This window comes from Emys orbicularis, chromosome 11, assembly GCF_028017835.1.
Source record: "Emys orbicularis isolate rEmyOrb1 chromosome 11, rEmyOrb1.hap1, whole genome shotgun sequence".
Taxonomy (NCBI): Eukaryota; Metazoa; Chordata; order Testudines; family Emydidae; genus Emys; species Emys orbicularis.
In genome coordinates this window covers 67,710,342-67,919,814 of record NC_088693.1, presented here as the reverse complement: position 1 = coordinate 67,919,814, position 209,473 = coordinate 67,710,342, and the positions used below count along the sequence as shown (strand labels likewise).

At 44.4% G+C, this 209,473-nt stretch overlaps 1 protein-coding gene across 1 annotated transcript; it reads left to right on the top strand.

Moving 5' to 3' along the window:
• Positions 1-49,777: 49,777 nt before the first annotated feature.
• On the top strand, positions 49,778-176,548 carry ABCA12 (ATP binding cassette subfamily A member 12). Its single transcript, XM_065413187.1, has 54 exons — positions 49,778-49,846; positions 52,642-52,735; positions 65,946-66,093; positions 68,958-69,046; positions 72,718-72,827; positions 73,653-73,838; positions 75,897-76,075; positions 80,668-80,780; positions 81,906-82,002; positions 82,136-86,149; positions 88,680-88,795; positions 89,866-89,972; positions 91,851-92,104; positions 92,207-92,319; positions 93,269-93,393; positions 94,244-94,417; positions 95,760-95,924; positions 97,259-97,460; positions 99,076-99,215; positions 101,187-101,306; positions 103,028-103,118; positions 108,885-109,064; positions 110,550-110,865; positions 118,282-118,396; positions 120,087-120,416; positions 121,586-121,655; positions 121,752-121,886; positions 122,714-122,869; positions 125,913-126,099; positions 128,423-128,641; positions 129,302-129,498; positions 130,521-130,681; positions 134,339-134,575; positions 136,951-137,089; positions 138,058-138,310; positions 139,721-139,807; positions 140,856-140,949; positions 142,492-142,619; positions 143,363-143,450; positions 146,377-146,482; positions 153,503-153,557; positions 154,045-154,222; positions 156,938-157,053; positions 158,366-158,525; positions 160,298-160,566; positions 161,385-161,595; positions 163,022-163,131; positions 164,436-164,580; positions 165,323-165,457; positions 169,467-169,570; positions 170,483-170,575; positions 171,469-171,574; positions 172,947-173,084; positions 176,429-176,548. The coding sequence occupies exons 1-54, from the start codon at positions 49,778-49,780 to the stop codon at positions 176,546-176,548; spliced, it is 11,844 nt and encodes a 3,947-aa protein (XP_065269259.1).
• Positions 176,549-209,473: the final 32,925 nt, after the last annotated feature.

Genomic DNA, 209,473 nt, shown 5'->3' with positions numbered 1-209,473 from the left:
GGCAAAACTTTCTAGCATAGACCTGCCCTAAAACCCCAGGTCTTCCCCAACCAGCCCCCCACAAAAGGTCCAGAGCTGGTAGAAATTTTCCAAATTTCAATTAAAAATGTCAAAAATAGTTTGAATTTCAATTAAAGGACAGGCTGGGTCTAAAATAACAAAATTTGTGCAAAACCTGGTTCTTGAGTAAAAGGATCATTGCAGTTTCGTCTCAAAACAAGCATCCCTCCCCCACCCCTGCAATGAGCCATGAGCAGATGTGGTTCTCAACCAGGGGTACAGGTGCTCCTGGGGGTACACAGAGGTCTTTAAGGGGGTACATCAACTCGTGCAGATATTTGTCTAGTTTAACAGCAGGCTACATAAAAAGCACCACCGAAGTCAGTACAAATTAAAATTTCATACAGACAATGACTTATACAGCTCCACGTACTGTACACTGAAATGTAAGTACCATATTTATATTCCAATGGATTTATTTTATAATTATATGGTAAAAAATGAGAAAGTCAGCAATTTTTCAGTAATAGTGTGCTGGGATGCTTTTATTTATGTTTGATTTGGTAAGCAAGTAGTTTTTAAGTGAGGTGAAACTTGGGGGTATGCAAGACAAATCAGACTCCTGAAAGGGGTACAGTAGTCTGGAAAAGTTGAGAGCAACTGAAAAATTAAACCTGTAAGAAAGATGATGCATTTCCCCATTTGGTCCTATAGGGGAAGCCAGAGAGCTTCGGTTCCTTGCAGTCCACCTCAGTCTGAAGCTTAACATCAGAATATAAAATTCTGGGCATGCTAACTGAAAATGGATTTTTAAAAAAAATAGCCAGTTTAAAAAAATTAAGTTGACAGCTTAAATGTAGCTAAAGTGCAACAGCAGAGCTACAGTGAAAAATATTGTGTGCTGGCTCTGGCCTATATAATAATACCAAGCTCTTATATTGCACTTCTCATCAGCAGATCTCAAAGTACTTTTCAAACAGGAAATCAGTATCATTATCCCCATTTTACAGATGGGGAAACTATGAAGGGGTTTGCAGTTAAATTATAATGTGGACTCTCTCGGTAACTATCTACACATCGTAAAAAGCAACAGAGAGTCCTGTGGCACCTTTAAGACTAACAGATGTATTGGCGCATAAGCTTTCGTGGGTGAAGTGGGCATTCACCCACGAAAGCTTATGCTCCAATACATCTGTTAGTCTTAAAGGTGCCACAGGACTCTCTGTTGCTTTTTACAGATCCAGACTAACACGGCTACCCCTCTGATACTATCTACACATCAACTTGACACCCACAGCTGGCCTTATCGGAAATTCTGGGAGGCGCCCGCCCGCTTCTAAGGGCCCCTCTCCGAGCCTTGCGGGAGGAACCATTGGACCCGGGACCCAGCTGAATTCGGGGGACAACTAAGGAATAGCAGGGCAGGGAGTGGCGGTCACAGGTGCAGAACTAGGGATCCAGTGGGGGACACCAAGCAGAGAACCCCGGACAGCACCCACTGCTCCTCAAAGCTGTCTAGGGAACTCTGCCCGGAGGCGTGAGACCAGGGAGGAGCAGAAATAGGCCCCACAGTCGCAGAACACCCCCTGGTCCAGCATCCTCCTCCTGGTATTGTAGATGGCCACTTTGTCTAGGGCCAGGAGGAGGTTGACGACTTTGTGGGGCCATGGACAGGGTGTGAATATATGAAGGGGTGTGGGGGAAAGTGCAGCCAGAACCTGATCAGGAGGTTCTGGAGGAGCCGGAATAGGGGCTAAAACCTGGCGCATTCTAGATAAGCGTGCACCAAGGTCTCCTTCATGCTGCAAAAGGGGCAGACGCCCGTGCTCATGGCTCCATGAAGGAGCCGCCAACCAATCTCCCCAGCGAGCCGCAGGACCAGGGTGGAATAGAGGCTGGCCCACCGGGTTCCTCCGCCCCTACAGGTGGTAGAAAGTCCCACAACTTGGTATCGGGGCAGGATACCAGGGTGAGGAAGTGAAACGTGTGGAGCACGAGCGTGTAAAGTTGTTCCCTTGGCGCATTTCAGAAGCAAACCGGTTGCAGGGCGCGCAGCCAGCTCGGATTACGGCGGGGAGAGGCCCGGGGGGCTCGCGGGACAGGGGCCTGATTTAAAGGTCTGGAGGACCTGGGATGAGCGGGGAGCACCCTCTCACAGGACCCTCTCAAAGAAAACCTGAGAGGTGGGTGACAAGGCTGCCCCCACCACATCCTGGAGTACGTGCAGGGGGGTCTGAAGGGTGGAGAGCCCCTTGCGCTGACCGAGCGCTCAGGGATTCACCTACTGCGCTCGGGGATTCACCTACTGCACTCGCAGCTGGCCCGTGCCAGCTGACTCGGGCTCATGGGGCTCGGGCTGCGGGGCTGTTTCATTGCTGTGTAGACTTCCGGGCTTGGGCTCTCGGACCCTGTGAGGTGGGAGTGTCACAGAGCTTGGGCTCCAGTCTGCACATCAATGAAACAGCCCCACAGCCTGAGCCTCACAAGCCCGAGTCGACTAGCATAGGCCAGCCATGGGTTTTTCTTTGCTGTGCAGAGAGACTCAAAATGGCCAAGATCCAGTTGTGCTGGGCCTTTGGAACAAATAATGTATGAAAAATGAAAAATTGTAGGGTGCTATGCGGTTATTCAAGGACATAACGTAAATTGTATAATATTATAGTGCATTATCTGAGAAACCGTAGAGAGAGACAGCATATGTTGTTTGAGCAATAAGTTATTGTATTATTACAGAATTCATATGTGATCATATAATTCATTCCTTTAGGCATTTGAAGAGTACTTTTGACTTCACGGACTACTTGTACATTAGGTTAAGCGTGTACTTTGTTTGCGGGATCAAGGCCTAAGAAGCTATCAGTTGTGCGCTACAAATACACATATCACTGTAAATATACTGTACCTATTTAATACGGTTATCTCCATAGTACTAAGAAACACACAGGACCTGATTCTCCATTGTCCGTACTTTGTGCAGTCATTTACACCAGTGCAAAGCCACTTCTGGTTTGTAGCATTTGACATCCATATAGCAGACATTTTGCAGTAGTGTGATTGATTGCACGTTAGAAGGCAAGAAACAGACGGGCCCAACGTTTATGGTGGGGGAAAAAACTGTTTTCAGCTTTCCTGTACAATTACAAATGCAGAATTTTCAAATCAGTAGTGAACAGTGCTGTGTACACAAATTTTTTTCTGAAATTAAAGAAACGGTTTGACAGTGTGCAGAAAGCACATACAATAAACTGAAAAGTAATATTTGCACTTTATGAAGGCAGTTTGAGGACAGGTCACATAAAAAACCCACAAGTTCATAGAGTCCAAGGTCAGAATGGACCATTGCAATCATCCAGTCTGACCTTCTGTATAACACAGGCCATAGGACTACCCCAAAATAATTGCTAGATACAATATTTTAGAAAAGTATCCAAATCTTGATATTAAAAGTGTCAGTGGTGATGGAGAATCCACCACGATCCTTGGTAAATTGTTCCAATAGTCAACTCCCCTCACTGTTAAAAATGTATGCCTTATTTCCTGTGTGAATTTGTCTAGCTTCAACTTCCAGCCATTGGATCATGTTAAATAAATAAACATATGGAGATATACCTATGTCATAGAACTGGAAGGGACCCTGAAAAGTCATCAAGTCCAGCCCCCTGCCTTCACTAGCAGGACCAAGTACTGATTTTGCCCCAGATCCCTAAGTGGCCCCCTCAAGGATTAAACTCACAACCCTGGGTTTAGCTGGCCAATGCTCAAACCTCAGATTGAAGAGCCCACTATTAAATATTTGTTCCCCATGTAGATATTTAGACACAATATTGCCAACCCATGATTTTATCACAAGTCTTACAATAGTTGAAATTTATTTTAAAACCCGACCTGCTAGAATCAAGAGACTGCATGAAAATTTCAGCTTTTCATTTAAAAAAAACAAAGTAAGTTTCTAGGCATCATGGTTGCCAAGAAAAGCTGGAAAACATGAAGTGAGTAGAACCTAAAGGCTCAGACACTGGAAGGCAAATAAAAACATCCCCAAATTTGGGGGGCCTTATCTCTTGATATTTGAACTCTTAGGTTAATACTGTGAGAGACAAACAAGAAATAGTAAATAGACAAAACTTTGTACATGTATTACTCTTAGGCTAGGTCTACACTACTGAGGGGGGGGTCGACCTAAGATACGTAACTTCAACTACGTGAATAGCGTAGCTGAAGTTGCGTATTTTAGGTCGACTTACCTGGCTGTGAGGACGGCGGCGAGTCGACCGCTGCCACGCCGCCGTCAACTCCGCTTCCGCCTCTTGCCGCGGTGGATTTCCGGAGTCGATGGCAGAGCCATCGGGGATCGATTTCATCGCGTCTTCACTAGACGCGATAAGTCGATCCCCAATAGAACGATTGCTACCCGCCGATCCGGCGGGTAGTGAAGACGTGCCCTTAGAAGCAGCTTGTGACATACAGTAATAAATCTGTTCCAAAGGGTATCTGTGGCCAAATGAAAAATACTGTTAAATAGTACAAGTGCCATCATTATTATAATTTACACCTCAGAGAGAATAAAACTTCCATAAAGAGTACAAATTTAGAAAGTTGTGCTGGGCCTTTGGGACAATTAATGTATGAAAAATGAAAAACTGTGAGGTGTTATGCACGGCTTGTGACAGATATGGGAATTTCCTGCAATAATCCTGGACAGACCTTATTGAATTAAGTTAAACCAGACTGAATTAAATTTAAGTATCTTAGGAGTTCACTGTATTAAAAATGCAAATATGTATGTATTATTGTGGGATTGTATGTAACTTCTTTAAGGAGGAGACATGGCTAATATAGACCCTAGAAAGCTTTATGAGCTCCAACAAACTCTTTGAAACAATGTGCTAGACACACAAATTAAATGACATTCCTAGGAAATACTGGGGAAAAAGGGAAGGCAATGTCTTCTTTCGGGACCCATACTTTTGAAGCTGCGCCCTGAGGAGAGCCCCAGTGTCACCTGGTACATGAGCAGAAGATCAGAGGCTCCAAATGGATAAAAGAGTAATTCACAGATTTATGGGGGTGGGTGCTCTGTGCTAAGGCAAGATGCTAAGGCAGTTACAAACTTGTGACCACAGAAAAATCTCTTGGTGGGATTTGAAGGTTGACCTGCCAGAGCCCTTGTTGGAATTGGGGTGATTTTTGGGAAGCTTTTTAGCATGCGTGTAGATTCTTTGATTGTTTCCAGTGTTTTCTCTGTAATGCTTTTATCCTTAGAATAAATATGCTTGCTGAGACAGAGTAGTATGGTAAATTAACTGTGGGTAATTACACTGTTGGTAGCCTCTCAGGGGAAAAGCAAAGCAGGCCTGCTTAGGCAGTTGGATTTGCTCGTGAATTCACAGTATAGGTAGGGAACTGTTTCGCTTGGAAATACCCTGGTCCGGAGGGAGAGAGATGCATGTCTCTGCCCAAGAGAAGTGATGGCTGGGAGCCAGAAGCCTACGGATGAGGGCCCTTAATTGGAGTATAAGAGGGAAATACAGTTGCAGTTGCCCTGAACTGCGACACAGTTATCCAAGGATGTAAAATAAATTGTAGGATATTGTAGTGCACTATCTGAGAAACAATAAAGAGTGAGACTGTGTATGTTGTTTGAGAAATAGGGTATATTGTACTATTACAGAACAAGTATTTGATCATGCAGCCATTCCTGTGCCATAATGCTTACACACACAAAAGCGCAGAGGAGACACAGCATCCAAAAAAATAGTTAAAGGGACACTGTCAAAGTAAATGATGGAATTTGCTTTCCCAGCTGATCCAACCGTTTGTTGTCTTTCAGGGCACGTTGCAAGGTCTCTGTCATTTCAGGGTTTGCCTGGTGGGGTAGTTGGAGCCGGGGCTGAGTTTGTTCTCTGGCTCAGGATGCTTCTTGTGAATTGACATTTTAGTTGATTTTATTGAGCTGACAGTTTAGTTGTGCTTTAGTCACCCATGTGGGTTTATATGTGACATGTATGTTCCTCAATTCACGACAGACGTTTAAAAAATAGAAAACAAAGAAATAAGAGCAAAGCCTTCCTGGGTTTTAGTTTGCTTTTTAAAATTATTAAGTACTAATTTGCTTTTTAAAATGAATAATTATTACTAATTGCTGCTAATATATTTTTTGGTGATGATCACAAGCTTAGGGAAAGCTGAAATACCCCACACTCCCGCCCCTTCAGCAGGCAGAAAGGAGCTCACTACAGTTTTGCCTTGTGCTTTGAGCCACCACCGGGGGCTCATTTGGTCCAAGAATGCTATAGAATCGTACTGAAAATTGTAAGGAGAGACTAGGGTAAGACAAACAGTAATAATAGGATCACAGACATCATATAAACGTGTTACTTTGTTCGTACCAAGCTCTGCATCCGTGCACAGACAATCGGACTTAATTAACTGTGCATTCTGCTGCTTTAATGAAGAAAAGTGAAAAGCAGGTCAACACTGAATAGGGATATACAAAGAACACAGTTCCAGTGTTTGCAGTTGTCAAGGCGATACCCCAGATTCCCCTCTCTGGAGAGGGTAAGAAACTAATGGCAATGCTCTTTATCTCCCTTGGCTTCAAATCACTATTGTAATGCTCAGTTTTTGTATGCAGCACACTAACTAGATTATAGGAAAAAAAGAGGTTGATTTAATCACTTATTAATTTTGGTATGTTAAAAGGACCTCTGGGTGGCCTAAATATTTTTTTTAGGTCCTTCTCAATAACTAATTGTTTTGCTAATTGTTCATGCAAATCAAAAGCAATTCAGAGAATATACCTTTTGAGTCAATTATGTTCGCAAAATCATTTGTCTTCCTTTATTCTCTTTATGTGACTCAACTAAAAACATCACGGTTCTAACAGCATCCAGACACAGATATTTTGTATAATTTAAGGAGAGCCAATATGCAACATCTGTTCCATATGAACTGTTTTTCATACTAATGGTCATTTAATACATCAGAAAATGAGAATCCAACGTACAATTCAGGAAGAGAACTAAATTTTAAAAGGTGATTGCTATTATTTGCATTACAGTAGCACCTAATGTCCTCATTCTGATATAAGGACCCCATTGTGCTAGCCACACACAAAAAATGGTCACTGCCCCAAACATCTTACAGGGTAAGACACCAATTCTGCAAACACTTATGCATGTGCTTAACGTTACTATCAACTATCCACCGAGAGGATAGTAGGGTTATAAGGAAGAGCCAACGAACATTTGTCAAGAACAGATCATGTCAAACCAACCTAATTTCCTTCTTGAACAGGGTTATTGGCCTTGTGGGTGGGGGTGAAACTGTAGATGTGATGTATCTTGAATTTAGGAAGGTTTTTGAAAGGGTCCCACATGACATTCTCATGTGCTAATTAGGGAAATATGGTCTAGATTAAATTACTATAAAGTGTGTGCAAAATTGATTGAAAGACCTCACTCAAAGAGTAGATCTCAATGGTTCACTGTCCAACTGGTAGACTGTATCTAGTGGGGTCCCATGGGGTCTGGTACTAATCAATGTTTTCATTAATGACTTGGATAATGGAGTGGAGAGTATACTGATAAAACCCGAGGATGACTCTAAACTGGGAGGGGTCGCTAACATTTGGAGGACAGGATTAGAATTCAAAATGACCTTGATAAATTGGAAAACAGGTCTGAAAGCAACATGATGAAATGCAATAAAGAAAAGTGCAAAGTGCTACACTTAGGAAGGAAAAATCAAATGCACAACTACAAAATGAAGAACAACTGGCTAGGCAGCAGTACTGCTCAAAAGGATCTGGGGGTTAGAGTGGGTAAAAAACAGAATATGAACCAACAATGTGATGCAGTTGCAAAAAAGGCGAATATCATTCTGGGGTGTATTGACAGGAGTGTCGGTTGTAAGACCTGGGCGGTAATTGTCCCGCTCTACTCAGCACTGATGAGGCCTCAGCTGGAGTGGTGTGTCCAGTTTTGAGCATCACACTTTAGGAAAGATGTGGATAAGCTGGAGAGAGTTCAGAGGAGAGCAACAAAAATGATGATAGGTTTAGAAAACCAGAACTATGAGGAAAGATTTAAAAAGCTGGGTATGTTTAGTCTTGAGAAAAGCAGACTGAGTGAGGACCTGATAGCAGTGATCAAATATGTTAAGGGCCGTTATTAAGACGACTGTTCAGTTGTTCTCCAGGTCCATTGAAGGTAGGACAAATACTAATGGGCTTAATCTGCTGCAAGGGAGATTTAGGTTAGATATTAGGAAAAGCTTTCTAATTGTAAGGATAGTTAAACTCTGGAATGAGCTTGCAAGGGAGGCTGTGGAATCTCCATTGTTGGAGGTTTTTAAGAACAGGTTGGACAAACACCTGTCAGGGATGGTCTAGGAGGTGTACTTGGTCCTGCTTCAGTGTAGGGGGCTGTACGAGATGACCTATCGGGATCCCTTTCAGTCCTACGTTTCTATGGCTAGGTCTACACTACAGCGGGGGGTCGACCTAAGATACACAACTTCAGCTACGTGAATAGCGTAGCTGAAGTTGCATATTTTAGGTCGACTTACCTGGCTGTGAGGACGGCGGCAAGTCGACCGCTGCCGCGCCGCCGTCGACTCCGCTGCCGCCTCTTGCCGTGGTGGATTTCCGGAGTCGACGGCAGAGCGATCAGGGATCGATTTTATCGCGTCTTCACTAGACGCGATAAGTCGATCCCCAATACACCAATTGCTACCCGCCGATCCGGCGGGTAGTGAAGACGTGCCCTATGATTAGGGGATGACTCTCAAAAGTGAAGATAAGCATATGCTTAAGTGTTCAAAGGGGTTAGGCTTAAATAGACAAGTTAGAGGCACCGAGAAATGACGTGATTTACCCAGCGTCACACAGGAGTTCAGAAGATTAGAACCCAGCTTTCCTGATTCTCAATCCAGCATCCTACCCTTGGGATCAACTGCCTCTCAGATTTATGGTGACTTCAGAAAAGATCGTTACTACTGCAGGATGAAGCATCGCCTGTTGGGTTATAACATGGAGTGCTAGAGTTAAGCTAAGCATCGCTTGACTGTATGTTGTTCAAAAGCTGCTCCACACTAAACAGGCCACCAGCCTTCGGTAGCTAATTAACAGAGGTTTATTTAGCAGCTGTGCTGAGGAAAAGACTAGCTAAGCGTAGTCCATAGTAACCAGAGAGACCCGAGAGCTGTAATTATTGTATAGTTCCCCTATCCATTGTCTATCCCTGCGCAAGCAATTCTTGTGATTCTACATTCAGTTAATCCTCAGCAGTTGATACTGTCTCCACTCCTCTTTCATTCAGCAGCATGGGCTGACCATTCTGCTGGCTGTCCTTGGCACCTCTGGCAGCAGGATCACAAATACAACTATGGTGACTAGCTTGTCAACAGCTGACTGTTGCTCTTCAAAGCAATTTAGGCCAGAATTTTCAAAAGCGCTCAGTACCCACAACTGGGACCAGATTTTCCCAAGTTCAGCTTCTGAGGGGGGGAGGGATAGCTTAGTGGTTTGAGCATTGGCCTGCTAAACCCAGGGTTGTGAGTTCAATCCTTGAGGGGGCCATTTGGGGATTTAGTTGGGGATTGGTCCTGCTTTGAGCAGGGGGTTGGACTAGATGACCTCCTGAGGTCCCTTCCAACCCTGATAGTCTATGACTTCTGTTTATGCACCAAAATAAGCACAGAGGAGCTGAGCATCCAAAGTGCAGAGCTGTTTGGAAAATATGGCGGATACTTTTGTAGAAAACGGTACAGACTAGGTAACATCTACACTCGCTGTTGGAGGAACTGCTACTCACAAGACAGGCAAAGCAAGTAAAGGACACGAGCATGTGCTAAGCAACAGTGCCACCTGTGGGCATACTGTTATCCGATATTTTTTATGACACGTTCATCATTGGTGCAGTTTGATTTCTGGGTCTGCTTCCGAGAAGAAAGCCATTTCTATTTTCAATTGTGCTAGTGCACTTTATGATCAGCAGTGCATTCCTTACCGCATAGTCCTATAACATCCGATCCCCTAAAGAGGTGGTGGTGGGGAGAACGGGACAAGGCAGGATGTACTAAACCAAACTAGTGGTCTTTTTTTCCCCCTCACCCAAAAATGGGCTAAAAAATTGTATTAGAAAAACAACAATTCAGTCATCTGAAGCACCAGCAGGTTAGTTATAAAAACCAGCCACATTAGAAAAGGGTAGGTGGTTTAAATGGCCAAATTGAAAAAGGCACAGTTGAAAGTAATTTGGTTCCACCACCTTTAGTTTTGCAACAAAGAAAAAGCACCTTCCCCAGAATTCTTTTTTGGGAGCTCAAAAACAAACAAAAAGGCAGTTTTGTGATTATATTTGTCCACTAAGTGCGGGGACCTCAAACACCACCCCTCATTAAACAGAGCTCAGGAAGGTGCTAATTATTTCCAACCTGCAGAGTTTTGATGCTTATGGTTCTCGTCAGCACCCAAGCTGTGTCCTAACTTGTTTGTTGCATCCCACAGATTAGCGAAGTAGAAGAATTGTAGCTCAAATCCCTCCAGGGTGATTTGTTAGCTTGGCTTTCATGTTACCTTCCTACACACTCCTTTATTTTATATTAAATTCCATGAGCGGGAATCATGGCTATACACCAATTTGCGTGCAGTGGTTGGGAGGGTTCTTGTTCTGAAGTCATTTGATGCTAACGATAAAGCTGGCTATAATTTGGGGGTTTTTTTCTTTTAAACATAAATTTTTTTTTCTTTTAAAGATAAATAATTACAAACAATTACATTACAAATTATTTGTTAGGGTTCAACCTTTACTGTTCTAATGCCCTCTCTCTATAGGGACCTTCACCCAGTGCAAATAATTGCTGATGTAATTTTGAATGCAAATTGTAAGCACAAAAAGGAAAGCGCTAAGCGGGGTTTAAAAATAAGAGCCATTATCTCTTGTTTTCCTTCAAAATGGAGCAAATGGCCATGGCTGAATAACCAGGCCACAAGTATCTTCTCGCAACCTGCATCACAGGACAGCTATGGAGCTACTCGGCAGAAGCTGGAGGAGTCTCCATGAGCAATGATGTGCCCCACCTGTGGGCAGAGAGCATGGAAGGACTGTCCCCTCGGTGCGGTGGCTGATGTTTCCTAGGACCAGAGAGCCATAAGCAGCAGTAGGGAACAGGAAATAAAGTGGGGCCAAACTACAGGGTCTGATGAGCTATGTTTGTTTTCCAGAATGAAATTAATACATTCAAGGGGTAAAATTCTGGCTCCTTTGAAGTTAATGGCAAACCCTTCCATTGACTTCACTGAGGCCAGGAATTCATCCAGAGAGGTTCAGACCAGAAGAGATCATTGTGATGATCTAGTCCAGGGGTGGGCAACCTTTCAGAAGTGGTGTGCCGAGTCTTCATTTATTCACTCTGATTTAAGGTTTCGCGTGCCAGTAATACATTTTAATGTATTAAAAGAAGGTCTCTTTCTATAAGTCTATAATATAAAACTAAACTATTGTTGTATGTAAACTAAATAAGGTTTTTAAAATGTTTAAGAAGCTTCATTTAAAATTAAATTAAAATGCAGAGCCCCCCGGACCGGTGGCCAGGACCCGGACAGTGTGAGTGCCACTGAAAATCAGCTCGTGTGCCGTCTTTGGCACGCATGCCATAGGTTGCCTACCCCTGATCTAGTTTGACCTCCTGTATACCACAGGCCATAGAATTTCACCCAGACTGTTCAGTGTATTGTAGTATTGATTATTTTCTTCTCAGTTTTTGTTGTACTGAAGAAATGAAGAAAGTTGTTGGATATTAGCCAGCAAATTGTGCCCTTGGATAAATGTCCAATGACTTGGTAGAGCAGAGTGGACTTATCAAAGGGCAGAATGTGGCTATATTCCATTGACTAGTTTAATGGAGTTAAAATTTGACATTCTAAGGACAGAATCCTGTACATTTTTATTGATGGTATGTAGCGTTTAGCTAGGGAGTCTGATAGCAGCAGGATTTTTTCACCCAATGCTTAAAAGCAAAGTAAACTTTGGCAGAATCTGCAAAATGATGGTTTGGTTCCGGCTATAGTTAGTTGACGCAGGCTGAGCACCCTGGTACCAAAAAACACAATTAAAGAAGACATTGGAAAAAAATAGGCCTTAACCCAACTAAGAACAGATTAATCACAATAAGTCCGATAAGCATCTTTTAAAGGTAACCTGGGGAGTTTCTCTATTCCAAGTCTATTCCTAAAGTGCTAAAATCCTGCAGCTAAGCACCAGCAACAACTATTGGACACACAGGATTAGGTGGCTAGTGACTACTTGTTGCTTATAGTCTTAAATTTAGATTGTAAGCCCTTCACGACGGGGACTGCCCTTTTTATAGTATTGTACGGTGCCTAGCACAATGGGGATTGGGCGTTTATACAGTAACAATGACAATAGCCATGGCTGGAAGTTAGAAGTCCTGGGTTCTATTTCCAGATTAGGCACAGACTTCCTGTATGAATCCTGGGCTAAATTCTACCCTGGTGCAAGTGCACTGAAATTGCTAGTATTACAGCAGGGATAAGCTTAACCTTCTGCATTTTTTGTTGTTGTCATAGTTTCGATTTTCTCCTCATTTTTCCAGAGCATCACCCAATACCTTCGCTGTTTTATCCATGTTTTTCTAAACAGGGCTCAGTCTCATTACAAAAAAAACCCCATACCAATTGCCCAGCTTCTTACAGACAGGTAAATGCTTCTGTTCTCTGCAGAGATTTGCATAGGCTTTCCAGGGAAGCCTCTCCTTTCCTTACTAAAACACATAGTTCCTATGTGCTGGCTTTGCAAACAGAGCCTCAGCTACAGCTCATTGAAATCAATGGAAAGACTCCTATTAACTTCAGTGGGGTTTGGATCAGCTCACAGAGCGCCTCCATCAACCCCATATCTGGATGATGGGGAATCACGTTTAGCCAGACAGTCCCTAAGGGTATGGTAACATAGGCAGACCATGGAAGCAAGCAATACTGGTCATGCTTTGCCTCTAGTTCCCAGAGCAAAGGGGAATCCCCAAGGGAAGCTATCAGACAAGAAGTGGCAGCAGCAACCTACAAAACCAGTAGCAGCAATGGGAGGTGATAAGGAAAATCTAACCTGCAATAAAAGGGAAAGAACCTGCTCTACCTGCTGTCACTCAGCACCATGTGCCTGCACCCTGCTCTTTCTGGAGTTTTCCCTATCGGGAGTAGTTGTCTAAGCAATTGCCTATGAAATTACCAGACACTGAAAGGGTTGTCAATGGCTTTAACAGTTTCCAAACTCTGCTAGACCAGTTTTCTTACCCGCTGGCATTTAGAGTGAATCACAACCCTGAAATTCACATTGTTAAAGGAGACTGAACTAAACAGGATTCCAGTGACTCAACAGAATGCCTGATGTCATCTGATACAGCAGCTACGGGATAGAGGAGAAATTATCTTCTCTCTGCCCACTCTCTCCAATCCTCTCCTTGCCTTTCCAACTAACAGCATGATCAGTTTTCTTATCTCCACTGCCAGAAATCTAGCTGTCATTTTTGATCAGCAACTCTTTTTTTTGTTTTTTAATCCACTCCCAGTGTTGCCAAACCTTGTGGTTCTGCTGCCAATCTCATGATATTTGGTGTTTTTTTTTCTTAAAGTCTCAGCTTTTAGAGTCATATGAATACATGAGAATCTTAGGTTCCCTTTTTAGAAGAGTATATTTCTAGCCCTTATGGCTGCAAAAAGAAGTTTGAAAACATAACCCCAAAAGGTTCAATAACCAGTAGACAAATACAAAGAATGTAACATTATTTGAAAACCCATCTCATGATTTTCAAGGCCCGACCGTTGATTTTTGAAGCATACCAGTACCACTCCTCCCATGCACATATCTCACGAATGTTGAATATATCCTCAAGCTTCTTATTCTTGTCAGTGCTAAAAGGTTAGTATTCTGCCCTCAGCTTTTGCAGCACTATCCGTGCTAGTCAATTCCATGCGCCAGCTTGCTCTGAATTATGCAGCACACTTAACTTTGTGATCTGCCTTCCTGCTCACTGACTTACTGCCCTGTGTTGTTGCTTTCAGGTTTGTACCTTTATTTTCACTTCATCCTACTTCTCAAACTGACACATACTGTACTTCCCTTAGCTCTCCTCACCCTCTTCCTTCCTTCAGCTTTTCAGAACCTGATCAGAGTTCAGACACAGAGGGCTGTCCCTAACCCTCATGCTCCCACTCTGCTTATTGTTTGTCTCATTTTCAGTTGAAATCCCCTCTTAACCCCTCACTCCTTTGCATTTGATATTCTACATTTAATTTCTGTCACTTCCACCTAACGATACTGACTTTCCACCTCTTCCCATTCCGCAGGCTGGGATGGAATTTGGATGGGGCGCTACCAGTTTGTTGGTTTTGGCCGTTCTTTCAATTGCGTTATTCATTGTGTATGTCATTGTTTCCTCTGCAGTCCCTGCCCAGCGAGGTGGTAGTAAAGGCATTACGCAGATAAATATAAGGTAAGGCCATGCAGTGCTAACTATTAGAAATGGACAAAACTGAGATGGTTTTGCGAAAGTCTTGTCAGTCAGGTTTTGGTTTGGTTTCAGGCCTCGTTATTATTTGTTTATGGTAGCACCCGCTATATGCTAGGAGCTTTCTACGTGTTCAGTTCTCCCACTCCAAGACTGGGCCCTGGGCTACAGTATCCTGCGTACCAGGGCTGGTCGACACTTACAGCGCTGCACTGCGGTAGTGCTTAGTGAAGATAGTATCTACGCTGAAGGGAAAGCTTCTCCTGTATGTGTAGGTACTCCATCTCCCCAAGAGGCAGTAGCTATGTCCATGGGAGAAGCTCTCCTGTCAACATAGCGCTAGGAGTTCAGTCAGTATACCAGGGTTGTTGATTTCCACACCCCGAGCAACATAGTTATACTGACATAAGTTTGTAGTATAGACCAGGGCTTAGTCATTCTTATCCTGGACTTCTTCCCTTTGGTAGTCTTAAATCAATGGTGAATTGAGTGACCAAACAGCCTTCTTAAAACCAGAGTATTGTTTATAGTAATAGTAGAAACAAAGCTTTAAAAAGGGTTTTTTAAAGCACAGTCTACATGCATGTCTATTTTACCTAGTCTTTCTTACCATCCCTTCATGGTAACCTCAGCCAGCCTAATTTCTTCAGACACCTCCAACAGATGTCATCTGTCTCCGTCTGGTTTCTTCAACAACTCCCCTCCCCTCCACCGCTTGAGACAGAGTCCTTTCAAAGGCCATTATAGTTATTTTGATCTGTTGTGTTCCTGTCCGGACTTTGGCTCTTAACAACTCTCAAATGTTTGCTCCTTTCCTGCTCATGTTTCCTGATCGCCCCCATTAAACTAAATCAATATATTCAAACCGTAACCATCCCAGGAACCAATCAACCTACCGTATTCATCAATTATTACAGAGCAGCTCCAAACCCATCACAGATGGTCCCTGCCCTGAGTGGCTCACAGTTTAAGGCAGACAGACAACAGACAGGTAGGCTGAGGTTATGGGGAAGAGAACAGGGAATGATGGCTGTAATTTGCCTAAGCCAAAAAAATTGTTCAAGAAATGCAACTATTCTTATAGCTGGTTAAGCAAAATAATGAAAAAATTCAAAATATTTGAGGCAGCTCTTGAAGGCTAGAGGATTCCCTGTAGACAGTATGGAGAAAGTGAGCTTGTCAGAGGGCTCTACCTGCGGAGAGGGCAGGGGCTTTTGGGATGAGCTCTGGGAAGTCTTACCATGCACATGGGACTGTGTCTAAGAAGGCACAGAGGTGATGGTGGGAGAAGCTGGCATATAGGGAGAGAAGGCTGGGGAGCAACACAACGCAACAAGGGCAAGTAAGCAATAAGGGTGACGTATACGATGGATGGACAGTACTGTGTAGTAACTACTTACATGGAATTTATATATGGAAGCCTCACTTGTAATGTCACTACTCCAAATCTCTGTTTTACTCATGTCCATAGCACTGTGGGATGCACTGTAATAAGGCCTATCCCAGTTTTTCAAAATAAATCGATCATCCAAAGTGAGCTCCATTATCAGGATGAAGTTGAAACTTACCTACCAGGTTTTAACATGCATATTAATCCACCCACTTTAAATTTAAAAACAGTACTAGCCAAAAAAGACACAGACATTATTCAAGTTAGCAATGACATGCACAAGGTAAAACAAGACTTAAGTAACCTTATCCATGATGAGGTTTGAAATACTGATTTCCCCCACTTTGATAGAAATTGCACTTAAGGCTTTGCTTGTGTTACAAGGTGTATTGGTTTTGGTTGCGTTAATTATGTATTGCCACTTACAGAGTTTGTTAGAACTCTTTAAATCACATATAAAGGCTCTCACCACTGCTCGATATATTAATTTGGCAAAGGTGTCTCCTTGACTATTACAATCATCAAGGCGACAAGCAGGGGCCTGTTGACCAATGTGTGCTGGCAAGCATATATATAATTATATTAATAATGTGTAATATCTGCACCATATATGTATTAGTTTGCATTAAGAACAAATAGCATTAAGCACAAATATTACAGCAGTTATATAGGCTAAATTGGCCTATACATGTCCTATAATCCTATTCACTTATGCTAAGTATCCTATAACACCTTGCATTAGCTGAAGTAAGCTTTGGCTTAAGTAGATGGGAAAGTCAGGACCAGGATATATGAGTATTTTACTATGGCAGCAGGTAGGGAGTTATTCTCACAGGCCTGTCCTGGAATGTCCCAAAAGAAGAGGACGAGACATATGAATGTCTTTGCCAAGATGGTCAGGGACACAACCCTATGCTCTGGGTGTTCCTAAACCTCTGACTGCTAGAGGCTGGGACGGAATGGATTACTCGATAAATTAGGGGACTGGGGATGGATTACTTGATAAATTGCCCTGTTTTGTTCACTCCCTCTGAAGCATCTGGCGCTGTCCACTGTCGGAAGACAGGATACTTGGGTAGATGGCCCATTGATCTGACCCAGTATGTCCCCTCTTATGTTCTTATAAACCCCAGTTTTACCCTAGTACAAACTTAGGAGGTATCTTCACGCCCACTGGTATCTAGAATGGATGTGTTCAGAAAAACAAGGTAGAAAGTCGATTGGTTAAATCTAGTTTCTGATGATGTACGTGGTACCTTTTACTTCTAAACGAGTAGGTTATAAAAAGATGACTTAAGAAGTGTAAGATAAATCGATCCCCGATACATCGAACACTACCCGCCGATCCGGCGGGCAATATAGACATACCCTTTGTGTTAGGCCATTCTCCTTCAGTGAGAACTGGCTGGGCAGAGCCCCATTGCCAGATCAGAACCAAGAGTGTAAAGCATTCTGGGATCCTTCAGAGTGAAAGGTGACCTAAGTCACAGTATGTTTTGCAGCATGGAAGAATATTAAGGGAACAGAGGAAGTGAGGGGAGACCATTTGTGGTGCATGGTGCTGTGAGACAGCATGCAGACCAGATACTTAACACAATTCATATTATCAACCAGGGGAACGAAATACAATCCAGAATACAGAACGAACAAATTAAAGAATTTTTTGATAATTAGATGTATTCAAGTCAGCAGGGCCTAATGAAATTCCTCCTACGGTATTTAAGGAACTAGCTGAAGCACTGTCAGAAGAGCTAGCGATTTTCTTTGAGAACTCATGGAAGAGGGGTGAGGTTCCTGTTAACTAGAGAAGGGCAAACACAGTACCTATCTTTAAAAAGTGGAACAAAGAGAATTTAGAGGATTATAAACCAGTCAGCCTAATTTCAATACCTGGAAAACTACAAGAACAAATAAACAAACAATCAATTTGTAAACACCTAGAGGAAGGTAGGGTAATAGGTAGTGGCCAACATGGACTTGTCAAGAACAAATTATGCCAAACCAACCTAATTTCCTTCTCTGACAGGTTATTGGCCTACTGAATTGGGAGAAACATTAGACGTGATATATCTTGATTTTAGTAAGGCTTTTGACACAGTCCCACATGACATTCTCATCAGCAAACTAGAGAAACGTGTTCTAGATGAAAATACTAGAAGGTGGGTGTATAAATGGTTGAGAAACCATACTCAAAGATCAGAGGGGTAGCCATGTTAGTCTGTATCCACAAAAACAACAAGGAGTCTGGTGGCACCTTAAAGACTAACAGATTTATTTGGGCATAAGCTTTTGTGGGTACCAACTCTGCACAAGACGGCATCCCGGAGACTGGTATCATATAGAACCATTTTCCTGTACTATATTATTACTGTCTAACTGAGGTTGGTTATTTGGTCTCTTGGGTATATTTCATAATGTAATAGCGCATGAGGGATTCAAAGAGGGGAGTTACATGGTCAAACTGATGCACAATTCACATCCACAAAGTGCAGGGTTGTTGTTGTTTTTATTAAGGAACTGTGTTTTGTCCACCTGTATTATTTAAAGTAGGGCCTGATGTTGTTCCACTTAGAGTCAATGACAAAACATCCACTGACTCACTGAGAGGTGGGATCCAGTCCTTAGAGTTCTCAGAAATCAAGGAAAATCTGATACCACTACCAGCTAATTAAATAAGTGCATTGATTTCCCCAGTTAGGCAATTAAAAACATGAAATGCTGCGTTGCTAATTTCTTTCTTAAAATTAATTTTACAAATGATGGTTGACTCAAATTAAAGGAAAACTGTATTGCTCAAAAGGAAAAGGCTTTATTTGGTAAAAATGCTCCAAAATTTGAGAATATGTTCTTGCAGTCTGCAGATACTGGTTAGTTTAAATCCAGTGCAAATAATTTAATTCTGTTTCTCTACCTATTTTTCACACCTTCCCAGAATAATTCATTCTACATGGGGAAGATATTAAGGGGGATGATGACACATCCTCCTCATAGGCGCTGACTCCATGGGTGCTCCAGTGATCTTTTTTCCACAAGGAATATGAAGGAGACTCATCACCATTCCTGGAGAGAAACGTCTGCTAATCCACCCATGGTGGATAACAGGTTTAACCCCTTTCCTGCCCAAACCATTGTGCCCTCTTGCTTCATTGCAGATAATTGGGGGGGGAGCACTATGGGAGCAGCTAATATAGTGCCATTTCCAGCTGACTGACAACATTAGGAGGAGTAAGCAGAGTCGATGGGGGAGCCGCGGCAGTCGACTCACTGTTGTGAGGACGGCCAGGTAAGTTGAACTAAGATACTTCGACTCGTGTAGCTGAAGTTGCGTGTCTTAGTTCGAACCCCCCCGCTAGTGTAGCCCAGGCCAAAGCATCACTGAAAAGTATCTGCCCCTTGGTTGGCAAGCTACAGCTAAGTGGAAAAGCAGCAAGCACCATAGTGAAGAACAGTGGTGAGAGGATGACTTTGGTCACAGTCATCAGGGTAAAAGCTGAGTTGGTTAAAAACATAACCTAAAGGCTTGTCTTCACTACCCGCCCAGGTTGGTGGGTAGAAATCGATCTCTCGGGGATTGATTGATCGCGTCTCGTTGGGACGCGATAATCGATCCCCGAATCGATGCGCGTACTCCACCAGCCCAGGTAGGAGTAAGCGCCGTCGACGGGGGAGCCGCAGCGGTCGATTTGCCGCCGTCCTCACAGCGGGGTAAGTCAGATCAGATAGGTCGAATTCAGCTACGCTATTCCCGTAGCTGAATTTGCGTATCTGAAATCGATCCCCCCCCCCCCCCGTAGTGTAGACGTAGCCTGATACAAAGAGGCTATGAAGAAAGTGGGCTTCCTAAAAGAGCTGGTATGGACTCACATTTTGCATTGACACTTGTAGAGAGCTGGGTGAGTCATACGTAAATAATTTGTTGGTTCATTATGCCTATTTTTTTTATCATGAATAGACCATTATAAGTAGGCTTAGAAGGATTAGATTTTTATTGGTAAATGTCAGTATACGCGCACATACACAAACTGAAAACAAATATTTCCATCCATAATTGAAATGTACAAATAGGCAAAGTAAGAAAAATGCTGCTTCAGAACTTCTTAGAGTTTGTTTTAAGGATATTTACTTCGTATAATTTGACGTGATGCTGACAATTTGTGTTTTAACAGTTGTAGGGCTTTTACTTTTTGAATCTCAACATCTAATGTAATTAAATAATTGTCTGCCCCCACACCATTTCCCACACCTATGAAAATTTAAATAGATAAAAATAGAAAAAATGCTTAAAATAAATATTGGTATTATCCGTCAAAATTATAAAAATAAAAATAAAATTCTGCTAAGCCTAATTATAAGACCATGATTTTTGCAAATTTACTTTGTTCAAAATTATTGGTTAAATTATTCCTACAAGTAATTCTGGATCTGCAACTTCTTTGAGAGCAGTTCATTACAAGTGTCTGATAGTCGGGCGTTTTGCACATAGGTCACATGGTATGTTTCTGCTCCCTGTTGTGTAAGGGTAACTCTTAGAATCAGGTTTCTGTTGCAAATGCTGGTGATCATGAGTTTAGTATTTCCAGCTCCAAACATTTAAAAATCAGGCCACCAAAACCATGAGATTGGCCTAAATATCATGAGATTTTAAAAATATCTTATTTTTATTTGGTTTCTGGTATTTGAGTCTTTAGGATTCACATTTTCAAACTTTTCTCTGCAACCATTAGGACTAGAACAGGGGTGAGCAAAATTTTTGGCCCAAGGGCCACATCTGAGTGGGGAAATTGCATGCAGGGCCATTAATGTAGAGCTGGGGAGGGGGTTGGGGTGCAGGAAGGGGCTCAGGGCAGGGATTTGGGGTGCAGGAGAGGTGCGGGGTGTACAAGGGGGCTCAGGGAAGGGGGTTGGGGTGCAGGAGGGGGTGGGGAGTGCAGGAGAGGGCTCAGGACAGGGGTGCAGGGAGGAGTGCGGGAGGGGTCTCAGGGCAGGGGGTTGGGGTGCAGGAGGGGTGCGGCAGGGGGCTCAGGGCAGGGGATGCAGGAGGAATGCGGGGTGTGGCAGGGGGCTCAGGGCAGGAGGTTGGGGTGCGGGGTGCGGCAGAGGCCTCAGGGCAGGGAGTTGGGGTGCAGGAGGGGTTTGGGGTGCAGGCTCCGGCCCGGCGTCGCTTACCTGGAGCGGCTCCGGGGTGGCAGCAGCGCGCACTGGGTCTGCCCTGGCCCTGCCTGCCCTGGCCCTGCGCCGCTCCCGGAAGCAGCCGGCACCACGTCCCTGCAGCCGTTGGGGCAGGGTGGGGGGGCAGAGGGCTCCGCACGCTGCCCTCACCTGTGGGTACCTCCCGCAAAGCTCCCATTGGCTGTGGTTCCCTGTTCCCGGCCAATGGGAGCTGCGGGGGAGGTACCCACAGGCGAGGGCAGCTTGTGGAGCCCTCTGCCTCCCCCAGGGGCCACAGGGACTTGGTGCCGGCTGCTTCCGGGAGTGGCGCGGGGCCCGCAGCGCCATGGGGGTGGCAATCCCGCGGGTTGGATCCAAAGCCCTGACGGGCCAGATCCAGCCCGCGAGCCATAGTTTGCCCACCCCTGGGCTAGAAACTTGCTTTTTCTTTTAATGAAAGCTGAGGTTCTCACTTAATTAAATGATTCCAGGAGTTGGGGCTTTAAGAAGAACATCAAATATTGTGAGAGTGGGCAACAGTGCAGATTCAGAATTCGTTTTATCAGAATATTGTGCACTAGTCGCTTGATGTTCCTCTTTTCAGTGAGCTTTTCTGCCAGTACACTCATTGGAAGAGCATTTGCTGACAGGGAACACTTCAAGAAGTGCAAAGTAAACTTGGTTAAAAATTCAGATGCCTACTTGGAGCTGTTTTGTTTTCAATATTCATCCTTCTACAGCTGCTAGAATATTCCTGATGCTCTCTACAAATCCGACAACTCACAGCTTCCTTACTAAGAGTTATTTTTCTTAAAAGGAACAGTACTGCACTTAACAGAGCTTTAAAACTGGATACTCAAAATCACTTTTTTCACTCCCTCTCAGAACATCGCAGGGCCTCCTGGTTTTGCGGATATTCTGTCTGATGGAATAATTTCTACCGGTATAGAACAGTCCCATAGACAGCTCGGATACTCTTCTTTGGCTTTTTCCATAATATCTTCCACAGGCACCTGCACTGAGCAGTTGGAACGAGATGTCACCAGCAGTATTTTCTTTGTAATCCATATTGATTTTGATCATTGACAATAGAGTCCAGGACAATGGAAATAGGATGAATAGGATGCTGCTTTTACAAGACCTGCCTAGTCTCACTCTCCTATATCGGATCTCTCTATCTATCATAGAGTAGCAGACTCAGCTGATGGCAAGATATCTGCAGCTCCCTCCCAGTAATAATTAACTTGGGTGGCGTGTGCAGGTACTCAAGAAACAGCTTGAATCTGTAAAGGAAAAGCTTAGAGGTGGGATTGCATTTATTTTTTTTAAGCAGATGCTGAATGCAATATTTTTAACTGAATCTCCACTACATTCTCAGTGGGCATTGGAATGTAGGTACTTTAAGTCGACATACTACTCATTAGCCATGCCTGTTCTGGAATAACATCTGGCATCAAAAGAGAACACAAAAAGAAATCTGTCAGTTCAGCAATAAAACACAAGGCGTGCCATGCTGAGGATCGCTAGGCCAGGTAGATCGTTTAGGTACAAAGCTGTAGGCTGATTTATGCAATCGTTTGAAGGTGGTGATGTCCCGTGACACACTCCCTGTCATACATAATTGCCTTTGAAGATATTTTTGAATGGCAAACATATTATTACATACAAAAATACAATTCCATAGTCCAGGATAAATTAAATTAAATTATGCACATAGTAAGAATTAAGCCTTTTAAAACTAAGTTTTCTTGCGCTAGACAGAAGCTGGCCTTAGAACTGATTTTCTTTTTGGTTTGTTGTTTATTTATTTGATATCTGCTGGTTTTCCAGTATGGCATAGAAATGAGCAACACACACAAAGGAGTGAAGACAAGAATACAAGCTGGCCCAAGCATCCCAGTGCACATCATGTGATTAGGTGACCTCTGGCTTTCAAGGTCGTGTATGAGATTCTTTTACTCTGGACTGGAGTGTATGGGGCCAGAGAGACTTTTGAATATGATCGGTGTTTTAAAAGTAAAGGAAGCTAGATTCTGTGGTTTTACAAGAAACCTTCCCTAGTTGGAACTACAGCTTTTAAAGATGTTTTATGCTGCGCCAACCCTTTTACCTGATGTATAGGGGCTACAGCATGGACAAGGGTCTCACTCCAGAAATTTAAGACTTGGTTCATCACTGTGTTACTCCAGTTTTACCCTGCCCTTACACTGGTCTCCAAATAGCTCGCTATTGCTAGGGTGATTTGAAACTATTCAAGCAGAAGAGAGCCACTGGGAATATCCTGCCCCCAGAGCATTTTTTCAGTATTTCCAGATCCATCATGATTTAACTGAACTTAGGGCAAGATTAAGACAGACTGATAGTTACTGCTCTAGAAAAGATACACTGGATAGGACAGTCCTTATGCAAGCCCATTTCTAAAATTTTCCAACTACGTCTCAATATCAGGGGTTCTTAAATTTGGAAGAAGAACTAAACCTTAATTATAGGGGAGATGGTTGGTATGTTGCATTCAAACAGGTTTAATCTATTTTGTATTATTTATAACACTTATGTACATCTAGATTTCTTCATACTGTATATCTCATGCCAGTGCAATGGCCTTCTTTCGTAAGAAGTAACTCCACTCGGTGTCAGATGACTGTAGAGAAGAAATATCTCCATACCGTATGCTCTGGTTATGCAGTAACTTCTGGGACGATGCCATTTCCCAGATCTGGGGCGTAAAAGAATTGGGATCCCTGTTTCCCCTGAAATATCTTCACTTTAAGTATCTCGTCAGTCTCAGGGCAGCACAAATTGAAGTTGCTGCTTTTACTGTCTATTTGGTAATATGCTTGCACATAGCACACGGGCACATGGTGAAAGCACAGGCGTGAGGGCCCCATCCTGAAACCGGTTCAACATATGAGTAACTTCACTGTCACAGATTGTTCCATTGACTTCTATCGCACTAGTCACATGAGTCACATTACTCATGTGCTTAAGTGTTTTCAGCACCGGGCCCCACAATTGGAATTCAGCCGCAGATGGTGCCATTTAAAGGATAGATTACTCGTTAGGCACAACTCTGAGCAAAAAGTGGTACATAAACTGCACCTCCCCAGAAGCAGCTCCTGGAGGGGTGCCACAAAAGTCTTCAATTAAAAAATTCATTTTCATTTACTTTTTCCACTGAAATTTCGATTTTCAGTGGAAATTTGAAAACCAAAATATTTCGATTTGGAAATGCCGCGCTAGTGCCTCATGGGAGTTGTAGTGTGTATACCTTAAACTCCCATTCTTCTCTAGAGGCTGGGGCCACGGTTCCTTGGTTGGACAACATCTCCCATGATGCACCATAGTCTCCCCCCTCTTGGAGAGCAGAGGCAATGCATCATGGGAGTCACTGGCCATGGTGCACAATGGGAGAGGTAGTCGAGCTAGGGAGCCCAGCTCATAGGGAGAATGGAGATATCAGGCAATTGAACTACAGTACCCATGAAGCACTGTGGCAGCATTTCCAAATAGAAATATTTTGGTTTGGGGGCATTCCATTTTTGACCAAAAAAAAAGTCAAAATTTTCCAGAGAAAGCGGATGATTTCACAGAAAATTTTACTGTGTCAAAACCCCAATTTTCTATTGAAAAAGGTTCTATCCAGGAGTCATTGTTCCTCAGAGGCACTATTCCTCCCAGCTTCCCGTTTGTACTGGGAAGGGGGACTGGGCTGTAATTTGCTGTTGGCCATTACCAGGAGCAAAACACACCCCATACATGACTCAGTCATCCTGGCTGGTTCACTGGGGAGGTAAGGGGGTTGAAGTCAAGGGTCCTGCCACTCCCCGACTACCTGCCCTTGGAGTGTGGAGGAAACAGTGAGTGCCCTGTGCTCACCCCCACATGCTCTGATGCAAAGTCCAGGTGTCTCACAGAGGTGCTCAAGGGGGATTCTTACTCCCCTGCACAAGTGCATAGTCTAGTCACATCTTTCCAGGGATCAAGAAGATTACACAGGTGTTAGCCTTAGAAAATTAGGCCTCAGCTAACTCGTGCCAAGGGATCCAATATCCTGGATGAATTCTCCTCTTGCATCGATTCCGACACCAGAAGGGCCTCCGATTCCTTGTGGATCATGACACAGACTTTGAATGTTTGGCTTAATATAAAATAAAAAAAGTGGCATTAGCAAGGCCTGCATGTGGCAAAAAACTGGGACATTGGTCTCATGCTGGGCCCTCTGCTGAGGGGTGAATTTTATCCATGCTAATAACCAGTGATTTTCTCAGGTCATACAGCTGGTCAGAGACAGGGCTAGAACAGAATCTGGGTCACCTGCTGACTCCAAGGGCATGTCTGCACTGTAGCTGCGGGGTGTGACTGCCGCACGTGTAGACAGACCGATCTAGCTAGCTCAAGTAACCATAGCCGTGCAGCCGTGGCAGCACGGGGAACAGCCAGGGCTAGCCACTAGAGTCGGTACCCAGGATCCCGGCTAGGACTGCATTCGGGAGGCTAGCCTGCACTGCCGCCTCTGCTGTCGCAGCCACGCTGCTATTGTGACTCAGAGCTGCAGTCACACCTCCCGAGTGCGTTTCCAACCCTTTCATGGGTGAACATGCTTCTCTCTGGGAAGGATCGGGTGAGTCCCTGGAGAAGTATTTTATCTGATTTCACCAGATGAGGCGCTCTTTCCTGTGCCAGTAAACCGACCCCCAAATTTACCCTTGTAACTCCCACTTTGAAACCTTCCCTTCACACCACACCACAGACCTCTATGACCTGAGTCAGAAGATGGATTCCAATGTCTTGTTGGAGCGGTAGCAGGCAGCTCTCCTCTGTAGATGAATTAAAGAGGGGAGATGCATACCACTTGATGAATAGTGGATGACATTAGCATTGCTTATCTATAGCTTAGAGACCTGCTTGAAACACCCTCTGAATGGGAGCAAATCTTCCAACCACAGGTTTCAAAGTAGCAGCCGTGTTAGTCTGTATCCGCAAAAAGAACAGGAGTACTTGTGGCACCTTAGAGACTAACAAATTTATTTCAGCATAAGCTTTCGTGGGCTACAGCTCACTTCTTCAGATGCATAGAGTGGAACACACAGACAGTCTGCTTATGCTGAAATAAATTTGTTAGTCTCTAAGGTGCCACAAGTACTCCTGTTCTTCTTCCAACCACAAGCATTTATATTCATGCTCCCCATTCACCTACAGGGCCTAAAGGCCTTTGTGAAATGATTTGCATACACACATTCTCTTGCAGTGGGTGAGTTCAAGCTTTGGGAAGTTGTCATGCAGCTTAAACTTGTGCAATTTGCACTTACTCATCAGTACACCCCATTGCAGCTTGCAAATAAGGGTGTGTTTTTAGATAGCTAATTTTGTAATAGCACCCAGCTACCATGGTGCTGGACACCTAAGAAATCATTCTAATAACAACAACTTATAAATGCCACATATCTGCACGCAGTGTTGTTGTAGCTGTGTGGGTTATTACAACAATCTGTAACCCACTAACAGCCCTCTCCAGCTGCTTCTCCCCCAACCCTCTTCCTCCCTATAACTGGAGGGGTGTTAACGGGCCACTTCACCATGAACGGTCCCTTGAAATGTGTTAACTACTTATGCTAAACAATCCGTTCCACCTGGTATTTAGCAGTGACACTCCTGAGTTAGTTTCCCAGACCTGAAGAAGAGCTCCCTGTAAGCTGGAAAGCTCGTCTCTATCACCACCAGAGGTTGGTCCAATAAAAGATGTGACCTCACCCACCTTGTTTCTCTACATATCTGCACCACATTTTGACATATCACTTTTTTGAAATACAGTTTGATCTATAAGAGGGTCAAATGGCTTCATGAGCAATATCATGTTCACTAGTTCTTTTGGTAATTATTTTAATATCTGGGAGTTTTTTCCACAGATCTCAGTCCTTCACTCTAGGAAATAGCCTCTAGAAAGTTCCACCTCCAAGCAAACTAGAAGATAAAAAGAGGTTTTATTATCCAGTAAAAAGTGAAATGTGTCCATATATATATAAAATGTATTCACTTTGATCTACACAAATCCATATTTTGTTTGGCTTTATTACAGTAACCACACTCTTAACCTAATCAGATGGTTTCTGTATTAGCTCCATAACATCTCATTTTACCATCCATTCAATTCTGCTTTTACTTGTGCAAGACTCTTGGGACCAAGAAATGAGCTTTGTGGTGATTTTTCTATTCTAGCAGCTTGGACATAACGTAACTTAATCTTCTGATCGCTTTTCCTCTCTGCTTATGTGCTTGATTAAGCTATATGGGCTTTTCCAGTAATTTGACTGTAGCAGCACTATACCAGAAATACCAATGTGGTTGGTTACAGATGCCATTAAGTTACTCTTTGTTATATCAACATCCTGCTGAATGGAATTGGCTTCTAATTCACTGGACCATGGTAACAAGACAGTAAAGTTCTTTTCATTTTAAAAGGTTCTTAGAGAAAAAAAACATTTTTACTTTGGCTGGTAATTTGATTTGCCTGATGTATGTATTTTTGGTGGCACACTGGGATTAATAATAATGTACTGTATTCTATCACTGATGCAGTCACATCCATTGAATACCTAATCAATTTCTTTAAGAATACTTTTCTGGAGGCAAGTTACGCTTGCTGACCCGTTTGATCATCAATAAGGCATAAGTTTTGACAGTGAGAGTAATTAACTATTGGAACAATTTGCCAAGGGTTGTGGTGGATTCTCCATCACTGACCTTTTTTAAATCAAGAGTGGACATTTTCTAAAAGTTCTGCCCTAGGAATTATTTTGGGGCAATTCTCTGGCCTATGGTATACTGGAGGTCAGATGAGATGATCACAATGATCCCTTCTGGCCTTGGAATTTATGAATCTGCAACTCACGCCCCTCTTCTACCCGGCTACATACACCTCTACCCCGATATAACACAAATTCGGATATAACGCGGGAAAGCAGCGTTCCACGGGGGTGGGGCTGTGCACTCCGGCATATCAAAGCAAGTTCGATATAACGCGGTTTCACCTATAACGCAGTAAGATTTTTTGGCTCCCGAGGACAGCGTTATATCGAGGTAGAGGTGTACATCGGACTTCCTAAACCACTATCTCAAGCTCTGTTGATGGGCTTCTGCCCTTATGTAGATGTGTGCGCTACCTGGGCTGATTTTGTGCCCAGTATACGAAGCAAGGTTAAGTTTCTGTTTAACAGTGGATCATCCCTAATTATTTTGTACTGAATACACTTTCTGTGATTACGTTACACTAGCTCCAGTATCTGTTGTGGAATACACTCTTTGTTCATTTATTTCCAATGCCCCAAACCAATCTCTTGCAGAGTCTTGCCTAGCACATTTGTTAAAAGACCCCATAAAGAACTCTATCTGTGAAGCAACACTATCAGATCTTTGTCCTCCACCCCTATCTTGCCGGATGTATTTTATATTTGTGTGTTTTTGCAATTTGTGCTGAGGGGAACACATTTTAATAAGAGGCTTTTAGTGTAGGCATGAAACCACACGCCTGATAGGGAAGAAGACCTTCGGGTGATGTTGGAAACACCTCCACATTTCTCACAAGCAAATGTGGCTTTTGCCACTTAAGCCGTGTACTAAGGGTTGTGGTAAAATCTCCATGACTGGCAACTTTTAAATAAAGATTGGGTGTTTCCGTAAAAGATATATGCTCTAATTCAAACAGGAATTATTTGGGGGAAGTCCTATGGCTTGTGTTACACAGTGATCCCCTCTGGCTTTAGAGTAGATGAAACTATGAATTTCTTTACCCTTGTAGTCTGTCTAAATGCTTTTTAATTAGTTGCAGTTCAGTTTTTTGATTGCTTACTGACACTTTTATTTGGGAAGTATCATTCTATGCAATAAGGAGAAAGATAGTCCGGAAGAGGATCTTGATAAATGGAGAGATGAGAGACATGGCCTCAAAATCAGCAGAGAAAAAAATAGAGTATATGGTCTGTAATTTGAATAATGTGAACACTGAAGAATTAGCCCCGATAGGCAGACAATACCAAAAAATGCAAAGTTTCAAGTGTCTGGGTTCCAGAATCTGGGGAAATGTGGAAACCGAGGACGAAATTAGGATATGAAGTGCCTGGCACAAATGGAGAGAGATAAATGGTGTAGAATGTGATTGGAAGATACCAGTAAGATTAAAAGGGAAAGTCCATAACCACTGGTCCATCCCATTTTAATGTATGGTACTAAACGTTGGGCAAAAAAGAAGAAACATGAGGAAATCCACAGAGATGCAAATGTTGAGATGGATGAGGGGTGTCCGAAAGAAAGACCATGTGAGGAATGTGCATGTTAGAATCACTCTAAAAAAGAGCAGCTAGCCAAGTGCTTGATCCCACCACCAATGGTACAGCTCCCATTGACTCAATGGGACTATGTACTTGTATTTCTTTGGGGTTGTGTAGCTGCCTAAATGTATGGCACCAGCTCTCCTGTGTGATGGCTGCTTAATGGGGGAACTCTTACAACTTCCTTTTAACAGAGAGAATTAAAAGGAACCCATTATTTTGCCCCTAAAACATAGGAAAACACCTGGTCCAGTGGCAGCGTGCTGCCATTGCGGACCAAGCTGTTCCAAAGTGACTGGTGATTTTGGTGGCCTCCGTTCATGGGTGCCTAAGGTGAGACATTTTTAAGGGGCCTGACTTCAGAAAGTGCTGAGCACCTGTCCTCAGATAATCAGGTTCCCTTGCAGCTGTCTCAGTTGGACACCTAAGGCCCCAAAGCCACTAGTCACTGTGGGGAAAATCTCAGCCCCTGACTCCCATAGGGGAGACTTACATTGCCAGACACAAGGAGCTTGGAGTGGCGCATCAGGCCCCTTTAATCGCTCTCGGAGGGTTCTCTGCCTTGGGTTGCCCCACAAAGCCTTTTATGCAGCATTCCTGCTCGGGTAGCATAAAACTCACACGCCTCTTCAGCATCAACTAAGGCTAGGTCTACACTACAGCGGGGGGTCGACCTAAGATACGCAACTTCAGCTACGTGAATAGCGTAGCTGAAGTGGCGTATTTTAGGTCGACTTACCTGGCTGTGAGGACGGCGGCAAGTCGACCGCTGCCGCGCCGCCGTCGACTCTGCTACCGCCTCTTGCCGCGGTGGATTTCCGGAGTCGACGGCAGAGCCATCAGGGATCGATTTTATCGCGTCTTCACTAGACGCGATAAGTCGATCCCCGATAGACCGATTGCTACCCGCCGATCCGGCGGGTAGTGAAGACGTGCCCTATGTGATGATGTATCACATTGCCCAGCGAGATCAAATACTCCTGCAGAAACCTACCCTGCATAGGAGGAAGATAGCAGACTGAAGGTGGCTGTGGGTCCCTTAACTTTGATTTTCCTCATTGCTGCAAGGGCATTTTAATACTAATGAATTAACTCTTTCATTGCTGTGCTCTGCTCCATCCTCTCTGCTGGGGTAGAAATGATGTTGGTGCTGTGCTGTCTGGCACATGGGATACTTTCTGAGTGCAGTCCTGCAGGCACTCCTAGAATCACAGGATTCAAAGGGACCTCAGGAGGTCATCTAGTTCAACCCCCTGTCTCAAAGCAGGACCAATCCCCAGACAGATTTTTACCCCAGTTCCCTAAATGGCCCCCTTAAGGACTGAACTCACAACCCTGGGTTTAATAGGCCATTGCTCAAACCACTGAGCTATCCCTCCTGCCCCAAGCTAGTACAGCCCTTAAGCAAGTGCTTAACTTTAAGGATGTGAGTTGACCCAGAGCACTTAGCACCTTGTAGCGTTGAGCACTACCTGAATCTTTCCCTACGTCGCTGGTAGATTATGCAGCAGTCAGAGGGTTAATGCTTTTTGCAAAGAATGTAAGAATGCAGGGAGATTTTTATTGTGCAAATAAGATGTCTGCCATTGTATCATGCTGCAATCTGATCGAAGACGGTGTCGAATCCAAGTGACATTCTCACCAATGGAATATAAATTAGGACTCCAGAATGTGGCCTGTTTGCCAATCAGACCGTTACACAACGCACCCCTGCAGATATCTTGCAAATCCTTCTGCATTCGGTATGGTTTTTTGGAATGGTGGCTAATCTGAGTATGCTCCAATGACCGCCTTCAGAGCTCACCCCTCTCCTCCTCAAGGCCTCTGCTGGCACCTAACTACTGCTCACCTTCTGCTTCTTAGGTTTTTTCATGGTTTAGTCTCTGCATGCATACAGCAGCACAACACATTTTTCCATGGTAGGTGGAGGGCAGCTCTTTCAATGCTGGTTCCCTTGCCTGCCCGCTGAAGTCTTTGCATGTGCAGGACTGTTCTACCTTCCTTCTGCAAGGGAAAGCTAACGGTGACACCAGCCAGTTTAGTGCCTTTGCACACTTGGTAGAACATCACTCACCAGGCCCGACAGCTTCTCAAAGATTATAGCCCTGATTCAGCCATGGATTTAAGCCTGTGCTTAAGTTTAAGCACACAAGTAGGCCCATTTGGTGTTGCTATGCATGTGTATATATTTGTGACTCAAGAGTTTTTCCTTGCTTACAGTGCCGTTTCCTCCTTGCTGCTTTTGGATGTTTCAATTCCCTATCAAACTGGCTCTCGGAACTGCTCTGTCTGGGCAACCCCCCTGCAGAAGCCATGCTGCAAAGGGGCTCAGAGAACTGAAGTAGCATCTGGACTCCCTGCATTGGAACTGGGGAAAATAGACCAGAGAGCATTTAAAAAGCCTAGTCTCTTCACATCAGTGATGTACACACCCATTATAGGTGGGGCTTGGCCTCACCAGCTGTAGGGGACAGCTTGCGGAAGCTTGGCGAGGAGCTAAGTGGCGGACTGAGTATGTGACTGAATGTGAGCGGAAGATGCAGGCTGTGTAGTTGAAGGCCATGCAATGAACTTTGTTCGGCAGACCCTGCCAAAATGTAGTTTAGTATAGTTCAGCATGTTTTTGGCTGTAAACAAGTTAGCTTATATAATAAGTACAATTTATGAATGAAATAAATGTAGCCAGCTGTTGACCCCATGTAACCTTAAGAAAAGCGCGGGGGAATATAGCATTGCAGCGGACTCCCTTCAGTGGAGTCCTGCCTGGCCAGCTGTCCCGGACGGTCAGAATCCCCCGCAGCCCCTCCGCACGCCTCAGGAACTCCCCGCGCTGCTTGAAGTGTAAGTTCTTCCTTCAGTAAAGCCTTGCTTTTTACTCTCAGGCACTGAGTGTCATTCTTTCGCCAGTATCATGGCCCCCCTTGCGGGCACAATTGGCGTCACGAACAGGATACCGGCGTGAGAATGCCTCTTTGGGGGAGGAAGGATAAGGGGGAGGGAGAGAGCCGCATCCCCGGGTGGCCCGCCATGGGACGGTGGGCTCCGGTGGCTCGTAAGCTGGTGGGGATGGTTGCCCCCGCCGCATGGCCGGAGCTTGAGCAGGAGCCGGGGGTTACCCCAGTTAGGCTAGAGGAGCTGATATCCAAGCTCTGGCTGGATAAAGCAAGACCCGCAGAGCGTAAAGCAGCGGGAGACCTGGGATGGGTTTTCCTGACTGCGCTCCGCGCGGTGGACGAGGTGCTGCTGGTTCAGCGCCAGAGGATAGGACGGTTAGAGGCTGATTTGCAGCAAGCAAATGAGGCACGTTCACTGACCCAGGAGGTCATCACTGGTACAGCTGAACGGGCCGAGCGGTTGGAGCACTGATGCACGGTCATGGCGGCTCACATTGCGAACCGCCGGCGGCGAAAGGGAGGGCGGTGGGATGTGCGCCCCCTCGCCGTACGTGCACTGGTGCGCAAAACCGATTGGGACCCAGAGATCTGGGATGGGGACATCTGGGAGACAAGTGAAGATGAGTCCCCTGAGGAGGGGGATGGCGGGAAGATGGGGCTCTACCCGCAACTGCGGCCCGTTGTCGAGACGTGGTATGAGGGGCCGCACGGGGATAATGATAATATGGTGGGAAGGGATACTATCCGGGAATTTAAATCCTCTGAGACACAGGACTTCGTGCAGCGTTTCAAGCAGCGCCCCAAAGAATCGCTGCTGGCGTGGCTGCTCCAATTGTGGGATGAGGGGGTGGATGCGATTACCCTTACCCCTGCTGAGCTAGGCAGGATGGGCTTGCTGACCACAGACCCACTCCTTCATAGGAGCCTTAAGGCAGGGGCTGCCACAACGACGGACTTTCCATATCCTTCCCTTATGTCATGGTTAACCATGGCTATTAAGACCATTTGGAGTTGGCCCGCAGACATGGATGATGGGCTAGAGCAGTGGGCTTCCATCCCAGAGGGGTTAGCCAGCTCCAACAGCTGGGAATGCTCACCGGCATATTTGCCAAGGACTTTGAAGGGCCTGACGCTGTGGAGCTGACCCGCACCATTCGTACCCGACTCCTGCGGAACGCCCCCCCCCCCCACCTGAAGGCAATGATCCTCCCGATGGTTGGAGGGGCCATAGGGTCGGTGGGTGATGCGGCACAGCTCATGATGCAATTGACAGAGATTGATGGTATGATGAAAACTACCAAGCCGCGGCAGGGGAACGTAAAGCAAAAGGAGAGGGTTAGCCGCAACACTATGTTCAAAGACTTACTGAAAGTGGGGACCCCCTTAGAGGAGGTAGATGGGAAAACCAATGCTGAGCTGTTAAGGTGCTGGTTACAGCTCAAGCCGGAACAGCGCACCAAGGACAAAGGGGGGCCCCAACACAAGGCAGATGGCACCCCTCAGCGGGCACAACCGTCTGCCCCGCCCGCAGACTATGCTGAGTGGAAGCTGCCCGCCCAATACTGACGGGGTGGCGGGTCTCCCCCGCCCCCCCCCATTGGAAGTGAGGCGGTTTGTAGTGGGGGACCACCGCCCTTATGTCCCAGTGGAGATCTACTGGCCTAGCAGGGGGCGGCAACAAGTAATGGCCCTCGTGGATACAGGCGCGGAGGTGACTATACTGCATGGCACTCTGCCCCGTCGGGGCCGGTCAGTAATGGTGAGCGGCCTCGGAGGGGCGGATGTTTGGGCCGCGCCAATGCAGTTAAGGCTGGCCATTGGAAAAGCCCCTCCCATGCGGGTCACCGTTCTGATTGCCCCCATTCATGAGTACATATTGGGCATAAATCTCTGAGGGCAAACCCTAGATACTCAGTGGGGACCCTTTTCCTTTGGGCGCCCACTGTATGTCCGAGCGGTCGTAACCATGCTGCGAGGGCATCCGCGGTGGGACCCCGTGGTGCTTCCGACCCCTACCACGGTAGTCAATACCAAACAGTATCCAATACCTGGTGGGCACGAGGAAATAACCGCCACCGTTAAAGGATTGCTCCAGGCGGACATCATCCATCCCATCATGAGCGCGTTCAACAGCCCAATTTGGCCAGTCTGCAAAAAGGACGGAACCTGGCGCATGACGGTCGACTACCGCAATTTGAACAGGGTCACCCCAACCCTAACGGCGGCAGTTCCCGATATGGTCTCCATCATGGAGCGACTCACAACGCAAGTAGGGCAGTGGCATGTGGTAGTGGACTTGGTGAATGCCTTCTTTTCCATCGCCATTGCCCCGCAGAGCCAAGATCAATTCGCCTTTTTGTGGGAGGATCGGTAGTACACATTCACTGTACTGCCCCAGGGGTACAAACATAGTCCTACCATCTGTGACCAGTTGGTTAGCCGAGACCTGGAGCAGGTGGCTCTCCCAGAGGGGGTGGTTTTGGAACACTACATTGATGATGTCCTACTGAGCGGGCCCCACGAGACGGCACTTTCCGAGGCTAAGAACAATGTTTTGCAGGTCCTGGAGGCCAGGGGGTGGGCTGTCAACCCCAGTAAAATCCAGGGACCCAGCCAGGAGGTGATCTTCCGGGTATACTTTGGTCAGGGCCTCAGCGTAAAATCCCACAGAAGGCCATTGAAACGATTACCCACTTCCCAGAGCCCACTAACGTAAGCCAAGCCCAAACTTTCTTGGGCCTTTTAGGATACTGGCGCACATTTATTCCCCATCTAGGGTATATCCTGCAGCCCATACAAGCAGTAGTCTGGAAGAAAGCCACATTTAGTTGGGGAGCCAAACAGCATGCCGCATTCCAACAGGCTAAAGAGGCGCTCAGCCAGCATGCAGTACTGAGCCCAGGTAAACGGGGCACCCCCTTTGAACTTGAGGTAACGGTGGTTGACCACGTGGCCTTGTGGGGGCTATGGCAGCAAGCCTCATCTCGGAAAGAGCCCATAGGGTATTGGTCGCGATCCCTATGAGGCTCAGCTGAATGATATACGCCCCTTGAACAGCAGCTGCTTGCAATAGTATGGGCCCTCCAGCAAACTGAGCCCATAACAGGCACGGAGCCTGTGAAGGTGCGTACTCCGCTTCCAATTATGGGTTGGGTCCGGGATGAGAGCCCGCTTACGCGGACTGGAGTAGCCCAGGCCCAAACCCTATGAAAGTGAAAACACTACCTGCAGCTCCGTATGCAAATGACCCAGGCGAACATTACCGATACGCACACACGGCTCCTCGGTGCTGTCACTTTTGAGGAACTGCCCTCTAAAGGGCAGCATGCCTACGCCCCCCCAGTCGAGGTACTTCAGCCGCCCTGTGTGGAGGCCCCTCCCTATGCCTCCTTAACCGAACAACAACAAGAAGCCGCGTGGTTTACTGATGGATCGGCTTCATATAGGGGAGCAGAACGCAGGTGGCGAGTGGCCGCGTACAACCCCTGCCTCAAGGAAATACTGTTTAAGACCGGCCCTGGCCTATCTAGCCAGTGGGCCGAGCTACGGGCAGCGTTTATAACCATCACCGAAAACCCAAGGCCCCTCTTTATGTATACAGATAGCTGGGCAGTCTACAAAGGCATAACGCAATGAATGGCTGTCTGGCATGCGGCTAGCTAAAAGGTACATGCCAGACCCCTTTGGGGGTACAACATGTGGCCTGCAATCTGGGATGCCTGTAGTCAGAGGCCCGTTGCTGTTCGTCATGTAGACGCCCAGCTGATAGGGGAAGCAGACGAGGCCCGGTTCAACAAAAAGGTAGATGACATGGTCACAGTCTACGCAGTAGCTGCCCCCGGCCTGGCCAAGCGGATACACCAAAAAAGTGGTCACCTGGGGGGGGGGGGAAGGCAATGCAATGGGCCACGGATCGTGGGTTGCAGACTAGGATCGGTGCGCAGCGGGACGCCCGTCAGCACTGCCCACAGTGTACTAGGCTCTCCCACCAGCGCTTAAAAACAAAAAAGGGGTACCTGAAGCGAGGCCAAAGACCTGGGGAGGTATGGCAGGTGGACTACATTGGCCCGCTGCCTAAAAGTCAGCGGCATAAGTACTCGCTGACTGCAGTAGACACGTATTCTGGCCTGCTCTTCGTATACCCGTGCGCAAGTGCTACACAGAAGCAAACTATAAAGGGGTTAAAAGAACTTATCTGCTATTACGGATCCCCCCTTAAAGTGCAGAGTGATCAGGGAACCCATTTCCCAGGGATGGAAGTAAGAGAATGGTCTAGGAGGCAAGAAATCGTGTGGGTGTTTCACATCGCATACCACCCGCAGGGCGCCGGGCTCATTGAGCGCATGAACGGTTTGCTTAAACAGCAGCTACGCAAACTGTCCCCCACTGAATCCCTGGCCGGATGGAGTTGTAACATCCGCCAGGCTGCAGCCGCGCTCAATGACCGTCCGCTGTATGGCTCTACCCCATATGCCAGGTTTAAGGGGGAGGTCATCGAGCGGCTCCTTGTGTTGCGAGTGCAGCGTCTGCACCCGCAAGCCCACCTCCCCATTCGGGCCACCCTGGAAAGCGCTGGTCTTGATCTACGGGTCCCTCAAAAGAGTCTCACTCTGCAGCCTAATAGCCGAAACCTCGTGAGTATTGGCTTAGCCATTGGGCTCCCACAAGGCTATTATGGGCGCATTGCCCCACGCAGTAGCCTGGCCCTCAAGGGCATAGATGTGGCGGCGGGAGTGATCGACGCTGACTACACGGGGGAGGTTAAGGTGCTGTTGGTGCACAATGGCCCGCAGGCAATAACCCTCTCCCAAGGCGAGCGGGTTGCCCAGCTGATTTGCGAGCGCATTAAATTGCCTGACGTGCAGGAAGTGGAGGCGCTTACGCCCACCACTCGAGCAGGGGGGTTTGGCTTGACTGGGCGTGCAGTTTGGGTCCATGACCCCACCAAGCATAACCCGCTTGAAGAAAAAATCCTAGCCGATGGCCCCGGGGATACTCACCTCGTGTTGCTAAAAGGGGAAGACGCCCCAATTTATGTGCCCTCTAAGCGTCTTTCTTCCAGGCGACCATGACCGCTGCATTGCAGTTTGCACAACCCCGTGGAGCACCCCGGGCGCGCCACCCGAAGACCAAAACCTGTATGATGTCCCTGCGATATGCTCTCTACAGCCTAATCCTTGGACTAGGTTTGATTGCGACTGGTGCCCAAGCCACATGGCACCACAATTCCGCTGTCCAGTGAATGCAGTCAGTGGCACTAGCAGGTAACAAGTCGAACTGCTGGTACTGCGCACACGTCCCCCAATTGGCAAGCACTGGCATCCCGTGGGCTGCAGTACCGTGGAATGAATCCTGGGCCCTTAACGATACCACCTTTCTCACCAAGTATAATAAAACACCCCCCTACTGGCGCCAAGGGACACCGGTGGCGGTACTGGGAAATGCGCATTGGTGTGTGCAGCAATTTCCAGCAATGGACGCTGTTCGTCCTGTTGGAGAACTTAACCTGTCCTCGTGTGCAGTAGTAGTAAAATACCTGCCAGGCACCGGGCAATTTAATGTCACCGCCTGCCTACCGGAATTGCACAGTAAGTGAATGGCTGGGGAGACGTGGGTCTCAAGTGACAATTGTTCCGGTTCTTCTGGAACTAATTTGACCTATTCAAATGGCACCACCCTCTGCCATCGGTGGTGGTGTTGGGGCGAGTGGGGACTACATACCCGTGGGTTTTTGTACTATTTCAACACCAGCACACCCGTATGGAAAACACCCCTCAATATGATTAGACGTGGGCATATCCAGCGCACCCATTATTGGCCTCAGTGTAACCAGAGCTCCGACAGCTGGTGTCGCAACACCTCAAGCAGCATATGGCTCCCCACAGCAGGGCTGCGAGGGTTGTACTGGCTATGTGGCCGCTGAGCATATAAAACCCTACCCAACCAATGGTACGGACGGTGCACACTGGGACGGCTTCTCCCCTATTCGTATGGAATGCACACTATGCACGCTCGTGCAGTGCACAATTATATATTGGTGACACGTTCACGACGGAGCACAAACCCCATTGTGCAGAAACCCACAGGTTTTCATCAATTCGTCCGCGCTTTCCTCCCCTGGCTAGGGGTGGCCGAATTAGAGCGTGCCATTGTAAATATTTCAGCCACGTTAAAAATTATAAAAAATAATACCATAGATGCGATTTACGCTTTGCAATTAAAGGTAACTTCTCTATCGCAAGTAGTATTGCAAAATCGCATGGCATTAAATTATTTATTGGCTGCCCAAGGTGGTGTTTGTGCCTTAATTAATAAAAGTTATTGTTTTTATTCAAATCAGAATAAGCTCATTAAAACTGATGTTCACAATATAATGGACCACTTAAAAGTGTTACATAATGTAGGCTCTAAGGCCTCTGCATGGGATAACTCTTGGCAATGGCTAACCTCCTGGCTTCCGAATCTCGGCGCCTGGGGGAGGCACATTGGACTCCTGTTATTAATGGGACTACTGAAATTTGTATGTGTATTTGTCCTCCTACAATGCTGCATAAACTGCTTCTCCACCCTCCTGGCCCGGCTGGTAACACCCAAACCGGTGCGCGCGCTCACCGTGCGCTGGTGGCAGTAACTAGACTAATACACCTCAGTCCGCCAAGGGGTGGAGTGTAGGGGACAGGTTGCGGAAGCTTGGCGAGGAGCTAAGTGGCGGACTGAGTATGTGACTGAATGTGAGCGGAAGATGCAGGCTGTGTAGTTGAAGGCCATGCAATGAACTTTGTTTGGCAGACCCTGCCAAAATGTAGTTTAGTATAGTTCAGCATGTTTTTGTCTGTAAACAAGTTAGCTTATATAATAAGTACGATTTATGAATGAAATAAATGTAGCCAGCTGTTAACCCCATGTAACCTTAAAATAAGCGCAGGGGAATATAGCATTGCAGCGGACTCCCTTCAGTGGAGTCCTGCCTGGCCAGCTGTCCCGGATGGTCAAAATCCCCCGCAGCCCCTCCGCGCGCCTCAGGAACTCCCCGCGCTGCTTGAAGTGTAAGTTCTTCCTTCAGTAAAGCCTTGCTTTTTACTCTCAGGCACTAAGTGTCATTCTTTCGCCAGTATCACGGCCCCCCTTGCGGGCACACCAGCCCATAATAACCAGCCACTATTGCAATTCCTTTTCTCACATTCATATCGGGTAATATCTCTGGCTATTCTCATGAAACTGGATCCCCTCCCTCAGTCCCTTTCTCTCTGCTTGGCTCTGCTGCACTCTGCTTTCTATCTCCCTGATGGTGGGAGGGCTAACATCACCTCTTTGATGTGATCCTCAAGGGTGATTATGGGTCATATGTACAGCCCCTGGGTAGTGTAAAGAGGTGGTTCTAGAGAGCAGTTGTCTCCAGGCACTGATTCCCTTGCTTCAGTAGTTGACCACTGTCACAGGGTTTGGGGTGGAATCCAGACCAGTGAGAGACTGAGTCACCCCTGCCCTGTAACCCTGGTTGCCTCATATGCTTTACTACTGTAACTCCCTGCCTGGGACGTTCAGTCAGCAGCAAGCATGCATGCCACCACCTGAGTGTCTGTATATAGCTGCAACCCTGATCCAGCAACTTCGACCCCATCCGCCTGTCAGCCACACACCAGTCACGCTCGCTGGTCTCGACCAGCCTGGGTTACTACTTGTAGGGTGACTCCAACATACTCCCAGTTCTGAATTTTCCCAAAACCATGTGCTCTGCAAGGGCCAGCCCTCTCCTGGACAGTTCAGAAAAAAGTTTGGTTTGTTCCTCTACAGGCACAAAAGCACACCACAGTTTATTAATTTAAGTGGGGGGTAAATATACCCTTTTATTTAAACACAGCATTGAGTTGGTTTATAGTGAAAATAAAACAAATTTGTTAACAATTAGACATAGGTTAAGTGATGCCAAGTAAAGAATAAAAGTAAAGGTGGTTGCAAGCAAATCAAAGTGAAAACAGGTATCTAAAAGTCTAAAACTTAATCTAGCAAGGTACTGGTTTTGCTCAAGATGGTTTCTCTCACCAGTCATTCTGCTTCCCAGCCATGGAGGACTTTCTCTCAGTCAGGCCCTTCCACAGAAGGTGCTGGGTTCCCTTGTCTTCCTAGGTGAAAGATCTTTGCCTAAGCAGGTTTCTCACCTATATTCAGTTTCCAGACACTTCAACCCCCCCTTGGCTGAAGGACCCATCTTTCTCAGCTTTCAAGAGCTCTGGCCCCTTGTGTCTGTCTAGTGATGGGTGCCAAAGATGACTTCTGTCTTCTCTTATATCTTCCAAAGTTCAATGCCTTTGTTTCAAGAGACAGGATGCTGTTTTCCCCTTCCTGTGTGCTTCCATTCACCTATCTGTAAATGGGGCTTCTGTTATTTTGATTCAACCATGCTTCATTTACATAGGAGACAGGTAAATAGCTGCCTTCTCTCCTGTTCCACCCTGTTTGGCCACAGACTTCAAAGTATACATCCAGTATCCATATTTCCTAATATAGGCATTGTACAATGATATTAATCACCATGGTGCCAGTAGCTTTCAGAAAAGACCTCACTCTATATACTTTTGTAATATTGTATATGGTCAGTGAATTCAATTGCTTATCACGTGCCCTGCATCTTTATAGACCCGTAAACCTTTGCAATGTATTCTTTGAAGAGTAAAACCGAGACCCAGCTTCTCTCTCCTGCTGGGCATAGATGCCATGCTGTCTCCTCCCCCACTTGTTAGCTTGATCGCTTTGTTTACCAGATATGTAACTGGACCTTCATTGTCTCTGCCTGACAACTAGTCAGAGAAGCAAATACACATTCCTTTGGGTAGGACAGATCTGTTTACCAATGCCCCCTGACATACCTGGCTTACACACATTTTAGTCATCATTCCAGCATGTATCCATAACTCTTAATACTACATACGTGCATCATGCCGGTATATTAACCATCACTGAGTTATTAATTTTCCGATGATACCTCACAAGGCATATTTTGTACAAAGAACATTACAATAGTGTGTAGGCTGTGAATTTAGGGATAGTTAGGGTCACTACCACACAACAGACACCTTACTACATGCTCTCATGCTGTGACACGTGTAGTGTTGGCTCGATGCTGAACATTCTGCTGCTGCTCCAACAGAGAGCTTCAGAACATGCTCGGCCTTTGGCATGAACACCAGTGAAGCCCACTCAGTAGTTTGTTTCATTCTCTCCTATTTGCGCTTGCTAGCTCTCTAGGGTCTGCCTACCGTGCAAGTGGCGGTGTGATTGTAGCACAGGTAGGCAACCAGTGCTAGATTTAATCTAGTTAGCACAGGCAACACTAGTAGTGTAGATGTGGCGGCATGGGTTAGCAACCTGGGTACACACTCTCTGGGAATCCTGGGGACCCTTAGTTTCTCACTCCTTTCCAGAGCTCTCAGTCCCAAACACATAAAGCTACATTATATAGGGCAAAGATATGGAACATGAAGATGCTCATTTGCATTTACTAGTTTATGCTCAGACACCCGTAATTGCATGAATAAAAACTTCCCAAACAAAATCCAGATGTGTGAATGTTTGTGGGAAAGCAAACTAAGATAATAAACTGTTTGGGGGAGGAACCATCTTTTTGTTCTGTTTGTAGTGCCTGGCACAATTGGGTCTTGATCCATGACTGGGGCTCCTAGGTGTTACTATTATTTATATTACATAATAACTAAAAAAAGTGCACACGTGGATTATACCGAATCATGCTTCAGAACTCACAAATGTGTTTGCAAATCATTTTCCCCACTCTTTGTGCATCTCCACGTTCACAGGAACAGATTCTGCTTTTCACTCCTGTGATCAGAACTGGCAACTTGCACCTGAACCCAGAATGGTGGAAACGTCATTCTCTTCTACTCTTCAACAAGTTACCCTCTGGCTACCTCCCACAGGGAGTGTTTGCTGACTCAATTCAAAAAAGGAAGTAAGGATATAAATTTGCTTGAGACAATTATTATCCCAATCACAATGTTCTTTTTAAATAAGTGTTTGAGCGAATACCAAAAGGGAGCAATTAAGGGTACGTCTACACTTACCGGAGGGTCCAGCGGCAGGCAATCGATGTTCTGGGATCGATTTATCGCGTCTGGTTTAGACGCGATAAATCGATCCCGGATCGATCCCGGAAGTGCTCGCCGTCGACGCCGGTACTCCAGCTCGGCGAGAGGAGTACGCGGCATCGACGGGGGAGCCTGCCTGCCGCGTCTGGACCCGCGGTAAGTTCGGACTAAGGTACTTCGAATTCAGCTACGAATTTGCTTACCTTAGTCCGAAGTGGGGGCTTAGTGGGGACCAGGCCTAAGACTCTTGCCTCATAAGAACTTGGCAAAGCGCTGAATGGTGAAGCCATAAATCCGTTCCCTTTCTACCTTGCCCCCCAGAGCAAATGTGTCTATTTCTGCAATTTATTCAGCTCAAGAGAGTAATGGAGTCAGATTTGTAAATGGCAATCGGACAAGAAGAAGTTCGCCCTGCTGGAGCCTCATTCACATAGTTAAAATTAGAGTTGTGTTCCCAGCATTAGAAAATGCTGTTGACACAGACACAAATCACACTTTTCTACTCACAGCATAGAGTAGTGGGCAGCTGTGCACAGCTTTGGGAAGTGGGGACTAGAGCTGGATGGGTCACATCGTTTGGACAAAACGTTGTTTTTTGGTGTGAAAAATGTGGATTCCCATTGCCCAGAACATTTCACGAATTTGTGTTGAATTCATCAAAATTGTTTCAGTCGGGAAAAAAAATCCCCCAAAATCTAAGAGTTTCATTTTGACATTTTTGTTTGGATTTTTGTATTTGAAATGACATTTGGTTTTGAATTTTGTTTTAATTTAATTTAAAAAGGTTTAAAAAAAATCTCAAAGAGGGAAAGAAAATGTTTCATATCAGTTCAAACCAAACATTTTGTTTGCCCCGAAACAATTTTTTTTTTACTTTTTCAGGTCGTCACAAAATTTTCATTTCAGGTTGACCCAAAATAAATGTTTTCCACAATTTTTCAGTTTGAGCAGAGAACCAAAAAAATCAGTTATTTGCCCGGTTCTAATGGGGACTTTTGATCCTCTTCCTAGTTGCTATATGAGTGGCCAGAGTATGTTCTTTAAGTTGTCTGTGCCTCTGTTTCCCCTTCCCATCCTTTGCCCTGTCTGTTTACATTCTGAGCTCTCCTGGGCTGTGGTCCCTTCAAAGTCTTTGGAGTATTTCCTTCACAGTTCCTGAACCCACACACTCCCCCTCACAGCCTTCCGAACCTATGCAGGGAAGATGCATCTCTTCTGCAGGCAACAGCTCCGTCTTTGTTATTTCAATGCCATTGGCTTGTAGTTGCTCTGCCATCTCTTCAAGTTGTTTCTGGCCATTAGGACTGGCTCCAAGGTACGGAGAGGGGAGGGCCTTTTTAATTGTCATTTTGGCTTTGCAAGTCACAAAGCTGGCTCAAGTGTGGCAGAACTATCTTGCCATCGGCACAGGAATTGTTGAGTCTTTTTCACCTCACATGAGTTCCCAAATTTTCTAGTGAGAGGAGAAAAGACCCATTCGCCCAATGATAAAATAAATGGCGGGGGACAGGAAGTGAGGATCAAGGCAGGCTTTGCTTGTTGAATTCACCTCTTCTCTTCATCCCCCCGTTCCACGCCATTATTATAAAGTTCCCTTTAATTTCAGCAAGTGTGAAATTTGGGTGTCTCAGCAACAATTAAACCAGCTAATTAAGCAATGCTAATAACTCGGGGGCCAGGCTAATTTGTCCCTTCTGTTGCCCGATCCCATCCTAAAAAGATCCTTCCATTTTGCCAGCTAGCCCAGAAGAACCTGGGCAGACTGTCTGAGTTAGGTAGGGGGTGACTCATGGTGAAAGAGATTCAAGGAGAGAAGTAGTAACCAAAATTGCATGTACATTGCCTTGGAACAGGCAGTCAGGATTGTATTGTGATTATTGTTAGAGGAAAAAAGAAAGAAAATAAAAATCCTGCAGCTTATTCCACAGTGTTTAACTCTGCTTCCTTCCCCAGACCTGAAGAAGAGCTCTGTGTAGCGCGAAAGCTTGTACCTTCCACCAACAGAAGTTGGTCCAATAAAAGCTATTACCCCACCTACCTAGTGTCTGTCATATCCTGGGACCTACATAGCTCAACAACACTGCAAACCGTGTTTAACTTCTCCACTGAGTATCTGTGGTTCTCTCCCCATTTATATATGCCAAAGTTCATAGAGGTCAAGTCCACAATAGCGTTCGTATGTGTTGTCGTTATGTATTATATGTGTAGAGTTGGATGTAGGCGGTTGGAGGTTCTGTTCTCTTTTTAGGGTGTGTTTGACAATGTTGCCTTGTCTGATCAAATCCAGTTTCATGTATTGTTTTGTTAAGGTCACCACAGAGCTTTGTGCTTGGACCCCCAGGAATTTAGCTCCTCAGCGGGTGTTAACCAGCTGAGCATCTGGCCTGTTATTTTGAATATTCTTCTGCAGGAGGATTCAATGGAACACTGCCAAGTGCCTGGCTACGACTCAACGGGATGGAAAAATGGGTCAGACTTTTTGTCAGCCCACGTACCACTTTCCTTTAAGGGCAATGAAAACACCGGGGAGCAGCTAATGCATTCAGACACTGATCAAGGGCAATCAGGCTATTTCTAATCACACCTATGACCAGGCTCTAATCCCTGCAGTGACGATGTTTTGTTCAACCCTGAACAGCAGAGAAATGAGATATTATACACAGGATCTCAGAGTTGGCCTGGTAATCCAGTGCCATCGCAATGCAGAGGACATGTCCTAGCTCGGCTGGGGAATGCACAGTGGCAGCCCATTCAGCCCTTTGCACTTACATAGCATCTTCCACCCCAGCACCTCAGCTCTCTTCACAAGCATTAATTAGTTAAGCAACACAGGACAGGGATGTAGACATTACTACTCACAATTTATAAATGGGGAAATGGAGGTACAGACGGAGTAAATGACTTCCCTAAGGTCAGATGGGAAGTGTTGTGACAGAGACAGGATTAGACTTCTGTATCTTCTGACTCTTAGGGTGGGGTGGGGGAATGGGGAGCCTAATAATCATAGTGGGTTTATAACCATATTTGGTAAATCAGCGGAGCTGGTTGGAAAATGTTTTTTTTCTCCCATGGAAAATTATGATTTTTTTTTAAATAAACAGGAAGAGTCCCCAAAACTGAAAAAAAAAAAAAGTCCAAAAACTGTTGGGAAAAAAAATCCTCAAACTACTGAATACCGGGGGGAAATTGACCAATTTAATTTTTTTCAGTTTTTGGCTGCAAACTTTCTGGGTTGGGGTTTTCCAGTAACAGGTTGAAAATTTTCAAGGAAAGCTGTTACTTTCTGCAAAACTTCTCATCTAGTCAAACAATTTTTCAACAACAAAGAAGTTTCAGGAGAAAATTTTCAGCCAGCTCTATGGAAGATCTAAAGAGTAGGCTCTCCAATCCGAATGTGACTGTCACCTGGAGACGAACGCTGGCCTGCTGACTGGTTCAAGAATGCTGATAGACATCAGCACAGTGCCTGGGGAAGGCTAAGCTTATGAAGAGTAATAATTTTACATGTAAATAGAGCCTTTCCTAGGGAAAGACCGCAAGCTGGTTTTTGTATTTGCCCTCATATAGGAACCGTTCTTGCAGCTCCATGCGGAGTAGAACAAAGGGTACATCCAGGGCCGGTGCAACCATTTAGGCGACCTAGGTGGTTGCCTAAGGCACTAGGATTTGGGGGGCCCCATTTTCTTCGGCAGCGACCACGGCGGTCGGATCTTCGGCCACCTCAGTCGCCGCTGGCATTTAGGCGGAGGGAGCTGGGGCAGTGGAGCACGGGGAGGACTGCCTGCAGCAAGGGGGGGGGGGGCAGCACGCAGGGGAACTCCCCGCCCCAGTTCACCCCTGCCCCGCCTCCTCCCCGAGCACGCCGTGGATACTTCACTTCTCCCGCCTCCCAGGCTTGCGGCGCCAATCAGCTTAGGCGCCGCAAGCCTGGGAGGCGGGAGAAGTGAAGCAGCGACAGCGTGCTCGGGGAGGAGGCGGGGCAGGGGTGAGCTGGGGCGGTGGGGTGCCTCAAGGTGGGGAGCTGCCGTGGGGGGGGGGGCGCCTCAGGGCGGGGGGGGGAGCTGCCGCGGGGGGGGGGTGCCTCAGGGCAGAGGGGGGGAGCTGCCGTGGGGGGGGCGCCTCAGGGCAGAGGGGGGGAGCTGCCGCGGGGGGGGGGGGGGGGCGCCTCAGGGCAGGGGCTCGGGGATGGGGGGGCGCAAGGTGGAAGTTTCGCCTAGGGCGTGAAACATCCTTCCACCGGCCCTGGGTACATCTGCACTGCGAAAAAACAACAACCCTGGGTCAGCAAATCTCAGAGCCTCTGAGCGTGGCTGGCATGTATTTTTTTGTTTTTGTTTTTGTTTTTTGGTAGACATAACCTTACGCACCAGGCATCCTGCACTAGTGACACAACACAACAGTTTTTAGGAGGGGAAATGAAAAAAACCCATTGATTTTCCAAGGGGCGCAGCCAGTTGAATTAGGAGACGTCTCTTGGAGTATGGCTACTGCAGAATTACTACTTATCATAGCCACAGTGTAGCATAAAGCTTTGATAAGCGTAGTGCTCTACTGACCTGGGAGAGCACTCCATGCTTAAATGCAGTAAAGGCAGGAATTTAGACAATTGTTATCGCATTGTCACACCTGATAGCGAGTCTGTAGTACTCATTATGTGAGGAGAAGAGTCCTCTTGGAAGTGGAAGGACTTGGCTGAGCTCTTGAGCTGCAAATTGTCTTCCTCTTGGGAAGGGGCAGGTCCAGATTAGCTGTAGCATGGAGGTAGTTTTGATTGGCACCAACACCGGTGGGGGGAGAGAGGGGCGTGAGTGATACTGAATGACACCTGCATATAACAAGGAATAAACAAGCAGAATCTTACAGCAACTAGACACACAAACCATCTGACTGGAAATATGCATTATAAAATGTGCTTTTATAAAGTGGTATATCTAAAATTTATCCCCAGAAGTGTACACATTTTAAAGCAATACAGATTAGGATTAAGTATCCTGTGTCAACTCATTTCTCTCTTGGCAAGGAAATGGCCCACTCCTGGAGCCAAATCCAGTCTAATCTACCTATTTACCAATCCATTTCTACTGCACTCATCACCGTGATGAGTGACAGTGGAAGTAATTAACCATTGGAACAATTTACCAGGGGTCATGGTGGATTCTCCATCAATGACAATTTTCAAATCAAGATTGGATGTTTTTTTTAAAAAGCTCTGCTCTAGGAATTATTTGGGGGCAGTTCTCTGGCCTGTGCTGTACAGGAGAACAGACTAGCTGATCACAATGGTCCTTTCTGGCCTTAGAATCTGTGAATTTATTAAACTTCCTGACTGCTTAGAAGCTCAGACAATACTGCGTCACAGTTCTGAGTGTGTATCCATTTGGAACTGTACAGCTGTCTAGTGGCTGACTAGAAAGATAGATAGATGTCATACTTTAATGTGCTTGCAGTGTTCTTTTCGCCATGTTGGTCCCAGGATATGAGAGAGACAAGGTGGGTTAAGTAATATCTTTTATTGAACTGGTGAAAGAAACAAGCTTTTGAACTCTTGGAAACTTGAAAGCTTGTGTCTTCCACCACCAAAAGAGACAAACTCTCTCATACTTCTAATCTAACAGATATGGAAGACTATCTTTTAATTCAAGAGCTAGAAGCCTGTGGTTTTGGTAAGAAGGGACTTTCATGATTATGAACACTGTGTGAGGTATCCAGATCATGTGGTGATCGGCGTAGTATAAAAATGTCGATAGATAGATGGGTCCTATTCCCAAATCCACATTTATTCAAGTCGCTAACAATCGTAGTGACTTATATGTAAATGTGGAGATGAGCAAAACTGGATGTGGTCTTGGTTTACATAGACTTGCTGTTGACATATAGACTTTGCAAAACTAAAACAAGGGGTATTTCAAATCCAGCTCCTATGCTATCCCAAGCCCCAGACTTTAGGAGAATTCAGATAACTGATTCTGATTATGGCCCAACTTTATTTCCAAACCTCACTGACTAGGTTATGGTTTTGATTGAGTGAGAGGGTAGGTGTGTGTCCCATTTTACCTGAATCCTCAAGATTCTGTAGTAAGAGAGATTTCAGGTCAAAGATTTTACTCCCAACTTTTCTCTAGTAGTGGCCTTAGACTATAATAGATAAATCCCACTCACTGTTTAACTGCACTGCTGTTCTCCCAACTCCTGACTATGGGATTGAGTCACACCTAAGTTAAATTGAATTTGAGAATGAACTCAGCCTTACCAGGCAAGGTGCCCATGTACGTGTGTGTGCAGCTGCCCTCTTCTACATAGAATCAGAGCTGCCCAGATCCTCCCACCTGGCTGAGTTGTTGAGCTATTCCATAGCGAATTGCATATCAGTTCCACAATTCATAGTTGTTCATACATGCTAGATGTCTTGTATGAGGTGATGCTGTCCACTGTGCTGTCTATCTTTACTTTTCCAGCTATCCAGCTGTCTAGCTATCTGTCTAATTTTCCTAGTTAGCTAGCTACTAGCATGAAAATTCACTAACAAAAATGATATTTAAATCACACCAGTGATCTGAATTAACCTCACAAAAGGCTCAGTCCTGCAGCAAAATTCCCATTACATTGCATCTGTCACATGGAGTTCAATGAGAGTTTTGCCTGAGTGAAGACTGCATGATTGAGCCTACAGGAAGGAAGCCCAAGTTAGAAATTTGGGCCTTTGGATCAGTCCATGATGGTTGAATTTTACATGCAATTAATGTATTTTTCCATCCTTAACATTCTTATAATAATTTCCTTTAAGTTTAGATTTAATAGAACCTCCATGTAGATACGGCTAATTTGACTTTAGCTAAGCAAAGAATGCACATGTTGCTGCTGCTGATTTTGACTTCCAGTCATTGTGTGTGAGTTAAAGGAGGGCAGAGAAATATGACCAGTCATACAGGCCTGGCAAGCAGCCTACTGATGCATTTTTTATGACACCTCTTCCTCAGGTGCAATGTGTGGGCAGATAGGTAGTTTCATCAAGGCGTGTAGCAACTTCAGCAGATGCATCTTGGAATGCCACCCATTTTATCACTCCGGGATTGAACAAAGCACAGTTAAGAGAGACTGGATATTATAATTAACACAAGCCACTACAGGCTGCTGCGTCTGTCACCATTAGAAGAATAACCTGTTGAATTTGCTAGGAGCTATTGCAGTAGAGAAAGGAGCTCGATTTACTGGGAATACAGCAGCTACGAGTGGCTCAGGTAGCCGCTCCAAAGCTATGCTGTGGGGAGGAGGAAGGGGCTCGTATGCTGGATGTAGCAAATCTGGTTGGGTCAGAGCATAAATTTTTGCTTTCTGAGACTGGGGGGAGAGAGAGGAAGCTGCTCGTCTGCTTTTGCTTGGGCTCTCCCAAGGATGGCTTCACTCTTTCAGCACTTGCGGATCCTGCTGTGGAAGAATTGGCTGAGCGTCAAGAGGCAGCCTGTGAGTATGAAAATGAAGCTGCTGGAGGGGTGAGGAGAGAGTCTGAGGCAACGGAATGGAGGGAAGGGAAGTTCGGTGGTTTTTAAAGCCTTTGGGAGCAAGTGACAGGTGTAGAGAGAGGAGGAGAGGCTGGAAGTGAAAACTTGTATTTTTGCGTCAGCTGAAGTCAGGGAGGGATAGCTCAGTGGTTTGAGCATTGGCCTGCTAAACCCAGGTTGTGAGTTTAATCCTTGAGGGGGCCATTTAGGGATCTGGGGCAAAAATCTGTCTGGGGATTGGTCCTGCTTTGAGCAGGGGGTTGGACTAGATGACCTCCTGAGGTCCCTTCCAACTCTGACATTCTATGGTTCTATGAAAGGCTCTGGTCCTGCATCAGGATCCACCAGTATGGACCCTGGGCACCCAGGTGAAGCTCCACGGAAGTCAATGGGGCTCTACAGGGGTCCAGAGGTCCATGCTGGCAGGACCCGATGCAGGAACATGGCCATATCTGATATGTTCATTGTCTGAACTAAGGACCTGATCCTGCTGCTAGCTCCAGGTGGGCAGAGTGCAAGGTACAGAAAAGGGCAACAAAATGATTAGGGGTCTGGAACAGCTTCCATATGAGGTGAGATTAATAAGATTTGGACTTTTCAGCTTGGAAAAGAGACACCTAAGGGTGGATATGATTGAGGTCTCTAAAATCATGACTGGTGTGGAGAAAGTAAATAAGGAAGTGTTATTTACTCCTTCTCAGAACACAAGAACTAGGGGTCACCAAATAAAATTAATAGGCAGCAGGTCTAAAACAAACAAAAGGAAGTATTTCTTCACACAACATACAGTCAACCCGTGGAACTCCTTGCCAGAGGATATTGTGAAGTCCAAGACTATAACAGGGTTAAAAAAAGAACTAGATAAATTCATGGAGATTAGGTCCATCAGTGGCTATTAGCCAGGATGGGTATGGATGGTGTCTCTAGCCGCTGTTTGCCAGAAGCTGGGAATGGGCGACAGCAGATGGATCACTTGATGATTACCTGTTCTGTTCATTCCTTTGGGGGCACCTGGCACTGGCCATTGTCATTAGACAGGATACTGAGCTAGATGGACCTTTGGTCTGACCCAGTATGGCTGTTCTTATGTCTGCAGCTAAATCTAATTCTGTCAAGAGAGTGCTGCTAAGGGGAGACTTCTCACAGATGGTGACCCTGGGGCCATTTTGGCCCCAAACTGTAAGGAACAAGGACTTGTCTATAGAGAGAAACTCAGAATTCATTTCCTCCCATGGTGCACCCAGCAGCCCTGCAGATCTTCCTAGCCTCCTCATAAGCAGCAGTGTCTATTTGTCTATCATTGATTCTTGTGCTGCTCCCAACACCCTGGCCTGCAATTACGTTGCAGGAGTTTACATTAGTAATAATGCGAGTGTGTGTGTGTACGTGCTCAAGGTATTCTTAATTAAACAACATGCATCAGAGATTTGATTGTAGGGGAGGAGGAGAAAGTGGGTAATAATGTAAAAGAATGATAAAGGTACTATTTTCAGTGACATACTGGTATTCTAAATAGCACAGAGAAGAAAAGGCATGTAAATCAGTTGTCTCTAAAGGCTAAAATGTTGCTAAATGCTGAAACTGTGCAAATAGCCGCTGAATGGGAAGGAGCATTTTCCTGTGTCTGATTTGGTGGAGTTGTTTCCCTCATTGGACAATGCAAAGACTCTCTGTCCCACTCCTAGAAATCAGCTCTGCTGTCAGTTACACGGGCGTAAGTCCACATGAGCCCCATTGGCCTTGCTGGAGTTCCTCTGATTCATCCTCCCTCTGATGGTGTATCTCAGAGATGAATCAAGCTCCTAGGCAATGGGCCTACCTCTGGGTTTTCAGTAAAGAGAACATTTCATCACCTTTTGGAAAACTGTGTGGATAATAGCTTTTTTCAAAAAGTATGAATATTGTTGAAAAATACATTTAAAATGGGTCGGCTTTGGGCACAATTGACAGTAAACCAATCCTCTCACGCTTTGACTTCTGGCATAATAACCACCATCCCAGGAACTTTGACACTACTGCCATTACTATTGTCTAGCATTATCTCCATCTAAGAGATGAACCTTCCTGTGTTTTGGTATTTCCAAGTGAATCACCTTAAGGTCATTTTGCAATTTTATTGCCCTTATAAATACTACCTGGTTTTTAATAGTGTACATATAATAGTAATACCCAGTTTTTATCATCAGTAGATGTCAAAGCGCTTGGAGGTCACTATCCTCATCTCCACTTTACAAGTGATTTGCCCAAGCTCACCCAGTAGCAGAGACGAGAGTAGAACCCTACTTTTCCATATCCCTGTTCTAGCCACTAAGGGCTTGTCTTCACTACAGTTGCTGGTTAATCTAAGCTACGCAATTTGAGTGACGTTAGTAGTGTAACACAAGTCGACGTAGCTTAGATCTACTTACCGTGGGGTCCACACTATGTTATGTCGACGGGAGACGCTCTCCCGCCGACATTGCTTCTGCCTCTCGTTGAGGTGGAGTACAGAAATCGGTGGGAGAGTGCTCTCTCATCGATTGAGCATGGCTTCACTAGACTCGCAAAATTGATGCCACTGCATCGATTGCAGAGGCGCCAGTTTAGCTCCGTAGTGAAGACAAACCCGAAGCGACACTGCCTCTCAAAACAAGACAACCACTATTTACAGCATACTAATTATGATACATACATATTGGTAATTGTACTTTCTAACCAAGTTCTGGTGCTCACCAATACAACCAATATAACAAATATGCCTTTATTACTGTTTTATAGCTTTGGTCGTTCACCTTAATTTCCTGGCCTTTGATTGTTTTTATAATCCTGGCTATTGTCCGAATCAAATTCCCTCCGGAGCCTCAACCAAACTGTAAGTAACTGGAACATTTCTATTTCTTTGGGATTTAATTCCCATTTCAGTGACTGAAGTATTACTTTGAAGTATTTGGTTCCTTTACATGTACAATTCTCTATCGTTTCCAGCTGAAATTTCCTTAGGTACAGAATGCTGCATACAAAACGTCTATGCTCTCCTGAGGTTATTTTTATTTACAGGTCTTTCATATTACCTTCATAGTTAGAAAGGGGGTTTACACATATTCCGCATTGAGATCTGCTCAGATACTACTGTAATGGGGGGCAATATAAACCCCTAGATAAACAAAGGGAGAGAGGGCAGTATGAGACACTCCTATTCAGCAAAGAAAGTAAGTACAAAGCTAATGGCCCGCGCCCAGATCCACGAGGGTATTTAGGCTTCTAACTTCCATTGTATTCAGAAGTTAGGAGCCTAAATACTTCTATGGATTTGGGCCCATATCCTTAGCTGGTGTAAATCATAGAATCATAGAATATCAGGATTGGAAGGGACCTCAGCAGGTCATCTAGTCCAACCCCCTACTCAAAGCAGGACCAATCCCCAACTAAATCATCCCAGCCAGGGCTTCGTCAAGCCTGACCTTAAAAACCTCTAAGGAAGGAGATTCCACCACCTCCCTAGGTAACCCATTCCAGTGCTTCACCAATGGATGAAAGAGATCTGCCTCTTTATGTCAGCTGAAGATCTGGTGCTAAACGCATTCCATTTTGTTTGCATATAACCAGTGTTGCCAACTCTTGGGATTTTATCATAAGATGAGCAATATTTGCTGTTTTGTTGGAGTCATGTGACTACATGCTCGGCTTTCATTTTTGTAAAAAAGTAGGTTTTTAGCTCTCGTAGTTACAGAGGAACACTTGGAAATGTGGGGTGAAATCCTTCTCCCTGCTGTGGCCCTGTTACAGCACGGAAAAGGACTGTAGCACTGTAAAGGGCCCTAAAAGCCCTGTATCTGTCCAAAGCAGGATTCCCCTGGTGCAGCCACCACAGAAACAGCCATAAATCTGCCTTCTAAGGACTCCCTTGCAAGTGCTGATGTAGGGTGCGTGGCGGGAGTGGGACAGGGGATAGGAGAGAAGGGGCAGGGGCAGGGCTATAGCACCCAGTGCTTCCTGACCGGCTCCAGTGCATATTTTTAAGGATGCAATCACTGAGCATAAGGAATTGTTTACACTCATGTAGCAATGGACAGATTATTACATGTAGCTAGCACAGTCAGGAAAGAGAATAAGCTGCAGAGAGATAGAACGAGCTTCTCAGACACCGACTTTTCTCATCTAATCAGGGAACCTAAAAGTACCATGAGGTCTGCAACTATGTCCAGTCAAGACTAACACAGCTCAAATCTTAATATCAAATTCTCCATAGGACTGGCTCCTAGGCAATCGACCGGTCTGGAATAATTCACTGACTAATGTTCAATAATGATTAAATAGATTGGGAGGTTTTTGGGGTAGGGAGTATCTTTTTATTGCACACCCGTACAGCACCTAGCACAGACTGATGCCTCTAGCTGCAACAACAGTACAGATAATAATAATAATAATATGCTGTTTGCAGATAATTCAGGAACAGAAAAAGAGCCGAAATGGGTCAGGTACATTATTTGCTATGCCTAGTAAAATATTCACTCTCGGAGTAGAAAAATTAACTAGTCTGCATAGTAACTATGGAAAAAACATCACCCCGCACCACACAGGCAACCCAGATGGTCTTACGGGTCATGGGAATGTGTACAAGATAGAATCTATCCCTAAGGGCTCAACCCACTCAGTCTGCCGAGGAACATAAATTAAACTCCTAGCCCTGACTGGCACTTGCTCTACCCCACCACATCTTCCTATCCCGCTCCTCCACCTTTTTATTCTACTCCTTTGCTTTCCTTTCTGTTGCCGCCTCACATCTTTCTATTCTCGGTATATGCTCTCCTTAGGAAACTGATCCCCATCCTCCATTCATTGCATGATGTCTTGAAAACAACAACCAGATTCAGACAACTGTTTGATATTCTTGCTTAGCTGCCCAGTTACAATGCACCCATCACTGAATTGCCAAGTACAAGTACATTGCTCTCCAGTTAGACCATAATCTCCGCTCTTCCAGTGACATGGACTTTCTGAGGAATCGTGCTCGATACAGTTTACAAAGAAGATGTCACTGGGTTGATTCACAGCCTGCTTTGCATAGGAAGGGCCAGTGCACAGAGCAGAACTATGCACTGTGTGCTCTTAATGTGATAGGAATGTACATCATTTCTGCCCTGAAAGGGTCCCTCATCTGAGGGCCCTCCATGAAAAATGCTCTCCTCCCTGCCCATGAAGTCTTTCCCCTACTTTCCATCATCCAGCATGTCCCTGTTTTTGGCACTAGTAATCTTGGGGGTAGGGAGTAGTGCAGAGAGAAAGATGATCCTTGTGCTGAAAGCCAGTCTTGAGTCTAACCTCGGCCCCTACACATTTGTATTGTAACGTACAAAGTGGGAGGGATGTTCTGCCATGAGCAAGGACTGGCGTGGATGCTGAAAGCCCGCCGAGTGTGGAACTCCCATTGGCCTCAGAGGGGAGTTCTGCTTGCCGGATTGGGCTCTAAGTTAGTAACTCAAGAGTGAGATCCTGAGGTACGAGATAATCATTATTGAGATTAATACTGGGAAATGCCACGCCGCAGTTTAAAAGTAGAGGTTACACAATTTGTCTGTGGCATGTGAGCCAGGATTTACACAGGGTCCTACCTGTGTAGCAGAAGCAGACAGATACATATAGTACATTTTTTTTTAATAATAGAAATTTTAAAAGCCCTGAACAGTTTCACTTTGGGGCTAAGGAGAGAGAAAGAAAGAACCCCAGGTGACAGATGCGAGTCACAAAGGCGCATCTGGAAAGCGCTCAGGTACTACAGAGAGGATGATCACAGCTGAACATGAATAGAATGGTTCCTGCACTGTGCTGAGCGTCCTCAACTCCCATTGACTTCATGGGTGGTACAGGGGAAACCTGCACTTCCAGTTCAGCATCAGTCATGGGGTGAAATCCTGGCCCCACTGAAGTCAATGGAAGTTTTGCTGCTGATTTCAATGAGTGAGGATTTCACTCATGACCCCTAAATTAGCTTGTAAAATCAGCTTCCAGACACCAAGGGCATGACCTTGTGTTCAATGTTAAGCTCATTAAAGGCAATAGGACTAAACGTGTTTAAAATTAAGCATGTGCTTGAATTTTCCTGGGTTGGGGCCTTGCTATCAGGAGCTGCAGTGCTTCATGTTCTCCTCCGTATTGGAAAGCTTTGATAAAAGGTGACATTTCTGATCATTTTGAAGTTTTTCTTTTAACAAATGATACTTTAAAAAAACTTGTTGTGACACAGGAGGGAAGAACCTTTGCCCCAGGGCAAAGCAGATCACAAGCACCCTGAAGGACAGCATGCAGACAAGTCTCTAGCAGCTACCTAAGCAGCCCAGGTGGCTATAAGTTGCACCAAGGGATGAGTCTGCCTCAGGATCAGCTGGCTAGATTGGTTCTTTAAGGCCACCTTCGCTCCCTGCCCTGGTTCCTTGCCAAGGCACAGTTCAGCCGAACCTGAGAATTGGAATCTGTATAGTTTAGAAAACTTGTTTTGAGTTTTCAGACTGTTATACTTTGTTCTCCCTCTAAAGAATGTGGCAACCCCCATCACAAATGTTTAGGGAGCTAGTTCAGGGCTCATTGATGTTGCAGGTTTCCTTCTCTCCTTGCTGATACAAACCTGTCGTGCAGGGACAGCCAATAGAGCTGAGCCCTGGCCTCTCTGTGGGACAGACTGCCAGTTCGTATCGGTTGTGATGGTGATTGTTGCTATGTGGAGACCTGCCCATTAGGCACTGGATTGAGATCACCACAACGAATGGTTTGTATGAGGCTACCAGCAGACTGTATGCTCAGGCAGAAGACCACGTGGGAGCCAGCTGGCCACAGAGGGCACTGATATCATGACTGTGAAAATGAAGGGGAAAAGCCTTGGTTAGAGTGGAATTACCAAAAGCAGTCGGTACCAACCTCACTCTGCTCCCATTGAAGTCAATGGTAAAACTCTTATCAGTAGGTGATGCCTGCTCATTTCTCCTGGGCCAAGTTCAGTCTTGACTTTTGGAGAGATGCCAACAACTCTTGTCAGTATGTCACAATCAGGGGCGGCTCCAGGCACCAGCGCACCAAGCGCATGCCTGGGGCGGCAAGCCGCGGGGGGCGGCCTGCCAGTCGCTGTGAGGGCGGCAGGCAGGTGGCTTTCGGCGGCATGCCTGCAGGAGGTCCGCCGGTCCCGCAGCTTTGGCGGCAATTCGGCGGCGGGGACGCTGATGGCGCGGCACTGGCGGACCCCCTGCAGGCATGCCGCCGAAAGCCGCCTGCCTGCCGTGCTTGGGGCGTCAAAAAACATAGAGCCGCCCCTGGTCACAATAAACCATACTGCTGGCAGCAGAGACGAGCTGCTAACCATTTTTGATGAGATCCTTTTCCCTGCATTCATGTGTAATATCTTACTACCAGATTCATAAAGCTAGGGATGGACCCGCCAGTTATTGGGTCAGTCAGCAGATAATTCTGAAGTTGTTTGATTTTTTAATATGTATATTTGGTGTCAGAGCTATGTTTTGAAGAGATGCCCAGAGCTCTCATGTCAGTAGTCCTTAAAGGTCACAGAGTTGTTGCTAGGGCAGAACTGGTCAATATTTTAACAAGACTCTTTACCCCATATTGATAGTGTGGGGTAATGCCTCATCACTCGATGTAAATAAAGGAGGGATAAGCAAATGAGTTTTGGTAAAATAGGAACAACCTTAGTCTTCTATCCAGAGCGAGATTCAGATATTTTTCTAAGGATTGAAGGAGTGCATTTAACTTCCTTCCCATTTTTGTGCACTTCAATATTTTTTCATTCAGCCTGCGAGAGGCCTGCTCCAAGGCCCTGGATATGAAACCCCCAAACTTTAGGGAATTCTGGATCTGGACCTTATTAAGTGTCTGGCCCTCATGCTTATAATGGAGCAAATCGAAACCTCATATTCATACAGGTGCTTTTAGCTGAATAGTTGCCTTTAATTTGGGAAGGTTCAGATTTTGACTCATCTGGATCAGTTGATGCTACCTGGTTGATACCAGAAATGGGTGTATAGGTTCAGATAAAATAAGGATTTTGATCCCATTCAACTACCATTGAAAACCTCACACCAAATCTTTTTATGAATATTCTACTTTTCTTTCACTATATTTCACGTCTCCCACTGCTCTGCATTTCTGGGTTTCACCTGGATGTGGAAGTGCCAAAATAAAATGAGATAGGCTATTCTTGTACAACGTCCAGCCCAGCTGGAAGTAGAAGAGTCTTGTTTCTGTAGATCCAACATGTCAGGATTTCCTGGATAAGGTTGGGAGAAGCATCCACATTGATGGGCAAATATTTGAACAAAACTTCCAAATTTTTCTTTAGCTTTGCCAATTGCAGTCTAATAAACAATCAGATGCCAGGCCTGGAGGTTAATAGTTGCATTCTGTACAGAGTTTTATCAAATTATTCTTCACAATAAAGTTTTAGTCACCAATTAAAGAGATAAACATGGACTTGGGGAAAGACTGGGAAGTTCTGAGCAGCTTTCAGGTAACACAATGAAATCTTCTAAGGAAGATGGCAGAAGTTCCACTGGAACTATATATCCTTTAAAAAGCAAGCAGACAGTAACTACAGCCCTGGTAGGGGGAAGGAAGAAGTTGAACAAGGAGCAATAATTCAGTAGCATAAGAAGAAGCACATAATGCAGCAGTCTGAATTAAAAGCTACACGTTCTCATATAGCCCATGAGAAGGCAAATAAGCAAAAATGGACTAGCTGGAACACTGGTATTAGGTTAGCGGTTTCTAACCTCTCATCACTCCATAGCCCCCTTTTATCACCTCATGACATGCCCTGGGGCAAATTCTGAATAAGACCTGAATATAATTGGTAATTTTAAAAGAGGGTGAGATGGGAATTATTAATGGGTTACCACAATTCCTGGTTATAAATTAAATAGAAGAGATGATTTAGGTTGCAAAGCCAAGAGAGCAACTATATACCTAGAAGTAGCCATAGCCTGTATCAAATGAATATTTCTTGGTGGAGGAACATGAGGTAGAATCTGTGCTTGTGAAAACATGGTGGAGTGCGTACTACCAGCGTCCTGATCCAAACACGGATGGTGCATATGAAACACTGAGAGAGCTTAGAGAGGCTACAACAGCAAAAATGGGTGACAGGAATGTAACCACCAAGTTATGAACTGACTGAATGTCAGATTGGGGTGTGGCTTATGGGAACAGTGCAATGAACATCTGAAGCTGGGAACAATGAATTCTGGAGCTTCACCAAGCAGCATTGGGCTGGAGGCAGGGAGTTGATGTTTTTCACAACGGGTGTAACAGTAGCCACTGGAGTCATGTGTCATGAGACGGGGTGTTGATCTTTATCTTCCTGACCATGGTCATATGACTGGGCCAGGAAATAAAGTCACAGTTCCTTGCCAACATAAGGGAGGGACATGATGGGGATGGGAGTAGAGAGTGAGAGGCGGAACTGTGCATGGGGAAAGGGAGAAGATCGCATGCACAGCAGATTTAAACATTTTGTGTGGAAAAGTCCAAGAAGGTCAATTTTCATGTAAATATTTTTACTATACATTTTGTAAAATTTTAGTAAATATAAATGACAATAGACATCTAATGAGTTCCAAATGACAAAACAGCATTCAGATTAAACACAGTGCTTTTTAATGAACAAATTTATCCACAAATACGTTCAATGCACTATTTGACAGGTTGAGTGTTCTATGGAGTCCATGTGTCTTATGTATGGAGCATGGGAGGACTTGATAAGGTTTATAATATGATGGCATGGTATGGCAAATTTGAGAGTAAGAGAAGTTTCTCACCTCAAGAAAGTGGTAGTTCTGTGAGGAAAGGAGGGAGGGAGGGTGGACGAAAAGATCATAAAAGTTGCCTGAAACAAATAAAGAATGAACAGGGAGGGAGGAAAAATATTCTTAAATGTCAAGGAACAAACATTTTTAAGGCCCGAGAAGTAACCATTCAGACCCCATCCATCTTGTAGGACAGAATATTAACTTTGGCAGGTGCTGCAAGGCAGAAGATGAATACAGAGAACGCGAAGAGGAAAAGTGAACCACTAAGAGCCAGAAATACAGGGTGTAGACACATAAGAAGAAAGAAATTAATTAAGGACAGCAGTAGTAGGAAGCCAATGAGTGAGTCAGCAGAGCAGATTCAGTCCTGGTATAAATCAGTGTAACTTCCAAATGGGAGTTGCATATTCTTATACCAAGACTGCATTTTAACCAGGGTTGGAGAGTGGCCAATCAAAGAGAATAAGGAAAAGGTAGAGAAGTGTATTGGTCGATAGATTACATGCCAGATCCTCAGCTGGTGTAAATCAGCTTCTCTCTGTGAGTTTACAACCAACTGAGCATCTGGCTCTATGTTTGTCATTAGCATTTACCATTATCTCATGCTCCTGTGCTGGTTTTTCCTGTCCCTAAATTAATAAGTAAAAGAGACAAACCTCTGGAAGTTTAAAGTAGAAAATGCAAGATATGTAAGTTTGATTTCCTTTGCCTGGTGTTGGTAATGATGGCCCTGATCCTACAAACACTTAAGTGCATGCTTACCTTCCCTCGCATGAGCAGTCTCATTGACTTCAATGAACATTCTCGCATGAATATAGTTAAGCATGTCATGTTTGCATGGCTGTATTCCTCTGGGCCCCAATCCTGCAAGAGGACCCCTGTGCTCATGGGAAGCGCCTATGAAATCAGCAGACCAAATCCTCCTCTTGTGCAAATCCGTGTAGCTTTAGTGGCTTCAGTTGAGTAGAACGGGTTGAAAAATTTTTGATGGAACAGTTTTTCCATCAGTAAATGCAGTTTTGTCAAAACCAAAACATTTCATGGGAACATATTGATTTTGACAGAATTTGAGGTGGAAAAGTGTCAAAATGAACCATTTTGACTTTACGGTTTTAATAACGTCAAAACATTTCATTTTGATACAGTAGAAAAGTTTCTTTTTAGACTTGGTTGTTTCAAGATATTTTGATTAAACTTTTATATCCTATTCAAATATTAATGCTAATGTTTTATATATAATCAATAATAATTTATAATGTTTCAGCATAATCAAAGCAAAGTGTTTTTATTCTATCAAAATGAAACATTTTGATGGTTTCAAATCAATTTTTTCTTTTGGAATTTCCATTCTGCAGGACATTTCAAATGTTTTGACTTTTTGTTCCAATTTGGAACTAAAACAACTGTCAAAATGTTGGGATTTCCTGGGGAATAGGCATTCCGGTGCTATGATTTCCAGCAGCTGCAGATGTGGCCTAATATGTCTCTCCATGGGTGCGGACACCGACCAGCTGGATCCAGGTGTAGGTTTGCAGCTCATTGTGGTGTGAGTTTTGTTTGGTTGGGATTTTGTACTTTTCTTTAAGAGTTAGTAAAGAATTAAGAAACCTAAAGTGTTTTTAGAGAGGGAACATGATTTTGACCGAGAGGGGTGTGAATGCACTGTGTTTCATTGCTAGCAAAGGCAGAGTTCCATTGGATGTCTTATTAAAAAGATAAAACTCTGGGTTCTGAATCATATTGTCATGGTGGGTGAAACCACTTTGATAAAAAGATGCTGCTGTGAAGTGTCGTTATTGCTGCTGCAGGGGAAAGACTAGGGCAGGCATTTCCTTGGATGTGTTGCCACATGCTTTTAGTGACAGAAAGACATACTGTGCACAGGGGAGAATTATATGACTTACAGGGCTTTGAGTATTTCTGGGATCCCCCGCCCCCAAGGTCTGCTGAGCTATTGCATAGCAGTAGAAATAATGCAAAATTCAGTGTTGATGATGATAATGAATGTTACATTTAAAGGTTGCAAAGCAGTTCCAATTTCTCCGCCGTGGATGGGCCAGTGCAGCTGAGCTGATGTGAGTGGGGGAATTAGCTGCACTCAGTAAAGGGCTGCCGCTGCTGTAAATTGTTTCCTCCACAAAGCAAGGGATTCTTGAGTTACAACTCCTGCCCTGGATGCCCCTTGGGGCTGGGGCTTACCAAAGGCCATATAGCCAGCCAGAGACAGAGTTGAGGTGAAAGCTCAGAACTTCCTGGTTTCTGCTCTGTGATGGGTGTGGTGATGCTTTGTAATCACAGAAGAATACTGATATGGAGCCTGGTTACTAAGGGCATGCCTACACTATACATTTAAGTCAACCTATGTTAGGCTGATTTACAGCCACCGCAGTAATTACTGCGGTGATTCATGTCCACACTGCCCTTCTTCTGTCGGTGATTCGTGTCCTCACCAGAACCTCTTCCACTGACTTAAGAGGGGCAGTGTGGGGGGCTCAGAGCCCGGGCTCTCAGCTCTGTGTGCAGCTCCCTGCCAGTAGCCCAACTTCCTGCTCCCCACCGGGAACCTGGCTGCCCCACCTCGGCTCCCTGCGCCCCACATATCGTCTGTTGTTTTAAGATCTGTTTTCTCTGAAATAAAAAGAACAGGAGTACTTGTGCCATCTTAGAGACTAACAAATTTATTTGAGCATAAGCTTTCGTGGGCTAAAATCCACTTCATCGGATGCATGCAGTGGAAAATACAGTAGGAAGATATATGTACACAGAGAACATGAAACAATGGGTGTTGCCATACCCACTGTAACGGTTTGTACAGTACATGGCAGTACGTGTACATTGGCCAAACCGGACAGTCTCTACGCAAGAGAATAAATAGACACAAATCAGATGTCAAGAATTATAACATTCAAAAATCAGCCAGAGAACACTTCAACCTCCCTGGTCACTCAATTACAGACCTCAAAGTCACAATATTCCAACAAAAAAATTTCAAAAACAGACGCCAACGAGAAACTGCAGAATTGGAATTAATTTGCAAACTGGACACCATTAAATTGGGGGGAGGGATAGCTCAGTGGTTTGAGCATTAGCCTGCTTAAACCCTGGGTTGTGAGTTCCCTTAAGGGGGCCATTTAGGGAATTGTGGTAAAAATCTGTCTGGGGCATGGTCCTGCTTTGAGCAGGGGGTTGGCCTAGATGACCTCTTGAGGTCCCTTCTAACCCTGATATTCTACAAAATTAGGCTTAAATAAAGACTGGGAGTGGATGGGTCATTATACAAAGTAAAACCTATTTCCCCATGCTAATTTTTTCCCCCTACTGTTACTCACGCCTTCTTGTCAACTGTTGGAAATGGGCCATCCTGATTATCACTACAAAAGTTTTTTTCCCCTCCTGCTGATAATTGCTCACCTTAATTGATTACTCTCATTAGAGTTGGTATGGCAAACCCCATTTTTTCATGTTCTCTGTGTATATATATCTTCCTACTGTATTTTCCACTGCATGCATCCGATGAAGTGGGTTTTAGCCCACGAAAGCTTATGCTCAAATGAATTTGTTAGTCTTTAAGGTGCCACAAGTACTCCTTGTTCTTTTTGCTGATATAGAGTAACACGGCTACCACTCTGAAACCTTTCTCAGAAATGCTTTTGTCCCAGATAAATAATACTTGCCTTTAAGAAGGCCGTCGGGTCGCTGGTTACCACAGTCATTGCCCCAGAGGGAAATGAACTGCGGGTACTGAACAGAAGTCAGATCTGCTGGGAATCACGGTTGATCACAGGGGTTGGTGGCCTGGTCTAAGAGTGGGAAAATGGCATGATTCCATCTTGAGAAAGGTGACAGCTAGAGGGGTGCTTTCAGAGAGACCAGGAGTGGTCAGAGGTGAATTAGCCCAGTAACATGCTCCACTGGCATAAAGAGGCTGTAAAGATGGTAGGGAATGCCCCCAGTGCCAGGGGCTCTCTGTTACCAACCCTTGCAGCCCCAGCATAGAAGACCTGCCAGAGGCGAGCTGGAGGAATGAGTGGGCATGGCAGCTGCACATCACATTCCAGCTGTTCTGGGCCACAGTACATCCCTTAGTTACCCCTAGCCTTGTGGCTGCTGTACCTTACCTGGTGGGGGGTGGGGGGCTGCAAGTCCAGGAGGTGCAAAAACAGCTTCAAGGCACTTTTGCTGTCCTCTCCTCATTTCTACACCAAGGTACAGTGTAGTGGACTGTGCCTTTAAGGGACCAGACCAGCAATGGCACACATCAGGAAAAACAAGCGGCTGGATCCAGGGCAGGTGCAACAAGGATCTGTTTGTCGGAGCCTCCAGCAATGGCATAAAGTAGGTGGAATACAGCCCACAGCTGGTGCCTTTGAGACATTGATATGAAGGCATCAGCCTCTCAGGGTGTTGATGTGCCAGTCACCATCATGGCTGAAACACTGTAGATTGACCTGGGAACCTGCACAGCTAAATGCACGTGCCACTACAGCTTGAGCTAAAGGGCCCAGGCTCTATAGTTGGGGGCAGCACAACAAGTATCCTCTCTGGATTGTCACAGCACACTCACCCAAGGGTTACCCTTGCAGATGAAAACCTGGGTTCTGGAATGCAAGGAAAACGTTCTCTTTAGATTCCCTAGATTTCAATGTATTTATCCCATTGACTCAGAGCCGTATGTTCCGAGTGTTCGGTATGTTGCTAACACTGATGTTACCACTGGGACCATTCAGGCTGTCGTTTCAGCTTTACAGGCATTGCTGACCGCTAATACACGTAATAGATCTAATGCTAGGGCCCATAAAAGAGATGGAGAGAAAGCGGTGACCAGATCAGGGAAAGGCGTGACTGGTCGTCTGTTGTGGTTAAAGGGCAAGCTAATAAATTGCCATTACAGGCCGCACAGAGCTTTCAGGTGGGTGACTCATTTCCGTGTAAGAAATAAGAGCAGCCTTCTTTGCCAGGTGTTTTTTATTATTTGTGCATCTCTTCTTATATGCTGTGATTAAGTGAAAGAGCTTCAGGATTTACTAGAGATGCCGTCATTGAAAATAAGGGCCTTTAATGAGCTGTGTTGGCTGGCAAAGGGCAGGGCAGGGCAAACTGTATTTAAAATGCTGGCCTCTCTAATCATGTAGACCCCATTGAAATCAACCAGAGTTAGGTACCTAAACACCGTTGAGGATCCGGGTCTTTGGATATGCCTACACTGCAATAAAACACCCGCGGCTGGTCTGGGTCAGCTGACTTGGGCGTGTGGGGCTATAAAATGTCAATGTCGATGTTCAAGCTTGGGCTGGAGCCTGGCTCTGGGACCCTCCTGCCTCACGGAGTCCCAGAGCCCAGGACCCAGACCGACCCCAAATGTCTACATGGCAGATTTACAGCCCTGCAGCCCGAGCCCTGTGAGCCTGTCAGCTGACATGGGCCAGCCACAGGTGTTTTATTGCAATACCCTTAGTCTCAATTCTGGCCCCGGCTATGGCATTGCACAAGGGAGGAAGGGGACATAAAGGCACCCACTTACTCCCCTGGGCTGGCTATATGGATCATGGATCACTGAACACGGGATGTGGGGGAGCAGGGGGAATGCAGCCACTGTGAGGCTGATACTGCCTTTCCCACGCATGTTGAGGCCGGAGGACAGGCACTGGTAGCTCCATCCCCCTTTGTGCACAGATCAGCACAGACGAGCCCGCACACTAGGGGCAGCCATCTGGTTCCAGATCTGCTCCTGCACTGCCCCATCTATGAAACTTGTGGCGAAAGCCACAATGGAGCCATTACTTCAGTGGGGACTGGATACAGAAGCCAGTGGTCCTGCAAAGAGGCTGTCCCAAGCAAACCCTGAAGATCCACCCTGTGATTATGGATGTTTAGCCGTTATGCTGGAGCTAAGTCCTGCCTTTCAAAAGCAGGAACTAGCCATCGCAATTCTAAGGCTTTTCTCATCTTTTACATAGTCATCTTTTTTCCCACTTCTCAAAATCTTGCATTGTGTGTGTATTGACAAAAACCTTAGTAAAAATAAGGAACACTGGTTCCCATTTACACTAAGGCCCCTTGCCATGGTTCTGGCAGGCTAAAGGAGCTTTAACATAGGCAGAAATGTCCTTCACAAGTACCATACGTCCCCTTTGCATTGCCAGAGTGGTGTGAAGGGGCCTTAGCATAAATGAGACTCAAGCCAAAGCTCCTGAACTTAGAAAAACATTATAGATTCAAATGAAGAAAACACCATGTCACAGGAATTAGATTTTTTTTTTAATTTATTTTTTCCAGGTTACCTAGCCCCTCGGAACCTCCCCAGTGCCGGTTTCTTCCCATTCCTACAAACCGTGCTCTGTGATTCAGATGCCAAGTGCAAGGACACACCGTACACACCAGAAGATCTGTTACCAAGACTTCCTGGCAACTCCCCTCTCAGGCGGTAAGGGAATATGAAACTGTTTTGTCGTTATAGGCTAGGGAGCCAGCCATTCAGTGACGTATGGGGGCCGTCATGATTGCAATCTCTGGGCATCACCCTCAGTGAGTTGTAGACCAGTCCTAGGCACTACAGTGCTTTAGAAACATGTGTAATAATGGGCAAATTGTCCACTGGGCACTAAAAATGTTTGTATTAAAATAATTATAGAAGGAGCTGGTACTAACATTATAATTGCCTGATGCTTGCCACTATAAGAAAATCTTCCGACACTCAATGCACACACGAGGGCTGAAGTAAGGTTGCCAGAGAAATGCAGGGGTGGCGTAGATCCTCACTGCATGGGTTAATATTTTACTAGCAGGACCTCTGTGCACTCATCTTTTGTCAATATTCCCTAAAGCAGCGGTTCTCAACCGGGAGCCCCCTGGCGGGCCGTGGGCGGGTTTCCGGGGATCCACCAAGCATGGGTGGCATTAGACCCACTAGGGGCCAGGGCAGAAAGCCAAATCCCTGCTGTGCAGGACTGCAGCCCAGGGCCCCAAGCCCCAACCCCCAGAGCTGAAGCCGAAGCCTGAGCAACCTAGCTTTGTGGTGCCCCCTGTGGCGTGGGGCCCTGGACAATTGCCCTGTTTGCTACCCTCTACTGGTCCTGGCTTTTATATGCAGAAAAACAGTTGCTGTGGCACAGCTGAGCCGTGGAGTTTTTATAGCATGTTAAGGGGGCCTCAGAAAGAAAAAGGTTGAGAACCCTGGCCCTACTTTGAGCCCTAAAAGATGCTCTTGGTAAATCAGCTCTCCCAGCTTGGAACTATGACCTCTCACCCGAGGTGGGTGGGCCGGATGCTCAGCTGGTGTAGATGATCTGTCATTCCATTGAAATCAGCAGAACTTTGCTGACTTACACACACGATGATCTGGCCCAGTACCTCTGGGGTGACACTGGGAAACTTGTGTTAGAGGGACTGCTATCGTTTCTATTGGACTAGTGTCTAGAGGCCCCAACCAAGAGCAGGGAACCATTGTGCTCAGCATTATAATAATATATGGAGATATACCTATCTCATAGAACTGGAAGGGACCTTGAAAGGTCATCAAGTCCAGCCCCCTGCCTTCACTAGCAGGATCAAGTACTGATTTTTGCCCCAGATCCCTAAGTGGCCCCCTCAAGGATTGAACTCACAACCCTGGGTTTAACAGGCCAATGCTCAAACCACTGAGCATTCAAATGGGAATGACACCAAATCTGAAAATATTGAAATCCTGCATGAAACAGAATTCCCTTTCTTCTCACAGCTCTACTAAATAGACCAAGGGCTGAACTTGCCCACGGTCACATAGCAGCTGAGTAGCACAGCAATGAATAGAGGCCTGGTCTCTCGATTCCCAGCCCACTGCTCTACCCACTAGACCAGGCTGCCCCTGCTGTTTTGGCAGTCATTATTTTCTTTCTGCTTCTTAAAGAAAGTCGTTAATTAGGGATCAAGAAATTATAGCTCTCAGGCCCAAAGTTATTTCAAATGTTGCCATTCCTTCTGATTTGTCTTTTATTGTGTTGTGTAAAGAGGACCAGATAAGGTTTTATTTTCCCAGCAGAAAATTTGGACAAATGTGGAAAAACCCTGAAAACCGATTTAAAAAAATATAATTTGGCAACTGAAAAACAAAATATTTTGGCCAATTTGTAGCCCCCCCCCTTCCCAGGTCATTTGGATTGTTAATCAGCTTTCCTGTCACTGGTAATGTTTGTACATTGCTTTATACAATATAAAGCAAATCTATGTGTGTGTGTACATGCGTGTGTGTATACATGCCCACATGCTCACTGATTAGATGCTTAATTTATGCGATTTTACAGGCTGCGAAAGCCTAGCTGAAAACTGTAGGGTCTGTGATATCAGCAAAAGGAGCAAAACAACACCTGGAGATCTCTGATTTCAGTCATGTCTCTGGGGTAGGATCAGCCAATGGGAATTTGTTTTTGATTACGTAACACTTCTATTCTGGTGTTTCATTGGCTGGATGTGTTGCCACTAGACATTTTTCTGGAGGATTTTAGGGAAGACACATTGAGAAAACTAAGAATTTGTCTCCTATTATGCAGCTTGGTTAAACTTGTCATTTTGCTAACTGACCTCTGAACTGTTCATTTCTATTGCTCAAAACGCAGTAAATAAGCCAGTTTCTCAGCTTCAGTTCCTGAGCAATGGAATGTCGTCTGGCTGCAGCTAGCCAGCGGAGATTTCCCCCAGTGAAGTGAAACTGTTTCCCATGCCAACACCTTTCTCTCCTCATTCCCACCCCCCAGTTTAGGAGATGATTCACGGGATGGAGGTACCACTCTGGTACCCGATGGTGATTCTCAAGAGGAGTACAGTCCCTTAGTGAGCACAGCCTGTTGTCTTAATTTAGAGTAGCCCCTAGGTTGCTCTAACTTGCAGTAAAGCCTGGGCAACTGTAAAATCAGGGAAACATAATCAACTCCTTGGTGTCCCATCCCGGTCTTGTGCCGAGCATGTCTTGGCAAAGGACAGAATCTGGCCTGATTATGTTTAGCCCTTCATTCAAATACAGGAAATTAAATAGAGATTGGACCAAATTAATGTCAGATGTAATTCAGATGTAGTCAGTGGGGCTACATAAGGGGCGAATTTGGCCTTCTTATAGTCAGTACCTGGGCCTCTCCCTGGAGTGAATGGTACTGAACCAGAACTTCAGTGCAGAGGGAGCATGAATCAAAACCCCTCATCCAGCCAGCCCTGAAAGTCAGCTCCAGCTCTAACCTGAGCCCATCTCTAGTTTAGCATAAGTTCAGTTTTAAGCAACCGTATGTGGAGTTACAGGTCTCGTCTCTTCCTTTATATCAGAAAGCAGAAAAGGTCACCTAACCTGGGGAAGACCATCCATCCATCACCACAGAGTGCTGAGGTTCCAAAAAGCAGGAACGCTCCACCGGGTATGTTATTCAATTCTATTCGTGTTTAGAGAGTTCTCGGCGTGCGGCATGGAAAGGTCTAATCTTTTAAAGGTTCATCTTTTAAAGCTCTCCTGGCAGAGATGTAATGCCTAGAAGAGTGCTGTTGAAATGATTGATATGTTCTCTGTGGCTGCTTGAGTGTAGTAGTGCTATTATTTTAAACTCGTGGGAATAATCACAAATAAATTTCTTGACAAAGCTGAAAAATTTCTTAACCCCTTAGGGATCAGAGCTTAGGCCCTCTAAGAGCTGAATCCAATGTTGGAATGTGGCCAGAAGACTAGGGTTTTCTTCTAAGGAGTTCCATGAGATCTTTGATGCCCACTAGGGCCATCCAAATATTTCATAAATAAAAATGCATGTAACTAATATTGCCTTTTTTCCTGTTCATAACTCATCCACAAACTGACTATGATTTTTGCAAATTTCTTATTCAAAATTCTTCAGCAGATAATTTCTGTGAAAAATCCTTTCCCTGTAGCTCATTTGTGGCAATGTGAATATTTAATCTTCGAGATGTTTTCATTGGTCAGAAGTTTCTCTTTCACTGAAGGAGTACTGCATATCTTTTGGACTTAGGTTTCAAGTATAAATAGTCATAATTATTATTATACAGTATGTGCTAGGAGTTTCCCAAACATTCAAGATGGACATCTCTGTTCCAAGGAGCTCTCAATTAAATTATGAATTCACAATTCACATTCTGTAATATCTATTAAGTATTCATAATGACCAGAGGTGGTCGGGAAGGCTTAAATCTTACATCTCATTCAAAAGATTACAGGTCAGATGTAAACTGGCATAACTGCATTGATTTCAATGAACTATATAGTTGTGAACATGTGAATGTATACAAATTAGGGCTGTCAAGCAACTAAAAAAATTAATTGTGATTAATCGCACTGTTAAACAATAACATACTACCATTTATTTAAATATTTTTGGATGTTTTCTACATTTTCAAATATATTGATTTCAATTACAACACAGAATACAATGTGTACAGTGTTCACTTTATATTTATTTTTTATTACAAGTATTTGCACTGTAAAAAAACAAAAGAAATAGTATTTTTCAATTCACCTAATACAAGTACTGTAGTGCAATCTCTTTATCATGAAAGTTGAACTTGTAAATGTAGAATTATGTACAAAAATAACTGCATTCAAAAATAAAACAATGTAAAACTTTAGAGCCTACAAGTCCACTCAGTCCTACTTCTTGTTCAGCCAATCACTCAGACAAACAAGTATGTTCACATTTGCAGGAGATAATGCTGTCTGCTTCTTGTTTACAATGTCACCTGAAAGTGAGAACAGGCGTTCTCAGGGCACTGTTGTAGCCGGCATCGCAAGATATTTACGTGCCAGATGCGCTAAAGATTCATATGTCCCTTCATGCTTCAACAACCATTCCAGGGGACATGCGTCCATGCTGATGATGGGTTCTGCTCGATAACAAACCAAAGCAGTGCGGACCGACACATGTTCATTTTCATTATCTGAGTCAGATACCACCAGCAGACGGTTGATTTTCTTTTCTAGTGGTTTGGGTTCTGTAGTTTCTACATTGGAGTGTTGCTCTTTTAAGACTTATAATTAATGGAGATATCCCATCTCCTAGAACTGGAAGCGACCTTGAAAGGTCATCGAGTCCAGCCCCCTGCCTTCATTAGCAGGACCAAGTACTGATTTTGCCCCAGATCCCCAAGTGGCCCCCTCAAGGATTGAACTCACAACCCTGGGTTTAGCAGGCCAATGCTCAAACCACTGAACTATCCCTCACATGCTCCACACCTCGTCCCTGCCAGATTTTGGATGGCACTTCCGATTCTTAAACCTTGGGTCGAGTGCTGTAGCTATCTTTAGAAATCTCACATTGGTACCTTCTCTGTGTTTTGTCAAATCTGCAGTGAAAGTGTTCTTAAAATGAACAACATGTACTGGATCATCATTCGAGACTGCTATAACGTGAAATATATGGCAGAATGCGGGTAAAACAGCAGGGGACATACAATTCTCCCCCAAGGAGTTCAGTCACAAATTTAATTCACGGATTTTTTTAACGAGCGTCATCAGCATGGAAACATGTCCTCTGGAATGGTGGCCGAAGCATGAAGAGGCATATGAATGTTTAGCATATCTGGCACGGAAATACCTTGCAACGCCGGCTACAAAAGTGCCATGCAAATGCCTGTTCTCACTTTCAGGTGACATTGTAAATAATTAAGAGGGCAGCATTATCTCCTGTAAATGTAAACAAACTTGTTTGTCTTAGCGATTGGCTGAAGAAGTAGGACTGAGTGGATTTGTAGGCTCTGAAGTTTTACATTGTTTTGTTTTTGAGTGCAGTTCTGTAACAAAAAAAAATCTACATTTGTAAGTTGCACTTTCACGACAAAGAGATTGCACTACCGTACTTGCATGAGGTGAATTGAAAAATACTATTTCTTTTATCATTTTTACAGTGCAAATATTTGTAATAAAAATAATATACACTTTGATTTCAGTTACAATATATATGAAAATGTAGAAAAACATCCAACATGTTTAATACATTTTAATTGGTATTCTATTGTTTAACAGTGTGATTAAAACTGCGATTAATCGCAATTAATTTTTTTAATCATGATTAATTTTTTTGAGTTAATCGCGTGATTAACTGTGATTAATCGATAGCCCTAATACAAATAGTTCTAAGAATGTTGACTTCAGTGCAGCCATGCCGATTTACATCAGTTGAGGATGTGCAATATACCTCAAGTAGGATAATAAACAGTGCCACCCAGTGAATCACTGAGATCACTTCTTGCAGTGCTTTGGTGTTCCTTAGAGATGTCCCATCCAACCACAGGCCCAGCCTGACCTTTGTTACCTTGTAAGACCTTGTAAGATGACTCCACGAAGTATGATGGCTGCAAGACTGAAGACCCAGCATTAAAGTAAATGTGAAGACCCAATGAAACATTCAAATTGATGAGTTTTAAAATGTTACTAAAGGAAAATGTGACCTTTAGGATTTCATTAGATCAGATAAATCCCTTAAATATTTGATATTGACATACATCTTTGAAGATGGAGTAGTGACTAGAACTTTTTGGGAAACAGTTTTCATGAGAAAATGCCAATGTTGAAACCAAAACTTGGGTTGGTTTTGACCAGTTTTTCAAGTTGAAATTTGGGGAGGGGGGAAAGGAATGAGACTGTCAACATGTTTTGTTTCGACATTTTTGAAACAAAAAATTCAGCTTTTTTGGTTTGAAATTAATTTTTGTTTTAAAATTTGAGCTAATTATTGTAAAAACGATTTGTAATGGTCAAAATCAAAAGAAAACATTCTGAAATGATCAAAATGAAGTGTTTTGAGAGTGACCAAACCTGATTTTTTTTTAAAATTTGGTTCACAACAAATGTCAAGCTTCTTACTTTTTGTCCCAATTTGGGAGGAGAAATGTTTTGATAGCTCTACAATTTTTGTGCAATGGGAAAACTGTTTCCACCTTGCACTAGTGCGAATCACACAAGCAAAGGTGTAGCGTTGCTAGCTGTGCTATTGCATGAGGTGGTTTACTCAAGAGGTTAAGAGTTATGGGTTTATTTGTGTCAGAACATTATATTAAGTATAATATTTGAAAATTCTCATTATTACAGCATTATCAGATTCAACAGCTAACCTGAAAAGCACCTTGGAGAATATTTCATCACCATTCAACTTGACTTCCAGAATAAACGTGCTCAACAAAATTCTAAGTTTGGGGAAGGTAATTTTTGCACCCGTGGTGCAGTGACATGGAATTAATTTGTTTTTGTTTAAATAACAGAGTTTTAAGCAGAATGGGGCCGACTCACAGCTGGTGTGAATTGATTTTAATGGAGTTACGACAATCGCGACGCCAGCTGATAAGCTGCCCCCATCATTTGAACGTGTATTTTATTTTAGGAAAGGGAAGATAGTTGCGGAGGGTGGGTTGTTAAGTGACTATGGTAAATTTCGTTTTCCTCTAAGCATGCCACTTCACAGCTTACCAAATACCAACAGACCATACCTCTGATATTCGAGCACAGGATTTCTCTAGTTTATTCAAATCAAGGGCACTCCATGAGGCAAAATGTATATCCTCTTTCACATTCAACTAAAATACCATGTCATAGTCATTGCTATCATAGTCTGCATTTGCCGACAGCTACCATACAGTGGTTTCAGAGATGCCACAGTATCCGTCTGTGATAAGAATTGTTTAGGGTTGTGAGCTTTTTGTCAGTTAATGTACAACACTATGCCCTGGACTTTGTCTACCTTTAATTGATAAATTATAAAATATATTGAATATATTAATGTTTTTATGTTATGGCCCCAATCATGCAAACACCTACCCATGTGCTTAACTACATGCATGTGAATAGACTCAGAGGAGTCAGTGGCACCATTCACATGCATACAATTAAGTTGTGCATAAATGTTTGTGGGCTCAGGGCTAAATTGTTTAACGTAATTACCGCCAGTCATAATTCCTTACTGCTTTGATTAAAGTCACTGTCAGGAAAACCCTGTTTTTATCACCACTAATGTTAAATTTTCCTTTTAGGCGCAGACGCAGGATTCATCTGCGGCGAACCTCAAAATTGTTATCTGTGAGATCATGTCACCATATATACCCTCTTCCGATCTCCCTTGGGAAAGCATGGGAGCAAACGTTCACAGGACGTTTTGTTTTACCAACGCGTCTTTTTTAGAATCATTTTTCCAAGCATTCAGAAGTCAGATATCTCAGGTGAATAGCCCACCTCCTCTTGTCTCCACTGAGAATATTAAGAACGGCTATTATTATTCTGACTGTTGTATTGGGGTAGTGCCTGGGAGCCCTACGAATGGACTAGGATCCCATGTGCAAGGTGCTGTACAAACACATAACCAAAAGATGGCCCCTGCCCTAAAGAATTTGCATTCTAATTCCTTAGGAGCAAGGATAATGTAATTGTTTATGGGTGGCATTTTTTCAAAGCATCTACTGTAATGAAGCACTCATGCCCATTGAAAAGCAATGAGACTTAGGCATCTAACTTACTCTGATTGGTGTTTTGAAAATTCCCATAATAAAGATGGTTTGTTTCTGCCCATTTCTAGTCTGTCCGCTTTAGTAAATATAGGGATCTGCTGAGAATATTAGTAGATTTTTAGAGATCATCATGACCATCTAACCTGACCTCTTTCATAGGAGCCATATAATTTCACCCAGTAATTCCTGTGTCAATCCCAATAACCAGTGAAAGTGCATATCTTTCAAATGGCCATGTAATTTATCACTCAAAACAATTATATCTTAAATAAGGTGCATGCTCCCTTTTTATCGGGATGACGGCTGTCTCGCATTCTCATACAGAGTATTCTCAGACTCATACAGAAAGCTAATTAGGTGACACCCATGAGCAGGGTTCTCCGAACGTATTGCCTGATGGAGTCACAGCCAGCGCTGCACAGATGCAAAGTCTTTAAAACTAGTTAGACCACAGGGATCTTATGCTTTGACGCATTCGTACTCCAACACTGAGATGCGTCTAATATAGGAATCCTGGTCATGGCACTCTGCCACTTAGAGCCAAATGCTCGGCTGATGTAAAGGTGCTGCTTCATTGACTTACATGGATTTCTCCCTGTTTGCACCAGCAGAGAATTGGGCCCGTGTTCTTTTCTCACCCCTCCCCTAGGTTCTAGTTTTACCACCTGTCATCTCCCTTACGTCTGTTGCTTTATGATCTCTGCTGTAGAATCTTGTTGTTCTGGGTCCACGAGTGGGAATCTGTAGAGGGGATTTCATGAAGGAGAACAAGTTATTCCACCACGCCATGCTCATCAGTTACTCACCATGAAAAGACTAGCTAGAGCTGGACCCATCCCAAGTCCTGTATCAGCTGAAACAATCGCTTGAAATGGAATTTAGATAGGCGGGCCAAATTCATCCCTGGGGTAAACCCGTTCATTTCAGCAGAGTTACACTTGGGAGGAATAGGTTCCACTGACACAACTGTAGGCACAATGTGCAGAATCACCCAGATATGAGCCCTGCTGAATGCCTGCACTGGACTGGGGCCTCCTTGCCTTCACAGTGTACCTGAATTGCCAGATCCTAAGTGGAGGGAAATCAGTTGCCAACGGGCTGCTACCTTTTGTCCCTGACCCCCGCTAGGGTGACCAGATGTCCTGATTTTATAGGGACAGTCCCAATATTTGGAGCTTTTTCTTATATAGAAGTGTATTACCCCCCACCCTCTGTCCCGATTTTTCACACTTGCTATCGGGTCACCCTAGGCCCCGCACAGGTTGGTGAGAAGTGGCTTGTCGGGGGTGCGGTATAAGCAGAACCCCATAAAGCACCAGGCAGCACAACTAAGCTGGCTTAGAGGAGGTCGTAAGCTGTGTTAGAAAAAGGGCGGGGGCATCTTCTGTCCCTACAGAGCAGGGATTGAATTGTGACTCCAAGAGACCCCAATTTGGTTCCTTTTCGTGCTCTTGGGTCATTGCAGTTGTGTGTTATCCCTTGCTGAGGCTGGATTGCAAGGGTGCAGCCTCGCTCAGAATAAATAGCGTACTCAGCCCACAATTGTATTGCATTCAAAAATATTTTCCAATTTTAATTTTCATGCAACTGGTAAACACCTTCCAAAAGTGTCCTGGGGTTACCAGAGTTTAAAACACTCTGCTACGAATTCCAGAGAGCTGTACCCCTTTGAATGCGCAATGTGAATATTTTGGTTATGTGGTGCAGCTAGTTAACAAATATTAAATGTCCTCTTAACCTGTAAATAATTGTATCTCATTTTTATGGTTTAAGTTGCAGCAGGACCCTCAGTACCAGGTGACATTTGTCAAAGAAACCATCTCGTTCCTGTCACTCATCTCACGAGTGCAGAATGACACCTCTTTGTGGCATTTCCTCTTGATGGCCCCCGATGTGGTCCAAGGCAGTCTGAGAATGAAGGATATATTTGCTTTTCTTCAGAACACAAGCAGGTAGGACAACAGAAAGGATGGGAAGGGCACTGACGGTATGGTGGTTATGCCTGTTATTGAGCAGGCAATCGTGATGTGGCAACTCAAAGCAACAAACAGGGAGTTAGTTTTGTTGGTGCAGGGCTATCTTACTGTATATCTGAAGGTCTCTAAGGATGGTGGGTAACACTTCGACTTTCAGTGAGACTCGCGCCCTTATGGGCATGTCTACACAGCCCGCAGAAGGGAGCCTTTCAGCCTGGAGTTAACAGATTTATGTTAGTGGGGCTCGCACTAATGTACTAAAAACATCACTGCAGATATTCCAGCTTGGGCTGGAGCTCGCGCTCTGAAGCCCACCTAACTTCAAAGTGGTGTCTACACAGCTAATTTTAGAGCACTGGCACAAGCCCTGCTAGCCCAACCTGGGTTGGAGGGCTTGCTCCTAGGGGCTGTGTAGACATGTAGACATACCCTGTGTTGCTGAGTCAGTTGTGAAAGTGACTCCTGTGTCACTCAAGTACTTTTGCAAATTTTACCCAGTGTCAGCTGGCGATAAACCTGTTCTGAGGCATAGTCGGTAAGCAGCTATCATTACCACGTGGAAGTTGAAAGGCTAGGTAAGTGACTGTCCAAAATGTCAGATGAAGACAAATCCTTTCTTCCGTGCTCCTCGATAGGTTTTTGATGATGATATTAGCTAACCAGCTCCTTCCAGAAGATCTCAGGGCCAGATGCACTGGTATACTCTAGCTGCTTTGTACCACTCTATGAATTCGGCTTAGAAGAAATATTAAACTAGGTTTATGGTTACTTTGCATTGCTACATTGGCATCAAGCTGCCAGACCAGAGTGGTGAATCTGGCTTTTAGAATTTTGTGGCTTTGAAACTATAGCTCTAGGTAGGAAGAAGTATCTTTGGCATGATATTTGTTGCTCGACAGTTACAGGGAAAATGGAGGGGACAAAACAGAGACTCATACATAATCTTTATTGCCTGGACTGAAACCTTTGACACTCTCTCCAACTAGGATTGTGAGAACTTTCCTCAGTGGGCTCAGTCCTGAAGTCCTTTCCCAGTTCTTACTCAGACAAAACTCCCATCTAAAGCAAAAGGACTTCAGGATTGTGCCCCAAATTGGGGTATCGGGAGAAATTTGTGCAACTCATCCACTGGCTGCATGACTGAAAGCTGGATAGTGTATCTGTGGAGATCATTGTGTCTGGTCCACTTCATAATATCCAATGGAGTCAAACCAAGTGTCTCTTTGTCAAGTCTCTTTCCAACAATGATTGATGGAGATGATGCTGGCAAGCTGTATTTAATATCAAACACCTGGTAATTAACACCTTAACTTGAGCAGTTTGAAGACCCTTACAGAAGTTGCCAAGGGGGTTGGTTGTGAACTTTTTTATGGAGCTGATTGTGATCTTGGTAGACTTGGGACTCACTCTTGCTCATCATTAACAAGAAGCAGAGGAAACTAAAAACAATCGATGTGCCATTAGTCTGGAGAAAACTGAGATCATGTCCTAACCTGCACTTGGGGAAGCACATGTAAGATGTAGTTATCACGATCCTCAGTGGAGCCACTCTCAATGTGATAACAGATTTCACTTCCTTCGAAGGAGTTTTGTCAATGCTACTTTTCTTAATCAAGGAGCTACCTGTGAGTGTCTACATTCATTAGACTGCTGCTTCCAGATCTGTAATCAGGACTGTATCACACCGGAAGACTTAACATTCACTGTGCTATTCCATCTCACAGGGACATGTTATCACCTCTACATCAAAGAGCTGTGCAGAATTTCATCAGTGGCAACTTGGAGCTGGTATACGTAGAAAGCGGCATGATAAATGCAACAATAAAGGGTTTGTGCAAAGAGGTTGCACAAATACAATTTGAAATTATGATTATGGAAGTACATCTTAGCCAGACTGGGCATGTCCTCTACATGAAAAAACAGGTTCTCAAGAAAATATTGCACAGTGATTTTTATAGGTGAATGATCAAGAGGCACACAAAGAACCTCCACCCACGGTGACATTGATATTAATATATGGGAAGCTGCCTCACCAGAGCAGAGCAGTGAAGTAACATCTTGTGCAGAAAGTTTTGGAGCAAATTTTATTACCCTGTAGGAGAAACTGAGGCCTTGCAAGCAAAGAAGACAGGAATTATGGATAAGGTTGCCAATTTTGATTGGACATATTCCTGAAGGTTTCATCACATGACATAATAATCAATTAAAGATTAATCTTTAATCCCCGAAGACTCCAGGACAGTCCTGGGGGGTTGGCAACCCTTATTGTGAACACACCTAGTAAACATTCCTGGTTTTTAAATTTTCCTGCCCAGCCAGGGAATTAATAATTGGACTCTTCAGCGACCTTCAAGACCACAAAAGTTCTTGCAAAACTATTCAACTTTGAAATAAAGGACAAACAGCAACACCAGTTTCTATTTCTACCACCTGCTCCTTTACATAATTTGTGCTCACTTTGGGCAATCCATAGCATCTAGTGCCCTCACGATTCCTTTCCTGATGCTTTTGGCACCGTGAGACAGGTGCAATTTTTATGCATATCCCAGCAGCAACTTCCCCTTTTGAGGCTCTTGCTGCTTACTCTTCCTAATGTGCACCTGGGCAGAATGAAAACATTCAGGTTAACATTGAGGGGAGAAAACCTATCCAAGAACATTACAATAAATATGGAGACGCAATAACCACCATACTTTGTCCTTGCTCTGGGCCCATTCTTGCAAGGCAGCATGTGTTCATCCCCACAGTACGAATCAGCTCTGCTATGCCGTTTGCATATCTCTTGCAGTATGTAAACAGGGCAGCCGTTGTAACTCCACATGCAATGCTGCACTGTACAATGACTCTGCACCTACCATAAATGTTATACATGCAGAACCTAGAGCGGCTGATCCAATGCCCATTGAAGTCAATGGAAAGAGTCCTAAAGATGTCAATAGTCTTTGATATATGCAGTGGTGTTGTAACCGTGCTGGTCCCAGGTTATTAGAGAGACAAGGTGGGTGGGATGCTATCTTTTATGGGATCAACTTCTGTTGGTGAGAGAGAGACAAGCATTTGAGCTTACGCAGAGCTCTTCTTCAGGTCAGGTTCTTCAGGTTTTTCAGGCCTGTGTAAGCTTGAAAGCTTATTTCTCTCTCCAACAGAAATTGGTTCAGTAAAAGATATTACCTCATCCACCTTGTCTCTCTAATGGTCTTTGATTCAGATCCATAACACTGTGAATATTGAATAGATATTTTAATGGCTACCACTGCAATACAATCAACCTGACAGCTTTTTCTTTTCTAAAAGATCCCTTGTTTCCCTTCAGTCTGAATGTTTTAGAGAGAAAATGAATCCTCTGAAATGGCCACCCATTTCCCATCCATTTATCTTGTCTTCTGTGGATTCCCACTTTATCTTGATCCTTACCTGCTCTATTTCTTAGTTTCTTTCAGGAGAAAATTCACCCGGCACTGTGCACCGCCAGGACGGTGTGTCACTTTCATCCTGCGTACGCCCTATTTTGTGAATTTAAGTAGTGTATAGGTTTTGCTTGAGCTTCTTGATAGGAGTGAATTTTATGAGTATAAGGTGTGTGACAAAGCTCTGAGCCTGTATTGGTGGGTCCCGCACTTCCAGGGGGATTCAGTGGCTTCAGAAGCTCGCTAAGGCCCTCAATGTGACCTCCCTTTCTCAGTATAGCGGCAAAGGTCACAGCTTATTGAGTTACTTTCATCACAGGCCAGTATGGGAGGTGGGAAGGTGGAATACCCACAGTCTCTGTTGCTCCTTAGAGCTCAGTAGGTGCAGTTCGGCCTCCTGCCTGGACCAAAGTCTGCTTCCCCTCTCAAGGGGATCTCTGTAGAGCATGGCGGGGAGGGAGGGAACCCGGGCCTACCCTCTACTCCGGGTTCCAGCCCAGGGACCCTAATGGTAGCAGCTGTTGGCGGCTTCCCCTTCACCACTGACGCTGCTTTGAGTCCCTGGGCCACTTCCCCATGATCCCCTTTTCCCAGCTTCACCCTTACCTCAGGGTACAGTAATGCTTCCTCTTCTCCAGCTCCTTTCACCTGGGCTTTCTTGAGTAACTGGAAGGAGAGCTTTTAAGCAGTAGGAGTAGGACCTTGATTAGTTCCAGCTGTCTCCATTAGCCTAACTGCCTTAACTGACCCTTTGCCTGTTAATTGGAGTCAGGTGCCGGCATTAGCCCAATGACCTTAACTGGTTTAATTGGCGTCAGGTGACTTGATTGGCCTGCAGTAGCCTTTGTTTGGCTACCCAGGGAACAGGGACCTGCTCATCCTGAGGCTGATATATTTGCCTTCCACGACTCTTTTATAGCCTTCTGGTCTGAGTCCGTCACAGGTGTCATACATTTCTGCTAATATACTGCTATGGCTTTCCTTCAAAGCACTTTGTTAGCATTTTGTGCATGATCAAACACATAATTAAACATAAGGGCAGCGTCTTTTTTGTCATGCATTTTAAGAATGGTAAACCGCACTCCGTCTATTTCCCACGCTCTTTTGTTTCTCCCTGTAAATCTTGAGCCACAATTTGTTTTCATTGTTTTTTCCCCTCAGTGCTCTGATGCCATCTCAACAGGTTTCTCCTCCAGTCATGAGTAATGATGGAATCAAAACTATCCACAACAGGGTTTTGCGTCTTTTGTCTTCCCTGAACTGTTCAGAACAAGGTAAGATCCTTCAAACTAGCTGTATCTTTGTTGAAAAACTGCATTACCAAGGAGAAACATACTGTGAGCTTGTAGGCAACCAGCCCAGCCCTGTGCCATTCAGGGCTTGTCATAATGAATTGTCCCTTCAACTTTTAACAAATCTAAATAAATAAATAAAATGTTTCATCACCAATGGAAACTTAAAACTCTTCCTCAATTAATCTGCTGCTACCAAAAAAGATATGTTTTTACAGCATGATAATTAACATGAATTAGCTTTCTTAGTGTAATATCTTAGTGGAGACAAAGTGTCGTAGTTTTTACCTCAGTGTAACTAGGCACGGTCAACCCCAGGTGGAGAGTGTGGTATTGAACTCAGGTAACTACGTAGAGGTGAAAACTGCAGTGCCTTGTCTCCAGTTGGACTTTACAGTGAGATAGCTATCTCACGGTAGTTGTCTTGCTGTTAAAACACACTTATTGACAGTGAAGGCATAGCCTTTGAAACTTGTAGGGTATACATGAGGGGTCAGGAGAGAGATAAAACATATTTTATATATACATATACAAAATATGCTATTCTCCATATGCTCCTTTACCTAGTCATAATCAGTTTTCTGTTGTCTTGTTCAGTATGAGTCATGGATGGTAGACATTGGCATTGATAAGGAGGTTGTGGGATTAGTAAAGGGTGGAATTCCATGCCTAAGGTGTGGTGTGGAAAAAAGCATGAAGTCAACTGGTGGGAGAAACAGACAGGGGAAGGGGTTCGAGGTGGCAATGTTTGCAGAGCAGAGGATATGGAGGGGGGTTCCAAACAGAGATAAGAACAGATAATTGAGGGAATTGTGAAGGGCCTTGAAGATGAGCACAGGAAGCTGAACAAGCAGGCAACATCAAGTTGTGTTACTGGAAGCAAGATGCTGGTAGTGCTAATGGAGTACCTCTGCTAGCAGCCCAGATGTTCATGATCCCAAGGTGTTCCTCAGATGGGGAAAACATAGATGGGGAAACCATCTTATTTAGCTGCCTAAATATAGATTTAGGTGCCTAACTTTAGACATCCAAGTTTGCAAATATAACCATAATTTTCTGTTCAGTTTCCAAACCAACATATGCATCTTCTTTATGCTTCCATTGTAGGCAAAAATAACAGCTCAACAGTGGCTGATATTTGCAATCTCTCCATTACCTGGAAAGACAACCAAAGTTCGGTATCTCAGATGGAAGAAGTTTGGAGGTAAAAAAGGACTTACAGAACCATGGACAATGACAAAAATATCATTGAAATTTGTGCTCTTTCCTACAAACTGCTTTTATGTTTTCACTTAAACTGATTTCATATTTTCTAAAACACGTTTCTTTCTTTTTAGAAAAATCAAATTACCAGAGTTTGTTGGAGAAGACTTCAGAAGAGCTATTTTCTCAAAGGATTTAGAAACTGTACAAAAGTCCCTATATCTTTTAAAGGGCTTCCAACAACATTTGAATAGAAACAAATCAGAAAACTTAAATCCATTCACAGAATCTGTTGGGAATGAAACCATTCAGCGATTGTATGAAATTCTGAAGTTGGGAATGAATATCCTCTATGACTATAAATTAAGGAAACCATTAAGTAAAGAAACAATTGATGAAGTCTATAACTTCACATCTCTTGTACTTCAGAAAGACTTCAACGGGACTTCTATTTTCAATACAGCAGCCCATTGGAAAGAAATTCAAAGTGCTTTTAAATTAGCTAGTGTGATTTGGGATCTAGCATTTTTAAATAAGACTAATTTTAATACAGTGAAGACATGGGATATTATCAAAATGAAGATATCTCATAGGATTTCATCATTCCCTGAAGACATTAAAAACTATCTCTATGCAATGCAAAAAATCCCATCTTTGTTTTCAGATTCTCTTCTTAAACCTATCAGTGAAGTCTTTCAGGAGCAGCTCTTTACTTTCCACAAAATCTTTGCTCATGTGATGAATGTGAATATGATGAGTCGGTACTATCTATTGAGAAACGTGTTTGAACTTATGGAGACAATCCAAAATTCCACTGATAAAGATCTGTGGAAGGAGCTGGATGGCGATTGGCATACTGTTGAAAAACTAAGTTCCACAAAATGGAACAACACTGACATCATTGCATATCAGCAGTTTTTAGATATATTGCACAACCGTTTATACACATTGAAAAATGGTTCAGATGTTCTTTTCAATAAAGAATTGGATCAACTGACAGAATTTGCTACCTGCATGTTACGAGAGTATGGTGGAGAAGCCTCCAGAGTGGCCAATATCTCAATGACCATAGAAGACATACAAAAAACCCTGTACATATTAAAAGATTTGCAGAAAAAAATTAATATTAGTACATTAGAAACTATTGATCTAGTCTTTAATTTTGACAATAAAAACACTGGTAGATTGTTGGAAATATTGAGGGTAGGAATGAAAATCCTTTATGACAACAGATTGGGCGAAGCATCCGACAAAGAAAAAATTGATGCTGTCTATAATTTCTCGCATCTGCTACTTCAAAAAGAGTTTAACAAGACTTTCTTACAGCACAATACTTCACTGGAAACAAAAGTGTTGGATCTCTTGCATTTAGTCTTGAGTCCCTTCCTCGTGGAAAATAACAATCGTAATGAAAAGCCACAGAATTGCTCCGTCCAAGACATTCTTCACATAATTCTTCAGATGTTGCTTAAAAATATCACACTAAGTGAGTCCTTACCGGGAAGCCATTGCAAATTCCTGTTTACTTCCATGGATATTCAGACCAGAACAATGGAAAATCAAACATTTACTGAATTGTTTCAGCTTGCAATAAGAAACCTAGAGCAGACTCCAGAATTTGCTAGCATCTTCAAAAACAATAATGAATATTTTTCAAGGGAGCTGTCGTGTATCATCCAGTCATTACAATTTTCTTCTAGTTTTCTTTCAAACTTAAATACTGTCTCTAACTTTAAGAATCTTTGGATAGAAGAAAAGTATCAAACTCTGACAGCAATCTCTAAGGAGCTTCCCCAGAGTAATGCAACGTGCCTAATACCAGGCTTTCAGAATATGGATAGTGTATTTAAATCTTATCCCTTAAACATTTTGATTCCTATTATTTCGAATGAAACAGACTTGAAGTCACAAAATTTCTCTGGCAGTTCATTGGACTGGAATAGGTTGCCTTTGTCTACTGCCAGTCTACTGCCAACTGTTCCCCAGTGGAATGCCAGTATATATGAATTGGTACAGATGGTCCAAAATGCCTCCAACCAGCCTGAATGGAGACGTTTCTCAAGAGTCTGGAAGAGCATTGGCAATCTGATGATTACCAAATGGAACCTGACAGAAGTGGATTCCAGTGTGAAACTATTGGAAATGTTGAAAAAAGCTCTCAATGTTGTTGACATTGGATTAGCTCCCAGAAAAGCAAAAGCACATCAGTTCCTTCATAACTCTAGCTTGGGAATGAAACCCTCCGATTTGGAAGGTATATTTAGTTTGTTAAAACTCTTCCTCAACTCAACTTCTGCCACAAACAACAAACCTGACTTGGAGAGGATGTTTAAAAGATTTGCCTCACCAAATGAGATCCCCGCTGAAAGACTTTTCTATACTAATCCCTATTCAGAGGAAACACATTTTTTAAATTTAACTAGAGTACTTTGGTATAAACTCATTTTAAATAAAGAGCTTTTATCCCTCCAAAAATACCTTGCTACCATGGCAAAGGTGAACATAACTCAGCATTACCTATTGATCTCTTCCCTGCCTAAACTAATGCAGCGTATCCAAAATTCCACTGATGGAGCTCAGTGGAATGATTTCAACAGCTACTGGCATATCGCTGAAATACTGCAGTCCATGAAATGGAGCAGCACCGATGTGATTGCCTACAAGTCACTGTTAGATGCATTGCAAAAACATTTACGTACAGTGCAAAATGGCTCAGGTCTTTTTAGTAACGAATTGGAGCAGTTGATAAAACTTGCATCCCAAGAGTATGGCGGAGAAGATGCCAGAGAAGCCAATGTCTCAGGATATTTGCAAGCAGTAGAAAGGAGTATATTCATTATAAACGACTTGCAACAAAAGTTTAATATCAGTGAATTGGAAACTATTAATCGGTGGATGAATTTTGACAATAACTCCACCCAGAGATTGCTTGAAATATTGAGGGTGGGAATGAAAATCCTTTCTGATGCCAGATTGGGCGAAGCATCCAATAAAGAAAAAATTGATGCTGTCTATAATTTCTCACACCTGCTACTTCAAAAGGAATTTAACAAGACTTCCTTACAGCACAATACTTCCTTAGAAGCAAAAGTGTTGGATCTCTTGCATTTAGCCTTGAGTCCCTTCCTGGAGGAAGGTAACAATGACAACGAAAAGCCACAGAACTGCTTTGTCCATGACATTTTTTACATAACACTTCAGATGCTATTTAAAAATGCCACGCTAAGCGAGTCCTTACCGGGAAGCCATTGCAAATTCCTGTTTACTTCCATGGACATTCAGACCAGAACAATGGAAAATAAATCATTTACTGAATTGTTTCAGCTTGCAATAAGAAACCTAGAGCAGACTCCGGAATTTGCTAGCATCTTCAAGAACAATAGTGAATATTTTTCAAGGGAGCTGTCGTGTATCATCCAGTCATTACAGTTTTCTTCTAGTTTTCTTTCAAACTTAAATACTGTCTCTCACTTTAAGAATCCTTGGATAGAAGGCAAGTCTCAAACCCTGACAGCAATCTCTAAGGAGCTGCCCCAGAGTAATACAACATGCCTACCACCAGCTTTTCAGAGTATGAATAGAGTATTTAATTCTCATCCTTTAAGCAGTTTGATTGTTTTTATTTTGAATGAGATGGACATGAATTCACAAAATTTCTCTAGCAGCTCAGTGGATTGGAAGAACTTGTTCATTCTCTTCAGTGATGTGCAGGCTGATGTCCAGCGGAACTCCAGAGTATATGAACTGCTACAGATGGTGCAAAGTGCCCCCCGCCTCTCTGAATGGAATAATTTCTCCAGAGTCTGGGAAGCAGTTGACAACTTGCTAAGCACCAAATGGAACCTGACCGAAGCGGCAGGATATGTGAAGCTGCTGGAAGTGATGAAGAGGGATCTGGCTGACAGTGAATTAGCTTCAGGAATAATAGAAACTGCTCATTATGTTCTTAAGAAACTGAATTCTTCTGATCTACCAACCTTATTGAAAATGGACCTCAACCCAGAGTCTGCCCCTAACAGAGCTGACTTCGATACTGTATTGGACAGTGTTTTTCATCCTTTCAGTGTTATGGCAGAAACCCTTTTCAATAAGACCCTGACTTGGAATGAAGGAGAACAAACCCTGTCTCCTAACAGTTTGGTTGCACAGTAAGTTCATTTATTTCCAATTTCATAACTGTCTCAATTTCTTGTAGAATCTACAATGACTTCCGGCTTCCAGTTTATTTTACTTGTCTATTAAAGGAGCAACATTAAACTGTAGTTACATGAGCTACACCTAGCTAGGGACATAAGATACAATAAGAAAAGGTTCTATGAATATATTAGGAGCAAGAGACATAGGAAGAAAAATGTAGGTCTCCTACTTAGTAGGGAAGGATAGCTAATAATGGATGACATCAAGAAGGCTATTGTGTTTAATATGCCTGTTTTGCTTCAGTTTTCATAAAGAGGTAAATTGTGACCAGATACTCAACACAATTAATATTAACAAGGGGGAAGGAATGCAAGCCAAAATAGGGGAAGAACTGGTTAAATAAAATATTTAGATAAGTTAGGTGTATTCAAGTTGGCTGAGGCTGATGAAATCACCCAAGGGTACTTAAGCTACTAGCTGGAGCAGTCTCAGAATGATTAGTAATTAACTTTGAGAACTCCTGGAGGACAGATGAGGTCTCAGGGGACTGGAGAAGGATAAACCTATCTTTAAAAACGGGACCAAAGAGGATCTGGGGAATTATAGACCAGTCAGCCTAATTTTGATACTTGGAAAGATACTGGAACCAATTGTATTAAATTGTCTGTAAACCCAAAGAGGATAATAGTAGCCTACAGAGATTTGCAAGTACAAATCATGCCAAACCAACCTAATTTGCTTCTTTGTCCCTAGTGGATAGTAAACACAATATATCTTGATTTTAGTAAGGCTTTTGTCACAGTTCCACATGACATTCTCATGAGAAAACAAGGGAAACATAGTCTAGATTAAATTGCTACAAGGTGGGTGCAAAATTGTCAGAAAGACTGGACACAAAGAGAAGTTATCAATGGTTCACTGTCAGACTTGGGGAATGTGTCTAGTGGAGTCCCTCAGCGGGCTGTTCTGGGTCTAGTACTATTCAATATTTTCATTTATGACTTGGATAATGGAATAGAAAGTATTCTTTCTATACAATTTGTGGATGACCACAGGTTTGGAGGGATTGCTAGTGCTTTGAAGGAGAGGATTAAAATTCAAAACAACCTTGACAAATTGGAGAATTTGTCTGAAATCAACAAGATGAAATTCAATAAAAACAGGTGCAAAGTACTACAGTTAGGAAGGAAAAATCAAATGCACAACTACAAAATGAGGAATAACTGGCTAGGCAGTAGTGCTGTTGGAAAGGATGTGGGGGTTACAGTAGGTAAATAATTGAATATGAGCCAGCAATGTGATACAGTTGCAAAAAAGGCTACCATCATTCTGGGTGTATTAACAGGAGTGTCGTATGTTAGAAATGTGAGGTAACTTTCCCACTCGACTGGGTACTGGCGAGGCCTCAGCTGCAGCAAAGTGTCCATTTCGGGGTGGCAGATGTGGAGAAATTGGAGAGAATCCAGTGGACATCTACAAAAATGATGAAAGGATTAGAAACCCTGACCTATAAGGAAAGGTTTAAAAAAAATGGGCAAGTTTAGTGTTGAAAAAGAAGACCGAGAGAAGGACCTGGTAACAGTCTTCACATATGTTAAGGGCTGTTATAAAGAGGATGGTGATCTATTTTTCTTCATGTCCACTGAAGGTACAAGAAACAATCAGCTAAATCTGCAGCAGGGAAGATTTAAGTCAGATATTAAGAAAAACGTTCCAACTATAAGGGTAGTTAAGCTCTGGAATAGGCTTCTAAGGGAGCTTGTGGAATCCCTGTCATTGGTGGTTTTTAAGAACAGGTTGGACAAACACTTGTGAGGTTGGTCAAGGGTTATTTGACCCTTCCTCAGCGCAGGGGGCTGGACTAGATGACCTCTTGAGGCCTTCCAACCCTCCATTTCTCTGATTCTGTCTCAGACCTACCACCCTTATTTATGGATCCAAACCACACAGACATTGAGAACACAGGGGTGAGGAAGATTTCATAGTCACTAAACCATACAAACACTGGGAGAGATTTTCAAAAGTGCTCAGTGTTGGCCTATCTCTCTTCCCATTGAAGTCAATGGGAGCTTTAACCATTGGCTATGGAGGGAGGACAGCTAGACCAATGCTAAATGCTTTTGATAAATCTCACCCTAGGAAAACTAAACTCCTTAGCCTCTTCCCCCTAGTTAAATGACTTCCACCGGCTTCTCAGTTTTCCCCACTGTGCCTTTAAGATCAGTCACTTTCATTCAAATGAGTGACCATTTAATATACATTTTCTTTTGCTCATTGTCTCAGAGTGAATTTCCACAGAGGACTTTTCCTATTGTTTGTGAGATAATAGCAAAAGAGATCAACGCAATAATAATCAGGAGCAGCTTCAATGTTTAAATATCACAGACTAGATCCTCAGATGATGTAAATCAATTGACTTCAATGAAATGATGCTGGTTTACACCATCTGAGGATCTAGCCCTAATGCTGCTGACAGGTTACACAGTAATGCTCCTTGTTTCTTTTCAGCAGAACAGGATTTATTCCAGTCTTATTTTTCAGGTTTCTGTTTTTAGAATTGGAAAACGCCATCTTACAGGTGTCAGCCGATAACATTTACAAACCTTACTTGATCTGTTTAATGAATGTGAGTGGAAGTCAAGACAATGAGTTGACAGGTAATATTTATTTCATTAACTCTGTGGGAGTTATCTGGTAATGTCTTAAGCCTATCTTTTTAAAATGACATGTGTAATGACATGAAGAAATGGTGCTGCGTGTTTTCAGTGTCCTTGAAAGTCCATTGGAGCTCTTGAGAGCTCAGAACTTCTGAAAATGAGGCCCCTTTTGATTTGTCTCGTGTATTTTTATTTTTTTGGTGTTTAGATGCGTCACGTTATCAGTGTAATTTGTCCACTCCAGTAATCATAAAAACACGGAACACTCTTCCCTTTGTGGTTGCATGGCTAGTAAAATGTATGCTGCTGACTCCTAAATAGTGAGTCCGTAGTAAAATGAATCTGGTGTTTCCTCCTCTGCTGTGTACTGCTGCAGCTTCTACGTTCCTTTAAAGAGGCAGCCATTATTCTGAGAGAGAAGCTTCCGTTGGTATAATGGTGTTTCATATGGACAGGCTCGGTACATACTTACAGCAGCACCGGAGTTGCTTATTTGCCTCACATACGAGGTGTTACCGACTCACTAGGTCTCGTATGCTTTCATGAGTGTTGTTTCCCTGATGGGGTGGGTTTCAGGAGCAGGGGGTTGTTATCTTGAAGGTCATCTCTGAAAACTCTTGGTATACTCATTAAGGATGTTAGTAAAAGGGCTGGTGCCGGTTACTTCCCCCAGAGCAAGAAGGAAGCAAAGACCAGACTGTGACTCTTGGTTCCTGCCCTGCTCTTGGGCAATGCTGCTATGTGAGGGCTTCTCGGGAGGTAGCTTTATGGCTGTCTCCTGACATGCCTGTCCTGGGGGAACGCTCTGGCTGCAACAGGGGCTCTTAGAACCCCTTTATACCACTCTGGCCCGAGTGGGGGTGAGGCGCTCACAGGCTGGATCATAGGGGTATAATCCAGGCCTGAGAGCATGACTGCAGAGGTGCTAAGCACCATTTGAACTCAATGGGAACTGCGTGCACTCAGCACCTGCGGAAAGCAGGCCCTTGCAGAGGAAGTTCAGTTTTCCAATGTGCAGGGTTTCTGTAGGATCTTGTGTATCATCTAAAGTAACTTATTTTCCCTTGCAGACAACATAACACTTCTTCTGAACCATGCTCAGCTAAAAGAAGCTCCTTTCACTCAAAACGACACCTCTGAGAAACATGCATCTATTCCAGAGATCCTGCAGTTAAAAGTAAGTCTGCTTAAAATGCTGACTCAGAGGAACCCCGCACTGATACATCAGTGTGCAATGGAGCGTTCAGGAAACCAGCACGTGGAAAACAGGTTTAAAAACACCTCAAGTGAGCTAGAACTGGACTGGATCTTACTGCTGCTGCCTGTTCTTTGGGGTTGCCATTACCCGGGGCAGAGAACACTCTTTCCCACATGGTCAGTGCAAATGCACATACATGTTTGGGAGAAAAGGGAGGTGCTCAGAGTCTGTCTGGGCTGACTCCGAACTACAGTGGTTTTCATCACCCCTCTGGAAGTGGCAATCAGTGCTGCGTGGCTTGTGACTGGCAGTTCATTTCCTTGTTGAACGGATTGAAGGTTTATCCCTATTTTTAAGGCTCAAGCCACTCGTGAGACGTTCATAAGTGCTTAATGGAGTTAGGGGCACCATTCCCAGGAGACTTGTGCTCCTAACTCCCACAGGTGCAGTGGAAAAAACATGTACGGGGAGATTTTTCAAAGGCACAAATGACAGTTCCGCACCTAAGTCCCACTGAAAGTCAATGGGAGTTTGGCGTCTCAACCTGCCACTGGAAAATCTAACAAGACATGCACCTTTGACAGTCTGCTGGCATATTCCTGTCTATGATTGCTTCTCTCATTAGATTGTAAGCTCTTCCGGGGAGGGACTCTCTCTAAATATGTTTACACAGTACCTAGCAAGGCAAGTCCTTATGCTGATTGGGGTCCCTCGACACGACTGGAATAATAATAACATCCACCATAATCATCATCATAATTAATAATTGATAAATAAGAGTTTTCATTGCTGGAGATCCTGTCCCAGGAATTAGCTAGTGCCAGGGTTGGCTTTGTAATGCCAGTGTATCATCTTTTATTGGGCTAATATGTCTTTCATGAAAATAAAAATAGTCCCCAAACCACAGCAGAAACAGGGGTTTCAGAGCCTGAGCTCCAGCCTGAGTGGGGATGTCTATGCTGCTATTTTTAGCCTTGTACTGCTAGCCACGTGAGCCCGAGTCCATTGACCCAGGCTCCGAAACCTGCTGCCACAGGGTGGTGGTGGTGGTGGTGGGGGGGGGGGTTGGTTTTTTTTTTTTTGCAGAGTAGATTGACCCAGAACTTGCAGACCAAGAGGAGAGAGGGCTAGAGTAGCTGTCTACCACCATGCCTACAACAAGGGAATCCTCCGTGGCTGCAACCAGGGCCCCTTTATGCCACCCTAGCTCTTTAAAACAGCACCAAGGAACCAGAGCAGGTGTGAGGCTTTCACCATAGGTACCTGCAGTTCGTATCCTATATTTAAGTTTAAGCACCTAAATAATATTGAAGGATCACAGAGGGCACACTCGCAATTGTTTACAAGGCTTAACTTTTATTAAAAATAGATCAGAGAAGTCAAATATGACTGTGCAAAATCACAAAAGTGGTGTAATGGATGTCACGATGTAATGTTGTTGTTAATTGCTTGAATTACAACAGCATCTATACGCCCCAGTGAGCTAGGCACTGTACAAACACATAGTAAAAGATAATCCCTCCCCTAAGGATTTTACAATCAAAATAGACAAGGCAGATAAAGGGTGGGAGGGGAAGCAGAGGCATGAAGAGAAGTGACTTGCTCAAGGTCACATAAGACAGCAGCAGAGTGAGGAGCTGAGAATTCCAGGCCAGGTCCCTGGACCTTTCTGCCTCTCCAGGGCTGGGAACAGTCACGGTGAATTTTAGTTCATTTGAACTAAAGGGCTTGAAAGCTGAATCCTGAATAAAAGCAATGCAATAAAAGCAAAGCAATGTCGGTATCCTTTAGCCTAAAGCCCACTTTTGATAACCCTTTTCTTTAACTTGTGTGTCTCTCTCTTTTTTTAATTTAAAGACATCTCGCTTCCGAAGCATGATAAAACTTCTTTGTGACTACAAGAGCTTTAAATCACTGCAGCGTATCTGTCAGCTCCCTACTGTTAGCTTTGAAGCACTGTGTGAACAAAGTCAATTTCATGAGCAGCTCCTTCACAGCGCTGAGTTAAGCAATCACCTTGTGACAGATGTAGTTAATCACAACAGGGTCTTTCGAGAACTTCGAGATATACTGATTGGGGATCCCACCAAAATCCAGTCACAAATGAATTGGTAAGGACTTGTCTAAGCTCTTCTACACCAGTGTTTCTTCCTGAAATTATTTGTGTGGACCCTTTACTTTCTTTTAATATTGTCCATTTTTTAAAATTTAAGGATTCAAGAAAATGTGCCGCAAATGGATTATTTTCAAGATATCCCTCAGTATATGGCTATAATGAGTTCCATGATGAATACCACTGAGAATTTTACAGTTTCTAAAAAGCAAGGTAGTTTTGCCTGTTTACTTTAAAACCTTGGTTTATAAGAATGGTCACTAATTTACTCGTTGCTGTTGGCCTTTCCGAGGCAAATTTCACTGATTGTCTTATGTAAGCTATATGATGACTGAAGTAAGCATGTGCTATGTCCATTGGCTTCTTTTCTAGGCCAGGTCGTAGGCCTATTGAAGTCAGTTACAAAACTCCTGAACTTGAATTAATATGCAAACTAGATACTATCAATTTAGGCTTAAATAGAGACTGGGAATGGCTGAGCCATTACACACATTGAATCTATTTCCCCATGTTAAGTATCCTCACACCTTCTTGTCAAACTGTCTTAAATGGGCCATCTTGATTAGCACTACAAAAGTTTTTTTCTCCTGCTGACAATAGCTCATCTTAATTAATTAGCCTCTTAGAGTTGGTATGGCAACTTCCACCTTTTCATGTTCTCTGTATGTATATATATCTCCTCACTATATGTTCCATTCTATGCATCCGGTGAAGTGGGCTGTAGCCCACGAAAGCTTATGCTCAAATAAATTTGTTAGTCTCTAAGGTGCCACAAGTACTCCTGTTCTTTCTGCGGATACAGACTAACACGGATGCTACTCTGAAAACTCCTGTTGAGTCAGAGTTGCTGGCTCAAGCCATCAGAGGTCTGAAACTTATGTACAGGCAAACTGTGCTCGATGCAGGACCCAAAAGGCATGGCTCCAACAATCTCCAGGTCTGCCAGAAGCTTACAGATTGACAAATGGTCCATCCAAATTCAGTCATGTTTGAGCATGACACACTGTAGTGCTCCTCTCAGCCAACATGCACAACATCTTCAGTCTGGGCAAAAATGTTTCTCTTCCGCTGTCGTAACATAGGTGCTCTGTGCATAGATATATAATAGTTCTGTAAGTATGGAGAAAACGATTATATCATTTTTTGTTTTTTTATTTTAAAGAAATGTTAATGGCGGTGTTTAAAAATGTCGACCAGCTCAAAGAGGAGCTCAGAAATGAAGCAGGAATGTCCACAGCAAGTATCAAAGCCCTGATGGAAATGCCTCTCCCAGAAAACACAACTCAGGTAAGTTTACCGTAATTCTAGCTGAAGATCCTTTTAAATTCGGCACTCAGATAATTAAATCCAGGGGCTATTAGTGAAAGCCGCTCAGCAGATCTCTGCTCCCGTGGGGACGCAGAGGGAGATACATGATGTTTAAGGGACACAAACTCTATAGTGCTTTATAGATCAAAATAGAAACCCTGAATTGCAACTGAAAGAACTTTGTAAGCCCGAGCAGCCTCTGGAGACCAAGAGCGGCATGTTCTTTGACGGACACCACGAGCGGGTGGGTAGCCACATATTGGGTGCTGGCTGAAATATTTAGCTAGTGCATCGTGCATTACAGTAATCCAGTCCAGTGGTCACAAATGCGTGGGTATTTTTGGTGAGGTCCACACTGCGGAGAAACCGTCGCAATGCAGATGGAAAAGGGCATTTCTGGCCAGTGATGCCACCAATAATTACAAGAGCTACCCCTGGGATCCAAAATATCTTTGCAGACAATGAATCTCAGCCAAGGATGGACACGCTGTACTCAATGGTTTGGCTCCAAAGACTTCTTCCCCCAGCCCTGCCTCAGAGCCTCACCATCATCTTGTCTGGATTCAGTCTCAAACAGCTCATTTTTACCCACCCCCCAGCTCTGTCAATCACCGGGAAAGTTAAACTGCTGGATCATTTCAGCCCGTGCAAAGTGTGCTAAAGCACTACCATTCTGCTTTGGTTCTCCATGCAGGAATAATGGGGAGGTGAAAGTATGTTTCTTAGTCTACGGCATTGGAAGATGATGTTGGGGAAGCGGTAGTTTAACCCACGCATGTTGGAGTAACCTAATAATGTACAAATCTCCTGCTTTTTTTTGCAAATACAGCTCGTATCTCAGATTCTCCAGCTGGAGTCGTGTGACGTCCATTCCATCGACCCAAAACTAGACGCAGTAGTAAAGGAGTTCTGCCACCTGTCACTCCCAGAAAGGACCCGCCAATCTTACATCCTGGGGGTCATATTCTTACGTCACTTAGACATTTACAACTTTCTGTACAAGGTTTGTGTTGGATTTTTAGAGCACTTGTGTGGCTTTTGTTAGCTCCTGTGGCTAAGATCCTCATCTGGTATACCTGTACTGGTATGGAGCTAGGCCGCTTCCCACCAGCTGAGGATCTGGCCTTGTGCATGAAATAACGAATAATGTTATATGGCATACCCATGCCAACATATACATTAAGACAATTGTCCATTATAGAGCCAGCTGGTATAAACTGGCACGCCTCAGTTATAACCATTGGGACTACACTGATTTACAGCAACTTAGGATATGGCTCACAAGCTGCTCTGGCCTGGTACATCATCCAACCATCCTAGCCTAGGTCAGGATGTGAACCCAGGTTCCAGTGGATACAAGACACTGGGCTAAGGCTCACTGTACCAATTAGCTATCCCACCAAATCCCAAACTGTAAAAGGTGCTGTGATATTTATTTGCCCAATCCATAATAGTGTTGCAATTGCTGTTATGACCAATCAAATATTCAATATGTGTCATTACGGTTGGAGAAAACGACATGCTAAAATAGGTATAATTCATCAACAAGTATGTTTTCGATACACCTTTAACAATGATGAAATAATTGTCCTGCTGAACGATGCAATCAAATGAGAATGCCAATGAACTTGGCTCTGTAGTGATGGAAATAAGAACAGCCATACTGGGTCAGACCAATGGTCCATCTAGTCCAGTATCCTGTCTCCGACTGTGGCCAATACCTGAGCTTCAGAGGGAGCATACAGAACAGGGCAATTTTGGAGAGACCCCCCTCTTCTTCCCCTCCCAGCTTCTGGCAGTCAGGGTTTCCCTGAGCATGGGGTTGCATCCCTGTCCATCTTGGCTAGTAGCCACTGGTGGATCTATGCTCCATGGACGCATCTAGTTCCTTTTTGAACCTGTTATACTTTTGGCCATCACAACACCCCATGGCAATGAGTTCCACAGGTTAATTGTGCACTGTATGAGAAAGAACTTCCTCTTGTTTGTATTAAATCTGCTGCCTAGTCATTTCATTGGGTGGCCCCTGGTTTTTGCATCAATGGTGCTGAAGGACTTCTACTGTATTCCAGCCATCCTCAAAACAAACATCCTCCAGCCATCCTTTCCCACATTTTAACTGTTTAGAGCCAGGTTCTTTAGAGCTATACCTAAAGTTTCAAGGTGGAATTTTCAACAAGTGGGTAAGTGACTTGGGCGTACAAGTCCCATTGATTTCCTATGGGATTTGTGCTCCTAAGTCACTTAACCACTTTTGTAAATCCCACCGCTGACTCCAAAGAATTAGTACCAGATATGTGTGTGTATATGCTGACAGTTATTTTCTTCCTTCCTCTCTCTTCTAGATGTTTTTCCCCAAAGAACTGCAGAAATCAATGGACAAGATGTTAGGCCTCCTCAAAGAGATGGAACATTTCAGGAACCAGGTGGCGTCTGGCATGCGTCCACTGTTAGAAGCAATTAATTCATTCAAAAAGCTACGGCAGTCTAGAAATGTGCCCCTCTCCAAGGTGTGTATTAGTGTGGGAATGGTCCTGAGCTAAAATGCCTTTGGAGTAGTTACACAGTGTGGTCCGTAGAATCTCTAAGTGCATCAAGGGAAGTAGGCAATGGTCAGCAAGTCTCTGTCGGGATACTGAGAATGTTCTTGTTTGGAATGACATAGGTAGCAGAGGGACAGTCACATGGTCAGTCTGGGTGAGGAGAGGAATGAAAACACAGAAGACTTACAGCTATGTTGAAGTGGGGTAACTAGGAAGGAGATTAAAGGAGACCTACAGCCACATTGAAAAGACCCAGCAAGAGGATAGTAAAAACAGCATGAGCGCAGGGGTGCTGGAACAATTCGTATGGGGTGTGGGTGCTGAGAGTCCTTGAACCAAACCGTAAACCCTGTATATGACAGAAACCACTTCAAGCCAGGGGGTGCGGTAGCACCCCTAGTTCCAGCACCTAAGCATGAGAGTGACACAGCAAGGGCCTGATATGGGCTCCTTCCCCGAGACCCCCGCTGCTTCCTCCATTCCACACCCCAGATCCCCGCTGCTCGCCGCGTCCCTCCTCCTCAGGGTGGGCGGCGGCTCGGCCCGATGTGGCTGGGGTGGGCGGGCAGGAGCTCCTCTGGTCGCAGGGGGCCCTCAGGTCTTCTCCTTTTAATGGGGGGGGGTTGGGGCTCCGGCATGCGGGGAGGCATGGCCTTGGGCAGAAGAGGCAGGTCCGGCGGGCTAGCCTCTCCAAAGTGGGGGTTCACCGGCTGCCCATGGGCCTGATCCAAAGCCAACAGAAGTCAATGGAAAGTCTCCCATCAACTTCAGTGAGCTTTGGCTCAGGCGATCATCACACTTACCATGATGATTACACTTATCAGCCAACTGGCTGGTCATGGTACCTTACGCTATCCCTAGGGCTGGGTACCATCCTTCTGCAGCTCATCTCTTGTCCTGTCATTATGCATCGTTTGCATGATGGGAGTAAATCTTGCTCTACATACTCCAGGGAATAAATCACCTTGAAATCAATGAGAGTTGAGGATGCTCTGCACCTTACAGGAGACATCCAGCATGTCTCATGATTGGATTCTCAACACCTTTATCTAAATTTGCCAACTGCTATCACATATCAGCACAAATTATCCTTCAATATTGATGCTTTTCATTCATATTTATAAATAAGCATGCAAAGGACCAAGCCAGATAGTTTCAGGTTTTCCAAGTAAAGTCCCTTGTTTTGTACACAGATAAACTCTTATCCAAAAGCCGGCATAAATGTGGTTTACTTCTCCCACTGAAATAAGGCGCTTTAAACATGCAGGTGTTTTTGTTTGCTTTTGTTTTTTGTCCCATAGGCATTGTTTAAAACAACCAACATAACAGTAACTCATGGATCGTTTAAGTCCATTTCGAAAGCTCTCTGCAATGAGGAAATCACACCCTTGTTTTTTGAATCTTTGCTGCCTGATTTTGGAGATCCAAAAAGACCTAGTTCTTCTACCCAGGATGAAAATGTACAGAAAATAATGAGGAAATATGGCATTCCCCAGGATCCCAGTGAGTTTGCTGCAAAAGACGCGCCACAAGAGAAAACACTGAAACTATTTGTTTTCTCAGAGAATATAGTTAGACTTAAATAGAAGGGTCAGTTAAAAAAATTGCGTGGGCTAGATTCTGTTCTCTTTTGCACTAATTATAAACTGGTGTAACTCCGTTAACTTCAATGGAGCTTCCCTGATTCATAATGAGAATCTTCCCCCTCCCCCCCGAGCTGGTTGAAATTTTTCAGACATTTGAACAATTGCTTTCATTTTAAATGAAAATTTTGTTGAAAACTATGTTGACATTTTAAAAATTGTTCATTACTTTTTTCCTTACATCTTTCTGATGCCATTATCTTAATGGGGTGACAATTTTTTGGTTATTGAAAACTCTGGGTTTTGGTAAAGCAAATGTTCTTTTCATGGGTTCATTTCTAACCTTGAGAAACAATCGGAAAAAAATCTTGACATTTTTTGCAATTTAAAAAAAAAAAGTTTTGAACAGCTCTAGCCCCTACAGGTTTAGCGGCACACAAACGCATCAGACCAAATCCTCAGCTGGTTTAAAGTGGCAAAGCTGCATTGAAATCAACGGTGTTATGCCGACTTCCACCAGCTGGTTATTGTATCAGTTCTTTGTGGAGCACTGACTGATTGATTGATGGAACTTTAATGTTTCCGGATGTAGCAGTTTGTGTGGAAGGTGATGTGTTGTTTTGTGCAAGATGCTGTATTATATGACAGCTTGGGTCAGGGTATCCCTGCCGCTTCCACAAGTGGAGACGACTCGGAGCTGGCAGATCCTGGTGGAGAAGTGGGGAATGCAGCCTTCATGGCATTGTCCCTCTCTTCCCCCCAAACTTGCAGTAGCCCATCTGTGGGAATCGGGCTCCAGAGGCCAGGTGGGAGTCGATGTGGCTGGGGGGACACAGCTGCCTTCCACAGCTCTATGGGAACTCATGAAGTCCCTTTTCTCGACATAGGTCTTTCTCCCCTAGGCATCTGTCTCTTCCATTTTATGTAACAAAAAAGAGCTGTACATTTGCTTTGAACACTGGGGACAGAAACATTTTGGAGCTGACCCAAGCATTTCTGATTAGATCCAGCACTCAAGCTGTTCTGGGCCAAACCCTCAATTGGTGCAAATCTGCATAGCTCTGTTCAGTGGAGCTGTGCTGATTTACACCCGCTGAGGATCTGGCTCACTATGCTTATGGGTGACTTATTTTCGTAAAGCTTAAAAAGGAAAACGCAGGCTTCTGAGAGGAGTAGGGCAGCGGCTTAATGCTTCCTCATCTCCCAATTCCCGCTGTGGTCTGGTTTTAGGACTTGACAGGTCAGTGCTTTTATCCTGATGTGTCGTTTTTCCAGCTGCACTGACATTATTAGCTCCTCCTAGTTCACAAAACTCCATTTAACCTTAAAGCAGAAAAGGCTCTGCTAGAACAATGAGAATCTTGTCTTGATTTCAGCAACAGGAGACCTTGGGGTGGATTCGTTCTGTCAAGAGGTATTACATCAGTCAGTGCAGAGAGGGTTATGCAGACATTAATCGGACACAGCAACAAAAATACTCGTGGGAACTTTTGTGCATCTACTCTATTTGTGCTATTTGTTTTTTTGCCTTGCAGCGCCATTCTGCTTATCATTTTATCTGGATTTGGTTAGTACCTCTACTGGAGCTTTAATATGGTCTTTCCTCAAACCTATGCTGTTTGGGAAGATTCTGTATACACCAGACACCCCAGAAACTCGAGCAATCATGGAAAAGGTATGATGTTGTGAATACTAAGAGGAGCTCTGGTCAAGCAAATCCCAATGACAGGGCTTCTTGTTGGGTCTCCAGTGCAGGGTGGTTTTTTGGAGGAGCAGCAGAATTCTGCTTTCTGCCTGCACTGGAAGTATTAGACTTGGTTGATAACCCCCTGGGAGAAAACTGAATCTTGACGCATTACTATAGAACATAGCTGATGTGGTCTCAAACTGGGAGTAATCTAAGGCTTCTAAGATGCTCTGAGATGAAAGAAGAATGTAGATCAGTCATCAGCAAAGAATTGTTTAATGCATTTAAATTCAAAATGGGAGTGAGGTACTGACTGTGGGGTGTTGGTTGGGACCAGTTGGAATTACGGAAGCTGGATCATAATTTTGCGAGTATTCAGAGCTGGGGGTTTGCTTTGGACCCATCGCTGATTGGGTCATCCCTAAAAATAATGAGGTTAGATAAGCCTGCAAATCCTTCGGAACTTGTTTCCAGTGCCCCGTAGCTTTGTATTTCTGTTTGTGGGAAGGCACTGCAGAGAGAATCCCGATCTCCAAGAAACGAAAATACAAATGAAAGTGAAAGGCAGCAAATTTAAACTGAGGAAAGGGATGCATGATTTCACGCAATGCACAGCCTCTGGGGCTCTTCGAGACAAGCTGTCACTGAGGCCAAGAGCTTAGCAAGATTACAAAAGGGACTGGACATTTAGACAGATAACAAGAATATCCAGAATTATAACAGAAAGAATGTAAAAAACAACAACGGTGAAACCCTGTGTCCATTGAAATCAATGACATAACTTCCATTGGGCCAGGATTTAACCCCACGAGTTTTGGAAGTGATGTAGACACTCACTCTTCAAGGCATAAACCAACCTCTAATGAATGGGGGTAGGAAAAATATTTCCCTGTGCTCAGGTTATCCCATAACTATCTACTGCATGGGGTTTCTTGCCCCTTAATCTGAAGCAGTTGATGCTGGCCACAGTCAGAGACAGAATGTGGGACTGGGCGGACCCCAGGTCTCATACAGTCTGGTGATTCCTATGGTCTACAGGTCCATTGAAAAAGAAGATTGTTAAAGAGGCAGCGACAATTTGAAATCTACCACTTTGTGAATGTGGCAGGCAAATAGTTTCATTTGCATGAAACATCCAAGCAGCACTGGAAATGTAAGGGGCATTACAGGGTTTGGAAGGATTTCTCTGCAAAAGGCCTTAGACCCAAATCAGTCCTGGCATAAGCAAAGGAATATCTTCCATTAATGTCAGTGGCAGTTGCTCTCCCTTCATCAGGACTGACTTAGGTCCTTCATCACAGCAAAGCGCTGTATAACCCAACAGGAAAACATAGAGAGTTTTGTGACTGCACCAAATTACTGCTCTGTGCTTACTAGGAGCTGAGGTCAATAACCTTTAGTAGCTTCTAAAGTTTTGAGGGAGGAAAATGGTTGATTCTTGATTAACAGAACTGGACTTTTATTCTTAGTCATAGAGCAAGTCTACTCTTAAAATGCTGTAAGCTTCTCCCGCCAACATAGGACTGTCTATGCAGGGGGTTAGGTTGGTATAAACTACGTCGTTCAGGAGTGTGGACTTTTCAGATCTCTGAGTGACGTAGTTATACTGATATAGGTCTGATGTTTAGACCAGACCTTAGTCATAATACTTAAGGCCCCAATCAGGCAAAGCATTTAAGCAGGTGCTGAAGTCCAGCCCTGTTTAGCAAAGCACTGAAACATAGGCTAGACGTTAAGCACCTACATGTGACAGAAGCATGTATTGAAGTTAAAGACATGTTAAAGTTAAGCATGTGCTTAAGCACTCAGCAGAATAGGGATGGACTGCTGAATCGGGGCCTAAAGAAGGAAAAACGTGTTCAATGTCATGTTCAAGCATCATGGAAATATGAATTTAGCTTTTTCGTAAACAGGTCAAATGGATTTATTTTATGTGTTTGTTTTTATTTGTTTTTTAAGTCTAATGCAACCCTGAAGCAAATGGCTGATCTAATGCAAAAGTCCCAGGAATGGCTGGACAAGTCACCATTGATCATGAATTCACTGACTACGTTAAACCAAACAATTCCAGTTGTCAAGGTATTATCATCTCACAGCTAACAGGGTCCCTTTGTCGCTCAAGTAAACAAAAGGCTGGGGGCAGATCCTATCTGATATAAATTGTTATAGTTCCATTAACATCCACCAACAATACAAGCACCAAGAGATTTTAAAGGGGCACCTTTTCAGAGCTAAACCCTCCTTCTGAAATGCTTACAATACGTCCTCTAAAACTTCCAACACACTGAGGAGAGATGGTTGGCTATACAAAGGGGAGAATTCTCTTAGGCTTGTAAATGCAATTGCCTTCTGCTTGAAATAGCAATCAAAGCTGGGTGCAGGGCCGCCTCGGGGGGGGGGGGGGCGGCAAATGGGGCAATTTGCCCTGGGCCCCACAGGGGCCCCGCGAGCCCTGGCCCGGCAGCGGTCCAGGTCTTCGGCGATGGGGAGCCCTTCAGTGCTGCCGAAGACGTGGAGCGACTGAAGGGCCCCCCGCCGCCGAAATGCCGCCGAAGACCCGGACCACCGCTGGGTGAGTACAAGCGCCGCAGCTCCCCCGCTTTGCCCCAGGACCCCTGAATACTCTGGGCGGCCCTGGCTGGGTGACTCATTACAAGGCCCATCCCAGCCTGAGATACCAAAGAAGTGGTTCTCCTCAGGAAGCAGAAAAGCTTGGATAATACCTAGTTCTCCTCATTAGAAAAGTGCCTGAGAGCCTAGGGGATGAACAGATGCCATTCTGCCTTTGTAGCTCAACCAGGAAAAATATTTAAATATCAAGGTAAAACTTCAGACTCTCTCCATGAGGAACAAGTCACTGCTCAAACCTGGAAAGCTGTAATGCCTCCTCTTTCTACTCACTCTCCATGCTCAAGTTACTTTGAGGCCTTAGCAGCAATGACTGGCTTCTTTTTGGTTAAGAAACAGAACACAGCCTGTTATAGAAATGATACCTGGGGAACACAGAGTCATTATTAACTGGTCCCGGTGGGGGAAAATCACCACAGCGTACATGGCATAGCTAGACTCCTGGAAAATCCAGGACGGCGCACGGGAGAGTCAGAGGTGAAACATTCTCCACTGAGCGGACTCATTTGTGGAATGAGCTATTAGAGATTTAGGTAAACTAAAACCTGAAGGCCTGAGGCTCATTTACACTCAGGCCCCTGTGCGCTGTGCTCTGACCGCGTACGGTGCCCTTATGGGGTAGGTCTGCACAGCGTTTTGGAGCCCGCGGGCACGAGCCTCCCAGGAGGGTCGTCAGACTCAGTCTAGCACGGCTCATGCGAATGTTCTATAGACAGGGCTGGACCTTGGGCTCTAAGCCTAGGGAGAGGGTGGGTTGGAGATCCCAAGCCACAACATCAAAGCATTGGCTGTACAGCTATTTTTAGAGCACTAGGGCAAACCTCACCAACCCCAGCCTGCTGACCCGGGCTGGGACGCTTGCTCCTACAGGCTCCAAAACCGTAGATACACCAAAAGTGGGTAGAAATGACATGTGCACATACTTTAACATCTCCGTGTCACTAAGGATTCAGGCCTAAGTACTGTCCAGAACCAATCCGATGCCTGGTGACATCAATGTGAGTGTTTTCCATTGGATCAGGCCCTTAGAGGGCTGTAAGACACCGTCATTGGCTAAAGTTTTCTCACCGTAACGGAAATCAAGTGAAGAGAGGAGGCTCAAGAAGGGCGTAAGAAACATGGAGGGGCTCCAAAGGGGATGAATGTCACTCTCGCTCTCTCTCATTTGATAGGATACCCTGCAGAATCCATTCGTGCAAGTTTTTATCAAACTCATGGTGAAGCTGGATGCTATCGAACTGCTGAGCCAAATAAATGAACTGGGTAAGTCGCTATTCATACACCTCCTATTTATATAACAGTGCTTGGAACATCACAACTGCTGCACTGCCTTAGCCCATTGGTGTAATGATTCCTGCTAGCCAGTAGCTGATGCTTTAGTGCCAATCAAACTCATCCATAGTGTATATTTGCAATGCTTCATGCTTTGTGGGGCTGGAAAGATTCCTCCTTCACCCTCTTGAAATATCAGCATATGTCCTGAGCAATGTGGTTTGAGTGCCCACATTATGAATGGATAAGACAGATGGGGGGAGAAAGGGAGCATTATGATCCTTGTTTTACAGATGGGAAACTGAGGCATAGAGAGATTAAATGATTTTGCCAAGGGCACACAGGATTTTGCCTTGAAGTGCAGTCTCCTGAGTCCCAATCTTGTACCTTAGCCCAATGCCACTCATCCTCTCCATAAATATGTCTTATGTGGCATCCAGTGTGTAACACAAAACACATTATCAGATGCATAAGCCAGTCTTTTAGCTGTGGGATTGTAACCTGTTACTATGTATTTTTTTTTTAAAGAAGCTAATGTCATACCAATATTTTTTTAAAAGGTAAACAGGATGACGCAGATAACTATAGGTCAGTTAGCCTGATAGTGATCCCAGGAAAAATCTCAGAAAGGCTGATATGGGATATGATCAGTAAAGAATTAAAGAATGGTAGCATAACTAATGCCAATCAACGTGGTTTTATGAAAAACGAGCTTGTCAAACAAATGTATCTCATCATAAACTGATCACTAGTTTGGTCGAGAAAGGTCACTATGTCAAGATAATAGATTTCTGTAAGTCATTTGAGTTAATTCTGCATGACATTCTGATAAAAAAAATTAACACTCTACAAAATTACTGTTTTCCATATTAAATGGATTAAAACCCGGTTAAATAATAGATCTCAAAAATAATTATAAATGGGGAATCATAGAACCCTAGAAGTATAGGACTGGAAGGGACCTCGAGAAGTCATCTAGTCCAGTCCCCGGCACTCAAGGCAGGACTATGTAAAAACAACACCATCCCTGGCAGGTGTTTGTCTAACCTGTTGTTAAAAACCTCCAGGGATGGCGATTCCACAACCTCCCTAGATAATTTATTCCAGGGCTTAACCACCCTGACAGTGAGGAAATTTTTCCTAATATGCAACCTAACCCTCCCTTGCTGCAATTGCTTCTTGTCCTATCCTCAGAAGTGAACAAGAACAATTTTTCTCCCTCCTCCTTGTAACAACCTTTTATATACTTGAAAACTGTTATCATGTCCCCCCTCAGTGGTCTCTTCTCCAGACTAAACAAACCCATTTTTTTCAATCTTCCCTCATAGGTCATGTTTTCTAGACCTTTAATCATTTTTGTTGCTCTTCTCTGGACTTTCTCCAATTTGTCCACTTCTGTGCTGAAATGTTTCACCCAGATCTGGACACAATACACCAGCTGAGGCGTGGAGTAGAGCGGAATAATTACTTCTCGTGTCTTGCTTACAACACTCCTGCTGATACATCCCAGAATAGCGTTCACTTTTTTTGCAACAGTGTTACACTGTTGATTCATACTTAGCTTGTGATCCACTATGACCCCCAGATCCCTATCCACAGTACTCATTCCTAGGCAGTCATTTCCCATTTTGTATGTGTGCAATTGATTGTTCCTTCCTAAATGGAGTACTTTGCATTTGTGCTTATGAATTTCATCCTATTTACTTCAGACCGTTTCTCCAGTTTGTCCAGATCATTTTTAATTTTAATTCTATCCTCCAAAGCACTTGCAACGCCTCCCGCCTTGGTATCGTCCACAAACTTTATAAGTGTACTCTCTTACGCCATTATCTAAATCAGTGATGAAGATCTTGAACAGAACCGGACTCAGAACTGATCCCTGTGGGACCCCACTCGTGATGCCTTTCCAGCAGGACTGTGAACCACTGATACCTCCTCTCTGGGAACAGTTTTCCAACCAGTTACACACCCACCTTAGAGTAGCTCCATCTAGGTTGTATTCTCCTAGTTTGTTTATGAGAAGGTCATCAAGTACCTATGTGGGGAAGAGACTTCTGATACCAGAAGACTCTTTAATTGATCAGAAAAAGGCATTAAAAGCGCCAATGATTGGAAGCTGAAGCTAGACAAATTCAGATTAGAAATAGGGTGCAAATTTTTAACAGTGAGGGTAATTAACCATTGGAACAACGTGCCTAAGGACATGATGGATTCTCCATCACTTGACGTCTTTAAATCAAGACTGGATGTCTTTCTCAAAGATAAGCTAGGGCTCAAACAGAAGTTATGGGCTTGATGCAGGGTTTACTGGATGAGGTTCTATGACCTGGGCTATGCAGGAGGTCAGACTAGATGATGATAATTGTCATGTTCCAGTACCAGATATGGACTGGCTCCAGAGCTTGCATATACACGTCCAACGTGTTCATCATAAGATCCTTTAATGCTCTGCCAGGTCTGGCTGAGGTTCCTTTAAATCAATGGTCACTAACTCGTCGATCGTGATCGACTGGTCAGTCCTGGAGCCTCAGCCATTCGATCGCGATCTCCGGGCCGCTACAAGTCCGGCAGTGCAGGGGCTCAGGCAGGCTGCCTGCCTGCCACGGCCCCACGCTGCTCCCATAAGCTGCTGGCTGCTGGCTTGTCTCTGTGACCCCTGGGGGAAGGGGTGGGGTGAGGTGGCTCCGTGCGCTGCCCCAGCGACCAATGGGAGCTGCGGGGGTGGCACTTGCAGGTGCGGGCAGCGCACGGAGACCCACTGCCACTCTTCCTCCAGGGGCCGCACGCAGAGATGTGCCAGCAGCCAGTCGCTTCTGGGAGCGGCGTGGGGCCACAGCAGGCAGGCAGCCTGCCTGAGCTCTGCTGCGCTGCCAACTGGGAGCCGCCTGTGGTAAGCACCTCCCGGCTGGAGCCTGCACCTCGCACCCCCTTCTGGACCCTCACCCCCAACCCAGAACTCCCTCCCAGACCCCGCACCCTCTCCCACACCCCAACCTCCTGCCCCAGCCCAGAGCCCTCTCCTGCACCCAAACTTCCTCCCAGAGCCTGCATCCCTCACCCTCTCCTGCATCCCAACACTCTGCACCAGCCTGGAACTCCCTCCTGCAAACAAACTCCGCCCCAGAATCCACGCTCCTCACCTTCTCTGCACCCCAAGCCTGGAACCCCCTCTGCACCAAACTCCCCCCCCCCAGAACCCACGCTCCTCACCTTCTCCTGCACCCGAAGCCTGGAGCCCCCTCCTGCAAATAAACTCCGCCCCAGAACCCACGCTCCTCACCTTCTCTGCACCCCAAGCCTGGAACCCCCTCCTGCAAACAAACTCCCCCCCCCCAGAGCCCATGCTCCTCACCTTCTCTGCACCCCAAGCCTGGAGCCCCCTCTGCACCAAACTCCCCCCCAGAACCCACACCCCTCACCCCTCCTGCCACCCAATCCCCTGCCCCAACCTTAGCCAGTGCACACCCCACAGTTGAGAATGTGACACTGATTTGTGACCATCCCTAAAGGATTTTGGATTTATAAACCGCAAATGACACTAATAAAAAGTAAAACTCATGAAATGTCCAGTGGCTTCTATGAGATTAGGTGCAGTGTGACCACATGATGCCTGCACCCTAACTCCCTCCCTGAGCTTGCACCCCAACCCCCTGCCCCAGGCTCAGCCTGCAGCCCCCTCCCATACTCTGAACCCCTCAGCCCCAGCACCCCAACCCCCTCCCCCAGCCCGGTGAAAGTGAGTGAGGATAGGGGAGAGCGAGCGACAGAGGGAGGAGGGAATGGAGTGAGCGAGGTGGGAAGGGGCAGGGCCTTGGGGAAGGGGCAAGGTAGATCCTGGGTTGATTTTAAGTTCAAAATGTGATCTTGTGCGTAAAAAGGTTGGGGACCACTGCTTTAAATGAACACAGTGCCACCTAATGGCTGAACCGTGTAATACAGTTTAGCATTCCGTTATAATAATAGTCCCTTCCGGCCTCAAAAGCTATGAAAAATAGTCTTAAAAATCAAAGGACCTAGTTTAAATGACTCCGATCCTGAATGTTAGTCAAATAGACATTGCAAGGGAATCTCTGCAGTAAATTGTATTAATCCCCTCTGGCCACCAGAGGACACTGTTCAGACATAATTATCCATCCAAATAGTGAATTGGAAGTCTGATGGGAAGTGGTTTTAATAGTTCACTCATATCAGAACTGGAGTTTTGCTTTAAAGTTTTCAGGTCTCTCAGGCTCCCCACTCCCACCCCCCCGCCTCCCTACTCCCTCAGTGGAGTAATGTAGCAGCCACTTTAAGAACATAAGAACGGCCATACTGGGTCAGACCAAAGGTCCATCTAGCCCAGCATCCTGTCTTCCAACAGTGGCCAATGCCAGGTGCCCCAGAGGGAATGAACAGAACAGGTAATCATCAAGTGATCCATCCCTTGTTGCCCATTCTCAGCTTCTGACAAACAGAGGCTAGGGACACCATCCCTGCACATCATGGCTAATAACCATTGATGGACCTATCCTCCATGAACTTATCTAGCTCTTTTTTGAACCCTGTTATAGTCTTGGCCTTCACAACATCCTCTGGCAAGGAAATCCACAGGTGGACTGTGCGTTGTGTGAAAAAATTCTTCCTTTTGTTAGTTTTAAACCCGCCGCTTATTAATTTTATTTGGTGGCCGCTAGTTCTTGTGTTATGAGAAGGAGTAAATAACACTTCCTTATTTACTTTCTCCACACCGGTCATGATTTTATAGACCTCTATCATATCTCCACCCCCCTACCTTAGTCATCTCTTTTTTCAAGCTGAAAAGTACCAGTCTTACTAATCTCTCCTCATATGGAAGCCGTTCCATACCCTTAATCATTTTTGTTGCCCTTTTTTGAACCTTTTCCAATTTCAATATATCTTTTTTGAGATGGAGCGACCACATCAGCACGCAGTATTCAAGATGTGGGCATACATGGATTTATATAGAGGCAAAATGATATTTTCTGTCTTATTTCCTATCCCTTTCTTAATGATTCCCAACATTCTGTTCGCTTTTTTGACCACCACTGCACATTGAGTGGATGTTTTCAAAGAACAATCCACAATGACTCCAACACAGCCCTTGTTTATGCCAGTGGAAGATGATGTAGATCAGGTGTGAGTCTAGCTCATTGCAACCCATATCAGCATGCTGTGTAGAATGAAATCTGTGAACATAGTCACCTATTGAGTGCAATCACCTGTCCTAACTGCAGCATAACCATCATCCTCGTGGCCGCTGTTCCACATTAGTTACACTGCATTATGTAGTCACCGTGTACAACAGCCAGAAGACAGCAGTACCTTTATTGTCTGCATTAACAGGTCTAATACACACAGCACCATGGCAGACCTACCTCTTACTTGATGGGCTTGGATAAAATTGATTGCTTTCTCTACTGAGCTAAAACAGACATGGTGATTACACTGAAAATCACTGGACGTGGAATGAATGGAGAACATCATACACAGTGTAAAAAACCAGCAGATTAGCAGTAACCTCTGGTTTGAAACGGCTGTCACATTCCATAGTTGGCATTCTCCCAAAGACAAACGGATGAATGTGTTAAGAATGATTAACCTAAAAATTGGGTCAACCACATGCATTCATTGCCCTGATAAATGCAGAATAATATTTTACGATTAATGTTTAGTGTGATTGTTTTTTCCATCGTTATTAGCATTAACGGCATAATGAAGTGATGGTTCTTTTGCTTCATTCCCTTCCCCCTCCCCTAGATGATATAAGGTTGGAATTGCAGAACAACGCCGACATCATCAATCAGCTGAACACATTATCTACCCTGGCAGTAAATGTATCCTCCTGTGTGTCGTTTGATCGCATTCAGGTGGCAAAAAACAGAGAGGAGCTGGAAATGGTAGCTAAAGAACTTTTTTTGAGGAACGAACTTTTTGGAAGTAAGTGCCGTGTTCAGTTACAGAAATGCCCATGTAATTAATGAATCAACCCTTTTTACCCTGCTCTCATGTGCAGTAGCCAAAGTGCAGTTCATGAGTCAAGTGCTATACATAGAGTTCTATATTAGGAAGACAATAGGTCCCAGCAAACAATGCTCAGCCTGCAGTCTTCAGCCATGACCTATTGCATGGCCATGCCTCCTTATCACAGACGAGAGTGGGCTACAATCTGCTCCTTGTCATGCAGACTAGGTGTAGGTAGCCCTTGGTATCCTGGCAAGGTGCCAGTATGGTCTTCTGTTGAGCACCTTGGGAACCCTTGGTGAATCTCCAGGATAGAGAGCTGTCCTCCAGATAGGCCTGTAGAGGAAAAGGGATATGTAAAGCAAGTACTATGAAGAGACCACACCTTTCTGTAGCAGATCATAATGTTCTTGAAATGCTTTAATGAAACCAAATAGCCCATTATTGTAGGAGACGTATATTGGCAGATGAGAACTACATTCATAAAAGTCAGATGAATTTGGCCCATTAACTTTTGGCTATCATATCAAGTAGGGAAAAAGAAAGGATCTTATGTGTGTCCTTGGTTTAGTTTTTAAAGGTATCGGAATGTGAGCTCAGGACTTTCTTGAAAGTCCCATAAACTGTACTTTTTTAATATCCCATAATTCAGTCACCATTAAAAACATCTCCCTTATCAACAGAAACGTTACTAATCTTAATAATGTGACGTATCAGTAGTTATTAAAACTGATTTCCTGTAAATCTATCATACATGAGATTTGATACTCTGTATATGGAATATTTATAGTTTTTCTAGTCGGGTTAGCTCTAAGACCAAGGTTTTCCAAAAGTGACTAGTGATTTGGGGTACCTCCAATACGGAGTGCTGACGTAGGAACAACTTAAAAGGGTCTGCTTTTCAGAGGGTGGGTTCTCAGCACCCAGAATCACCAGTCGATTTTGGAAATGTCAGCATAAATACAGTGTGAACAACAACAGCTAACTCTACTTTGACATGCTTGATAGTGACAACAAACTGCATATCCACCTGAGCATAGAATCATAGAATCACAGAATATCAGGGTTGGAAGGGACCTCAGGAGGTCATCTAGTCCAACCCCCTGCTCAAAGCAGGACTAATTCCCAACTAAATCATCCGAGCCAGGGCTTTGTCAAGCCTGATCTTAAAAACCTCTAAGGAAGGAGATTCCACCACCTCCCTAGGTAACCCATTCTAGTGCTTCACCACCTTCCTAGTGAAAAAGTTTTTCCTAATATCCAACCTAAACCTCCCCCACTGCAACTTGAGACCATTACTCCTTGTTCTGTCAGCAGTAGGCTCTTTAGTTAAAAGACTGTTGGGTTTTAATATGCAAAAGGGTTATAAAAATGAGAAGTTCAGATTTGATACTTATACGTGGCACTATCCTACTACAACCATTGTTGACTGAAAAATAAACTTCACTTTGTTTTCTCAAGGTGTCATTTTCAAGCTACCATCAAGCAGTAGCAGACAGAGGAGAGCAACTCCCAGCAGTCTCTCCCTTCCTCCACTGGTCAATTACACCATCCGAATGAGCAGCAGGATTTCCCAAACGACAAATAGGATCAGGGAGAGGATCTGGACCGTGGGCCCACATAATTCAGCCTCGCAGAGCCAGATCTACAGCCGAGCCTTTATCTATATCCAGGACAGTATCGAGAGAGCAATCATTGAGTTGCAGACTGGGAAGAGTCCAGAGGAAATAGCTGTTCAAGTCCAGGCCACTCCCTACCCCTGCTACAATAAGGACATGTAAGTCCATGAGCTTTTAGTTGTTTAAAACGAAACAATCATAGAATCATAGAGCTGTAGGGCTGGGCGGGACCTCAGGAAGTCAGCAAGTCCATATCCTTGCACTGATGCAGGACCAAGTAAACCTAGGCCATCACTGAGAGGTGTTTGTCTACAGCGTTCGTAAAATCATCCAGTGATGGGGATTTCACAGCCTTCCTTGGAAGCCTGTTCCAGAGCTTAACTACCCTGATAGCTAGAAATTTTTTCCTAATATCTAACCTAAATCTCCCTAGCTGCGGATTAAGCCCATTACTTCTTATCAACGATAATGACTTGCAGAACATGTTATACATTAGCAGGATAATTACAATGCTTGGGACTTACTGGTTTCCTCGAAGCCATGCTCCTATGAAAAGAAAATCATAATAGAAAAAGAAAATCTTTATGAAGATTTAAAGAAATATTTTTTTTGTTGTTTTAAAGGATCCAGGATGAGACTCTGGCCCTACCGAAATCAATGGCAAAACGCCCAATGACTCGAGTGGGGCGAGGCTTTCACCAGAGTGCTTTGTCTCTTCATATAAATATGTGAATCATCATAATTCCTGTAGGAAGTACTGTAGGTGAAAATTACTATCTCCATTTTATAGACAGGGAAACTGAGGCATAACGAGTCACTGGCGGAGCTGGGATTAGACTTCAGGAGTCTTGGCCTATTCCAGTAGGTGTATGAATGCAGATAGTAGGTTAGAGCTGGGAAACTCATCTATTGAGCAAAAAAAAGTCCGTAAATTTATGAGCCTAAATATGAGCTTTAAGTTACTTGATATTACTTCAAGTCGCAGTATTTATTATTTGTTCCAGCAATTCCAGTGTAGGCACAGTTCAGAGTGTGCAGTTCTGCTATATATGCCTCTCTCTCAGGTGCTGCAAGAGCTATAGAGGAGATGAGGTTGTAACCCTCCTCTCACTGTGATGTTCCCCTCTGGTGTTATCCAGACCGGTGATATGCTAGGTCACTCCAATCCTTGACTCTGGGAGCCAGCCTTACCCTGCTCTGCTGTGAGAACCCCCCTCCTGGGCTGTTCACGCACAGCCTCTGGCATGTAAGCTGCTCCTTGGATTGTGCAACCGAATGACACTAGCCAGTATCTCCGGTCCCAGACACAACCCTAGGAACCTCCGTCTTGCAGTGCCCAGTTATACCTGCTGGATGCTGCAAGCTTATATGAGTTCGTCAATTTAACAAAGAAATTGATATGTACCAGGCTTGTTATCCCATGGGAAGTCTCTGACACACTCCAAACCGAACGCACTGCTTCAGGTTGAATAAACAAACGGATTTATTAACTACAAAGATAGATTTTAAGTGATTATTAGTCAAAGCATAACAAGTCAGATTTGGTCAAATGAAATAAAAGCAAAACGCATTCTAAGCTGATCTTAACACTTTCAATGTCCTTACAAACTTAGATGCTTCTCACCACAGGCTGGCTGGTTGCCCTTCAGTTGCTTGGTGGTGATGTCTGTAGATGGAGGTGGAAGAGAGAGAAAGAGCATGGCAAATGTCTCTCCCTTTTATCATGTCCTTTCTTCCCTCTTGGCTTTGCTCCCCCCCCCCCCCGAGTCAGGTGAGCGTTACCTCATCACAGTCCAAAACTGACTCACTCGAGAGTCCAACAAATCCTTTGTTGTTGCCTAGGCCAATGTCCTTTGTTCCTGTGAGGCTGGGCTGGGTTTGTCCCATACATGCCCTGATGAGGTGTGAACTGCCTCTCTGCTTCTGGAGAGTTTTTGCCTGGGCTTGCTTTAATCCATGAGGACACATTTTCAGCCTCATAACTATATACATGAAATTACAACCTGTAACATTATTATAACAACGATTACTATAACATTACCATAACAACAATGCTCAGTGAATCATGAGCCTTCCGAAGACACCCAACATGACAAACTTTGCATTGGAAACCACGCAATCATTTTACAAGGATGAACATGGGGGTTCTGGGGGTTCCCCGAGGTACAGAACGTCACAGCCTAAATATGAGCTTTAAGTTACTTGATATTACTTCAAGTCTCAGTATTTGTTATTTGTTCCAGCAATTCCAGTGTAGGCACAGTTCAGACTGTGCAGTTCTGCTATATATGCCTCTCTCCCAGGTGCTGCAAGAGCTATAGAGGAGATGAGGTTGTAACCCGCCTCTCAACAATGATGAGGGGAGACAGATGAGATTTCAGTGCACTGAGCTGTCAGGGTTAACTGCCTGTTATACCAAGTGGTGCAATATGAATGGTGTATGAACCAGAATGAGTCTTGATAAACAGACTGGCACAGAAGTAAGGAGTTTTGGATTCTGAGCACCTTGAGCCAGATCTCAACTGGTGTAAATCAGCATAACTCAGCTGTCTTCAATACAGCCAAACCACTTTATACCAGCTGAGGATCTGGCCCCTGGGTGCGACAGTTATGATAAGAAATGGAATCCTGGGATTGCAATGTCTCAGAATTATTACAGAGGCGGCATCCAAGCTGGGTAAAAGCATGTGTGAAAAGCCATTTTCAATGTATTTTAAAGCAGTGAGGGATGTTCAGTGCAGCATGTTGGCTTGGACAATCATTCTACAGAGGAAGTATAACTGACTCCACTCGGGCCAACCAAAAGGATTGAACAGGGTTAGGCAGGGGTGATTCATAGATTCATAGATTCTAGGACTGGAAGGGACCTCGAGAGGTCATCGAGTCCAGTCCCCTGCCCGCATGGCAGGACCAAATACTGTCTAGACCATCCCTGATAGACATTTATCTAACCTACTCTTAAATATCTCCAGAGATGGAGATTCCACAACCTCCCTAGGCAATTTATTCCAGTGTTTAACCACCCTGACAGTTAGGAACTTTTTCCTAATGTCCAACCTAGACCTCCCTTGCTGCAGTTTAAGCCCATTGCTTCTTGTTCTATCCTTAGAGGCTAAGGTGAACAAGTTTTCTCCCTCCTCCTTATGACACCCTTTTAGATACCTGAAAACTGCTATCATGTCCCCTCTCAGTCTTCTCTTTTCCAAACTAAACAAACCCAATTCTTTCAGTCTTCCTTCATAGGTCATGTTCTCAAGACCTTTAATCATTCTTGTTGCTCTTCTCTGGACCCTTTCCAATTTCTCCACATCTTTCTTGAAATGCGGTGCCCAGAACTGGACACAATACTCCAGCTGAGGCCTAACCAGAGCAGAGTAGAGCGGAAGAATGACTTCTCGTGTCTTGCTCACAACACACCTGTTAATACATCCCAGAATCATGTTTGCTTTTTTTGCAACAGCATCACACTGTTGACTCATATTTAGCTTGTGGTCCACTATAACCCCTAGATCCCTTTCTGCTGTACTCCTTCCTAGACAGTCTCTTCCCATCTGTATGTGTGAAACTGATTTTTTCTTCCTAAGTGGAGCACTTTGCATTTGTCTTTGTTAAACTTCATCCTGTTTAACTCAGACCATTTCTCCAATTTGTCCAGATCATTTTGAATTATGACCCTGTCCTCCAAAGCAGTTGCAATCCCTCCCAGTTTGGTATCATCCGCAAACTTGATAAGCGTACTTTCTATGCCAATATCTAAGTCGTTAATGAAGATATTGAACAGAGCCGGTCCCAAAACAGACCCCTGCGGAACCCCACTTGTTATGCCTTTCCAGCAGGATTGGGAACCATTAATAACAACTCTCTGAGTATGGTTATCCAGCTAGTTATGCACCCACCTTATAGTAGCCCCATCTAAATTGTATTTGCCTAGTTTATCGATAAGAATATCATGCGAGACCATATCAAATGCCTTACTATAGTCTAGGTATACCACATCCACAGCTTCTCCCTTATCCACAAGACTCGTTATCCTATCGAAGAAAGCTATCAGATTGGTTTGACATGATTTGTTTTTTACAAATCCATGCTGGCTGCTCCCTATCACCTTACCACCTTCCAAGTGTTTGCAGATGATTTCCTTAATTACTTGCTCCATTATCTTCCCTGGCACAGAAGTTAAACTAACTGGTCTGTAGTTTCCTGGGTTGTTTTTATTTCCCTTTTTATAGATGGGCACTATATTTGCCCTTTTCCAGTCTTCTGGAATCTCTCCCGTCTCCCATGATTTTCCAAAGCTAATAGCTAGAGGCTCAGATACCTCCTCTATTAGCTCCTTGAGTATTCTAGGATGCATTTCATCAGGCCCTGGTGACTTGCAGGCATCTAACTTTTCTAAGTGATTTTTAACTTGTTCTTTTTTTATTTTATCTGCTAAACCTACCCCCTTCCCATTAGCATTCACTATGTTAGGCATTCCTTCAGACTTCTCGGTGAAGACCGAAACAAAGAAGTCATTAAGCATCTCTGCCATTTCCAAGTTTCCTGTTACTGTTTCTCCCTCTTCACTAAGCAGTGGGCCTACCCTGTCTTTGGTCTTCCTCTTGCTTCTAATGTATTGATAAAAAGTCTTCTTGTTTCCCTTTATTCCCGTAGCTAGTTTGAGCTCGTTTTGTGCCTTTGCCTTTCTAATCTTGCCCCTGCATTCCTGTGTTGTTTGCCTATATTCATCCTTTGTAATCTGTCCTAGTTTCCATTTTTTATATGACTCCTTTTTATTTTTTAGATCATGCAAGATCTCATGGTTAAGCCAAGGTGGTCTTTTGCCACATTTTCTATCTTTCCTAACCAGCGGAATAGCTTGCTTTTGGGCCCTTAATAGTGTCCCTTTGAAAAACTGCCAACTCTCCTCAGTTGTTTTTCCCCTCAGTCTTGATTCCCATGGGACCTTACCTATCAGCTCTCTGAGCTTACCAAAATCCGCCTTCCTGAAATCCATTGTCTCTATTTTGCTGTTCTCCCTTCTACCCTTCCTTAGAATTGCAAACTCTATGATTTCATGATCACTTTCACCCAAGCTGCCTTCTACTTTCAAATTCTCAACGAGTTCCTCCCTATTTGTTAAAATCAAGTCTAGAACAGCTTCCCCCCTAGTAGCTTTTTCAACCTTCTGAAATAAAAAGTTGTCTGCAATGCAGTCCAAGAATGTGTTGGATAGTCTGTGCCCCGCTGTGTTATTTTCCCAACATATATCCGGATAGTTGAAGTCCCCCATCACCACCAAATCTTGGGCTTTGGATGATTTTGTTAGTTGTTTAAAAAAAGCCTCATCCACCTCTTCCACCTGGTTAGGTGGCCTGTAGTAGACTCCTAGCATGACATCACCCTTGTTTTTTACCCCTTTTAGCCTAACCCAGAGACTCTCAACACTTCCATCTCCTATGTCCATCTCTACCTCAGTCCAAGTGTGTACATTTTTAATATATAAGGCAACACCTCCTCCCTTTTTCCCCTGTCTATCCTTCCTGAGCAAGCTGTACCCATCCACACCAACATTCCAATCATGTGTATTATCCCACCAAGTTCCAGTGATGCCAACAATGTCATAGTTGTATTTATTTATTAGCACTTCCAGTTCTTCCTGCTTATTACCCATACTTCTCGCATTTGTATATAGGCATCTAAGATACTGGTTTGATCTTTCCTCCCAGTTTTGTCCTGACCCTCCTTTCTCTCTGCCAATATAGCCCACACTCCCTCTCGTTTCCGACCCATCTCCCAGGTCTCCATGTTCCCCACTTACCTGCGGGCTTTGCTCACCTGTCCCCGTCGAACCTAGTTTAAAGCCCTCCTCACTAGGTTAGCCAGTCTGTGTCCAAATAGGGTCTTTCCCCTCCTCGAAACGCTATCTCTGCCTAGCAGGCCTTCCTCATGTCCTGATGTCCTGATGTCCCTAGCCTCTGTTTGCCAGAAGCTGGGAATGGGTGACAGGGGACGGATCACTTGATGATTACCTGTTCTGTTAATTCCCTCTGGGGCACCTGGCATTGGCCACTGTCGGAAGACAAGATACTGGGCTAGATGGACCTTTGGTCTGACCCAGTATGGCCGTTCTTAATGCACAACATTTCATACTAAAAGCATGAGTTTGTACCACTTGAGCTAAAAATCTAGCTGTATCTTGTAGGACGCTTGTTAACCTTATATGTTGATCAGAGAGAGAGAGAGAGAGAGAGAGTTGTATTCTCCTAAATATAGGTTACAATAAGATAATTCACATGCAAATGGTCTGCCACCTTATTGTGACTCTGAAGTGGTCAGGAATAGTTCAGACAAAATGTCAATTATTTACGGCAAAAATATGGATTTTTATTGTTAAATCATTATGTAGTGTGATGAACTATTTCCTGGAGCACTTAGTATTGAGTTGTATGCTGCTTTTCTCGCATTCTTGCTGCCAAGAAAACAACTCACCTTCACAATTCTCTTTCCCCCACCTGGAAAGTTCAGGAGATGCCATTTCATTCAATTATTAAAATACCCAGGAGCTGTGGAATGACGCTGCAATAGAAGCTGTTATAAAGTCAACATTCATCAACTGCTACCACTCAGTTACCATTTTACAGGCAGAGTTGTGGCAATCTCATATGTCATTGTACCGTAACATACGGAAAGTGCTGAAATTTGGAGACCTGGTTGACGTTCTTTTTAGTTGAAAAATGCAGTTTTATCGACATCAAAACATTTCATGAAAATAGGTTGCTTTTTATGACATCTTTGAGTTTTCAACGAAAACAATTCAGAACAAAATGAAATTTTTATTTCGTTTGAAATAGTTTCATTTGAGACTTTTTGCAGAATTAATATTGGCTTTTTTCACCAGAAAGGGAATATACTATATGTTCATTAAAGTTAATCTACTGTGGAAAAACAATCAGTTAATAATCTTGTTTTCAAATACAGTAGGTTCAATTGACTACCACTACTACTTCCTTTTGAGCGGAAGGAAAGTCTGCTGACTAAAGCATACGACTGGGGGTCATGAAACGTGGATTCTAATGCTGGTTCTGTCACAGTCTGACACTGGGCAAGACACGTAGGCCACAATTTTCAAATGTGGGTGTCAAGTCAGGCACCTGAATCCATAAATAGGCAGGGAAATAAGCAACCTGATTTTCAGAAATGGTAATCATCTGCTGACTGTATTGACTAACTTCATTCGGAGTCATGAATTCCCAGCACTTTGGATTTAGGTGACTAACTTTAGGCACACAGTTTTGAAAATGTTGGCCTTAATCTCTCTGTGCAGCAGTTTCCCCAGCTGTAAAATCAGACTAATAATACTTACTTACATGATAGCAGGGTAAAAAGGGTTAATTCATTCATATTTTAAAACTGTTTGGAGGTTCTTGGCTAGAAGATCCCATGTAAGTGCAAAATATCCTTATTCTAATATTAATTATACTCTACATTTAAAAATATGAGCATGGTTTTCCTCTGCAAAGAGTATTAGTTTGAGAAGTATATTCATCTAGCACATTTTCTATTCAGCTAAATCCTGCATTTGCCTTTTACAGGTTCTTAAGCAGTGTGACCTACTCTCTTCCATTTGCTTTGATGGCTGCCTGGTCACTGTTTATAGCTGCTTTTGTGAAAAAGCTTGTTCAAGAGAAAGATCTAAGGCTTTATGAGGTACATTAATGAAATTATGACTAGATTTTCTATCTAGAATGTAGCAGATAGATGATGTGACCTTGACTGGAGCGGCACACGTGTTAAAAGCCCTGTTTTCAATGTATAAAATGCACATGTTAAACATGTAAATGTATGGAGTCAATGAAATGAATTAATCACAGTTGAAGGGAAATCTCTTACTTTCTTTGTTAAAATGAGAGCTGGGGGCTGACTAGCGTTTTGGCAAATAAACCAACTCTTCTGCTGCGAGTTTCCATTTGGGTGGGTGGGGATGACAAGTTGTCGATGCGTTATTAGAGGGTTTTTTCAGTGAGGAATGGGGGACAGCTATGTGAAATGTTCAACTCCAACCTAAAATCAACTGACACACAGCCGGGGTTCAGGTTTAACCTGTGTTTCTGAACTTGCTGCAATGGTTTCCTGGAGCTGCTCTGTTTCTGTAAACTGTCTCGCAAAGCTTTTGTCATCTTGATTTTTCATGAAAGGTCGCTCAGGGCAATCTAGTCACATAAGTCTCATGGCTTGTCTCTTGTGTCCCTGATTGGACCCAGACTCCATGTGATCAGGAGGGTTTGGCAAACTCAGCAGACACAATGTTCCCTGGGTATCTAAAGGAGAGGCTGAAACTGGGGCTGGCCCCCAGGCAGTAGAATGCCCCAGGCGTCATATTTTACGTCATCTCTAGCGAAAGGGAGCTCTTCGCTCATCGCACCTACCAGAGGGAAAATACTGCATTGAAAGCAAAGTGAAGCTCTTTTCCCTACCATAATTTAATTGGATTTTCAAAGTGAACATGTACGACAGCTTGAAGAGCCAAAGGGCTTTTGCAAGCCTAACCCTCAGCAATCAACAAGAACTCAGATCTGTTCCTGTTACCATTCCCATGGAAACAGCTGCTGGATCACCAAAAAATGTCTTAAACTAATGGACACTTACAAAAATTGAAGGAAATTTAATGAGCTTTTAAAAAAAAAAAAAAAAAGAAAACCAAACCAATTAATTGATTGATCTAATTGATCGCAGCTTATTCTGATGCCATTTTCCATGGGAACCAAAGTAGCTGCAGGCTTGTTAGAAATGTAACCAATCGCATCAGTTATAGAAGAGAGCTGTGAATGTGGTTTCTCTTGCAGCACATAATAGTCTTAAGCTCCTAAAGCCGAGAGGGCCAGATTCACAGCTGATGTAAATGAGTGAGTCTTTGTTGCAGCTGGGTCTATTTACACCAGGCGGCTCTGGATTTCTAGTGTTAGGTAAGAGGGAAATGGGGAAATTGACTTTTTCGTTTACAATGAGCTCATTGGCTGAGATTTTAAAAGTGTCTTTGCAGTGAAACCACTCACTAGTCTTTTAAAATATACCCAAAATGTTTTAGAAAAGCAACAAATACGGTTATACTAGAGGCTAATGTTAGTAGTTGCATTGGATTTTGGGGGCCATATACACCTTCTGGGACATGGCACTCTTGTACTGGACTGTTCTGCAAACACAGGATGGTCTGAAGATGCAAATTTGCTAGGCTACACTGGTTTATAAGTAGAGCATATGCCAAAATCAGAGGGCATGCTCTAATTTCATGCACTCTCCAGAGTGTGAGAAGAGTATGTTGAAGTATTTCAGTGACAAGTATATAATCAGAAATCTCTCTTAGTAAATAGCTGTCCTTTTTCGGCCTTCCTTTCCATAGTACATGAAGATGATGGGTGTCAACTCCAGCAGCCATTTCATTGCCTGGTTCATTGAAAGCGCCACCTTCCTTCTAATCACAGTCACGTTTCTTATCATTATTCTGAAAGCTGGCAACATCCTGCCCAAAATCAATGTGGTGATCCTGTTCCTGTACCTCATGGACTACAGCCTCTCCATCATAGCCATGTGCTACCTCATCAGTGTCTTCTTCAACAACACCAACATTGCCGCCTTGGTTGGCAGCCTTATCTACAGCCTCACCTTTTCTCCCTTCATTGTGCTGCTGGTAATTGAGAATCATTTGAGCTTCTCAGTGAAGAGTCTGCTGGTAAGTTTTTTTTCTCATTAAAATAAAGGGGTGGGAGTGTTTGGGAGCAGACGTTTGCTTCTGGTGCTCCCAAATGAATGTGAGCCAGGTGGCTTCATTCTAGACTCTGTTTATGGACATCACCAAGCCACTGCACAACGTGACGCAAAGTAGACTTCTCCAGGACTGGCAGGTTCTGATCAAGAGCTACCCACGGCTAGAATAGCAAGGCTGTTATGGATAGAAATGAGGGGCTCTGGCAGAGCTTTAAGGGAAGGTTGCTGACTTCATTACACCTGGTCCTGCCAATTCTTTAATTGCACAAACCTCCAATTCCCCTTTACACAGTAGTGAAAACAGAACTCAAGAATTATAATGTAATGCTTGCTCCAAAAGAGAAAAAACAGGATGATCAGTTCTTTTCTTAACTGAGATATGGAATGAAAGGACTTAGCAGGAGGGGCAAAACATCTCACTGATTAACCCATCTCTGTCCTGCAATGGAAACCTCAGATCCTGCACTCCATTTGGATCCTACAATGTAAAGCAGTTACACCCAAATCTTCAAATGCATTTAGGCTCCCAACGTCCACTGATTTCAATTCAAATTGGGAGCCTAAATACCTCTGAGGATCTGGGTCTTAGTGTCATTGTGGCATTCAGGAGTACCTTTCTCATTGCCTGGACTGTATAAAGTACAAGGCATTAGTCTCATAAGTAAAAACCTCCTACTGGAGAAAATTTTTTCTCTGGAATCATAGATGTTTAGGTTCCAAAAGCCAAATTCATTGCTTGCATAAGCAAACATAAGTCCACAGAATTCAGTGGATTAATTTTGCCCCGTGCTTCAAGTAATTCTGACTGCCTGATTAACTTGCAAAGTTGCAATTTTTCAAAAAATGTTATCGACCAAAATCCTCTATTTGTGAATACTGCTTGCTTAAGATATCTAACTATCTGATTTTTTAGTACAAATGCATGTTTTTGCACAAAGAAGCAACTGCATATGCAAAATTATAGAGACCATTTTAGAGACCAACACTGAAAATGTTGTCAAGAATGTGTTGGATCCAGTGCTCACTGAAGTCAGGGGAAAGATTTGCATCCACATCTCTGGCCACTGGATCAGGCCCAATGAAGGGTTTTTTTGTGAATTCTTCAGTAATTTCGTTTTCCAATTTGTTCCACAGAGCCTGTTGTCCCCAACTGCATTCAGTTATGCAAGTCAGTACATTGCTCGTTATGAGGAACAGGGCATAGGTATGTAGGGCACATATGAAACTAAGTTTTGCTCCTTCATGACTGTGATACTTCATCAACATATTTCACAATATATTCTTTATATCTTTACTTCAGGCCTGCAATGGGACAATATGTATAGCTCACCAATGACTGGCGACAATACTTCTTTTGGCTGGATGTGCTGGCTAATTCTGATAGACTCTTTCATCTATTTCATTCTGGGCTGGTACATTAGGAACGTTTTCCCAGGTAAGAATGCAAAGGATTACAAGCATCTGCCACGCAGTCTCTCTTGAAAATTATAAATCAGCCCTGGCGGATTCCAGAATTCATGGGAGTGGGTAGATCTGTATTTGGAGGCACCCTCCACTTGTGGATCACGGAGGCGCGATTTGCTTTTTAACTTTATGTGACACAAAGTAATAACTTAGGGGGGTGTCCTTGGGTTCCAGTTGCGACTGGGTATCTGAGAGGAGTAATGAACCTGTGACAGGGTGACGCAGCAGCCTAGAAAGGGTTAGGGGGTCCCTGCCGGTCACATGGCTAGGTGGGCTACATAGGAAGCTGGGCTGGGGAAGGCTGCGTACTCTTTTCCCCTGGCTGATGGAAGTGAGGGAAAAGCCTTTGGGGACGTAGCCAGCATTTGTCAGTGGAGTTGTTTTATTTTGTGTCCTACGTCTCCTTTCATTTCACACAACAACTCATGCCCTGAGGCAAGGGGCTTTAAAGGACTTCGGTGTGGTGTTTGTTTCCCTTCCCTGGCTGGTGAAAGGCTCTATCAGAGCACAGACATCTACAGTGGGCCTGGGCAGAAAAGTAAAGTGCTCCATCCATCTGACTATGAAATTACTCAGGATAATATATTACCCAATACTTCCTACTATGCAATCAGAGAAAAATCCTATATAGGAGTTACGAATAGTACACGTGGGCATCAAGGCGAGAATCAACTCCTTCGGACTTTATCTTTGCTATTCATCAGTGCGCAGTCTCAGCTAGTACTTTCTGTACGATGTCCACGAGCAAATACTTTAATTTGTTTCTTTCCTTCTTTTTTTGTTTGTTTATGGTTGCAGGAAAATATGGCATGGCTGCCCCATGGTATTTCCCATTGCTCCCATCCTACTGGGCCGAACGCTACGGTTACATACCATTATGGAATGAGAAAAGATGCAGTCTCCTCTTCACCAAACTCTTGCTAAGAAAAGAGGCTGCATTCACCAATAAGATGTGTACGTGCATACTCGAATTGTTAATGATGGTAATCCAAGCAAGAGCTATATGAAGCTAAGTTTACAAAGGGGGGCGCCATGTCATGTGTAGGCAATGTTTGTCCAGAGGGCACACTTAACAAGTCCATTCCTGTACTAGAGATATTGCTGGTTGCGGTGGTAGCCCAGTTTTTCAATGTAAGGGATATCTCTGAAACCTTTCCTTATCTAGAACCAGAATGACCTTGTTAAGTACACCTGCTCTACCGTGTCTATGTGCATACTTGACACTGGCACATGCAATCTTAGAAGTGTGCAGTTACCTAGTTCGGGCATGCAGATGCAGGTTTGCCTTTGGCAAAAGGGATGCGTGTATTTAAAAGCTTGCTAGGTTTACCTAAGATACAGAAATATGGGTTGCTTGGTATTTTTAGCATGCCCTATGCTTGTTTTAGGGAATACCTTAAATTCTGCAAAGTTGTGCTAATATTATTTAGTTAACTACAGGCGTAACGAAAAACCCCTTCCATTGACTTCAGTGGGTGATGGATCCAATCCCACAACTGCTATCAAGCCATAGTACTTACTGCCTTGAGAAATTGTATGAAAACCAGTGGGATTCTTCTCACTCTGCTTTGTAGCAAGTGTTTTCAGGATCAGGACCTAAGGCGTTATGTCAGACAAGGGATTACGGGTGGCAGGACATAATTCCATATCTTGCATCTGAAGAAGTGAGGTTCTTACCCACGAAAGCTTATGCTCCCAATACTTCTGTTAGTCTTAAAGGTGCCACAGGACCCTCTGTTGCTTTTTATAGATTCAGACTAACATGGCTACCCCTCTGATACTTAATTCCATATCTGTTCCTTTTAATCAGTTTGTAACATAAACTTATTTAGTTTGTCTTCAGAAGCATCTGAGCTCAGAGCCAGGATCTGCTGAGTTTTAGTCCTCACTCTTACTCCCCCCTGGGGCCTAGGGCAAGTCACTTCACCTCTTTGTAAGGCTGCGTCTACACTAGAGACCTTACAACAGCAAGCTGTACGGCTGCAGCTGCACCACTATATGGCCTCCCATGTAGCCGCTCTATGCCAATGGGAGAGAGCTTCATTAATTTCATATATAATGGAATTAAACCACCCCCAGTGAGCGGCGGGAGCTATATGGGTGGGAAAGCGTCTCCCACTGACAGAGCTCTGTGCACATCGGTGCTCTGTGCTCCTGTTGGTGAAACTTACATTGGCTGGGGGTGTTTTTTTCACACCCCTGACCGAGAAGAGTTTTACCAACAAAAGTGTTAGTGTAAACATAGCCTCAGTTTCCTTGTGTGTAAAATGTGGTTAACACTGTAACCCTTCCCTACCTTCCTGACAGGGGTGTTGAACAAACTGATTGATTAGTGAAGATGGGTTAAACACTTCATGCTTATATAATGCTTTTCGTGTTCCTAGGGTGCTTATTATTTCAAATAATGGCTTTTTATAATATGAACAGGAATAGCAGCAGCTAAAATAATGAGAGTACAATGCAGACAGTTAAATTAGCATCATTATTACTACTAATGATAATAATTAATTTTTACAAAAAAGTGCCTAGAGGCCCCAACCATGATTGCGCCCCCACCCCCAGTGAGGCCAAAAGAGAGACAGGCCTTGTCCTAAGGCGCTCACCCTTCAAACAGACAAGAAAACAAAGGGGGTGGGGGGAAGCAGCGGCACAGCAAGTGGAAGTGTCTTGAGCAAGGTCAGTCATCAAACCATGAATAGCGCCCGGGTGTCTTGACTCCCAGTTAAGTGCCCTGTGCACTCGACACACCCTCCCTCCTCAGACTGATGTGTATTTATTGAGCATGATTTGCGTTAGGTGGCATGGGAGGCATGGGCATGGGGCCACTTATAAACAGATTAATTTGTACTGGTATGTGTTGTTATAAGCTGTAGAGAGACAAGGTGGGGGAGATAATATCTTTTGTTGGAACAACTTCTGGTGGTGAGAAAGCGACTCTTTTGAGCCTCACAGAGCTCTTCTTCGGGTCTGGGAAATGTAGTCCAAGTGTTACAGCTAAACACAAGGTGGAACAGATGGTTTAACATAAGTAGTTAACACACATTTCCAGGGCCATTCAAGGTGAAATGGCCCATTGACAACCCTCCAGTCATAGGGAGGAAAGGAAAGGGTGTGAGGCAGCTTGCTGGGAGGTGGGGGGGTTGCGTGGATCATAGATTGCTGTAATAAGCCATAAATCCACTGGTGTCTCTGTTCAGCCCGTGAATTTTAGTGTCTAGCAAAGTTACGAATGTAGGCTCCCAGGCTTGTCCTTGGAAGGTGCTGTGCAGGTTTCCTTTGAGGACGAGGACTGAGAGGTCCGATATGGAGTGATCGTTTTGTGAGAAATGGTCAGCCCAGGTGACAGGGTGCTTTTGTCTTTTATCATTTTCCTGTGAGAGTTCATTGGAGAGCGCAGTGATTGTCTGGTTTCACCCACATCGTTGGTGTTGGGGCATTTAGTGCACTGGATGAGGTATACCACAAGCTGTGATAGGCATGTGTAGGACCCATGGACCTTGAAAGGTGAATTGCGGGAGGGTATTGATCATCATAGCAGTGGAGCTGTGTCTGCAGTTTTTGCATCTGTTGTTCTGGCAGGGTCTGGTGCCGCTTTGAGTTGCTGTGTCCTGGTCTGTGGGGAGCTTGCTTCTGAGGATGAGTTTGGAGAGGCTGGGGGTCGTTTGAAGGCCAGAAGAGGGGGTTCAGGAAAGATGTCTTTTAAGATGTGGTCCCCATCGAGTAGGGGTTGTCTGGGTTCCAGTGTGGGGTGATAGGACCAAACACGGCTACAACACCGCATACAATAATGGACGTTTTAAGCTGTAGGAAGTTAGAGGGAAAATATTGGAACATTCAAAAATGATGCAAATACCAGGAAATGTTCCCAAGTTTTCAGCTGACAAGAATATACGTTTCTTTATTGTTCTTTATAAAAAACCCTATACCTTTTCTCGAGAAAAAGGTCCATAGCCTCATATATAAAGTCATCAGTTATCTCTTCTGATTCTTTTTTTAGATGTCAAAAGTGCCCTTCCTCCTAACCTCGAGCCTGAACCCCCCAACCTCACCGTGGGAGTCTCTCTTCATGGAATAACAAAGACCTATGGCTCCAAAGCTGCAGTTGAGAACCTCAGCCTGAACTTCTATGAAGAAAACATCACCTCCTTGCTGGGGCACAATGGAGCTGGAAAAACAACGACAATGTATGTCTCTTTTGAAGTGTGGTTATTTGATACTGCATCAAATAGGTCTGTGTCACTAGTGGGGATGAGTGAAAGAACAAATGGGAGTTCTCAGCGTTATAAGGGCTGGATAAGATGCCTTCTTTGATTTGGTCTTTTTGTAATTATCTTATATGGTGTGCCTTGCTCTTTGTCTGTCCCCTCTGTTATAGATAAGGGTGTCTTTCTACTTTGGAGTCTGACAGTACTGGTTAAGAACATTTTAACAGGGGAAAGTGATCTCTCCTGATACTGAGAAAAATGAATTAAAAGCCATAATAGTCATTGGATGCTTCCTAATCTAATGGAATTCCTATAATATTACACAGCACAGCCGTGGCTGCAAGTTCAATGGCATTTTGGTGCCCATGGCAACTTGCTCCCGAAAGCAGTGGTTGATTGGCTTGTATCCCAGGCTGCAGCAGTATTGGGAAGAAGCTTAATGGCTGCATATTCAAATGAAAAGCAAATGAGTCTGCTGGGCTGGGAAGAGCAATGGGATAATCTATTGGCCTTTCAGTTCTGCCAGGTTTGCATGTTTTCATTATTAGGATTTTTAAATAACGAATCTTAAAACAGACCTGTAGGACTGGATTCCCCCTGCGTCCAAGCTGTGCTCAGCACTATGATGGGATGATGTGCCCCCCAGGGAACTGTTTACACCTCTGGAGCTGTGAGCTGGTCTGTGCAGAATCCAGGCATGAGTAAAAGCAGCAGGGGTTAGAGCAGCCTAAGGAATCATGCATCACAACAAGAGCAATGTAGCACAATGGAACTCCACCCCACAATTAACATTCATCTGGCTCCCCAAACATGCCCCCTATGCTGGACTAGGATGGAGTCTGATTGTTCCAGGAGCAGCTCCATCAGTCACACAGGTGTCTAGGGTAGAGTGTATGAAACCCAGAATTCTCCACTGTAAGTCCACCTCTCTGGAGTCCTATGCTGCAGCCTTAACACAAGGCCCTCCTTCCTCCCTTCCACAGCACCCCAGTGATAGGCTGGAACCGAAGCACAGCATAACAAACTGTGCAACAACTGAAAGGCCCAGCAATGACTAACCTGTAGGCGTTACGCGGGCAGTACATTAAGCTGATAAGTAAAGTTATCCCTAGGAGGACTGAACCCACAAAGGCAGACACACGGTTATGACTCAGCAGATTACAAATTCATCCTGTATCCTCCGAGAAGCTCACAGTGACAGATGGTGTGAGAGTAATCGTAGTGACTTCCTGGAACTTGACAGCTGGGGCAAATTCTGACGGGGGTGAGCGGGGTCACAGGTTCCTTTCTTTTCCTTTCTTAAATGCAATTAAGGGAGGGTTTAGAGTCCCAAGGGAATGAAGAGCTCGTGTGCAGGGCTTAGTAGCAGCTGGGAAGGCCAAGGGGCAGCTTGAGAAATAGCTTCTTTTAAACCCTATAGTAAGTCTCTGAAAGCGACCAATATTGTCTAAGTAGTCATTCTGGGGAGAAAGTACTTGCCTCAGTTCCATTGGGTATTGCTGGGTAGGTAATTATTTGCCTGAACTAACCTACTGGATAGAGACCTGCACTACATGAGGTGCTCATTGTAGGTATATTGTCTGGAAGTCTACGATTTGCTCTTTTTCTTGCTAAGAATGGCAGTGAACTCAGTGAACTCTCACTTTCAAAGCCAATGTGGTTACCAGCAATTTGGAGGTCACTAGATAGTGCAGCTAAAACTCTTAAAATTTAGAGTGATCTTCACAATGTTTTTTTCAGTAACTAAACAGCAGCTCGGGGTCCATATTTATCTAGGTGTGGGGTAAGCCCGGTGGTCTGACGGCAGAGTAATGTGCTTCCACAAAGAGGATCTGAGTTCAGAACCTGAACTTTGGCCCCTCGACTCTGGGCCAGCAGACCCTGAGTATGTTGCCGGTATAAAATAATCCTTTTATGGGCTCCCCAGCTATCTCGGAGACAAAGAAGCAGAGTGGACGGGCTCTGAAGGGAGCTGTCTTGTCCTCATTGGCTGAAAGGAGCGTTGCCATGATGTGGAGTCTTTGTGATTGGCAACGGGGGAGGGATAAAAAGGCGAAGTGGGGATACCTATTGCTCCCTTTCTCTTTACCTGGCTGCACAGGTCAGTCCAGTCTTTCCTCATGCTGTAGGCCCCCAGAGGCATCTGGAACTTCCCCTTGGCAGCTGGAATGTGTCTGCCTTGCACTAAATCAAGGAGAGTTAAATTAGGGGTCCCGCTAGGGGAATTCTGCTAGGCGCTCAGCGGAGCCCCTGGGGAACAGAATCTCCGCATTTGTTTACACCATTTTCTTTTTTCTCCCAGATCTATTTTGACAGGGCTGTTTCCTGCATCATCAGGCACGATATTTGTTTATGGCAAAGATATCAGGACCGATCAGGACCTCATCAGGAAGAACATGGGTGTCTGTATGCAGCACAACGTGCTATTTAGTTACCTCACTGCCAAGGAACATTTGCTGCTCTATGGCTACATCAAAGTCCCGCACTGGAGTGAGCAGGAGCTGGATGAGGAAGTGAAAAGGTCTGATAATGGGGATGTCACACTCCCTCAGCATATGTCACCTACAGTGTTCTTGCATGTTAACGCAGAGTGTTGCTATAAGAGTCACCACAAGCTGTTGGACTCAATGCAGGAATCACTGGGTAAAATTCTACAGCCTGTGTTAAGCAGGAGGTCAGGCTAGTTATTATAGTAGTCCCTTTTGGCCTAAAATCTTTGGATCTAGGAAAACATGGTCCCTGTCCCAAGGAACTTATAATCAACTGTAGATAGTCTTCTTGATGAGATTCCCTATTATGGTTCCAGCTACTTTGCACCACTCCAGAGACAGGGCTCCAATGAGCCAGCTACAATGGGTTTATGGCTGCTTTGTGTCACCAAACCATGCAAAGCATCAGGAACGTACCAGTGAATCTGGCGCTTTGTGTTCTCCAGCCGCAGGATCCTGCCCTTAACCTTGACGTGTCAGATGGAATTTTTGAAGCATCCTAAAAAAACAACAAAAAACCCTGTGTCTGAGCTACATGTTAAACTATATTTCTGCATTATGACAATTCTGCGTAGCAGTCCATGCCTGAGCAGTTTTTCATTTGCGTTAATGTTGCTTGATGCATTCAGATTCCCTTCCTTTTGCTAAATAACTGAACTGCAGCCTTTGGGGGCTTTTTGTGTGTTTTGAAGGACTCTGAAGGATACTGGCTTGTACAACCATCGTCACAAACTAACTGGCTCCCTGTCAGGAGGGATGAAAAGAAAGCTGTCTATAGCTATAGCTTTCCTTGGTGGATCAAGGGTCGTGATCTTGGATGAACCAACCACTGGTGTGGATCCATGCTCTCGGAGGAGTATTTGGGAGATTATATCAAAAAATAAAAAAGGTACTGTAAAGAGACTCAGGGTAGCGTTTTTCAAATGCACCCAAGTGATTTAAGCTCCTAAGTGGCTACATCACTTTTGAAAATGGGACTTAGGGTCCTTAGTTGCTTTTGAAAACGTTACCCAAGATTCTTACACATGAAAATCCAGCAGCAGTAGTCACATTTAGAAACGGGGGCACTGGCAGTAAAAGTTACCCTTGATGCTAATGGCGGGATTAGGGTTGGTTGGAAGATGGTTGGATGTTCAAGAATGGGTGTGCGCAGGCTTGGCCGAGCAATTGTGTCTCTCATCCAGGCTCTGATCCAAAGCTCATTTATGTGAATTAGAGTCTTCAGTGGGCTTTGGATCAGGTCCCCAGTCCTTGCAAAATATTTCCAGAAGAATTATAATCCATTTAACAATGAGGGAGCAGTTTTCTCAAAGTCTTAATTAATTTAACAACTTCATGAAAGGGGCCTGACTGACAATCCGCATGATTCATGCCCGATCTTGTACTAGCACCTAAGTAACTGGTCTGAGGGCTGAATGGTTCAACCAGGCCAGACTCCTTCTCCCTGGGCTATGAAGTAGCAGCAGGACTGCTCCAGGGGCACTACTCCAGCCATAGGGATGGATGAAGCGCCACAGCCCAAGCACCTCTGGATCTATAGCTAGTGGAAGATCCATTGGTACCACCTTTCTCTGCCTCTCCAAAAACCTCCATGGACTTTGGGATATGGAGACCACAAAGAGCTGGGCTTTGTGGGAATAGGGTCTTTTCAGACCCTTGATTGGCTCCTGTTCTCTTCTGCTAAATTCATTTTGAAAAATTAACTCTGCCACAGCACTAAGGGGAGTTTTCAGTTTCTTCCTAATGTTGCCTCTTAATCAACTCCAATATTAATTCTAGACATGTACATATGATATTCTATGCACTATCTGTAGCCCTCATTTGACTGTGTCTTTTGCCTGTACCACATATTTCAAAATCTCCATTTATTCTATCATGTGTCTTTACTTTGTTTTCATATGCATTTTCCAGGCCGAACAATTATTCTCTCTACCCATCACTTGGATGAAGCGGAAGTTTTGAGTGACCGAATCGCGTTCCTGGAACATGGAGGACTCAAATGCTGTGGGTCTCCATTCTATCTCAAAGAAACGTTCGGTGATGGATACCACCTGACTCTCACTAAGAAAAAGGTTTGTAACTGTGTTGGAACTGAAGAAGTTTAGGCTGAAATTTTCAAAAATAACTGGTGGTTTTGGTTGCCCAATTTGAAATACCTTCAAGGGGCCTGAGTTCCATAGTATAACAGGATTGAGAAGAGAGAGGCAAATAATGGCATCCCATAAAAATCAAGCGCACTGTAGAAAGGTTAGTAGAAGGTCTTATCTACATGGTGGAAATTGACCAGAATAGCTATTTTGGAATACCTTCTCATGTATGGATCCTTTATTCCAGATTAAAAATGATATTATTCCAGAATAAAGTCACTTTTATTTCAGAAGAGTTCCCACTTGGGGAATTATTCTGGAATAGCTACAGTGGAATAGTTATTCCAGAGTAGCTTTGCCAGTCTGTGTTTCCCCAGATGAGCCATAAGTGGTGGAGTGAATCAAAATGAAATCTTGAGTCCTGATTCAGCACTTAACCACACTGGGAACAGGTAAAGGGTTTATGGGTGCCTTCCAGTCATGTGGCTGCTCAGGTGGGGTACAAAAGGAACAGGAAGCTGAGTCAAAGGGGAATTTAGGGAAGGGTGAGTCTTCTCTCCTCCTGGCTGTCTAAAGCAGGGAAAGCCTCTGGGAATCTTGGCCCAGTGTTTCTCAGATTTCTTAGCTTGCGCTCATGCTTATGTGTAAAGTAAGCTGGAAGGAAGGATTTCCAAAAGCAGATGAAGGTCCCACATTTAAAATCAATGGGAGTTGTGGTCCTGACCAGCCTCGGTGCTTTTGAAAATCTCAGCCTAGGCCAATGGGGCTTAAGCACTTGCTTAAAGTTAGGCATGTGCTGAAGTGCTTTTCTGAAAGGGGGCCTTTGTGAGCAAGGTTTTATTCTGGTATGCTGGGGACAAGAAAGAAAATAGTGGGATGTAACCAGAAAATAGAGAAATTCCCCAGGGGGTGGAGGATTTCCTTCGCCATGGCATCCCCACTTCTGATTACCAAGTAGCTGATCTTATTACTCCTGAGGGCATTCTGCGCCAAAAAAAAATAAAAATTCTGCACCAGAAAAATAAAAATTCTGCGCACAATATTTTAAAATTCTGCAAATTTTATTTGTCAAATAAATGTGGAGGCTCCAGCATGGCAGTGCAGAGCACAGGCCACTGGCTGCACAGAGGTGGGAGATCACTGTGCAGCGCCCCCTGGGACATGGACTCAGCAGTGAGGCTGCACCCAACCCTGACACAGCGCAAGGACTGGTCTTGCCCCAGAAACACCGTAGGGCCCTGCCCCTCTGTGCCAGGTGCACCAGGTGTGGGCAGGCAGGCTCAGCAAGGCAGGATCCAAGTGTGGAGGGGCTTAGTGTGGGGGGGATCCAGGTGTGGGTTGAGAGGGTTCTGTGTGGGGCAATCTGGGTGTGGGTGACACAGTGGGGGATCCAGGTGCAGGGGGGATCTGGATGCACAGGGACTTGTTGGGGGGTTCTGGGTGAACGGTATTGGGACTCTGCAGGGGTGTCCAGGTGAAGGTGGTTGGGGATCAGCAGGAGGGGTCTGGGTGTGGGTGGCTTGTCAGGGTGGTCCAGCTGCAGGGGGAGTGGGGCTCATCGGGGGGGGGGTTCTGAGTGTGTCGGGGGGTGAGACCCGGCAGGAGGGTCTGGGTATGAGGGGGTCTGGATGCACAGAGGTTGGGGCGAATGGGGGAGCAGCTCCCCGTACAGGAATCCCTCCCCCTGCAGCTGAGGAGTGATGGGTGCAGGAAGTGGGGGTTCGGGGAGTTTGCAGAGCTTCCTTCAGCCAGGGGAGAAATCTGGTGGTGGATCTGACCCAGCCTCAGATGCCGTGGAAGGGAAGAGGAAGTCCCGTCCTCCCCTGTCCAGCCGGGACTAGCGGCTGAGCCTGCAGGGTAGGAGCCACCAGCCGGGTCTTCCCCAGTCCTGCCTCTTGACCCACAGTGATTTACCTCTCTGCCAGCTGCCCTGGGCCCCCAAAACATACTGCTGGGCAGGGTTGCTTGACTGCTCTTGTATCTCTGCTTTGCTTCCCTGTCAGAAAGTCATTTTTCTGCAGGGAAGCAAAGAAATCTGTGGGGGACATAAATTCTGCACATGTGCAGTGGCACAGAATTCCCCTAGGAGTAAAGTCTTTTAGAGGTTCTGTGTTCCTTCTGACAATGAAATGCGAGCTTCAGTCTCCATCCTTCCTTCTCACTCCACTCTCTGCGCCTGTGCTGAGGTCTATGATGGGTCTACCAGCATAAGCCATTCCATCCACAGAGAGAACTGGCTGTCAACCCTACTGCTATTGCTAAATGATAATGGGCCAGCTAAAGCCCCCATGCCCCGGGGGCTGAGTGCTGGGCCAGCTCTGTGAGGAAGAGACTAACAAGGGGCAGCAGCCTTGAGTTTGCCTCAGAGCAGAGAGTTCTCTAACTAGGCCATTGACCCAGCCCCTTTGCCCCCCTGAAAGCTGAAACATAGACGTCCTCCATTCTAAAAGAGGAACATGATATCATGGGAGGTTAAAGGCAAAGCCGCCTGTCGAATGTAAATTCAGTAGTTCGGAGAAACCGGTAGTGGGGAGACTCCATGGGAAATGTCTTTCCTGGAGCGGAGTGTTATGCCACTTCACAGAGGAAGAAATCTGCTATTGATATTATGGTAGCAGCAAAAGCCCTGCCAGGCAGGGTACTTTGCAGACACGTGGTGAGAGACAGTTCATGCCCCAAAGAGCTCACAGTCTAAATAAATAAGAGAGACAAAGTGAATATTATTAGCTCCATTTTACAGGTGGGGAAGTAAGACACAGAAAGCCTAAGGCCCAGCTCCTCAGAGGGACATAGGTGCCGAACTCCAATTTAAATAAATGGGAATTAAGTGCCTACCCACTTTTCAAGATCTGGGCCTAAGGGTATGTCTACACTGCATCTGGGAGCGAGCTGCCCAGCCTGGGTACACAGACTAGCACGAGCACACTGAAAATAACTGTGTGGACATTGCAGCTTTCACAGAGACGCAAGGGGTCGGGTGGGTTAGAGCTCAGGTGGCTAGCCTGTGTCTCTGCTGGAGCTGTATCGTACACACAGCTATTTTCAACATGCGAATGCTTGTCTGTCTACCCAGGCTAGGCGGCTCACTCTCAGCTGCCGTGGAGACATACTCTAAGGCCAGGTCTACACTACCGCGGTAGTTCGACGGCTGGCAATCGAAGTTCCGGGTTCGATTTATCGCGTCTGGTCTGGACGCGATAAATCGATCCCGGAAGCGCTCGCCGTCGACTGCGGTACTCCAGCTCGGCGAGAGGAGTACCGCGGAGTCGACGGGGAGCCTGCCTGCCGCGTGTGGACCGCGTCTGAACCGCGGTAAGTTCGAACTAAGGTATGTCGACTTCAGCTACGTTATTCACGTAGCTGAAGTTGCGTACCTTAGTTCGAATTTGGGGGTTAGTGTAGACCAGGCCTTGACTTGCCCAAGGTCACCCACATCTATGGCAGAGCTGGACCTCGAACCCAGATCTCCTGCGGCCCAGTCCAGTGACTCAGCTGTAAGACCATTTCATCTGCCTTTGATAAAATTGGAGTCTCGTGTCTTGAAGATGAGCGGTTCACATAACACTCGCAGATAAAGTCAGGGTTAGGAGGCTGGCACCCCTGATTGATATTTGATCATTGAGTAATATCTTCTTTTCTTAGTGTCCAAACCAGACCCTGACAGAGGAGTATGACACCTCAGCAGTGACCTCTCTGATCCAGTCACACCTCCCAGAAGCTTATCTCAAGGAAGATGTTGGTGGAGAGCTTGTGTATGTACTTCCGCCATTCAACTCCAGAGTCTCTGGAGCGTATCAATCTCTCCTGAGGGCTCTAGATACCGGCTTGAGTGATCTCCACATTGGCTGCTATGGCATTTCCGACACCACTGTGGAAGAGGTATGAGTTCAACATCTTCTAGTTTTAATTAAATGATATGGAGTATTGGTGATTAACTTTCCCAAAGATCTATAATTCTGCTTTGGGGCCAACCAGTGACACGAATGGTGGGTTGTTGGGTTTTGGTAGGTTAGTCAGCTGGCTTTTTCCCCCCCACTGAGTTTTGTGCTTTGTTGCAGTTCTATTTTTTTTTTAAAGCCCAACAATGAGAATGTTCTGGCTCACCAAAAATTCCCACCTGGCTCAGTGTTTTTCAATATCTTCTTAGGAAAAAGAGATGATGGGGGTGGGGGAACGGGAGTGGTGATGTGCTACTTAACTTCTTTTGGCAATCCCAATGAATCAGGGTGTTTCAGCTGAAACAATCAGAGTGAGAGAGTTCGTAATATTGACATTTTGTATGTTGTCCATTATGCTTCAGGGTGAACACCATATAGGCCACTCAGAATGACTATCTCCGTCTGTCTGTCTGCAAACTCACAGAGACAGTGCTGCATCGTTTCCCATTCAGAAGCTTTAGTTCACTAACATAAATGTTTTCAGATGAAAGAGTAAATTCTTCAGAAACTGATGGGGGCTGCCGGAGAGGCATTGGTCCAGGTGCCCAGTCTGACCCGTTGGACTCTACAGAGGCAAAAATAATTGGGACCCCCAGAAAATGTGTTTTTTCTGTCCCAGCCAAAGTCACTGTGAGGCTAGTGTTGAGAATCTGCTGACATTTCTTGTGAAGAAGATTTATTTCCCACTGCTGAATCATTAACTCCCAGCAAACACAGGCATTCAGCTAAACATAAAATAATTAAAAAAAATGAAGGGCTAGGTTATCACAGTCCTTTCCTGGCAGTGCAGTAAGGGGGCAAAAGGCTCCCATTGCCCCCTTGAACAGATCTCCCTGGACTTGTCTTCACTGCAAAGTTAACTCGACTTAACATGGGTGTTGCCCATCCCCACAAAACCCCCTAACTTGAGTGCTTTTAACTTGGCTGGCCCATAAGGCTGTGTCTTCAGTAGGCAAAAAAGTGTGTTCTTAACTTGAGTTCATGAACTTGAGGTAAAATCCAAGGCAATTTGTGGTTTTCACATGGGTTAGCAGGTCAAGTTAAAAGCTAGGCTTCCCAGTAATCCTTAACTCGACTTGCTGACTTGTGTGACTGCCAGAAATTGCCTTGTCTTCACTACGATTTCACCGCAAGTCAAGAACACACCATTTTTGCCTAGTAAAGACAAGACTGAAGAGGGTATAGGGTAAAACCTGAGTGAACACAACTTTTCAGTTGACAACACGACCACTCTGCTGTGCACATACCGCCTATTGCCACTCGAGTGCTGCTAGTCTTCCAATGCCTTTCCACAATTCCCCTCATGTGCCCAGACAAGTTCTTCCGTAATTCACTGGGGAAAAGTGTAACCGCGGTGCTAAGAATCATGGGATGTGTCCCCAGAAGTCGGCGTGCCACACATAAGTTGGTGCAGCGCCAGTGCGGACACAGCAACTCGCGTGTTATTTCACAGCGTGGCCTCTCACTCGAACTAGGCTACTCAAGAAAAGTCACTTGAGTGTAGATAGCTCGGGATAACTCCACAGTGAAGGAAGGCCCTCTCAGTGGGGCAAGCAAAGGCTTCTTACTCAGTATGCCCCACTGCAAGTGAACAGGCAGAGAGGGAACCCAGAGGGTTGGAGACTCACTCACTAGCCAGAGTAACTCATAGGGTGCACAGTAAAGAGGAAGCCACTCATAGACTCATAGACTTTAAGGTCAGAAGGGACCATTATGATCATCTAGTCTGACCTCCTGCACAACGCAGGTCACAGATTCTCACCCACCCACTCCTGTAACAAACCCCTAACCTATGTCTGAGTTATTGAAGTCCTCAAATCGTGGTTTAAAGACCTCAAGGTGCAGAGAATCCTCCAGCAAGTGACCCGTGCCCCACGCTGCAGAGGAAGGCGAAAAACCTCCAGGGCTTCTGCCAATCTGCCTCGGAGGAAAATTCCTTCCTGACCCCAAATATGGCAATCAGCTAAACCCTGAGCATGTGGGCGAGACTCACCAGCCAGACACCCAGGAAAGAATTCTCTGTAGTAACTCCGATCCCACCCCATCTAACATCCCATCACAGGCCATTGGGCCTATTTACCTGCTAATAATCAAAGATCAATCACTCCATCAAAAGGGGCAAATTTACACCTCGTCCAGAGCAAGGAGGACAGCAGGGAGGGGACTTTAATTCAGAGGGGTGTCTCTGAATCTCACAATGTCTCATGAAGGTCTGGATGATAAGGAGACAAGCTGAATGGTAGTTCTGTTTTGTTGTTATGCTAGGGAATGATTGCAACTTGGAATATTCTTCTCTTTTGTTTTCTTGTCCTGTAGGTATTTCTTAACCTGACTAAAGACCTGGAGAAAGACAAACAGCATGATCCTGGATTGTCCCAACAGGTGCCTGGGCCCAGTGGATTAATGGACAGCAAGGAGATGTCTCTGAGCACTGATAACTTCACTGAAAGAGATGGTACTCATTTAACGCAATTTTATTCCCAATTTATACCAACTGTAATTAATGACAGCTAGACTGAGCATCAAACGCATTGTCTCTGTTCTTTGGTTAAATACAGACCAAACTTCAGCCAACCAATCATCATCTGTCCAATACAAGTACAGTACATAATAGTTTTATAATAACACTGGTTTCTAATTGTCTGAATCACAAAAGAAGTCCTCGATGTATTTTTTTACCCACCTTCTGTTAAATAAGTCCCTCCTTAGAACACAGGATTGGGACTCAAGAGAACCAGCTTCTATTCCTGGCTCGGTCCTTGGCCTGCTGGGTGACCATGTGTAAGTTATGTCACCACCCTGTGACTCACTCTTGTCATCTGTAAATGGGGACAACGAGACTGACCTCCTTTGAAAAATGCTTTGAGCTCTATTGATGAAAAGTGCTAGATAAGAGCTGGTTATTATTATTATTTAATCCAGTCAAATACAGCTCTCGGTAAAGGTGCAAATGTGCATCTGAGTGTAATCACCATAACAGATGCAGATGATTATTTATAAAAATTAGACCAGCCTCAAAGAAACTACCTGGAAAGACCTTTAATTTTGTGGAGTACCAACACAGCTAGGGCAGAGTAAATGCATTAAAGATTGTGAGGTGATCATATAGCACAGAAGGGGGAACGGGGGCAGCATATAAGTACTTAAAACAGGTAGATGGCTTGGTTCCTCTCACACACTGGCAGGAGTCTGTGCAAGAGAGGTGTGATGTAGTGACCTGATCTTGGGGTGCCTGAGTTCTAATCCCAGCTCTGACACTCTGGCTTTGGGTAAATCATTTAGCCTTTTAGCCCCAATCTCTCCATCTGTAAATGGGAACAGCAATATTTACCTACCTCACAGAGGTGTTGCGGGGTTGATTCATAACTGTGAAGTGTTTTGACAATGACAAGTGCTAAGTGGGGTTCTCTTTATCATGCACAGACCAAGCCCTGGTCAGATCAAAAAGGGTGACCGGTTTGCCACTGCTGCTCAAGAAGACAACGGCCGTTTTCATTAAGAGGTTCCACCACACCCGACGGAACTTGAAAGGCTTTTTTACTCAGGGCATCCTACCCGTGATCTTTGTGACGGTAGCCATGGGCCTCAGCACATTGAGAACTGAGGTGGCTGAATACCCAGAACTCCACCTTTCTCCCTCCCTGTATGGTTCCTCAGGGCAGGCAGATTTCTTTGGGTAAATCTCTCTTTTTTTATTATTATTAAACCAGTTTTACCGATTGTTTATAAAATGGCAGATTGTGCTGTCTGGAGAGTGACCAAGCAAATCCAGTGGAAAAATGTTACACAGAAAACCATGTAATAATAAAGTCATATTCCTAGCAGGTCTGTCTGGGAGAACAGTTTTGCTAAACCCAGCAATCTGAAAACTTAAAAAAATAGCTTGAATAACTTAATATCTCTCCCTAGAAATTAACTCTGAAGTATGTGCTCTAAGGTGTCTATTGTATTTGTCATTGAAATCCACTTCTGACAGCAGCCATCTTGCCCAAAGGGATATATTTCACTTCCTTTTTGTAATGAGAAGATGGGGTGTACCTATTCCCAACCCTGGGGCCTTCAGCTCCAGGCTACAAGATTACAGGTCTGGGACTGAATTCTAGCTCCCAACTCATGTTGTGGGCCCATCTGCCGCTCTCTTCCCATCTTCGTAAAAAAGCAGAGGCTCCATTATCTAGGCCTCACTTAACCAAACCTCTTAGTTATCCAAAGGTTAGTCATGTCTCCTCTCCCACCCCACACCCGAGGTTTGATTTCAGTATGTAAGCCCTTCCCTATTGAAGCCTTGGGGTCTTCCTAAGCATAAAGACTTCATTATGCTTAAAACCAGCCCCCGACTTCTCTAAAACCTCAATTACTCAAATGAATGTAACGTGCAGCTTTCTAATTCAATAATGACGTTTCCTGGCTGTCTCCAGTAGACCTGGTCCTTAAGTTAGAAATACCAAATTCAGCTCAAGCCTTCTCCCCACTGCTTTGTTGCTCTTAGAGTTCCTACCTTAGCACCGCTCATGTCCTTTCTTTCTAGCCAACTGCTATTTGGGTGGGGTGGGGAGCCAAAGCCACCTTCCTTAGTGAGTCAGCAGAACTCACATCCTCCATTCCCAGCATGACCTATTCCTGCTAACAGGGTGGGTTGTTTCAGGCAAACACTGCCAGATAGATGGGTTTGGAGGGAGGCTCTTCTTTTAGTGGACTAGAGTTTTTTGGCTTCACAGAAGATGGGGGAAATGATGGAGGTGAGAATGGAGACATGTACCTGTTCTAACTACATTACTTGAAATCACAATAGATGGTTCTCATTTGAAACGAAATTCAGAACAGACATAATTGTATACGCCAAAGTGACCCCCCTCAGGCCTGAATTCAGCACAACACTGAAGCATATATGTAACTTTAAGCATATGAGCAGTCCTGTGGAAACCAGTGGAACGACTCTTATCCTTAAAGTTACACATGTGCTTGCAGCACCAGGGCCTAAAATAATTCATTTCCAATCCTTATTTCTTTCAGTGGTTGGGTTTTTACTACTGGGTCCATAATGAAAGTATCTTGAACACTTCTCTCTTTCTTTGTTAAATCTTAGGAACTTTAATGAGACCACAGATGCTTTAGTTGCTTCAATGCTTTCTTTCCCTGGAACAGATAACACATGCTTGAATGAAAGCAATTCGTAAGTAGTTCTTCCTCTCCTTCTTTTTAAATTCCTAATCTGTAAAAAGGAAATGACATAAAATTAATAACTGTCAGGTATTAATAACATCCTTTGATCATCTGCAAAGTTTTCATACCCTGGAGACACATCAAAAAAGGCTTCATCTCTTGCCAGAGTTCCCAAAGATAGACTCACGTTTTGAAGCAATCTGATTTAAAAACTCCTTAAATTTACGAAGAAAATCAAACTGTGCTAAACTCGAAGGACTAGATTGTGCAGCCCACACTCACTGTGGTGAGCACTTACTTCACTGAATTTATTCACATGCATAACTTCTCATCATAGGTGGTAAGGGTTACCCTGTAGTAAATATAGACCAGTACTAAAACCTTGGGTAGTACACAACATGAGGAAGCCTATCACAGTCTAGCCTCGGAGGCCAGGTAAACATCCAAGCTTGAAAGCTCTCGTATCTTTTGGCTGAGTGGGCAGAGGATGGGGTTACCTGGGATTTTACTGCTCAGTCTTCAGGGGGTCAGTGCAGTAGCTGCTGATAATTCCTGAGTGACTTAGTACATTGTGTGCCGTGCAGAGAAATATTTGTGCTGCCTAGACACAATTTGTCAGCCATCAGAGGACTATCCAATTAATGCAACACCCCTGAGTGTGGGGTTATGTTTCTTTTGTAAGATAATTTTGGCCTCTTCATGTTAACTTCTTAGGCTGCTTGCTAGGGGATTTGAAGCAGCCTCACCAGGCTTTTTCTGAGAAGTCTCACACCGTAATCGCTAGAAACAGATCTAGCAAGAACCACTAAGGAACAAGGCCAAGCGCCTCATCAGCAGAGCTAAGCAACCGGAGCCCCCAGTGAAGTCAGTAGGAGCTGAGGGATGTTCAGCACTTCCCCGGAAGCACCCTGGCCCAAGGAAAAACAACAATCTCTGCAATGTGCTACGTATGCTCTGTCATCTTCATTCCATTCACTAGGACTCTGCCATCATGCAATTACATGTCGCCTGCTTGCCTGTATACAGAAAACCTCAGGGTAACGTGTGCTCATTTTCAGGGTGTGTTTGAACGACAGCATGCTTGGCCAGTGGGTATTCCGTGGAAACCAGAGTACTAGATATTCTGCGTGCAACTGCACAGACAGCAGCCAGGTAAAGTTGAGTTAAACCTTAATGGGGGAGAGTAAATTTAAAACACTCAAGAGGTACCTAGTATCCTGGGACCACATGGCTCACAGGCCTGGCATTGTGCACTCATTACCACCAGGTCACTGCTTCAGATTCATCCTAGCTTGTGTTATAGTAAGTAGCTCCTAGATGCCCTAACTGGGATCAGAGTCTCCTTGTGCTGGGCGTGATGCACAAACATAGTGAGAGGCTGTCCCAGTTTGCTTACCGCCCAAGGCCCCGCTCCTGCAATCACTTACGCGTGTGTTTAGCTCTCCTACCGCAAGTAGCCCCAGTGATTTCAATGTGTTTGCAGGACCGGGACCTAAATGGACAAAGGGTGGAGGAGAAATAGGTCTGACGAGGTGATATGATCCCTTCTGCCTTTAAACGCCACAAATCAGAGGCACGGGGATATGAAGGAACCCAGGCCTTCTGAGTCTCAGTACAGTGCCCCAGACACTGGACCATGCTGCCGACCCATGATATTATCATCATAGCTGGCATTAAATGGCACCCTTGTAGCTAGTCTAAGCAGAGAGGTCATGGGCTGAGTAGGCACAGAGGGTGAACTAACCTGTTGGGCCAGATCCTCAGTTGGTGCCAACTGGAGTAGCTATGCCAGTTTACACCAGCTCAGGATCTGACCCCTGATGTCTAGAAGCATCGCTCTAGATCAGGGTAGAGGCACATTGTTGAGGAGTGGTTATGATGGGGAAGGAATTGCTGCTTCCCCATGTGCTGAACCTGATCTGTAGGTGAACAGAAGACTGCATTCTCCAGGGATGTCAATTTAGCACCCTTGACAAGCACTGAATTCACTTAGAAAATTTTGGCCAGAGCAGGGGGATTAAATACCATGCTCCAAGGGTCAATCACACACTTTTTGGGCTGTATTTTGTATTCAAGAGGATAATTGCATTCATTAGAATATTCTCGTTAGATGAAAGTACTCTATTATTGGCATTCGCCATCAAGAATATAAACTTTGTGCAGAAGTCTGGATCCAGCAGCTTTTATTGTGCCTTGTCTTATACATTATCATTATTACCTAGTATTTGTTTATTTGCATGGCACGGGTACCTACAGAATATGGGTGACAGGAAGGGATGGAGAACTCATTGCAGGGGGAGATGCTTGGAGATGGGGGCCCCACAGATAAACACCCAAACTGTGTGGGTGCTTGTCTGAACCACAATAATTCTGAGGTCCTGATAACTATGCTAGGCCTCAATTCAGCAAAACACGTAAGAGTATAGTTAGGTTTAAGCACGTGTCCTAATCTCATTGATTTCAATGGCACTTCAGCATGTGCTTAGCTGAATAGGGGTGGATTTAAGCCTGTGCTTAAACTAAGGCACATGTGTAAGAGTTTTGCTGAATTGGGGCACTAATCAGAATGTATGTCCCAATGCTACAGAGCACCGGACTCCTGTCTTTGTGAAGAATTGACCCTTGGGGGGGAAATGTAAATTTTGCCTTGTGATGTTTTTAATTAAAGGAACAATTTTTAAAATTTGTTTTCAGACGTGTCCAAAGATTGACTTCTCCCCACCTCACAAAAGAACTTTTTCCTCTCGGATGATTTATAATCTTACTGGGCATGATGTGGAAACGTACCTTCTAGCAACTGCCAAAGATTTCCTCCAGAAAAGGTCGAGCATACAATTATTTCTTCTCTTTCTCTTTGTCCTCTGTATCACTGGCCAGTGGCTTCTTATGTGTTTGATTCCCCTTTAGGAAGGCAGCCATTTTATATTCATTTTCATGTTGCTTATTGAGATAGGCACAATGGTGGGACTCCATGCTGGCTGCACTGAGTACTCTGCTAAGGCAGGCGTGCACGTGTCTTAAAACATATACATAACTACTGAAAGGTGCAGCTGTAATGGGCACCCTTCCCCCTTTACTCTGATGGATTTTGAAGAAAAGCCTTTGTCCAAAGCGAGGGAGCGGACATAAAAAAAGGTACCACCCGCTGCGGAGCTTGTACTCACCGGGTGGCGCTCCGAGACTGTGGAGGCAGCGGGTCCTTCACTCGCTCCGCGTCTTCGGGAGCACTGAAGGACCCGCCACCGAAGTGCCGCCGCCGACCCAGACCGCCGCCGGGTGAGTAGCCAGGGAAGGGATTTTTGGCCAGGGCTCGCAGGGCCCCTGCGGGGCCCGGGGCCTGGGACAAATTGCCCCACTTGCCCCCCCCCCCCGGGCGGCCCTGCCTGTGTGAATCCAGGGTGAGGCCTGTGATGATCATTCATTGTATAGTGCCTGTAGGCCCCATGAGAAATTGACGCACCTCCAGTGACTTCAGCGGAACTAATGCCGTTCACACCTGCCAAGGATCTAGCCCGGCATCTTTCCAATGACAATAATGCATTTTGCTGTATTGTTTACCATGCAGATATGGCGGCTGGAGCTTTGGGTTGCCTTTGACTACTGACCTCAAGTTTGATATACGCCCAGTGCCTGCAGACAGAACACTGACTAAGGTAATGAATGCCTCCTGGTGCAATGCAGGAGTGCCGAGCGGGCAGGCGCCTGAAACGTCCATTGCCAAATGAAGGTGAAGCAAGATTAATGTCCTTGTGTGTTTTAGGGGCATTACTGAGTAAGCACAGAACTCCTCTAGATGACCATTAACACAAGGGAAATTCAATGAAAGAGAATGAAGGAGGGAAAAAAGAAACTGAAGGAGCTGGATTCACCTCCACTGGTGAAGGGAGGGACACTGTGCCCCTCAGCTCCCCCTAACTCTGTTACTCTTGCTGCATCCACGACCTGCACCACCCAGAGCCCAGCTCTTCACTTCCACAGGCCCTGACTCTCCCCAGCCGCTGCGGCTTCGCTCCAGTAACGACTCACCTAGCCTGGCCTCGCCAGGACTCCTGTCCTCTCCACCCGCCTCCACCCCATTCCCTCACCCTGCATCCTCCCTGCCAGGGCACCTCTGCGGCACAGTAGGTGCACCCAGGGGATCTAGAATGACAGCAAGAGTGCCCTCGAGAGGGGTCTTTCAGTGCTGCTCAAGCCATTATATCCTGCCATCTAGCAGTGCCGGTCAGGCACCGTGATTCAGTTCTAGTCTGCTCACACACCATGGTATGAGGGCGAGCTGGGTTTTCTCCTCCCAGTAAAAGAAGCAGTCCCTGGGCTTTGCCCAGGAAACCCTCTTCTCCCCTCAGCTCTACCCAGGTCATCGATCAAACTCCTATGCAGACTTTCCACGACTCATATTAAAAAGCCTTGTTTGGCCTTCACTTGAACTGCTCTGGACAGTTTGCCCCATAGTGTGCTAGTGCTCTGGCATTACAAATGCAACTGTGTTAGTTCTTTTAAATCAACCGTTGCTGCAGATAACGAATGCCCTGCCTCCTAGAATACTACCTAGCAGAGTGCCAGATGCGTCTCTCTTAAGCGCATCAGTGAGCTCACGTGAGTAGATCCATAGACTCCTCGCTGGGTGAGGAACTGCTCACCAGTGTGAGTAAAGGGGGCACAATCTGAGCAGTAGTGTAGAGTCATTTGTACTTAGTCATGGGACTGCTTGATTTTTAATGTAGCAAGACAGAGAAGACCAACTGAATATTGGGCTATTTCAAGAAATACGGTAATCTTTTCTGGATTGCATGCAGGTGGTAAATCCATCCCGACATCGGCAGCTTGCATGGGCCAATGAACTAAAAATTGTCTCAGTTTCCTTCCCTTATTTTGCTTGTCCCTGTCTTCTCTTTTCTCCATCTTCCCTCTCTTAGTCATTATGGGTGTTACTAGTTGTATTCTTTCCTACCTACCCGTGAGGGGCAAAGCCATGCTAACAACACCATCTGCCCTTTGATGGACCCTCACTGCAGCCGGCTTGTTTCTTTAGTGCACTCAGATTTACCCATTGTGCTTCCTCATCTCTGTAAAAACATTGTAACAAGTATAAATCAGCATAAAAAAATCCATGGTTGGACTCTGAAATAAAAGAGGCACAGTAGGAGAACTGTCAAGATCGGGTAAATTCATGAACATCCTCGTAGCCACGACAGTGTTCCTTCAAGCGCAGTTCTGCTCTGAGATGTGCCTTCATAAAAAATGGAATTGTGCGGTTCCATAGAGCTCATTGTCTCAGTAACTTTCAGAGCAAACCGCTCAGCTTGTAGGTAAAAAGGTGCTTTTATCTAACTGCCAGCCCATCAGCCTCAGCCGGCAATCTGAGAGTTAGTGCTGTTTGTTGTTATTCGTCTTGCGGTAACACTTCGAGACCCCAGTCCGGTATTGGAATCTCATTGGCCTGGGCAAAGACTCCCAAAGAGTTTACAATCTAAGTGTAAGATGAGACAACCCAGGCTGGGTCATTCATCATCCCCAGAAGCCCCAATTCAGCTGTAGATCAAGTGCAGTTGAGATGTACAATGATCTTAGAGGTTTGTACTGCTGCTTATCACCGGGATATCTGGGCACCTTCCATGTAAAATCAACAGCAAAGTCCTTAGTGGACTTCGTGGAGTCTCTGGCATGTCTCATAAACACTCTGCTTGGGGTAAAGGTAGTGGATTTGTTATGTCTGGTTGGTTTTTTGTAGGGTTTTAGGAGTGTAAAGGGGCACCATCTCTAGGTAAAGACTTTGCAGTTGGAATGTTGGCCACCATCCTGCACCGAGCCCTCCATAGATGGACACCTGAAGTTGTTGTGGGTCTGTGCAGAGCTCACTGTAGGATCTGGGCCCTTGTTAACAGTTCTGGTGATAGGGCACAAGCCAGCTCCCTTTTCCCATAGCAGCATTGGCTCTGCAGGGCTAATGGGAGTAAAAAAACATACATGTGTCGCTAACATAAGCAGATAGAACGTGTAGTACACGAAGTGTATATTCCATATTCCGTTCTCCCTTCAGTTCCTCTGAATTTATACCAGTGTAAATGAGAGCAGAATTTATCACAGGGGGCACAGTTGTTAAATAACAAGGTGCTGTTTTCACAATGTTTTCTACCCTGGAACAATTAGGTGCCCAGTGGGCACTTCACTTAAATAGGCCTCTTTGCAAATACCAGCCACTGACATTACTGAAAAGCAAAAGCACCGATTGTGGAAAAGCAAAGTGTCGGTATGCTTAATGCCCCAGGCACCATTAACATAAACCATTAGCAACTGGCATGTCTTTCGGATCTATCTGAAGGCAACTGGACTAGATCTTATAGAAGTCAATGGAACTAGTCATATGCTTAGGTGCATTGTAGGATCCGGGCTAATGCACTCAGAATCTTGCATGATTGAGTCGCTGGCCCATAATTTGTAGATGGCCCAGCTTTAGCAAATGTTTTTACTGCTACTGTTTTTAGTATGAGTTACGGATGCATTCATTTGTCCAAATGGAAGAAATCACTGTTCTTGGTAATGACTTTCTGCCTGTTTTTGTTTCCCAATCGAGTACAGGTGTGGTATAATCCAGAGGGGTATCACAGCCTTCCAGCCTACCTCAACAGCCTCAACAACTTCATTCTTAGAGCGAACATGCCGAAAAACGAATCTTCCAAATACGGTAGGTGCTAACCAATCTTTGACACAGCTCATGCTGCCCCATGTGAAGGGGGCCCACTTCTCTATCTGTAGAGAGAAGACTATAGTGGGTGGGCCAGATTCACTCCTGGTGTAAAATGGAGCTGTGCCAATTTAAACTAGAAGGAAACTTATCCCCTGGATGAAATTTTGGCCCCACTAAAGTCAGTAGTGAAACGTCCATTGACTTCAATGGGGCCGTGTCTGCTAATGTTGATTCAATTCAATTTCCTTTAAAGTGTGTCAATATTTCACATGTCTATTTCTAGGAACAGGGGAGGGGACCAGGTAAAACCTTAAAAATAGGCTTTCCTTCTCCCACAAGCAGCAAGGGCTTCTGCCTAGTATTGACTTCCACCTCAGCATCGAGATGGCTGACTGTAAAGATGTGACATTTCTATGCAAAGAAAGGCTACTTTAGGTTGCTTCCAGTGGTGTGTTAGATTTAACGTTTTTCTCCCGCTGAGCTGTCCGTTGTTGGACTTGTGGTAATTAAAGCATTTTATTTTACAGGTGTATACGCTGGAGGGAGGGATATAAAAATATTCTCACACACCCCTGAAGTAGTTTGTCTGCAACGTGTGGTATATACCGAATGCGGGGTGGTGAAGTGGAGTGTAAAGATTTATCAGCATTCATTTGGAATGACCTGCTTAGCTTTGCCTCACTGATGTCATGCAGCGTCCCAAATTCATGCTGATAAACCTTCATACTCTACTCCACTGTTTGTTCCATCCATATTACGTGTGTAATACAGGCATACTGGTGTTTGCCTGTGGCTAGGTCTACACTACAGACTTCTCCTGGCATACTCTGTATAACTCTCATAGTCAACAAAGAGGTGTTTTTACCAGTGTATAGCTTGTTCCACTCATGGGGCGGGGCTTTACTACTTTGGTCAAAGTGCCGATTTGTCGAGATAGCTATATCCACAGTAGGAGCGCTTTGCCAGCATAGCATAACCATATTGCTATACCAGTAAAACATGCGTAGTGTCAATACCGCCTGTATCTATAGATTGAGAGAGTAGAAAGTCTTATATTCGATTATAGGGCCTGACAAGAGTTCAGAACTCACCTATCAAGTGACTTGCTTCCGCAAACACTGTCCGTTCTGCCACATTCTAGTCTCTCCTGGCCTCTCTCATGTCAGATGGCTTGTGTTCCTGCTGAAGGATCACACTCAGGGGAAACTGTCTGGAAGGTCATTTTGCTTGTCAACATAAAGCTCTTTATTTATGGATGCATTAAAAGGTAAATCCAACAGAGAAGGAAGGCCTGTTTGAAGCTCTAGGCCTCCTTGACAATAATTAAAAACACGACTACTATTATAATGATGTATTATGTGTATTAGCACAGTGCATAGGAGCCAGAGACTAGGGCCCCATTGTGCTAGGTGCTGTACAAACGCAGCACAAAAAGATGGCCTCGTCCCCGAGGGGCTTACAATCTAATATAATCCTAAGTAGAAAGGCAAAACATCTGCTCAGTTTTCTTTCCCCATCACCACATTATAATCACCAGCCAGCTTTCACATGGCCAACTCCCTCAGCACTCATCTTCTCGCCAAGCAAAACCAACTCCCCGGCCCCACAGCCACCTCCACCATACCTGAAACACCCGCCCTCTCGGGTCAGCGGGGCCCAGCTATTTCACACTCAGTGTGGGAGCAAATCCCCAAGTGGGAAGGGCCCAGCTGGCAGCCCCTTTTTTTAAATACAGATGGGCTCCAGCTCCTCTCTGCTGCAGCAGTATGGCACAGAGCCACGGGCCATCTCCCCAGCAGGACGGTCCCAGACCAACTTAGCCCTTAGCCCTGGTCTACACTGGGGGGGGGGGGTGAGGGATCAACGTAAGATACGCAACTTCAGCTACGAGAATAGCGTAGCTGACGTCAACGTATTTAGGTCGACTTACCGCGGCATCTTCACGGCGCTGAGTCGACTGCTGCCGCTCCCCCGTCGACTCCGCTTGCGCCTCTCGTGGCGGTGGAGTACCGGAGTCGACGAGAGAGTGCTCGGGGATCGATTTATCGCGTCTAGACTAGACGCGATAAATCGACCCCTGATAGATCGATCGTTACCCACCGATCCGGTGGGTAGTGTAGACCTGCCCTTAGTTGTCAAGGGGTGAATCCTGGCCATGGAGAGAGAGAGTGTGGTGATATGCTGGGGAAGATTCCCCTCCCCAATCATCAGTGAGCTACTCAAGCTGAGCTGAGTATTCCACCAGCAGTGCTTACTCATCAAGCCTTATCCAAAATACAGAGTGGCCCGTGCCATGAGTGGGAATGGTCAGACACAGTCAGAGGGTCCCCCACAAATGTACCTTTCAACATGCCAAGGCCCCAGCGTGGGACATGGGGTGAGACCCCAAATGAGGGACACAAAACTTATTTGAGCAGGAAACCCAAAGTGCTGCAGGATCTGTCCCTTTAACATGAACAAATATCTGCCACCCCAGCGTCACCATTCTTTATTTCTAGTTTACATAATTTTCAGCACTAAAAGTAAGGGCATGCCGAATTTATGTGGAAAACAGGTAACTCTGGGACTAAAATGAGTGACATCCTTCAAAATGAAGGACAGTTGAGACATATTTCCCAAACTGGTCTTCTGCTTGGGGAGCAATGTTATCCTAATCTGTCCCCGAGCTTTCTGGAGATGGCCTTTTATGTTTGTTAGAGCAGGTCAAAACTCAAAATGTCCATTTCAGGGGAAATTCTAACACTGTGAAATTTGTTTTCATTCTGGATTATAATGAAACCCAAAAAAATTTCCTGTGAGATGAACTTTTCCAACAAAAATTTTGAAAAAAAAAAAAATGTGTATCAGGCCAATTGAATTACTTTGTTCTGATTTTGACTTTTTTATTTTAAATTATGTTAAAATGTATAATGTAAAATAAACTTTAAAACAAAAAGTCGCTTTGAAATGAAAAAATCGAAACCTTCCCTTCTGGAAAGTTCGAGCTTTGTTTCAGCCTTTTCCCCCTTGAAACAAAATGTCAATGAGATTGACACATTCCCATGGAAAGTTTCGAGTTTTACAAAATGGCATTTTCTGATGGAAATATGTTCTGTTGGAATATTTTTGAACAGCTCTAACGTTTTCACTGCATCTAGCCAGTTCTGGGTGTCCTTGGAAACAAATGAATGATAACAAATGACCAGACTGATAATTCCCAGGTCCCTCTAAGGAATCTGTACTCAGTATAGGGAAAATAAATGAATTGATGAGTAAAGCTTAACAGGACTTGTGTAAACTGGTCTGAAGTACAACTGAAGAGACCCTTCTCTGCAGTAGTTTACTGGCGACCGAAAGCCATTTGTTGCTGTGACAAATAAATGACAGTTTAAGAACCATTGAAATGGCCAGATAAAAGCACAGTCATTTCAGCAATTTGAAAGAGGTGCCAATCCTGCTTTTGAGGTTTGACTTAAACTTCATAGATTTAAAAAAAGAAGCACATAAAAGGAGCTTTTTGCCCTGTCACCAAGCAAATCATAATAGCTTTCGACTTATGTATACTGGGCTTCCTTCTCTCCATCCCCCCGAAAAAAGAAGTATTGAAATGGAAATTTTGACTTCTAGCCTAAGCTGCAGGGAAAGAAAAATGGCTTTATTCTGCAGCATTAACAGATTAGTCAGACTGGATCACCTTTATTTTTTACAAAAGGAAAACATTTTCTAGTTGTTTGTACATCATTATTAGCAACTGGAGATTTTCATTGCATCCCCCAAGAAAAATATTGCTCTCGAATGACACCTCTTTTGTTTTCCTTAAAATGAACCACAGACCAAATCGCACCATTTCATGTGTTTCAATGATACAGACTGAATATAGCACATAAAACGGAGGCCAGCATCTTTATACAGCATTATAAATTTAGGCACCGAATTGGAAGGCACCTGATTTTCAGAGGTATTGAGGGTTTTAAGGTCAGGCTTGATGAAGCCCTGGCTGGGATGATTTAGTTGGTGTTGGTCCTGCTTTGAGCAGGGGATTGGACTAGATGACCTCCTGAGGTCTCTTCCAACCCTGACATTCTATGATTCTATGGTTCTACTCTCACCTCCCTTTGAATTTAACGGCAACTGTGGGTTTTTTCCCAGCACACTCTGAGAATCAGGCCACTTAGGTGCCTAAATATGGATTTAGTTGCATAATTTTAGGCATTTAAAGTTTGAAAATTTTAGCCTAGCCTCTTCCAGGTCCAAAAAGTCATGGAAGCTGTCCCCTCTTCCATAGAACTTCACTGAAGCTTAGAACTGATCCACTGGGGTTCAGTGGAGTCCCTCTTTGTATTGTATTATGCTGCAGAAGTCTAGAGAAAAGAAGCCGTAACGAGACTCATAAAAATCCATCCCCACAAAATAGTATTCGCTAGGGGCTGATGCCACAGATGGCTCATCAAGGGCACAGCTCCCACCCTAGGGCATGGAGGCTGTAGAATGTGTAAAGCGGCATTCTGCAGCTATGCGGAGTCCTCTTCGCCTTGGCAACTGAAAGCAGCTTCCACTACTGCACGGCCTAAGATGCTCATTATTTCCATGGAAATAATGGCCTGTCTGCATGGCCATTGACACCAGTACGAAGTGAGTGTTAAATGCTGCCAAATGGGAGGGAAACGTTTTGCACCAGCTTTGCTCTTACTGTACGCGGGTGTAAATGACAACTCGGGGTGCAAAGCAGTGGAGAATCAGGCCTGGAGTCTTATTATGACTGGATCAGGCCTCTGAAGACATTGCTGTGGCAATCACAAATGTTGCATCAAGCTGATTCTTTTGTGGGTTTTGTACAAATATGTTCGCTCGAAATCAGTAATCACGAAAACAAGTAATTGTACGTGTTATGGAGAAACAGAGAGGAGAACTCTTGGTCATTTTTCTTCTTCATACAATTTTTTTTTTTAAATGTGACTACCTCTGGCATGAATCTGAGCACGATTTGGCCAAGAAATAACCTTTGCATGAACTCCATAGCTCTTATAAAAACATGTCAATTAGCTTTTCATTCCCAGCATCAGTGTTTCTAATCTATTTACAGGGCTCCCCCCCAGTGCCTAATGTAACATGTGACAAACGTTTTTCTCCCAGAGGAACTCGACATTCTTCTCTCAAAACAGGCTATTAACACGCAGATATAGATCTGCAATAATACAGGGCCTATTCTGATTTATCCCAAAACACCTTTATAGCACTCTGCTAGTGTAAAAGGAGTCTTAGTATAAGTGAGAATAATGGCCATAGACTCTTGGATAAGATAGTTGACTTTGGTAAGGTTATAGGTTCTAATCCATTTATGATTGTCTTTGCACTCCTGGAATATGTTTTATCTCAGTGCAGTGGATAAATAGATTCTCATTGCTTCTAAACAGAGCAAAAGCCCTTCATATGTGATATAGCCCATATTGAGGGCTAGATGCTGGCTTTGGAAGGGAAGTGTTTAAACCAAACATTTTGGCAGATCTGGTAAGAGAATTCCTGCCTGCCACCCTCTGACATTTAATTGTCACGGACCTCATTTTGTGAATCTGATTGGGAAAGACCTGAGTTTCACACAGGGCTGAAACCAATAGTCAGACTAATATCTGTAGGCTGGCTGTTTCTTTCACTCCAGGTGCTTCTTTCTAGCTTCACAAGCCAGAACTGTTACGTTTAAATTTTCTCATCAGAAAATACACTGATTGCCTTCCTAACCACGAACAGTGTTATCTGAAGCTTATTCCGGTGTCTGCTGGAAGGCTGGAGACCCAGTGGAGAATGTGAAAGATGATTCCACACTGGGTTATCCAAGAGAATATGGGGCAGCTCATCAAAAATGAGCAAAAGTATGTCATAGAATTACAAGAGCTGCCTATCACTACAGTACATACTTAGTGATAGTGGTACTAATAGGGAGAGGGCTGTTCTAGTGATCACCTGACTTGTAACAGGTGAGTTAAAATCCTGACTCTGATACCAACTCCTGTGGTGGCCTTGGCGTGTCACTCGACCTCTCTGCCCTTGTCTTCCCCTGCTTTGAAATGGGGATAATGCTGACTTACAGTGTACAGTACCACACTAGTATCAGAGGGGTAGCCGTGTTAGTCTGGATCTGTAAAAAGCGACAAAGAGTCCTGTAGCACCTTATAGACTAACAGACATATTGGAGCATAAGCTTTCGTAGGTGAATACCCCGTCTGACGAAGTGGGTATTCACCCATGAAAGCTTATGCTCCAATATGTCTGTTAGTCTATAAGGTGCCACAGGACTCAGTACCACACTAGAGTGTACTGAGGCTTAATTAATGGTAGCAAGGACCCTTGGTTTGACTGAGTGCTCTTGGAAATCACTGAGTCAGGCCCAGAGTTATGCTTTTGCAATTCTCAGCTGAGGACTTCAAGTCGGAATGGGGCCACTGGAAAAGGACTATTAAATAACTCTTTGTACCAACATAGGATGGTGTTCTTTGCAGGGACAAAGATGGGTGAGCGCTATCCACCTTCTACAGATGGGGAAACCGAGGCACACAGACATTAGGGCCAGGATTTTAAAATGTGGCCTCTGAATGCTTCAGTGTTGGGCCACCCAACTTAAAACACTTGGGCCCTGATTCAGCAAGGTATTTAAGTATGTACCTAACTTTAAGTAGGTGAGTAGCCCTACTGAAATCAAAGGGACTATTCCCATGGCTAAAGGCATGTGCTTGGGTTTCTTGCTGAATTCGGACCGCAGGGCTTGATTTTTCAGGGCTGCTGCGCACCCACAGCTCCCATTGACTGCAGCTCTAGGCACTGAACACTCCTGCAAATTAGGCCCTGCAAGAGCCACTCAAAAAAAGTTGATGGCAATTGTGAAAATTCTGCCCAAGGTCACACCTTGAATCAGTGGGAGAGTGAGAGCAGAACCCAGCCCCCCTGATTCCCTCCCGTAACCAACAGCCGGCATTACTTCCAGCCTCCGTGCCTAATGAGGAACTTAGTCATACATGTTACAAACTACTTCTCTTCTTTTTGTAGGTATTTCCGTTGTGAGTCATCCTTATCCCGGCGGACAGAGTAAAGAACAAGTCATGTAAGAGGTTTAATTTGGCTGATACCTGCTGCTCTGATTCATTTAGTGGCAATAGAAGCAAAACAGCTACCTGGAAATCATGAAACACCTACATTGATCAATAACTTTTTCTGAGCGATCAAATTGCTCTTTTCACAAAAGCGAACTGTCTCCCCTGTATCTACAGAGCTACTGATTTCCCTTTGAGTTTCTTCCCAGAATCCCTGATAAATGTGGGGACATTATAGATACCGCATCAATTTTGGAGCACAGCCATAACAATGACAATACATATTTTTCTTTCTGTCTTTCCAAACAATCTGCTGTCACAGTCCCCACCCTGCAAAGCCTTTCTACCAGTCATAGTGCTTACTACCCTGAGCCGTCTCTACAATCAGTAGGGAATGTTGGCAGGATCAGGCCCTTGGTTTTTTTAAGCTATGAATATTGTCTTCTAAATCAGGGCGATCAAACATTGACTCTGTCTTTCTTCCCCTTGTCTCCTCAGGCTCAGTAGCTTGCTTGATATCCTAGTCTCAATGTCTGTCCTGATTGGCTACTCCATCACAACAGCCAGCTTTGTGCTTTATGTGGTAAAAGAACATCAAACCAAAGCTAAGCAACTGCAGCATATTTCAGGCATCGGTGTGACGAGCTATTGGGTGACTAACTTCATCTACGACCTGGTAAATGACTTAACTTTTATGCACAGAGAACAGAACTCTTTAGTGAAAAATCCCCACTTCTGTATTTAAAGTTCATTATCTAGACTTATTAATATCATCACTACCAAAAGAGCTAGGTTATTGTTCTCAAAGGCATTGCCGATTATTAATTGTGAACCATAACACTGGGGTATGTATAAAACTCAGCAGATTTATAAGAGATCAACATGGCAAAGACCAAAACTTGGGTTAGTTTTTAACATGTAGATGCCAAATTGCCTTTGAAGTTAGATTGCAGAGGTGGAATTGTTGTGGACATCCAGGATTTATACATCTGGGTAAGGCTTATGGACCTGATCCTGCAGCTCCTAGTCCCATGAGTAAGGGCTGCAGGATATGACCCTATCTTCAGAACTCTACTGCAGATAGGAGATACTTTTGGAACCTTCAGAATACAAGATCCTACATTTGTAAACATCTCTTGGCTGAGATTTGAGAGATTGGAAAAAGCCAACTGATGGGTTAAGTAATATAATATAGAAAGGTTTCCAAACTCCTAATGTCAAAGAAAGTTACCTTCTGTTACTGTTAGTCAGGTCAGGGGTGATGTGCTGTATATATCTAGACTTATCTGCCTCAGAAGGATCCCACGCTTTTTTACGTCTTTTGAAAAGGTCCCTTTCAGGATTCCATAGTCCCCTTTGTCTTTGTCTTATGGTTTGTGAGCCATTATGGTGCTCAGAGTCACATTTTCAAGGTTTTCTCCTCAACCACAAGGAGCTAGGAACTTACTTAAATAAAAAAAAAACCTGAGGTTCCCACCTGATTCCAAGCATTGCAAGGCTCATGACAAAATCATGACGACTGACAGCGCTGAAAATAATCTCAGTGGAGTGGCGATGAAACAGAACCTTTTCACCCAGTAGATGATTCCCCAGCTCATCTGACAGCACAAATTTGCTTTCTCTTTTGTATTATTAAGGATTTCCCCCCACAAGTTTGTTTGGCTTGAAATTTAACTGATTCATATTTTGGGTCATCATGATGTCAGAATTCTGGCATCCACTGTAAATGTTATCCTTTTCATACAGCTTCCCCTCCCGCCCCCATACACTAACTTAGACTGGTCCCTCAGTCAGTTTCACATAGCTTGTGGCAGAAACTGTGCAGTGGAGTTTTTAGGCCTTGTCTACAGGGCGAGGCTTTTTTGTTTGTTTGTTTGTTTGTTTGTTTTTTTAGCTACTGGCACGGCTGCCCTGGTAGTTAGGGTGCTAGCCAGAGACTTGGGAAACCTGGCTTCAATGCCCTCCTCTGCCACAGACTGTGTGACCTGGCGCAAGTAAGCCTCTCTGGGTATGTCTACACGGCAGCTGGGGAGATAGTGTGGAGCTAGCATGCTAAAAATAGCAGTGTGGATGTTGCTGCTTGGGCTAACCACCCAACCTCAAGGCTGGGAGGGCTTGAGCTTGGGTGGCCAGGCTGAGTGTCTGCTGGAGCTGCAATGTGCCTGCTCACAGCCATTTTTAGCATGCTATCTTGAGCCCTGTCTACCTGGCCTGGGAGGCTCCTGCCCAGCTGCCGTGTAGCCATACACTCTGTGCCTCAGTTTCCCCTCTGCAAAATGGCAATAATAGCACTGCCTTGCCTCACAGGGGTGTGGTAAGGGTACATTAATGACTGTGGGGCACTCAGGTATCATGGTTGGGGGTGGGGGGGGGGCATATGAAGCACCTATGACCTGGCTCTTAGCATAGACACTCTTTACGGCAGTGCAGCTTGAATGGTGCAGGTGCAGCTTACCTTGGCTTGCAAGCTGCATCAGCAATGCAAATTGTGCCGTGCTGATGTCAATGTACCTACGCTAGCAGTTTGCAATGCAGCTACACTGCTGGCTAAATCCCAGTGGAGGCAAGGCCTTAACATTGGATTAACTCCACATGAACCGCTGGGGGCAGGAGCCATCTTTTGGTTCTGTGTTTGTGCAGCCCCTAGCACAAGGGGGTCCTGGCCCATGACTAAGGCTGCTGGACACCACTGGAATAGGACCCTAGGGCCAAATGTTCAGAACTACCTGCCTAAGCCTGCTCATGGATTTGAGCAGTAGAACAAGCAGCTCCTGGTTGTGAGTGCAAACAAGGGATTTGAACACACCATAAACGTGGCCAGGTTTGAAGAATTGGCGCTGAGTCACTGGTCATACACCTGTGACTCTGGCCTGCCTCTGCTTTCATGCTCCAGGTTCTCAGGTTGGTGCTGCAGATTTTTAAATGAGCCTATTGAAATAGCCCTGGCGTTCTAACTGCAATCACTATTCAGCAGGCTGAAACTAATCCAGAGCTCTCAGCAACCGGATATTTCTCAGTGAACGCCTACCAGCAAATTCTCTGAAATCCCAAAGTCGGGGAAAAGAGGAACCACTTGAGGAAGCTACTGTGTAGATCCCTGGCTTGACAGAGTATTGTAAACAGCAGAATGTGATTCTATAATAGGAAAGGCACGGGGCATTTCTCATTCACATCTAGGCCCTTTCATGCCCATGCTTCCTAGGGTTCAAAGCTGGGATGCTCCAGAGAGTCTCACAGAATGTATTCTCCTCTCCCATTGATGGACAGCTTACTGCACCTCTAGGGCAAAATTGAGACCTGGTGTCATTCCCTCCCCCATACAAGCTGCATGTAGCTCTATTAGAGTATTAATTATTCTGACTACGATACACTCTTTAATATCATTTCACAGGTTCTTTTTATGGTCCCGGTTGCCCTCTCAATAGGAGTTATTTCAGCTTTCCAAATACCTGCTTTCTTCAACGACAATAACCTAGTGGCTGTATTTCTTTTGATGATGATGTTCGGGTAAGTGTGTGGCTCATTTACTTGAATATGACTCCATCGGGGAGCGGGGGGGGGGGGAATTTTGCTTAGGATTTGGAGTCCTGACCAAAGCTGTGTGACTCTCCCATCACCTCTCTCTTGGCAGAATTGGAGAGGCTGAACTGACCCCGTAATATAGATAGCACTTAATAAATGTTAACTAGTTAGCCTTCAAAAGGCTTGGGAGAGATGAGGCAAGAACTTTTATCCCCATTTTAGACAGGGGCAAACCAAAGTTGGCAGTTTAAGCTGTAGAGATTACAGAGACCCAAGACACCATGGTTGGGGTGAATGATGCATGGTTGTCCTTATTTCCTGTTTACACAGACTTTACCTGAACAGCAGCTCTAAATGTTCACAACTAACACCAAAAACCAAGATGCTCAAGGTCTCAGACACAGCCTAGATTGTAACTACAGCTGACTGAAACTATTCAAATGTCAAAATATCAGTGACATTCCCAAGTTTTCAAAAAAAATCAGGAAAATTTAGATAAATTTTGCCCTGTTTTTTTCTCAGCAAGCTTGTTTAAATTTTTTAAATTTCAACCAAAAAAATATCAGGATAAAATTCACAAAAACCTTTTTTCAACCCGCTCTCGCTGTAACTCAGCCATTCCTGAGTCTGGTTCTCAGGAAGTATTTCTCTGCCGGAGTTAGGATTAAGCAGACAGGCATGGGGAGATAAGAACCCCGGATGGCTATGAGTCTTTCCTCAAAGTTTTCATTTTTAATTTGAATTGGGTCAGGACTACAAGGTCTTCAAGATCTTGACCTCAGCTAGTGTGGTTGCACAGTTTTCATTTGCCATGAATACGTGTCATCAATGTTTCCCCCAAATTCCACCAGAAAGCTTTGATTTTTTTTCTCTTTCAACTTCCTGAGACACTGAAGTCCAAGTGCAGCCCCCATGTGGAAGGAAGGATGGTCTGGTGGTTAGGGCACTGACCAAGGCTATGGGAGGCCACAATTCAAGTCCCTGGTCCACCATAGACATCCTCTGTGACCTTGGGCGAGTCACTGTGCCTCATCTGTAAAATGGGGATAATTGAGAATAATAATAGAGAATAATAATTCTCCCCTGCCTCAGAGCAGTGTTGTGAGGTTAAAGGGTGGTGAAGAGATCTGCTGATGAAAGGCGCTATTTGAGAAATAGGCATCATTATTACTATAATGACTATACCCACCTGTGTATAGCGAGTGAGGCAGAAGTTCCTGAGCTGAATTATTTTATTGCCGGTTTTCACCACTCTTTAAATTACTTTCATATTCTCTCTGCTGCCGATGATCTATAGATACGCAACGTTTTCATGGATGTACTTGCTGGCTGGGATCTTCAAGGAAACAGGAATGGCCTTCATAGTTTATGTCAGCATCAACTTGTCCTTTAGCATTAATACCATCATTACTCACTCAGTTGTGTTTCTACTTTCCCAAGAAAAGGCTACTGATCAGGTAAGAGCTCACTAACACTTTGGCCTTCTCTACATGATGAATCAGTCCTCACTAATGGAGTGTAAATTCTAGTGCACACTAGTGTGTTGCACATTAACTGGCCTGGGTGGATCCTGCTGCTGGCATGCACTGAAAGTTTCCATGTGTATGCTAATGTATCCCATTTTAAACAGTACTACTAATGCACCATGTAGAGAAGCCCTGTGTTAACTCTTAGAAAACTGATTGGTTTCCAAGGGCCTGAGTCAAAGGCTACTGAAGTCAGTGGGAGTCTTTCCATTGATCTCAATGGGTTTTGGATCATACCCGTGGACTTCCATTGTTTTTCAAGGTTTTGAGGGAGGTCAAGTAGGGGACATTACTCTAGCAATCTGGTGAGGTTCCCTATGTCCAAACATGGGGCAAGTGAGACTCTTTCTTCTCCATGTAATTTGCCCCACCCCCCCACCCCGTGGTTAGGAACCAGGAGTGGAGAGAGAAGCAGATGGGAGTGGACATCTGGGAGGGTGGAAACCAGATGCATGTGGGAGAGATCAGGGAATGAATGCAGGCCCACATTTTTGGGAAAGATGGTTGTATTGGGAGTTAAGTTCCTCCAGTGCAAATTACTGAGGCTGAGTACTCAGGGCCCCAAGGGCTACACCATGCCACGTTAACCAGCAGATGAGCTTTCTGTCATCTAACTGTGAAACAAGTGCTCTCTACACTGAATTCCTGTCCGTGCAAAGGGAAAAGTGCCTCGAAGGCACTGATATTTCCCTACAGTGGAGCACTGCTCTTTAATAGATCTGCTTCTCTTGTGCCTTAGAGAATCCGTCCTGGCTAAAATGTAAGATTGGGTTTTGTTTGTTTATTACAAGGACAATTTCTTAATTAAAAAACAAAAAGGAATCAGCCCTTGTCCCATTGACAGGCAATACCTGTTTACCAAACCCTTGGATCGTGACATTTGTCGTTGTCTAGCCACATCAGTATGGAGCCAATCTCCTTCCATGCTAATTTATTGCATCTCCAATGTGCTGTGTGTAATGTCAGTCGTGTTCAGCAGTCTTCACTGCTCGGGTTAGCTAATAACAATATTAAACAATAGCTCTTCGCTGCGAGGCTCAGTGCTTGGCTGTTTGTCATGCATTAGCAACTCCCTGGGCCAAACATGTCTCCTTGTCAGTGGGCGTGGAGCTGCTTGACCAAGCAGAACCGATGCGCTTGTGCTACAGAAAGCGAGAAGGAGGATTTGGGTACTACCTGTGTCCCTTTGAGCTTCATGGGGATGCCCTGCAATTCAGCATGCAGCGGGTTGGATCCACAGCTCTGAGGCTCCATGGATGGGGAGCACATCGGCTGCAAGGGTTAGCGCAGCTAGTGGCTACCACAACTTCATGAAGAACACCAGCCTGCAACCTGCTTACTTAGCTTTCCCTCACCTGGGCATTCCCTGCCTCAGGAGAATGCCCAGGTGCAGCCTCAGAGCACCGTTCTGGCAGCTGCCTGCTACCTGAGCAGTGCAAAGTAGCTGGAATAAGAGCCAAGGATCTGTACCAGGAAGTATGATCACTGGGTGCCATTTCCGAAGCACCTAGGGGAGTTAGGCACCAACTCCCAGTGACTTTCCCACCCTGAATTCCTTGCAATTGTGAAACAAACTGTTTCGGAGCTCTTTGCTGTTGATTTAGCTATGGTGTGAGATACGCCATTAAGCCCAAACAGGCATCAGTCCCAATGCTGTCCCAAGAATAAAGTCACAATGATCATTAGTGTTTCTCTTCTTTCAGGGCTTGTATGATCTCTCTGAAATCTTGAGGCACGTTTTCCTGATCTCTCCACAATTCTGCTTTGGATATGGCTTGATTGAGCTGTCTCAGCACCAGGCGCTGATGGGCTTCTTAAAAGCCTACGGAGTGGATTACCCTGACAGAACCTTTGAGATGGACAGAATAAGCTCCAAGCTGCTTGGCATGTTTATCCAGGGCACTATATTCTTTGCAATTCGGCTCTTAATGCATGACGGGATGATTCAGAAAGTCTGGTCTAGTATATTAGAGTAAGTAACATCTGTATTCCTACAGTGAATGTAGATTAAAACAGAGCTCAGTGCTTTAGTCGTTGACATTGTCATCATTATCAATTATTATTATTTTGCATAGCTCCATAAACTTACACAGCACTTTGCAAACCCAGCGTGAGCTCTCTCTGCTGGCAGTTCCCATATCTACCTGTGGTTATAGTGATGACTAATGGAAATGTGTGCGCCTTAATTTTTTGTTGCACCTCCCTCTCTATGGGCATTGGGGGTAATGGCTTACCTGCCCTACTTCTGCATGTGCTGGACAATTCCAGTCGCCGGGAGGGGAGAGGTATTCATTATTGTAATACCTGTGTAGGCCTGTGAGTTCAGTTTCAAAGAATGTATCCATTCCGTGTTGGAAAGGCAACTCAAAGGGCTGCCATTTCAGGTACCACGGGATATTGATGGGTTGATCGGAAGAGTGGCTCTGGGGTCAGCAGATCCAGAGCCCCTTCAATGCATTCGGTGGCATCGTGAGCCCAAGCTGATTTGGGTTCACTTCATGCATGAGCTGCCCCCCAAATTCTAATGGTAAAAACTGTCACCAAAACTGAAAGCTGCCATGATGTAGGACCGACACCAAAAGCAATGCATTTGTTGAATACAAGGAAAAGCTTCATAAAGAAAGAACATTTGTTTTTAAGCTTCGTACATGGAATAATAATAGCAGAGAGTTTTAAATTAATATCATGAGAGCATATAATAGGATCTCATTTCAATTTTACTGAAAAGACACTAAGTCCTCTGCACACGCAGATCCGGAATGTAAAATCATCTGTCTCCTACTCCTTCAGATTCCTGTTCGACAAAGTGCATGGCAGGCCACTGTTTCTGCTGGAGGCAGCTGATAAAGACCAAGATGTTCAGGCTGAGAGGGAGCGGGTTGAGTCTGGCCAAGCAGATGTCGACATGGTACAACTCCAGAGCCTCACCAAGATCTACCATCTTCCTCTCAGAAGGATCATGGCAGTCAAAAATGTCAGCATTGGAATCCCAGCAGGAGAGGTAAGCAAGCAGGCTATGGCAGCAGAAGCCTATCCTATAATAAAGGAAACTGAAAATGTCCTCCAAGCCACGTCCTTATTGTCTTCCCAATCCCTGCTTAAGACTCAGGAAGACCATCTGACAGCAACTACGTAAGTGGTGAGCTGAGACTACTACTTATTGGACAATCACTTGTTTTATTGGTACCTCATCCTTCCTTTCTTCCCTCTGGTATTCGTCACCTCCATCTATTGAGTGTCATTGATTATTTGTATTATAGTAAAGCCCAGAGACCCTAATTGGAATCGGAACCCCCTTGTGCTAGGTATAGCAGGGACATAGGGCGACAGACGGTCCTTGCCTCAAAGAGTTTAAATAGACAAGACAAAGGAAGGGTGGGAGGGAAACTATGATAATCTAGAGAGTGAATTCCAGCAGGGACTGTCTTTTTACTGTGTGTTTATACAGCGTCTAGCACAATGGGGTCTTGATCATTGATTGTTTGTTGTCATGGATTTACAGTTACCATTAGAAAGGTAGTCATGACTCTTTATTCAGACTGCATTGGGCTTGGAAAATGGGATGGGCAGCTGGAGAGGCAGTGTGGTCCAATGGATGGGATTAGGAGACCTGGGTTCTGTTCCTGTCTCTGCCACTGGCCTGCGGGGTGATCTTGGGCAAGGCCAGAATTGCTGAGATCCCAGTTTGACACCAAGAGCCAGATTTTCAGAAGGGCTTAGCACCCTGGGTAAATGGGAGCTGACGCTTTTTGAAAATCTAGCCTCTGATCTTAGTGGGGGAGATTTTCAAAGGCATAAATGACTGATACACCCTAAATCCCATGGGAAGTCAGTGGGAATTAGACTATTAACTGCCATTTGTGTATTTGACTCTCTCTCCCTCTATACCTTTGCTTCCTCTCCCATCTGTCTGTGTCTGCAGGACCAGGGCCTATGAATGGTACTAAGTGTCTGTACAGTGTCTATGACTTACTATGGGTCTGTCTACACTGCTGTAGGAGGTATGATTTGAAGCACATGTAGACATATTGAGCTAGCTTTAATCTGGCCAGTGTAGGTACCAATAACAGTGAAGCTGCAGCAGCATGGGATTGCAAGAGTAAGATGATCAGGATTTGATCCTTCACATGGCCTACATATGAAAATGCTCTTTGCAATAAAAGGAATGATAGTATTAAAGACCCATCCATTATTTCCTACTATGTTAAAACAGAGGAGCCTAATACGCACTGCAATACACTGCCCAATAAACAACCACCATTATAATATTTATATGCACTTTGACTGCCTGAGCCTTTTCCATAATCTGTTTTGCTCAAGGGCCAGGGGAGGAGAAGTGACAAGTCGCATTGAGCACTCACTGCATAGCAATACTTTAGCATTAAATGCAGCATGCTAAATGTCTCTCTTTCTGTCTCATAAACCAGTGCTTTGGGCTGCTTGGCGTGAACGGCGCTGGAAAGACAACTATCTTTAAAATGCTAACCGGAGACATCGGGGCTACCAGTGGAAGATTGAGAGTCCGGGATCAAACTGGGTATGGAGGATTAGATATCCGGAAGTGATGTATCAACAAGGCTATCTGGAAAACAATTTGTCATTTACCCCGGCTTGGATGGATCAACAAAGCAAATTAAAAAGAGTTAGACTTAATCAAAAGCAGAAAATTCAGCCCTTTAAAAATACTATATTTACTTCCTCAGGTCTTCAGTCTCATTTCACTGACACATTTTTTATGCTGGTGCAACTCCGCTGGTGTCAATGGAGTTTCTCCTGGTTTACACCGCTGTGAGATCAGAATCTGGCCCTTAGTCATTAAGAGCCTGATTCTGTCACCCTTTCTCTTGTTGAATAATATCACATTCCACAACTGGTCCCACTGAAATCAGTGGATCTGATGATGGAGTAAAGTGCTACTAGACATGAGTAAGGCTGCGATTCTGTCACAGAGGTCACGGAAAGTCATGGATTCCGTGACTTTCCGCGACCTCCGTAGCTTCCGCAGCTGCAGGGCTGCCCAGGGGCCAGTTGCACTAGCCGCTGCTGGAGTGGCCCCAGGACCAGCCGCTCAGGTGGTCCTCGGGGCCAGCCGCGCTGGCTGCTGCTCGGGCGGCCCTAGGCAGCTGGCCCCAGGGATCACCCAAGCAGCGGTCCTTCGGGTGGCCAGAGCAAAGACCCCGGGGAGCACCAAAGCATCAGTCCTGGGGGCAGCCCAGCAGTGGCTAGTGCAACTGGCCCCTGGGCAGCCCTGCAGCTGCGGAAGCTACGGAGGTCCCTGTACAAAACAGTCAAGTTCTGTGACCATCCCACACCCATCTAGCCACAGCTGGAGCAGCAGCGGTTCCGGGGGGCGGCCAGAGCAGTGGCCCAGAGGCTGTCAGGAGAGCGGTCTCTGGGGGCCTGGGAGCAGCAGGCCACAGGGGGCAATCAGCCTCCATGGCTGGAACAGGGGCCCCATAGCGCAGAGATTTAATCATCATGGGTATTTATAGTAAAAGTCATGGACAGGTGAATTTTTGTTTATTGCCCGTGACCTGTCTGTGACTTTTACTAAAAATACTCATGTCTAAATCTTAGCCTTAAACATGAGTAAGGACACTGGAAACTGGCCCATCAAAACCACTGTACGTACAAGCAGTGTGAGGTATTACTCAGTGTGAGACACACAATCCTTCCTTTTAGGAGCTAAGAACGTCAGATCTGCATAAGCCGTTATATCCTGAATTAAGAGCATTCCAGCTCCAGTGAGGGCTACATTTCCCCCTTTTCTTCCTGTTTAATAGAGCATATAGGAGACTTATGAAGTGTTTATAAAATGACCTTTCACTTCTCCTGATCCAGATCCCTGAGTGACATTGATGACACCCACTGGTCGCTCTTTGGCTACTGCCCTCAAGAAGATGCCTTGGATGACTTGCTGACGGTGGAAGAGCACATGTACTACTATGCTCGGCTACACGGCATCCCAGAGAAAGAGATTAAAGGAGTGAGTAGACCCATATGACTGAAGAGTTCCCTTGGGACCCAGTCAAGTCAGTGAGAGTCTTTGCATTGACTTCAGTGGTCTTGATCAAGGCCATTATGTGTAATAATAAACAATGAGGGTGACAGTCATGAATTTCCAACCTGGGACTCCCTTGCTTTGTGGCTAGATGGGTGTGGGATGGTCACAGAACTTGACTGTTTTGTAACACGGGGTCACAGTATGGAACTGACTTAGAACTGGGCAGTGCCGTTAAAACTCTCCCTACGTAGACATCTGTGCAAATACTCCATTGACTTCAGTAGTAAGTGTTTACTAGTTCAAGCCCTAAGTGAACAAGGGAAGCTGGGATTTGTAAAAGGGATTAGTAAAGGTTGTGTCCCTGATGTATTTATCCCAGGGGGTCTTTGTGAAATCGTTGAACTCCTATGTATTTTAACAGGTATTTCAAAGCAAATCTCCACACTTCAAAGACTTCTGTGGAGTGAAACCCAACCTGGCAGCAATATGTTATTTCAAAGGACATTTAATTATAGTATCTGAACCGCCAGAGACTGAGGGCTAGATCCCTACCTGATGTAAATCGGTGTAGCTCTGTTGAAGTCATTGGAGCTACACTGATTTGCACCTATTGTGGATTGGGTCTTGAATTGTTGGCAAATACATACTTGTTCCAGATATTCTATGGTTGGTCTAATTCTCCGTGTAAACCAAGTTTTTTTACTATTATTATTTGTACCCACAGATTGTACGTCAGCTTCTTCATAGACTTAAACTGATGCCATACAAAGACAGAGTCACCTCGATGTGCAGCTATGGCACTAATAGAAAGTTATCAACTGCTCTGGCCCTCATTGGTAATCCATCAATTCTATTGCTGGTAAGGAATCAGAAATTTTGGGATGAAAAGATCCGTAGCTTTTAAGGCCAGAAGGGACCATTTTATCATCTATTCTGACCTCCTGTCTGTAGCCTTGGATAAGTTTAGAGTGCAAATTGCATCAGTCACTCATAACAGGTTCTTTTACTCAGCAGCTACGTAAGAAATGTTGCTGAGTTGGAGATTGGTGAAGCACACACAGAAACTTTGGACTTTAGTTAGTACAGACAAATATAACTGAAATGATAGAAAAATCAATATATATAAGTACAGTGAAGTGGTTTACTGCATTGTGCATACTTGCAAGCTTATGGAGGCCATTAGAAGTGAAGATGGAAAGAAAAGTAAGTGGAGGTCACCATAAGTGGTGATGACGGTTTTGGCTGTCGCTTACGCTGTCATTCTGATGATCCCAATTAAAGGTTGGATTTACCCCTTATTTTATATCTCAGACCTTCTTCCCCTGAACACCCCTACATGTCCCATGACCATGGTTAGATCATTTTCTGGCCTTTGGTCCATTTATGGTTGTCTGGGAAACCATAATTGGTGTTATGATTGTTGACATAGCTTTTTGCATTAATACTTTTCCCAGCGTTTCCAATATATTAATGAAGTTAACCTCATGGTTACACATACTAAAAATCCCCTAGAAGTTCATTAGCATTCCATTAATTTGTTCTTTGCTGTGCACTTGTGTGTTGTAATGTATTCATTGCTAAATCGTATAATCCTAGGTCACTCATAACTAATAAAAGCAATTTTATTACATGCAATATTTATATATATATATATATATATCAAGCTTACCTCATAACCTCTGTAGGATGCGGTCAGGGGTCACAGGTCAACATGTATAACACAGGCCATGGGAGTTACCCCTGTAGTGAGCCCAATAAGTTGTGTTTGACTTAAGCATTTCTTCTGGAAAGGCATCAGGTCTTCATCTGAAGACATCAAGAGATGGAAAATCCACCACTTCCCTTGGTAGTTTGTTGCAATGGTCACTGACAAATGTGTGTCTTATTTCTAATTTGAATTGATCTGTTTTTTACCTTCCAGCCATCGGTTCTTGTTATGCCTTTCTTAGCTAGATTAAAGAGCACTTTAGTTCCCACTATATTCTCCTCAGGAGGGTACTTACACAATGTAATCAAGTCACCTCTCAATCTTCTCTTTTGATAAGCTAAACAGATGGAGCGTTTTAAGTCTCTCACTCTAAGGTATTCTTTGTTCCTATCTTCAAATTATTTTGTGGTTCTCCTCTGCACCCTCTCCAATTTGCCAATAGATTTTTTAAAATGTAGACACCAGAACTGTATAAAGTATTCCAGGCATGGTCTCACCCAGGGGTTCTCAAACTTGGGCCACGGCTTCTTCAGGGTAAGTCGCTGGCAGGCCGCGAGATGCTTTGTTTACCTGAGCGTCCGCAGGTACGGCCACTCGCAGCTCCCACTGGCTGCGGTTCGCCGTTCCCAGCCAATGGGGAGCTGCGGGAAGTGGCGCGGGCCGGGCCACCGCTTCTCACAGCTCCCATTGGCTGGGAACGGTGAAACGCAGCCAGTGGGAGCTGCGAGGGGCCGTACCTGCGGACGCTCAGATAAACAAAGCGTCTCGCGGCCCGCCAGGGGCTTACCCTGAAGAAGCCGTGGCCCAAGTATGAGAACCCCTGGTCTAACCAATGCTGTTTACAGAGATCATTATCCTCCTGACTGTACATGTCTGAAATGCCCCTACTTCAGTCGAGCAGCAGTAGAGAGAAATCCAGAGGCTCTGCATGAGTGCTTCTTCATGGATACTATATTGTGTCTACCAATTGCTCTTAAAGGGAAAGGAACCGAAAATGCTATCACACTATTCCATACTTATTGTCTCTCTACAACTTCCATATCAGATTTAAGATGAGATCATGCCCTCCATGGTATAGCAAGAAGGGGATGAAAGGAGCAGATAGCTTGTACCAGGTGGCCCCAAACTGCCATGGGGTGAAAAACAGAACCAGAACAGTAGTGTCCTTTTAAGATACAATCTAGAAAGCATATATCTCTTGCCACATGGAGGATATTAGAACGTTTCACCTAAATGGAACTTAACATTTTCTTCTTACATTATACTGGAGTTTTGCTCTGAAGTAGCATCATAACTGAAATGTTCTCTTTGTGCAAACTGCCATTTGCTGTTGTCAAAGAGATGCCTCAAGCAGTGGGTCTGGCTTTGATGTAAGAGTCACAGGTGTTTCTCTCTCGAGGGCTACCCACAAGTTTTAGTCACCCTTTCCTGAGCTGGGAAAGGACGCACACACAACATTCCATACGTGCACACCCAAAGTCGCAATTCAGATTTCCCAGTGAGGCTTTTCACTTGCAGTTCTCCAAGGGATGGCCCTAGCACACCAAGTTTAGTTAACCCAGCACCGGCCAATGTTTAAATTACCCCCATACCACCTACGCAATTGTTTTTCTCTGGCCCTTCTCCTGCTCCTATTCATAGAATCATAGAATATCAGGGTTGTAAGGGACCTTAGGAGGTCATCTAGTCTAACCCCCTGCTCAAAGCAGGACCAATCCCCAGACAGATTTTTACCCCAGTTCCCTAAATGGCCCCTTCAAGGATTGAACTCACAACCCTGGGTTTAGCAGGCCAATGCGCAAACCACTGAGCTATCCCTCCCCCCATTGGGCTCATGCTCTGCTTTCCTCAACAAGCCTCACCTGGCCTTTCAGGATTAAATCAGGGCAATTAGCCCCAGTCTTTTCTGCTTAATTGTTGTTAAGGCAACCAGCCTTATTCCCACGTGTCAGCACTCTTTGGGCTCATAGGAAAGAAAAGGAAGTGTGAGAGGATCAGAAAAATGTTTCAGCATAAACAAACATAACAGAGAAGGGGGAAAAACCAAAGAGAAGATGATCTTCCAGACTCCATTCATATCACATTCACTCAGTCACACCACAGGCAACGTAACTACAGAAACCAACCCCACAAAGTACCAGACCACCCTGCCACCACTGTGTTGTAAATTCTGCAACACTTGGTGATCAGTTTTCCAAACATTGGGCCAGATGGGCACAGCTCTGATTTACACCCGTTGAAGAGCCACCCCTAAATTGATAAAATTCCTTCTAACTTTAGCTTCTCTTTTTACCTATAAAATCCCAATAAAAAGGGAGAAGAGGAGGTTGTCTAAGCACAAGTTGCTTTCTGAATAACAAGCTGTTTTCTTTCTGCTTCGTATAATACATTGTCACCAACAATAACCATTCTACAATAGGAAGCTGGCTGGTAATTTTGTTGATGATGAATGAGGTGGGGCACAACTTACTGTTACTCATCTGTAGCTTATTGTCTATGGAATCCTGAAGACAGAAAACTTGTTTGTCCGTAAATGAAGTAGATATTACCCAGAAGACAAAGTGCAGTCTGGTATTACCTCCTGCTTGGATCAGAGCTACAATTTATTAATAAGTTGTTATTTATAGAAGTGTGAAATAAAACATCTACACAGAGGGAGGTTTTTCTGTGGCACCTCAGAGTCAGTTTTGATCTGGGAAAAGTAAGGCTGAGATTTTCAAATTAATTGATTTGAAATTAATGGGAAGTGGGTTTCCAAATCCTCTAGGCAGCCAAAGTCTTTGTAAATTAGTGTAATGTTCGGATAAGGCCCGTAGCAGTGGAGAGGGCTGTGCCACAGGCCTTCTGTGTGAATTCGGACAAGTCATTTCCCCTCTGTGTCTATGTAGTTTGTAAGCTCTTTGGAGAAGAGACTTCCTCTTAGTATGTGTTTGTACAACGCCTAGCACAAGGGGGTCCCATCCTAGGCACTACCATCATACATATAAATAATACTAATAATACAGACCAAAAGCGCCATATAAGGGCGAAGTGGTTGTGTTGGTATTTGTAGTGTCTGTAATGACAATTCTAAACAGAGAGCAGGTATGGAGAGGAACAAAAATGACATTTTCTTTACTATTTAAACTTACAATGGGGGGGGGGTTGTTATTTTTTAAAGGATGAACCAAGCTCTGGAATGGATCCTAATGCTAAACGACACCTTTGGAAAATCATCTCTGAGGAAGTACAGAACCAATGTTCAGTGATACTCACGTCCCACAGGTAGAGTTTACTGGCTGCCTTTATGCTTTATTAAGCCCAAACTAAAACCGCACATTGGAACACCCTAGAACTTTGGGGGCACTGAAATTTAAACACACTTCCAGTTCCAAGTTTTCCAAGTCTGTATAATGGACTGAATCCTAATCCTGAATCACAGCAGCAGCAAATTTATCTGGATCTAGATTATGCTGCTTGAGCCCATCTTTAGTAACATCCACCTGCAATAACATACAATAAGAAAATCCAGGAAGATCTTCCAGGAAGTGCTGAACGCTTCCTGGAAATGTGTGATTGCTCTGCATTGAACGGATCCTTGGCCCAGATCCTTGAAGGTATTTAACGCCCTTAAATATCTTTGAGGTCCTGGGCCCTCCCTATCCTAGTGGAATAGGAGCCAGCTAGAGATTTCAGGTGATTAAGATGATGAGTTACAGGTTAATTTCCTGTGTAGCTCATGGGAAACCATTAATGCTCTGGCCATTAGAGTGTCTTTTATTCCCATTCAGTGACTCTATAGAGCATGGGTGGCCAAACTTACTGGCCCTCCGAGCTGCATATGACAATCTTCAGAAGTTCAAGAGCCAGGGAGCACCTGCCGGGGCTTGGGGCTTCTGCCCCGCGGGAGGCACCTGCTGGGGCTTGGGGCTTCAGCCCCACTCCTGCTGAAGTCCCGAGCCGCGGGAGGCGCACCCCGCCAGGCTGAAGTCCCGAGATCCCCCCTCCTCACAGGGCAGAAGCCCTTACTCCAGCACCCTGTTGCAAGGCAGAGGTCCTGAGCTCCCCACCACCCAGTCTGGTGGGTGGAGAATGTGGGAAGTGGGAGGAGGGGGAGCTCCGTGAGCTGCACTTTAACTATAAAACGAGTCACAGTTTGGCCACTCCTGGTATAGAGTTTCTCTGTTTGCTTTTCAGCATGGAAGAATGTGAAGCTCTCTGTACCAGGCTGGCTATTATGGTGAATGGACGTTTCCAGTGCCTTGGCTCTTTGCAGCATATTAAGAGCAGGTCAGTCAAATGTATCTTCTCTCCTTTCACTATATTGAATTTAGAGCCTGATGCCCAGCTAATGTAAAGCCAGGGAGCTCCACTGAAGGCAACTGAAGTATGCTGGTTTACGTCAGCTGAGGATCTAGCTGTGTGTACTCAGGGCATTAGCACGTAGGGAACAAACCCTGGACGTCACTGAAAGCCTTTCTGCCTTTTGTTTCTGGGAATCTGTGATAAATAATGGTGGGGGACTCGCTGGCAAATCAGAGTTCAGTTTTGTGACGAATGTCAGGGTTTTGGCACTGGGTTTCATTCTGCAGCTGAACAAATCCAAGGCTTTTCATCATGTCTGAGAGTGAGAGAGACCCACCCCAGACTAGCCAACACTCAGCTGTAATGAGGGGGACCAAGTTCAAGGGCCTGTTCCACAACAGGCAGATCAGGGACTTGAACCAGGGTCACCCACATCCCAAGTGAGTGCTCTAGCTCTGCGTGGTTTCTCTGGGGTTGGCTGGGAGCCCTCTCTCCCTCTCGCATGCAGGACCTGAGAGCATTCTACAACTCAACACTTGCCAATGAAAAAACATTTCATTAAGAAATTCTCAACCAGCTCACTCAATAATACACATTCAGCCTCCATGAAGCTTTTGTTCAGTGTTTGAGAGGCATGTGCCTCTACCCAGATGACACAATAACTTGGTCGACTTTAATGTAGAAATTAAAAAACATATGATGGTGATGAACTTCACAGCTTATTAATGATCACCCTGACTGGATTGCTGACGCTGTTGACCTCACTGGAGATATTCCGGGGCTGGATTTGTTTCCCAAGAGCTCCCAGCAAGGCTACTTGACTCTCTTGTGTCTGTTCCGTACCTGCTGTGCAGCATGCATTCTGATTTTCTGTATAGGTTTGGAAGAGGATTCACCGTGAAAATGCACTTGATGAGCAGCGCGGTCAGCACAGAGGCTCTGACGGAGTTAATGCAGTCCCACTTTCCAAATACATGCCTGAAGGTAAGCAGGATAGATCAGACCAGATGTTGGGGGAACTGAGAACGGGATCCCATCTCAAACCTGTTATATTCACAACCGATATCTTGTAAGCTTCTTCTGACCACAGCTTTGACTCAGCAATAGCTGCCCAGAGCATTGTGCTCTCAAAGCATAAGGGAATTGCAACTCCCTCTTCCAAAGGAGAGGCAAGGCTCAGATTTACAGAGCTGCCAAAAGGGTTTGGACACTGAGGTCCAATTAATTTTAGTGGAATTAAAGCATCCAGATTTCCTAGGTGGCTTTAAAAACACAGCCAAAAGGTGACAGTGAGCATGCAAGAGAGGAGTCTAATCCGGCAACTCCGTACTCACTTGAGTAATCCCATTGATGTCAGTGCTACAGAAGGCTGTAGTTGTCTAGCTCCACTTGTTTTCAGAGGGAGCTGGGATTACTCGGTGCCTCTGGTAATAGAATTACATTGGCATCAAAGTGGAGTAACACAGTATTGAAGCAGGACCAGCCAACCCTCTAGCTTAACCCCAACTTTCAAAGTCATCCATCCAAACTACAAATTGGAAATACCACATCTTCCCTGAAGACCCTAGTCCGTCATGCACTTTAGTCTTCCCCAAAAGCCTAAGATAATAGAAGTTTTAGTTGGATCCTCACATAGATTCCAGAAAATACCTGATATTTGTTGCACAACAATATTTCCCATGCAAGAAATTTCTTCTCCAGCTTTCTCAGTCTTCACCGAGATATTACAGAATGGACTAACTAGCCCGTCAGCTGGGGAGTAGCTTTACCAGCCAGAGAAGGGAAATAAAGCTCCAGACCTCTATCTTCCTAAGGCCTGTTCCTCAGGGCTTGTTTATTCGCCACCAAAGAGTACCACAAACATAAAGCAACTCACTGGAAACACATGAGGTCAGCGGTCCTCAAAGTGTGGGTTGTGACCCCAAACTGGATCGCGACCCCATTTGGATGGGGTCACCAGGGCAGAAAGTCCCAGCACCGAGCTCTGGGATTGGCGGTGGGGCTGAAACCCGAAACCGCCGCTTCAGAGGTGGCGGTGGGGGGCTGAAGCATGTTTTATTTAAAATACTAACTATTCTGAGGGCACTGAGACTGTGTAGTAATTTTTCTTGTCAGCATGGGGTTGCGGTGTAATTAAGTTTGAGAACCGCTGCACTAGGCAGCCATTGCCCATAGGCTTTTCTCAGTTGAGTGAGTCAGAAAGGGAGAAGACACATCCTCCCCCTTAATTCCATTTTGAGTCAGCTTCCCCTACCTTTTTATATTGCACCCAAGCAGCTGTATGACCTGCCGGGACCTGTTAACCTTTTACAGCCTGCAGCACCTTGACTTTATCACACTGCTCTTGTTCCCACAGGACCGGCATCTCAATACGGTAGAATATCACGTGCCCGTCTCCGCAGGAGGAGTAGCAAACATATTCGATCTTCTGGAAACCAACAAAATAGCCTTCAAAATTAGGCACTTCTCAGTGAGTCAAACCACTCTAGAGGAGGTAAGAAATTCAGACGTGAACTGATTACCAGACACATTGGACCACATATTGAAAGGGGTTTCATTCCACTCGCCGTTTGAGTGCACACACCTGTACGTGCATTTTCTAGCACTTCTGTCTCCAGATGCATATGGTAGTGCTGGGAAAATGCACAAGCAAAGTTGTGTGAAAACGGGGCCCAAAGGACGTAGTCTGCCCTCAGTCACGCTGGTGCAGTACTGTTGATTTCACTGGGACTCCATAGCTGTAAATGAAGGCAGAATTTCAACCCACATTTTTCAGAGGTGAAGGGTGGTCTTGTGGGTAGGGGCCCAGATTGGCAGTCAGGAGCTGTGGCTTCAGTACCTGGCCCTCCTACCATTGATTTCAGAAGTTATTCACTCTCTCTGTATGCCTCATTTCCCTATCGGTAAAACGGGGATGATAATATTCCTTTCTCCCAGCTTTTGCTTGTCTAGTTAGACTGCCAGCTCTTTATGGCTGCTCTTTTCTTAGTATGAACTAGATCTCCAACTGATGTAGGTTGCCATAGCTCCATGGACACTTCAGTGAAGCTATGTCAATGTATGCCAGCCAAGGATCTGCCTCTCTCTCTATTTATATAATGGGGCCCCAATCTCAGTTGGGGCTTCTAGATTCTGCTGTAATACTCATTTTGTTTATGATTATTTGTGACGTGGTGCCATAGTTACGTTCCCTCCATTTCCACTTCAAAACATTTTTTCACCAGTATACAAATATTGTAGGAAGATCCCAAGTTTAAGGGCTACTTTGAGTTATGCCTGCTAGGACCATCCCATTGGCAGGGAATAGCTGGAGCACTAGGCTCTGCAGTCATGCCCCCAAGGTGACCCACTTTTAGAATCATAGAATCATAGAATATCAGGGTTGGAAGGGACCTCAGGAGGTCATCTAGTCCAACCCCCTGCTCAAAGCAGGACCAAACCCCAACTAAATCATCCCAGCCAGGGCTTTGTCAAGCCTGACCTTAAAAACCTCTAAGGTAGGAGATTCCACCACCTCCCTAGGTAACCCATTCCAGTGCTTCACCACCCTCCTAGTGAAAAAGTTTTTCCTAATATCCAACCTAAACCTCCCTCACTACAACTTGAGACCATGACTCCTTGTTCTGTCATCTGCTACCACTGAGAACAGTCTAGCTCCATCCTCTTTGGAACCCCCTTTCAGGTAGTTGAAAGCAGCTATCAAATCCCCCCTCATTCTTCTCTTCTGCAGACTAAACAATCCCAGTTCCCTCAGCCGTTCCTCGTAAGTCATGTGCTCCAGCCCCCTAATCATTTTTGTTGCCCTCCGCTGGACTCTTTCCAATTTTTCCACATCCTTCTTGTAGTGTGGGGCCCAAAACTGGACATAGTACTCTAGATGAGGCCTCACCAATGTCGAATAGAGGGGAATGATCACATCCCTCAATCTGCTGGCAATGCCCCTACTTATACAGCCCAAAATGCCGTTAGCCTTCTTGGCAGCAAGGGCACACTGTTGACTCATATCCAGCTTCTCGCCCACTGTAACCCCCTAGGTCTTTTTCTGCAGAACTGTTTCCTAGCCATTCGGTCCCTAGTCTGTAACAGTGAATGGGATTCTTCCGTCCTAAGTGCAGGACTCTGCACTTGTCCTTGTTGAACCTCATCAGATTTCTTTTGGCCCAATCCTCTAATTTGTCTAGGTCCTTCTGTATCCTATCCCTACCCTCCAGCATATCTGCCACTCCTCCCAGTTTAGTATCATCTGCAAACTTGCTGAGAGAGCAGTCCACGCCATCCTCCAGATCATTAATGAAGATATTGAACAAAACCGGCCCCCGGACCGACCCTTGGGGCACTCCGCTTGAAACCGGCTGCCAACTAGACATGGAGCCATTGATCACTACCCATTGAGCCCGACAATGTAGCCAGCTTTCTATCCACCTTATAGTCCATTCATCCAGCCCATACTTCTTTAACTTGCCAGCAAGAATACTGTGAGAGACCGTATCAAAAGCTTTGCTAAAATCAAGGAACAACACATCCACTGCTTTCCCCTCATCCACAGACCCAGTTATCTCCTCATAGAAGGCAATTAGGTTTTTCAGGCATGACTTGCCCTTGGTGAATCCATGCTGACTGTTCCTGATCACTTTCTTCTCCTCTAAGTGCTTCAGAATTGATTCCTTGAGGACCTGCTCCATGATTTTTCCAGGGACTGAGGTGAGGCTGACTGGCCTGTAGTTCCCCGGTTCCTCCTTCTTCCCCTTTTTAAAGATGGGCACTACATTAGCCTTTTTCCAGTCATCCGGGACCTCCCCCGATTGCCATGAGTTTTCAAAGATAATGGCCAATGGCTCTGCAATCAAATCCGCCAACTCCTTTAGCACCCTCGGATGTGCTCGTCCAGTTTTTCTAAATAATCCCGAACCACTTCTTTCTCCACAGAGGGCTGGTCACCTCCTCCCCATACTGTGCTGCCCAGTGCAGCAGTCTGGGAGCTGACCCTGTTTGTGAAGACAGAGGCAAAAAAAGCATTGAGTACATTAGCTTTTTCCACATCCTCTGTCACTAGGTTGCCTCCCTCATTCAGTAAGGGGCCCACACTTTCCTTGACTTTCTTCTTGTTGCTAACATATCTGAAGAACCCTTCTTGTTACTCTTAACTTCCCTTGCTAGCTGCAATTCCAATTGTGATTTGGCCTTCCTGATTTCACTCCTGCATGCCTGAGCAATATTTTTATACTCCTCCCTGGTCATTTGTCCAATCTTCCACTTCTTGTAAGTCCCGGTGGTGTGGGGTGCAGTGGAGCGATCTTGTTTTTATGCCACCTGGGGATTCCCCTGTGACAGGCGAATCCTCAACTGATCCGATGGGGCAACTGTCCAGCCCCTTTGTGCCACCAGAATAGTGCAAAGTGAATGGATCTGGAAGCAAAACTATTACCCTGCAATCCTAGATACTATTCTGAGAGCGAATTGTGTGTGTAGATGTGAGTAATAGGGTGTGTGTGTATAATGGAGGGGTGTGTGTATATAATGTAGATGTGTGTATGTATATATAGGATTGGGTGTGTACACATATAAATATATAGGTAGATGTGTATATAGGTATACGTGCATATATATAAAATATGCAGTAAAGCTGGGCTTTGCAAAGCAGCCCAAAACATGTAAGTGCCCCAATCCCATTTGGCACCTAGCTTTCTCAGACCCCTTTTGGAAATCCCATCCCAAACACAGAATCCCTCCCTCCCAGGGCTATAGTCCATGGGGGGAAAAGGCATTTTTTTGTCCATTTCTTGACTTTTTTTTTTTTTAGGTTTGTCACATAATCAATATTTTCCTTTAAACTTTTAGGTTTTCATCAACTTTGCCAAAGATCAGACTGGGGCTGACAATGCAGATGCGAGTACAGATGTAGACTCAGACTGCTCGGATACAAGTAGCCAAGATACCAACATAAATGCCATCTGTTAAAGGGATATTGCGGTGTTTAAAAAAAATCATATTTTTCTAAACAATGGGGTTTTTTTTACTTATTTTGTTATTAGCAACCTGGTAAACATGTAAAACTGGCATATCAGATTGGTCTTGCCCCAGTCGTACAGTTCTTGTTCTAGGTTTATTTTATATCTATATTGCAAAGTTGGTGACATCTCCTGATACTTGCTGTTCAAATACTCTGGAAGCTCTTTGCCATTGGCTGTCACCAAGAAGATCAGTGGGTGATAGAGTGGAACAGTTGCTCTGGAGTCAGGGCCATAAGTGAGAAGGAGGACGGGACAGTCGTTCAGATGCTAGCTGGGCTCTCAGGAAACCCGGGGTTCAATTTCCTGCTTTGCCACAGACTTCCTGTGGGACCTTGAGGAAATCACTTGAAATGTCAGTCAAATGGAGGGATAACAAGACTTCCCTGTCCCCCAGAGGTGTTGTGAGTCTAGATACATCAAAGGTCGTGATACTCCAGCAATGGGGTCCATCTTAGATAGCTAAGTAAAGCTTTTCTCTGTGTGTGGATTATGTCAGTATTAATACAGTTATTTAAAATTCATGCTTCTGTTGTTTTTGTTTGTTTCTGTAGTTTGCACCAACTCTGCATGACCCCTAGTACAAATCTCCCCGTCCCAGGCAATTTTCCACAACTCAGCAAACCCAACAGCCTGGACCACAGGAAGCATTGTGCCTAGCAAAATTGCCCAGTCACACTCCAATTTAATCACCACCCCTCTGCCACCAACTGAGACACACTGACCTGGCCTCTCCCAGAACAAGCAATCACCCAATCCCTGCAGAACTCCTCCAGGTTTATCCCTCACCACCCAGGGACAACGCCTTCTGGAGGACAGTGCTTCCCAGCTCGGGTGCTGCACTTCACACCGCCAAGTGCATGGCCTTCCCCTTTGGCCTGGGCAGTTCAGGAGTATTCGGGGCCTGGCAGGGTTGTTTCTGCTAGGGTGAGAAATCCGTGCTGAGTCAGGTATATTCTTCCTTATTTACTGCTCCCCTGCCCAAAAAAACCCTTACACAAAGTCCTGTTGATCTGAGTCCAGTAGAAACGAACAGCAGCAGGCTGTTTCCTTGCTCAGACATCCCCAAGTCTGCCTCTCCAGCGAGCTCTGTGCACAAGCAGCCCTGTCTCTCTGCTTATTCTTGGGGTCATGCCCACAAATCCTTCTGGCTTTTGCCTTCGCCACACACACAGCCTGCTAATGATATCCTAGCCCCCCTGCATTTGCAAACAGAGAAACTTCTCCCTCCCACAGCTTAGCTCGGCTCTGCCTTGCCACCTATTACTTTGGGTTAACTCCCAGCTGTCCGCAGCTACTGTTACTCCATAAAGGGGGCTGCATTGCTTCTTCCATTGACCCTGTCATTGGCTTTAATGAGGCTCGTGATTGGATCTAAGATCCTGCTGATTGACAGCCATTAGCACCTTTCAGCAGAACAGCAGGTTAAAAACCCCAGTCTTGGAGCTCACTGCTATTTTCCAAGGGTAGTGGGTGTTCAAAAGAGGTCAGAGACTATTATACCTATATTATTTATTTGTAGTTCCATAGCATCGAGGAGCCCCAGCCACAGACCAGACCCCATTCGCACCAAAAGGGGGTCCCTGCCCCCAATGCTCTTGCAATTGAAGTGCTGGCGCTGCTGTAAGAAGGGGAATCCCCAATAAACCTGAAATGACGTGACTCTCGCTCGGTTTCAGGGGCGTGTACAAAATTCAAACCAGAGAGGGGTTTGTTCAAACTTATTTTGGGGCCAAGGGAAACTTTCGATGAGACCTGTGATCTATTTTGCTTTGATCTTTAGGGAATGAGTTTTCCTAGTTCAAGTTTGATTTTGAGGCTTGTTGCAAAAATCACGCAGGGACAGGTATTGTTAATAACTAGTGTGTTCAGGACCCTGTGGTGGGCTTCAGCCTCATGTCGTGTAGTTGCACCAGAAAGGTCATTGTCTACCCTTGATCTTTGTGCAAACTTCCTGCTGACATCACTGGGAGCTCTGCTGTGTTTCAATGGTAGCAGCTGGCCCTAAATTTAGACCCCAACCCACAGATCATAATTAACACAGGAAGGGAGGGGGGATAGCTCAGTGGTTTGAGCATTGGCCTGTTAAACCCAGGGTTGAGAGTTCAATTCTTGAGGGGGCCACTTAGGGATCTGGGGGGAAAAAATGTGTCTGGGGATTGGCCCTGCTTTGAGCAGGGGCTTGGACTAGATGACCTCCTGAGATCCCTTCCAACCCTATGATTCTATGATACAGAGCCTGGATGAAATTAGGCTTGTCTTTGGTGGAGGTCTTGCGTTCTCTGCCAAGGATTCAGAGCATGTCTCCGGAATTCCAATCAGAGTATTATTTTATGATGTCAATTGCTTTGTGTGCTGCCTCTGGAAGATGGATCTTCAAATGCTGTGTCCAGATGTACTTTATATATAACTGCGAGGGGCTGCGATACAGAGATGCTTGTGTCCCTTTAGATTGTACAGATCCAAAAAAGAAGGGAAATGCTTTTTTAGAATACTTCAGCAAGTTGTAGGGTGTTTTTTAAAAGGCAGCACTTTGAGTTTCTACCCATTTCTAGCATTAATAGAAACATCTACATTGTACATGATGGGCCAGAGGTACGAGAGACACTTAGAACTTGGTGGTAAAAGTAAAATGTCTGTTACCTAAGTCAAGTCTGTAGGTATCAGTCCAAACATGCAAAAGTTACACCCTTAAAGTAGTTGATTGGTAAACCGTGGAGAGGTGGTTTGAACTGGTTTGGCAAGTAGATCGTACAGTTCGTAACAGATACAGCCTAGAGCTGTGTTAGCTTTTCTGTGGCTTCCTACAGAGCCCCCACACCACATGTACAGCTGTCCTGGACTCCTGCCGATCCCTGTGGATCTACCCATGTCTTTCTCTGGTGGAGGAAAACTCCAATCTTCCTCTCAATGGAATGATATGGGAGACTCCATCAGAGGATCTGTTCAAATGCACCATAGAGATTTCTTCTCTCTACGTTGGTGGGAGGGCATGCTTTGGTCTCACGTTTGGTTGGAAATAAGAGAGATACTGAGCTGCCACTTGATAAAAATTCTGACTTTATCCCAGGCAATATCAGGATAATATGGACTATTATATTTTGGTGCTTTAAATGAGCTTTACGTTGCCAATTATGGGCATAAACCTCTCTCTTTAATTGACACAAATGGACTCATCAAAATGGGACAGTGAGTAATCAATGTATGACTTACATTGCAATGGAATCCTACACACTTAAACCACTTACCAGCATGAATCTATTTTCTTGCAAACTGGTGGCTAGTTTACGATGAGGTGAGGGGATCAGACAGTGTTGTAAATTAACAGGTGACTTGATCTGGGGAATCGCTCAGCTTTTTTGCAGGTACATTTTCTCTCATTCTGTCTCTGTTTAAACCCCTACCTCCCACTTTTCCCTTTATAAATATCCTCTTGAGAGGGCTAGATTTTCAGAAGAGCCTGGTGGTAGATTGTCATGGATGCAGCACCCGAGCTGGTTGGGAATGTTTCGATGAAACGTGTTTTCACTGGAAAATGGCAGCTTGTTAAAATGGAAACTTTTTCCAGAAATATATTGGTCTTGACAAAAATTTTGTTGGGAAGGTTTCTCAGGTCGAGGGTGGACTGTCTGGGCAAAAGGAGCGAGCAACCAGATTAGCCAATAGCCAAATGGTTTGGGATCTTACCTGGGCAGTGGGAGACTGGGTTAAAAACACTGCTCAGAATCAGAGAAGGAACTTGAGCCAGTCCGGGTGAGTACCCTACCTGCAAAGTGCAACAGCTCCAACAGAGGAGTGTGAGAATGCCTCTACACCCTGGTGGCTAAGCATTCATCCGACATGTGGGAGACACCTCTGAAAGTCCCAGCTCTGTCCGACGCACTCCCTGCTCTGCACCCATCATTACAGGCAGGTTTTCAAAATAGCGCCTCTCCCATTGAGGCACCTACATAAAGGCAGACGGCAGCTCCCGGTGCCACACTTGTGGCCAAATATCCAGAAGAGTTCAGCACTCAATGTGCATCCAAGAGGCTGAGCTCTGATTCTGACGCCTGAACGGAAGTTAAGCTCTTCTGAGAAGCTGGCCCCCATTATGCCCTTTTGTTTGGCCTCCGAGGGAGAAGGAGCTGTCCGAGTACCACAGCTCATCAGCTCTCTGCGGGTGTGAGATGAACTCCGAGAGCACGCTTTTGACCTCTGCTCTCTCACACATTATCTTTTCAGCCTTCATAAAGCCAGCTGATTTTTCAAGGAGTAAAGACAAAGAGCCCAGTTAAGTCTCCGTTGGATGGAGCATGTGGCTTATACATGCTAATTAGAACTGCATGGTCCTCAACTGGGCTTAATTTAAGAATGCTCCTGAAAATTACAGAGGAAAGTGAAAAACAGTTAAACACTATGTAACGGCTAAAATAGTCTGGGGCCAGGGAGTCAAGTAGTCAAGTAATAATTAGTTATGTGGAGTTGTGAGACTGATTCAAATCAATTTCATAATTGTCAGTGTGGCGTTAGAGACACTGGCTCAAATCTCTTTCCCGTCTCTGTTAAATTAAACATTTCGGGGGGCTGTTTATTTTGTGACACAACTCCTGGCTCAGACTTTGCAGATGAAGTTTCTGCTTTTAGCAGAGCCATTCTGCTACTGGTTCTTGCATCTCCCTGGATCCAAATGCAAAGCCTTTATCTGAGTAAGGCTGACTTCAGCAATGGGGTGAAATAGAAGGCATCTGAGTGGTGAATTTGCAAAGTGAGGTTCATGCCAGCAAGGAAAACATCAGCCAAAGGGAACTGTCCAATGAACATCTCCGACTTGCCTCTAGTTAGAATATAAAATCAAACTCTAGTGGGTTTTTGTTGTTGTTTATTTGCTTACTTGCTTGTGTAAGAAAATCTGGCTTTCGTGTCATTTCAGCATGTGACTAACTTTACCCACGTGAGTACTTGGACAGACGTGTCGTTGGGACTTCATGTGTGTAAAATTACTCATCGGCAGGCTCAAACATGTAGCAACACGTTCCCAACTCAGACCCCAGGCCTGCAAACACACGTGTGTGTAATTTTAGTCATGTGAATAATGCAATTGGCATTAATGGGATTACTTATGTGAATAAGGGCTAGTCTACACTACCCGCCTGGATCGGCGGGTAGAAATTGATCTCTCGGGGATCGATTTATCGCGTCTCATCTAGACGGATAAATCGATCCCCGAATCGACGCGCGTACTCCCACCTCATCAGGAGGAGTAAGCGCCGTCGACGGGGGAGCCGTGGCGGTCGATTTGCCGCCGTCCTCACAGCGGGATAAGTCAAATAGGATACGTCGAATTCAGCTACGCTATTCACGTAGCTGAATTTGCGTATCTTAAATCGATCTCTCCCCCACCCCAGTGTAGACCTAGCCTCAGATTACTCATGGGATAAATCGTTTGCCAGCTCAGAGCCTTAGTTGATAATACTAGTGCCAAGATTTTCAAAAAAGGGTGCCTAAAGTTAAATGACTTATGTCTCTATGTAGGCCCCTAAAGAAGTGGCTGGGTTTTTCAAAGTACTGAGCAACCAGCAGGACCCTTTGAATTCAGAGTAGCTTCAGGCAGTTTATTTAGGCACCTAAAGAAGGATTTAGAAGCCTTATTTTATGCCTGCATTTTAAAAAATCTCTGCCTAGATGTTGTTTAGCCTGCTGCCAGATCCCCAGCAAGTGTAAATGGACATTGCTCCGCTAAAGTCAATTAATCCAGACCAATTTACACCATCGGAGGATTTGGCCCAGTTCGAGGTTTAATTACATAATAATTTGCAATACATTTTTTTATTAAATTAATAAAAAGTTGACTTCAACTGATTCTTAGTATTAATACGTATAAAAATGTGGATTAGATAGGAAACAAAAATTGTTTGAGTCACATTTTTGCTTAACGCAGGCTAAAAAAATTACAGGAACGGTCCTCAGATGGTGTAATTCAACCTAGTGCAACTGAAATCATTAGGCTGATTTACACCAGCTGACGAGCTGACTCGAGGATTTTTTTATGAACAGAGAAAACTTTAAGCGTCTGCACTTAAGAGAGGCGATAGGTTTCATACATGGGCTGCACAAGAAAAAAAGATTGTTGGAAGGCAACTGAACACAGGATGTTTTTTTCTTTTCCTGGACGATAGCTGTGATCTTGTCATGTAACAAAATACGAACAGAGTATTTAAAAGAAAGGGGGGGTGATGAACCGAGAAAGGACAAAACCCTAAATCCACCGGAATCATTAGTCTACAATGGTTTTTAAACGAGAATTGCTGTGATTCTTTTGGGGGAGGGATAGCTCAGTGGTTTGAGCATTGGCCCGCTAAACCCAGGATTGTGAGTTTAATCCTTAAGGAGGCCATGTAGGGATCTGGGGCAAAAATCTGTCTGGGGATTGGTCCTGCTTTGAGCAGGGGGTTGGACTAGATGACCTCCTGAGGTCCCTTCCAACCCTGATATTCTATGATTCCATAATTCATGCAACTTCATGAATGAGAGACGCTGGATCAGTCTATCCGCTACTAAAGGATGATACACGCTCTAAATATTATCCTGGGTGAATGGTATTCTCCTAGGGCCTCATCACAAGGCCACTGACATTTAACTGCAGTTAGATACGTATGGTTGGCCCATGCCAGCTGACTTGGCTCACAAGGCTTGGGCTGCAGGACTGCTTAATTGTGATGGAAATGTTCAGGCTCGGGCTCCAGGGACCTTCCCACTTCGCAGGGTCCTAGAGCCTGGGCTCCAGCCCAATCCCAAATATCTACACCACAATTAAACAACCCCTTAGCCCGAGTCAGCTGGCACAGGCCAGCTACGGGTGTCTGATTGCAGTGTAGACATACCCTACGGGAGTCTTTCCACTGGTTTTAGTGAGCTTGGGCTAGGCACTTAAGGTGCACCCCTGAGCAATGGGGGGCCTGATCTCACTCCCACTCAAGTCAAAGGAAAGACATAAGTCAGAGGGAGTCGGATCAAATCATAGGCCAGTATAGGGCATAGATCCCACCCTATTTTGTGGTGTGTAGGCTTTCTGCTGGTTCCCCTGCCCAGTGGAGAATATCACCCTTATTCCTGTTCTCCTAAATCTGCAGAAATATAGAGAATCTGATCGTTCCCTAAGTGGGAATCACCCACCCAGTGGGGATGGAGAGGGTGGGCGTGGACAGGAAATGCTGCATGTTTCACACAGGGATTTTCCATCCCCTTAATATCCCTGTAACTCTGTAACATGCATTAGAGGGTTGGCCTCTTAAACCTGAAGTTGCCTCAGAGCTGCAGGCATCTTGGGAAGCCCACCAGAGGCCAGGGTCATCCATGTGACTTCCTCACTGCTTCCCTCAAGGTAGCATCTGACCCACCCCCAGCTCTGGCCTGCCTCCTCCTGATTCGCCCAATCACGTTGCTCTGGTAGAGGGACTGCCACTGCAGAAGTGGAGGACTGCGCTGCAGATCCAGCAGCCCCTTCACCTTTCGCACCCTTAGCCTGGAATCGCTAGGTCTGGGTCCCCTTTGCTCACAGACATGGAGGGGACAATCTAGCCCCGGGGTCTTTAATATGCAGCAAGTTTTTATAATGTGGTACAGCTGCATTTCATCCCTGTGCCTTACGATTTCTAATGAAGGCACAGATGCTTTAGGCTGAAGTTTTCAAAGAAACCTAATAAGAGCTTGTCTACATGGGGAAATTATCGAAAATAGCTACTGTGCAACCAGCTATTCTTCAATAGCTCCTTGTGTGGACATGGTTATTATGGAATAGTTCTAGACTACCTATGGTGCTTTAAATTTACCTTATTCTGGAGTAACTTCTCCTGGGTCGATAAGCCCTTAGGGAGTTGGGCACCAAAATCTGGTTACATTTCAGTGGGATTTGGGTACCTAACTCAGTCTCCTTTGAAAATCTCAGCCTCTCTCTCTCTCTCTCTCTCCATGGTGCTTAGAACTGATAACCACAAGTTGCGACAAGCCAAGTACTGTAAGTGACTAGTCTGATATAAATAAACAGTGAGAGGATGTGAATGTCTGAGGCGGCTATGCTAGGATTCAACTGACAATTAAGCAAGGGGAAGCAGAGATGCCCTGGGCAGGGGGAAGTGAGAGAAATGATCATCCAGCCTGAAAGACCCACACTTCAGCCTGGGCTAGGAATGTCTACCTAAATGTTAATGGCTTGTAGTCCATGGGCGGGGGGGAGGGGGGGGGGAGCTGCCCTTGGGTAAAGCATGAATAATCTGGCCCTTGGCTGTGGCTTAATTCACCAGCTGGATGTAGGCAGCACTTTTGAACTTGCTCGTGTCTTATAAATGCAGTCAGGAGGTAATGTAAAATCCCATCAATATCTTGGCCATTGTGTGAGGCAGTAATAAATTCACTCAAAGGAACTGGGTGGGAGGAATAAAACTGCCCATGGACAGTGGAGCTCAAAAGATGACGTCATGTCTAGAATGGCAGTGCATGATGCGCATCAAAGTGACAGGGCAGCTGACAGGCCATGGGAGGGGAGGCAGCGTTTTGCTGACCGACGTGGGCTTCTTTCGCTTCTATGACTGGGGATTGTGACCTGAATGACGGGAGCCGGGGATTTGAGTCTGAAAGTGATTTTTTTTCATATCCGTTAACCTTCAAAAAGAAAGTAAAAACCAACAACCGGTTGCAAAGTGGGGAATCTGTCTGTTCCATCTCTGAATTCTGTGCAAGTTTATCAACTCTCTGTATGTATCTTTACCAAGCTGCAACCCCCATTTTGAATGTGCAGCCTCTTGCCTTCTCTATCGTCTGTTTGCCTCCATGTTGGACTGAAATTCCAAAAGGCGGGTGGCAAAACAAGAACAAAAGAGGGTCATTGACATAAAGGGCTTGCCCACTGAAATGTAATGTAATATAGGCAATAAAGTAGCTCCTACCCAGGAGAATTGGTTTGTCAGGGGAGACGAGGTTGACATAGGTCTCTGGTCACCTTGGGAAGCTGACCAGGGAGTCACTTGACAGAGGAGATTGGAAGGTTAAAAAAGAAGGAGCTGATTTATTTGGGATCTTTGGCCATTTTCAGCATCTCAAGCAGATGGGAGCTGATGCAGCCTTTTAAGGCCAGGGAAACCCTCCTTCCCAAAGCTAGTCTGCAGTTCAGATTTTCCCTCTCCTTTCACAGGAGCCCCCAGCCCTCCTTCCCATCACTGGATTATCATTCCAGCACTCCCTTTATTCCTGCAGCTGCTTCCTCCCGGGTGTCTGTCCCGCCTGGACCCCCTAGCTCTCTGCCACTGTCATTCCTGTTCCCCTTTGACTCATTATAGAGACCAGCTGCCCCCTGTGAGGCCCCATCATGGCTGTTAATGAGGCACAGGTGGGCTGGACCAATTGCCTCATAAAGTGGCCACCCCATGACAGGAAGCATGTTAAGTATTATGGGCCAGATCCTCAGCTGGTAGACAGCAGCATAGCATAGCTGCTGTACCTCCATTTGAACCAGCTCAGGGTCTGGCCCTTAGGGTTCTAAGCAATTTGTAGCATCCCATGCTTGTGTTCACCAGCAAAGAATTCATAGATTCATAGCTTTTCAGGCCAGAAAGGAGTAGTCAAGCACCTCGTCTGACCGCCTGCATACCACAGGCCATAGAAATTCACCCAGTTATCCGTGGAAGCTTACGTTCTTTTGTGAGTACCAAGGGTACAATTGCTTTTCAACAAATGTTGCTATTATTATTATGGTAATGCCCGAGGGCTTGACTCCGATTGTGCCTGGCACTGTACAAATAGACAGCAAGAGACAATCCCTGCCCCAAGGAACATGCAATCCAAATAGGCAAGCCAAACAAAAGATGGGAAGGGAAACAGAGAGGTGAAGTGACTTATGCACGGCCACCCAGCCAGGAGCAGCACCCGGGGTCTCTGGATGTCCAGCCCAACATCCGGTCTACTGGATAGTATTTGGCTCAGCTAGAGAGGGTGACTGAATTTTCAGATTCATGTGAAAAAGGTGTTTGTCTTTCAGTGTGTCTACACCCAGCCCAAGAACCCCACGTCAGGAAGACAACGTTTTTAGTTATTTCAACAGGAATGTTCCCAAAATAGGTGTTGGCTGGAAAGCAAATTGCCATGGGAAGTTACAGCTGTTTCTGGAGGATGAGCGTTTCAAGGATATCCATGAGGCTAGGACGTTCCTGTCTTCCGGAGCATAATCAGCATCTGTGAGGTACATTATGAAAGTTGAAGAGTTTGAGTTGCTACACTTCAGTGGATGGCACCAGTGGCAAAGGTTTGCATGCTGGTTATCAATCACTAGTTTCCCTTGTTATTTTCAATGGGACAGTCTACTTTTCCATGGATGGGGTTTTTGACTAGGATTTTCAGAACTTATTGGGCCATTCTTTGGAACTAATGAATTCAACATAGTTCTACCAGTTTACACCAGCTGAGGATCTGGCCCCTATTCAGAGACCCACATCTGAAAATTGGACTCTGTGTGCTAAACTAAAGAGCTGAAATATAACTGAACCGCTCTATAGTCATGTCTGTGTGTCATTTTTATTGTTAGGGCCCAATCCTGCCATATTGAAATCAGTGGGAGTTTTGCCATTGACTTCATGGAGCGGGATTGGACTGTTTGTGTGTGAGGCTTAGTGCATGTGACTATTGGCGCAATCTGAAAAATGGGGGAAGGGTGTCCCAAAACTATTCAAAATGTCAACGTTGTTTCTGTTTGGCAGGTTCAGAATGGACCCATTTTCCATTTTTTGTGACATTTTCTCATATATTTTACCAAAATGTTTACCAAAAATGTTTGTGAATTTTTTTTAACCAAAACCTCAATTTTCAGTAAGAAAATGGGGGGGGGGGGGGGGGGAGGGGCAATTGAACCAAAATTAAAAGAAAAAAAAAATCCTGGAAATTCTCAGTTAAAAATGGCAGAAAATTTCATGCAACAGGAAAATTTTGATAATTTAGGTAATTTTTCTGCTAAAAATTTCATTTTTGGGAAAAAAAACACCATTTCCTTCATTTAAAAAAACGTGCCTGCCAAAAATTTCAACCGAGCTAGTGACTATGGGAGTTAGGTGCCTAAATACCTCTGAGGGTCTGGGCCTTATGCACACAGGAGCCTAAGTCACTTGAGCACTTTTGAAAACTTTACTCCGTATATTTAGGTTTGGCAGAATTCAATTTTAGTGCTTTTATAATTTCAACAGCAAATAAAGTTTATTTTTAAGCATTTTATTCTATTTTTATGTATTTACATTTTTGCAGTTGTGGGAAATTAGGGGGGGTCAGATACCAGAGAGAAATCAGACTGTAATTATTAATGACAGTAGACACTGAGATTCAACGAGTTAAAGCTTTATAACCAGTAAAATGCAGATTGTCAAAATATACAAAAATAAATATCCTTAAATCAATCTGTAATAAGTCCTCAAGCAACATTTTTTCTTTCTTTGCCTCTCTGTAAATTTCAATTATTATCAATGGCAATATTTTTTGCCAGTATGTGTGTTTACTGTGAAATCAACGTTTACCGACATTTACCGATAAAAATCTAATCTTTCCCAGCCTCCGTACATTTTAACACGTAGCAAATTATCAGCCAATTTATACCCCAGCTGGCTATGCAGGCAATCCACAGAAAACCCAGTGACAGGTGGTGTCTAAAGAAAAAAAAGGTTAGGACACACATCTGTTTGTGTCATAAGTCATTTGCTAGAAGCATCAGCAGGAAACAGTGTCCATATTGAAACAATTACAGACATCCCAAATGCCAAACCAACATCGTGTACATGATGGTGTACAGAAAGGATTAATTACTGGGGCGGTCCTAGCAGGGTTTCAGCTGTGACTCTCAGGAGCAGAGAAACAGTAAAACTTCCTGGGGAGGGGTCTAAAAATTAGAGATGATGATTTTCTAACACAATATATTACACCCTACTTGGGGTAATTCTAGACCAGCCTTCATTCTGATGGATTAAAAAACCAACAGCCTGGCATAGGGATGCAGTGGTTCTCCATCACTTGGAGTCTTCAAACCAAGACTGGTTGTCATTCTAAAAGCCATGCAGTAGCTCAGCCAGACGTTATGGGCTTGATATTGGAACCCCTGGGTGAAATGGTCGGTGTTATACAGAAGATCAGGCTAGATGATCAGAATGTCCCTCCAGCCCTAAGCGCTATGAATCGATGAATCGGGACAAACTCTTGCCATACACTACAGGTGACATTTTCAGAGGTGTTCAGTGTTGGCTGTGATGAAACTCCCATTGCCTTCAATGGAAGCTACGTTAGGCCAATGCGGAATGCTTTTGCAAATCCCATCCCAAGCGCAAAGCCACACATAACCCAGGCCTTTGGGGCCCTTGCTCTGCTGGGTCCCATCCCAGACCATGCCTAATTTTGCCTCCAGTTTTTGCCTTTCCCCTGCATCTGGAAAGATGAAATTGGACAACCCCACCAGCTCCCAAGCATCCCCTTCCAAGCATCCCGTGCCAGCTGCCTAAATCCTTCTCAACCACTGTGGTTTGGGCTACAATTAAAATGTATATTGGCATAGTTATGTGGCTCAGGGATGTGAAACAATCACACCCCAACCCACACAGCTGCGCCAGTGAAACCCCCAGTGTAGATGCAGCTATGTTGACAAAAGAATGTTTAAGTCAGTATAGCTAACATCACAGAATCATCGAAATGTAGAGCTGGAAGGGTCCTTGACTGGTCATCAAATCCAGCCCCCCTGTGCTGAGGCAGGACCAAGTAAACCTAGACCGTCCCTGACAGGTGTTTGTCCAACCTGTTCCTAAAAAAACCTCCCTTGGAAGCCTATTCCAGAGCATAACTGCCCTCATAGTTAGAAAGTTTTTCCGAATGTCTAACCTAAATCTCCCTTGCTGAAGATTAAGCCCATTACTTCTTATCCTACCACCAGTGGACATGGAGAACAACTGATCACAGTCCTGTCTATAACAGCCCTTAATGTATTATTCAGTGTTCTTTTCTCAAGACTAAACATGCCCAGTTTATTTAACCTTTCCTCACAGGTCAGGTTTTCTAAACCTTTTACCATTTTTGTTGCTCTCCTCTGGACTCTCTCCAATTTGTCCACATCTTTCCTAAAGTGTGGGTCCCAGAATTGGACACTTTTACTCCAGTTGGGGCTTCACCAGTTCCGAGTAGAACAGCACAATTATCTTCTGTGTCTTACATGTGACATTCCGGTTAATACTTATATATTATAATACATATTATCTTTTTTTGCAACTGAATCTCATTGTTGACTCATGTTCAATTTGTGATCCACTCTAACCCCCAGATCTTTTCTGCAGTACTACCACCTGACCAGTTATTCCCCATTTTGTAGTTGTGTATTTGATTTTTCCTTCCTAAGTATAGTACTTGGCACTTAACTTTATTGAATTTCATCTTGTTGAATTCAGACCAATTCTCCGGTTTATCAAGGTTGTTTGGAATTGGAATTCTGTCCTCCAAGGTGCTTGCAACTCCTTCCAGCTTGGTGCACATGTAAATTTTATAAGCATACTCTCCACTCCATTATTATTAAAATATTGAATAGTACCAGATCCAGGACTGACCCCTGTGGGATCCCACTAGATAGCCCTCCCAGTCTGACAGCAAACCATTGATAACTATTCTTTGAGTATGGTCTTTCAACCAGTTGTGCATCCACCTTACAGTAATTTCACCTAGACTGCATTGCCCTAGTTTCCTGAGGAGAACGTCATGTGGTACTGTGTCAAAAGCCTTACTAAAATCAAGGTATATCACGTCTACTCCTTCCACCTGGTCAGTAACCTTGTCTGAAAAGGAAATTAAGTTGGTTTGGCATGATTTGTTCTTGACAATTCCAAGCTGGCTATTTCTTATAACTCTATAACCTCTCTAAGTGCTTTCAAATTGATTGTTCAATAACTTGTTCCAGTATTTGTCCAGCTATCAAAGTTAGGCTGACTGATCTGTAACTCCTCAGGTCCTCTTTGTTCACCTTTTTAAAGATAGATACTATGTTTACCCTTCCCCAGTCCTCTGGTACCTCCCCTATCCTCCAGGAGTTCTCAAAGATAATTGCTAATGGTTCTGAGATTGCTTCAGCAAGTACCCTAGGATGAATTTCATCAGGCGGTGACAACTTGAATACATCTAAGTTATATAAATATTCTTTTACCTGTTCTTTCCCTATTCTGGCTTGTGTTCAGTCCCCCTTGTTGTTAATATTGTGTTGAGTATCTGGTCACCATTAACCTTTTTAGTGACGGTGAGGTGGAGGTGGTTTTACTATGCCAGATGAAAACCTCTTTCTGTCTTTGTACACTGCATCTACAATAGGAGGCTATGCTGGCAGAGGCTCTATAATGTAGGTGCAGCCTTAATGATGACTGATAACCTGATCCTCCCACTACAGCTGACAAAACTCTTCTGATCTGGTGAAATGTACCCAATTCTGCCTTCAGCTGCCTAACTTTCTCCCTTGAGATGGTGCTACTGGAGTTGCAGCTGTCTGCCTGATACATTTAGTTTGCAGAGGACACACAAAACCTAGAGCTGGTCCTGCAGAGGAAAACTTAATGTGGTTTCCTGGAAGGACTTGTAAGAAAAACATGTGAGTGCGTGTGCTGTCATAGGACCTCTCTTATGCTAGTGAATGGGGGAATTCGTTAAAATTTTTGGAGCTGACATGGGGACTTAGCCTCACAGTTCCTATGGAAATTAACAGGAATGTTGGGGCTAATTGGCTAGTCAGCTCTGAAAATCTCAGCCACTGGTCACTAACTAAAGCTATTGAAGAAGTAAGCAACAGACATGTTTGTAGCTGGTGGCATTCTTTGGCTTGCTACCCCTACACAGAGCACAAACTAAAAAACAAGCCACAGAGGAAGTTGAATTTGACTAATTCAGACCAGCTGGAAAGGAGTGTAACCTCTTCATAAACCCTCTCTTGACCTCAGCTAGGTCAGGATCAGAACAGGCCATGAGACTAAGGAGGGGAAAAAAGGAGTGGAGTTGCCTTCACGGCAGGTACCATGGACAGAGCGCTGTGGATCCTCCTAACTACGCAGTTTCAAAAAGGCACTGGAAAATTATTCACCTGCAGTGGAATATCAGATTTTTGCCCGAAATGCAATCGAGTACCTATCTGAAGAGAGACGGGATAGTCTAGTGGTGAAAGCGCGGGTACAGGAGTGAGCAGGAGTGCGTTCAATTCCAAACTCAGCCAAAATTCCTTAGTGACTTTTGGCTGGTCCCTCTATGCCTCAACTCCTCATATGTAAAAATGGGGGTGACGATATTCCCTTCCTCCTAACCTCTTTGCTTACTTAGATTCTGAGCTCTTTGAAGCAGGGACTGTCTCTTACTGTGTGTTTGCACAGTACCTAGCACAACAGGGCTCAGCTTACATTTGGGGCCTACCTCTGCCAGTGTAACATGACTAATAATGGAAGCTGAACTTTGGTGCCTTCCTACCAATTCATGCACTTTAGTGCAGCAACTGAGTCACAACAGAAGAAACAGCGAAGTGGAAGTCCAGAAGCTCTTGAACTAGCAGGTGACCTTTCTGAATCATTAAGAAAACCAAAAATGCACCCTTTATGTACAGCTTGTGTTCCACAGAACATTTGCTTTCTCTAGGGGTTTCATTTCGATTTTCAGGCACCATGGTTACAGCATTAACTTCAATGTCATGCCACAGCGATATAGGTTATGTATTTACTGCTCTTCCTTTCCAGGCAGTCTTATTTATCTCCTAACCAGCTGTACCATACTCCTCTTTGGTTTTTTGGAGTTATGAATAATGTCTTTCTGATAAGGAAAACAATGAGGAGTCCGGTGGCACCTTAAAGACTAACAGATTATTTGGGCATAAGCTTTCGCGGGTAAAAACCCACTTCTTCAGATGCACGGAGTCCAACTCCAACACTTGAGCGGGTTTGTTTTCCTCCTCAAGTATAGCCTGAATGATGTTTCAGTAGCACTGGCTATCACTACTTACTCTATCCTGACAGTCAAGATACTGACTCATGCGGTAAAAGAACAAAATGGCAGCACATTTCAATGACTGGTGTGGCAGGATGGTGGGTGCCTACCTTCGCCTTTAACCCAGTCAATCATTTGGGCCAGTGCTTCAGGTATGTTGGAATAGCACCTGAGGGAGGGAGGAGGGCATGATGGGTAAATTTTGGTTTTCATGTAGGCCTAGTACCTATCTTAGATACTTACGTGGCCCCCATTACCACAGTATCTAAGAGCCTCAGAAACTTTAATGTATTTATTCTAACAGTCATGTAAGGTAGGGAAATACTATATCCCCATTTTACATGTGGGGAACTGAGGCACAAAGAGTAAGGGCTTGTCTACACAAACAATTAGTTTGCAGCAAGCTGGGGTATGAATCTCCCCCACACCCCCAGCCTGCTGCACACTAACTGTCTGTGTGGGCCCTGCTGACACTTAATGTGCTTTGATCTAGTCCTCTTTGAGATGGGGCTAGATTAAAGTGCATTAACAAACTATTAATGCGCATTGGCAGGGACCACACAGTTAGTCCACAGCAGGCTAGTGAGGGGTAGAGTCAGACCCTAGCTTGGCATGACCTCCATGTTCATGTAGACAAGCCCATTGTAACTTGCCCAGGGTCATACAGGCAACCTGCGTCACAGCAGGAAATTTAGGCAAGATCTCCCATAGCCCTAGGTTAACACTAGAGCTGGTCAGAAAAATTTGGACAAAACATTGTTTTGTCTGCATTTGCTGATTCAGCAAAACTGACATGTTTTGCAAAGACGGTTTGATTTCATCGAAATTCTGATAGACCCCAGGCAGGTTGCTGGGGAGCCCTCGCTTCCAGGGTCCATCTGTCCCAGTGCCACAAACCCCAGCACTTCCAGAGTCCATGGCTTCAGAGCAGCCCCACCATGAAGACTGCCCTGGTGCTGGGAACCCCAGGACTTCCAGGGTCTGTGATCTCAGGACAGCTTGCCTGGTGGACTACCCCAGAGCCAGGGCTCCATTCCCTTTCACGGAGAATTTCAAAATTGGAGGCTTTTGTTCCTAATCAGAATGGAACCGAAATGCTCCATGAAGCCTCCATCTTTCTCCACCCAGCTCCAGCTCCAGCTCCTAACAACTGGAGCATCTTTCCTCTCATTTGGAGCTTGTTTGCCTTCTGGGACCAGACTGACAACTACACTCAATGTAGCAGAGGAGTGCTGTGGGGAAAGGGAGCTATAAGCAAACTTTCCACACACACCCCTTGATGCTGGACCAGTCAGAGGCCAGCTCGTGAAGTAATTCAGAGCAACCAAAGGGGAGCCCTGGAAGTGATTGTGCCTCTGTGAGGCATAGTGTCTCATGGTGCTATAATTGGCATTGTCCTACATTACATAGGTTGTGGTGGGTGGTGAGCATTGAAGTTACTATCAAGCCTGGGCCTTAATGGCATAACAGAGCCTTGCAATTAGAAAGTTAGAATTCCCAGACAAAAGGGGACAAACAAAATGAAAACCAAATCGCTGGGTACATTTGTATTCCTCTGTTAGCTGTATTAGAGCTAATTCAGTGTATAAATTAGAATTCAGTCATCGGAGACTTTCTCACCAAGGATTTATAGTGGTGCCTAAAAATACAGGAAAAAGGAAAGCTTAACTTTCCTTTGAAATTTGTAATGGTAGAACTGCAGAACTGAACTGAATATACTGTAAATAAGGATCATTAATCATAAGCAAAGCAGTCTGTGTTTGCTGTTATTTACTGAAACAACATAAATCATGAGCGGTTGCTTTGGTATTAATTTGGATTTAGTATGTAATTCTGTAGGAAAGAAAACCATTCTTACCTGTAAATACACAGAGATGTGGGTAGGGATTTTTTTCTTAGTGTTCTCTTGCTAGCAACTGAGTCAGGAAAAAAGTTTTAGCAACATAAAAGTGTTGGTATTACAATTTTCCAGACCTACTCACAGACGTAGGGAATGATGGTCTTGGGGTTAAGGCACTAATCTGGAAGAGCTGGATTTAATGCCTGGCTGTGCCACTGGTGTTTTGTGTGAGTCTAGGTAAGTCAGTTAGTATATGTCAGTTGCCCAGGAGTATATATCCCTATTGCAAACAGGTGCAAGGAGGCTATGTTATTAAAGTTTGAGGTGCTCAGATACCAGGGAGCGGGGGCCATATGGATACATAGATGTGGTTTCAAAAGCGAGGGTATAGTAAACTCTAAATATCACATTCATACTTTGAGAGCAAATTCTGAAATGTTTAGCCCATCCTCTACCTAGTTTTCCTTCTCCCCAGTGCAGCTTATCAAGCAAGCCCAGAAATAGCTAATGGTTGCCAGCAGCCTTATAATACTCTGGGGCGTGGCAACTCCAAGCAGCGGCATGAGTCCCTGGATCGCTCCCCACCAAATTGGCTCAGTGGATGAGAAGGTGTCGTCAGGGCTGATTCACTTCTAAGAAGAAGACCCACTTTAATAAGTAGGACTCCTTCTTAGAAGTGAATCAGCCCTGACGACACCTTCTCATCCACTGAGCCAATTTTAATAAGCAGGACTCGATTTATCTGCCTCTCCGTGCTGCTCTGTAATGTCTGCGATCAGAGCATAGGAACTGCCAAACTGGATCAGACTAGTGGGCCATCCAGTCCAGTATCCTGTGTCTGGCTTCAGCCAAAGGTGCAAGAAACCCTGCAATAGGTTCTTATGGGATAACCTGCGCTCAGGGACACTTCTTTCTAACACACGTGCATTAGAGGCTGGCTTACGTCCAGAAGCATGAAGGATTTAAATCCCTTCTAAAATTCTTGGTTTCTTTTCAGTCCAGGCTCTGGGTGCTTTCATTTTCCATACAAATATCTGCTCCTTCTTGTAAATCCCGCTAAGCTCACATATGGCAATGAGTCCCACAGCCTAACTGCGTGTTGTGTGAAAAATCATTTTCTCTGATCAGTTTTAAATTTGCTGCCTCAGCCGTCATAGTCATTGCCTCAGGCCTGGGAACAAAGGCAGGGGCTGACACATTCGAAATGTTTATCTCCCATTATAATAGGGATTTCATTTACTTAACATATAACATTTGTGGATTAGTCATGTTTTTGGTGTTCAAGTAGCGGTGAGAGACTCCCTTCATTAATGGGTTGCCAGAGCCTGCTGCTCCCCCATTGACGTCTGTGGGTAGGTTCTCAATTCCCATACATTCCCTATCATAATTCAAGTAGCAAACAGGAATTTTAGAAGCATCTGTGCAGAAAGGAGGCCCATTCTGCTTTTGCGGGAGGATAATTCAGTGCACGGGGAAATTACAAGCAAGAATAAAGGTTCCTTTCTAGTACATGCCTTTGTACTAATCAGGACCTTTGGGACGCAATAAAAATAGGATGGGTTACCAAACTACTGCCTGTGACCTTATCCTGAAGGCTGCATCTGTGTGAGATGGCACTACCAAAAGACAGTGCTTTGTGGATGAGTTAATGCTGCTCCAAGTTACTGAAGCACAGAATTCCAACGGCAATGCTTCCTCTTTCATCTGTCGAAAAAGGCAACGCAAACCTGAGGGGGGGAGCATTCTTATTTGAACGAAAGGATCATTAATTCCCACATGCTTTATATGCTTCAGGAATGCACGCTTTCATCCCTCTTGCTTTATGTTTTTTTCTTTTGACCCGGCTCAGAAAGATTCTGACCAGCATATCCAAAAGACCTGGGCTGACTGAAGATTTGGCCCACAGAGTGAAATTCTGCCCTGGGATGTGTGCACACAACAGATTGAAACCTTTGGGTGAACTTCTGGCCTCATCCAACCCCGAAGGGATTTTTGCCATTGCCTCCAATGGGGCCAAGATTTCACCTTATTGGAAGAGCAAACACATGTTGGCAGTCAGAATTTGCATCCCCCCGTATTCCTAATTTCTTTAATTCTATCTGGACAGATTTTCCCTGCTCCAGTTAATGTAGCCCAAGTTGTTCAAATGATAACAACAAAAAGTAGTGAAGGTTTCATGTAACACCAAATTTATCTTTGGGATCAACCCCGCAGCTGTGCTCACCATCGTCTTACCGTGATGAATCTGAAGATACTGATCTCTGATTGACAGTATAAAGATCATTGACCTGCTTACAGCACATATGGCAATCAGAAAGGCAAATTGAAAAGGCTGGAACTTGAAAGGGGCATACTGCAGTACATGTTCAAAAGGAGGCATACTGGGGAAAAGGCAATTAAATCTTCATCAAGGCATCCTATCTGTCTAAGAGGACGTTTAATGTATTTAGAGTTTTTAAAAAACTTACAATGTGCAGAGTATTATTATTATTTATTTGAATTATCATAGCTATGTGCAGCCCAGTCATGGACCAGGACCCAATTGTGCTAGTCATTGTATAAACACAGGACAAAACACTAGTATAGTTATTTATTACTTGAATTATGATAGTGCTAAGAGCGGGCTCTCATTCTGCTGGGTGCTGTATAAACATACAGTAAGAGACCATCCCTGCTCCAAGGAGAGTATGATCTAAATAGACAGGACAAATGATGGGAGAGGAAACAGAAGGGAAGTGACTTGGCCAACATCACACAATAGGTCAGTGGCAGAGTCAGGAACAGAGCACATACCTCCTAGATCTTACTCCAGTGCCATATCGCACTGCCTTTCTAGGGGCTGATTTGTAGGTCCATGTACCCCCTCCTTGGTTAGACTCTGTTGAGATTACTTGTGGTGGTGTTTTGTTGACTACAATTGGTCAGGAAATTATTTTTTTCCTCACAATTTTTTTTCCCCTTGAAATGTTTTGGGGATTTCATTGAAAAACTGAATTCTAAAACCACTTTTTGTTTATTTTTCCAACCCCTCTTCCCAAAAATTGTCCATGAAAAAAAGAAAATTACTGGTGAAGATTTCCACTCCATTTAAAAGCCATTTTCCTTCAAAAAAACATTCTGACAGAAAGTTTCCTACCAGCTCTATTGTTGATTCCCAGAACTTTTGAAAACCTTCTTGTAGAACGTTTGGGTGTGGAGAGATCCCAGCTGGTTACTAGTGGAGTTCCTCAGGGTTCAGGCTTGGGACCAATCTTATTTAACATTTTAATTAATGACCTTGGCACAAAAATTGGGAGTGTGCTAATAAAATTTGCAGCTGACACAAAGTTAGGAAGTATTGCCAATATGGAGGAGGACCAGAATATCATACAAGAAGATATGGACAACCTTGAAAACTGTAGCAATAGACATGGGGTGAAATTTAACAGTGCAAAGTGAAAGGTCATGCACTTAAGGACTAACAACAAGAATGTTTGCTATAAGCTGGGGATTTATCAGTTGGAAGTGACAGAGGAGGAGAAAGAGCTGGGTGGATTGGTTGATGAGCCGCCAATATGATACAGCTGTGGAAAAAGGCTAACGTGATCCTAGCATGCATCAGGGGAGGTATTTCCAGTAGAGATAGGGAAGTATTCATACTCCTGTACAAGGCACTGGTGAGACCCCATCTGGAATAGTGTGTGCAATTCTGGTGTCCCATGTTTAAGAAAGATGAATTCAAACCAGAACAGGCAGAGAGAAGGGCTACTAGGATGATCTGAGGAATGGAAAACTTACCTTACGAGAGGCAACTCAAAGAGCTTGGCTTGTTTAGCCTAACCAAACGAAGGCTGAGGGGAGATATGATTGCTCTCTATAAATACATGAGAGGGATAAATACAAGGGAGGGAGAGGAGTTATATAAGTTAAGGGCCACCACTGACACAAGAACAAATGGATATAAACTGGCCATCAACAAGTTTAGGCTTGAAAGTAGACAAAGGTTTCTAACCAACAGAGGAGTGAAGTTCTGGAACAGCCTTCCAGGGGAAGCAGTGGGGGCAAAAAACCTAATGGGCTTCAAGACTGAGCTTGATAAGTTTATGAAGGGGATGATATGATGAGACTGTTTACAATGGCATGTAGCTGATCTGCGACTGCTAGTAGCAAATATCCCCAACGGCCGGTGATGGGACACTAGATAGGGAGACCTCTGAGTTACTACAGAGAATTCTTTCCCAGGTGTCCAGCTGAAATGCTCAGGGTCCAACTGACTGCCATATTTTCCCAGATTGCCAGAGACCTTGGGAGTTTTTTTGCCTTCCTCTGTAGCATGAGGCACGGGGTCACTTACAGGTTTAAACTAGTGTAAATGGTGGATTCTCTGTAACTTGGAGTCTTTAAATCATGATTTGAGGACTTCAGTAACTCAGCAAGAGGACAGAAGTCTATTATGGGGGAGGGGCAGGGTCCATGGCCTGCAATGTGCAGGAGGTCAGACTAGATGACCATAATGTTCCCTTCTGGCCTTAAAGTCTATGAGTCTAAGACAACAGAAAGGAACTCCCCTTTCCCCCAAACAGCGGAATTATAGCCCTCTAATGGGTTTCGTTTGTTCACCAGGCCTTCTATGGGTGGACTAATTTCAACCCACAGCCAAAGTCCTAATAGCTGCCAGGCATTACTCTAGTATTTTCACAAGCGTCTTAGTAACGTCATGCCTCTCGGGCTAGTGTAGAAACCTAAGATGATTTGACTCATAATTGGTTCAGGCCCACTAGAACAGCAAATTTTGAATATTGAGGGATTTGATCCCAAATGGAAATTTAAAAAAGTCTCTTACACCCTTCGTCTAAGCAGCAGAGTCAGCATCAAATTATTAGTCTATTCTCAACAACAGGAACATCTGCTGGAGTTAGACATGGCATTTTTAATTAAAGTCAGCAGCAAAGAAGCTCATGGTTCATCAGTTCTGCTTTCACTGTATGAATCGCTAAATCCAAAGGGCACGTCTACAAAGGATTTTGTCTGCATGCACTCCCTGAAACCGAAATTGAAAAATAGCAAGTTAAAAAGTGACTAAAATGACAGATTATTTGCATCTACAACCACGGGTTCAATCACTCGTTGAAACTACTCTGTACAGATGGGAAAATCTCAAACTAATTTAAGATCCTTGAGATATGTATGAGATTCATCTTTTGGTCAAGTGCTGGTTTTTCCTTCTTTCTGTGAATATAGGAGGGGCAAGAGGAGAGATTTCCTATGGAAAGCTACAACAAAAGAAAACATAACATGAACTGCCCCCGACACACACACAGACACACTACAAGATGTAGTTTCAAGGCAAATCTAAATAATAATTTCTTAGGGAAGTTCTAAAGCTTTCACAACACCCAACTCTTCTGTGGGTTCTCTCCCCGAATTACTGATCAGCATTAACGCATGGCAGATAGACATTGCATTGTTCTTATAGTAGAATTTTACCACACCGTTTAAGGAGAACTGAAGAACTGTCACTTAGCTGGAGTAGATTTCTCTTTCCTGTCATTGGCGGTCTTGCGAGCTTTCACACAAACCCTGAAAGATAGCTTTTATCTTTAGATATAGTCCCAAGGCCTTGACTAGTCAGAAGGCAGGTCACCAGGAAGCATTGTGCCTCAGATACACAATACCTCCTAGGGCTCCACTTTGTGAGGAGTAATTACAACTGCCCTTGGGTGCAGCTTCCCTTGTCTGCTGTATGGGCAGATGGGGCCATAACTTTACCTGCTCCCTGCCCTCTTTCATCCACTCATGACTCCCTCGCTCCACAGCCCTTGCACTCTCCCCTGGAGCTATGATCCACGTAGCTCATCTAATACAATCGCATAGGGCCGAGTGGGAATCTTTACGTGATTTTTCAGAGGTGGAACTGGGCCCTGCAATGGTTCTAAAGATGCACCATATCAACCATTGTGAGCATTTCTGTGGTGCATCTTTAGAACTGCTGCAGGACCCAGGTCCACCTTTGACCTGGTGTTTTTGAGAGGGAAGAGGAGTTATTTAAAGACCTGCTTGGTACCTGATTTAAAAGGGAAAAACTCTCACTGGTTCATAGTCTTTCAGTGTGGGGAAAGCAACCTGACTTGTCAAACATAAGGGCAGTTGCCTTTATTTATCACTATCATTTTTACTGTGCCCGGTGCTGTTACATGATGAATAAAATAATAATTGTAGCTTTACTGAAAATCAGCTGGGGAACTTTGCTTAATGAATAAAATATCAAGTACTGGTGTATTTACATAAAATGGGCATTACCACATGGGCAGCGCTCTGTTTTAGCACAAGGTAGAATATGATTTTCCCTTCCCTGTCAGCCGGAAACCTTGGCACCATACTTCACCCTGCGCTTTTCTTTGAAGAACCACATTGTTAAGAAATCACATTATCAATTTAGCAAGGCTAAGAGCATTGTTGTCTCGGCAGGATATGGAATACTTGATTCATGCATGTATGGAACGTGACTATCTCACTATATCACACCACTACGGAAACTATTTTACTGGCTTTCTGTCACGTAACAAATTGATTTTAAAATACGTGGGCCTCATATAGGCCAGAATTCCTTTGCCTGTACTTTAAATACTGCACAAACCAAATTTAGTGATCTGTTTATTTTTTACTCCCCTGTTGTCTGCAGCATTTTGCTTCTGACTCGCCAACTGTCTGCAGTAATTCACTGTAGAGACAGGTGGTTCTTATATTTTCAGTGTCTGCACTGCCTTAACCTTACAAAATTAGGGATAATGAATCACTCACGACTTCTATACATTTCCCGAATAAAAATATTGGTTAGCTCTTAGCTACCTGGGGCAGTGGTTTGTCTTACGTCTAGCTTAGTTGTAAATGTTTGTAAATCTGCAGATAATGTTTCTGCACAATGGGGGCTATGTACATATATACTGATTTATTGGGAAGGACTCTGAGCATATTTCAACTAGTGGAAGGGAAGATGAGGTACTTAGCTGTTTTATTGTCCTATACAGTATATATTGGTATCACATATTTTTCTAATGTAAATGCCAAGTTCACAAAAGAGCTCTATGGATCATATGTTGTTTGTAGCCTGCGCTGAACGTTTCAAATTGGGATTACTTGTTAAAGGCTCATTCTCGGAGGAGGACCTTTAACAATGTTCTAATCATTATAACTTGATCAGCTGGACTTCCATTAACCCTCCAGTTTTTGTGTATTGAGCATATGGTGCATAAATCATAAGAAAAAGGAGCGTGAAGCAAAGGATCAGCTTGGTGACTGCTCATATTTAGTGACTGAGTCAGCAAATAGAACATTACTTTAATTCCGGATTCTTACCTTGGTTTTCGAGTTTTGAGGAGGCAGATCCTCACCTCTGCTCCATCCCCTTTGAGAAGCGGGAAGAAAGGGGATGGGGAAGTGCCCTAACAAGGCATTGCCCTTGCATGGGGACCTCCACGTGGCATAGAGACTTCATTGTCTGTTTTTCAACTTCCATTGCTGACCCCGCCAGCACCTTGGCCATCCGGGGGCGCGTGTGTGCTAATTTTGAGAGAAGCAGAGGCTGGAAGGTATAGCCAGAGCATGCCGCTCTCCAGTAATCCTTGCCCTGTGGTTATATATCCCTTAGAGTTATGGCCTGCTCCTCCAGTGTGCCTGCACTCTGCTAGATTCACCTGGGCAGGGGAAATAGGGGACTTTCTGCCAATCTTCCACTGCCTTGATCCTGAGGGCAAGCCCAGAGGGCTGCTCAAACTTGCATTGGCTAGAATGGGGCCTCCGTGGGTGTTGCTGCTGTTCTGTCTCACCGACGGCTGTATTTCTCCTGCCCTGCACATGCTGAGGCTCACCTTGTGTTGTGTTTTGGTTTTTCCCTGAGTCTGTTCATCACGGTGTCACTGCTTGATGAGGTATCCCCAGGCAGGGGAGAAATCAGGGCTTTACACATCCATGATTTTTGTCCTTTCCTGCTGTGTACTGGGTGTTGTAATTTCTCCTGAGCTTGCCACTGCTTGGAGCAGTACAGACAGCATCACGGGAATCACGAGCATTCTTCCTTACTAGCCCCTGGGGCCTCTCTCATTCCACTAGCAGTACCGCCTCCCCATCACCTGTATGCACTTTTTCTTTTGGGACACTCTTCCTGCAGTAAGATGGCAGCCGCTGCATATAGCGGTGAGCTCCTCCTCCCTGCCCGCTCGTGCCACCTGTTCGAGGCCATTCCATGACGTGACCTTCCTGCTCCTCTGGCCTCATCCTCATCATCTTCTCTCTCAGAAGAAGACACTCAGCCATGAGACTCACCCCTGAAGAAAACCTCCTGCCTTCCAGACATGCTGTCCTCTTCTGCATCCGTACGGCCTAATGGATTGGGACTCAGGAGAGCTTGGGGGCGTGTGGGGGGGGTGTCTATTCCTGGCTCTGCCACTGGGTGACCTTGGGCGAGTGCTTCAGAAGAGCTAGATAATAATAGTAATCGGTGCTAGAACAAGAGCATTCATCACATACTCTGTATTCAAGAAGCTGCTCCCTAATCCCTGGCTTCCAACTTCTCCCAATCAAATCATGCAAATAAGATTGATATTGTGGTATGGCTGTTCAGGGAGGTCACTCCCGGCCAGAAATGCCTTGTGAGACAAAACTGTGCTGGTTGATGGCCTGTTGCCTTGGCTATGCAAGGGATCTAAACATCTCTTCTTACACTTTTGTCTTCGCTTCCACTCTTGGTATGACTAGATCATTTATTCACTGCGGGTGAAATTCAGCCATGAGGCGATGGCCAGCACAAAGTTAACACACCACTTAAATCCCACCACTTGTGATTACAGGCAGTTACTAAAGGGATACTGCAGTATTATTAACACAGCGGGGTGTGTTTCCCAAGCCCCAGAAACACAGGCTATTACAGAGATCTAACCACACTTTTCACAGCTGGAACCTAGCACACAGATGTGACTACCACACTGCCAATGGCAACAAATGGCCTGTGTTTTTGCAAATGCAGAATGAGGTGCAGGTGCAAATCAGAGTGCCTGCATCTTTAGCTCTGCGTGCTGCACCTGCATTTTAATAGCCAATGCAGATTTTGCGGATGCCAATTACATTCGCAAAAGACGGGTCATTGTTTTTTATATCAGACTCTCAATGCATCTTCATTGTTTCTTTCCTCCCTGGGGGATAAAAAGCAAGTGTTATCTCAAATACAAAGCCAATGATTACCTTTTCAGAAAGATGCATTGTTATGTTCCCTGATTTATCTAGGGCAACCTAGATTGGGAGGCATACATTTGATTTATTGAAGCCTGAATTTGCTAAGGTTGAATTTCATGGGGTGATATTTTACCCTACCAAACGTCAAATTATTTTGGATGTCAATAAGGACATTTTCTTAGACTTTGATGATGCTCAGCGATTTCTAGACACCAGATCCTGTGTGAGGCTGAGAATCCTACCCTAAGTGGAGCAGCAAACCGAAAATGGTGCTCTAATTAGTTGATTTGAAGACGATTCTTTAATCTTATGCAAATGGTTGTGGAGGCCCCCCCAAAAAGCACAGAATATTCCCCCAAACTGAGGAGCTACTGCTTGATTCTTTGCCAGTAACACCTTAGCCACATCTACAGGTGCCACATTTTTGTCATTTAGCAGGAATACACATTTGGCTCCTGTGTTGTCTTGCACCTTCTTAAATTAACTGCTGAAACTACTGAAATAAAACTCATCTTTGCTTGAATAAGGGAGAGAGTGAATAAAAAGGGTTCTCTACAAATCTTTGTTAAATACCACAGAAAGATCTGCCCCAAGGGCAAAACCTGATGCTGCTAACATTCTCCAAACACACTCAAGAAGAGAAAGTGCTCTGATACCAAAATGATAGGCAAGGTATAGGAATCTGAATTGAATAGGAATTTTTTTTGCCATACCATTAGCCCTAAGACACAACATGCAGGCCTTGGTTAGCAAAGCACTTAAGCATATGCTTAACTTTAAGCATGTGCTTAAGTGTTTAGCAGGATTGACCGAACACAGAGCAGTTTTAGTTATCCAATCTCTAACTATGGTTGGTAACATTGCTACAGCAATGCATAACATTGCATTTCACCCCTTACTTAGCCCTAAGCCCAAGTATATACAGATTTTGGATATCTCTAAAATCATCCTGAAAACTAGCTTTTCATGTTATGTGGAGAATAAAAGGGGAGAATTAGATTGAAGAAAGGACCATATCCCTCTTCTTAGGGATCATACTTGTGCTTTTCCCTGTGTTGTCCCACAAGCTAGCTGCTCCTTCTACCAAAAGCGTAATTTCTCCACATTAAACCTGAAAAGTGAAGAAGCTACTTTTGAGGGTACGGGGGCAAAAAACCCCAAACAAACTCATTAAGATACATTTTAAACCCAGACTTAATAGTCAACAGAAATTCTCCATCAAGCAGCAGTTAAAAGTACCAGAAACAAGAGCAAAAACTTGTTCCCTAACAATTAAGTGTTGCAATATATCACAACCACTGGAGAGACTGTCAATAAAATAAAGGGTTTATGGCAATAAATGCCATTTTATAGCTATTTTATGGCCCCTATTCTGGAAGGTACTTAAGCATATGCTGGGACTACTCACGTGCTTAAAGTTAGGCATGTGCTTAAATACTTTCCTTGAGTAGTGGCCATTATGGGGAGTTCCATATGACAAAGCAGTGTATGTGCTCATAAAGATTGTGGGTGCTGATGCAGTACAGTCACAAACTTTGTCTTAACAGCCGTGGGCCGTTTTGAGTGTTAACTCTCAACGGCTCCCTTGATACGGATTGAAATTACTGCCTGAGTTCTGATGGAGCTGATTGCAAAATTTTAAAGTACAAAGGAAAACGGAATGGGTGCCAGGGTCCATGTGCCAAATGAACATTTTATTCGTGCCCAAGCAGCTGCTGAAACACCACTGAAATTTAAAACAAGCTGTTTGTACATTTTACTGACAGCTGTTTTCCATGATTTTTGTCAACCAAATTTTGCTGCTTTGCATCACAGAATTCTTTTATTATGAAGTCCCCCCCAAAGAATAACTTGCTTACTTTAATCACATTTGCTCAGAGATTTATGACTTGATGAGCATTCACTGGGAGAGTTTCTCGACATGAAATGTCAGTGAGCCTGTTATAAATTGCTTCTGGCATTCCTACTCTATCTTTGATTTGGCTGGGAGTATTTCTACCTGAAAGTGATAAATTCCTGCTATAACTGCTTTATGTGCTTCAGTAATTACACTGTGCAGAAAAGGGGGAGGGAGGGGCGTCTACAGAGATATCCTTTAAAAATAGCAAGCAGTAAAAAGCGGTGGAATGGGTTGAACTCTGAGGTGTTAGTGAACAAAAAACAATGACCAGTGAAATATCTGTGTCAGATTGAATTTGATAAATGAGCAGGAAATAGAAGAGATACAGAAACCTTTAAGGCCACTGTGGGAACATCTTAATATTGCCGTGTCCTGAGGATGAACATTTTTGATTGGTTATATACACAGCAACTGAAAGACCACTGGCTTTGGCTTGCTACCTTCACTCCATCTCTGTCCACAACCTTTCGTGCTTGACTGCGTCTGCCGAGAGTCTTCCAGGCTGGAGAATGGTACCAGTTTAACGATTACAGCAGAACCCAATCATACCATCATTACAGTATTTAATGTGTTGGCATTTCCATTATGAACTCCACATTTTAAGCATTTTATAACTTTCCTCAGATAGCTAGGTAACAAACCTTTGGCGTGGGCAAAGCAAGTGCAGTCCCACAGGGTGGAATTTCATCATTGTGCTGTTAGGTCCCCACAAAATCTTGGCATAGTCCTACTGAGGAAGATTTCAAACTCATCTCTCTGATTTGCCATCTTGTTTTGGTTTCCTTTTCAGTGTCTGTATAATATGTGTACTATATGTGCGTTGCATTCCCCCGCAGCGGCTAGTTTACACACAGGGTACCAACCGACTACTACAGCTCCCAGCCAATGAGGTCACCCGTTAGCTTAAATGGCAGAGTCTGTGTTTTGGTAATGGAAGTCTAAGGTTATAACCAGTTATGAGGGTTGTTCCATAAGGAGAAAACATGAGAAATTGGGCCCTCATGGAGCGTCCGCTTCTAATTCTTGTTCAGCGCTTGCTGATTCTCTATGCAAAAGTAATGGGGCAATACCATGATAAGACTTGCTTTCATTGCTATTTCCTGACATCATAGTAGCTGTACTATGCAGTTCAAAAGGAGAGAAATGTTGAGGCTAAATTCAGCTGCCTAGTGATACTCAATATGCCTTCAGATCATTGAAAACATATTCAGTATCCCAATAAGAAAGGGTTGCCATGATACCTTCAATTAGAAGGACGGGGTCAAGAAAATAAATAGAGAGGGCTCAGTTTTCATTTTTCATAAGATTTTGTACATTGACATGTATAATGAAATATCCCCTAATATGCACGTAAAATCTAATTAAAGTGTCCCGCAGAACAGAGTATGTGGCCATGTAGATCCATTTATCAGATTAAACATTTGCCTACAGAGAGCACTGAGTATTCTAAGTGAGAGAATTATTGAGGTTTGAAATAGGTTTGCACAGATAGCTGTACGTATCCTTATCAAAGCAAGAGGCAAGTGAATTACAAAATGGCATTACTCAGCAAAGGATTTATCTTTTCTATTTCCCTTAGCTGAGACTAAAAATTCCTCCCGCCTCCCATCTATTCTACCTTAGAACAAGAAGTTAAAAACTGCTACATCGCTTGCAGATTGACGAGGTACTGGCATGGAATTGGACAAATTTGCAACATTTCAAATAGAAGAGGAATGGATTGGGCCAGATCCATAACTGATATAAAAAGTAGCTTCATTGCTTGCAATGGAGTGGTGCCAATATAAACCAGCTGAGGACTTGGCTGCAAGTGATCAATGGGCCAAATGAAATATACAACCAAGGTTAATCACAATCGAGACAGAACTGCAGAAAATTAACTGTGTACTCCTTTTCTCTCTCTCTTTTGACAGCTGAGTGTGGCTTCTCATGTGCTATTGCCCTTGATTCATCTGACTGAATGTTTTTCCAGCTTAAAAAAGACATTGCCAAATGGTTTAGGCTCACAATTTGAATGGCTTTATAAGAACACTCCCAAAGGCTACACATTTGACAAACATTTTGTTTTCTAATATGCTAGAAAAGAGCATGTGATTGTATAAAATATTTAATTACTACAATATAGCTATGTTAGAAAAATAACTTTCTACCAAGCATTGTGCTTGCTACTGTGAGTAGTTCCATTAAGGTCACCTGACTTGATTATACTCTCTACATAACTTGGTGGAATTCAATTATTATTATTATTTTATAATTCCAATAGATAATATTGCTATTATAGCTCAGTGGTTTGAGCATTGGCCTGCTAAACCCAGGGTTGTGAGTTCAGTCCATGAGGGGGCCACTTAGGGATCTGGGGCAAAATCAGTACTTGGTCCTGCTAGTGAAGGCAGGGGGCTGGACTTGATGACCTTTCAAGGTCCCTTCCAGTTCTAGGAGATAGGATATCTCCATAAATAATAAATAAATATTTTTTCATCCATTTAAATTTTCACAGTTTTGCAAATGTACAGGCTTCAACATGTTTTATGGTTTTTATCTATTTACATTTTCACAGTTGCAGGAAATTAAGGTGAGTGTCAGGCAATAGGGGGTTCAGACAAGTAGTTAATGACAGACGCTGAGATTCAAAAAATTAAAGCTTTTTAACTGTTAAAACAGATTGTTAAGATCACATCAAAATATACAAATACCCTTAAACTCTAGTAAGTTCTCAAGCAGCATTTTTCTTACTGCGCCTATGTGTAAATTTCAATTTCAATGGAAATATTTTTTTCATCAGTTTGTGTGTGTATGGCGAAATCAACATTTACCAATCAATATCGAATCCTTCCAAGCCTGTCTATCCAGAACTGAACTTGATGTGGAACGGAATCAGAACTGTTGCCTTTAAAAGGAGTAGAAAACTTACCACTAGAGACAATGCTTAGCAACAACTTACCACTAGAAACAATGCTTATTAGCAAAAATCGTTCCTTGAGACTGTAATTCTTGGTCCTCTCAGGGCAACAGTTAATATTGCCCGTCTGGATAAAATGTAATGGAGCCCTCTTTGCGGCTTTCCTCGTATGTTTCTTGCTCTCTTGTCTTCAAAACAAAGGCTTCAATGACGTTTTTCCTCAAATTAATTAGTTTTATTTTACTTTTTAAATGAACACCATTCGAGAGATGAAAGGGAATGGGAAATACAGAGACGTGGGAAGGCCTTAATATTTTAATGTATAAAACACTGAACAAATAGCCTAAGGAAATCCATAAAAAACTAGTTCTGTTTTCTTAAGGAAACATACAAACTTGTTCCTGTGGCGAATCACTTTCCAGCAACTCTGCAAAAACAAATAAAGTGCCTGATCCTGCAAACACTGCCGTGAGAAATCAGTCCCATTGATTTCAACTGCACTGAAATCAACTACTCTCAGTAGGAAGTACTATGCTAGGTACTATCTCTTTGCAGTACTGAGCTGAAAATACATAGACCATTGCACTGTACATTTGAGTACACTAGTAATACTGCTATTTCTTGCATGCAAAATGCCAGCCCTGCCTCATGTATATTGCTGTACCCTGGACTGCAATTCTTTAACTGAGTAAATTGTGTAGTTTTGAAGCTGTAGGCAGTGACTTTTTTTCAGCTGCTGTGACACTTGCAGTTGGTTTAAATGGCCCAATCCTGCAAACACTTATTAAAATGTGCAGTGCTTGCCAAATGGACTGGTTGGACTAATGTTGCTGGGAGATCATGCTCTCAGATTTGCAGTTAGAGAGCTCCCATATGCAGAAAAGGCTGGCACCATCCCTCCTTTCTTTGAACCTAGTGGAGTCGATGGGGCTGGAGATCTTCACAAGTGATGGGGCCTGGATGAGGAGTGGGGCAGTCAGAGGGGGGCTAGGGAGTTGTGGGCTGTACATTGCTCCCTTCCCAGCAGAGATCACAAAGG

Excerpts from the sequence above, each read along its gene's own strand:
- ABCA12 (XM_065413187.1), top strand. The coding sequence starts at position 49,778 with ATGGCTTCACTCTTTCAGCACTTGCGGATCCTGCTGTGGAAGAATTGG. Across the intron at positions 158,526-160,297 it reads AAGAAAAGGCTACTGATCAG|GGCTTGTATGATCTCTCTGA; the intron begins GTAAGAGCTCAC and ends CTCTTCTTTCAG. Across the intron at positions 161,596-163,021 it reads TTGGAATCCCAGCAGGAGAG|TGCTTTGGGCTGCTTGGCGT; the intron begins GTAAGCAAGCAG and ends CTCATAAACCAG.